Below are 288,358 nucleotides of genomic sequence, written 5' to 3' on the forward strand. Positions count from 1 at the left end.
AGTTGTATAGAGCCAAATAGTTGGTGTAAGGAAATGCTCCTATTGTTGGCAATGATTGTCATGGTATTATTTGGTTACTTCCTAAGGGTGGCATGGAAAAATAATTTGTGATGGTAGGTGTAGAGTTGACTAAGGATGATGTGATGGCTGAAAATTAGTCATGAATAGATTGCTAGTAAAAATATTTGTAGTTGGTCCTTGTGACTACAGAAAATTCCAAGGACCTAGAGGAAATTTGGTGGCGGTGTTTTGAATGGGAGAAAATGGGTCGATATTAATATTGGGTGGGATAAAAGGTGGATTGCTAGACCCTGATGGACGCATCCCTATGGTTTATTGAAGTATTGATTGGATGCTCTGCTAGAAGGGATTTGTTGTAGCGCTAGTGGATGCATATGAGGTGGAAGTGGTAACTTGAGGGAGGGAAGGCATAGTCCTACTAAGTGGGAAAGAAGTAGATTGTGAAATTAGAGTAGCGATGGTGGGGGTGTTTGCAGGTGGTGGTGTAGTGGTATCCTGGGATGTTGTGTGGACTAATGATTATGCTATAGTGGGTTGATTACTTTGTGGGATGAGAGCACCACATTGGGTTGACGATATATTTAGATCCATGAGTTTTGGTTGTACTATTTGATGTCCTTTTTATGGTATGAAAAAGGGGTCATTAGGATTAGATGGACCAAGGGGTGGTGGAAGACTACCAAATAAGGAGTATGTGGGATTGGATATACCCAACGGCGGTGATCGTCCAAAGCTAAAGGCACTAACATTGTCTCTTAGGAAGTTTGGCACTATGGTTTCTCTATTTCTATCTATGATAGCATTGCTAATGGTGGTGTGCCTTGGTTGATTCATAAATGCATCTATGTATAGTGAGGGACCCAAATCTTTTGGATTTTGTGGTAGTGAATCATGTGTAATCACAGATACCATTGGGTATGGCTATGTCCTAGCTAAGCTACTACTAAGAATAGGGCCCATGTCTTTCTACATCCTTTTGATCTTGCCAAAATGTGTGGTAGGTGGCATTAAATGATAATGCTCCTAAAGATGAGATGCAAGATGGTAGGACAATGGGTGCAAGTATATGGGGGGGGGATGTTTTGCTAAACTTTCTAAAGATATAACAACTATAATGTAAGGATTCACTAGGATGTATGATAGATGATGGGGGATCTTACTTCTAGGGTAAAATTTTTTAAAAGCCCTAAAGGATGAGTAATGTGATGTCAAAGTAAAAGAGATTTGTGCCCTATGTGTAAGCTCAAGATATGATGTTAATATCAACCCTAGGATAGACTTATAACCCTTCGGAAGACCATGATGGTCAAATGTGGAGCCTAACCTTTAGCTCAAGGTGATGAGGGACATAAGTGATAAAGATAGAATACCCTTGACATTACTTAGTTAGAAGGGATAATCATGATGGGATGATGGGTGTAGGATGTAGGATGGAAAACTCTCAACAAAGTGACACCAAATGCTCAAGGATGATATAGATGATGAAGGACTTCAATCTATGATTTTGATTTGGATGGGGATGGATTTTTAAAGCATGATCTAAGGATAATGAATCTACAAAATTTGTAAGGAGGATAAGAACCTATATGATAACCCTAAAGGACAAATCTACAATGTGATAAAATGTAAGGTGTGTTTGGAAGAAGAGGTACCTAATCAAAGTGGGTATAGATAGTATAGTTGATGAGGCTTTGATTGACTCCATGTCTTAAGGTTGTATTTTGAATCTTTTGGTCCCACTTGATTTTTAGGGAAACCTCAATACTCGAGTAGAGTCCCCTTATGTATACCCAAGATGTATCACTTATAGGTTCACAAATGTTTCACAACCATACAATACAAGACTCCACTATGTGATTCCTAATACCCACTCTCTTTAGAATAGATTAGATATATTCAAAGTCTAAGACACCTCTTTGAGTCCTAACAAGACACAAAATTAAGCCAAAGATCTTTCTCTTGGCCTTATATGTAGTTTTCTAATTTTTTCATATACAAGTCCCACAATATTTGATTAAGAAATCAACTTACACACCTAAAACTCCAAATAGGGCTATAAGGAGAAACTAAGGATTTGTGAAGGAAACCTTCTTGTAAATCCACCAAAGAAGGTCTTAAAAACCTTTAGACACTCCAATCCCTTAATCAAAAACCCCTACTAAGTTAGGACTCTTGACCAATCTCCCAACTCAAGTTATTTGTAAAACTCTCCTAGGCCTAATAGGGCTAATTAGGTCTATTTTCCAAAGAAAGTATAAGAAATTAAATACATCTTCCAACAAAAAATATTTGAATACTTCAAGGACATGCCAAAACATCTAATTCCAAGTTCCTATGGTTCTCTTCCACCCTTGGGCCAAGTTGTGCCTCAAAAACCCAAAATTGGACAAACACATTTAGATGGCTATCCAGAGGACTTAATCTTTTCTCCCAACATCTCTTGCCTCATGTCTTGAGACCCAAAAAATATTAATTTAAATCCTCTCCACCTTTTTTCCATTGAGTCTTATCTTTTTCCCATGGTGGAATATCTAGGAAAGAGAATTTTTCTCTCAAAACCCTAGTTAGGGCCTCCCTGCAACCAGCGAGCAATCAAAATTTGATCTATCTTAACCAATATGAATTGAATACCTTAAACCACTTTCAAAACCTTCATAATAAAATTCTTCAACTTTTCTAATCCTTAAAAGTTGCATGTGAATCTGTACAATTCCATACAAGTAGTTTCTCAGGCAGTTTTGATAGGAAAACAACATAATTTTATTGATTTCAAACAATGATTACAATATATTCTTCTCTTCTATGTTGAGAAAGGTTTCACAACCTTATTTATCCCATTCCTAAATATTTCCAACTAATAAAGGTGGTTATGAATGTTGGGATTCAAAAGTTTCATTTTTTGCACAAAAATTGCATTATGCAACATTGATAACTTTGACAACTTTTTGCAAAAGTTGTCAAATGTCTCTAAAATTTACTAAACTTTAATCCTAGACCATAACTAGGATTTTAAGAAATTGATCATTATTTAACCTTCTAGACTATCTTATCCTCATTCTAACTATAAATTTCCCATAAAATGACTAAGGTAGACAATCAAGTTTATAATACCCCTACTGTCTCCTTGCCTTACAACTTGAACATTATTTCTAGCATTGGATTCTAGATCCATCCTAACACTTTGTGTTTGATCCACCTAATGTTCTTGAAATGGTAGCTATTAGAAGTGCTCCTACACCAAATACCTTCTTTCTCAATTTGATCTAGTTTAGCAAGTCTTGGATTAGGTGTGTGTTTCTTGTGTTCTGCTTCTATCTCTCTATAGACTATTGGCTTTTAAAGTTTAACATTTTAAAACTTGGGTTTTGGTTGTTTTGACATGAGGTTTCCACTAGGTTTATCTCAACTTTGGGTTAAGTAAATGACTACTAAGCATACCTTTTACTTAGGTTGGACAACATGAATCTCTTGGATAGTAAATGGGTCTAAGTAGATAAGAAACGATTTTTATCAAAGGATGATATAATGTTGTTGCCCCACTTTTCAATCCCTAACTGATTAGCAAAAGTGAATGCTCATGTTATAGTGAGAGGAGTAAGTTCTTATTTGTGGTTGATTCTAGGTCTAATCCCTCTTAGGTGGAATGAGTCTCCATCAGATTTCTCCTTTTCCCCTTCTCCTCATTTCATATCTGGGTGGTTCTTCATTTTGTCAAAATGATCTTATGGGTAGGTTAGGGCCTAGTTCAATGGAGATTCATGTTACTCATGCAGTGATCAATTACAAGTTACATTCACTTTTGATCTATTACTTTTTCAATAGGAACAAATGCTAGCAAAAATTTAGAAATCAATTTCTCCTCAGCAGGTTTCTAACCCATGAAGTTGATTTTCTGCAAAAAGCACAAAATGATACACAGGGATCAAAGACATGAAAATAGTAAGATATCCTATGGTGAATCAATGCTCACTTTGTGATTATGACCTCACAAAATGTTAAGATGCCTCATGGATCTCAAAATCATCTACGATGGAAAACTCATAATGAACTTCTCTTTAGTGGGTTTTCAACCTATGAAGTTGGTTTTTTGAAAAGGCAGTTTAATGCGAAAAGAAATGATAAGTGGGCCCCTACAAAATTTTTGCACCTCACTTAGACATTTTCAAACCCAAAAATTAAAATGGTCTAAAGGTCAATTAAAAAGGAAGCGTTGGTGGAAAAATATAAATTGTCTTCTCCTCGGCAGGTTTTTAACGAATGAAGACAATCTCCTAAATTTTAAAGAAAATCAAGCTAGTAATCATATTGGACCTACAATTTGTGCATAAAACATCTCAAAATGATAATAGAAAGAATCTAACCATTATGGGAAAGAGTTAATGAGTAGAATTCAACCCAATGGATATTTTCCCACTAAGTACTCTATTAGTAACTTCCTAAAACTTAAAGGAAAACAAGAAAGTAAGTTATGAGGAGATAGAAAGTTACCATTGAGCCAAAGGAACAGTGAAAGGACTCTTAGATATTTGTTAAACCTCCACATTTACTATTTAAACTATTCTCTTCTTCAATTCATTCATGTGGCATGAATTTTGAAGATCAATGGATGAACTGAGGCTCCTACATATATAGAAACATGAACAATTGAACAAACTACCACTCTTTCTTTGAACCGCTATTTTGTTAATGTGCATAACTTTTTCAAAAAGCCAATATCTACTACATTAGTTATTCCTTTCACTCTCTTAGTTCAAATCTCATTATCAACACAATGGCAACCAAATTTGTGGGTTTTGACAGGTTGAATGAAATCAAATCCCAGTTGCAGAATTTTACAGATACCTCTCTTTATTTCTATGACATGAGGGATTTTCAAAAAAGAGTGAATTCTAAGCAGATTCATTCCATCACTAAGAAGCTCTAAGGATGTGGGTTTGTCGAGGCAACTAGTTTTCCAATTGTAGTTTAGGCCCTGGAGTTGATCTACGAATGTATACACCATTATAACCTAGAGACGAGGCAGATTGTACTATCAGATAACACAGTATTGATTTCAATTGACAGGTAAACTACAGTGAATTTCCTGCAAGTACCTAAAAGAGAGGAATTCTTAGACCTAACTTTTGGAGGGGTCATCTTCAAGTTCTCCATGAAGAAGATGATACAGAGGAAAGAAATCATCCAAACATGGTTCCAAAAACCATGGAGTGCCAAGAGTGAGGTTCCTAAGACCTTGTTTGGAACCAACCTCAAACCAGATATTATTGACATCTTGGTCCTTCTGCATAGATTGAAAGGTGAGGCATAAGCTTCGAATTTCATTAAGAAATATTTCTTTTTAGTGCAAGTCATCTGCTCTAACATCTAATATATTGATTGGGCTTATGAGGTAAGAAAAATTCTATCCAATGCTCTTTGTGCCACAAAGTTTTAGAATACATTCTATATGTCCTCTTTCCTCATCTATATGTTGGCCTCATTACAATTATGGCTAGGCCTCCCAAGAGTGGAAAATTTTCCTGATGATGTGAAATCTTATGAGTTTTATCCATGCTTATAGTTGGAAAATAGCTATGCAGAATATGTAAAAGTTAATGATGCATTCACAACGAGGATTTGCAGGAAGCTACAGGGATGTCCAAAAAGGAGATTCACTCCTAAAGCCATGGTAGCCATTAGCCAATTTGGGAGTTATTTCTTCTAATTCTATCCTTTTCTTATTTGCCTCTTTCAACTTTTGATGGTTTCCCCTTGAAGCTACCAAGATATCCTAGTGATATGATCATGTTGATCGAGATCATGTGACAAGCTACCCAAGTGAATGTGTTGAGTGGGAGTCTGAAGAAGAAAGGGTATGAGTTTCCCATGAAGGTGGCAGCTTTCAATTATGATACCTGTTCAGATGCCAAGAACATGTTGGAGGTGTTGGAATGAAGTACAAATTGGAGATGTACGAAGTCTTGAGGCCCATGTTTGATCTGAATAGGTACATAAGGGATGTGTTGCAAATTGGAAGTGTTATCAAGCACATTACTACCATTGAATAATATTGGGCCGATTACAAGAACAAGTTTGAGAGCCATGATAGTACCTTCACTAGACTGATAGTTGATCAGGTGAAAACGTACAAAGTCAATATTGATGTAGAAGGAGTAGAAGATGGTGGTAAAAACATGTATAGCAATACTTACCTGACTAAGCTAAGAAGCACTTTGATAAGTTCAAAACCTTATGAAGATTCTGAGGAAGACCTAGATATAATGATGGCTCGAATCTACAAAAGGACCAAGAAGTGGGTCGAATGGACCACAGCTAGAAGAAGTCGCAACAAAAGATAAACTGCTCAAGTTTCCCCAATAGTTGTAGTGACTTCCTCCTCCCAAGGTAGCACATTAGGTGCAACCTTGGCCATTACCCAAGGGCCAGCACAACCATTAGATGGAGGTGATCAACCTCCCAACAAAAGTATTCCCTTAGCTAAGACTTGTCAGGATGACTCCCTTCCAGTGAATGGAACTACATCAGAAGCTAAGAAGAAGAAGGTGGAGGAATCAAAAGATGGTGCAGTCATGGCAACCTAGTCCCATCTGTAAGGCATTTCTCCTACCAAGTAGTCCCCAGGTGCAAGTAGCAGATCTAGGAGATGGTGGAAGTAGTTAGAGTGAGTTGACTAAATCTGATGAAGCAACAAAGAAGACTTCTGATGTAGAGAAAGGCCCAGATTCTTCAAAGCTCATTTCACAGGCCCTAAAAATCCTTTTTCTTTGGCCATGAAGACACTCACTTCGACCAAGAGAAAGATGTTTAGTATATACACTCTTAGGACTGCCTCTAAGGTGATCGACACAGATTCATGGCTGAAGGATACCTCAGACAGAAAAAGAAAGAGGAGAAATGAAGGAGCTCCTAACCAAGAGACTTTATCTCTAGCTATCCGCTCTAACACTGAGTAATTTAAAAAGTAAAAGACCTTGTCCATTCTCAGACAAGATCCTAAAATAGGGCATCTAACAATGGAAATTGCAAAGCCCACTAAAGAAGGAAGAATTGAAGATATGTCTGCAGATGATTTTGCCCTAATTTATGTGGATCTCGAGGAGGTCAAACATGACACCAAGGTTGGTTTATGGAAGTCAAAAAATGAGGTGATAGAAGGACAACTTGAAAGTCTTAAATTATCAAAAGTTAGAATGAAGGTAGAAATCCATGAACTCAACAACTTCATCAGGCGGTTGGTTACCCCATTGGCGAATATCTCTAGAATGTCGATCATTAGTGACCCTACTGCTACCGATGTCTAAGCACTCATCTCTCAGCTCCAAGAAGATAAACACTTCGGGCAAACAGATAGAGAGTGAAGTGGGAAACTCAAGTTAGAAGGGCTCTCCATCATAAAGCAGATCGGCAATACGATATTGAGGCTTGAAACAAAGAAAGATAACATTTCAACAAATAGAGCCACCTTTGCCACAAAGAAAGCTAAGAGTGAAGATTGTGCTTCTTTACTAATGATGATTATCCATAAAAAGGCTAAGGAGGTTGTGGAAGAAAATATATTACCTAAAGGATATGAGCCTTTATTCAAATGGCTCTAGAGCATGCAATTCAAGTTTGAGATGATCATGGCAGCAGAGGAAGGACTTAAGGAAACAGGCTAAAGTGAGAAAAGATCAAGACAAAGATTATGAACTCCTAAGAGGTCTACATACAGACTCGAAGACTAGTGAGAAAGGGAAGGGAATCATTGGAGTAGTTATCATGCGAATGAACTTCTTCAACTTCATAGATAGTTTGATGGGGATATCTTCTGGTCACCAAAATAGAGTTTCTAAGCTCCAATAACTTGGTGGGTGTGTACACGTGGCCATGGAGGAAATACAAGATCAGTTAAATGTTGTCAAAGATTTAGCCAGAGAGCATTCTAAATGGCTCTTAAGATACACTAATGTGCATGTTCATAGGCATGAGGAATTGATTCCAATCATTTTCACTGCCAAGGCCTATAGGGCAAAATCAGATAAGGGAAAGAAGGCGAAGTGATTCATATTTCACCCTTTTTGTATTTTGCCGCAATGATTGCAATGGACAAATTAGCCATAATATATCATTTGAGATGGATAAATTGGACCCTTACCCTTACCCAATTTATAAGCCAAGGGGTAGTGAGATGGATGACGAGGATGCAAGGATGGATGAATGGTGAGGGAAGGCTAGGATTGAAGGAGAGGGAAGCACATGGATTGTGCTTTCTCAAATCCATAGCCTTATGACAAGTGTCACAACGGGATTGGATGAGAGAGAAGAGTCAAAATGGGTGGTCAGAGGGAGTTATGAGGAAGGAGTGTGGAAGAGGGATGTAAGGTGCCTTAAAGAGCCTTTAATGCCTTGTAAGAACCTTAAAGTCTCTTCGATAGGAATGTAAAGGGGATGGGATGGAAGTTTGACTTTGGTTTGGTTTAAGATTCCTTAATCCTTGGTTAAAGTTGTGCACATGTTTAGGGAAGGGATTAGGCTTAGCTTAGGGGGGAATCAGGATGCAAGTGGCATGTTAGAGGGATGGAAGTGGGTTAGCATTTATGAGGTGGGTTAATTAGTTGGCTAAGTGAGGTTAAGATGGGTGAATGGGTTGGATTTAGCTACTAATAGAGATTTAGGAATAGTTAGAGGTTGGGGATTGATTTATTAAGTCAAAGGAGGATGTGGAATTAAATTAAATAGGCATGGTGCAATTTAATTTAATTTAATAGGAGAATAGGGATTTAATTGATAATTAGACTTTGGGTTTGTCATTTAATTTTATCAATTGGACTATAGTTAATTAAATGGATTAATTAACTAGGGGATGATTATTAATTAATTAATTTTTTAAATATTTAATCAATAATATCCTAGAAGATGACTAAAAAGGATTGCATCAATGATGTGATCAGATTTACGTGTCTACATGGTGGTTTCTCCATCAACATCAATATTGGTAGCAGGAGGAGGGGATTTTAGCAACTCGCACTAGTTCAATGATTAACATTTTATATAATGTCTATCATAACATTTTAGATATCCCAAGCCTGTCTTAAAGCTCCCATTTTTCCACAAGTCATGTGAAAATGAGATATGTTGTGGTCAGAAATCAATTTGTTGTAGTTAAAAAATATACAAGTGAGAGAAATTAGTTTGAAAATTTAAACTTTAGGGGGATTAATGCTAACAGTAATGACCATCAATAACAATGAAGAATAGTCAATATAATTTAAAAGGAAAATAGAAATAAATAAGAATGTGCTTGGGGAGAAGGAATGGGCCCACATCACACCTAAGAAGTCAAATCTTAGTCTGTGATATTTAAGCCAAGTCTCATTTGTCTCTTGTGTAGGATGTAATGTCAAAATTGCATCCCCCTTTACCTCTCTTGAGAAGGCCATGATCTCTCTTTAGCAACATGACTTTTCTTAGAGGTTGGTCATGTTTCATATACGTGTCTTACTCATATTTTTTTGATGTTACATCTATATCACCAGATCTTCTATCACATTACATACAAGCATCTTGCCTTAGTGGGGGACAAACAACCATATTCCATTAATTGGGGCCAAATTACCAACTCACCTTAGTGGGGGTGAAACCACCTTCTTGCCTTTGTGGGATCAAACCACCATTTTACCCTAGCAAGGTCCAAACCAACATCTCATTTTAGTGGGGTCCAAACCATTGTCTCACACTAGTGGGGGACAAACCATCATCTCACCATAGTGAAGGCCAAACCACTATCTTGCCTTAGTGGGGACCAAAATATTATCCTTTGCAAAGACTAAACTATCATTGCCTTTGTGAGGTCCAATCCATCATTAATTTTATTTAACGTGGGCCAATCCACGCATCAAAATTTGCAAAGCCACCCTTTCATATGACTTAGCATAACAAAAATTTCCAAACATATCAACATACCTATCACAGATCTCTATCATAGGTATCATCATCAGCTAACACACCTTGAAATCTCTTACTTTAGCTTTACATATCTTCTAACATGTGATGTGCTTGCTAAAGTAAGAGAAAACTATTATGGCCTAAAATTTACACCTACATGGGTGGGCCACTTATGCATCTCTTTCCCTTTTATTCTAGGACACCAATCCACAATATCTACCCATTTATACTATAAGCTATTTCTAAACCTTATCAAAAATCCACATAAGAGAACCCTGGTAAGACACATACACACCATAAATATGTTTGTGTGGTGCACTCACATTTGTGAATATGCAAACAAGCAAAGATTTGTTTGAGCATTATATACATGCCACCTTATTATAGCTTGTAATGCCCAAATGATCGCTTTTTGCGTAGATTCCTTTTGTGTTTGATAAAAACCCTCCTTTGGCCATCATTTCTCTCTCAAGAACACTCTACAATCTTCTACAAGGTTTCAAGTCTCCCAATTCCCTCACACATTTTGAATGTTCAAGCCCATACTCTTTGGAAGCCATCATACACATTTTTCGATCTTAAATTTCTCATTTCATATCCATTTGCACTATATACACCCATTTGTTGCAAGATCTCTCTCTCTCTCTCTCTCTCTCTCTCTCTCTCTGAATTTGGGGAGTCTCTTTCTCTTTACCTTCTCATAGCTTAGTGTCTTTGAGCAAATCAAAGCATTGTATCTCATTTATCTTTACATTATAGAACTAACATTTAGAATCTCTATTATTTTCAATCTACTAATCCATCACCATTTATCATATCCATATCTTTTTTTTTTTTTTGTGGAGGTGGAAATTTCAAAATGGGGTTTTGACCGAGAAAAGCCTCTGAAATGGCCCCAACAATTTCCTTTCTTGCTTGTGTGTAGGTTCAAGCTCTTTTGTCTTTCTTGATTGATCATGAGGATCACATTATCAACTGTCAGTCTAGGTTTGTTCTTCTCATTTTCTTTCACTACTTTCATACTTCCATCATAATATCTTAATGAAGAAATAATATTTTATTTTATCATTTATGCATACCATTGTAGTAGCTGCATTTCATTTGTTTTTAGTCTCTTAGCATTTGGGGATTAGTCCCTTCACTTCTTGGTTTGAAACTATAGTTCTGGAACTCCATCTATACAAGATGACAATGTGTCATACATATGTCCCCTAGATATACAATTAACCTTTGGACTCATGCATTTTTTCATGACAAAGAGTAAACCAATTTCATGGTTTCATCTCTAAAACTCATCTTTCTAGCCCTTGTGAAGTTAGAACATGTGTATCTATCCAACATCTTAACTTCACATTCACATACTAAAATCCCACTCACATCCACTCAAAATTTTCAATAATTGATTATTTAACCCACGTATAGTTGGACTTAATTAGAATTAACTTACTCTCATTACCGATTAATTGACATCATTCATGTGCACAACTATATATCTCACCTAAACTCTAAATATCATGAACAAATGTATCCCTTTGAAACTATAACTAGTCTTTAGGGGGTGTATTATTTTTTCCTCCACGTGAATATTAATGGGCGATAACCCTTTGTTTTTTAGAGCAGAGGATGGTGGTTTTGTAGAAATTTCATTCAAATATTGTGAATGTGCTTCTAGAGTTATAAATTTATTAAGTTAGAGAATGCTTTTGCAAGTTCTAATAGAAATTTTGTTGAGTTTAGATTTTAAATTTATTGTCATGAGTGGGAATATTGTTGTTGTTGTGTATCAATTATCTTTTGCTACTCATTATGCTCATTTAGATCAACCACAAAAATTATGGAATTCTTTTTGCTTCCAAGAACTTATTATTGTTATTGTTAGAGTAATAAAGTATTTTCTTATTAATTAAATCGCATCAATTTAATTATTAAGTCACTTATTATCTCTAGTTTACTTAAGCTTAACTTTGGGTACATAATAATTAATTGTTTTATTAATTATTATCTTGTGATCTAGGTTTTACCTTTTAGGGTTTTGCTCTCCTTTATAAGGATTGATCTCTTTGTAATAATTGATTCAATTTTGATTATAGAAATTTCTCTTTTTGCTTATCAAGAATGTCTCATCTGCAGATCTGGGAATTCCAGCCTCCATAGCTTTTGCTTCTCTCTTTCTGTGATAGGTGTTTGCATGTAGGTGATTATTGGGAGATGTGGGGTTGATATGTCATCAACTTCAACATGGTATTAGAGTTCCAGATCTTCATGCCAATGTTCTATTTATGAGAGGTTTGGCTTGGATTTCATATATGTAATTTTCCTCTCAAAAGGTTTCATTTTTTAGAGGTTTTTTGTATTAGATCTAGGTGTCACTAATTTTTGGTGCACTTTGAGAAAAAATGGACCTCACTGTTGAGCTCATGGTGCCCAAAAACCCCTATTTTCATATAAGGCACATCCAATTTCGACACAATTGTAATATGAGGCAAAAGAATTTGCTCCCAAATTGGGCATGTTTCCCGAGAAGATGATTTATTTTTTTATTAAAAATAAATAAATCATGAAAAAGGGCTTTGTTGAAAAATTTGATTTTTTTTCAAAAAACGTGTTTTAAAAAAATGTTTACTTCAAAGAGTTTTTTTCTTTTTAAAACTTTTTTATTCTTCCCAAAAAGGACGTCTACATCAGCAAAGTACTGACACAGCAAGGATGTCAGAGTAGTACTAACACATTGTGGGCATGTCGTAGGTGCTGACATCATCATTTTTAAAGCTAAAATTTGATGGCCTTCAAATTGTCTCTTCTTTGATTTGTTTTGTACTAAAAATCTATGTGGTTTTTTGGCCATATCTTGGTCATATGAAAGTATTTTTTGACAAATCTTGTATCGTCAAAAATCTCTTTCCAAGCTCATCATGATGATGTAGGTTATTTGGACTTTTGATTTTGTTTAGTTTTCTATTTATGTAGTCAAACCTAGGGGTTCTATTTTGCACTCTAAGAGACATATGTTAAGCATTCAATCTCTGATTTGGGAATTCTTTATATCATTGGAAAGGTCTTTATGTACTCTTTCTAGTGATATTAGTTGTTTTTTTAGATTCTACTCTAGGTGCATTCTATTTAGTTTTTAGTTTTTTTTCACTTTGGTGGATATCTTGGTTATTTCATATCCAAAGATCAATTTTGTTGCTTCAGATGATTCATCATGGGTTCTACAATATCTTGTATCAGCCTTATGTTTTTTTAAATCTTTGTTGACATCCTTTTGTAGTATTTTTGCAAATGCACTGAGATAAAGTGCCACTCTATTGCATTTCAGGATCTTCCACATCTTTGTGTTTTTTGTACTTGCACTACATTATAAAATGCCTTGGGGGGTTTCATGTTGGCCATACATCATCTTCCTTTATCAAGTGAGTATTATTTCCACGATATTAGCCTCATGATGTGTCAATGCCACATGTCATTATAGGTATTTGTACTTATTTTACATTATCGATGTTCCTAGTTCTTCTTTCTATAGGAGATATTGCATTCAGTTTTAGTGTTCTTGTCTTACCTCTTAGCATTATAGGGAGGTTCTATTAGTTCTTATACTTCCTTGATTTAACGGAGTGAGCTATGTATTTAATTTTTGTTCCTATGTACTAGGCGGATGTAGTGGCTGGGTACCTATGCATTTTAGTGAGATGGATCATCTACCATATAGACACTCTTCTTTTCGATCCTACTTTGGTTTCAGCCTTGAATGTTTGATTGATCATCTCTTCAGGATTTGGTGTTTCATGCCATCTGTATCTTTGAGTTCATTTGTTTTCCTTTGTGTGACTCATAATTTGAGTAGTATCTTTTGAGAGCACTCATGCAGATTATAGTCTTCTCTACTTGGTTAGGTTCTATTTCAATGGAGGTTCTTTAGATTAATAATTACTTTTGACAAATCTTTACAACTTCTACATGCTTGAGTGGTGTTCTTCATGATCATCTTTTGTTCCTATCTTCTAGGACATTCCCTAGTTTGGAGGTTTCTTCAGCCCTTCACTAGTTCTTTTTAGCATTATTTCCATCTCTTTTTGAAGTAGGTTTTTTCCCATGTGGTTTTCTCTATTTCTCCTCTTTTTTGAGATTTGGTTGTGCTTGGGTACCTCATCAAGCCTTGTTTTTAGGACCCAAATTTACTTTTAATAGTAGTTTTTAGGTTTTTAGCTACTCCCTAAGTTTATCTTGTTTGGGGGGGGAGCGGGGGGGGGTGTTGGGGTGGGGGGGGTTGGGTGTTAGAGGAATAAAGTATTTTATTATTAATTAAATCATTTTGATTTAATTATTAAATCACTTAATATCTATAGTTTACTTAAGCTAAATTTTGGGCATATAATAATTAATTCTTTTATTAATTATTATCATGCAACTGAGGTTTTACCTTTTAGGATTTTGATCTCCTTTATAAGGATTGATCTCTTTGCAATAATTGATTCACTTTTGATTATAGAAATTTATCTTTTTTTTCATCAAGAATGTCTCATATGTGGATTTGAGAATTCCAACATCCATAGTTTTTTCTTCTCTCTTTCTATGACAGGTGTTTGCATGCAGTTGATTCTTGGGAGCTGTGGGATTGATCTTTCATCAACTTCAACAATTTCTTGTGTGGTTTATTTGTAGTTTCAAAGTTGTAGGTTTGTGTTGTAAATTCAGTACAAGTGTTGTTTCCATTGTGAGACCAACTTATTTATATTCATTTTGTTGTTCTATATTAGCTCCATGTATTGGGAGAATTTTAGTGTTACTTCTGAATAAAACAATGAATTTTATGTGGGCAATAGACACTGCACAGATACTTGTATTGTCATTGATGGAAATTAAACTCTAAATGCACATGCATTGTAGTTGGAGATAATGTTGAAATTTAGAATGAGAAGTTGTTTAAGTATGGAAAGGAAGAACAAAGTGTTCGATATTTGGTTTGGTGAACTTTTCCAAGTTCACATCTTTAGTACCAAATGTTAGGGAAGTATGTTAGATGCACATAGATTCTTATTCCCTATTTTGGAGGTACAATGATTCCTGGTGTAAAAAATAGATGGATATGCATAACAATTTTTGTGTTTAACAGTCGAAACTATTGACATGGTGGAAAAATCTTTTTACAGACTTGATAAAATATTCTTTTTTCTTAATCTTATGTTAAATTGGTGAAGCCAACATATATAGAGACACTTGTATGATTATTTTGGTCCAAATCGATATTTGATTTGATTTTGGCAGTTTTGGTCAACTAAATTCACCTTTTCCTATTATATTTTTCAATTAACATAGTGCAATCAAATTTTTGGTTTTGAACCAATAAGATTGAGGGGTTAGTATATGAAGACTATGTGGATGCATGAAAGAGGTGATGGAGTTGTTATGTAAAGGTGTGGATACATGAACTTGAGATCTAATTTTTGGATTGGTGAAGAACATGTATAGAAAGCTAGAGATAAATTATATCTAATTTGTGATTTGTGCTTATTTGGAACTGCAACTAGGAATTAGTAGATTCTAATTTAGCAATTCAATATGGATCATCATGGTGATATTATAAGGAAACATGTCTTCTATATAAGGTTGTATCCCCTATCTTAATTGAGAAATGAGCTTTAGGAAGTGAACCTAAATGCAAGTGCATTCCTTTTTATTGTAAAATGATATTTTTTGCAGAAGTATAATATTGTGGATGCCATCCCATCATGGTTTTTTTCCTAACAAGGGTTCCACAATAAAAAAAATCCATGTGTTATGGTTATTTTCTTTATATTCTTGCACTTAGCAAATCAATTTATATGTTAAGTGGTTTGTGAATCTGAGGAATAAAGTTAAAATTTGTAGGACAATGATTCACCCTCCTCCTATCCCCCTTCTTAGTGTTCCCTACTTCTAACTATTTCAATATGTTCATTATTTCAATTAGCTTAGGAGTTTGTCTCTCAACATTATATTTCTTGTTATGACTATAGTTCTTATTATTATGACAAAATAATATTTTTTTGTTAACAATTTAATTTTTGACATTTTCAGATTTCCCTAGCGGGGTGATTTTGCATCCCCCAGCCCTTTTTTGTGAATTGTAATCTTAGTATATTAAATATTAATAGAAAAGGATTATTCATCAAAATTGTTGAAATCAATTTGGAAGATTAATGAATAGAATTAGTGAGGATTTGTGAGTTTTGTTACTATGGTTTCTACATTCGATCATGTTGTAATGGCTATAATAATAGTCCTATTAGATGTAAAAACTAGAACTAAAAATGTTATATTAATTTTACAAAATTTTGGGTTTGTTTGTTTGGTTTTAGTGTTGACTAAATAGCTAGACATGTTGAGATTTTGCAAGTTAAACAAATTTAGGGAAATTTAGTTGATGTGACACATCCAAGAATTTATTACCATATAATTTTGGTCTAGTATATTAATTGGAGATTGAGGGATGTTGGCAGATGTGAGGAACATCGTGATGAGGGTAAAAGGTGGAAGATTGAGAGTTCAGGTGGGAAAAGCATTAGGGGGTGGTGTGAGATGTATTCTGAATTGATGACGAATTAAAGAGTGACAAATGAAGTCTTTTCTTGTTTGGCTACAAGCCAAGAAAATATTATTGTTTGTTCACATTTTAATGTTGCATTTAATCCTCACACCCTAGTATGATATTAAGTATCCAATAACACCTAAATATAATTTTTCAAAGTAGTAAATAACTCAATATGCAAGCAGAACAATTGGTAGAAAGTGGGTTTATCAATGCATTGATGCCTAGAATAACCAACATTGACAAAGTGAGTCTTGTCCATTCAAGGATGTGGCATATGTATAGATTCAAAAGATGGTACTGAATTCAAGTAACAAAAAAAAGTGACACCATTATGCCAACAACCTTTCAAAAAGACTAGATGTACAAATTTCTAGCTTCACAAAAAAACTTTAATATTAAAACCATTTCCATCCATAAAACTGTAATAATTGGAATGAAAATGCTACAAAGTTACTTCTTCTTTTTCTTATCAGTAAATGGTCGGAGCCATATATTATATTAGATTAAAAAAAAAATTTACAAGAATCTTTGTTCTGATGGATACTAGTAGGAAAGAATGGAGAAAGAAAACCTCCAGTCTAGCTCGAGAAATGCTACAAAATTACTTTGCACTTTACCTCAAGGGCATTAAAAATAAGACCAAATAAAAGCACGCAACTTAAACATAGCACATTAAGATTTGACCACTTAGTGTCTCACCTCGTGGGGTCCACCCAATCTCCACTTCCCCCATTTTCTTCTATAACCTTCAAACTTTTTCCTAACTGCTCCCAATTACCTTCATTGTTTTGCTATTAATTATTTCAATGTTTTAATTCCTGCTACTACCATCAACTCTTTATTAGAACCATTTAATAGTTGTTGTATCCCACATTTTACCAAAATTTGTGAATTAAAAAAAATAAAATTATAGAGTTTTGAATTTCTTTAGCAAAGGCAACGCTCAAATTTACTTGTAGACAAAAAAATGTAAGCAAATTTAAATCAGTTCATATACTCTTTATTATTTGGATCTGTATTCTAAATAAATTATATTAATTTCCTATTGCTCTTCATTTAAATATTTTAATTTATTCTTTGAAATGAATATTATGGAAAATGCAATGCTCTTGCAATCTCATTTTGTCAGGGGCCTCCCCTTCTTATTTCCTAAATTTCTTATGAGTAGTCATAAAATAGCTAGTTTCTTGGCCAAACTTAAAATAAAATAGGAGGCTTTTTTCAGAACTATCATTGGATTTACCAAAATGTGTGAGTTTTTAATTTTCTCGCTCACCCTCTACATATATATTGAAAGTGCTTTTTCAGAACTGTCATTAGATTAAATTGGTTAAATTATTCTAGACCTTAAGGATTTCTTATAAAATTATCTTATAGCCAACAATGTAAATTATCTTTCTACCAGCAAGCAGTTTGCCAAAACCTTTGTTTATATATTATCCTGGAATCATGTTTCTCTTGCTTATGTTGTAGCATATAGAGAAGGGGTACAATTGAATGAAGACAAAGAATTTTATCACATTTTTTAGGAAAATCAATCTTTAAATTACCTCACAAATCAAATCTAGAGTTTAGGAGCAAAGAAGAAAAATAATCAAATAATGCACTAATGTAGAAACAGAGGAAAACAAAGAGATGAAAGTATTGTCATATTCCATTGAAGCTAGACACGAAAGATTATGATGAAATAATCTTAGTAATCCATATGATGAAATCTTTTCATAGTATTGAATTTCAAAGCTAGAAAAGAAAGATTATGCCCTGCTGTAGTCAAACTATCAAAACAAATTCTGTTTCAAGTGTTCATAATCTTGTTAAAGGTATGGGATTAGAAGTCTCTATCACATTGAATCAATAGGCTCAGTGTCTTCAACACCTAGTCAAATTTATTTTTAGCTTATTATTCACATCGATAGGCTATTGCAATCATGTTTTCTTAGGTTTTTATTGTATTTTGAGAAGATCCTAAAATTCAACCTTTCACACTAGCTACTAACAAGCAAAACACCTTTCTTCATTGCATGAATAACATGAAGGCATGAATGTATCGTTGAGTGACTTAATATTTAGCTCTTATTATATGGTTGCAACCCTCTTATAGCCCCTATGGAGCCATTCCATTATGTATATTCATTCTTCACTTCAAGTTGTCTTGAAATCGATTTTATATCTTTCTATCCTACCTTAGCATTACTTCTTCATAGTCTTTCTTTATTGGCTACGTTTCCTTCTTGGGATTTTTCTTTCATTGTCTCTTGTCTAGGTAAATCATTTGTTGAGAAGATTGTTCTTTATAACATCTTTGGTCCTTGGATTGTATAATTTATGTCCTTTGTGTTCTATAGAATGACACATGTTTTTAATCATTGAAGTCTACACTTTTAAGTATCACTTGACTATATATTCTTTATGCTTTTAAGTCGTGACTCTCCACTAAACATGGTTTTTTATCTTAAGATTCATTTCACTATCACTTATGTGCATTTCTTAGTATCCTCCTTCATCAAACTTTTTCTATCTCATATTGTCATGTCAAGGTCTGTACCTGAGATTCTCCCTTGAAAAGACTTACTAAGTCATCATCTTCTTACTATATTTCTTATGGTAATTGTATATTATCATTTGCTACTTTGTTGACCTCACTATATGGGCTATGCTCTACCATTTTGACTGTTTCTTTTGCCAACCAGGTCTCTTATCTTTACTTTCTTATTGTCATTTCTATTTTTTGACTATCCAACCTCTTAAGACACTACCATGCTTGTCTATTTGAACCTAGTAATATCTTTCCTTACATATACATAAGTACATGTGATGTTTCTACTTTGAAAGAATGCAAAGTGAGTTCCAATTTCATTTTCCTTAGCAAAAAATTTAGCTAAGGCTTACATCAATTTAATTTTTTAACAATGAAGAGGTTTAAAAAATTCCTTATCATTTTCCTTGTTTTATGTGAAAGGATGTTCTTCCATTTCTATTTATGTGCCATGATTTATAATTCCAAGTGCCATCTAAATGATATTTCATGCACAGTATAAATATTAACTAAACAATGTACTAATACATTCATCCAAGGTTAGGTATGTACCATTGATAAGCATTCCTAATATGGTACAATATATAGAGGTGAACATGTGTTTAGTGAAAACTAAAGTTTATTACAATACTTAAAGATTCAATCGCATCCAAAGAAGCTTAATACCAACTAAAAGTGTCTTGGTTACATAATTATGTTGTTTTCTAATGCTTGAGACATTCCTTTTTCACATGATATCTTGGATGTTAAGTGCCACTTTGTGACTCTATTCCCTTTCACCTTGCTTTAGATGCCACAATGCTCAATAATTTCATCACATCTTTGTGTTTCTAATACTTACCCTTCTTTTCCTACAATTTTCACATTTCACAAGATTGTTGTCTTCTAGGGAAGAGAGAGTGATAGCTTCTAAAAAAAGTTTGGCAGAGTTAGTAGTTTCATACAAGAATACTTGGAATGCCATATGAGATATTGAAAAACCAACACATTATTTCAAATGCCTAATTAATTGTTACTTGAGCATCCATATGACATGAAATCAAGCAACTACAAGAAAAGGAATCAAACAAAGTAACCCAAACACCAAATGCTAATATAAAATTCTAATTAATTTTCAAATTCCAAATCTACTACATAACTCATACCAACAAAATTCACTAAGTCTGATTAACGATCTAATCTATCTAAGATTGATTTTCTAACCAAATACTATTGATGTTGTTGGTAATTGTGCCCAAATCTAAAAATATAAATATTGAGAATATGGTATAGCTAGAGTCCTTTAATGACAATTGACTGGTAATGTGTTATGAACCCCTATAGACTCTACAACAATATCTCGCTTGCCTCAAACACTTGAATTGATTCCTAGTTTGATCCCCAGATATAAAAAATATTGCCTACCATAATTAATGTTAAAATTCCAATGCAATCATTATCATGCTTTTCATGTTTATTAGTTTTAAATTTATATAGTATGCCAAATTTTCATTTGAATTTCTTATACTTATTCCTTCCATAACTTTTTTATAACTAATTTTTACACGCACTATATATGTATTGCAAGTTTTTTTATCATATCAATTTTTTTTTGAATTTCTACCAAGTGTGTTATACCATGTGTGGATATTTTCTAATCAAATTCTACCATTTTTGGTTGTCTACTAGATGTACATCAATTGGTCTCGCATCCTAGAGGAAGAAATTCAATGTTCATGTAGCCGAAAACATTCCTATATAAATATTTCATGGAAAAAGTATGTCCTTAAAGGGTTAGAATTATTTTTAGCCTGGATTGAAGCTTGTAGATTTAAAGATTTTTTTGAGGGAGAAAGTTCAAGGGACTTATATCCAACTTTCTTTCACAAAAGTCAATCAAGAAAACCCTCTCAAAGTTTTGATCCAAAAAACATGATTAATAGTTATTTGGACTACAACATGTAAGAGTAATGTTCTATCTAAGAGTTTTTATAATTGCAATTGTAAAGTGAAGGTGTATAAACACTTGTTAACTATGTGCATTACTAATATGAGGGCTCTTTTCATTTCCAAAGGTATTGGTGCACATTTGGACTAGAGGGCTATAAAGAAATAGATGTAACACCATTTGATCCTTCCTTTATTCCCAAATTAGGGAAAGATATTAGGCCTAGCTACAAACATACATAATGTGGTTGTACTTGACATTTTAGCACCCAAATCATGGTTTGTAGGCCAAACCATGTGTTGATATGGTACTACTAGGTTCAACATGTGAACATGGAAGACATACCTTGTCATGGTAAAATGAACAATAAGTTTTTGGGAACAAGGTCTTTATTTGCACCAATAATTAGTAAGCAATTGCATCAATGGGTTGAGGCATTACTATTGCTTGGAATGGCTGCATATGCAATGCACAAAACACAAGCAAATAGTGCATGAGAAGATGACTATATTTTAGGGTTAATCTTCTAGGGATGATTTCCTTACAATGAATGATATTGCAAATATTGATCACAAAATTAAATCATTAAGATACATGTATGATATTAGTGATGCTCTTTTAGTACAACAATGTGTTTTGGAAAACTCTGACAAGTGGTTTGCATATCAAGAGTATAGTGCTACTATTTATGGAGATTGAGAGATCTCGTTTAAGTTAGGGATTCAATTACCATAGCAACTTGATTGGATGCTTTAGTATGGTCATAACAATATATTGGCCATGGATTCTACATTTGGTACAAATGCAATGAAGTTATATTATGTATTCCCTTTTAGAATTGACTTAAGAAAGTTTACACTTAAACTACAATATCATATGATACATTATACCTTATGCCTTATGATAGTTTCAATTATATACAATGCTTGCATTCAACTCAAAGCATATGGGGATGCCTGTGGCATGGGTCATTGTGTCTAGATCTTGTGCACATGATATTATGTATTGGATGCACATTCTTCTCCAATGGGCTCACTTGAAGAATATTGATTGGAGAGTAAACACATTCATGGTGGATGATGTAGCTGATGAGATCAAATATATTAGGTACATTTCATTTATCATTTAACCCTTGTAATTTTTCTTAAATATTTCAATACATTTCATAAAATAAATTTAGATACCAAGAAAAAGTATTTATGATACAAAAAAGTGTTTCAGTATGATGTATATCTATGCACTTGGCATGTGAGATGTGCATGGCTAAAGAACTTGATTGTAAAGGTCAAAGGTAATTCAATTAGACAAGAGATGTTTGTAGACTTGGATTTATCATGCATCATTCAAAAAATGAAGATTCAATAAGGAATACAATTCACACATTTATTGAAGGCTATAAAGATATACACAACCCTCTTTCATTGAATATTTTAAGGGACAGTGGTCTAGTAGATTGAGTATGTGGGCTAGATGTTTCCATACATTAAAGCATCTAGGATAAGAGACGAATGGCTCTATAGAGTCTTACAATTCACACCTAAAGAGAAGATTTTCAAAAACAATTGAGCGTGCTAAAAATTGACGTGTTGATTGGTTGGTGCAACAACTAACAACACGTGTTTATGTCTAGTACTGGTGGGTGCAAGTTAGCAAGAAACATGGTTTATATAGGAATTTTGTTATTTAGAATATTGAAAACACATCTTGGGTGTGGGCCATGAAAATTTCAAATGACCATGTTACATTTAATGAGATTGACGATCACATAACATGGCTGAGAAGTGAAAGTAATCCTGATTTTTGATATGAGTTATATAGCTCGTCATCTGGTTTATTGATATAGTGCAATGTAGGAGAATCCCCAAAGAAGATGTCCTAGCCCTAGCTATATAACCACCCAACGAAAACACAACAACAAGAAGCAACAATGCAAGATCTAATACCAAATTACAATAATTTATTCTTAAAATATAACTTATTACATGCAATATGCCCAGCTGTAAGGCCTTCCAGGTTAGGGCCAAATATAAACAAAAATTGCAAAATTAGTTCTGCAAGATCCCTCAAGATCCAACCCAAACACTATCGCAACTAGCCCAGATCTATAACATAACAACAATTTGGAAGAAACCATGAAGGAAATCTCAACTTGTGCTCGCAAGCCCACTAAGCAATCTCCTTGTTTTCCAGTCATAGCCCTAGCTTTGATCCAACTTATCCAAGGCCCAAGTGTAAACTGGCTCACATTCAACGCTCTATCCACACACTCACAGCTCCATCATAATCTTGTTGTAAACTGCCTCACATTTGGCACTTTGTCCATAGACTCAGGAAAAACTCTCTCTTTAGCTGCTCCCCACACTCAACTAAATGACTAAGAGACTCTACAAGACCCTTGCTTATACCTAACTAAGCCACAAGTTGGCCTATCAATTACAAATTAAATAAACTTAACATTAAATACTTGAAGAGCCACAAGTTGACTTGCAACAACAATTAAATGTCTAGAAATCGATATTCGAGAAAAATCACGATATCTCCTAGCTCCGATTGAATTAGAACACGTGCTTTGAACCAAAGGTATAAATTTAGGCCCACTACAATCCCTTAAACACACAAAGGCTGATTCATCGAGGATAAGTGTGCATCCATCCGGAAAGTCAAGCACATAAAAGTGTTGTGCAAAATTGCTAGAAATTGATACTCTGGGAGAATTGCCATATCTCCCAACTTATAAGGAATTAGTACTTGTGCCTTGGACCATAGATAGTAATATAGGCCTCATTCTATCCTTGAAGTGCAAAACTTCTCATTTGTTGTGCAAAATTAGTTACCCTCTCTGCAACATGCACCTAGAAACCAGAAAACACAGTTCCAACAACAAGGTACAGACAACTCAAGCTTCAACTCAATTCATTCAATCTCTATGAAATAATGAGGAAAGGTTCTCCAATGTGTCTCCAACACATCCCTAATCATGAAAATCATAACCCCACCAAAATCCAAACTCAATTCTCCTGCATTAGACTCCCCAGGTAAATAGAAAAGTATGTCCCATACTTTGATGCCCAAAGAAAAATCTGTAACCAACTTCATCTTTACCAAAGGATTCCATTTCATCAAAGTCAATAGAAAAAAACTAAAGATAAACCATCTATGTTTCATCCACTAAAACATCAAAATCAAATACATGTCAACAACCCAATCAGTATGCTCACACCCAAGAACAAACTGAACATAAGGCTTCATTAACAAACCCTCATCCACATCAGCAACTATTGAATCCACAACAGTAGCAACAAACTCCATATCAATAGCAATATGTAGCTCCTTGACAACATATGCCAAATTTTGAACACCAACAACCTCATTGCTCACAACAAGATGCTCTACAACACACAACTCATCACCAACAACAACAAGATCATCTATGACTAAGTGCTCTACAATTTCTATCTCAGATCCAATCGACTAATCATAAAAACCAACGTCTATCCCAACATCAACAAGGTTAGGAATATCTTCAACAACAACTTCAATTTGCTCTACAAGTTCTGTATCAGACTTCACAAACTGGTCAACAAAACCAACCTCTTCCAACTTGACCTTGTCATGCCATCTTTTCTCACGAGCAAGTCTCTTAATCGACAAAACAACTGTCTTCTAGATCGGTAGACTCCAACTCCAAAAACATCCACAAAATGTCTTCCTCATCCTATCCTTATCTCAATCATCCAAACTAGTTTCAAATTGAGCAACCTCCTCCTTAGCTTGATCAGCCAGACTAGCTTCAAACTGAGCAGACATATAGAATATTCCTCTCCACTACATCATAGAGATTCACAATCATCTTAGGGTCCAATCCTCTCAGAGCCATCTCCCAAGATCTTTATAAAACCTTTGCAACAAGTCCTTCCCATGCTCCTTGTGACAACCTCAAATCATTTGCAAATCAGATCACAACCTACCACCCCATATGAATAATCAGGAAACACATCACAAGTCCAAGACCACAAACTCTCTATGATCATGCCTCAACAAGATCAAACTTCCATCTTTGCATCCATTGATCCATCTACAAGCCCTCTACAATTGCAAGTTAGAACCATGATCTACCGGCTTGCAACCAAGAGATTTAGGACTCTAGAAATAAAAAGGCACCACCAGATTAAGATAAACTTAGATCTACTTCTCCAACCCAAGTCCTAGTGCAAACTACCTCAACTTCGACGATCTGTCTACACACTCAAGAACAACCTTCACTTTGATACCATTTGATGCAGTGCAAGGCAAGAGAATCCCCAAAGGAGATGTCCTAGCCCCCAACTATATAACCACATAGTAGAAACACAACAACAAGAAGCAATAATGTAAGATATGATACCAAATTACAATAATTTATTCATAAAATATAATTGATTACATGCAATATGCCTAACTGTAAGGCCTTTTGGATTAGGGACAAATATAAATAGCAATTACAAAATCAATTTTGCAAGATCCCTCAAGATCCAACCCAAACACTATCCCAGCTAGCCCTAATCTGTAACATAATAGCAATATGGAAGAAACCACCAAGGAAATCTCAACTTGTGCTCGCAAGCCCACTAAGAAATCTCCTTGTTTTCCAGCCATAGCCCTAGCTCTGCTCCAACTTATCCAAGACCCAACTATAAACTACATCACATTTGGTGCTATGTCCACACACTTAGGAAAAACTCGCTCTTCAACTACTCCCCACACTCGAGAAAAACTCGCTCTGCAGCTACTCCCCACACTCAATTGAATGACTAAAAGACTCCACAAGACCCCTACTTATACCCAACTAATCCACAAGTTGGCCTAGCAATTACAAATTAAATAAAACTTAACATTAAATACTTGAAGAGCCACAAGTCAGCCTGCAACAACAATTAAATGTCTATAAATTGATATCCGAGCAAAATTGCGATATCTCCTAATTCTGATTGAATTAGAACTCATGCTTTGAACCGAAGGTAGAAATTTAGGTCCACTAAAACCCCTTAAATTTTCAAAGAGTGATTCATCAAGGATAAGTGCACATCCATCCCAAAAGTCAAGCATAGAAAATTGTTGTGCAAAACTGCCAGAAATTGATACTTCGGGAGAATTTCCATATCTCCTAACTTATAAGGAATTAGAACTTGCACCTTGGACCATAGATAGTACTCTCTTCTATCCCTAAAGTTCATAAATTCTCATTCATTACATAAAATTAGTTACACAATTTGCAACAGGTACCCAAAAACTAGAAAACACAATTCCCACCGTAAGGTACAAACAGATCAAGCTTCAACTCAATCCATCCAATCTCTATGCAATCATGAGGAAAGGTTCTCCAATGTGTATCCAACACATCCCTAACCATGAAAAGCATAATCCCACCAAAATCAAAACTCAAAGCTCATACATCATCTATCTACATGCTCTTGAAATTTTTCAATACAAGGGTACATGTGCAAGCATATGATGAAGGTTAACTTGTTGAAGGAGAAACAAAGTCAAAATATATCTAAAAAATTGGATGTAGACCTTGATAATATTATCAGTATAGTTGGTTCTATAGAATAAGGATGCCCCAACAATGTCTCTAACTATTTGGCACTCAACAAAAAATAACTTTTTATTTTGTTGATCTACCATTATTTGGAAATTGTGTCTTATTTTTTGAAAATGTCTTGCAATGTCAATGCAGGTAACTAATACACTTGATAAGATTATTTATAATGAAAATTACCAACTCTTGGAGGATTTTTCTATGCATATGCAACTGAGTTCATAACCACATCTTTGTTATATCAACTCTTATTAATTTCTAAAATATGTTTAATTTTTTTGTTGAACATTGAAAATAGAGATGAACACGTAGTGAAAGAAATGAGGCTACAAATAACATGAGAGTTGGACATGCTACAAGGAATTTCAACTCATACATCTGATTTGGCAACACTTACTTTTATTAATAAGCATTTAAAGGATTTGTCAAATAAGATCGAAAGTAGACATGTTCATTCCAACTTGGATTAGACCATCCAAGTGCAAATCCATTTCACCCTGTACAAGATGGATTTGGTCACATTGATCGTCAGAAAAGAGACTTGATTGAGTGCATGAATGTGAGGAGAAGGTCAAGTATCTCCAATAGAACACCTAATTTTCCACCAATGTTGAAAAATTGCAAGCTTCGAAATTGGTTTGATGATCTTGATAGGGAAAATGAATGATATAATGATCAAATGTAGTATAATGGACATAATTTTGACATGGTTAAACATGTTTGAAACTATCCAAGTTACTATTATAAGAACACAATATTTTATTGATAAAACAATAAAAGATCTATGTGACTACAAAAAACATTTTTGTAAAATACTACCACAATTTTGTATTTGATTGCATATCACTACTATTTAGTACATACTCCATTGTTTTATGTACTCTAAAATATTGAGATCTTTGTTCTTGTTAATTTGAATAAGGACTTCTTCATTGTCTCTCAATGTAGTAATCCCACTCCATAATAATGTTAATTACTTTCATAATATTTGTTTATTTGTCACTAAATTAGTCTTATGGACATGCCAATAAGGATCTATTAGTCTCTAGTTCATTGTCAACATTGACACCATGTTGTCATTAATTTTATATTTTTTATCAAATGCATTAGCTATTTGTAAGAAGACTATTGAGTCTTCTCCAACTATGATATTGTAATTTATTGGTGAACAATTCAATCAAATAGTTTGTTATATTTATTCTCTGTTTTAATTTGATACTAGAGATAATCTCACTCCTTTGCCTTTTCCATGTAAAGGGAATTTGAAAAGAAGAGAGCATTGTATTTGTTTTGTTAAAGAGACAATCTAGTGCTAATCTATTAGCAATTATAGTGGCACTAAATCTGTCGTTCAAAATGGTTGAAAATTGAATAGAAAGGATGCTTAATGGATTAGATTCAATGACATGTGTACACACATGATACCTAAATAGGTTTAGGATTTTCCTATTCATTCTTATGTGATGAGGTTGAAATAGATATTGCAACTTGTACTTCTACATAAGAGAAATGAAGGGATAAATTTAGGTTCCTGTTGACACAAAAGTTTGCACCCAAGCTTGTGGTATGACCCTCAAGCAACCTTGTGTAACATGGAAACAACCTCCAAGTGTGGGACTTGTGCTTTGAGGTTAATCTCTAGAGAAGGTTGGCTTCCTTACAACCAGGATGCACCTAAACTAACACTTTCAAGGAAAAGGGAGAAGGATTGCAGTAAAGTAAATTGTTGAAATGAAAGAGGGTGATGCACCATATTGAAATATGGTTACTATCTCTGCCTATAGATGCACTAAACATCAATGAAACACTAAATTACACAACTCTAAACTCCAATCTATCTTCGAAGAACTCGTATGAAGGTTTAAACTAATGAAGTGTTGCAAGGAAACAAATTCACAAGACCACATTCAACATCATATTAAACACAATATGAAAACTATGAAAATCCAACACAAGGCAAAAATCAACACAAGATAGCTAAATGAAAGAACAAGTAAAACAAGTATTTAATTAATGATAGACAAAATAAATACAATTGCAAACATACTACTGCTACAAAAATACTAGAGAAGAACCCAAAAATATGTACAAGGTTGCCTTTTAAAGAGACCAGACATAACTTAGTAACAACAATGAAGTTCAAACTCCCACCAATTGGAGTTAAGATTACAACATGCAAATTAAGAAACAAATTAGAAAAAAATTGATTCTATACAAAAATCTGCTCATGAAGTGACAAAAAATGGGTCAATAAATGCTCCTCAAATCAAGAAAATCATATTCATGGCAAAACGAAAGGACAAACATTTACGTTGCGTGTAGAACCCAAAAAATGCACTTCAACAATAAATATTGAGCTCTCGAGTTGTATCACAGTCAATAGGAAAAAATAATGCAAGCACGAAAACACACAACTATTTTGGCCTACACACCATCACGCTGAATATTTCCTTCTGTCCAAAGACTCGATCATGTGAAAAAGCACGAAAACACATAACGTAGTCAACTTTCGCACCATTGCACTAATATTTTTCATCTTCTCACAATCACTTGTGGTCATGCAAAAAAATGAAAGCATCTTGCAACACAACATCGCAACATGAAACCTCTTTCTGCACAAAAGACTTGCGATGTTGCAAAACCACAAAAAATACACCACATTTTTGGCTCACATGCGCATCAAATGAGAAAAACATGTCGAATGAGCAAAAAAGGCTTCCTATGACAAGTGAAACTCCTACAATACACAAAAATGCACAATATTTTCGACTTGCACAATATCGCACCGAAGAGTCCCTTCTCTTCAAACTGACCTACGATCCTACAAGGGCATGAAAATGCACTACATTTTCGACTTGTACATGTCAAATGAGCAAAAAATGACTCATACAACAAGAAAACTCATTCAACTAGCACCTATGACACCAAAAAATGCACAATGTTATGATCTTGTACAAGTTGCAAAGTCACACATGTTGCGATCTTGCGTTAATGAGTTTTCAACCTTTTCGCATGATCATGAGATGAAAGTCTTGCTTCGATGGTGCGAAAGTCAAAACTAAAGTGTATTTTCATGCTTGAGTGACATCATGGGTCTTTTATGCAGGAAGAGGTTTCATGTTGCGATCTTGCACTTATGTGTTTTTTTTACCTTTTCGCATGATCACAGGCGAGTTTGAAGGGAAGGGAAATCATGTCATAATGTTGCACCAATGCATTTTCATGCTTGTGCAACATCACAAGCCTATTGTGAAGGATATAAAATCATACTGTGATGTTGCACCAGTGCATTTTTGTGCTTGCGTGCCATGTTGAATAAGCAGAGTAGGCTTCCTCCAATGCCCAAACTCATTCAATGCCAACTCCTCAATGCATGAAAATGCACAATGTTTTCAACTTGGGAACATCGAATGAGCAAAAATGACTTCCTACAATAAGCCAAACTCATTCAACCAACTCCTACGATGCCCAAAAATGCATAATGTTTTCATGCACTTGATAATGATAGTAAGAGCTTTATAAATAACCATTAATCTAGAGCTTTTAGACGTTAATCGATATCCATAATTTTCGATTGATCGATTCACAATGGTACTCAAAATTGGTCTCAACATATAATATGTCTGTTTCAATAGATATGGCAATGCTTGTTTGCAATGCATGTTGAAGGTTTCAAAGCCTTCATTTAGGCCTTTGATTAAGAATTATACCAAACTTGATTGTACTCAGAATAGCGAGCGAATATAAGTTAAAGCTGACTATAGTGGAAATAGCGAATCAATGACACGTGCATGGGATGCATGAAGTTTTCATAGAATTTTGAACACAAGGGCTCTATTAAAGGAAGCATTTACTGCAATTTTGATGCTGAATGTTACTTGATTTAATGTAATTCAAAGATCACTAGCATGGGCCCAATGCTTCAATGGGCTCCATCAATCATGTAGAGAAATAATTGTAGGAAGCCCACTTTGCTTAGAACTCATTCTATAGCAAGACCGTAACTTTTAAACAACTCACACAATAATACATAAGTGTGGTTGGAAAGGAGAACATGATAACTGATGGAAAAGTGCACAAACTAAATGGGAGTGAAAGGGTAAGTAGAATGAGACCCACATCCACCTAAGAAGTCAAAGCTTAATGTGCGATGTTTAAAATAAAATAAATTCTAAGCGAAAATCTATAAGGGTCTGTTTGGCAACAGGAATACAAGTGGAATAGACATATGCAAATTCTTAAAATTTTGAATTCTTCGTTTGGATGCACCAAATCAAAATTGGAATATGAAGTAAAATAGGAATACGTATTCTAATTTTGGCCCAAAAATGAAGTTTTGCAATTCCACCCAAATAGGTGGAATTGGAATATGTATTCCTATTCCACTTTTATTTATTTTAGAAAACATAAATTTTTGGGTTCGTGAATTCCCTATCAAATTCTGGCTGAACTAAACAGAGAATAGGAATACGTAGCCCCATTTTCTATTCTCGAATAAGTATTCCAGAATAGCTATTCCTATTTCCCTATTCCTATTCTTGCAGCCAAACATGCCCTAAAGGCTAGGGCAATGGCACATTGTTGATGTCTTCGCCTGCGAATGGTACGTATCTCAATAAGCACGAACGTAAACAATTTATTAGTTTCTACCAAGGCAGGAATACTTATGCATTCATGTCAATCCAAATATGACATTAACACTAACCAATCAAATCTAAGAATTTAAAAGATTATATGAGATTTCAAATGTTTATATCTTTTTCTAATTTTTCAGTATTTTATAAATCATATTTTGCATCCATTCTATTGGTCCATACTATTTTTGGTGGGGGAGAAAATTAATTTTTTTCAACAAAAAATACAAATATTTTCTAACAACTTCATCTTGCATTAATGAATGTATTAATTATAACTTCTTCTTTTTCACATTTGTGACAAGTTGATAAGATTTTATTTTTTCAAATCATTTTATCTTCCACCTCACACAACATGTCTAATCAATATTAATTATCACAATCTATTAAATATTTTTAATTTCTTATTTTAAATATATTTATTATTAATTTTACATTGATGTTTATTTTTGACTATTTGATATAACTTGTTCCTAAAACTTCATGTAATGCATAAGCTCAAATTATGCTTCTATATATATATAACTAATAAATATGTCTTTTTAACATAATTTCAATATGTTATATCTTTGTATTTGAATTTCTAATTTGTTTAAAACTTAGCTTTTTTAATAAAAGTGGTTAAATTATTATTATTATTTTACTTTTATAAAAATAAATTAAACAATATTGTTTTTTAATGATATTTTATAATAGTGTTTGTAATATGTATAATTGATAAGTGTTACAATTTTTAAATTATAGTATTTTTTATTATTAATATACTTTATTTAAACAATTTATCATTTAGTTTAAATACATTTAAAACTTAAATATATATTTTAATATTAAATTAATAATTATATTTTATATCAAAAAACATACTAAAGAAATAACCACAAAATATAAATAATTCAATTCTAAAAGATATCTAAATTATTATTAGGTTTTTATAAACTATGTATTAAAATTAAATAGTAATATTTTATTTCTTATTTATTATATCATATGTATTCATCAACATCAAATTTATATGTATTACGTCTATTTATTATTTATAAATGTACATATTAAATTATATAGATATTATTTCATAATTAAAAATTACTTAATTTTATTAAAAATTTGGAAATACAAAACATTAAATAGTAAACCTTCTCTAATTGTGTAAAATTAAACAATTAGTTTTACTTATAAAATATTTTTATATTTCAATACATTTCATTTTTTCTTATAAAAATGTGAGTTTTAATATAAAAATTAAATTCTTAGTTTTATTAATTAAAATATAATATATTTTAATTCTTTATTATAACCATGATTTTATTTTGACTATTTGTTTTATTTAGAAAAATAATTATATTTAATTCTCTCTCTCACACACAACTTATATTGGTATCTTACTATTTTCTCTCTTCCTCTTCCTCCTTTATATTATCTATCTTTTTTTCCTCTGCATATATGTTTATGTTGTTACTGTTGTATACTATTATTTATCCCTATCTATATCTTTATCCTAGTTTTTGTCCAGTGCTAATAATTAAAAATAGTGTGAGTTCCATTTGATAATCAAGATGAAAATAATACATAGTTGGGGGAGTTATTCCAACTACTTATGGTTGTCTAGTAGCATGCACAGTATGCTTAAACATATAATATGATACTCCAAATGCTTCATCACTTCTTCAAGTTCTATAATTCAAATATTGGTATGGATATCTTTTCTCATTGGACATAATTTAAGTTGTCAACTTAGAAGGTGCAAATTTGTCTAAAGCATATGTATTGATCATAGTATGATATTAAGTACTTAGTGTCATATTGGGAACTTTGGCCTCTTATTCTTGGGCTTAAATGCTCAAAGATATAATAATATAGCACGAAAACTTAACAACAAAATATGAGCCATCCTATCAAATCACAAGTGCATTTTTAAGACGAGAATTTAACAACAAAATATGAGCAATTCTATTATATAGAAGTGCATTTCTAAGCAAAAATCAATGCATTCATAATGTTAATTTAGATTCTCACTCATCTACCTCTACAACCATACAACCATTATATGTAACGAGGAACTATGACGCATTGCGACTCTTGTATAAAATGTAGGCAACGTATAGCGGACCACATTTTTAAATTGCAGGGTGTTGTATGGATAAAATACAATTGGAGAAGAGAAGCTTAGAGAAGCAGAAGCAGAAGAACTCGCACTGTAGAGCCGAAAATGGCCATGGCAACGTCAATGTTAAAACCTACCTCGTTCTCTAAAGCTCTTCCTGACAACCTACTCTTAGCCGTTAATTACAATAACAGGAAGAAGAAAAGGAAAAAACCCCGATTGACGAGGTGTGAACTATCGGAGGACTGGAAGCTAAGCGACGGGCCAAAGAAAAAATTTATCCGGAAGCATCATGGTAGCAAAGGTCCCAAAAAACGGACACCCTCGGATAAAATGGAGGTGTTTTTAGCAGAAGAGCGGCGCAAGCAGAAATATCAGAAGCACGTAGTGGAGGCCATAGGAATTGTGCGCCAGTTGAGCTCAAAACCTGCGGGCTCTTACAATATTCGTCACGTCCTTTCTCGCTTCATTGGCCGGCTTTCTTTCAAAGAAATGTGCGTCGTTTTGAAGGAGCAAAAAGGGTGGAGGGAAGCCTCTGAGTTTTTTTCCTGGATGAAACTTCAGGTACATATGTAAGGGTTCCTTTTTTCCCTCAAACTTATGGAAAATTGCCCCATATTTTAAAGTATAAATTCACATCCTTATGTTTATTTACAAATCAAAATCAGCGATCATATTTCCAGCGTATAATGCCCTGTGTGCGTGACTGTAGCCGGGAAAATTTTCTAATTTGCTTTTAATGAAGGACAACTTAAAAAATTCAAGATACAATAAATAAATTAAAGAAAAAATCACTTCTGAGTGCTGATGTTTCAGAGGTCCTTCAAATCAATCAAAGGCCGGCGGCCCAAAAGAAAAGAAAAGTAACAAAGAAACTCATAAATTACGTGGAGAAGAGTGCAGTTGTGGGGCATTTGGAAAATCAACTATTTGTCAATTTGAATTATTCAACCATAGCCTCTCCTACATGGCACCCTGGATTTTGTATATAATTCAAAGTTAGATGGTTTTGTAGGTGATCAACTCGTGATGCAATAAATTAGTGTATGACACGTCCCACACCCCGTGGGAATTCAGGATAGGATTGTTTTTCCTTTACCTAACATATTGGTAATTAGGTAGTAAAATTTGTTAATTTTTGGTAGTTTCAGTCAGATAAACATATAAGAATATATACATATTATTTCTTGTCTACGGCAGATAACTATTGGATTCATTAAGTGACAGAATAAATAGTCTGATCAATCATATATTGATTTTTTTGTAAGTCTATAATATCTTATAAAGTGTGAGCATCACCTAGATCCAATGAGTGCTAAGTGTTCCATTTATTCTCATGAGAGATGGATTCATGTTGAATCACTACTCATGAAACATGGGTCAATGAGTTTGACTCAATATCACACAGTTAAATCCTGATAGCAATATCACAATTTGACTTGCTGTGGAAATTATCTCCTACTTATTTATTAAAATAGAAAAAGTCTATCTATCTAAAATCTTATTAGCTCCTGTGAAAAATAGCAATGAGAAAATTGAGTTTTTGAAGTTAAATTCCAAGAAATATTACCGCATGTTGGCATTGATAATACGGAATGACATTGATAATACAGAATGCTGGCATTGATGGTGCAATTAATGCATCCAATGTCATTTTAATTATTATTAATGTCATCACATTGAAACATGGTTACTTTTTCCGTGGCTTCCAGAAAGTTCTCCTGGTAATCTAGAATTCTTCTCTTCCTTCTGTAGCAGCGGTGCAATACACATCATAGGACTTGGAACCGGAAAGCAGAGGTAATGCACCGTCTGTTCTACACTTCGACATGTTATGATCCACGGACCTAGACTGAAGCTTCCCGCTCCAACGCTACGGCCTGTCCGGTTGTTCAGGTCATTCTCGCCGTACCATTCTATACATGGGTTGTCACCAGGTGGTCTGTTCTTTTCTGCAGCCTTTTCTGTTGCTCTTCTATTAACTATGGCTTGGAATTTATCTGCCAAATATTATAGTAAATCAAGCTGCATTTCTATAGTTAAGCATGTGAAGATTTCTTGTAAGCTTTAAGAAGCTCCATCTACAATTACTTTCCTATATAATACTACTTAGAAAAACTCCAATTTTCCATTTTTTTTTCTTTGGAAAAATCCAGCCTTTGTCATGTTAGGAGCCACTCTTATACACAGTTATGTCTTTGCAGAAACTGAGAGTACTCACATTTACTATTGCCCTTTTTATTTATATCTGTGTGTCTCCATTGTGTGGCAAATTTTACACTTTACTGTGAATATATAAATTCAGATTTTGTATCGTTAAAGTTTCAATATCATGGTCTATTCTTGTTTGCGAGATTGTCCTCTATTTCCACTATTTTTCTTTGTTATAATTGGGTACTGTCCTTGCATTATGATTTAGAGCCACTTGGTTGTAATGTTCTAATTTCCTTTGTGTCCCATCAATCTATTTTACTCACTCGTGGGAAATAATATAAAAGTTTCCTTGTTCTGGCTGATGTTTTCCCCTATTTTGAAGGCAAACAAAGAAAGATAAATAAACACAAGAAAATGATTTTATTGCCTTGCTGCCTTGCTTAATTCATTACATAAAGTCTCTATTTATAGTGGTTTGAGATATTTCTTGAACACCAAATACATTTATTACTTATATTAAAATATTTTATTATTGCATTGTATTTAATATGGGTGGCTAGGGAGGCTGGAAGTCAAGTGGCTGGAACGTTGGACTGTCTGGTATTGACACTGATGAACGATGATCTGTGGACGGTGGGGTAGTTGGGAGAAATTACTCTGCCAACACTCCCCCTTAATGTCTACCATTATCATATTTTGCATCAGTAATACCCATTTTTTCTTGTAGACATTCAAAGTTACTTTTTTATATGCCTTAGTGAAAATTTTCGCCAGTTGATCTTCAGATTTGCAGAACTCAAGGTAGATTTCTCCATTGTTGACCAATTCTCTGATGAAGTGGTACTTTGTATCGATATGTTTGCTCCTTTTATGAAATACATGATTCTTGGATAAAGCAATTGCTGATTTGTTATCACAAAGGATTGGTGTTGGGTCCTCTTGATTATATTGCAGATCTAAGAGAATTCGACGCATCCATACTACTTGACATGCTGTAGAAGTGGCAGCTACATATTCTGCTTCAGCTGATGAGATCGTCACTATAGGGTGCTTCTTTGATGCCCATGACATAGCTCCTGATTCAAGGTGAAAGATATATCCGGAATTGCTCTTCCTATCATCAATTCTACTTGTAAAATCACTGTCAGTGTAACCAATCAAACCAAAATTATTAGCTTTGGATTAAATTTTTTCATATCCTATTGTTCTTGCAACATATCTCAGTATCCTTTTTTCATCTTGCTAGTGAGAATTTTGTGGTGACTCCATGAACCTTGAGATCAAACTTACACCATACATGATATCTGGCCTTGTCGTTGTCATATACATTAAACTTCCAACAAGTCTTTTGAATATAATTGGATCAACATTTGAGCCCTTCTCTTCCTTGCTAAGTTTTGTTCCTGTTGCAATTGGAGTTGACATTGGATTGCAATTTATCATTTTAAATCTCTTCAAAACATCATTTATATACTTGGATTGACAAATGAAGACCTTTGTCATATTGAATAACTTCAATGCTTAAGAAGTATCTAATCAACCCCAAATCTGTCATTTCAAATTCTTTCATCATTTCTAACTTGAACATGTCTATTGATAGATTTCTAGTGAATATTAAGTCATCAACATACAAGCACACAATCAAAATCTGACCTTCCTTATTAGTCTTAACATACAATGTGGGCACACTATTACTTCTATTGAATTGATTACTTATCATGTATGAATCAATTCTCTTATACCAAGCTCTAGGTGCTTGTTCCAACTATAAAGAGCCTTGTTTAATTTATATACTTTGTCTTCATGCCCACAAACTTCATAACCAGGTGGTTGTTTATCATAAACTTCTTCATAAAGAAAACCATTCAAAAAGGCTGATTTTACATCCATTTGATAAACTTTCCAATTATTTTGTGTAGCTATTGCTAAAATAGTTCGAACTGTGTCAAGTCTAGCAATAGGAGAAAATGTTTCATTATAATCGACCCCATATTGCTGTGAAAAACCTTTAGCAACTAGCCTTGCCTTATGCTTAACAATTTCACCTTTTGCATCAAATTTAATTTTGTAGATCCATTTGACTCCTATACATTCTTCTCCTTTAGGTAAATCCATTAATTCCCATGTTTTATTTCTTTCAATAGAGTCAATTTCTTCATTCATTGCCTTGATCTATTTATCTGTTTAATTGCTTCTTCAAAATATAATGGATCACAAGGAAATAAAGCAAAATTTGAGCATATGTCTACATTCTCTTCTTCTTGATCGTATATCTCTTTTAAGCTTATTGTTTTCTTACCTTTGTACCTTGATTTTGAGAATGTAGAATATGATCCATCAATTACTTTTGAATCTGGAGGTGACGCTCCTAGCACAAAGTTTCTTGGTGGAGTACAATGTGGTGTTTGAGTACCTTCTTCCTTTGATTCATCTTCACTTTGAAATATTGGTGCTCCTCTTGTGACATTTTTGTTATCATTTCCATCCCATGAATCTTCTTCATCAAATTCAGCATCCGTGCTGATGATCAATTTCTTTGAAACAACATTATACAATCTATAAGCTTTTGATTCTTCATTGTAACCAATAAAGATACATTTTTCACTTCTATCATCTAATATCCTTCTTAATTCAGATGGCACCAATGAATAAGCAACACATCCAAAAACTTTAAAATGGGATACATTTTGTTTCTTACCATTCCATGCCTCCTGCGGAATTTTGTTCTTAACACTCTTTGTAGAACTCCTGTTCAAGATGTATACAGTACATGCTACTGCTTCTACCCAAAACTCATTGGATAGATTTTTGGCCTTCAACATACTCCTTGCCATTTCCACTATGGTTCTGTTCTTCCTCTCTGCTACACCATTTTGTTGTGGCAAACTGCTTCTTAATTCCATGACATCTGCAAAATTCTAGAAACTCATTAGATCTAAATTCACCACCTCTATTAGATCGTAATAACTTGATGTAGAGACCACTTTGTTTTTCAACTAAAGTTTTGAACTCCTTGAATTTTTCAAAAGCTTCACTCTTCTGTTTGAGTAGGTATATCCAAGTCTTCCTGCTAAAATTATCAATAAATGTTAAGAAATATATACTTCCTCCTAATGATGGAGTTTGTTGAGGTCCACATATATCAGTGTGAACTAATTCCATGGTGCTCTTGCTCTATATGAACCTCCTACTGAAAATCTTTCTCTATGTTGCTTTGCCAAAATACAACTTTCACATGAACTTGAGGGTTGCACTATTTGAGGTAACCCTTTCACTATATTTTTCTTCTGTAACAAGCTCAAATCATCAAAATGAAGATGACCATACCTCAAATGCCATAGCCATGACTGATCTAAGAATACTGTCTTGAAATTGACTTCTTCTGCTCCTTGAATGCAATGAATCTGAAGCGGGAACATTCGGTTTTGTGTCATATTCACCCTTACAATTAACCTGCCACTAGGATTTCTATCTAATATTGTACAAACATCATTATCAAAGGAAACTTTCTAACCTTTTTGCATCAATTGATCAACACTCATGAGATTGTATTTTAATCCAGGCACAAATTACACATTGGGAATATATTTTTTTCCTCCTTTTTTGGTCAAGACACTTATAACACCTTTTTCCATTACAGAGACTTTACTATCATTTCCCAACTTTATTTCAGATTTTATAGAATCATCCAAACTAGCAAACAAATCTTTATTTCCAGTCATATTATCACTACATCCACTATCTAGGAACCATATATCCATAGAACTTTCTTGAGCAAGTTATGAATAAACTTCCAAAATTGTTATTAGATACATCTGAGTAATTAGCACCATTATTTTCAATCTTCTTGTTTCTTTCTACATTCACTTGCAAAATGACCAAATCTCTTACAATAATGACATTGAATTCGAGATTTATCAAACTTTGATGATAGATGTTGGAATAAACTTCTCCCACGTCCTCTGTTGCAACTCTGGATGGATTGATTTTTCCTTTCTTCTTGATTTGGACTTACACGGGCATCTATGCTTCTACCTCTTCCTCTTCCTCTATAGTTTGATCTTCCTCTTCCTCGACCAAAAGATATTTGTGATCTAAAAGCATTCCCCAATGAAGAACTATGTTTCTTTCTCCATTCACTTGCAAAATGACCAAATTTTTTACAATAATGACATTGAATTTGAGATTTATCAAACCTTGATGATGGATGTTGGAGTGGACTTCTCCCACGTTCTTTGTTTCAACTCTGGATGGATTGATTTTTCCTTTCTTCTTGATTTGGACTTACACATCCATCTATGCTTCTACCTCTTCCTTTGTAGTTTGATCTTCCTCTTCCTTTGCCAAAAGATATTTGTGATCTAAAAGCATTCTCCAAAGAACTATTATTTCTATTCATTCTAGATTCATGAGATAGAAGTGACCCCATTAACTCATCAATAGAAAGTGTTGTTAAATCCTTAGATTCTTCAATGACAACAACAATGGCATCACATTTTGTAGGCAAACTATGAAGTATCTTTTCAACAACCTTTTGATCTGTCAAATCATCACCATATGATCTAATCTGATTAACCACATTCATTACTTGATTTAGAAATTGACCCTCTGAGTTTGAATCCTTCATACACAAATTTTCAAAATCACGCCTTAAAGTTTGCAATTTTTAGCAATCGTAACTTTTGATGTCTCTTGATATGCTGTTTCTAAAATATCCCATGCAATCTTAGATTTTTTAGCTATAGAAACCTTAGGAAAAATTGATTCATCTAAAGATTGTTGAATTAGAAACAGTGCTTTAACATCCTTTTTCCTATTATCGTATAATTTATCTTTTTCATCTTGTGATAAACTAGACTCATCTTGTGGTTTATTAAAACCCTTTTCAATAAGATCCCATATGCCTTGAGAATAAAATGATGTTTTCATTTTTATAGCCCAAAACTCATAATTTTTACTAGAAAATATTGGAATTTGTGGTTGAGCTATACTTCTTGATGCCATAATAATGCTCACAGTTACAATTGCAGTTTACACTTTTAAATTTTGCTTTACAAAGCAAAAATACCAAACAAGTCTAAGCTACAGATGTAAAGCTTAAACAAACAACAATAGAATACTTATTTTCCCCTTTTTAACAAATATCTTGCTCATTTGACTTAAGATTTTTAAATCAGCTCATACCTTCTCTCAAACATTAAACTGACATCTTTATCTTGTCTAAATCTTTGCAGCCACTAGTCTCCAGCTTTAAAAACTTATTTGAGCGGCAATCAATAAAATATTAGGCTCCATTTAACTGTTACAACAGTTTTAAATACCTACAAATTTTTTTCCTTTCTAGACTCAACTCTTTAGGCTCTAATACCAATTTGAAGGCAAACAAAGAAAGATAAATAAACACAAGAAACTGATTTTAGTGCCTTGCTGCCTTGCTTAATTCATTACATAAAGCCTCTATTTATAGAGGTCTCAGATATTTCTTGAACACCAAATACATTTATTACTTATATTAAAATATATTTTATTATTGCATTGTATTTAATATGGGTGGCTAGGGAGGTTGGAAGTTAAGCGGCTGGAATGGCGGACTGTCTGCTATTGACAAGTGATGAATGATAATGTGTGGGCTGTGCACGGTGGGTAGTTGGGAGAAATTACTCTGTGAACATATTCTCTATTTTTCTCAGCTTGTTTTCTTTAGTAACTGCTTGTTTTTTTTTTTCTGCAATTATCACTTGTGGATGTCTAGACAATTCTATTCTTTATCCCATGGATTGTTTTGTTTTTGAGAATTACAAAATTAATTTATGCTGGTGCTTGATTTTTCTTTCTAGTTCTTATTTGTAGAATCCCTTTTTGAGAATCATATATATAAAGCATGCATTGCAGATTTCATGGTACAATTTTGTTTCCAAATTGGTATGAATTAAAAAATTATATGACGACATTCTTACTATTTGTAGAATTGGTGTATCTGTTAGAGGAAAATAGTGATTGTTAAACTTTTATGGCTGTATTATGGCTGTATTATTCATGGCCCTCCTCTCTGGCTATCAATCAAGTGAGTCACTAGATAGCACGACTATTGATAATGTGCAATTATAAATTTTTTATAATTGGTAGTTTTCTATCGACTTTCAGGCACTAATAAACTTCACGAACTTGGTTCAAATGTGTTTTATTTTCTATATTAATCCATGGAGCCTCTAGATTATAGGATAAAATTACAATTTTTATTTTCATCACAACACCTAAGGAGAAATATTATAAAAATATGGCCATCGAACAATAAACTGAAACTCTTCTGATTTTGATCTAACTCTTCCCTTTTTAGAAACCTATAAATAAACAGCTTTATGCGTTATATGCTACTTGAACTTCGTTAACTCTATACTCGTCAATAACAGATTTTAAAAATGGTCTTTCACTTGAACACCTGAAGGGAGCCCATTGTGCCTTCAGATGATCCAAAGACCCTATTTGTGGTCATCAAAGAAATGAAAGAGATCTAGGGTTTGCATTCACTGTGTTCATTCCACAAAAGAAAGGCTCCTCTGTCACCACTCTAGACTTCATTTATAGTCTAGAATAGGATGGATATTCCATGGCATGAAAATTACAATCAACTATTTGTTAAGATTATAGCTATAGTCAGATTGATTTAATCTTAACATACAATGTTGATATAATATATTATATATAATATTATAATCATACAACATATATATAATATTTTAAATATATTATATTACATATATATTATATTATATTATATTATTTAATACATATATACTATATATAATACATATGTTATATTGTGATTTATATTGTTAATATATTAACTAAGAATGATTAATCATAGAGACATGTCTCTTCATGTCTCCTACTCATATTTACAAGAGATTGGGATTTGCATTTGAAACACACCAATAACAATGGCAGGGTTAGTACATTTGCAGAAAATGATCCATGTTACTCAACATGGTATCAGAGCCAGCTGCAAATGTAGGAAGATGACAAATATAAATATCGTTAATGAGAGATGAGTTTTGAATGAACAATGACCATGTATACAATAATAACACTATTCAAGATAATCATGTTTACCGCATGGAGTAAATAGATTAATGCACACAGACAATAGACAAGAATAGTAGTACTCCTTTTATTATTCGCATATGCCAAAGAGATTGCGTAATGCTTATGATGATGATCACAACTATGATCCAAAGTTGTACATATACCATCTTGAAGAACCTTCTAGAAGGGGTCCGTCGGCTATATAACAATTACCTTCTTGAAGGGGCCCATCGGTTACATAACAATTACTAACGACATCAACCTGTCGGCTACTCTATATTTACAGATGACATCATCCCCCCCAAAAGAAAAAGTTGTCTCCGGACAACAATTACAAAATATCCAAGACAGATTAACAAAACGGAATACATTAATTGACTAACTACAACAAGATAGATCTGTTTCTGTCACACCACTTTCACATTCATCCTATGCCTGCACCAAACTGGTCTCCAACCCACGTTGCATCTGTAGCCTCTGCTAACACAATACTGTCTCCTTAATTAAGCTGACCTTGATAGCCACCTGTGCTGCTCTCTCTGCTTTCAACTCCTGGGTACCTTGAGCCAAGTGTCGCTGCACTGTCTTCAATTGGATGATCAGCTCCTCCCGAGCTCTCTATGCATCCACCAAGATAGCTTCACGTTCAACACCTACTCCAAGTGCCTCAAAGCGTATCGCCCCTCTTGAAAGGCTTGCTCCATTGATCTTTCCACCTCTGGCATACTATGCCTGCAGCAGCTCCAAGTCTCATCAACTAGTCACACTTCCCACAACTGATAACTGAACCGATTGGGGGTCTAGGGGGCAATGCCCCCAGCGGGGTCGAGGGGCAGTGCCCCCACGGGGTCCTAGGGCGGCACCCCAAGCGCCAAGACCAAATTAGCACTCTCAAAGCCACACAAAACTGCATGGAACACACTATTATTGCGATTTTCTTCTGATCCCTAATTCTTTTTGACAACCGCTTATGTTTTACTACCTGTTTATGTCTTTCCCTTCCCTTGGGCATCATGCGTTATTCATTTTGAACATTTTTGATTTGTCGTTTTTTTTCTTTTGGCTTCTCTTCTGATTGCTTCTTTCTGCCTTCTCTTCTGTCTGCATCCTTTTGCTGATCTGTGATGGTATTATTTGCAGAGGCCACACAGATAATACTTGTGGGTACCTACTCCCTCCTCTTTGGTCGTATAGAAGATGTTTGCAAAATACCCAGCCAAAATCGACCTTTGCCTGCACAAGCTTGTACGGTGACACTGAGGATGTAGTACGGAAAAATACTTAGCAACTTCCCCTTCTACATCGTATTGAGTTATCCTTCCTATTAGAATTCCCTTGCGTACAGCTTCTTTTGTTTTGTCCTTCGTACAGACCCTACTCCAACTCTCTAATGCCGTACGGCTTTCATAGCTTACACATTTCGTTGCTCTGTACGGTCTTTATAATAGCTTGGAAGAAGGCAAAACTAATATCTCCAATGCAAAAAGAAGCCGTATGGAACCATTACTACGCAAGAGGGCTGTATGATGCTTTAAAAGGATTCGCTTGAAGAATTACCATACGGAGGGGCAACAGAAAGTCTATATGGTAGGGATCCCTGTCGACTTGCCTCCTGCTTATGTTTCCCACGCTATGTATAAGAGATCTGGTGTCCGTACGGTCTGGTCATTGGTGCCTGTATAATGTGGAATGTCGTTCGTATAGTGGGAGCAATATCCTCTTGCTTCATATTTTTTTTGTACGGTGTCCTCTATTAAACACTCCTCTCCCCTTATTTTTGCCATACAGTGAAGACACTATAAAACACTGTATGGTGGTCATCAGGCGGCTGACATACGGTGACTCTAATAACCATTTTTTTTCAATTTAAAAAAAAAAAATTCGCTGAATTTTACTGCTCAATATTTTTCAACGACGAAACAGTTCGCGCATGATATATTTCTAACTTGCAACCATTCATCGTTTCTGAAATTTCTTGTCTGTCTAGTGTCCATAGCTTTATTGCTCCGTTATAACCCACTTCTCGGATTTGGTATGGCCTGACCTATTTGACTTGAAACTTCATCGGTTTAATTTCGTTCCTTCCGTCATCCTTCAACACTAGCTGTCCTGGTTGGAACTTGTTCAATTTCAGGGGTTTATCATGCCACACTTTGCGCCTGTTCTGTGTCACCTCCGTGGCCTATTGTGCCTGCAATTGTCGCTCATCAAGTTTATTTAAGTTACATGATCTCTCGCTTAGGTTTTCCATATTGCCCAGTTTGTTCCCGAAACTTGGTACCATAAATTTTGTCGGCTGCCACTCCTTGCCATCAATAACTGTATTCTTGATTTTAGAATTTTTACTCCGTACTGCTAAAGATTTTATTAAACCCTTCCTCTTTGTTTCCTGTGCAGATTTTATGATGTGTTTTCCCTGCTACCAGCACCTTCCTACTATATCCATGGTTTGATGTAACATTTTCTTTCTGCACGGTCTGTTTATTGTGTATTGTACGGTAGAATCTCTCCTTTTTTTGGGTTCATACTGTATGTTCTTCCCTTCAGCTTTTGTTGTAACCGCGTTTCCTTCTTCCACTTCTCTATATTCCTTCGAACATTCATTTCCCTGTTCTTTCTCACCTTCGTCGACCCTTAACATATTACAGCTCAGAAAGAGCTCGTAATCCTCCATCTACCAGTGGAAAAGGCCGCTCACCAAATCCAAATCATCGTCTGTCGATCCACCTTCCAACCGTAGGACTCCTTCCTCATTGGGTTCCAATCCCTGCTTTCCTTCATCTTAATCTTCGGAATCAGTTGATACGGTTTCTTCGCCCACCATTTTTGTGTAAATCAATAGTGAATCGTCATCCCCTGCTTTACATTGATATTGTATTCTTCTTTCAGTCATGCCTTAACCCTTGCTTGTACAAGCCATCCCCGACCTAAAATGGTGTCATATCCTCTCCTCTTTAGCGGGATGACGACGAATTTGAGTAGGAACGACTGTGTTCCAATAGTCACTGGTTGTGCCATCAGGATTCCCAATGGTTTGATCTCATGCTGGTCTGCCGTGAGCAACTGGAATGTAGGTGGCCACAACATCGGCTATCCCAACTTCTTCCAAGTATCTTTTGGTAGGACGTTTACCTTTGAACCTTCGTCGACAATTGTGTTTGAAAGGACTGTTCCTAATATACCCATTTCTACAACCGTTGGATACCGTCCGGATGTGAGGGCTAACAGCATTGGGTCCACTGCACTTGCTCCGTTTTCCTTTTCCCTTCCATGTTCTTCTGATAGTTTAGCAGTCGGGGCTATGTTTGCAAGTGCTGTCCATAGTTGAGGCATTGTGAGGATTAGATCATTTAACTTGACTGGTATTTTAGTTTGTAATATTTGTCATATGATGTTTTGTTCTGCGCAGTTCTTTCTTGAGGTACTGGTAATGTCCTTCAATTGTGATTTCTTTACCTGCATTGCTTTCCCAATTTTCGCTTGCGCTTCTTCCAATCTGTTCTTTTCTTCCGTCGGGTCGTGATACAGTTTTGCTTGTTTTTGTGTGATTGCCAGAACCTCCTCTTCGTCTGTCTCGATGGTGATCAAATTGATTCCTGATTTCAAGCACTTGGCATCTTCATGATCTCCAGGACCGCACCATCTGCATAACAACATTGGTGTATTCTTTGATGTACAGTTTCGTGCAAAGTGGCCCCATAGATTGCATGCTCGGCATTGAACCATCGGTTGGTCGTTCGCATCATATTGAATTCGGCTGCGACTCCCATTGTTATTGTTGGTATTGTTGTTGTATTGTTGTTTTGCCCTCTTCTACTATTTCTGTACCCACCCGAAGTGGCACCGTCATTGCTGGTGTTTCTGCTCGCTCCTAACGCGGAAACCTCTTGTGTTAGGAGCACTTGTTGAGGCCCTCTTGTTTTCATATTGAAGGTGCATTCTTTTAAGGAATGTCCCATAATTTGGCAGATCTCACAGAATTGGTTTTCGAACATGATCCCTTTGTGTGACCTTCTGTCTTACATTCTGTGCACCATAGCTCGTTTCCTGTCGTCTCTTTCTGCACATTCTTAAATTTCTTCATTATTTGGAGCATATCCTTCTGGGGAGCTCGGACCTTCTTGCTACCCTTTTTGTCATCACTGCTATCTTCTTCCAAAGACGCGTCATTTGAGTCGGATGAGCTACTTCTCTTCTTTTTTGTTTTCTGCTCACTTTCTAAGTTCATTGCCCGATTGTATGCTTCGGTGTATGATGATGGCGACACAATCTTCATTTTCTTTCTTAACTTCGAGCGTAGTCCTTCAATAAACCATCTCTTTTGCAGCTCATCTGCTGGCTTACTTTCCATTTTATTTATTAATTCTTTTAGCTTTCTGGCATAGACATGGACGGTTTCATTTTTTCCTTGCTTTGTGGTGTAGATCTCTGCTACTATCTCATTGTCATCGCGCAGCAATTGAAATTCGGTGATAAGCTTCTTTTTAACTCCCGCCCAATTAGTTAATTTTTGGGGATCCGCATCGGCAAACCAATCGCAAACCAATCAATTGCTACACCTCTTAGGGTTGGTAGAAATTGTCGGACCCATTCATTTGTGTTAGTTGTGCCATTTGTCGTCCAAATTGTTTCGCATGTCTTATAGTGTTGGATTGGATCGGTCGTTCCATCACCATCAAACTTTGGCAATTTTTCCTTTGGTCTAGCCATTACTATTCGAGTTGGAACTACTTGTTGTGTACCCGCGCTATTCTGAACACCCTCGCTGTTATGCACACCCGCACTATTTCAGACAGTCATCTTATTTCCAACAGTCGCATTACTTGGTGAAAAAGGGTTTTCCTCAAGAGAAGTTGTTCCTTTCGGAAGTGTATCGCAGATTAAGAGTTCACTCCAAGCACTCCGAGCCATGCGAGTTAATTCCTTTCTGTCTGGATTCTCTCCCCTTGGCGTATACAGGTTCATAAATTTCTTCCTTGCTTCTTCCACCAAATCTAATCGCTGTCGAGTCTCTTCCAACAATTCCTCAGTGCTTCGGTGTCCATCAACAATCTGCTGAAACCTCCGTCTGCGCTCAGCCTATTGTGCCAAAATTAAATTCCCTTGTGCAGTGCGTATTTCATCTTTTTCCTTTAGCTTATTCTTATTTTTGTTCAGCTGATCCGGCATTAGTCTTCATTCTGTTGTTTGTGTTCTGGGTCCATTGGGCAACAACACCAAATGTTTATTGCATGTGGTAAATAGATTAATGCACACAGACAATAGACAAGAACAATACTCCTTTTATTATTCGCATATGCCAAAAAGATTACATAGTGCTTATGGTGATGATTACAACCATGATCTAAAGTCGTACATATACCATCCCGAAGAACCTTCCCGAAAGGGTTCATTGTCTACATAACAATTACCTTCCCGAGGGGACCTGTCGGCTACATAACAATTATTGACGACATCAACCTGTCGGTAACTCAATATTTACAGACAACAAATCACAATTGATATTTCATTGCCCATCATAAGAGAATATAAAGTACTATCCATCCAACTAGTTCATGCAAACAGATGTCATAGTATTTCGTATACAATGTAAAAGCCCTAGCTGGCTATATCCTTAGCAATCATCAATATCAATAGTCAAACATTTCGTCAAACATTTGGCAATCTTTACTGTTATTGTTGGAAATTTGATAATCTGATTTTCAAAATTATAGTAGAGAATGCAATTGGGCAATTACAATTTCAAATCAATTTAATACTTAAGTTTGTATGAATGTCAACATTAATTCATAATTCTGTCCTACGAATTGTGCAATTATATAATTATAAAAGACAAAGGATTTGCTCCAGCTTTAATTCATTACCAACAATGTTTCAAACAAATAATAGCAACAATAATATTTAAAATGGCAAAAACTTGGAAATATAGAGTGGCTTTGACTTTTAATTTGCAGTCCAATGTGAATTTAATATATCGCAAGACATATAAATTGAATGCAGTTCTTGAAAATTGTAACACGACCCCTCAGAAATGTCACACAAAACCTCCTTAGGTGAACATGGCCCTGTAATTGATAAACTGCTGCCTTATAGTAAAACGACAACCCTGTAACATTTAGATTGAACTCCTAGCCAGGATGTAGAAGCATAAAATTAATAATTCAGCCTTTAGATCACTCTCCAGAATCCAGTCTTTAACACTTATTCAAGCAACTTCTCAATAACAGTAGATACCATAGAGAAGCAATCACAATTTGCTTTATCTCAGCAGCAAATTGCAAGATAAACTCAGAATCTAACCCTTATACAATAAACTTAGAATCTAACCCTGAGAATTTATATATCGCAAGACATATAAATTGAATGCAGTTCTTGAAAATTGTAACACGACCCCTTAGAAATGTCACACAAAACCTCCTTAGGTGAACATGACCCTGTAATTGATAAACTGCTGCCCTATAGTAAAACGACAACCCTGTAACATTTAGATTGAACTCCTAGCCAAGACGTAGAAGCATAAAATTAATAATTCAGCCTTCAATTTGCTCTCCAGAATCCAATTTTTAACACTTATTCAATCAACTTCTCAATAACAGTAGATACAATAGAGAAGCAATCACAATTTGCTTTATCTCAGCAGCAAATTGCAAGATAAACTCAGAATCTAACCCTTATACTTCAGCAAGGGCATACAATTAAGAACCTAAGAAAAAGCCACAAAGAAAAAATCAAATATAAAATCAAGCATGCCTTCCTCGAAATGAGCTCCCATTTAAAAGCTTTTGTTGGTAAAAGTTTCCATAAAACTCCACTTCAGAAAATGTGGAAGTTTCTTAACAAAAGTCAACACTAGAAACTTTCCAGCTTGCTTTTTTAAAAAATATCTTTAAAAGTCATTATTATAATAATAGAAACATTATTATAATAATGCAACTCAATGAATAATAAATAAATAAGAGCTCATGCAATTGTTAGCTTGATCAATCGTAGGCGACGACCATCTGCTGAGCCACCCCTTGCATTGCTACGAATAACAACTACTAAAAATAGTAAATCCATAATTGAGACCCCCAAAATGCTCTGTTAGCTCACGAGGGTCGCTATGATGAGCTAACTCTATCAACCACATAGATTGGCAAAAAACGGGGACATTACAGTCCTCCCTCCTTAAGATTGCTTGTCCCCAAGCAATCCCGGTTCAAAATGAACACACAATCCACTTGGATCCCATAGGTAGAACTGTGTACCATCCCTGCTGTGTACAAGCAACTTCTGTAGCACGAACACCCAAATAACAGACATCAACATCAGAATCATCTGAAAATTGACTTGAGGTGCTGATGAAGGCAACAACCCATTGGAACTCAATGCAATTGAAATACCAACTCTGTCCACACTTGAGTTCCCATCAAACGGATAATCACACCCAACTGCACTGTGGAGATGGTAACAATCACAGGTACCTGAATCACTAACACCAACTCCAACCTCTGCCAAAATGTCCGGGGTGTGTAAACATTGCAAGCAGTTGTCAATCCCATCTGCAAAAGATGGTGCTAACCCATCCCATAATGGATGGTATGAAACTAGAGCCAACCCACATCGACGTGAAACCAAGTCCTCTGCTTGTGGGTCAAAAGAAAAATGATGAGCACTCCTCACAGCGTAATGTCGATAACAACTCCCAATCTCTGTGAAGGGCTCATCATCATCGAATTGGGAATCAGAAGATGGCTCCAATCTCTGATTTTGAAGTACTGGTCTGCTAGGATTATGGGCAATCCTTGTTTACTGCATAGATTAAATGATTAATGCACACAGGCCATGAACAAGAACAGCAACAACAGTACTTCGTTTATCATTCGCATATGCCAAGAGAGATTACGTTATGCTTCATAAGATGATTTACAATGATCCTAGATGGGGTATAAATACTTTCCGTCGAACCTTCCCAAAGGAGTCCGTCGGCTACAAAACAATTCTAATTTAGCCATCGGCTACCAAATACAAAATCTCCGACGGCATAACCCAGTCGGCTACAGAATGCAAACTCTACCGACAACATCATTTCCCCCAAAAAGAAAAGTCGTATTCGGATGACTAACAAAATAGGAGACAACTCGCATCCAACAAGACACAAAATACTAGAGCGAAGATGGTGCCCTTGAAGGGTGCTAGTCGCGACGCAACTCATACACCTGATCTTCTTGGATCCGCAAATCCTTTTGAATTTGTGAATTAACCTCGACGGCCTCCTTCAGAAGAAGCGCCGCATCCATAGCCTGCGTCTTGGCTAACTGCAATTCCTGTTTTGTTGCATCCTTATCCTGCACAGCCGCTTCCTTATCCCTCAACAAAGCTGCCCGCTCAGCTGCCCATGCTGCTTGTTGACTGGCCAAATCCGCCGCTAACTTCTCTCTAGCCTCCCGCTCAACCGCCAGAGATCTCTTAGTTGCAATCTTGTCTGCCTTTGCGCACTTGGGAGCATAATAAACCTCCTTATACAGTCCCACAATCTCATGCGCCAGCTTCTCCAGCGGAGTGTTGCGCGGCCCCAACTCAGGCTCACTAGCCCAATTTGCCAACACCTCCGGTGTCTCAACTGCTGGCCAACCTCTCTCCTCAAAACATGAATGGAACCGTTGCGGACAAATCCCCCTGATGTACGCTCGAACTAAATGCCACTCCTTCCGCCGAGTCATAGCCTGCAATGCCACATCGTGGCCCTTTTTTAGCGCAACCTTCATAGCCCTAAGGTAGTCCCTGCACTTGTCCTCATCCGACCCATAATCCTCCTTTGCAAAACCTCCATCGTCCACTTGGCATCACTATTCTCTTCCTCATCTGTGGGGACCATGCCCGCATCCGGTGCAACCTCCTCTGCTCTCGGCACAACCTCGGCTTGTGGCACCCCCACCTCTTGAGGCTTTGGTACTGTAGTTGATACTCCTAGGTGCTCGGGGGATTGGATGGATAGACCAACCTCGACAAGGATGAGTGAGAACTGCTGTCTCAAGAAAGCACTAGCTCTATCCATCACCTCCGATTGCTTTGACTGTGCGTGCTCCATGCTCTCCTCTTGTTGTGCTGACTGGGCTGACTGGACTGTCTATATTGGTTTGGCGGCTGCTAACAAGGAAGACGAAATGGTGACAATCGCATCACAGTCAATCACGTCGAAGTGAACCTGGGGCTCAAGCGCTGGCAACTCTACCCTCTGCGAGACTGGCTCCACTGGTGCAACTGGAAAAACATCTACCACGGCTGTGGAGAAAGTAACACCTGGAATGGTCGTCCGTGTAACAACAGTTATCGTCGGTGGGACACCCTCTGCCGCTGCCCGTGGGACATCTGCTACCGCCGGCGAGGTCATCATGACTGGTGCACGACGCTGACCAAAAGGAGGAATGTGTGACGTGGGAGCGGACAAGTGCGCCAAAGTTGACAATTGCGGCGGGGTTAAAAATGTGGGCTCACTATCTGCTGGTTCGCTGCCAACCTCTGCGAAAGTACTCTCTTCCTCATACTCCGCCTCGCTGCTCTCCGAAGTCTCCTCCCGTCCGCTATCAGTGTCCCTGTGAGTTGCCTGCAATCCCCAAAATACCTTCTTCTGTCCCACTGCTATCCCACCCGCGTCCAGATGTCTCCAATAAAATATCGGAGGCTCTCCCTGTGCCAACTTTCCTTGAGGTGGTGCCTCAAAATCATCCATGGGTATCTGATTAACCATTGCCTCCAGAATCAAGCCAATTGCATGATGTGGCATAAAGAATGTGCGGTGTTGGAGTGTCATGAACTCCTCCATCTTGTCAGCAAGAACTGTAGCCCAATCATACACGTTGCTGTTCATGATGCCATTCATGAATACTATTTGCGGCAATGCTATATTTGAAGCCCAAGTTGCCCTTGTCAGCTTGCTCTTGATAACGTCCATAATGCACCTCCAGTGGCCTTCCCGAATAAGATCCCGTCGAAGTCCTCTGTATTTAGACCCCTTTATTACCGATTCAGTCTCGTCGGGTGTAAGATCGCAGCCCACTAATCGAATCTAGTATTCCTTCCATTCTTGAGAGAGCTTGTGATTCTTGATTTCCACCTTCTTACCTCGAGGACTAGGAATGCCAAAAACCCTCGTGAAATCCCTAGGCTTAAAAGAAACCGTCATTCGATGTTGTTTGTACAAAAATGTGCTTGTTCCATTGTGCTGATTATATGCTTCTATCATAGTTCGGAAAATTGATTCAAATAACCTGATGGAAAAGACTGGAAGCTGGATGGCCCAATGCACCTGTGCCTGTATCAAAATCTGCTTAACTAGGTCTGTGTTCAGAGTTTCCTGCCACCATTTCCGGCATTGCCATTAAGACCCTCAAACTGGACGGTGAGATGAGTGAGTTCCTCCTTGACTTTTTGTTTCTTGCTGCTGGAAGTGGATGGCCTTGCAACTTGGATTCCAGAGGCCAAAACCCTTGCATTCTTCTCCATACTTGCTTTCAACTGACTCTTCCTCTGCTTCTGTTTGCCTGCCGATTCCATACAATAATGGCTTCTTCCTCCTTATATAATGTATGGGTCCTCCTTCTGTAGGAGAGAAAAAACTAGCCACGAGAGAGTTTCACTCCAAGGGAAAAAGGTTAGGGTGCGAGGAACAAAAGAGATCTGCCGGACTGAGGACCCTTAGTCGCGGAATAGCAAGGCACCGGATAATTAAAGTTCCTTCTCAACCTTACTCCAATGAGTACGTGAATAACACAGCACAGGCATTAACTTTATCCTGTCTCCAAACTCTCAATGTGTGAGGGCCAATGCAACCGCAGATGGATATCCTTACACCAGCACAGGATCTTTTACTTTTGAACCTAACAGCAATACGCATGCCTTGATAGTAGAAAACTTGCCCTTGAACACGAAGCTGCTGGAATCCGAATTTGGTGCCTTCTCTCACGGCTTAGGATTTGAAGAAAAACGCTGAAGTCTGTGAAGCCGCGGAAGGATATCGACGGACATCCTCTGGTGTTAAGAGAGTTATGTTGTCAACAACTTGTGCCAGACATCATTGATTCTGCCATGGAAGCAATTCCAACATGGAGTCTTTTATCCGTGAGAAATCAACAGCCGTGGGTAAAAAAGTTATCCGCGGAAGGTAAGCAATTGCCCGTGGAGAATATAGTGCAGCAGACTGTGGAAAACCTATAGTGCCCGTGGAAGGAACCTGCGGGAAGAAAAGAACTCGTAGAAAGAAAGTGCCGTGAAAGGTAAAGCGCCTGCGGAAGGAAAAGCTTTGAGTTTAGTCTGTGGGAGACTTATATGGGAACGACGGAAAACATAAAGATGAAAATCTGCGGGGAGAAAGACACTACGGGGAGAAGGACACCACGGGGAGAAAAAAGCCCGTGGAGGAGGAAAAGAAAGCCCGTGGAGAAACAACTCCTCGTGGACAAGGAAAGGAACACAAAGCTTAATTGCTACAGAGATTAAAACAAGCTGTCCACGGAAGGATTAAGGACATTTGCGAGGGCCACAAGGATCATCTGCGGGGAGAAATACTTCAAAGACTCTTCACCTGCCCAATTGACACTAATTTTTTAGAAACCATTTGAACCATCTATTCAACTTTAGCAATTCATGAGGCTAGTTTTTCAGGTACTCGAACAATTATTCATAGGCATTTGAACCATCTATCAAGCATTGGGAATTGTAAATATTAAACTCAACACAAAATATTGGATATTTATCCAGCAATAACACGTCATGGTAGGATCACTTGCATGCTTTTTTTTTTTTGTAACAACAATATAACTCAACTACGACTGAGAAAGATTACAACTTAGCTTTTGACCCTGGCTTTTCCATCCTGCGACGACAAGGGAATTTGGTCTTGGCGTTTGCTATTCTATGATGTCGGAGGCATGTTTCTGGCATGATATATCTTCAACTTTAAACCATTCACTGCTTGAGGTACCTCTTGCTCATCCAAGGTCCATATTTTTATTGCTCCATTGTCGTCGACCTCTCGGATTTGGTATGGTCCGACCCATCTAACCTTAAATTTTCCTAGTTTGATTTCATTTCGATCGTCGTACTTCAGTACCAACTGCCTCGGCTGAAACCTGTTGAGCTTGAGATGCTTATCATGCCATGCCTTACGTCTGTTCTGTGTCACCTTGTGGCCCACTGTGCCAACAATCGCTTCTCCTCAAGCGTATTCAAATTATGCAACCGCTCCCTTAAGCTTTCCATGTCACCTAGCTTATTTTCCATTGCTATTCGCAGGCTTGGTATCATGAACTTCGCTGATACCACTGCCTCCTGTCCGAACATTAATTGGAAAGGTGTGTGCCCTGTCGTCACTTTGTATGCTGTACGATATGCCCACAGAGCAGAAGGTAGCTTTTCCTCCCAACTTCCCCTTCGACTGCACAAGACTTGTAGATAATGGATACTAGAATCTTGGTTGTAGCTTCGGCCTATCCGTTTACTCTCGGATAGTACGGGCTCGATAATGAATGGGAGATCTTGAATTCGGTGTTGAGTAGTCTGATGACATGATTAACAAAATGTCCACCCCTATCACTTGTTAACTATAATGGAATTCCATACCTGGTGATGATTTGCTCATAAATAAACCTTGTTGTGCTGATGGCCGAGCTATCTGGTAATGCGCGTGCCTCCACCCACTTCGTCAGGTACTCCGTTGCAACAATAATGTATCGGCATCATCTAGTCCTGCTTAGCGTCAAGGTTCCAATGAAATCCCATCCCCACCGTTCAAAGAGTTCCTATGTGTGTGAGGGATTAAGCGGCATAAAGTCTCTCTTCAACGGCTTCTCGGCCCGTTGGCAAGTGTCACAACCGACGACCCATTCCCGAGCATTGTTGTACACCATCGGTCACCACAATCCTGCCAGTAGTATCTTGTCGTGGTGTTGGGTCCCATATGTCTGCTTGCTGGTCCCTCATGTGCTTCCTTCAGTACTTTCGGTATTTCTTCCTCCAACACACACCGTCTAAGAATATGATCCGGCCCCATCTTGTAGAGCAATCCGTTGATCAACTAGAAGGTACGACTCCTGATTATCAACTTGCGCCTTTCATTTGCTGGCATTTCACTGGGAAACTGTCTTGTCGACAGGTATTCTCCAATGCTCCTATACCATTCCCTTAGTACTGCAATCTGAAACAACTGTGCGTCAGGAAAGTCGTCGTGCACCCCGTCCACTAGTTCCCCTGTTTTGATTCTCGACAGGTGGTCGGCGCTAACATGCTTCTTCCTTGGCCGTACCATGATTTTGAAGGTAAACTCTTGCAACAGAGGCAACCATCTGCTGATTCTTCCTTGAATGACAGGTTTATTGACAAGGTACAACAAAGCTTGATGGTCCATATAGAACACAAATGGTGTCGCCAGCAAGTAGTGTCGAAACTTCAGTATTGCGTACACCATGCCCAATGCTTCCCGTTCAGTGGTGCTGTAGTTCTGTTCTGCTTTAGATAACAGTCGGCTGGCAAAGTATATTGGGTGATCCAAGCCGTGATTACCTGTTTGCGCCAAGGTTGCTCCAATCGCATAGTTGGATGCGTCGACATGAACATGGAATTCCTTATCCCAATCCAGATATGCCAAAATGGGTGCCATAGACAATCATACCTTCAGTGCTTCAAATGCCTCATCATGTTCCTTCTCCCATCTAAACAATTATCCCTTGCAACCTATCCAGCGGATATGACACCTTGACAAATTTTTTGATAAACCTTCTGTAATAGCCTATATGTCCGAGGAAAGACTTTACCTCTGTCACATTAGTGGATGGTTGCATTTCTAGGATGACTTTGACTTTGTCTGGGTCAGTGTTCAATCCTTCTTTACAAACGATGTGTTTGAGTAGTCTTCCCTGCTAAACCATGAATCTGCACTTCTTGGGGTTGAAAGCTAGCCACGCCCTTTGACATCTCTCTATACATTCACTAAGTGCTGCCAGATGCTTGTCATCCGCGCTGAATACAGACCAATTGTCGAGGAACACTTTGAAGTTGCCGACGGACATCTTGTCAAAGATGTGCAGTATGATCCGTTGGAAGGTGGCAGGCGCGTTGCACAAACCGAATGGCATCCGATTGTATGCATACACCCCATCTTCGACGACAAACGTTGTCTTCAACTTGTCTTCCTCCGCTATAGAGATCTGGTTGTATTTGGAGAACCCATCCATAAAGGAGTAAATTTCATGTCCGGCGACCTCCTCCAGGATGCTGTCTGTAAATGGAATCGGAAAGGGATCCTTGATCGTAACTGCATTAAGACATCTGAAATCGACACAAATTTGGATCTGGGTGGTGTCCTCCTTCAGTGTGATAACTATAGGGGACACCCATTCACTTGTCTGCACCTTGAAAATATTTCGGCTTCCAGCATCCGGTTGATTTCCTCCGTAACTCATGCTGCATAGTTCTTATTCATTTGGTAGGGTCGCTTCCGTATCGGCACTGCTCCTTCAACCAATGGGATGCGGTGCACACACCCTCCAGAGGTATTCCCTTCAGATCCTTGTATGTCCATGCAAACACATCCTTATATTCCAAGAATATCTTGAATGCTGTTGCTTTCAATACTGGATCCCAGTTATCTCCCACCAATATGTTTTTTGGTTCAACTTCGTCTCCCAAATTCATAGTTTGCAGTGTGGCTTCATTATACTTGATTATTTCCCCCTCATTGAATGTATGGGCAGGGTGACATCCAACAGGGCATCCCCCTCCTTTATCTCGGTGAATTCTTTTGGAAATTCATCTTCCCTTGGACCTTCCTCAATTGTCAGTGCATTGCAGCTCTGAAATAGTTCGTAGTCCTCTATTTGCCAGTGGTAGAGATCGTTGACCAAATCCAAATCGTCATCTGTTGATCCACCTTCCAATCGTAGGACTCCCTTTTGATTTGGTTCCATATGCTGCCTCCCTTCATCTTCCTCTTTGGAATAAGATGACAAAGCTTCTTCTCCCACCATCTGAGTGTGCAAATCAATGACGAACTTTCTCCCTTTGCTTTTCAGTGATTAAGTGTTTCTCTTCTAGTTGTGTTTAACTCTGTCCTGAATAAGCCATCCGCGGCCCAGAATTGCATTGTACCCTTTTCTTTTCAGCGGGATGACGACAAAGTCAAGCAGGAACGGTTGTGTGCCAATTGTTACCGGTTGCGCCATCAGAACGTTGAGAAGTAAATGTTTTCCGCATAGATTAATTAAGTAATGCACACTGATAATGAACACGAACAGCCACAACAGTACTCCTATATTCACATATGCCAGAGATTACATACAGAGCATAAGATAAGATAAGATGATTTACAATGATCCCAGATAGGGTATAAATACTTCCCGCCTAACCTTCATGAAGGAGTCCGTCGGCTACAAAACAATCCTAATCTACCCATTGGCTACCAAATACAAAATCTCCGACGACATAACCCAGTCGGCTACAGAATGCAAAATCTACCGACAACAATCCTCTCAGCAAACCCAACCTTGAAATCCCTATTGGGAAGCATTGTAGCCAAGGTCTCTACAATCCTCCCCACTAAACGTTGTATAACATGAGAGCCCCGAATGAGAGTACCTTTAGACACCCTGTATGAATCCTCTTGCAAATCCAAGCTCTCAAGCAAATACTCCATGAATGACTTAGTACAGTAGAAATTATATGTGGAAGCATCAACTTGCTCCCCTGTGACCCATGGTTGATCCCTCTAAAAATGTGGCACCGCCAACTGTCCAATGCTATCAGCTGTATGAGATGAAGAAATAGATTCGCTTCCAGCAAAAGGAAGCAAATCAACATGAGAGCCCAACTCCCCTGATACTCTCATCTCATCCGTACCTATTGCACCCATATCTTGGACGGATGTGTTGGCCACATCATCATGTCCATCATCCCCAACCATAGAAGCAAACTCACCACTAACCACAATATGCAACTAAATTGAATCACGGGCTGGTGTGATCCGAACATGCTCCAACTCCACGGTCACCTCATCCAATCGTGACTGTGACTCTTGAAGAGCCCACTGAGTACACTGAAGAGAGTTCATAGTCACCTCAAGCTCTTGGGTGAGCTCCAACACCTCTTCTTTCTCCAACAATGTCTCATGACAGGTATGACCCCACTCCAGAAGGTAATCCTGGTCAACAACTAGCTGCGAGTAATTATGCTTCAAGATCCTTACAGCCTCTCAAAGTGCATGAACCTCTGCTAGAGAAAGAGTACTATCACCGCGCTCATCACACATAGGAGCACCCCAAACAGATGTAGCTAGCATTTGATGGACAACATCATTATTCCCAAGAGCTGAAGAAATGTCACTATCATTCACTTTCACTTGACTGGTCACATGATGTCTCTGTAAGCCCCGACTCCTATGCAATCACTCTGTCTCACTAACTGCACTATGATAGGAAACTGTAATGACCCTTACTATAAAGGCCACTGAAACCCTCAAACTAGACTTAGGAATTTTGTCAAATAGTTGGCATGTAACCGAATAAGGCTGCAATATTACTAATTGTTGTACAACGAAACCTCAATATATGATGCCAATAATGTATGAACAACAATTCCAGATTATAACACTACCAATCTAAGAGATAGATGACAATATGAAACTCAAATATGAAGTCCAATGCAATTCTGATTTTATGACAGCAAATAGAACTGATTACAATGAGAGACAACTATGCACTTCTAATACATCAAGCTCTTGACAATGCAATGTTATGACATGAACAATAACCCAGTTCAGATTTGAAATGCAAAGGACGAAACTTTTACAACAGTTATTAATGACTGGAAATAACTATTTATGCAATGACAGTGCTGACTGTTCTAATCCATAACATGCAATATTTTGGCAATCAAAACTTCAGTTTGTGCACCTGAAATAGCTCCAATTTTGCCGGATATGAATGCTGAATTAATGCCACATGAAGACCTCACAATCTGCCCCAAACCGACTCACAAAATTGCTGCTGCTGCCCAACTGACAGGGCTGTACAGGTACGGCCTGGTACGGCTGCTAGATAAAAATATTGCAGCGTTTTTTTGTCACTCCAAAAGCAATAAATCTGGGCGCCTAGGGTTGCTGAATAACCCCCTAAAATATGAAATTCATCCGTCAAGCCAATTAGGAGTTATGAGCAAAAAAGTGGGTCCAAACCCTGGACTGGCAGTCTGAAAATAATGCACAACTGTGTCTTCAAACCCTGTTAATCAATCCACAAATGCTAGGGCACAACTGAAACCCTTATTCCAACCAAAGTAAACCCTTATAACTGAATCTCAATGAAGTCCAAATGAGATGGCTGAATTACCAACTCCTCAAATGCAACAATTCAGGTGATATTTCACACCCTCAAAGTCGCCAATCCAAGGGAGTGATTCGTTCCCAAAGATCAAATAATAATTTGCAGACTCAAGAGACTACAAATTTGCTCCACAATGGAAGAAGTAGAAGGAATCTCAAATCCAAGCATGTCCAAAATGAGAGGCCTAGCCCTCTATTTATTCACTTTTCTAAGAAGTTGCTAGAACTTCTAGAAACATCCTTTATAAAATCTCATTATAATGCACTTTTTATAATAAAGTAATTTTATAAAATAAAAAGTGCAACTCAACTTAAAATTATAACATGTAGGCCTCAATAACACATAATAATAAAATATAACCTCTTAACACTTCTTCAAGAGCAAGATATGACCATCTGATCCGCAGAATTGACTCTCTCTCCACACCATTTGCCTACGAGAGTCTGGAATAGGCAAATCCATGGTCAATGCCATGTCGAACTAAAGAGGGGACATTACAGTCCGCCCCTCCTGAAATTGCTTGGCCTCAAGCAATCTCAACGCCGGGTGCTGCAAAATAGCTTCCCCCTCCCAAGTTGCATCCTCAACAGGTAGATCTTTCCACTTAACCAAGTATTCTCTGATCACTCTTCTGCGAAGCTGCTTTTCTCTGCTCTCCAGGATGGATTCTGGCACTAAAATCAATTTTTCCTCGTCGTCTAAAGGAGGTAATACTGCGGAAGGCACCACATTCTGACCCAATGCCTTCTTGAGGCTGGACACATGAAACACATTGTGCACTCTGCTGTCTGCCGGAAGCTCCAACTCATAAGCCACCTCACCAATTCGCCTGATAACCCTGAATGGTCCGTAATAGCGTGGCTTGAGTTTCTCTGCACCACTCTTCTTAAGAGTAGATTGCCTGTATGGCTGCAACATGAGGTAAACCATATCATCCACCTCAAAACTACGCTCAGTCCTCTTCTGGTTTGCATACTGCTTCTGCTGGTTCTGAGCTCTCGCAATATTATCTTTGAGAGTAGCAACTATATCCTTACTCTCATGTAATAATTCTCCTGCACTGGGTACCCGGCTGTCGCCCAACAACAAGTCCAAGAAACTAGGTGCTTCATAACTGTAAAGTGCCATTAAGGGTGTCATCTGTATAGTGATGTGATATGTAGTATTGTAACAATACTCGCAGAGATATATCCATCTGACCCAAGCTCGCTGCTGAGCTGCCACATAATTCCTTAAATACCCTTCCACCCATTTGTTCACAATCTCCGTCTGACCATCGGTTTGTGGGTGATAGCTAGTGCTGGGTGTAAGCTCCGTGCCACATAACCGGAATACCTCCTGCCAAAAATGACTCATGAAACGGCTATCCTTGTCACTCACAATGTTCCGAGGCAATCCGTGCAATCTAAAAACCTCCCGAAAGAAAACCTCTGCCACCTGAGCTGCTGAGTGGGTAGTGGTGATAGGAAAGAAATGAGCATATTTTGTTAATCTATCTACCACCACATAAATACAATCCCGTCCTTGTACCTTGGGCAAACCTGTGATAAAGTCCATGGAGATGCACTCCCACTTCCTGTCAGGGATCGGAAGTGGCTGTAGGAACCCTGCCGGATAGGTGTGTTCTTGTTTGTTTTGCTGGCAAACAAGACACTCTCGAACGTACTGCAAAACATCAGCTTTCAGCGCCTTCCAAGTGAACCGCTCTCGAACTGACCTGTAAGTCTTGAAGTACCCGGGATGGCCTGCTGTCGGTGAGTCGTGAAATGCTCTCAAAATCAGTTGCTTAACCTTCGATCCTGGGATTAGGTAAATCCTGTTCTTGTAAATGATTAAATCATCTACAAGTGTGTATCTGGTATCAATCACTGTTCCCTCCACTATATCGGAGGCCCATGTATCCCTGGCATACTCTGCTATAATCAAGTGTCGCCTATCCTCTGATATCTGAACCATAAGAGTGAGGTGTGGCCTTCGAGAAAGAGCATCTGCAACAACATTTTGAGTTCCCTTGACATATGAGATGTCAAAATCATATGCCTGCAACTTACTTACCCACTTTTGCTAGCGATCATTCAAGTCCCGCTGTCCCAAGAAATGCCTCAAACTGTTATGATCAGTTTTAATACAAAACTTGCTACCCACAAGATATTGTCTGAATTTGGCCAAAGCATGCATGATGGCCAACATCTCCTTATCATATATATTGAATGAACACTCGGGGCCTCTGAGCTTCCTGCTCTCATAAGCTATGGGGTGCTTATTCTGCATCAGTACAACACCTACTCCCTCTCCAGATGCATCACATTGAAGCTCAAATGGCTTCGTGAAATCAGGTAATGCTAGAACTGGGCACGTAGTCATTATCTCCTTAAATCTCATAAAACAGTCCTGTGCCTTCTGAGTCCACACAAATTCCCCTTTTTTCAGTAGATCTGTCATGGGAGCTGCATGTCGTGAGTAGCCACTGACAAACCTGCGATAGAAACCACATAAACCAAGGAACCCCCTCAACTGTGTAAGGTTCTCTGGTGGAGGCCAATCAACAATAGCGCGAATCTTTTCAGGATCCATCCGCACTCCATCTGCACTAATAATGTGTCCCAAATATAATAGTTCAGTCATCCCTAAGTCACATTTGGACTCTTTTGCATACAAGGACTCCTTCTGTAAAATGCTCAACACTGCCTCCAAATGCTCTAGATGCTCCTGCCATGAACGGCTATAGATCAAAATGTCATCAAAAAACACCAGCACGAATTTCCTCAACTGATGGTGAAAAACTCTGTTCATAGTGGACTGGAAAGTGGCAGGTGCATTGGTCAGACCGAAAGGCATGACTACAAACTCAAAGTGCCCACAATGACATCTGAAAGCAGTTTTCTCAATATCCTGTTCACGGACTCTGATCTGGTGATATCCTGTTCTCAAATCAATTTTCGTGAAATAACAAGCCCCATGCAATTCATCTATCAACTCATCAATGCGAGGAATGGGATCCCTGTTCTTAATGGTTCTCTTATTTAATTCCCTGTAATCAACACACATCCGAAGAGTTCCATCCTTCTTTTTTACCAAAACAACAGAAGATGCAAAAGGTGACTTACTTGGTCGGATGTGCCCCATAGCTAGCAACTCCTCGATGGTCCTTTCGATCTCATCCTTGAGTCGCTTTGGGTGTCGATATGGTGTGATCATGGTAGGCTTAGCACCTTCCTCCAGCTCAATAACATGCTCAATGCCTCTGTCCGGTGGCCTGCCTAGTGGAATCTCACTGAATACCTTTTCGTACTTAATCCTCAATTTCTGAATATCAGGATGATATTCCGTCTTATGTTGCTCCTCCTGTGTAGATGTCAAAGTACAAACTGCTGCCCACTCTATATCATTATGCCTAGTTAATCTCTCCAGCCGCCTAAATGAGATAGTCCTGATGTCTCCATTACGGATAGCCTTAAGCACATGAGTCCTACCATTCACTTTGAATTGTATCTCCATATCCTCTAGTCTCAGGGTAACCACCTTCAATGAATGTAGCCACTGCATTCCAAGTACTATATCCATGTCACCCATGTTGACCACATGATAGTCCGCCTTAAACTCATAGTTGTTCAGGCGCAAAGGTAGGTCTCGTACCATCCTGTCACAACGAAGAGTGTATCCATCAGCTACCTTGACTCTTAGTCCCACGAACTCCTCAGTAATGAGTCCATGCTTCTCCACGAATCGTGCATCAATGAAATTATGTGTGGCACCTGTGTCCAATAATGTAATAACCTTCTGCCCAGCCAAAACTCCCCGAAGTCTGAAAGATCCCTCTCTCTGGATACTAGACAGTCGTGCTTCCTGTAAATGTAGCTCTGTTCCCTGCTGTTGCCTTGCACTGTCTCTCTCCTGCTCTCCCTCCGCTTCATCAGGATCTTCATCATGATATTCTGAACTATCTGAATCTGAGCCTTCGTAATAAGCCCACATTGCTCGATTGGCCTTCCCTTTTGGCCTCATAGGACAGTCATGGCCATACTCATACGGGCCTTTGCAATAGAAGCATAGCTTCTTCCTACGCAAGTCATTAAGTGTCTCCTTGCCAACCTCTTACTTTCCTCCTTAGGTAGCTGTGCCTCTCTATGAAAGGGTCTCCTGTCTCTATCTTTTCCTGAAGGGAAACTCTTTGCCTGGAATTTATTTTTAGAAGCTGAAGAGGAATCCATGTCACGAGCTTTCTTAATGGCTTCCTGCAAAGTGGGAGGGTTGAGAGCTTTAATCCACCCTCTCAATGGATCAACTAGCCCATCCATAAATAAAACCAATAGCCTCCGTTCAGATACATCTGTTACTAACACTGCAAGTTTCTGAAATTCTGAAATGTATGTTTCCAATGATCCCCATTGTTTAAGCTGAGCTAACTCCTTGAAATGGAGTTCTGGATCCTTTTTATCAAAACGTTCAATCAGTCTCTCCGTAAACTCCACATATGAGGTAATGTGTGCATGACCCATAGTGATCATACCATGATGCCACCACTCGTGTGCTAACCCATCCAGGTGAATTGCTGCATACTTAATAGCTTCTTCCTCAGACATAGGGTTCAATTGAAAGTATGTGTCAAGTTTTTGAACCCAAGCTCTTGCTGTAGACTTCCCCGAGCCATCATAATATGGTAATTGAAGTTTCCCTACTTTCTTTCGTAGCTCATAGCTCTGAGTCCTGTCATGTCCACGGGGCATATGCTTCATCCGCACATCCATATACTTTCTAAAGGTGATTGCAGCTGTAAAATCTGGACCTCCTGCTTCCCAATCTCTCCTCAGCTGATCCTGTATGTCAGTGATCTGGGGTTCTGGTACTGGCTGCTCTGGAGCTCTAGGAAGGAACGTGAGAATCATAGGTCTCGAACTCACTGTCCTAGCTTCCTGGGGTGCATGACCGAAATTGTTCCCAATTTGTTCGCCTCCATTATGTATCCCATCCTGATTATTCCCATTCTGATTGTTACCATTCTGATTATTTCCTCCACCTATGTTAGCGTTCAACCCCATTTGACGAGCCATCATCTGCATCATAAGCTCCATTCTCTGATTCTGTTCCTGTGCTCTTTGTTCGGCTAATCGCTGTCCCTGTGCCAAGGTGTTTAATAACTGTAAAAATCTTTCCTCTTGCTGATCTGGACCGGCATTCCCGCCTCTATCCATATTGTAGTCGTAGTCTTGATCAAAGAATACCTCCCCTGTGTCTGTATGACTGGATTCTATGTCCACCTGTACAGATGAGCTAGACTGTTCGCTCTGCAGGTCTGAAATCCTATCTTGTCTTGCTTTGGTATTGCGGAAATTATAAAGCCTCTGTCGCATGCTCAAACATAAATGTTTTGATTTTAGTGTTTTGACATTTCGTCAAACACTTTCCCTTCTATCCAGCTGTTCCAAATTCCCTATAAGACCTCCATAGGATGGCAGGACTTATAGCTCTGATACCACTGTAATGACCCTTACTATAAAGGCCACTGAAACCCTCAAACTGGACTTAGGAATTTTGTCAAATAGTTGGCATGTAACCGAATAAGGCTGCAATATTACTAATTGTTGTACAACGAAACCTCAATATATGATGCCAATAATGTATGAACAACAATTCTAGATTATAACACTACCAATCTAAGAGATAGATGACAATATGAAACTCAAATATGAAGTCCAATGCAATTCTGATTTTATGATAGCAAATAGAACTGATTACAATGAGAGACAACTATGCACTTCTAATACATCAAGCTCTTGACAATGCAATGTTATGACATGAACAATAACCCAGTTCAGATTTGAAATGCAAAGGACGAAACTTTTACAACAGTTATTAATGACTGGAAATAACTATTTATGCAATGACAGTGCTGACTGTTCTAATCCATAACATGCAATATTTTGGCAATCAAAACTTCAGTTTGTGCACCTGAAATAGCTCCAATTTTGCCGGATATGAATGCTGAATTAATGCCACACGAAGACCTCACAATCTGCCCCAAACCGACTCACAAAATTGCTGCTGCTGCCCAACTGACAGGGCTGTACAGGTACTGCCTGGTACGGCTGCTAGATAAAAATATTGCAGCGTTTTTTGTCACTCCAAAAGCAATAAATCTGGGCGCCTAGGGTTGCTGAATAACCCCCTAAAATATGAAATTCATCCGTCAAGCCAATTAGGAGTTATGAGCAAAAACGTGGGTCCAAACCCTGGACTGGCAGTCTGAAAATAATGCACAACTGTGTCTTCAAACCCTGTTAATCAATCCACAAATGCTAGGGCACAACTGAAACCCTTATTCCAACCAAAGTAAACCCTTATAACTGAATCTCAATGAAGTCCAAATGAGATGGCTGAATTACCAACTCCTCAAATACAACAATTCAGGTGATATTTCACACCCTCAAAGTCGCCAATCCAAGGGAGTGATTCGTTCCCAAAGATCAAATAATAATTTGCAAACCCAAGAGACTACAAATTTGCTCCACAATGGAAGAAGTAGAAGGAATCTCAAATCCAAGCATGTCCAAAATGAGAGGCCCAGCCCTCTATTTATTCACTTTTCTAAGAAGTTGCTAGAACTTCTAGAAACATCCTTTATAAAATTTCATTATAATGCACTTTTTATAATAAAGTAATTTTATAAAATAAAAAGTGCAACTCAACTTAAAATTATAACATGTAGGCCCCAATAACACATAATAATAAAATATAACCTCTTAACACTTCTTCAAGAGCAAGATATGACCATCTGATCCACAGAATTGACTCTCTCTCCACACCATTTGCCTACGAGAGTCTGGAATAGGCAAATCCATGGTCAATGCCATGTCGAACTAAAGAGGGGACATTACAGAAACTGAATCAGAACTGCCTACCACAAGATCACTCATACACAACTCATCCAAAGAAATGGAAGCCCCTGCAATATCAATCTCCTCACATGTCTTAGCTTCCACCTCAAATGTAAGATCATGTAAACATCGATCCTGGGACTCATCAAAACCCTCCTCAGAGTCATCACCCAATATTTGATGAGCGATATCATACCTCGTGCAACTCATAGTATCATCAGATGTGTCCATACCATCAACATCCACATCTCCCGACTTCGTTGTAACACCTATATTACCAATATCATAGTTGGGTGACTCCATACATGCCTCGGTCCCACCTAAGGAAGCAACAACCTCCTGCATTGGAGCAACACTACAATAGCTAACATATAAGTCGCCACAACAACTCTCTTCTCTGGTGAGTCTGAAAAGTCAGTGACAACTCCATCACCAACTACCTCTGAACTATCCATAGCGACTACTTTGGGAGCCTTAACCTGTTGAAGCTCAGTGCTGCTATCCAACACGGGCACATCCACATGTCCTTGTGAAACTAGTCCATCATCAATATTGCAGATAGGACTAGTAGGTGCTGTACTAAATGAAGGAACATCAACATCATGGACACCTGTCAAGGAAAACTCAAGCTTCCTTCCTTGTAACCTTGATGATGGCCTTCTAAAAGCGGAAACCATATACTTCATTACCCTCTCAACTGTCGTTGGATCTGACAAGCTTTCCGTCAACCTCTGTTGATGAAGCTTAAGTTTCTCATACTCTCTTGCAAGGCATTCATTTTTACGCGAACTTCCTCATTACTCCACAAACTTCTAGAACTGCCAGTCCTATGTTTGTCCATAGCAGAAGAAATTAAAGTGTTGGTCACCCTAGTAATCAGATCTGAAAATTTTCAAAGTAAGCACCGAACAAAATAAAAACTGAGCCCAATTCTTGGAGGTTGGCAAGAAACCGCTTTGATACCACTGTAAAAACCCCAGCTGGCCATATCCTTAACAATCATCAATTTTCCTTTGCTAATCAATAGTCTAACATTTCGTCAAACATTTGGCAATTTTTACTATTATTGTTGCAAATTTGATAATCTGATTTTTAAAATTACAGTAGAGAATGCAATTGGGCACTTTTACAATTTTAGATCAATTTAATACTTAAGAAGTTTGTATGAATGTCAACATTAATTCATAATTCTGCCCTACGAACTGTGTAATTATATAATTATAAAAGACAAAGGATTTGCTCCAGCTTTAATTTATTACCAACAATGTTTCAAACAAATAATAACAACAATAATATTTAAAATGGCAAGAACTTGGAAATATAGATTGGCTTTTACTTTTAATTTGCAGTTCAATGTGAATCTACAACAACTCCAATAATATATATCGTAGGCCATATAAATTGAACGCAGCTCTTGAAAATTGTAACACAACCCCTCAGAAATGTCACATAAAACCTCCTTAGGTGAACATGACCTTGCAATTGATAAACTGCTGCCCTATAGTGAATCGACAACCCTGTAATGTTCCGATTGAACTCCTAGCCAGGACGTCGAAGCATAAAATTAATAATTCAGCTTTCAATTCGCTCTCTAGAATCTAGTCTTTAACACTTGTTCAATCAACTTCTCAATAACAGTAAATACAGTAGAGAAGCAATCACAATTTTCTTTACCTCAACAACAAATTGCAAGATAAACTCAAAATCTAACTCTTATACTTCAGCAAGGGCATACAGTTAAGAACCCAAGAAAAAGCCACAAAGGCACAAAATCAAATATAAAATCAAGCGTGTCTTTCCCAATGAAATGAGCTCCCATTTATAAGCTTTCGATGGTAAAAGTTTCCATAGAACTCTACTTTAGAAAATGTGGAAGTTTCCTAACAGAACTCAACACTAGAAACTTTCCAACTTGCTTTTTTAGAAATATCTCTAAAAATCATTATTATAATAATATAAACATTATTATAATAATGCAACTTAATAAATAATAAATAAATAAGAGCTCATGCAATTATTAGGTTGATCAACCACAAGTGACGACCAATTGCCAAGCCAGCCTCCGCACTGCCAAGAATAGAAACTACTAAAAATAGTAAATCCATAACTGAGACCCCCAAAATGCCCAGTTAGTTCACGAGGGTCGCTATGATGAGCTAACTCTATCAACTGCACAGATTGGCCAAGAACGGGAACATTACATACAAGCAAATGCCTATGCAGTGATATGCAATAGAACGATTCACAAGAAAGCTTCAATTCTAAAGTGTAATCTTCACAATTCTCAACTTACAATATAGAATGACCAGTAAAGGGGATGAAATAAGAAAGTTGCAGCACTTGGTAGTGACTAACCAAGAGAACTGATTTGATACTTCACACCAGTTTCTAATAGCAACTTGTATACATGTGGATGCCCTATCTCAGACAATACAAGATGATAAACTAATGTTAGATAATATGTGGGCCTCTTCAGTCACTCGTCTTTCTACCATCAATGCCCAATCTCCAACTTCTACAGAAAGTGAGAGTAATGTTGGATTCTTAGTCTCACGTTGAGTTTAATATCATGTCAAACCATAGGCGACCCTCATTACCACTGTAGATGACATTCATGTCACATTCCACTTACTTGGCATCATAGGCCATTTCCATGATGTCAAGCGTCTTTATTGTGAGTTGAAATGCCTCAAATTAATCTGTTTCTACCTGCAAACTCTTCAAACATCCATGGAATGCATAGCCAAACTCAGAAATGTATTGTTTCCACAAGATTGAGGCTATGTCCAATTCAACTCTTAAGGGATTTTGTCCTTAAGAAAAATGCAGTCTCGGAAGGGATTCTCCAATGTTCTTTTCGTTCTCTTTTCTCTATGTGTGTTCTTTCTCAATCTGCTCAACCTAGGAAAGATCTTGCCAGCTGAAGAGAGAGTGTTACCATACGCAACATGCAACCCAAGGACCTTGATACATTAATCACCAACAATCATATAAATACAGTTTGACACACGCACAAGGAGGATGATAAAGAAGCCAATGCTTGAAGTGAAGGAAACAAGAGTCATTTAGAAGACTAGATTAATAGCAATTTATTCAAAAGATTTACAGTGCAGCAGTTCCATATCAAATTTCAGCTTGTCTCAAAAGCCTGAAATAAATCATGATCAACCGACTAGACAACAATGTTGAAATTTAAATATGGCATCAACTTTCAAAAGGCTAAGATTCGAGGATAATAGTAGAAGATCCAAATAAACAAGAATTCAGATGGGAAAATACCAACAATAAAATAAAGACCCTTCCACTTAGGTACATAGAGAGGAAACAATTACATCTGATCAGCATCAATAGGGACTATGATGTGGAGTGACATTGAAAGGGAACGACTATGTCAAGAAGAAAAGGTTGATAAGAATTATCTTTTCTGGTGCGAAGGATGTTGAGCAGCGAGGGAATGATTGGATGAGCTGCCACATAGATTGGATGTTGGACATTACCAAGAGGGAATGTGACCAATACCACATAGAGCTATCGTATACCTTTAAAGACTTACAGGGGAGTGCTAAGAAATTAAAGCACTAATAGAGTTTGAGGTAAGTATAGGCGATTCATTATTTTATTTTTCATACTATTATGAAATGTATTATTCCTTACACTATCAATATGTTAATAAATACACTAGAACATATAGAGATAGAAAATTAAATGAATGAATTTTTAATAATGGTATAATGTAAAATTGTTGTAAGGATAATAATCTTCAATAATGATATTTGATAATCTAATATTATTAATCATAAAGGATTTAGTGGGTACATATCAAGATAGTAATATAACTTATTCGTATTATTGTGAAATACCAATATTGTTATTGAATAGAATAAGATATGAAATTTATTCATAAACTAGGAGAAGTATTAGTAATGAATAAGGAAGTCATCTAAAGGGCATTTATCCTTGACTACATGAGATAAATATTCTTTTTTGAGTATAATTTCCAAGTATTGCATTCTTAATATAATAAATTGTTATTTTTACATTTGTATAAAAGTTGTGCCTTGATCTTTTCCTTGAAATTGTTATTACAGGAAGAGAAATATTGAAATTCAGAGGGACATTTGAGGCAACCTTAAAAGAGAGGGGGCATATAGAGGATATGATTCAGTCAACCATTGGTGATCTTGATCATATTAATTCAGAGGGAGTAAACCATGTTGCGATGGATTCACTAATGATATAAATTTGGAATACACAGATTACAAGATGTGTGTAATATAGGTTTAATCAAAAGATCAAACAAATATCTTTGCATGAACAAAGGAAATTTGAGTTATTGTGAGATGTTAATGAAGCTTTTAAGAATTCATTTGAACCATCTAATGAGTCGCTCTTTGATGAATGAAATTTGACGTATGAGTTGTAGATTCATACATGTGGCACAGTCATACTCAATCAAGATATTGGCGTATTGTGGACGAGTTTGAGAAAATGGAAGGACATGTTCACTTCTATTTTTAAGTTAAATGAATGTTTGGACCTTTAATGGACGAAAAGAGCAAGTTGGAACTTAGAAAGGAGTTGTCATATTTGATACAAAATTGTTCAACAATAAGAATGAGTGGAAATTTTACATTGTGGGGGAAATAATAGTCAATGTTTCATTTCCACTTGGACCTTATTTAGAGGGAAGATGTTCTATTCTCAAATATTCTCAAATAATCTAAAAAGACAATTTCTAAATCTTCATGTGCAGATAAGTATTCTTATCTTTTACATTTATCTACTATTTGTAGTCTCTCCCTTATTTGTAATTTTATACATACTATAAGGGTTATTTGCCTTGATCTTTTCCTTATGTTTGAGGCTATTCTTATAGGAAAAGAAGGTTGGTGCTTCACATATGCTACCAAATATTGTGCAAACTGAATCTAATGATAGTAGCTCCAAAGACCCTGCTGATCAAGATGGATAAAATGAGGCTTTTGAAGCAAACATCTTTGATGATTGAGATTATGAGATTCTTATATATAAAAGGGAGTATGACACTTCTTCTAAGGCAATTCAGGAGCTTAGAAGATTGATACTCAGAGAGAGTCTAGAAATACATCTGTGGGACTGCATGATTTTGGTGGGCCTACTCCTATGTATATCATGAGGAAGTGATGATTTATCACTAGAAAATTAGATATCAGATTCAGAGTGACTCTGACAAGAACCCTTGGGGAAGAGAGTCTCTAAGGGAGTAACTACTGGACCTGACTTCCTAGGATCATTGTTCAGAGGGAGAATATTTGAGATGTGATCCTTTGTGAATGATATCTTCTCTATGAGGATAAGTTCTAAGTGAAACTCCTTGTAATTCATTCTTCTCTGTGAGAGAAAATTAAGGTGAAAGCCTTTGTACCATCCTCTAATTGGGTTCATGATGGTTACTATTTCACATATGATATGTAATAAAAGGTGACGATCTTTCATTGATATATATAAACAGAAGGTAACCATTGTAACATGACGATCTTATAAATGGTAGACTTGTTATAATGATAGACTTCATTAATTTGTCCCAGAGTGTTGGAAGTCATGATAATGAACGTATCAACTAGAAGGTAACCATTGTAAGGTGATGACCTTATCAATAGTTGATCTATCTCCTAAGACCAAAATGTGTTGGAGCAAGTGTTATCGTGGTTCTTCGGGCTGGATTTTGCCAGACACCTTGATAACCAATTCACCATGGTTCTTCAAGCCGGATATTGTTGGACATCATGAAAACCAATTTGTTATGGTTCTTTAGGCCGGATCTTGCTGGACACCATAACTTAAATCTATCATAGACCACACTTAAGGTGGTGTTCAAATCTTGTATTATAATTGCTTTAATTCTCTCTTTGCTAAAGAGGAAGTATTGAGAAATTTAGCCTCATAGTGAATTGAAGCAAATTCCATATGTAATATATGTTAATATATATATATGTGTGTGTTGATGGATTTATGTTGATATCCTTAAATATAACATTTCAGGAATATCATACTGGAATATCATACTGAGATGATATCTCTTCGTATATTTAAGAGCATAATGTGTTCTAATTTGATCCTCCCTAACTAAGGAGTGCTAAGATTATAGCTACTGTCGGATTGGTTTAATCTTAAGATACAATGTTGATATAATGTATTCTATATATAATATTATCATTATACTACATATATATAATATTATAAATATATAATATTATATATATATTATATTATACATATATACTATATAATACATATGTTATATTGTGATTTATATTGTTACTATATTAAGTAATAATGAATAATCATAGAGACGTGTCTCCTAGTCTTATATTTATAAGAGATTAGGATCTGCATTTGGAACACACCAATAACAATGGCAGTGTTAGTACATTTGTAGAAAACAATCCATGTTACTCTACACTACTTGTCTAGTATAATCAAAACCTTGGGCCTCCTTAACAATATTTCTGTCAGTTGCATGATATAGTGACAGTGTCCAAGTTGTTTTCTTGTATAAACTTTAAATGAATTCATAATGCCCTCAAATTACTTCTTTTTACTGAATGACAATACCAAATCTTTGCATTTTGCCTCAATTTTTTTTTCAGCATTCCAGCAGAGGAAGAATCTAATCCAAGACTGTTTGGAGTGAAAATGAAGAATGAGTGCAACCAAATGAACAAAGATAAAAATGACAGCCAAACAATGATAGTTGAAGAGGAACCTAAAGCCATTTGTCTATAATGCGCCACTACTGAAGGAAGACACTTGCCAGTGCATCTCGGTAGGCATGCATACATAGGTGTTCTCTAATTATGCAAGAAAACAAACACCCAACCCATTTTGGAGACATATCAAGACCCCACAAACATTAGAAATCTTTAAAAAATAAAGTCCTTGGCCAGAAAACTTGATTCTAAAATTTGTAAATGGAAAAGGAATTAAACTGCTCCAAAAGTTTGCCAATTGCAAAATTAGTAAAGGTTAATAGTTAATCCATTAATTAGACTTCGGAGATTTGAAATTATCATACAAGATGGATAAGAATATAACAACACCTAAAATCCTTCAATATAGTCACGAATCAGCTACCTTGCTTAGATAAATTATAATGACTATTGCACGAATCAGCTACCTTGGTTAGAGAAATTATAATGGCAATGACTTCACTTTGTTTGAAATTTGATATAATATTATATGTATTACTAAATTTGTTATCATGTAGATTAACTAATATCCATTTTAATGAGACTAGTCTAGAATTATATTAATAAATTAGAATATAAGTAATTTAAGAAAGATTCTATTTTAGAAAATAGAGTTGAGATTAAGTTACAATTTCGATTAAAACTGATCTTATAGATTTTCCTATTTTATAACTGTTTAATTCAAAAATTTAATATATATTAAAAGTTATTTAAAAAAATGTAAATAATTTTAAATCTGTAAACACTTCAATAAATTATATTATGATTGTATTCTTAATTAAAAATTAATTTGAAACTTTTATTTTCTTCCATTCATCCTACATCTCTTCCTCTTTGCCATAATACTAAGATTGCGAGTATAGATTTTATTGTAAAATGATCATTTCAATGAATTATTTTGATTGGCCTCAACGTAAGGCAGTTTCTTCCAGATACATCTTTTCTTAGATAATCCAAATCTAGTTTTAGATTTTCAGATTTAAATTTTGTAAATTAGAATCGACTTTATGAAAATAAAAAATAATTATAAAACGACCCATTTTAACTCCCAGGTTTTATGTTTGCAGATGATATGATGTTCTGTTCAAATACGGGGTTATTGGAGTAGCAACATTTTTTCGTGATTTCACTATGTAAAAATCACTATGATTACAATCGTCTTGTTAATTTATGCTTGATTGATATTTTGAAGGCATATTCCCTTGGTTAATGTTTTTAAAGATTATCTGCATTAACAATCACTCACAAAGAACTCTTAAACATTGAAACTATTCTGAATCATTATGTAACATAGAAGATAAAATTAAGAGTTGATAAATTATGAACATATCAATCTAAAGATGGATAGAAACAAACCTCCCACAAGTCCCCACCACATGGATACTTTCTCTGTTGTTGATATATCTGCATAGAGAGTCCAAACGAGCCTTAGGATGTATCCTTGGTATGGTTTTCTTTGATTTATAAAATAAAAAATAATTTTAGATTTTATTTTAAAAATGAATTAAAATATTGATTATATAGATATTATTATATTTTTTATATTTCTTTTCAGAAATTTTATTTTATATTAATATCAATATTTTATTTATTTGTAACGATAATGAATTTTATACATTTTATTTATTCTTACTAATTTAAATATTATTTTATAATAATTATTTATACTAATAATTTATATTCAAATTCTAATAATCTTTAAAATTGATATTAATTGTATCTGAATCTTGCTCAAGCCAACACAATTTATTTCATCACTCGTTTCAAAGTGTATCAATATTAAGGCAGTGGTGCTTTCGCTATTGGTTTCTTTTTTGTAATGTCAACTTTTTGTTGAGGATTGTTTAAACAATTGATTAAATATTTCAAAGTTCAAATCATAAAAAATAATTACATTTATAGGTATCTCTAGCACGTTGAAATTTTAGAGGTACCTCAAACATATTATCCTATAATGGGAATGAGATGGTTATCACTCGAAAAAATTGATTTAGATTTAAGAGCTAGAGCCCTCAAGTGTGATAGAATTTTTTAGTTTAGTAAGATGAGAGTATTCTATATAGTTCCAATAAATTAAATGCAATTCTTATTTAACAATGTCATGTCTATGTGTTATTGTTTCACCATTTGTTTCCTAGGAGGGTCAATTTCTTCAAGTTTATTTTTCAAGGCTTGGAGATCCTAGGATTGTCTTGGTTGAGACTATTTGTGTTTGAACACTTGTTTACACTACACAAAACCATTGCATCAAAATCAAAACAATTCCTGAAACAGGTATCATAAACTAAAAGCTTGCCGTCACATCTATTATTCTATTTGAAGACCACAATTAATTAACCCACCACAACAAAAGGTAGGAACTTCGGTGCTTGAGCCCCTTGTTATATATGAGATATAATTTATATATCTAAGTATTATTATATTAGAGGAATTAACATAATGATTAATGAAAAAAAAAAAAAATAATAAAAAATATATATATAAAATTAAATTGTTATTATAATAATGAAGGGACATGTCTTGGTTTATTTTCCATATAAATTGAAGAGATCATTTGTATTTGGAAAATATATATCATAGAGGCAGTGCTATTACATTTGCAACGATCCCGAAAAATTGACATGGTATCAGAGCTAAATTACAAATGTAGAAAAGGAAATAAAAAATGACAGAGATTATAATTTTCTGAGCAGTTTTAAGAAAATATTTGATGAGAAACACGAACATGGAGGGAATATGTGAATAAATATATGCATGCAATTGTTTAGTGTTTTTAATATTTCATTCGGACTCTTGTAATGCCATGAATTCATGTTGCAAAGATAATTTTAATATTGCCGTGGAAGAATATTACAAACATATTCTAGACAGGAGAATATATCAGCAGAGTTAACCAATGATGGTGCTATTTCCACAACAATTATTGAGGTGATACATAACGGCTGTCTCTCTTCTCCAGGCTTATATCCCCGTGTCTATATACAACTGTGTAAAATCTGCATTTACATTGCAGATTAAGAGTATCAGTACAACTAGATCAAATATCTTATTTGCCACCTGTTAACAACAGGGATTTCTGTATCCTTCCACATCGCGAAAGGATTGGAAGCCATAATGACAAAATCATAAAGAATAATGAGACATTCCACATATGATGATATTAGCAAGTTCTATAAACTCAGAGATGTTGATGTTGTAGATATGGAAGAAGTTGAGCAGCGATTGGGCACGTAGTAATATATATTACAGGTGGTCATGACTAGATTTTCTGTAGCTAAGTGGTTATAAAGACAGAGTTATTACAAAACAAAGGTATTAGCAAACAAACAATAAAAAGAGCTTGCCACCAATAAGACTTGGGCGGTAATCCCACGTAAGGAGGTGACACAGATGCTACTGAAAGACACTTGAAAGAGGTGAGTACAGATCAGGTACGCGAGGGACCCACCTATTAAGGTACTTTAATGTAATTATTATATTATGACTATTGTTTATACCTTATATTATTGTGACAATGAACATAGATGTGAAGCTCCCTTTATATTCTAATATAGTGTGACATTAAATAAATATATGTGGGAGAATCAGATAACATAATTTATATTGGATATTGTGATATATATATATATATATATATAAAATTAATCATATAATTTATATTGGATATTGTGATATATATATATATATATATATATATATATATATATATATAAAATTAATCATATTTCTATGAGCTTGGAGGATGGAGCATTAATCTATGTAATGCTAAAGAGGATCAAGTATTGTTTGAAGGGCATTATCCATTGACTACAAGAGATAAGTATTTTCTGATTATTATAACTTGAGAACTACTTCTATTTACTTCTTGTAATTAATCTCTTATTTGTATTCCTATAGATACTATAAGAGCCTTTTGCCTTGATCCGTTCTTTTCTCTCCGAGAATGTTCTTGTAGGAAAATGATATCAGATTTTGAGGGAGCCTAACACTTCATCAGAGACAAAATTGGATGAGGAGCTCAGAAGATTGATATTCAGATGGAGTCTGAAAATCCATGCGTGTGACCACATAATTTTGATGGGCCTAACCCCTGTGTATATCATGAGAAAGTAATGACTTCCAAATAATTATCACTTTATTTTGTAGGATTTATCGTAAGGTGACAATCTTTTAATAACTTAGTCTATTTTGATAGACATCCTATGATGGTTGAAACAAATCATTGTAGATGACATCTTGCATAGTGGATTAAGTTCCTTAAACAGACCATGGCCTTCTATTGTGATGGACATCCTATGGCATATAAGTAGATTAGAATAGATGATTACTTGCATGGTGGATTAGGTTCCTTAAACAGACCATGGCCTTCTATTGTGATGGGCTTCTTATGTTGTCTAAGCAGATCACAGTAGATGATTGATTACTTGCACATTGGATTAAGTTCCTTAAACAGACCATGGCTGTTCCTATGGTAAGTATCATTGAGGATACATGCGAATGTACCTTATGAACATTTTTAGAGTACTTGGTGAATGTCATCTGACTTGACATTCAGGAGGCCATTACTCTTGATATAATGAGATGCTATCTAAATGGTGGATATCTTCTAATCAAAGATATTCTTAAAACTTGTCATTACTGATTTTTCATTGAGGTAATATCTTGTGCTTATCCTCCCTAACTAAGAGGGAGTGTTAATGTTTGGTAGCTTTAGTTGGATAAACATATAAGCCAATACTAATGTGTGTGTGTGTGTGTATATATATATATATATATAATTATTATCTATGAGATAAAATTTATATATATGTTCATTATATGTGAGATAAAAATAATATATTTAAGTATTATTATATTAGAGAAATTAATATAATGAGTAATAGAATATATATATATAAATATAAATTGTCATTATATTAGTGAAGGGACATGTCTCTTCTTGGTTTATTGTCCATATAAATGGAAGAGATCATTTGCATTTGGGAAACACATATCACAAAGGTAGTGCTATTACATTTGCAACGATCTCGGAGAACTAACAAAAAACTTGTCAACCAATTTCATGGAGGGTACATGGATGAGGGATTTAACTTTTCTAGTTTATGTTGCTTCTTCTATAAGGAGATATAAGTGTTATCCCTAGCTTCGGTGAAGCAGTGACAAGTACCACCATCAGTGTACTTTGAATTGAATTATTCAAATTTTATCATTGCCGAATTGCGATCATTCCTTGTCTCCTCTTCATCTGGTACCAAAGAATTCGAGGACAGTTTGATAAATATAATCAATGCAACAGAAACATTCTTACTGTCCTCTAGATTCCCTTTGTATGTTTCTTCATTTGGATTGGAGTGAATCTTTGGCATCCATATTCTTAGTACCATACTATAGAGTCTCCATTGGTGCTGCACTATGACATTTTGAGGCTAAATGCTCATAATAAAAACGATCCGGGCAATAGAAGAGACATTGTTTTTGTAATGTCCCATTTTTTTTGGGAGGAATTAATTATAAAGTTATCAATTGAAAAATATATATTACAAAGTAACTTTATAAATTAAATAAAAAAAGCTTCTAGAGGTTGCTGGAAGAAGCGGAGAAAAATTAAAAAGGGAGGCCGACCTATCAAGGAAAAAAAGAATAAATAGGCATTGAGGGCTCATTGTCTATCATCGAGACTTATTATTGATTTTTGCTTATGTGCGTTGTGGAGCCTAGGGTTTCTGCAAATAGTCACAATTGGCCATTGAGAACGAAAACTCTCAATTGGTACGCAATTTTGAGGGTGTGAGGGATCACTTGAATTATTGCAGCTGTGGGAAGGATATTCCAGTCCTTTCATTTGTGCTTAATTGCTGATTTGGAGTTGCACTTCACCATATCATCTTCAGCAGTTAGTCTCCAGTATTCGATCAATCTAGGTTCTTCTTTTCAATCTGTAGTTGCAACAAGTTCTCAATTGTATACAGCCAGTTAGGGTTTCTCTATAATGTGCTATGTCATAATGTTTTGGTGCTGAAATTTGCCATATCATTTGTAAAAAAATTTTGGTTTTCATTGAATGAATACATTGGCACTATTATTTCTTTTATTTCAGCAATATATTTTAGCAGTGTGTTAAATTTAGAGTTTGTTTAGTGGCCTATTGGTACGGGTCATTACAGTGGTATCAGAGCGGTTTCCTGCCAGCCTGATAGGGTTACCTAGCCACCATTTAATTTAGTTTACAAAGGAACCAACATAACTAAGAATATGGCTGAGAGACATTCTCAAAGTCCATCCAGAAGTGTGCAAAATGATGAGACTTTACAACAACAGGAGAGGCTTCTACAGTCAATAGAGGCAAGTACACAAGCAATGATGGTTATGATGCAACATTTGATTGGGGAAAATAGGAGGGATAATCATAATAATGACCAGGATGACAAGAGCATAGTAGGATCACAACATAGGACACGATCTGGAACAGCTGATAGACCCACACGTCCTACATTTAGAGAAGAAACTCCAGCACGCACACCTGATGCTATGGTAACAGATATTGTAGATGAACTCCGACAAGCGAGGAATGAGTGGGATTCATTACCAGAATATGTACAGGATGGATGGACGTTTGACAGGTACTTGAACTATAGAGCTACCAGGCAGAAGCAAGTAGATAAACACAGTGGGTTGCAACAGGTCACCAACAAGTTGGTATTACCCACATTTGATGGCAGTGGAAAAATGACTGCTCGTGCTTGGATTCATAAGGTGGATACTTTCCTATCTCTGAAGACTATGACAGAAATTGAAGCACTCAAGTATGCCACTTTACACTTAGATGGGGCAGCACATGATTGGTGGACACATGGCATGATCACATTGCAACGCAATCAGGTAACCACTTATCAAGAGTTTGTGGATAGATTGATAGAAAGGTTTGATAAAAAAAATCTTGAAGTTTATTTCCGGGAGTTAGCCCAGTTGAGACAGTCAGGAGGCTTAGAACAATTTATCAATGACTTCCAGAAGCTTGCAGTGATGGTGCCTGACATTTCAGAAAGGAGGCTAGTCATTTTATTCACAGAGGGATTAACTGAACCACTTAAGGGGTGGGTAAAGGCCTTTGATCCTCCTACATTACAGGAAGCCATGAAGAAAGCCCGCAGTATGGAACTTGCAGCTCCAACAAACCGGTTTAGTTCAAAGGGTTCTTCATCATTTAGAGATAACAAAGGGGAATTCAGCAAGGGTAAAGAGAAGGTTAGTGACTCAAAAGACAAGCTAGCTACACCTTGGGATAAGGAAACACTTAATGACTTGCATAGGAAGAAGCTATGCTTCTTTTGCAAAGGTTCCTATGAGTTTGGTCATGATTGTCCTATGAAGCCTAAGGGGAAGGCTAACCAGGTGGTGTGGGCTTATTATGAAGGTTCAGATTCAGACATCTCAGAGCACCATGATGAGGATCCTGATGAGGTAGAGGGTGAACAAGAGGTAGATAGTGTTGAGAATAAAGAGGCTCCAGAGATACATTTACAGGAGGCATGTCTGTCTAGTATTCAAAGAGAGGGATCTTTCAGATTTCGAGGAGTCTTGGCAGGACAAAAGATTATAACTCTGTTGGATACAGGTGCCACGCATAATTTCATTGATGCACGATTTGTGGAGAGGCGTGGACTCATTACTGAGGAGTTCGAGGGACTACGAGTTAAGGTAGTTGATGGATATACTCTTCGTTGTGATAGGATGGTGCGAGATCTACCTTTGCGCCTAAACAACTATGAGTTTAAGGCGGACTATCATGTGGTCAACATGGGTGACATGGACATAGTACTTGGGATGCAATGGCTACATTCTTTGAAGGAGGTTACCCTGAGATTAGAGGATATGGAGATACGATTCTTGGTGGATGGCAGGACTCATGTGTTCAAGGCTATTCGTAATGGTGATGTCAGGACTATCTCATTTAGGCAGTTGGAGAGATTAGCCAGGCATAATAATATAGAATGGGCAGCAATATGTGCCTTGATGCCTACCCAGGGGGAGCAACATAAGATTGAATATCATCCAGATATTCAAAAATTGAGAATCAAGTATGGGAAGGTATTCAGTGAGATTCCACCAGGCAGGCCACCAGACAGAGGTATTGAGCACATTATCGAGTTGGAGGAAGGTGCTAAGCCTGTCATGATCACACCATACCGGCACCCAAAACGACTCAAAGATGAGATCGAGAGGACCATCAACGAGTTGCTAGCAATGGGACACATCAGACCAAGTAAGTCACCTTTTGCATCCTCTGTTGTTTTGGTTAAAAAGAAGAATGGAACTCTACGAATGTGTATTGATTATAGGGTGTTGAATAAGAGAACTATAAAGAACAAGTATCCCATCCCACGCATCGATGAGCTGATAGACGAATTGCATGGGGCTTGTTCTTTCACAAAAATTGATTTGAGTTCAGGCTATCACCAGATCAGAGTTCGAGAGCAGGATATTGAAAAAACTGCTTTTAGATGTCATTACGGTCATTTTGAGTTTGTAGTCATGCCTTTTGGTTTGACTAATGCACCTGCCACTTTTCAGTCCACTATGAACAAGGTCTTCCACTATCAGTTGAGGAAATTTGTGCTAGTGTTCTTTGATGATATTTTGATCTATAGCAGGACATGTCAGGAACATTTAAAGCACTTGGAGACAGTATTAAGCATTTTACAGAGCGAGTCCTTGTATGCCAAGGAGTCCAAATGTGATTTGGGGATGACAGAATTGTTGTATCTTGGACACATCATTAGTGCGGAAGGAGTGCGAATGGATCCTGAAAAGATCCGTGCTATTGTTGATTGGCCACCACCAGAGAACCTTACACAGTTAAGAAGGTTCCTTGGTCTATGTGGATTCTATCGCAGGTTTGTTAGTGGCTACTCACGACATGCAGCGCCCATGACAGATTTGCTGAAGAAAGGGGCATTTGTGTGGACTCGGGAGGCACAGGAGTTTTTTATGCAGTTCAAGGAAATAATGACTACATGCCCAATATTAGCATTGCCTGATTTCACGAAGCCATTTGAGCTTCAATGTGATGCTTCTGGAGAGGGAGTTGGTGCTGTACTCATGCAGGACAAGCATCCTATAGCTTATGAGAGTAGGAAACTCAGAGGGGCTGAGAGATCATTCAACATATATGATAAGGAGACGCTGGCCATCATGCATGTCTTGGCCATCATGCATGCCTTGGCCAAATTCAGACAGTATCTTGTGGGCAGCAAATTTTGTATTGAAACTGATCATAATAGTTTGAAGCACTTTTTGGGACAGTGGGACCTGAATGATCGTTAGCAGAAGTGGGTGAGTAAGTTACAGGCATATGATTTTGATATCACATATGTTAAGGGGACACAAAATATTGTTGCAGATGCTTTATCCCGTAGGCCACACCTCACTTCTATGATTCAGATATTAGAGGATTGGTGACACTTGATTGTAGCAGAATATGCCAAAGACACGTGGGCCTCTTCTATAGTGGAGGGGACAACAATCGACACCAGATACACTCTCATAGATGATTTGATCATTTACAAGAACAGGATTTACTTAGTCCCAGGATTGAAAGTGAAGCAGTTGATTTTGAGAGCATTCCATAATTCACCTACAGCAGGCCATCCTGGGTATTTCAAGACTTACAGGTTAGTACGGGAACGATTCACTTGGAAGGGACTTAAGGTTGATGTTTTGCAGTATGTGCGTGAGTGTCATGTTTGCCAGCAGAACAAACAAGAGCACACTTATCCAACAGGGCTCCTATAGCCACTTCCTATTCCTGACAGGAAGTGGGAGTGCATCTCTATGGATTTTATTACGGGCTTGCCTAGGGCCCAAGGGCGTGATTGTATCTATGTGGTGGTGGATAGGCTGACAAAATATGCTCACTTCTTCCCTATCGCTACTACATACTCAGCAACTCAGGTGGCAGAGGTCTTCTTCAAGGAGATTTTTAGATTACACGGGTTACCTCGGAGCATTGTGAGTGACAGGGACAGCCGCTTCATGAGTCACTTTTGGCAGGAGATATTTTGGTTGTCTGGCACTGAGCTTACACCTAGTACCAGTTATCACCCATAGACTGATGGTCAAACAGAGATTGTAAACAAATGGGTGGAAGGGTATTTGAGGAATTATGTGGCAGATCAACATCAAGCTTGGGTCAGATGGATATATCTCTGTGAGTATTGTTACAATACTACATATCATATGACTATACAAATGACACCCTTCATGGCACTTTACGGTTATGAGGCACCTAGTTTCTTAGATTTTTTGTTGGGAGACAGTCGAGTACCCCGTGTAGGTGAACTATTACAGGAAAGTAAGGATATAGTTGCTACTCTCAAAAACAACATTGCTAGAGCTCAGAACCGGCAAAAACAGTATGCAGACAAGAAGAGGACTGAGCATAGTTTTGAGATAAATGATATGGTTTACCTCATGTTGCAGCCATATAAGCAGTCCACTCTCAAGAAGAGTGGTACAGAGAAACTCAAGCCACGCTATTATGGACCATTCAAGATCATCAAACGAGTTGGTGAGGTGGCTTATGAGTTGGAGCTTCCCACAGATAGTCGAGTGCACAATGTGTTTCATGTATCACGCCTCAAAAAGGCGTTGGGTTAGAATGTGATGCCTTCTGTAGTATTACCTCCCTTGGATGATGAAGGGAAATTGATCTTAGTGCTAGAATTCATTTTGGATAGTAGAGAGAAGCAGCTTCGCAGGAGAGTAATCAAAGAGTATCTAGTTAAGTGGAAAGATTTACCTATTGAAGATGCTACTTGGGAGGGAGAAGTGATTTTGCAGCATCCAGCATTAAGATTGCTTGAGGCCAAGCAATTTTAGGAGGGGCGGACCTGTAATGTCCCATTTTTTTTGGGAGGAATTAATTATAAAGTTATCAATTAAAAAATATATATTACAAAGTAACTTTATAAATTAAATAAAAACAGCTTCTAGAGGTTGCTGGAAGAAGCGGAGAAAAATTAAAAAGGGAGGCCGACCTATCAAGGAAAAAAAGAATAAATAGGCATTGAGGCCTCATTGTCTATCATTGAGACTTATTATTGATTTTTGCTTATGTGCGTTGTGGAGCCTAGGGTTTTTGCAAATAGTCACAATTGGCCATTGAGAACGAAAACTCTCAATTGGTACGCAATTTTGAGGGTGTGAGAGATCACCTGAATTATTGCAGTTGTGGGAAGGATATTCCAGTCCTTTCATTTGTGCTTAATTGCTGATTTGGAGTTTTAGTTGGAGTTGCACTTTCACCATATCATCTTCAGCAGTCAGTCTCCAATATTTGATCAATCTAGGGTCTTCTTTTCAATCTGTAGTTGCAACAAGTTCTCAATTGTATACAGCCAGTTAGGGTTTCTCTGTAATGTGCTATGTCATAATGTTTTGGTGCTGAAATTTGCCATATCATTTGTAAAAAATTTTTGGTTTTCATTGAATGAATACATTGGCACTATTATTTCTTTTATTTCAGCAATATATTTTAGCAGTGTGTTAAATTTAGAGTTTGTTTAGTGGCCTATTGGTACGGGTCATTACAGTTTTTTTGTCCATTTTTAATTTTTTGGGGCATCTTGATCAATTTTAACTTACTATTTGGTTAAGTTACTGGGGCTTAAATCTTGGGTTAATTAGGTTTTAGCACCGACGGAGTTACTCTCTTTAGCCCAACTCTGTCATTTAATATAATCAAACATAGAATAACCATTTTATTTAGTCAAAATTCACCTAAAACTTGCATCTGTGTTAATAAAATGGGAATCCTTTATGATCTACAAGACAATAAAGCTCATGTAAAGTTTTAGGCATAAGATTTTCACATTGACAAGTTTGAGCTTAAAATTTAGTTCTACAACAATTTTATTGTTCGAGGAAAATATTTTGTAAATTTTTACACTAATCCTAGAGATGATCTTATCTCATAGTCTGCCCCTAACTTACTATTTGGTTAAGTTACTGGGGCTTAAATCTTGGTTTAATTAGGTTTTAGCACCAACGGAGTTACTCTCTTTAGCCCAACTCTGTCATTTAATATTATCAAACATAAAATAACCATTTTATTTAGTCAAAATTCACCTAGAACTTGCATCTGTGTTAATAAAATGGGAATCCTTTATGATCTATGAGACAATAAAGCTCATGTAAAGTTTTAGGCATAAGATTTTCATATTGACAAGTTTGAGCTGAAAATTTAGTTCTACAACAATTTTATTGTTCGAGGAAAATATTTTGTAAATTTTTACACTAATCCTAGAGATTATCTTATCTCATAGTCTGCTCCTAAATATGCTTTTAACTTCCTTTCTCGCCTTTTTTCAAGCTTAGAGGCATAGATTTTGTCAATCTTCATTATGGTTGTCAATAGGTATTGATTGAAACTTGTTATGTATGAATCTGACCTGACTTCATTATTACTCAAGTAATTGGTAAATTATTGATTGTATTAACAAATTATCGAAGAGATCATCATAAAGAATTTACAATAGGTACAAAATAGAAAGTTTCTACTAAGAAACAGAAGAAGATCATAGAAATGATCTTATCTACCTAATATACATAGTATACTAAAATGACTAATAAATTAATGTAATAGTATTCTAATACTCTCCCTTAATGTCCCATCTGTCCACAACACCAAGTTGCTCCCTGAATATAACAAACTTATCTAGACCAAGAGGCTTGGTGGGAATGTCTGCTATCTGATCCGTTGTTGGAACATACAACATCCGCTGTTGGAGCATACAGCAACCATATTTTCCCGTCCTCAACCAACTACCAAATGTAATGACAATGAGTGTCCGTATGTTTGGTCTGAAGCAAGGTGCCTAGAAAAGTAAGTCAAGGCTCACATTAACGCATCATCTATCTATTTGAAACTATTTCTATTCATTTCATATTTTAGTTTCTAAGCATTCAAGGACAAATCCTTGGTGTTAAAGATTGGAGGATGAAAACTCTTATAGTTTTGCATAATTGAATTATGGGTGAAATTGCTCACTCATTGAGGTAATTCTACTCAAGGATCGCATTTGATCTTATTGATTGCAATTGCTCAATTTATATTCGCAAACAAATTTTTGAAGATCTTGGAAGTTTCAAACATTGGTGAAGATCTTTGAAGATCTTGAGATTTATAATTGGAGTGTAGATTTCATTTCGGCTAGTGTAAAATCTTAATTATTGTCTTGTGTAAGTGATAAATCTTTGCTGTCTACAAGCCACCGCATCACCCTAATAGAAGATTACAGCACTTAAAATATTTAAGTGCATGCATTTAAGGGAGATAGGAGCCTTGATGAAATCACCATAAATAGAGGTTACAGCATTTAAGATGCCGCCACACCAAGAAGAGAAGATTGCAACATTCAAGTAATGTTAACATTCACCACTGCCTCTGACTCCAGCCATTAGCATGTTTATAGCTCTAGGTTATTTTTGAGTTCACAATACTATAATTTAGTATTTGTTAAAGATTAGGTACCATTTTTCTTCATATAATTGTTAGTGCGGATATTGCCTGTATACCTTTAAAGGATGTGTTGAATACATGCGTAAAATGGAAACATGCTTATCTGAGCATAAAAAAAGAGTATGTAAATACTTGCCTGTTTTCCTTTAAACATATATATATTTCAAGTGAACTTCAGAAAAATTCCTAGTCACTAGGAGACACATTCCCCCCCTGGCAAGATGCGTCTTGGAGATGGAGATGTCTCCGATACCTTGCATGACTCCGGAGCCTTCAAAATTGAGCCGAGACTTTGACATGAAGTCTTGCAGTCTCCTGCCATGAAATTTGATGTCTCCCAGGCATCTCCAGAAGAAAAAGTGCATTAAAAACAAAACATTTCATTTTTTAGTCTTTGACCATCGTTTTAGGTCCTAACTAGAGACACGGGCACTTGGAAGGTAGGTTAAATATATATTTTTTCCATACCCTGCATTTGCATTTGGCTGCGATCAGACTGTGTTTAGGTTTTAGTTTTACTGTTTTTATTTGCCGCATTGTTTTATTTGTTTTTAGTGATCTTGGAGACGTAGAAGGTCCTTCAGCAAAATGGGACCAAATTGCACTTGATGGAGATGCTGCTACCATGGAGGAAGAAGCGGTTGAACCATATGGACTTAATGAGTTACCCTCAGTTGTACTACCATCAGAGGAACCTGAGGTGGAGAGTGATAATTATCTGGACAGCATCATAGCTGAAGACTTGATGGATGATCAAAACATTGTGGAATAGATGATACTAGATAGATTTCTGATTTTTGGTTAGAGTTCTGAGTTTTTTGTTTGCATACCAGAAATTCTGCATCAAACAATATATTTTTGAATTTCAAATTTTAATATGTAAAGATAATCATAATCTGATATGATCTGCTAATGCGATACTTAGAAATCAAATATGCAGTGTTAGTTTTAATCTATTTGGCTCTATATGAAACAATATTACATCAGTAAATGACATTACCTGTAGACAGTAGACTATATGATGTCTCATGTTTTGATTCAATGATTTTAAATTTTTTAATATTCATATCTTTCCATTATTCTTGTCTTCTGATTTCAAAGCTCTATGTTATAATATTTCTTGGAAATTATTCAATTGTATTTTTGAAAAATTGCCGTCTCCTATTTTTGAAAAATTGCCATACCAGTACTGAAGCTCTCCAAGTCTCCCCGTCTGTAGGTGACTATGCAAAACATTAGTTTGCAAGTAAACTACACAAATATAACACATAAAATGAAATGACACAAAAAGTAAGCAGCGTTACAGAGTACTCAATGGAAGAAGATAGTCGGCTTTCAATTGCTTTGTCAATGGTGGAGAATAAAGGAAATATATAAATGTTTGAAACAATAGAAGAAACTCCTCTTAAATTGATTTAAAGTATTTATGTTAAACTACTAATAAAATATAGGAATGGATTAACTTTTATCAGCAAATGGATGCAGTTTTTGACTTTGAAGTTACTTTTTATTTGGTCTTGTGCAGATTTGTTATACGCCAAGTGTCATTGCATACACAATTGTTTTACGCATTTACGACAATGCGGGAAAGCTTAATCTTGCAGAGGAAGCTTTTATTGAGATGATTGAGTCAGGTTGCGAACCAGATGAAGTAGCTGTTGGGACAATGATATGTGCTTATGCTAGATGGAACCATCATGATGATATGTTGTCATTTTATCATGCAGCAAGAGAACGAGGACTTGTTCCATCTCTCACAGTTCATAATTTCATGATTTCTTCTTTGCATAAAGCATCCATGTATGATGCTGCTATCCAGTTGTGGGAAGAAATGTCTATTGCAGGAGTGAAGCCTGATCATTTCACATATACTCTGTTAGTTGATTTATACAGCAAAAAGGGTAAAACAGAGGAAGCTTTAACAATGCTTGAAGACATGAAATTGTTGGGTTTTGTTCCAAATGAAACAACATATAGTAGTATCATCAATATGCTTGTGGGGCAAGGTAAACGAGAAGATGCATTATTAATTTTTGATGATATGACATCACAAGCTATTGTGCCAAGTAGGTATACATATGCTTCAATTCTTAATGTTTGTTCCAAAAGTGGTGATCTGCAGCGTGCTCTTTTAATTTTGTCTGAGATGGAGAGAAATAGAGTAGATGCAGATGAAGTTATATGTAGCATTCTTATCACTTTGTATGGCAAGTTGGGATTGTATGAAGATGCTGAAATAACTTTTAAAGAAATGAGGAAAACTGGGCTTCTCACTCATGAAAAAACATATGTTGCAATGTCACAGGTATATTTGAAAGCAAGAGATTATGATCAAGCACTGAAGGTTCTGGAGGACATGAAGGATAAGAATGTTAAGCTTTCCAAATTTGCATGGAGAGCTTTGCTTCGCTGTCATGTTATGCAACAGAATGTGGAGTCTGCTGAAAAGACATTTCAGGCTATGTTAACATCTGGATACTTGGACAATGTTGCATATAGTAATATGTTGAATTTATATACAGATGCAGGCTTTATACAGAAGGCGAAAACATTAATTATCCAGTTGAGGAAAGAGTCTGTGGAGATTGATAGGGGGCTTTATGGGGCGATGATGAATGTTTACAGAAAATCAGGTATGATTAGGGAGGCCGAGTTACTAATTGAGGAGATTAAAAGAAAAGGAATGATTGTAGATGAGACTCTCAAGACAATACTAATACAAGCCTATGGAGACAATGGAAGACTTTCTGATGCTGAAAATTTGTTTAGAGGTATAAAAAACCCAGATTCTGTTGTTCTCGGTTTGATGCTTTACTTTTATAGGAGTTCTGATCGTGGAGATGATGCAAAAGTCCTACATAAAAAGCTCCTTGAACAGTCCAATGGTATTTCTACAACCAGCCAACTCATTGTCCAATTTGTAAAGGAAGGTGTGTTGGTCTTGAAAAATAAACTTTGTTTTTGTATGCTAAATTTTGGGCACTTTGCAAATTGATGTCAGTAAAGTACGAATTGCTTGATGATAACTGAAAGAATTTTAAAAAGTAAATTCTGATAATGTTGTTTTGCAGGTGACATAAGTAGAGCAAAATCTCTTTATGATGAAATGGTTGACCTTGGTTTCAAGCCTGATGACATGGCACTTTCTTGTCTGATCAACTTTTATGGAAGGAAAAAGCAACTGGGAGAAGCATTAAATGTATTTCATACAACCTCATCTTTGGGGCCACCTTCTGGAAGATTTGTCTATAATTCCATCATAGATGCCTGTGCTAAATGTGGTAAACTACAAGATGCACTTCATCTTTTTGAGGTGATGGAGAAACAAGGACATAGTCGTGATTGCGTAGTTATTAGCTCAATGGTGAATGCTTTTACCAAAGAGGGTATGTGGTAGAATTTAACGTTATGAAAAATCTGATTCAACTCTTCTTCCATAGCATCACTTCAATGTTTGTCTTTGCTAGCTTCTGCAAAGTCCTCAGGCTCTCTTTTAGATAGGAAAAAATTGCATCTTCTGATGTACTTGCTAATATTCTTCTAGTTTGTGTGCCAATATCTTTATCCCCAAGAATTAGATTTTCTGAATAATTTTTTTGGAAAATATGTCCTTGTATATGTTCAGCCCATTGCTTCCCTTCTAACTTCTTCTCGCTTGTAGCTTAGTATTCAATTTCTTCTTCCTTGCAGCTGAAGTCTTCTAGGGGATCATTTGCTTATATTTTCTACTTTTGATGCCTTGTTCTATGCACTTTTACATTGGCACTTTCTACAATCTTTTGCAGTCTTTTATTGTAACATTTATATGCCTTGCTGCTTTAAGAATAACCAAGAATGAGTGTTTATTTGTATCAAGGCAATACAAATTTTAATGATTTTCTGTAACTTTTGTTTGACAGGTAAATTTAAGGAAGCCGGGGAACTTATTCAGAAGACTTGTGAGGATGACATTGTGCTGGACACCATTGCTTATAACACCTTTATTAAATCGAAGCTAGATGCAGGTATGTGGGAACTTCAATTCCATACTTGATACTAAATATGTTCAGATCTAGTGCCTTTTTAATATTGCTCAGCTTAAACTGGTATTGATTTGTAAAATTAGATTGGAAAATTATTTTTTCTAATGACATTTTGGCCAATTGAGTTGAATTTAACTGCAGGAAAAATTGAAGATGCTATCAATATATATACTGATATGCAGGCTGCTGGTGTTGTTCCCTCACTTCAGACATACGACACAATGCTTAGGTACAGAGATCTGAACCAATTTGTTGGACATCAGTTTTCTTTTGTTGGTGAAGCAACAGAATATCTATATAAATTTTTTATTTTATTTTGGATGACTGGGTTAATAACAAGCACTATTAACAGAAAAAATTCAAATTAGCTATCGTCCTTAAGGTCTTAACTGAAGGCCAAATTTTATGGATAACATTTTGTACTGGACCATTCTTGCATAATTCATTTTTCTTTTGCTATTTAATTGACATAAGTTTTTTTGAATAATTTATATTTGATTATCCTAAATATTCTTTTGTAGATAATACTGACTTATTGCATTTTGGCTTCACATTTGCAGTGTCTTTGGAAAGGCTGGTGAATTAGAGAATGCCATTCAGATATTCAATTGTCTCTTGACATCTGGAATTACAGTTGATGAAAAGGCATATAGCAACATGATAAGCTGTTATGGGAAAGCTGGTATGCAACACGTCTCTTAGCTTTTTGCTTTTTATTGAATGTGGTAATCATGGAGATCGATTGAGTGGTACAAACTGTTTTATATTGTGGATAGAATCTTAAGATGATTACCAAAAAATAGGATAACACATGTTTCTGGAGGCTATGTTTCCATGGTAACGAATTTATCACTCACACACATGTATCATTATAGGAATTCTTACCTTGTTTCTACATTAAAGAGTATAGATTTCCACAATCCAAAGATAATGCTTGACAATTTTCTTGGTAGATAAACTATTACACAATCTACCCGGAAAATTGTCAAGCGTTGTTTCTACATTTATAAAGATTTGTTTGGATTTCTAGTGTCTTGGAAATTTTGGAGAAGTATACAATGTGGTTTGGTTATCCAATTTATACAGATATCTGGCATTTTGATTGATGAAAGATAATTTTCTAATGATCATGTAAGGGAGAGCAAACAAATGTTCCAATTGTTAATGTTTGGTAGCTTCAGTTGGATAAACTCACGAGACCTAACTGAAGTTATATATATATCTATGTTTGTGTGTAGTTAAATAATAAACTATTATATTAATTAAGTATTAATGAATAGAAATGTCCCACGAAGGGACATGTCTTTCCATATCTCATCCACAATATAAAGAAAGATCGCTGCACTTAAAACACAAATACCAAGAAGGCAGTTCTATTACATTTGCAGCGATCCGAGAAAATCAACATGTTATCAGAGCCAACTGTAAATGTAAAATGGAATATGTGACATGTCACTCACAACCAAAAACCATAATCTCTGATGTAGTACTATATATCTGACAATGACATCGAACCAATAAGAGAAGAGTTTGTGTAATATAAGGGCACACAAAATTAATGAATAAAGGAAATCTTTTGCAGTCCATGGACACAAAACATTGGAATAGCAGAGGCAGGAGTAGATATGTTCATGATGGCAGGGATAGTACTGTTGGCATTTCCTATTGTTTAATTGAAGTTTTTTCAGTTGTGCTTGCACTCTAAGAAATACCAGGCAGTCGTCAATTTCTCCCAAGTGTGCGACATTATAGTTGGGACACTTGTAAGGATTCACAATTTTATGGTTGGCAGTGTTATCAGAGTAATGCCTAGTCCTGAGAAAATTGATGCCACAATCCAGTGTATCGCAGTCATCAAAGATTGATTGCCTCAAAACAAAACTATGGAGATGAATATGGGTTGTCGATGATAGAATTGTTATTCCTCAAAATTGACTGTGCTACAGAGACAGTCGAGTTCCTCATGCAAAGAAGGATCATTGCAGTTGAAGTAGTCATTTTTGAGGAACTCTTGCATCACCAGCTGACCGGGAAAAGCCTTAAAGAATGCCAAAAGGAGAAGTTTTGACCTCCCAATCAATGGAGTCATATTTTTTCATTGCCAAGGGTGCATGCCACAAAAGTACATAGATGGTATTTTAAACAAGTAGACAGGTGATTTCGTATTTACTACAATATTCCACAACAATAATACAATGATGTTAAACCTGTGGCTATGCAATAAACTTCACACAAGGAAGATTTTATGATAGTAAACAAACTATACGTAAGGGAGAGTATTGATGTTTGGTAGCTTCTGTCGGATATACCTATATATAATTATGTATGAGATGTCATATATTTAAGTTTATTGTTATATGAGAGAAATATATATATAAAACAATGATTAAATGGTTATTATATTATATTAATCATCTAATAGTCCTATAGACATGTCCCATGTCCCATGTCTCTTCATGGTTTATTCTTAATTTAAATAAGAGGTTGCTGCCATTTGGAAAACACATACCAAAAATGATGGCAGTGCTATTACATTTGCAATAGATCCAAAAATTCAATATGGTATCAGATCCTAATTCTGCAAATACAACGATAGCCATATGGTAAATGTAAGTGCAATCAGTATAGGGGAAGAATCATATGATTATCTATCAAATAATATGAATGTTGATCCTTCCATGTGTAAATGATGGTGCGATGGATAACAAAACTGTTTATTCCCATCAAACTAGAATTTCTGTATTTTGCTCTAACTTCAACTGGATTTAGCTGTGACTTTTAAGATATCATTGTAACAGGAAAAGTCTAGGAATGTTTTGTTTCAATTTATTAAATCGAAAATAGTTTTGTATAACCATTCCTATGCTAAATACGTTTGGATTTTTTTTTCAAAGAAGCCTCATTCAAATCATTTGTAAATGAAAAGATACGCCAACGAAAATAGTAGGAACACCCCTAGATTGGGAAGTACCGAGTAGGGTGAGCAAAGCCTTCTCTATCTCTTGAACTCTATTGTGGTGGTCTAGCTCATACATAGTAGGACCGATGCTTAGCTCCAGTAGCAACCTCTTGGCCACATGGCACATACAGCAGGAGCTTACGCTGAACACATCAACCACACTCTTGGAGGCCAAGCGTTCAACTCTTTGTAGTGCCCAACACCCACGCTACTCAAACAACTCGTAAGCGTGGCCGTTATAGCACTCCATTTCTTTCCATAGCGCAAGTATAGATTAAAACTGCAATGGCGAAAGAGGGGGGGAATGAATAGGCTGGCAGACGAGAGATAAGAAAATAACATAGGATGATAAACGAGAGATTGTGTAGAGGAAGATAAAGAGAGAGTGGGATAGAACATTGAAATAATTAATAGGCACGATTATAATTTGTGAAACCCGTATAAGGGAAGTAAGTCCATCACCAATATGCATGGTGTGGAACACATTCCCTTGCCTCATTGGCTTGTGAAACTCTAGTAAGGCAATGATAATAGGAAGGATGGAGGGTGACATCAGCCAAGGGCCTCATTATCGTGAATGTGCACACCGTCTGACCAATGCATCCATGGAGTATAACCAATGCATACATGGAGTATAAGGAAGATTGAAAAGTCAAGGCTTTCTTAAGAAAAGGGTTTAAACTAAATAACCATGTACTTTGAAATTACAACATGGAACATGGAACCCCAATAATTGTAAAGGCATCGGGTAAAATGTGTCTCCATCAAGTCATCTATTAAGGGCAGACAAGACATAGATCAGAGCACACATTATCAACAGGCAAGGTAAGTAGAAATAAGGTAAGCATGAATATTGATCTATTAACATATTTTATTATTATGAATAGTGAATATTCAAATACCTACGACCCACTATCATATTGGAGAGTTATGTAGAACATTAATTAATTATCATGTTGATGTGCAAAGTGGGTATAAGGTATTTCTCATTTCTAATATTTATTTCATAAATATATGTTTGCATTTAAAATATATATGTTTATATATTTTTATATATACAAATGTATATATATTTTATATTATGAAGTTCTTATTATTCTTATTATTGAAAATATAAAGTAAAGAGTTATTTTATAGTTATGTTGTTAGTAATAGGCATGACTCAAATTACTAACATTCTAAGTAATATTAATTATTAAGTGATTTATCTAAGAGCTATGTGCCTTGATCTTTTCCTTCGAGAATGTTCTTGCAGGAAAAAGAGGGAGATTGAGATTTAGAGGGAGTCTGGCATTTCATTAGAGGCAACCTTGAAAGAGAGGGATTAGATAGAGGAGATGATTCAGTCAACCTTTGGTGATCTTGATCATATTGATTCAAAGGGAGTAAACCATGATGAGATGGATTCTCCAGTGATCAATAAATTTTCACAGTCAAGAGGACCTTGATTCATGCATCGTGACTATGTGATTTTAATGGGCCTACCTCCTGTTTACATCATGAGGAAGTGACGACTTCCACATGATCATCACTTGTATTTGGAGAAGTTATTGTAAGGTGACGATCTTACAATAGCTTGTATTACGGGATCAAACAAGTTGAGCATATGGTGAATGTCTTGCATCTCAACATTTTGGGAGGTCATTATTCAAAGAGTATTTGGTGAATATCTTTGATATTATGGGAGGCCAATGCTTTTGATATCAGATGTGATATCAAACCTTATTTTGAGTATTTGGTGATTATCGTTGATGTTCTGGGAGGCTAATACTCTTGATATCAGATGTGATATCAATATTTATTTTGAGTACTTGGTGAATATCATTGATATTTTGGGAGAGCAATACTCTTGATATCAGATGTGATATCAAAACCTTTTAAGTACATGGTGAATATCATTTGTTGATATTTTGGAAGACCAATACTCATTATATCAAATGCGATATCAAATGGTGGAAATCTTCTGAGCTATCAAATGAGATATCCTTAATCTTGTCGACCTGATATTACTTTGAGGTAATATGCGTGTTTATCCTTCCTAACTAAGAGGGAGCATTGATGTTTGGTAGCTTCTTTCAAATATACCTATATATAATTATATATGAGATGTTATTGATATATTTAAGTTTATTGTTATATGAGAAATATATATATATATATATATATATATATATATATATTTCTCATATAAGGCGTTGCGATGTGAATGAAGTTAATAATATTAGCGGAGAACAACAACCCAATGTAGAGATCCTACATTGTCAAAATGAATGGCACCCAAGGATATTAGAAGTGATGTAAAATCAGAAGTATCACTAGATATTGGGCCCAAGAATCATTGCAACAAATACGTGAAGGTTTAGCGACATGAACTTATGAAGACATTTGCAAGTATTAGCTATCAAGAGAAATGGCTCAAGGTATTATGGAAAATCAAATTTAGTTGTACAGTTACCACGTATCCTATGTGTTTTCCATATGTTAAGACATGTGGTCTCATCTACTATTCAATATTGTTCTCATTTACATGGAGATTCAATATATATTACTTTTACTTTGGAGTGATGAGTTTTTCATTGTTGGAAGAATGTGAGAGAAGACCATCGGAAAAGGAATGTAATATTTGATCAAAATGGAAATTTGAGGAGAATTTTGGTGTCATCTCAATCGCTGAGGACTATTTCTTTTCATGAAACCATAGCATTAGGGTTTGTGGCCTATGAAATGTAAATGTCGCAAGAGCTTTGATATACATTAAAGGCGATAACAAAGGGATACAACTATTAGGGGGTAAAAGCCTCAGGCATCGATCCAACAAAGATAGGTATAAAGGTATTCTTTATTACTAATGATTAATTTATTTTATATTCTTTCTTATGTTTAATAAATATTATACGAGAATTAAGAATATGTGGCAATAAATTATACACATGTATAATTGCATTTCAACATTCGTTTAGAATGATATTGAATAATTTGATATTATGTTTGTGAGATCCATTATGGGAGTATGAAAGGTAAAAGATTAAGTACTATGTTACTTTACTTATTTTTCTATACAAGCTATTTGCCTTGATCTTTTCTGATGATGCTCTTGCAGGAAAATGAGGATTGATACCAAATTCAGAGGGAGTCTGATGCTCCATCAAAAGCATCACTGGATGAGGAGCTCAAATGATTGATATTCAGAGGGAGTTCGAAAGTCCATATGTGTGACCGTATGATTTTAATGGGCCTACCCCCTGTGTACATCACGAGGAAGTGACGACTTCCAAATGATTATCACTTGTTTTTGCAAAAGTTATTGAAAGGTGACGATCTTACGATAACTTAATTTTCTATTATGATGGATATATTACGATGTTTATGCATAACATGATAGATTATACTTTGCATGGTGGATGTTTATATGGTACGCATTATGAGAATGCGTGTGGACATACTTTGTAAACACTTTTTAGTACATGGTGAATGTTATGCAAATTGATGTTTTGGAGGGCCATTACACTGTGTACTTGGTGAATGTCATGCGACTTGATGTTCTGGAGACCATTACTCATAGTACTTGGTGAATATCTTGCATCTTGACATTCTGGAGGCCATTATTCAAAGAGTATTTGGTGAATATCACGTGTTGATATTCTGGAGCCCACCACTCATGATATCATATGTGATATCAAACCTTATTGAGTACACGGTGAATATCATATGTTGATATTCTACAGGCCATTACTCAAGAGTATTTGGTGAATATCATATGTTGATATTTTACAAGCCAATACTGATTTCAAAATGGTGAATATCATTTGTTGATATTCTGCAGACTGTTACTCATAGTATTTGGTGAATAGTAGATGTTAATATTCTGGAGGCCGATACTCATGATATCAAAATGATGGATATCTTTTGATCAAAGATATCCTTAAAATTTATCATTCATAATATTACCAATGATGTAATTTTATCATGTGTAAGAGGGAGTGTTAATGTTTGGTAGCTTCATTTGGATAAACTCATGAGACTAAACTGAATTTATATATATATATCTGCGTGTGTAGTTAAATAATAAACTATTATATTAATTAAGTATTAATGAATAGACATGTCCCATGAAGGGACATGTCTATCCGTATCTCATCCACAATATAAAGAAAGATTGCTGCACTTGAAACACAAAAACCAAGAAGGCAGTGCTATTACATTTGCAGCGATCCGAGAAAATCAACACCAGTGACCAAAATAAGTTTAACAAAATGCAAAGTTGTGGTGAATTACAGTAGCAAATTATGTTTGCTAGAAGAATCTCCAACAACTAAAAAGTTAAAAGTAAAGAATTGTAAACGAAAAGTCAAAAGAAATAGAGCCAAGTAAGAGAATAGGCCAAGCCAAATTCAATAAATGCTAGACAAGAGAGCACACACACAAACCATAGGAAGCAACAATCTTTCAAAAGGAAAGTCCCTTATAAAAACAACTTCCAGCACAGCAAAGAGAAGGGACCTGATAGAGAGCAGGTCTCTAGTATCCATGAAAATTGGAAGTAAGAAGAGAAACATATTTATTTATTAACATGATAGGGCTAATGCATAGTTTAATGATCTCCTTAGGAGCACCGTGTGGGCCAAGAAGGCTTGGCTGAACAATCTTTGGATGAAACAGAGTGTTGGAAATTGTTGTCATTGATGATAAAGCACGAGTCTAAATTATAAAGGTTAGGTTGTGCCTAAGTTATGGCACTCTTATTGTGATATCACAGACGAGGCAATAATTAATTACCAAAAATGATGGTTTATTTTTCACATGGGCTGAACTGTACCTACCACTGCTTTGGAGGAGTTTAAAAATTGCAAAATAATTTCTTTTATTGATATGGCCAAACACCCCTCCTCATGGCACCCAAGTTTTGGTAATTTAAAATTGGAAAATATATATAATTTAGTGGGGCCTACCTCTCCTTGTATTGGCGCCCATTTTGAAGATTTTAAAAGTTAAAATAAAAATTTAAAAGCTTGTTATATTTGGGCCGACGCTAAGGCTATCCACACACCCAATTTATGGTTGAAGAGATGTTTCTAAATGGAGAGTTGGATCACTTTAAAGAGGCTTGTGTTGTTTCATGAAATTGTAATGCTTGGCGTAAGTATTTGAAGAGATTGAAAGGAGTTTTTGAAGGAAAGCAATTAATTGAATATCATTTGTGTGAAGAGCAGATAAAATGCATGTAAGTGCAGATCTTTTGAAGATTTATGAGCAGAATATAAGAGATACATGAACAGATTTATAAAAGCACTATGGCAGAATATATGGAGAAATTGTGGGAGATTCTTAAGGAAGATTTTGGAGAAGCAGTGCGCAGGTCGTGAAGGTGAATTAGGGCAGATTCAAGAAGACACAATTAAATCTTTATAAGGAGATTGGGAGGGTGGTGCCTGTCATTAGAAGAGATTGGTGTCTCTTACTGAGTTTACACTCAATTGCAGGGGATTGGTGTCTCGCGTGGGTTTGTGCTTGTGAAAAAGCTTTGTTAATGAACTAGGTGTTGGAAATATTGTCATTGCTGTCAATGGTACTCACTGGAGATTGTTGGCAAAGATAGTCATTGATGTTGAAGAAATTGACTATGCACATTGGACAATAAGATAGAAATGTTGCACAGGGCTCTCACAGAATATGCTACATTATGTCTTCTTGCAATGAATGAAAACACTGTAGTACCTTTGGTAATTGAAATGTGATCACAGTATTGGTAATCAGAAATGAAAAGAGTTGACTAGATTCAGAGATGAAAATAGCTTTTCCTGAAGTCAAAGTCACAGTTACAGCTTTAACCATTATCATTGTAAAACAAAATGCTAGTTATCAATGAAGACATTTATAACTGATCATGATTATTCAAATATGACTGCAGCAAGAATTTTGAAGACACTCATACAGAGATAATTGCAGGCTGATAAGAGGATGAAATGCAAGTGTTTGCAGCAAACAAATAAGTCAACAAAGAAAGTTCACAAATGATAATTAACAATGGTTATATTAAGGCAGTGCATATTGATTAAAGAAGCAATAACTAATAAAGGAATGCGTATTTCTAAGAGTCAAACAAATGACAAACAAAGGCAGTGATATTGTTAACAAGAGCATTGACTATATCTTGTAAAGGTAGCACTCCTATTAGTAAGTAAAGTTGAAATATAACAATAAACATAAGAGTGGTGATTAAACAGCAAACAAAATGAGAATTGTTTATATTAATTATAAACAAACAGCAAAGGATGTGACCTGATTTGTTAAGAAGTATGTTTTGTTTTCAAAGCAAATAAACAAACCAAAATTTGTGATTTTTCTTGAGCAACACGTGTAATAAAAGGTTATGTTGTTCCAAAGTGAAAGAAGATGTCTCTAAATGCAATTGCTTCTCTAAGAAGATATAAAGAAATCTTTAATTGAGAACCAGAAGAGGGGTGTTGAAGTGTGAAAAAAGAAACATATGAAGATCATTCACTCTGGAAGACTAATGCAGATAAACCGAATATAAATAAATCATAAAGCATCTATGCAATCAAAGAATATGAAATAGATTCATACGCAGATTTATAAAAGGGTTTTATGCAATCTCTAGTATTAATATGAAAGCGAATTAAAAGAAGATTCATAAGTGTATCTGATGCATCTTTTAGAGAAAGGTATGAGGAGAACTTGAGCAAATATATAAGTCAAATTTGGAGCAAAGATTAAGGCAGAAGTTTAGCAAAGATAAAGTAAAGGTTTATAGCAGGAATTCTAACAGTTTGAAGAAGAGTTATAGCTCTTGTGCAGACAATTTGAATGAGGGGTTAGTGTCTCTAGTGGGAAAGTGCTCACAAATTGAATGAGTGGTTGGTGCCCCTAGTAGCTTGAGCATAAGAGATTATCATATAAGCAAGTAATTTGCCCTGTTTTTCTCCCAAAAGGTTTTCCATGTAAACATTTTCTCCTGCAGTTGGATCTTTCAAATTGAACTTGGATTTCCAGAGGAATTTCAAGATTTGATAATTTTCTTTACTTGCAGACTTTGATTTTTCTTATGCCAAATTTGTCCTTCGAAATCCCTTTCGATAACCTGACCTTGAACCATCTTCTTGTTTGAAGTTTTGAACCTGATCTACTTTGATGGAAAGCTGTCCATTCGTGAATTCTTGCTTGAAGTCCTTGAGGTTGACCTTGTAGCACCCCTTTTTGTTGGTGTGATGATTGAGGGTTTACATACCATCCATGTTTCTTCTAAATTGCTCCCATGAGTGAATCTTGATCCAGCCCCTCCTTTATAGCCACCTTGCAAAAGCAAAAGAGAAATTGCATTAAGTCTTAGTAATGGACACACAACTTTTATGTTCTCATCCTCAAATTATAAGATCATATAGTTGGAGTTAACTTGAAAATTACTACTCTTAGCTCAATATTAAACCACTTTGACATGCATTTATTTGAAAATATTGAATTTGGGAAGGGCAGTTTAGTTTCGAGATTGCATTGCGCCTCTATAACTTAGTGGAGATTGGAGGTGTTTTGGACACAAACTGTCCATGGCATGGTTGGATTCCAACCAGCCTTAGGAGATGGATCCAAGGCAACTTCATTTTAAACTTTCGTTCCTTCTTCAATTAAACAAACTCCTTCCTTCATCCTTTGATACTTGCAATGACTTTATCTTCAATTTTCAAGTCTTGGTCATGGATTTAAAGTGATCTGAATTCATTTGCGGGGGGGGGGGGGGGGGGAGGGGGTGGGTTGTGGGGGTAGTAAATACTAATTTTCACACCTTGAAACTTGACAGTGGGCAGGTTCCCCCTCATGTCAAGATTTGAGACTTTTTGCTTGCCTCTCCATGTTATCTGATTTGCATTCAAAGGGCAAAACTCACTTCCGTTTCCATCATTCCTTGATATATCAATATGTTTTCACACCAAAGACTTATCACTTCATATGCTAAGGCGGAGATTGAATTGTCAACATTAGCAATCTTGACAATGAGCAGATTCCGCCATATGTTAGGATTAATCTCAGTTTTCTCATGACTTTCAAACTGCCCCTTTTACTCTTTCACAAGTTTTATTTCACGCATTTGATTTCATATTCGATTGTCGTTATTTTTGGTTTTGATTTCACATTTGCAGCTAATTGAAGGTCATCTTAGTTCGATCTCAACCCACTTGAGCTTAGTAAAAAATGATCTTTAACCCCTATCTTCATTGTCTTTGCCCCAAATCACCATTTTTCATCATATTAAGTTATCAATGTAATAAACCCAACCAGTTATAACTTCAACAGACACCAAATTCTTTTATAATTCAGTTGTTTGACATTTCGTCAAATACTTTGCAAGCCAGCTCTGATACCACTGTAAAAACCCTCAACAGGCTATATCCTTAACAAACATCAATTTTCTTTTGCTAATCAACAGTTTGATATTTTGTCAAACATTTGGTAGGCAAATTATTATCATTCAATAAATAATGCTTTAAATTCACAGCCAACTGCTCACAATTTTAATAGATTAAGTCTTTATCAATTTGGAGAAATGAACACCACTAAACAATTTAGAAGTAATTCTATAATTGATGGCAATGCTATTAATATCCAATTTAAAAATTGACTTCTAGAAATTTACAAGAATGCAATAATGAACCTGGAAATTGACTTCTAACAGATGAAATATAGATTGCAGCTCTCAAGAAATAATCCAATTTACTCACAGGTTCAGAAATACATGCTCCTTGCTTATAATTGTAGGTACTCTAAAACCAGATTGCTGCCCTTCAATAATTGATTGCAGCCTTCCACAAGGTCTGAAATCGCTGCCAAATACAGGGATGACAGCCACAATAGATTCCTCTTTAACCATGCCAAATAGTAGACAATAATGGTGTTTCCAATCACAAATTCTCCAGCCACAATGAAATTCCCAGGTACAATACATAATAGTCGAGAAATACTATAATTTAATTAAGCCAATTTTCAGAATTAATTCACAATACCTCAGCTGTGAATTACTGGGAACTTCTTAATTACAAACCCTTATACTTCAACAAGGGCAAAGAAATCGACAAACTCAGAAACTCTTCGCAGGCAACAAAAGAAAATAATCAATCAGATGCTTTACTCATCAAATGGACTCATATTTATATTCTCCAAATGGCACAAAGTTTCCCGAATGAACTTCACTTAAGAAGCTTCCCACACACAACATTATAACATAATAAAGTGCCATTATAATCTAATTTATTAATTGCTTTTGGCTCCGAAAATGACCTTCTCCACCATAACTTCAAATTCTGACATGTAAGGCCACTATTTATTGTTCCCATGATTTAAAACTTTTCGTCCTGGTTCCAACGAGCTATGATACTGAGGTGACCAACCAACAATAGTAACAAAAATAGCAACCTTAGCGTATTTAGATGAACAATAATAATAATTCACCCATCTTGCAAAATGTAATGTCCCCTCTTTAGTTCAACATGGCATTGATCATGGATTTGCCTATTCCAGACTCTCGTAGGCAAATGGTGTGGAGAGAGAGTCAATTCTGCGGATCAGATGGTCATATCTTGCTCTTGAAGAAGTGTTAAGAGGTTATATTTTATTATTATGTGTTATTGGGGCCTACATGTTATAATTTTAAGTTGAGTTGCACTTTTTATTTTATAAAATTACTTTATTATAAAAAGTGCATTATAATGAGATTTTATAAAGGATGTTTCTAGAAGTTCTAGCAACTTCTTAGAAAAGTGAATAAATAGAGGGTTGGGCCTCTCATTTGGACATGCTTGGATTTGAGATTTCTTCTACTTCTTCCATTGTGGAGCAAATTTGTAGTCTCTTGGGTCTGCAATTATTATTTGATCTTTGGGAACGAATCACTCCCTTGGATTGGCGACTTTGAGGGTGTGAAATATCACCTGAATTGTTGCATTTGAGGAGTTGGTAATTCAGCCATCTCATTTGGACTTCATTGAGATTCAGTTATAAGGGTTTACTTTGGTTGGAATAAGGGTTTCAGTTGTGCCCTAGCATTTGTGGATTGATTAACAGGGTTTGAAGACACAGTTGTGCATTATTTTCAGACTGCTAGTCCAGGGTTTGGACCCACGTTTTTGCTCATAACTCCTAATTGGCTTGACGGATGAATTTCATATTTTAGGGGGTTATTCAGCAACCCTAGGCGCCCAGATTTATTGCTTTTGGAGTGACAAAAAAATGCTGCAATATTTTTTTATCTAGCAGCCGTACCAGGCCGTACCTGTACGACCCTGTCAGTTGGGCAGCAGCAGCAATTTTGTGAGTTGGTTTGGGGCAGATTGTGAGGTCTTCGTGTGGCATTAATTCAGCATTCATATCCAGCAAAATTGGAGCTATTTCAGGTGCACAAACTGAAGTTTTGATTGCCAAAATATTGCATGTTATGGATTAGAACAGTCAGCACTGTCATTGCATAAATAGTTATTTCCAGTCATTAATAACTGTTGTAAAAGTTTCGTCATTTGCATTCCAAATCTGAACTGGGTTATTGTTCATGTCATAACATTGCATTGTCAAGAGCTTGATGTATTAGAAGTGCATAGTTGTGACAGTCTCTCATTGTAATCAGTTCTATTTGCTATCGTAAAATCAGAATTGCATTGGACTTCATATTTGAGTTTCATATTGTCATCTATCTCTTAGATTGGTAGTGTTATAATCTGGAATTGTTGTTCATACATTATTGGCACCATATATTGAGGTTTCGTTGTACAACAATTAGTAATATTGCAGCCTTATTCGGTTACATGCCAACTGTTTGACAAAATTCCTAAGTCCAGTTTGAGGGTTTCAGTGGCCTTTATAGTAAGGGTCATTACACAAAAACAACCAAAGAAGCATCAAAATCGAAATCGGACAATACCAAAGTTATCCTGATGATGAAAGACGATGAATGAAACTGACGAGGTGACTTATTATAAATAGACGCTCCCTCCAAGATTCTTGGAGCCCAGACTGGAAGCTCGAAATAAAAATTGAGAGTGTCCTCCAACTCCTCTGATTCAACCAAGCTCATCGAAACCAACAAATTGACTTACTATAAATAGTAAGTCCCTCAAACGGAGCCAAAACACACCATAGGCTAATGGAAAGCCTATAACCAATCAACTAAGACCCTCAAATCCTACTGTCAGCTCACGAGGGTCGTGATGGTGAACTGACTTGGCCAACTGCAGGAACTTGCTAAAAGTGGGGACATTACAATCAACCACTTTAGAGTTAAGAATGTTCGTTGAAAAGGCATTATAATTGGGTGGGTTTGTAGGACTGCTAGAATTTTTGAAGAGGAAGGGGATAGAAATTTGGGATTCTCAAGATTGAGAATCCAGAAATTATGAATACTCCCCCAAAGCTTTGTTAGTTCATCTTAAAATTCAATCTTTTTGTCCCTTGTTTTGTTGTTCCTTCTTTTGTCGTCATTTTTCATCATTCCTACCAGCTTGAAGTTGAAATTTTTGCCTTGAATCCAACCTAGACTTGGGTGGAGATTTTGAATTGTTAAGATTTTGTAGGGGGTGGAATTCTGAGATTCTCCAGATTAAGAATCTTGAGATATCAACTTTTCCCCTTTTTGGCATGTTTCATCTTGTCGATTCATATTTCAAGACTTAGTTTCCATGCTTTTCAATCTGCTTTGTAGCCTTAGTTGATACATCCTACTATAATTACTGGGATCTAAGGTAGTGCCTTGACTAAGGGCAATTTTTCAATCCATATACATCTTCAATTTTCATCATTTAACTCCAATAGTTTAGTTGATTTCATTTCTCATCTTTAATTTTCTTCATTTCCCACCACCTTGGCATTGAAACCTCACCTCGGATTGCCTCAAGGCTTGGGTGGAGATTTGGGACTGTCGAGATTTTGACAAAGAGAAGGGGACAAAATTTTAGGATTCTTGAGATTGAGAATCTTGACAAGTGGCGGATTCCACTCCTTGTCGAGATTATCCTTTCATTTCTTAGGCCTTCTCATTGATTTGCACTTGAAACTCACCTTCAGTTACTTGTAAATCACTTGGATTTAGGTGGAATTTTAGGATTGTCGAAATTGGTAATCTTGAGATTGGTTGGATTCCAACCTACTCTCAGGATTTTTATTTTGCAAGTTAACTCCCAATTCTTCACTTCAATTTTTTCAACTTAGAGGGTGAAATGATTTATATAAATATAACATATAAGTTGCATTATTTTTCTTTCTTATACTATAAGTTGTATTTTTTATAAATATTGTCAAGATGTTTGAGATTGGTTTCAGGTTTATGGGAGTTATAACAAAGATTTAAGATTTTGGGAGATTTTAAAATATTCCAAACTTGGCCAAATTTTAGGAATTGACACGCCTCCATTAGTGTTATCTCCTACAACTTTTTTGACTTTCCAAAACAAGTTTGATATTAGAGCAAGGGTTTTTCAAGGATTCTAACTCAGTTCATCATAGATCCCTTGGCTTCAACTGGACAATCCTTGACTAGCTTGGCCCAACTCTCACTCATATCCCAATTGACTTGCCTCCCAAGTGAGCCAAATTTGCTCAAACTCATCTCTTAGATTTGGAGTCTTGAAAAAATGCTATTGGTTAAGACCACTTAAGACCCCTACTATTATTGCCAAAGAAAAAAGGCGGGGTTCCCATTTGCAATGGGGGAATGGTGTGGAAACTTGACAATAGGGCCAAAGCATCCTTGTAACAACATCTCAAGCTTGATAGAGATAATATTAAGTATGCTAGAAAGGGCTTCTAATGGAAATGAATATAAAGGATGAGAGTGTCAACTATTCACTCATAATTGGTTGCAAGTTGCCACATTGAGAAGACATATTTTTCTATAAATGTGCCTTTACAAATATGAGCAAAATGTTTATTTTCAGACCAATATGTTGTAGTTTTCTAAATTTTGAAAGTTGCCCGCTTGAGGACTACCCTAGATATTTTTAGCAAAATACTAATGTTAAAACTTGCACACAACCATATATCAAATATTCATATGAATGAATGCCTTTGGAGTCACTAAAATGAAGACATTATCCAAATGCAAAAGCATTGGTTCACTTGTATACAAGGAAAATTGAAATTTCGGAGAGTTAAGTTGGTAAAACCATAGTTGGAAAACTCAGACTCGGCAACAACTCACCTAGCCCCCAAAAGTTTATTCAGGAAAAAATCAGCTAGTTTTTAAAAAGAACTTAGGAAAAACTTGAGAACTCAAAGAATTGCTTAAATTTAATTAAAATACATTTTTTTCTCAAAATTCAACGAGGGCATGTAATGAGTTTAATTAAAGAGAAAACAAAAAAACCAAGTAGAGTTTAGATATATATAAATGCATAGTGGGTACGAAATCACATTCTCATGCGGAATGTTGATAGCGGGAAGCAAAATAGTAAATAGTTTTTGTCAAAGTTTCAAACTAGAAGTAAATACATCAATACAATCACATCTTCCTCTTCCCAGCTCTACTATCAGAAAAGAGAGGCGGCCTAGGCCTCGAAGAGGTGCCTCGCACTGGGAATGGGCGTGAGCCATGTGATTATGAAGTCTGTGGCTGTGACTCCTCGTTCAACATGCCTACTGATTGGCTCTGTGTCCTGGAAGTGGATGTATCTCCTATCGGTGGCACTGGTAATGCCTTCTCTTCTTAGTCTAAATCCTCGACGTCCTTGTGCTTAGTGTCATCCATTGCAAAATGAAACTTTGTTCCAAGCCCCCCCCTCAATGGCCTACCTCTCCAAATCAGTGATCTCATCACTTGAAAACAATGGACTTGGCTTCTGTGTCGTCCAATCAGAATAAGGATCTATCTCTTCCAGATCAAGTGGACTGGGTAGTGCTAAACTTTGTGCCCTTTTTATGCACAACTTAATATTATAGTGCACATAAACAAGGTCATTGAGCCATTTTTTAGTCAAACTGTTTCTTTTCTTTGTGTAGATGGACTCAAATAAGCTCCAATTGCACTCACAATGTGATGCACTACAAGGTTGCACAAGACTCTGAGAGCAAAATTCTTTGAATTGGGGGTATTGCCACCCAAAGTTGCCCACCAATAATTTGCAAAACAAAATATAATGAGTTATAAATCAATGAAGAAAGATAATCAGAAAATAGAACTTATAAATTTGCAAATTTTTTAATGTTCAACTTTAAACTTTGACGGTTTACTTGGGGCTTGAGTGGCTCTTGCTTTTTTTGCTAGCACAGAAGAGAAAAAATTATCCCTTGATTCCACAAACTTGTTTGGTCACAACAAGGTCTCTATCCGCTTCATTGGATATCATCCTCTCAATGCATCTAGAGAGATCCTCCATGACCTCTCTGTTAGGATCTGAATAGGAATCACCATCCCTAAAACAAATAGAAAATGAAATCAAGTCTTAGTACGCAACCTTAAAAAATAAAGTAAAATGAAGTCTTAGTAAAATCTCAAGGAGATTCATAGTACCTGAATTTGGGGTTGAGGAAGTAGTATGCTGCATGAATGGGTTGGTGGAACATATTGTTCCACCTCCTATTAGTTATTTCCCAAATGGGCTTAAATTTGAGTCTGTCTACATGGTAGTAATTTCTAACAGCCTCTTTGGCCTTATCCACGCCCTCATAAAGACTTCCCATTGGGGAGTGTTGCCCATCACATATGCGCATAACTCTAACCAAGGGCATAGGCATCTACATTTAAAATTTGGAAAATACAAATTAGTTATAAATTAATAATGAAACTTGAATCAACTAGAAAATTGATGTTTTGATTCTTGAAATTACCTTCACAATCTCAATAGCCTTATCAAAAAACCTATCATCAAAGACTATCCGTGCCACAACCTCTCGTTTAGGCTTCTTTGAGTAAAGTGAAGCAATCCAATCAGCACACACAAACATTTTTTTTCAGAGGCAATATTGTGTTGATAATACTTTGCACCGTCAAGAACACCATTGCAAACCTTGTGATAGCGGGCCTCACCAAATCTTTGTCTTTAGTAATCCTTCTCTTCAAACTGAGAACCCATGGGTGATTATAGATATGTTTGGTGACTCCCTTGCATCTTCCACAACTGGACTCACCTAATCAAGTTTTCCCATGTCCTCCAAAAGAAGGTCAAGGACATGTGCTGCACAAGGTGACCAAAAAACTGTGGGGTGCCTCTCTTGGAGGATTCTACCTAAAATATTAGTAAAAAATCAATAATTAGTTGCAAACTTTCCATATTTACATCAAATCAAAATTGAACATAAAAAATTAGATTTACCACATTCTCTACTCCCACCTCCATGACAATATTCTCCAACATTCAAGCCAATGTGTGTGCATTTTTCACTTTATTGGAGGCATTAACAAAATCCCAAAACACCGCATCATCTTTGCAAGTAACCAAGAAATTAACAATGGTTCTACCTATTCCATTTGCGCACCCATCACATAGAATGGTGCAGCCAAATTTATTCCACTCTTTATTTTGGTCTTGCACCAATATGCTTGCCCTATCAACTGCATTGTCAAGCAACCTACAATATTAAAGTGAAATCAAGTGTTAGCAATAAATAGGAAATAACAATTGAAATTTATATATAAAAATGAACTCAAGTGGATTTCAATTATTTACATTTAATAAATAGTAAAATACTAATCTTCCACTCAAATCCTTGCGAGAAGGGGGCTTGTACCCTTTGCTCAATATTGTAACTGAGTTCACCATATTCAACCAATAGGGACTATCAACCACATACATTGAGAGATTGTTGAAAAACCAAAAATCAGCACATGCAATATCAGTTTGCTCATGCACCTCCTTGTTCCATCTAGTGCCCTCTAATGATGGTTGTGATCCGACTGTGCTCTTGGACACAAGATAACTCCCTATCCCCAATGCACTAGGCAATGTAGAAAAATAGGTAATCTAGAAGAGGGAGTGGAATTGACAAAAGAGACACTTCGTTTGCCGATCCGTGGGCCACGAAGAGATCCCACTATGTTCTCGAGTGCTTCTTCATCTTGCATATCAATAGGAGCTCTTTGAGATTCAGCTATGGCTGCCCTCATAGCTAATTTTCCCCTCCCTATTCAATTTTTTCTCTTCAAAAACTGCAATTAGGGCATTATTGAATCTTTTTTGTTCTTCAGCTACCTTGCGATAAGGAGTTGAATCATGTTTCTTTGTGCATGCAAGGCGGTATTTGAAGTGGTTTATGCCTCTAGAAATAAATTTTTCAAATGGAATGCATATAACCTTTCCAACATCATCTGGAGCTTCACAGGCATACCGCCATGCCTTATCTCTTGCATTTTTAGGTTGAGTGCCTATATATCCAGATGGGCATGGTGTTTGTGGCCACTCTTCCTGTGAACTTGTTATGCTTTTTTAATGCTTAACTGCTGCCCTACACATATAAATTAATAGAAAAATAAGTAAACAAAATTAGAACTTAGAAATAGAAACTAGGTAAATAAGTTTGATTGTTTTTAGACGTCACTCAAAGTTAAACATTACTAAACAAATTGCTACGGTTTGTTTTTTAAAATCTTACATATTCTTCAATTTTTTTTGTCAAATATAGAGTTGAAATGCTTTCAAATGATTTGAATTCATTTACATGCAACATGAAAACATTAGAACATTTTTGAAAAGTAAAAAACAATCTCAACAAACCTACTTGGGAAAAAGATTTGTCTTCTAAAACCAGTTGGAATCCTCTTCAAATCCACTCAAATCTGCCTTGAATCACTTGTAATTACCTAAGAATGCCTTGGAACCCTTCTTCTCTCCCCTCCTCAAGCCTCTAAATGCACAAATAAAAATTGGTGTTGCAAAAATCAATATTTTTTGCCTGAAACGCATGGACGAGTTACAAGCTAAAAATCGGCAAGTAATCTGTGATTTTTGGGGAGCAGCCGAGTTTTGTAATTTGCGATTAGTTTCGCCAAAAAACTTGCTAGGCTATAAAGCTTCGCAATTTCCTGCTAATAGCAAATTAATTTGCGAGTGTTGCAACTATGGGTAAAACCATAGAACGAAAAATCTGCAAACAAATCGCTATTAATCTCAATTAATTGGCAATCGTGGGGGATCCTGAGTTATTCCAAAAGAAAACATATTTAACCGGTCAACAAAAGCTCAATAGTTTCTTTGGTAGTAATTGTGGGTTTTATCAGATCTAAATGCTATTTTAATTGGCCAAAGATCATGAAGAAAAGCCCCACTGAAACCAACCTTGAAATGCATAGAAAAAAGCACGAAAAATGTAAATTAAAGTTCTATAGTAGCCGTTGAGGAGGAGAGTCATACTCGACCAGTCAGTTCTTTAACGCTTCGCTTTAGTTTACACTTTTAGGGAAATTTTTTGTCTAGGAGTTTATGGGTTTTTCTAATGATAAATTTCTGATTTTGAATTTTTTCGTTGTTAGTTTTAATATATTTTCACAGATTTTTTTTAATCTTTGTTTTAGCTTGGGCCATGAAAGGTGCCTCCTAAGAAAAAAAAGTTGGAGTTGCTTGCTATTTTTTTAGGAATACTTCAAAGCTAGTTGTCCCATGAATTTTCCACTTAAAACTTAAAACTCCTAAATTTAAGGATATTGGTGGTCTCATGAGTGAATAATTGTCTTCCATAGTTTGTGCATTAAAAAATATAAAACAAATCATTTTCCCTCAAAAATATTTTTTAAGGAAAAATCTAAAATTGAAATATTTGACAAGTGGCAAAAAACATTCTGAAGCTAGTGGGCAATCCAACCCCAACCCTTTTTCAACTGCTTAAATATGCAACGCAAAAAAGTAGGAGCTCCTATTTGAAGGAGAAAATTTCAAATTATCTTGTAGCCAAACAATATTTTGTTCATGGGACCACCCACTTCCTAAAAAGATAGAGCTTAAGGCCCCCTCATGGGACATGTTGATGTGAGTTTTGTTCCACTACAACACCCAAAATGAAATACTTAGTGTTTCAAGATGAAACATTGAATCTCGAAGTCTCTCTTGAATAAGGATGCTCATATGGTAAACAATTTATACGAATGGTGTGATCAAATGAGATGACCTCAAGGTTCCTTCTTAATCACAGATTTTTCTCTGTTTGAATGATGTGATATGCTGGTTATCACAAAGAGACTTGCGTTGTTCAATCAATGGATATCAACTTGGCTTTAACTTCCTCCAATTACTTCCAACTTCCAACTAAATAGACTACAAAGTGTTAAAGTGTTTAGAAAGCTATTATATTCCTAGAATGCAAGAAATTGTGGATGTATTTGTGACTCAATGAATCTTAGTTTAGCCATTGACATCAACCAAGCTAGTGCAATCTCCTAAGGTAAATTTTTTTGGATTACGGTAAAAACAGGTTTTGAGGTGATCCGAAACCTTGTACAAAAAACAAAAACAAGATATAACTATAAAGTCCCACCATATTTTACAAGTACCTAGAACCTACAAAGTCAACATGGAATCCAAAAAGCAAGGTTTTACAAGGACCTGGAACCTACAAAAAAAACTTGAAGAAAACAAAACCAAGTTTTAGAAGGACTTGGAACCTAGTTACAGTTCAGCAGACTAAGAAAAGGTGGAAACAAAAAATAACCAGCAATCTTCTAATAAAATGTTAGCTGTTTAAACTACCACCATTCCGTTAACTCCATTGATCAATGCATATCAATGTTGCTTGCAATAATTAAAGTTAAGTTCATATAAATGTTATTCAACCACGCAAGGCAAACTTATAATCAACAAGTAGCAAATGATTTTGTCTAAGCGAGTTCACCAAACAAACACCCAATATTACTTCCATTCAACTAAACACTATTTCTAACCAACATGAAATTAAATTTGCTTGAAGTGAGGGGTTGAAGAAACCATGCAATATTTCAAAACAACATAAATAATCCACCGTGAAGACCAACAATGAATCAACAATTTTAGCAAGTGTCCTTCTCTACTTTAGAACTAATCTTATGTCTAATGAATCTAATTTCTAAACCCTTTACAGAGGAGTTTACAATGGAGGGCCAAGATCAATTCAAGAACAAGGGCCAAGATTTACTCGTTACAAACTTTAATTAGGGTTGTAACAATAACATCCAATTACATGAAGGCACCACACTATGAGCCAATAAGAAAATTACAATGCCTTTTGAGAGTCGATGGGAAAATTGATAAGATAGAGGTACTAGATGCCTTCCGTACCTTCACTTGGCATAACATGATTGAATGTATTTGAATAAGTGTAATTGGAATTTTCTGACTAGTAGAAGACAAGGGGGCTCCACCTCAGCTTCCTTGTCTTGTAGACTTGATCAATTCTTTGGTGATGAGAAAATATCTCTCGATAGTCAACATTATCAAGCCTTCGATTGTGATGGCATATTCCCAAATTGCTTCATCTTCTCAAATTTTCTTCATCCTTACTCTTGGAAATTTTCTTTTTCATGGTTTCGTTTGTACTTGCAAATTTGATGTCTCTTTTGATGTTTTGACCTTGATCTTCTTGAGGTAAAGTCTTCATGCACTTGGATCCTTCAAAATAAACTTGGATTTCTTGGGGAAATTCAATTTGATGATAATTTTCTCTGATTTTTTTTTCATGTTGTTCTTTGCTTTCTTGAACTCCATGTTGATCTTGCCTTGAATTTGCACTTTTGACAATCTGATTTTGAACTTCCTCATTTGAAGGCCTTGAGCTACTTCATTGCTCTCTAGGCTTTTCCCTTTTTGAAGTTTACCTCGCAAAAACAAAAAGAGAAAACACATCAAGCTCATGAAATAATGAAATGAAAGAAATCTGAAAGCTTTCATGAAATAAATTTACATCATCAAAACAAGGAGGCAAAATACAATTTGATCATGGATTTTCTCAAAGTTCAAGACCAATTTCTTTCGACAAAGTGGCCTCACTCTTATGACTGGAAATGAAATTTCTTCTAAATTTTGGAATTTAAAGGAGTTTGAAGCCTATTGTATGCCCAAATTTCATTTCTTATTGTACCTTTGTTTTATTTTGAGAAGAAATCTGCCTTGAAAAGCCTGAAAAATTGATGCCTCCTTTGACTCACCAACTTGCTAATCAAAGGTGAGATTGCTGCCATTGAGGGAAGAGTTTGCTCCCTATTTGCAGAGGTAAATTTGCTTGTCTTGGTGTGAAAGTGGATCATCCTTTCCCTTCTTATATAGGCAATTTGGAACTTGAAGGGGCATGTCGTTGTATTGGGCCAACTTTGTTTCTTTTGACCAATAAAATCATTTAATTACCAGCAATTATAGTTACCTCAAGACCAACCTGTATGCAATTTCAATTTAATTTTATTCTTTTTCAAACACACAATTCACCCATTATAAATTTAATCGCTTCAGCCTTTTGCCAACTTTGGTGGATCGCTTCCTCATTGTCTAGATTGATTTCAACTTTATTAGAATCGATCCTTTTGAGTTTTGGAATATTTAGGACTAACATCTCTTGTTTGGGTGAGTTCAAGGTTGAGTTGCTCATGACGAAGATTTGGCTTCAAGAGGACAATTATTTGGCAGAAATCTTAGGATGCTAGTATTTCTTCCTCGCTATGAAACATCTTGCGTTCCCTTTGATTAGGTGTTTGGTCATTTTTTGGAGTAAAAAAAAGTCTATTTGCAGTCCACAATCTCATGCAATTTTACCACTTTGTTACCTATTTCTAGTGTCTTGAAACAGGCCGGGGATTTGAGGATGTGAGGATTTAAAATCCTCATTACTGGAAAATTCAGCTTTTTTGTATAGGCTTTGTTTCATCAATAAACTCATGAGACTTTGCAAATTTCACCATTGTTGGATCTATGAAGGAGCTTTTGACTTGTTTTGCATCCCATATTCAATATTGAATACGTGGGAGGAATCCTAGAGTGCTAGGAATTTCAAGCTCATGTTAGCTTGATTTCTCTTCATTTCATTTCAAAAAACTTAGCCCCCTCACGAATTTGTCATTCCAACCTCATTTTCTCAATTTCTTGATCAACTTGAGTTGATGATGCTCATTGAAAACTTCATAATGGTTGAGTGGAAAGTTTGAATCTGAACCCTACTTTAGATGCCCACTTTGTCATCTTTCACTCATCATTAGTCTTGATCCAATTTGAATTGATTGGAAATCGACTATGTTACATGGAAATGCATTTTTCGTCACTAGTGGACTTGTTTCCGTCCCAAAAACATTTTAGGGAGAGTAGGATGAAATTGGGATGTCCCCTCCTTGTCATCAATTTTGAAAAACAACAACAAATGATAGGAAATGTCCCCTAGCATTTGGGGATGTCGATCATGTTAGAAAGTAAAGTCCACCATATAACTAAGAGGGGCGGTGGCGGGTGAATTGGTTATATTCTTTAAACACCTTTTATCGACTTTAACAAATTTGAAACATGTAATCAAAAGATATAGCAACCACAAGATAACAACCATGCAATGTGACACAAGATATGTTAACTAGGGAAACCCTTGATTAGAGGGAAAACCTTGGTGGAATGATGCCCACAAGATGATGTACAAATATAAATGTTCCTTGTGAAATGCAATTAGTACATATGAGTCCATGTTAGGAGACTTTGAATCTCTATTAGAAGATTCCAACCCTGTTAGGAGCCGTACCAACCTTGTTAGGAGTTGAAAGGAAGAAATTGAACCCATTGTCCAAATTGCTTTAGAACTGTTCTCACTAAACAATTCAGGATAACCTATCCAAGAGAAACGAACTAACTGGTACAACAACTTCTTTGCCAATAGAGTTCCTTTGAAGTCCACACTTAATCTCAACATCAAACACTTCTCTAACCTTCACAGATTTGCATCCAAAGCTCACAGAACATAACATATGATACATTGTCACACTTACAACCAAGGAAACATCTTTCATTTATACCAAGTCCTAATAACTAATTTAGTCGGCCTTGAGGCTTTCTCAATGTACAATGAAAAATACAGGACCCTCACGTTATCCTTCACAAGTCTTCACAGAATGAAAACCAAACTTTGCCATCTCGAACATGGCATCACGGACATGTCTCTGACCAAAATGCAAGCCTGTTGAACAAGCTTCAACCTTGCCAAAAAGATACAACACGAACAACGACATGCAGTTTCCCTACAACTAGTCTTCAACAAAATTTCTGTAAGTCATTGCAAACTTTGTAATTCTTTCTACAATATAGACATAGCATCTATAAGCATCCACAAAGATATTACTAACCCCTTTGAATATAGTAGGTATACTGCTACTCTACCGGAATTGTCCAGAAAGCTGATATGTTGACATCAATGACAAACCAAGTCATGAATGCAACACATAAACACTCAATCATCTCCCAAACCACATTGCAATCTCCATGACAATAGATCCATCCTGACCAAAGCATCCTTGATTCGTCCTCGAAACAAAAAACCGTCCCCAAAATATTCAAATGGTTTTTCACATTAAAAGTTAAATAAAACCACTTCTTTTAATTATTTTTTGCCAAATTGACAAAATGGGGAACCTTAAAGTTCGAATTCGTGCCCGCGATACTAAAATTTGTGATTAAACATTCAACAATAAATTTGTAATTAAATGTTTAAATATAATATATAAAATCATTAATATTAAAATATATTATTATTTTGATGTTGGACTCTCAAGACTTTTGGACATGTTTGAGACATTTTGATTTTGATATTTATATTGATAGACCATGCTTTTGATGTTTGAGGCTATTGTTATAATGTTATTACAATGATTTATGCTTCTGTTATTATCATTTGTGTTGTTATACTACTATTGTGACTCTTGAATTAGTGATTTATTTGAATAATGTCTTGTTAATAATCAATTATTGACATATCTCTCTTTTTCCTTCTCTCTGTCCATACCATCTTAATATATTTTATTTAAAAAAAAATTCACACATATATATATTGAAAATTTGTATACTATCATCCCTTATTTTTTATTCCTTAGGAAACACCTTGGAAACGCGTCCCCCTGCCCGAAACGCCGTGGAACATAGGAAATCGATCAACATAGGTTTTTTTGACATTTTGACTTCCATCTAAGGTCCCCTTTCCTTTGGGTGGAGATTTTGATTTTGTAGGAATGGACTTGGGCGAAAATCTTGGGATCCTAGGATTTTTTACCGTCCCTTTTTAAGTCCAACTTTCATATAGCTTGGCCCTCAAACATCATCTTGTGTCAATTTGGAGTTGATAGCTTTAATTGACACACAACTTAAAGCTAGGTGAAATTTTTGAAAAGCTAGGAATTTGCAGGGGCAGAAATCATGGAATCCAAGGAGTTTGGACCCTATTTTGCATGTTGAAATTCTCAACTTGTCACTTCAATTTTTTAGCTTGGAGCGGGAGAAGATTTATATACGTGTCTTATACTTTAAGTTATGTTTTATATAAATACTGTCAAGATGTTTGAGATAGGTTTCAACTTCATAGGAGTTATAATAAAATCTTAGATTTTGGGAGTTTCTTAAAAATAATCAGATTTAGCCAAATTTCAGCTTTCAGAGCACCTCCAACTGTGTTATCTCCCACAACTTTTTCTCGACTTCCTATGATAAAATTAAAATTGGAACAAGGATTTTCAAAAGGTTCTAACTCAACTCATCATAAATCCCTTGATTTCAAATCCATATCCTTCCTTACCTTAGCCCAACTCTCACGCACACCCTAACTGAATTGACTACCCAACAAGCCAAAGTTGCCCAAACTCATCTCTTCGACTTGGAGACTTGAAAATTACTACCAAATAAAATCACCTAAGACCCCTGCTACTGCTAAAGCAAAAAGGCCTCCCCATTTGCAATGGAGCAATGGTGTGAAAACCTCACAATAGGATCCTTGCCCTAGTATATAAGTTCTTTGCAATGTATTAATATATTTTAGCAGTTTCTTTATATTATTATTTACTAATAAATGATTCCATTGTAATGTTCATTCTAATATATTTTAACATTATATAAAAAACTATATTTAATATATTATTTATTTACTAATTTAGGAAAAGTTGTAATTTGCCGATAACTTGTTTATTAATTTATTTACTACTTCACATATTATTAATTATTTACTAATTTCTAATGTTTTAATTTGTAATAATCTATTTTAACTTATTTATTTATTTAGAATAAATTTTTAATATTGTAATTTAAAAAAACTAATTCTGTAATTTATTCAATAATGTTGAAAATTGTTGTCGGTAAAATTGTAAAACATTCAACCGACGGGCCCTTTCGGGAAGGTTCTTGTTATGTAGCCGATAGGCCCTTTCGGTAATTATTATGTAGTCGACGGACCCCTTCGGGAAGGTTCTTCGAGAAGTATATATACACCATCCGAGATCATTGTAATGGGGATTGTAAGCATTATGTAATCTCTTTGGCATATGCGAATAATAAAAGGAGTACTGCTGCTTTTGTTTATTGCCTGTATGCATTAATTCATTTACCCCATACGGTAAACATTTGGTGTTGTTGCTTGATGGACCTGGAACGAAGGCAAAGGAATGAAGACTAATGCTGAAACAACTGAACAAAAATAAGAATAAGCTGAAGGAAAAAGATGAAATACATACATCACAAGGGAATTTAATTTTGGCACAACAGGCCGAGCGTAGACGAAGGTTTCAGTAGATTGCTGACGGACACCAAAGCACTGAAGAATTGTTGGAAGAGACTCGACAGCGGTTGGATTTGGTGGAAGAAGCAAGGGAGGAATTTCTTAATCTGCATACGTTGAGGGAGGAACAGAGTAGAGTGAACTCTTCGTCTGAGATACACTTCCAGAACGAACAACTTTGCTTGACGAAAATCCTTAACCAAATAGAACGATTGTCGGAAATGAAATGACTATTCAAAACAACACGGGTGTTCAGAACAATGCGGGTGTGTAGAACAACGCGGGTACACAAGTACCTCCAACTTGAATAGTAATGGTTGGACCAAAAGAAAAATTGCCAAAGTTTGATGGTGATGGAACAACTGATCCAATCAAACACTATAAGACATGTGAAACAATTTGGATGGCGAATGACGTAACTGATACAAACGAATGGGTTTGACAATTTTCGGCAACCCTGAGGGGTATAACAATTGATTGGTTTGCCAATACGGATCCCCAAAAATTAACCAATTGGGTAGAAGTTAAAAAGGAATTTATCATCGAATTTCAATTGTTGCGCGATGACAATGAGATCGTAGCAGAGATATATAACACAAAGCAAGGAAAAAATGAAACAACTCGAGTATATGCTAGAAAATTAAAAGACTTAATAAACAAGATGAAAATTAAGCCGACAGATGGGCTGCAAAAGAGATGGTTCATTGAAGGACTACACTTGAAGTTATGGAAGAAAATGAAGATTGTGCCGCCATCGTCATACACTGAAGCATACAATCGGGCGATGAACTTAGAAAGTGAGCAGAAAACAAAAAAAAGAGAGTAGCTCATCCAATTCAAATGACAATGCGTCTTTGAAAGAAGAGAGTAGCGATGACGAAAAGGGCAGCAAGAAGGTACAAGCTCTCCAGAAGGATATGATCCGAATGATGAAGGAATTTAAGAACATGCAGAAAGAGACGAAGGGAAACGAGCTATGATGCACAAAATGTAAGACAAAAGGTCACACAAAGGGATCCTGTCCAAAGAACTAGTTTTGCGAGATCTGCTAGATCATGGGACATTCCACAAAAGAATGCCCCTTCAACATGAAAACAAGAGGACCTCAACAAGTGCTCCTGACCCAGGAGGCTTCCGCGTCAGGAGGGAGCGGAAACACCAGTAATGAGGTTGCCACGTTGGGAGGGTACAGCAACAACAATGCCAACAATAATAATGGGAGCCGCAACCAAATTTAGTATGATGCGAACGCTCGCCCGATGGTACAATGCCAAGCATGCAATTTGGCAAATGCACCAAATTTGTTATGCAGATGGTGCAGTCTTGGAGATCATGAAGATGCCAAGTGCCCAAAATCAGGAGTGAATTTGATCACCATTGGGACGAACGAAGAGGTGGTTGTGGCAATCACATGGAAGCAAGCGAAATTGTACCCCGACCCGATAGAGGAAAGAAGAGATTAAAGGAAACATAGGCGAAATTTGAGAAGGCGACACAGGTAGAGAAAACACACTTGAAGGACACTACTGGTACCTCAACAAGAAACTGCGCGGAACAGAACATCGTACGACAGATATTACAATTGAAGTACCAATCAAAATAAATAATCTGCTGCTTACAATGCCTCAACTCTGATCGACACTCACAAACATCGCTCCAGCTGCTAAATTATCAAGAGAACAAGGGAGAGGGACAATAGAGCACATGCAGAAGACTCGATGTTGCTAGCCCTCACATCTGGACGGCATTTGACAGTCTTCGAGATGGAAATTCTGGGAATTGCTCTGACAGACACAATTGTGGATGGAGGGTCTGGAGTGAATGTGTTACCGAAGGATACCTGGAAGAGGTTGGGATGGCCGACATTGTGGCCACCTACATTCCAGTTGCCAACAACGGACCAACACGGCATTATACCTCTTAGCATCTTGATGGCACAACCGGTGACGATTGGAACACAGCCATTCCTGCTCGTCTTCGTCATCATCCCGCTGAAAAGGAGAGGATACAACGCCATTCTGGGCCGTGGATGGCTTGTGCAAGAAGAATACACTATCACTAGAAAGCAAAGGGCGAAAATTCATTATTGATCTACATGCAAATGGTGGGCGAGGAAGCACTCTCATTTGATTCCGAAGACAAGGATGACGGAAAGCAGCGAATGGAACCAGATCCAGAAAGAGTCCTATAGTTGGAAGGCAGATCAACAGACGATGATTTGGATTCGGTGAACGAATTATTTCACTAGCAGATGGAGGATTACAAGCTATTCCGAATTTGCAACATACTCATGATAGAGGAAGGGCACAACGGAGATGGATTTCCAAAAGAGTTAACGGAAATAAAAGAAGGGGACGCACTGCTGGATGAAACACCCGCACATGTATTCGGTGAAGGGAAGCCGATCAAATATAACGAAGCCACACTGCAAACAATGAATTTGGGAGATGAGGCCGAACCAAAAAACATATTGGTGGGGGATCACTAGAATTCAGTACTCAAGGCAGCCGCATTTAAAATATTTTTGGAATACAAAGATGTATTCGCTTGGACATATAAGGATTTCAAGGGAGTTCCGCTGGAGTTGTGTGTTCATCGCATTTCGTTGGTCGAAGGTGCAGTGCCTATATGCAAGCGACCTTACAAGATGAATAAGAATTACGCAGCATAGGTTACAGAAGAAATCAACTGAATGCTGGAGGCCGGTATTATTTTAAGGTTCAAACCAATGAATGGGTGTCGCCCATAGTCATATCGCTGAAGAAGGATACCACCCAAATCAAGATATGTGTCGATTTCAGATGCCTCAATGCGGTAACAATCAAGGACCCCTTCTCGATACTATTCACAGATAGCATATTGGAGGAGGTAGCAGGACATGAGATTTATTCCTTTATGGACGGGTTTTTGGGATATAATCAAATTTGCATAGCAGAAGAGGACAAGCTGGAAACGACATTTGTGGTAGAAGACGGGGTTTATGCATACAACTGGATGCCATTCGGCCTATGCAATGCACCGGTTGCGTTCTAGCGGATCCTACTGCACATATTCGACAAAATGTTTGTCGGAAACTTCAAGGCATTTTCGGATGACTGATCTATATTTAGCACTGAGGACAAACATCTGGCGGTGTTGGGCGAATGCATGGAAAGATGTCGAAGGGCGCAACTAGCGTTAAACCCAAGGAAATGCAAAGTCATGGTTCCTCAGGGAAGATTGCTCAGATATATAGTTTGTAAGGAAGGATTGAAAATAGATCCAGACAAAGTCAGAGTCATAATGGAAATGCAACCATCCACAAATGTAACGAAGGTAAAGTCATTCCTCAGACACATAGGCTATTATAGAAGATTCGTCAAAAACTTTGCCAAAGTATCATACCCACTAGATAGGTTAACATGTAAAGGGGAACCATTCAAATGGGACAAAGAATAGGATGAGTCATTTGAAGGGTTGAAGGTACGGTTGGCCATAGCACCCATATTGGCGTACCCAAATTGGAAAAAGGAATTTCATGTTCATATGGACGCATCCAACTATGCAATCGGAGCAACTTTGGCGCAAACAGGTAGCCATGGGTTAGATCACCTGATATATTTTGCTAGTCGACTCTTGTCAAAAGCAGAACAAAATTACAGTACAACAGAACGGAAAGCCTTAGGAATGGTCTATGTCATATAGAAGTTTCGTCATTACTTGCTGGTGACACTGTATTTTATGTTGACCATCAGGCTCTGTTGTATCTGGTCAACAAACCTATCATCCAAGCAAGAATCAGTTGTTGGTTACTTTTGTTGCAAGAGTTCACCTTCAAGATCATTGTATGGGTTGGGAAGAAACATGTCAGTGCAGACCATCTGTCGCATCTCAAAATAGAATCGGCGGATGGAGTGAACAACAATTTTTCCTGATGCACAGTTATTTCAAATTGCAGTACTACCAAAATGGTACACGAGCATTGGAGAGTATCTTTGGATGAGACAGTTCCGAGTGAAATGCCCCCAAATGAGAGAAGAAAATTGGTGTTGAGAAGCCATAAATTTCAATTGATCAATAGATTACTGTACAAGATGGGACCTGATCACATCCTACGATGGTGTGTGTTAGAGGAGGAAATACCGAGCGTGTTGAAGGAAGCACATGAGGGTCCAGGAGGAGGACATATGGGACCTAATACCACAACACAGAAAATATTATTGGCAGGACTGTGGTGGTCAATAGTGTACAATGACGTGCGCAAATGGGTCGTCAAGTGTGACACTTGCCAAAGGGCCAGGAAATTGCTAAAGAGAGACTTCATGCCGCTTAACCCCTCTCACACGCAGGAACTCTTTGAAAGATGGGGGTTGGACTTTATTGGACCTTTGAAGGTGAGCAAAACTAGAAGGTGCCGATACATTGTCGTAGCGCCGAATTATCTGACCAAGTGGGTGGAGGCACGCGCACTACCAGATAACTTGGTAGTAAGCACAACAAGATTTATTTATGAGCAAATAATTACCAGGTACGAGATTCCATTGCAGTTAACAAGTGATAGGGAGGACACTTCGTCAACCATGCTATCCGACTGCTCACTACTGAATTTAAGATCTATCATTCATTGTCGAGCCCATACTATCCGAGAGCCAATGGACAAGCGGAAGCTAAAAACAAGATCTTGGTAGCAATCATCTAGAAGTCATGTGCGGTTGAAGGTGAAGACTAGGAGGAAAAATTGCCCTCTGCCCTTGGGCCATACTGCACGTCGTACAAGGTGACAACGGGGCACACACCCTTTCAGTTGATGTTTGGACAGGAGGCAGTGGTACCAGTGGAATTCATGATACCGAGCCTGAGGATTGCGCTGGAAAATAAGTTAGGTGACATGAAAAGCTTGAGGGAGAGGTTGCATAATCTGAACAAGCTCAAGGAGAAGCAGCTATTGGCACAATGGGCCACGAAGATGACATAGAACAGGCGCAAGGCATGGCATGATAAATACCTCAAACTGAATAAGTTCCAACCAGGGCAGCTGGTGTTGAAGTATGACGGACAAAATGAAATTAAACCGAGAAAGTATAAAGTCAGATGGGTCAAGCCATTCCAAATTCGGGAAGTAGGCGACAATGGGGCAATAAAGTTGTGGACATTAGACGGACAAGGAATACTGGAGGCAGTCAACGATTCAAAGCTAAAGATGTACCATGCCAAAACGATCTCCTCATCATCAGAGAAGGACAAAACTCAAAGGGAGAAATAGAGAAAAAAAAAAAAAAGAAAGTCACCGTACGGTAACTTAAATTGACCTGGAGGGCACCGTACAGTGGTTTCAATAGCTGTATGGCCTTTTTAAAAGATCCTCATGCCTGTATGGATTTGGAGGTTAAAATTTGTAATAGGCACCATATGGGTTTGGAGGTTAAATTTTCTAATTGGCACTGTACGGATTTGGAGGTTGATTTTTTGTTTGACACTGCATGGATTTTGCCTTGAAGAATTTTCAATTATCTGTACAGTATTTTCTCAGGTGGACATTGTACAGATTCAATTTCACTGTACGCTTTTTGTTTCCTAGTCCTTCATGACCATATGGAGGTAGGATAAATACACACAAGGCAACAGTGATAGCGACCCGTACGGCTTTTGAAAGAGGGAGATAGCTTTGGTTTGAGGAGAAATTTCTCTCAACCGTTTCCTAAGAGGCATAGTCTCAATGGTGAGAATTATTGACCAACATGGCTACTGGATTTCCATAGTGCGAATGCTAGTTATAATCAATTGCATAGGTTTTCTTGCCAGCAAGATGCTCATCATGAGTGGAGATCACGTAGAGGTAGAGCGCATTCCATCGGTGGTGGAGGCCCTGCTAACTGAAGCATGCTTGGGCATGCTTGTTTGTATTTTTTAATTTGAAATGGGGAAATCAAAGGAAGTGATTGATTAGTGCAATTTTTTTGTGAAGAGCAACCAAGTTGGGTTGTTGTCTCTGGGCTTCATCCTCTTGGTCGACAAAGTGGAAATCAATGGTTTAGTGTGCCCTGGTTTATCACATCTGTGGTGCTAATTGTTAGGCGTAATAGTTCCTCTTAACCGTACGGCCGTATAGGGATATAAGAAGCCGAACCAGCCGTACCCTTGGTATCCAGAAATATTCACAAATTCACAAGACATTGAAGGAAAGGGCCATAAGGATCCGTACGAATTCCAGGGAAGGAAAAGAATTTGTGTCGAGAACTGACTTAAGAATAAATGGAGTCTACGGGCAAGAGAAAGTGGAAAAGGCAATTGGAAGAATCTACAGCTGAGAAGGGCATAAAAATGTCGACCGCAAGTAACCAGAATGAAGGCACCAATAGCAACAGCAAGCAGAAACATAAGGCTTAAGCACCTGCAACCATTGAGATCACACCACAAAATATAGCATTTGAAGGATTGAGCGGAATGGACTATAGAAAGTGGTGGCAGGAAACTCTTGATGATCATCTAGTAAAAGCCAGCATCAGAAAGGCACAAGTGGAATGGGCAATTCGAATGCTTGTTTCTTGCATTCTTACGAAGGTTTCCTGTGCGTCATGATTGAGACTTATGGCAGGGCTCTCGGAAGAGCACATTTCAGTACTTGGGAAAAGACCTGGTAGTTTCATTTAAAGCAGCAGATTTCACATAGGTGTTTGGCATACTAGGGCCATAGGGCAAGAACGTTCAACCTAAGAAGATTTCCAAGGAGGTAAAAATGTTTTTGATCAGACTGGTATGTGGAGACATGACTGAAGCAAAACAGGAAGCGCTAGCTGAAACATCAAAAGGTAGGGGATTGAAGAAAACAGACATCTAGGAGGGACCGTGGTGATGCTTGATGGATTTAGTCAAGAGCAGACTTACGGGATCAAGTAGGGCATTCGATATCTCCTTTTCGCAGGTACCCATAATGAATGGGAAGGTGTATGATTGGGCATCTATATTGGCTGAATGTATGCATGAATTTATGACACTCCAACATAAAACATATTTTATATGCCACATTATGCCATAGGTCTCTTCCTTGATGCTACAGCGCAAATGATTCCAGAAGACAAGTTGGGGGCGAGACCTAGACCATTAGCTCGCGGGGAACCTCCTATCATGCAGTGGAGACACTTGGACTCAGCCACTGGGCAAAAGGGCTCTACAGGACAGAAGCGACCCCAGCTTGATACAGGAGGTGATACGGACAGTAGATAGTAGGAGACATCTTCGAAGGAGAACAGCTTAGGAGAGGAGGAAGGGGAAGACAATGATGAAGAGGTTGAGGTTGTCACAGCCACTCCCCTATTATTTCCGTGTCCTACACTATCCGCCACTTTTTGCCTAGTCCTAGTAGGTCTGCACATGGCGCATATACCATGGTTTGGACAGACACGGCAGCTAATAGTGATGACTGTAGCACCCAAGTAGGCGGTTATAGTAGCAACACCCTGGCAACACGGGGTAAGGCCTCCCCCAATCCGACTAACAGTTGAGTTTGCCGTGGATTTGCATGGGTGGCAGCACTTGTTAGCTGAGAGAGTATGCCAACTCCTGCTGAAGCACTTCCAGTAGCAGAAATTGTGGCACCTATTGAAGCACAACCAGCAACTAAAACTGTGGCTCCTTCAGTAGAGAGTGTACCAGAGGGGGAAGAGGAGACTGGCATGGAGGTACTCGACTTACCAGTGCCAGAGATAGTAGAGAGCTAGAGTATGCCTGGTGTGCACTTGGATGTAGTAGGGTCGGATGTAGTAGTTACAGTGGATGCAACACTCTTCGTATCACCTGAGTGTGATAGGGAGAGTAGAACTCAGAGGTTGAGTACTTATTTGAGTATGCGGTTCCATCGTACTCCAATCCCTCGGATGGCCTATATGCAAACATCGACGCGGGACGACATTTTGGAGGAAGACACTCAGTAGGCACAGTTAGCGGAGCCAGTTCAGGATGTGGGACTGTCACATAGTGTTGTTGAGCGTATAGCGGAAGCAGTAGAGACGGCTATGGGTGTGCAGTAGGAACATCCAGTAGCACGGGAGCTAGGGATGAGAGAGGCATTTCTTGCTAATGTAACAGCTCTAGCGATGTGGGCTCGCCAGGTGGCGGACACTCAGGCGTTGGACTCAGTAGTGAAGGAGCTGGAGGGAGTCATAACTTTTATGAGATTAGGATGCCCAACTGCCCTTATGGTGTGTTTTGAGGAGCGGGGATGGCCGGATGTGGAGACTACAGAGGTGCGATAGGATTGGGCCGCGAGGAGAGATTTTGGGATGGAGAACCGATTAGAGGCTTTGATTCATGAGGTAGTGAAGTTATACAGGGAGGTGTATTATACTCTTCGGAGGAGCCAGGCAGATCAGGTAGCAGCTGAGAGGGCTTGGGAGGAGTCAGTTGCTAGGTTGGCCTTAGAGAGAGCGGCTTGGCAATCCAAGAGGGCAGCCCTATTAGACAGACAAAGTCAGCTACAGAAGTTGGCAGCAGAAAAGGAACAGTTGGCAGCTGAAAAGGAACAAGTGGCAGCAGGAAAAGAGAAAGAATTGGGAGAAATTGCGGAGATGATGCAGTCAGCTTTAGAGCTCCAGATGAAGGCAGAAGCAGAACTGAAGGTTAGGAAAGAGCAAGTCTACAAGCTACGGGTGGAGCTGAATGAGTTGATAGCACGGACGACCACTATGCTAGGGACGCATCCCTCTGTTTAGTATTTATGCATTGATGTAACTTTGGTTATTTTGAGTTTTGTTGTATTGTCATTCGGAGATGACTTTTCTTTTTGGGGGGGATGATGTCGGTAAAATTGTAAAACATTCAGTCGATGGGTCCCTTCGAGAAGGTTCTTGTTGTGTAGCCGACAAGCCCTTCGGTAATTATTATGTAGTTGTTGGACCCCTTCGGGAAGGTTCTTCGAGAAGTATATATACACCATCTGAGATCATTGTAATGGGGATTGTAAGCATTATGTAATCTCTTTGGCATATGCGAATAATAAAAGGAGTACTGCTGTTCTTGTCTATTGTCTGTATGCATTAATTCATTTACCCCATACGGCAAACAAAAATGATAGCTTTGGTCAGATAAGTATGGATGATAATTATCAATAGAATGATATAAATATATGCATGTATACATATCAATATCCATTGTGCATATTGATATATATACATACATATTTAAATGCTTAAAATAATATCATTATATTGATTATTATTTGGGAATCAAATTGTCATCCATAAATAGATCGAATTATCATTTATTTTGTTCCAAGTATATCTAGATTTTCTATCTGCATTATGATCGTTATTGATCAAATATATCATTGCAAAGTATCGATGTCAAATTGATAGAGATAACATTGACTAAGAATCAGATAAGGATCTGATTAGCATTGTTCTAAATGCCGATAATCATTGGGCATTGTTATCTATTTTGAATCAGAGCTTACATTGCCACCGATATTGAAAGAGGATCATCATTAGTGGAGAGACATTTCTATTCACTAAACTACCTCTACAAACTTATATTAATAACCAAATGCATATCAAATGTTAAGATGTACCAAATCAATTAGTGCAGTAAAAGCATTCAATTCATAAATATTCGGAGAGATTCATTAATCTGTCATAACTGAAATATTATCAGATAAAGAGTATTTTTATTGTGAAAATATTGTTGCATTCCCATTCTGATAATAACCTGCATAAGAAATATTAATCAGTAAACATATTATTCAAGAGACGGAGAAAGATTAAAAGGATATACTTATTCCAATCTACCATAAGTCTAATCAACTTTAAGCCTTTAACATGGTATTAGTGTGTTGCTAAGGAAGATTCAATTAGATTTGAGGGTTCAGATTATTCAAAATATAAATTCTCTCCACTCTACCTTCAATAGGGAAAATGGTGACTGGGTTGCCCAAGCTAAATCAATCCCATGAAGGAGCATGCAAAGGTTGTGCTCTAGGAAAGAATACAATGGGTACTTTTCAAAATAGTATTAGTGAAATGAAAAATTTACTAAAATTAGTTCATTCTGACTTATGTGGACCCATGTCTATACCCTCCACGGGAGGATTCTAATACTATATAACCTTTGTAGATGATTTCTCTAGGAAGACCTGGATATACTTTCTTAAATGTTTTAAGACTGAAGAAACCTTTAAAAGATTCAAGGAATTCAAACCTCTTACAAAAAATGTTTCCAGAAAGAAAATCAAACACTAAGAACAGATAATGGGAGGGAATACACTTCAGAATTTTTTAAAGAATTTTGTGTGAATGCTAAGATGAAGAGGGAGTTTATTGTACCTTATAATCCACAACAAAATGGAGTTGCTGACAGAAAGAATAGGACCATTGTAGAAGCTTCTAGAGCCATGTTGTATGATCAAAATATAGAAACTTCATTTTGGGCTGAAGCCTCTAGCATAGCTGTCTACATTCAAAATAGATGTCCACATTCACTCCTAGACAAAAAAACTCTTGAAGAAGCATTCACCGGTGTCAAACCTGACATAAGTCATCTAAGGATCTTTAGGTGTCCTGTCTACATTCGTGTGCCTAAAGAAAAGAGGTCTAAGTTAGAACCCTCAGGTAAGAGAGGAATTTTCGTGGGCTACAATGAAACATCTAAAGCCCATAGTATATAAATGCCTGGACAACAATTGATTAACCTTAGTAGAGATGTCATCTTTGAGGAATACATTGCTTTCAAGAGATCCAAGAGCTCACATGAGATAGAAATTCAAGATCCTCCTAAAGATATGGAGAAGTATATCATGCTCTTGAGGTTTAGAGGGGTCTTTCAAAGAGACTACAAATGAAAATCAGGCTGTTCCAGTAGATGAACTTAACAATGACAACAAGAGATCACTTTGGACTAGAAAGATTATTCAAGAAACTGAAAATTATGTAGCACCCAAAGGAGTTTTCAGAGAAAGTAAGAGACCCCATAGATTCTCTATTTATGTTGCCTTGATGAGTGAGATCATAAAATCAGAACCTACATGTGTTGAAGAAGCTCTTAAACATCAAATATGGAAAGATGCTATGACAGAAGAGTATCAATCCCTTATAAAGAATGACGTGTGGGACATAGTACCAAGACCAAAAGAGAAATTTGTTATTTCTTCAAAGTGGCTCTTCAATAACAAACATGCTGCAAATGACAGTATTGAGAAACACAAAGCCTGGTTTGTTGCCAAAGGTTTCTCATAGAAAGAAGGTATTGATCATGAAGAAACTTTTGCACTTGTTGCTCATTACACCTCAGCTAGAGTAGTGATAGTTATTGTAGCATCTAAAGGATGAAAGATTTATCAAATGGATGTGAAGACTAAATCCCTGAATGGGATGATTGAAGAAGAAATCTATTTAAAGCAACTTGAAGGTTTTGTCATACATAATGTTGAATCACATGTATGCAAATTAAAGAAGGCTTAATATGAACTTAAATAGTCCCCCAAAGCTTGGTATGAGGGGGTTAATCATTATCTTGTGGGACTAGGGTTTTCCAAGAATGATGCAGATCCAAACCTCTACTTTAAAGTAATTAATCGTGATATGTTAATACTTATTTTATATGTTGATGATCTGCTAATCACAGGAGAAGATCACCTAATCTCGCAGTGTAAGAGGAATCCTGCCTCAAAATTTGACATAAAGGATTTGAGCATTTTACATTACTTTCTTGGTTTAGAAGTCTTGCAAAATTAGATGACATCACTCTTAATCAAGGAAAGTATACTATTGATATCTAAAGAGGTTTGGAATGTTGGACTATAGACCCATGTCTACACCCATGGAAGCTAATTTGCACAAATTAAAGGAAGCAACAACAAAATCAGAATTTGTAGATCACACTTTATAGACAGATTATTGTATCATTGATGCATTTGGTAAACACATGATCGAATATATGTAGTGAATGCTCTAAGCTAGTTTATGTTTCACGTGCCATCATAGGTTCGAACTCAGCCAAGAGGAGGAGAAATAAGAAGCATAAAAGGCGGTTCTCTCTAGTAGAAACTGATGTTGTTGACCAAATTTAGAATCCCAAACTCGCATCCGTCTTGGTTTTAGGGACTGAATCTATTCGAGGACCGTTGGGAAGAGTTTCAATAGCAAGATCTCCCCATTCGCTTGTGACATACAATCCAAGTGCTAGATGTGAGCTTGCCCTTGAAAGATCACTTTCCAAGACATTCGGATGACACATTGGAACGACAATCGCTGTCGAACCATTCCCAATGTTGTGCCTATCGAGTTGCAAAGAGGCGACCTTAGGGAGCTCCCACGTAGCAATTGGGATGTGCTTTCATGCCCACGGCTGATTGTGAACCCATGACGTTGCAACAATCAGGGCAACCATTCACTGTTGCACCATAGGTACCAGCCTCACGTAATCCCCTCCACCTTACGCGGCTAGACACAGACATCCCTCCTTCAAAGGATGGCCTAACAACAACTCTCTACTTGGAATAGGGCACACCACAATTGTATGCCACGCATCTCCCCCTCCTAACCAGATCCCCATTCCGAAAATTGTGCCAAAGAAGTTGTTGCAAAGAGACGACTTTGGGGAGCCCCTACATACCAATTGGGATGCTTCAATTTGTGTGAACTAAAGGAGATGTTCTTGCAAAACATATTCTTAGATACCTTCGAGGTATTGGATATGATCTTCAATACAAATATATAGACCTAGATCTACATGTATACTCTAATTCAGATTGGGCCGGAAGTGTAACTGATTAGAAAAGCACATCAAGATGTTGCTTTAGTTTAGGATCAGCTATGATCTCATGGATCAATAGGAAACAATCATTGGCTTCTCAAAGCTCTAGATAAGCCGAATATATTGTAGCCTCTATGAGAACAAGAGAAGTTGTATGACTTAGGAATTTGCTTGTAGGATTATTTGGTGAGCCCTTGAATCCTAACATTATCCACTATGATAATCATAGTTGCATCAAGCTTTTAGTGAATCCAGTGTTACATGATAGATCAAAGCACATTGAGATTTCTTATTACCATGTTAGAGACATGGTAGAAAGGAATGTGATTCGGTTGGAGTATATTAGTACGAGTGATCAAACAACAAACATTCTTATGAAGCCTCTCTCCAAGGTAAAAGTTGAACACTTTTGGTGGTTGAAAATGTAAGTCAAACTTGAGATTGAGTCTCATATTATTATTTATTTATACTAATATGTAATAGATGTTTAATGTGTAAACTCTTTTTTCATGTGTGTGACTCCATGGTTTTATGGGCACTGTGGACATTATTGAAAGGTGACGATCTTTCAAATAGTGAACGTATTTGATATTGTAAGGTGGCGACTTTACAACAATTTGGTTCACTATCATGATGGATATCATGTGACCTTAATATCCGTGGACATGTCATGATAGTTAATATCTCTTAAACATTTTGATAGATATCATGAGACTTGATATCATTTGAAGATCATAATGATCTTTTAAGAGATAATCATGGTGGGCATTGTGTCCATGGATATACCATGATTTATCATCCATATGGTAGACATCACGAGAATTCACGTCAGTGCACCTACCATGGATTTTCAAGTTATGAAGAATGTCATGTGATACATATGTATCATACCTCTTGATATCACGAGTAAGATGATAGCTCATCTCACGATAAATGGATTTGTTGTGATATTTACTTGGATAGATTTTTTATCTTCCCTAGCTGAGAGTGAGTGTTGAAAATGATAGCTTCGGTCAAATAATTATGTGTGATAATAATAAATAGAATGATATAAATATATGCATGTATATATGTCAATATACATTGTGCATATTGATATATATACATACATATTTAAATGTTTAAAATAATATCATTATATTGATTATTATTTGTGAATCAAATTATCATCCATAAATAGATTGAATTATCATTTATTTTGTTCCAAGTGTGTAATGACCCTACTTATAAAGGCCACTGAAACCCTCAAACTGAACTTAGGAATTTTGTCAAACACTTGGCATGTAATGAATAATAACAGTAATAATATTCAGAATATGGCAATTTCAGATTTGATACTTTCAGATTATAATCGCAGAATTACAATATATATATAAAGCCTTTGAACGATATTTCAATTACAATGCAATAAATTCTGAAATTGTTTTATTACCAATTCTGGACTAATTATTACAATGACTGTATGACAGCAAATTTACCCAAAAATTGACATATATTTCAGAATGCAAGAACCTGGTTTGAAGAACTATGGAAGAACACCACGTTCTGATGCAAATCGTTGATGAAGACCTCCAATTGCACCCCCAAACTGTCCTTAATTTGCAGCTGCTGCCCAAACTAGCAGGGCCGTACCAGGCCGTACCTGTACGGCTGCTAGATAAAAATAATACCAGGGTTTTGGGACCCCCAAATGCAAGGAAAATGGGCGCCTAGGGTTAGGTAGTAACCCTGTAAAACCATAAAAAATAACTCCAAGGGGTTGAGGAGATATGAGCAATTATGTGGTTCCGAACCCTGCTTTGCCAATTCTGAAAAATGCACCTATTCTGTCTTCAAACTCTTGTCAAATGCTTCTCCAATGATAGGGCAAATCTGAAATCCTTATTCCAACCAAAACAAACCCTAACAACGAAGTCTCAATAAGCTACAATGAGATGGCTGAATACCAACTCCAATTATGCAACAATTCAGGTGATATTTCACACCCTCAAAGTCGCCAATCCAAGGGAGTGATTCGTTCCCAAAGATCGAATAACAATTTGCAGATCCAAAGTCTACAAATGTCTTCACAATGAAGAAGTAGAAGAGTTCTCAAATCCAAGCATGTCCAAATGAGAGGCCCAGCCCTCTATTTATTCACTTTTCTAAGAAGTTGCTAGAACTTCTAGAAGCATCCTTTATAAATTCTCATTATAATGCACTTTTTATAATAAAGTAATTTTATAAAATAAAAAGTGCAACTCAACTTAAAATTATAACATGTGGGCCCCAATATCACATAATGATAAAATATAACCTCTTAACACTTCTTCAAGAGCAAGATATGACCATCTGATCTGCAGAATTGACTCTCTTTCCACACCATTTGCCTACGAGAGTCTGGAATAGGCAAATCCATGATCAATGCCAGGTCGAACTAAAGAGGGGACATTACAAAGTGTAATCTAGATTTTCTGTTCGCATTATGATCGTTACTGACCAAATATTATCATGGCAAAAGTATTGATGCCAAATTGATGGAGATAGCATTGACTAAGAATCAAATAAGGATCTGATTAGCACTATTCTAAATGCCGATAATCTTGGGCATTGTTATCTGTTTTGAATTGGTGCTTACATTGCCGCCAATATTGAAAGAGGATCATCATTAGCAGAGAGACATGTCTCGCCATGTGGAGAGACATGACTATCCACTAAATTACCTCTGCAAACTTATATAAATAACCAAACGCAGATTGAATGTGAAGATGTACCGAAATCCATTTGTGCAGTAAAAGCATTCAATTCATGTAAACTCAGAGAGATATTCATTAATCTGTCATAACTGAAATATTATCAGATTAAGAGTATTTGTATTGTGAAAACATTGCTGCATTCCCATTCTGATTATAACCTGCATAAGAAATATTAATCAGTAAACATATTATTCAAGAGACAAAGAAAGATTAAAAGGATATACATATTCTAATCTGCAATAAGCCTAATCAACTTTAACAAATAATTTCAGATATATTATTATTAAAGTTTTAAATAAATTACAATTCAATTAAACTAATTGTAATATATCTTAAATTATTAAATAAATTAGAATTTAATGTAATTATATTCAAATAGATTATTATGGAAGATTAAGCTTTGAAATATCTTTCTTGAAACTAGACTTTCAAATATACATAATTATATTTCATTTTCCAATTGTAAATTATTAATTGTTTGCTTCATTATTTCAAAGTTAACATTTTGAGATGTCTCCATCTAGTTGTATTATTATTTTTACTACCGCAGTATGTTATGTGCAATTTAATTAGTATAAATATGAACAATGAAAATCTATACACTACAATTAATGAGTTGAACTATATATTTTATTTGCTGTCAATATATCTATGCTATGGAAATGCCCTTAATTTTTTTATTAAAAAATATTATTTGACTATTTTTCTTCAAATTTTTGCTTGCCTTTATAAATCCAAAAATTTCCTTATTGTTTGCCAATTTTTTCAAAAAATCCTACACTCATGGTTTCCTGATTTATTCCCCAAACGGTTAAATGCTGCTATGTTAAAGCTATTTGAGTAATTTAGATGAGGCAACTCAAGAACTTGTGCTTGCTTGTCAACATTGAACTCCCATGAAGGTGTCAATTGAATATATCTTAGTTCCAGTTTCCAGATATTTGCTTTGATGGTCATTTTAGGAAATTTTTCCTTCTAACCTGTTGTTGGACTGATGTGTGTGCTTTCTTCCTTGAAGTAATATGAGATGCATTTCAAGAAAGGAAGAGTTACAGGTCTAGCTAAAATGTAGTTAATTGTAAAAATGCAAGAACAAGTGTTGATTTGTGGAACAGCTATTTCCTACTCTGCATATGGCTTGCATTTAAGAACTTTGTTTTATGAATTTGATGTTTGTTGCTTCCATTTTTTATCAGGCTGCCTGTACAACAGTATCTCTCATTGGAATACTGAGTTTCTTCATCTTTTGCAGGGCATTTTCAAGATGCTGCCAAGCTATTTAGCAGGATGCAACAAGAGGGTATAAGACCTGGAAAGGTGAGTAGATAGAAACTTCTGTTCTTGTTGACCTTACATGTTTGTAACTTGTATAGATTATTTTATTAAATGATAGTTACACATGAGCCCAATTAAACTAAAATATTTTTCTGAAAGCATGCAATTCCGGATGGGAAATGGTTGCAGTTGTAGTCTAGCTGTCATTGTTGAAGAAGAAAGATCAAAACAGTCACAAGAGGTTTCTCGGAAAGAAACTGATACATGTTTGATGGAAGCTGTAGAGCCTAGAACTTCATGGGTTATATGCTGATGGGCTATGAGGTAGAAGCTGATTTGTTGACAGCTTATGTAGAAGATCCGTTGTCCAAACCCAGAAACCCAAGTGTTCCTAGATTTGGGACATTTGATTAGAAGGATAGAGAATTGTTTAGTCAATTACATGAACCGGTTATTGAGATGAAGATTAGGAAGGAAGTGGAGCAGTTTGCCTTGAAGAAAGGTTTTACACAAGATAATATTGAGAAGGCCAGAGCTCAGGATGAGGCACAACAAGCTGGCACATCTGTTGTTGGAGGTAATGAAGATGATGTTGAAGTTATATCTTCAATGACTACTAGTGCTCCAATTGGCAGGCAAACTAGAAGCACACCAGTCAAGGAGAAAACTACTCCTTGAGAGAAGTTTCCAGTAAGAAGAAAGGAAATTTTTTTCAAGGATGATTGGTGCAGGAGCACCATTGATGTTCCTTATTATCTCCTTCAAATTCTGGTGTGATAGTTGGTCTTAGGATGTTATTACATGTTCGAAATGTATTGTAGTCAATTCATGTTGGTTTTAAATCATTTGTTTATGTTTTTGTCACAATAAGGCTATGTTAGCCACTTGGTCAAACTGGGTCAATGCCAGTCAAAGGTCAGTTCTTCATAAAATTTGGCCATGTAATGAATATTATGTCTTTGTATGTCATTGAGACCCCTTGGTCATGGTTGGATGGGTCTTTACATGGTTGGGTTGGAAAATTGCAAAGTGCAACTTTTGCAATTTCTTGTCAACTTGTGAAGGTGAACAGTCACCTTTGGTTTTCCTTGTCGAGATGCCTTTGTGGAAGGTGTAAGGACATCTGCCAAGCTTAAATGTATAGAGAGAAGACAATTTGGACAGTTAATGAAAGATTGAGACTGTGATTTTGGTGGGAAACCCTACTGTACCTATAAGTCCTCTGTTTACTTTGCGTAGTTATTCATACTCACCTATGTGTTGATGGGAATGTAAGAGGATGTTTTGCATTGCATTTAATATAATTTAACAACTCTTTTTTTGTAGTTTAGTAGGCTCTTTGTACCCTGATCGGAGTTAGTTATCACTGTGATAGTAGGACTGCTATTTAGGGTTTGGTCTCTATGGGCTATCTCTCACCTTAAAACTACTGTAGTTATGGAGTTTCATGGAGGAAAGGTAGATAGTCCTATGTATTATATGTTTCTGCATTCAAAACCTTTTCTCCCACCTTAGTCATAATGAGCTCTATCATGTAAGATAGGCATTAGAGTATGTGAGTAGGAAGGGTTTCATAGTAGAATGTTGCAGAAGAATGGGAATGGCATTGATTCATTGTGACAACTTCTTAGGAACATAAATGGAGTGTTCACACTAAAGGCATCAAGACTTGTCAAGTGGGTATGCTCCTAAGACCCCTGAAACAACATACAACTTGATTTTTAGGCCTAAAACCTAGGGTTTTGTGGATTAGCTATCTAGAAGTGGGTTGGAGACCTAATTCTTTGAAATCTATTAGAAATCTGAAATTGATGTTTGAATATCAATTTTGTTCCTGGGGTGATTTTGAAGAATTTGTAGTTATTGTCCAAAAACTCAATTAGGAGGCCTAATTGTTTTAGGTCTGTTTTATGATGCAGAGGTGGCAAGGGAATATGGTGGATCCAAGGTCCCAAATACAAACTCAATCAAATGCACAATTGAATCTAGTGACCAAAAGTGCCTTCAATAAGTGAAATGGTAAATTATCCACCAACAAGTCTTATGATGTGATCCAATAGCCCTAAAATATGCAATCCAAGGTACTTGAACAGGTTTCAGAGTTTCTTCAATGGTTTAGACACCAAAACTTCAATATTCCTCAAACTAGGCTGAATAGCATGCCTTGTAACAGCAGCAACAGTAATAAGGACTTTTCTTCAACTTTTTCCAAAACACCAGTTAAAAAATCCTTTATGGAGTTCTTTAACATACCAAAAGGATAGGGTAGGTTGCTTTGGACGGTATATGACTTTTTTCAGTATTTCTCAGATTTTTAAGGCCTAATCCTCATGCATTTACAAAGGAAGTGCTAACCATTCAAACTCCTAGGCTTCAAATCTTTGCATAGTGTCATAAATAGGTTCAAATCAAAGAAATATGAAGTCAATTTGACTCCAAGTGGTTTCTAGGTACCAAAGCCCCAAATTGTGCCCTCAAAACCCTTAAATCTAGGGCTTCCTCAATGTCACGCTTCTCAAATTTTCCTGCAACAAGTAAAGGTTGGAACACTTTGTATACAGCATGTCTATACACATTCCATCATAAAATAGTGCCCTTGTTTGGCCAAAACTCTCTAACCTTCAGCCTACCCTCCAAATTCACTTAGTTTCTTAGTCTTCTTATGGTGATCACCATATAAATTAATCAAACTTGCATTTCCAAGGTTAGTAAGATACTATACATGTTAAATTGATGTCAATAAGATGCCATTCTATGAGAATCAGAGTGCTACAATCATAGAATGACATTCATAGTGTGAAATCTACACAAAAATGTCTTAAAATCCGATTTTCCAAAGACTGAACAGCACAAAAATGATGAACAGCAACTGTAGTAGGGTTTTAGAACATGAAAGAATTCAAAGAGGTGAAATATGAATGATCAAAACATTATGCAAGGCAATCCAATCAGCAAGAGCTTTGAATCATACCAAAAACCCTTTAAACTTTGCAAGAAATCAGATTTTTATTCAATTTGCTGTAGCAGTCCGTACCATGGGTTCTCTTGCCGTACAATGGACTTGTGAAACATTTAATACTCTCCTATCAACTACCCCAACTGATCCAAATTAGTTAGATGGTTTAATTTGGCTTAAAAACAATAAAGAAACTAATTCCCTCCTAAATGTCCATGACCATTATAATTTGAAAATTCAAATTTATAACTTTGTAACTTATGAATTTTTTTGGAATTGCTAAGTGCTGAAACTTTACCAACTCATTCAAATGGACTTATTAACCTATTAAAAAGACTAGTTTATCCTATTTGAAACTTAATTCTATCCTAGACTCCAATTTTAGTCCTAAGGTTTGTTAGGCCTTTTTATTGCAAAGTTATTACATTGATTAATCTTATAGGTCATTATAGGCTCCAAAATACTCCAATTGATGTCATTGGATGTCTTCATGTTCACTGATGCCTTTTTGATCTCCAAAGGTTTATTGAACTCCTTATGTGCTCTAGGTGCCTCTGCACCATTTTAGGCCTGTTTTGCATTTTCTCATTGTGGGTCTTTGTCTTGTTATTTTAAACCCAATATTTGGTTGTTTCAGAGTGAAATGAGATGTTTGAAGCCTCTAGAATGTTCTTGGGAAGTTGGTGGTGAGAGCCCCTAGGAATGCATGTGTGAATGCCTTGGAAGGTGGAGGGTCATTTGGGAGTTTGGTGTAGCTTTGGGATTGGTTGTAGCTAGACGTGAGTTGGTTGTGAGAGATCGGCTATTTGGAGCCTATAAAAGGGCTACCTACTTGTCTGAACCCTGGAGTATATTGGAACATTCTCTTGTCTTTGGAGCTTTCCATCATTGGTTGTGACCTTACCTTGCCACAATGGAAATCTACTTGCATCGTATTGGTCTTAGAGCCATACCAACTTGTTTGTGTTCAGTACAAATTAGGGACAGTTCAATGTGCTGCCTAAGGGAATCAAACACCTTAAATTGGTTATTGAACAAATGTTGAAAAAAAATGACCAAAAATGGGAAGAGGTTGAAGAAAATGATGGAAAAATTGAAGGCTAAGGGGAATAACTTAGACATTGAAAACGATGAAGTCGGGAAGAACAAGAGGGAGTCGAGGGTCAGAACCAAGAACCCGAACCTTCAAGAAGCAAGGAAGTTGAAGAAGTTAAGAAAGAGCAACGAGGTCTTCCTTGAAGCTGTTAGGGAATCCAGGAAAGAGGACTTAAAATTGGAGGTGCCTGCTTTCAATGGGAAAATGGATGGAGAGGAGCTAATTGATTGGATAGCTACCTTCGACACATATTCTGATCTCAATGATGTTGAGGAGGAGAAAAAGGTGAAATATGCTAGAACAAAGCTCAAAGGTTTTGCACTGATATTGTGGAACTACACACAAACTGATAGGGAAAGGAACAATAAGAAACCTATCACTAAATGGAACAAGATGATAGCCTTGATGAAGAGCAAGTTCATGCCAGTTGACTTGAAGTTTAAATGATAAAAAAATTCACAATATCAGACAAAAAGATATGGATGTTGCCACCTACAGTAAGGAGTTCCATAAACTTAGCATGAGGGAAAATCACAATGGCGATTAAAAAGAGCTAGTTGCGAGATAGATTAATGAGTTAAAAGATCCAATCCAAGATGAGATAAGTTTACTTATGCCAAAAACAGTTGATAAGTGTTTTTCAACTCACCATCAGGGCCGAGGAGAAGCTTAAGAAGAAAGGTGGCCAAAATAATAGGGGCAGAGGTGGTAGGAATAACAGAGATAGAGGTAGTTTTGATAGAGGTCAAAGTAGTAGAAATGAAGCAACCGATGATCAAGAAAATAGGGGGGAAAGCAGTCACAGAGGTGGACAAGGTTTTAGGGTCAGAGGAGACCAGATAATAGAGGAAGAAGCTAATGTGGAGGACCAGGTAGAGGTAGTGGAGTCTTCGTAGGGAGATGCTTCACATGTGATCAAGTTGGGCATAAAAGTGGACAATGTCCTAATAAAGCCTCAAGTTCATCTGTAGGAAGAGAGAGGAGGAATCTATCAATTATTGGAGATGATAGCAATAACTGTGTCAATGCACCTATTGAAAGTGCAGTCCCAGTATTGGATGGTAAGAATTTGATGTTAAAAAGAACTTTACTCAATATGCAGCTCCAGTATTGGATTGGAAGTCAACTGAGATGGTGGACAAACTAAAACTCAAGAGACTTCCACATGTAGCACCTCACAAAATCTCTTGGTTGAACAAAAATCAGAATTTCACTGTTGAAGAACAAGCATGGATGGATTTTGAAATTGGAGAATACAAGGACAAAATTTTATGTGAAATCATCTCAATGGATGCATGCCATCTGATCATTGGGAGACCATGGCAGTTTGATATAAGAGCTCAACATGATGGTGAGCAGAACACCTAACTCATCGCTAAGAATGACAAGAAATACAAGATGGACCCTTTACCTGAACCATTTGACAGGGATAAAGGTGAGTCATCAGTGATGATGGTTGGAGGCAAGAAGTTTATCGGCATGATGAAAGAAGAAGACTTTCAGGGGCATGCAATTGTTGTGAAGCCCAAAGAGGATAAGGAGCTGTAGCCTTTACCAAAAGAGGTAGACACACTGTTCAAACAGTACACAAGTATTGTAGCAGGAGAAAAACTAAATACCTTACCACCTATGAGGAGTATCAGTCATTAAATTGACTTGATACCAGGTGCCACACTACCTAACAATGATGCCTACAAGCTCACACCTCAACAAAATGCAAAGATCAGCAGGCAAGTGCAAGAACTTTAGGACAAGGGACTGATTAGAAAAAGTTTGAGCCCATGTGCAGTGCCCTCAGTCCTAGTTATTGTCTATCTTGATGACATATTAGTGTTTATCAGGTCAAGAGAAGAGCATTTGGAGCATCTTAAGTTGGTGATGCAGAAGCTTGAAGAGGAGCAATTAAAGATTAAACTAGAAAAATGTGATCCATCAAAGGTGGATGCCATATTGAAATGGCCAACTCCAAGAACAGTGGGAGAAGTAAGGAGCTTCTATGGACTTGAAACCTTCTATAGGAAGTTTGTCGGAGGTTTCAGTGGGATTTGTACTCCTATACTCAACACCATCAAGGGTGGAGTCAAGTGCAAATTTGAGTGGACTAAGAATGTGGAGGATAGTTTTCAACTCCTAAAGCAAAAGGTAGCAGAGTTGCCAACATTAGCACTGCCCAATTCCATTAAGGTGTTTATAGTGGAATGTGATGCTAGTAAACATGCTATTTGAGCAATTTTAAGTCAAGAAGGATACTTCATTGCATTCTTTTCTGAGAAGTTAAATGAAGCTAAGTAGAGGTACAACACTTATGACCTTAAACTTTATGCTATGGTCCAAGCTTTGAGAAAATGGAGGCACTACTTGGTGCCAAACAAATTTGTGGTGTTCACCAATAATCATGCTCTAAGCTTTCTAAATAGGCAAGAAAAATTGAATTACAGACATGTCAAGTGGATGGAGCAGCTGCAGTCATTCACCTTCACCATAAAACATAAAAATGGAGCAGCTTACAAGGTAGTTGATGCATTGAGCAGAACGGTTATAGGTATGCAAGAAATCCAATTGCAAATTGTGAGATCTGATTGATCAGTTGAAGGATCTATATCATGAAGATGAAGACTTCAAAGAACCTTATGAAGTTTGCTATTATATTGATAACCATTTCTATAGTCAATTTTCTGATTTTGGATTGCGGGGGGGTTATTCTTTAAAGGAAGTAGGCTTTGTGTTCCCAAATTATCTACGTGGGGGAAAACATAATTGTGCACTTGGTGGACATCTTGGAACAGACAGAGACATTTGAACAAATAGCAAGGTTCTACTACTGGCCCAAGTTGCAATTTGATGTCAGGATATATGTTGAGAGGAGTTTCATCTAATCCAGGTTTGTACCTATCCCTTCCCATCCCAAACAAACCATGGGATAACATAAGCATGGATTTTGTATAAGGTTTACATAAGACAGCTAGGGGTGTGGATAGCATATTTGTTATAGTGCACAGATTTAGCAAAATGGCCACTTTGTACCATGCAAGAGTAGTCATGATGCTTCTCAAATAGAAGGCCTATTCTTCAAAGAAGTAGTTGATGCAAGTAAGGTTGCACAAGGACTAGGTAAAGTCCAAACTCGTCTAGGTGCATCCCAAAGCCAAACTACTTCCCAATATGGGTCAGGCCACAAGGAAATAGGTAGTAGATTCTTTTTCCAATCTACCTAATCACTTTCAACCCCTTGTTCCTACTTCCACATCCACAACTCCAACTAACTCCAATTTGACTCCTTACCTTCCCTTCACAAGCAACCCCCTAGGATCTTTTTACAACTACCACCACAAGGTATTGAAGAAGCTTTATAGAGGTATTAGACATCTTTTCCAACATGTTTCCAACTATTTCAATAGTCTATATTCCAATATGTACAACCAAAATTTGCACATAGACCTAAAACCAACCTAGTAGAATTAGGCCTCCAATCTCAGTGTGTAACAACCAAAAATTTCTAATCCTTAATTACTCTTTATTTTAATGAATAAAGTAATCTAGCTTCCTATTCACTTGACAAAGGATTCATGATTATAACTGATTAACAACATTCTTATGATAGGCTTTAACTTCCAATTTAAGTTAACCAAATAAATTACACAAGTACATGTTATCTAACTGAAAAATTTAACTACCATTTCATGTAATCAAGAATTGACTGCATAGTATATGTAGCTGAAACTAAAATAAGATACAAAAGAAAATAACAAATGGAGTTATCAGCAGGATTCAACTCACACCATGCTAAGTGAAATAGAATTGAGATGTCTTGTACAAGTCTTGGCATTGGAGGAGAGGAGAAGCATTTCTAGAAGCTTAACCTCCCAACCATGGACCTAGTGTATCCCCACTCATTTTCAACTTAGAATGGCCCTACCTTACATTGGATAAGGCACGTATACACCATCTCGTCCTGCCATCTGAGCATCCTGTTGTTAGAGTGTCAGCTCCTAATAGACTATCCATCCGACTATGAATTTTTCCAACCTCTAGTGATCATGGAGGCATCATTCACCACTAAACTTACTTTGGCCAGGGATTTTAAGGACACCATGTGCTTGATCACCTACCGCTCGACTTGACAGACCAAACAACACCCTTTTCCCACTATAAGCTGACTAGATTACCATTTTCAGTTTGTAATTCATCTTAAATTGTGATATATTTCTCTCTTTTTTTGCAAGGCATTCATGTTGTCCATTTTATATGGACTACACCATTCGTCTTCGCCATTCTTGTCTATCCTTGATGAATTTTGGTGTACTTTCCAGCTTTCATTATGTTTGATAAATGATGTAAGGTGTTGAATTTCATGGAGGATTGCTGCAAATGTACTAAGCACTGCCATTGTATTTGGTATGTGTTTTCCAAATAGCAGCAACCTCTTCTTTAAATTGAGAACAATCCATGAAGAGACCCATGAATGGGACATGTCTATTCATTTTTAGTTAGATAATTAATGTAATAAAAATTTAGTCATTGTTATATATATATATATATATATATATATATATATATATATATATATATATATATATATAAAATATTAATTTCTCTCAAATAACAATAAACTTATATAAATAAATTATGTCATATATAATTTATATATAGATTTATCCGATAGAAGCTACCAAACATCAACACTCCCTCTTAGCTAGGGAGGATAAACACACATATTACCTCAAAGTAATATCAAGTCAGCAAGATTAAGGATATCTTTGGTCAAAAGATACCTATTATTTTGATATCACATTTGATATCATGAGTATTAACCTTCAGAATATATGATATTCACTGAATACTCTGAGTAATGGTCACCATAGTATCAACACTTGATACTCACCATGTACTCAATAAGGTAATGGTCTGCATAATATCAACATATGATATTCACCATTTTTTAGATCACATTTGAGTATTGATCTACAACATAATTTGTAGACTTGGAATTGGAGAGTACTCGGCAAGCCCAAAATTTTCAACTCGGAAAGAGCTCAGCATATTCTTAACAAAAACTCGGCAACTCAGAATACAATTATAAAATGTATTAAATTAGAAATTGAAATTTCAATAGAGAAAATGTATAGTTTTATATCACTAAAATGATGTGAAAAATGCATCTAATCCAATGTTCTCCTTGCATCAACATGTCTACCCATGTGTTTTACCATCTATAAATACGCGAAGTTAAACTCGAGAGTACTCGCCCAACAAAAAAACTTGAGAGTACTCGGAGAGTTTGCAAACTATGGTCTACAGAATATAAACATATGATATTCACCAAATACTCTTTGAGTAATGGTCTCCAGAATATCAAGATGCAAGATATACAACAAGTACTATGAGTAATGGTCTCCAGAACATCAAGTTGCACAACATTCACCATGTACTCAAAAATTGTTTATAAGGTATGTGCACATGCATTCTCATAATGCTTACCATATAAACATCCACCATCCAAGGTATAATATATCATGATCTGCATAGACATTGTAAGATCGTCACCTTTCAGTAACTTATGCAAATACAAGTGATAAAATTTGGAAGTCGTCACTTCCTCATGATGTACACAGGGGGTAGGGCCAATAAAATCACACAGTCACAAGGTATATTCATGAATCACAGTCCTCTCGATTGCTACAATTTATTGATCACTGGAAAATCCATCTCAACATGGTTTACTCTCTCTGAATCAATAAGATCGAGATTTCTGAAGGTTGACTAAATCACATCTTCTATTTGCTTCCTCTCTTTCAAGGTTGCCTCTAATGAAATGTTAGGTTGCCTCTGAATCTCAATCTTCCTCTTCCTGCACTAACATTCTTTGAAGAAAAAGATTAAGGCACATAACTCGTATAGAAATATGGATAAGAGATAATACCCAAGGATAATATTTCTGCATAATAATATAAGATCACCCCAATACAATATAGATAAATGTATATGCTTGGAACATATAAGCATATCTACCATTTTCTATACATATACTATGATCAATATTTCAATATATTATTTCCTTTTTTAATACCACATTTTCTTTGTTTATATGCTTACAATATAAACATCCACCATCCAAGGTATAATCTATCATGATCTACATAGACATTGTAAGATATCCATCATAAGAGAAAATTAAATTATTGTAAGATTGTCACCTTTCAATAACTTATGCAAATACAAGTGACAAAATTTGGAAATCGTCACTTCCTAATGATGTACACGGGGGTAGGGCCAATAAAATCACATAGTCAAAAGGTATATTCATGAATCACAGTCCTCTTGACTACTACAATTTATTGATCACTGTAAAATCCATCTCATCATGGTTTACTCCCTCTGAATCAATAAGACCGAGATTTCTGAAGGTTGACTAAATCACATTCTCTATCTACTCCCTCTCTTTCAAGGTTGTCTCTAATGAAATGTTAGGCTCCCTCTGAATCTCAATCTTCCTCTTCCTACACTAACATTCTCTAAGGAAAAAGATCAAGGCACATAACTTGTATAGAAATATGGATAAGAGATAATACTCAAGGATAATATTTCTGCATAATAATATAAGATCATCTCAATGTGATATAGATAAATGTATATGCTTGGAACATATAATAATATAAGATCATCTCAATATGATATAGATAAATGTATATGCTTGGAACATATAAGCATATCTACCATTTTCTATATATATATACTATGATCTATATTTTCAATAAATTATTTCCTTTTTTAATACCACATATAAAAATCTAAAGAAACCAATTTCATTTATATTCATAACAAATTGTTTAGAAAATATATATTCATGTATATACCTTCCTTATACATTTAAACCATATAATATTATAGTGATGGACAAGAAATATTTAAATACATAGTATACTTTCCACAAATCTGACCTTTATTCATGGGCCTTGGTGCTTGATGTTGTCTCACCCTAATTTTCCAATGTGTCATGTTGAAATGTCCCCTTTTCTGATTTGATATGGTATTTCACACCTCTAATTAGATTTTCAAAATCAAACAACTGTTATCACAAAGATCCACCAAATTTCTCAAGAAACCCCAAATCGGGTATGCCGAAAATAGTGCCAAAAAGCTTCACAGCTTCACCTGTTATTAATAAATCTGAAAGTGAAAATTTTTACAGAAAGTTCAGCAGCATAACAGCCTACAAAATGACGTTTCCAGATCTATATAGCCTTTACACAACAGCTCACAAATGTAGGACAAAAACTATGCTCATCGGGCTCCCGAAATTAACACAAAATGCCCGGAAACACCACAAAAACACTAATAAACTATCTCAGAAGTTTAATCACGTCCCAATACATATATTCAGCTCTATTTTAACAGCTTAAAGTCTGAAATACAGCAGCAACCAAAACTGATATGAAATGCTCAACTGAAAACACCAAACTCATGCAAAAAACACACCCAAAAACCCACAAATCTACACTGTTCAGCACAAAGGCAAACTCTGTATGAGCATGCACATGGAATGGCTTCAAACTCCCGTCCTTAGCCTTCCTGGAAACCTGCAAACTCCCGTTCTTGGGTCTCCCTGGAAACCTGCAAACTCCCGTTCTTGGGTCTCCTTCTCCACAGGTTTGGCAGCCTCTGAAGAATAACAAAGAATGAGCGAAAATCAAGTCTGGAATCGCCCCCAAAATGCCTCCAAACCTCTTTAAAAAGGGCATAACTGTAACTCACGTCCAAGAGAGGTTAATGAAACATATTTTAATAATAATTATCATTTATTAGTCCAACGGTTTCCAAAGATTAACTCCCTTTTTCCGAAACTTCACTTTCTTGGGCCTGCCTGTCTTAGCAAAGATTATTATTTTTTAATTATTTGAAAAGGGGACATGACAAGTCCTCCCCTCCCAAACATTGCTTGTCCTCAAGCAATGGCTGAACAATAAACCAATCAATCCTCCTGGATCCCAAATGTAGTCATGAACTATACTACTACCAATTAACACAGACTCCTGCAAGATCCTCTGCAATATGACCAAGAGGAATCCATAATCAAACTGGCAATTATAGCTTAACCAAACTCCAAAATCACCATTACCACAGTCAAAAACCCATGAGACACAAACTCTTAGAATATCAAAACCCAAGTAAAGTGGACTACCAACATAGTAAATACCATCAATGCATTCCACTGGCCTATATGGAATGTACAATCCAACTCTGCAACAATGGTGAATGCTCTCAAATGCAACTATACCAAGTATGGAGAATCCACACACTGTACAACTCCTGCAGTCAACACAACTCTGTAGATCATTGGCCACTATCTCATAACCATAACTCCCATGCACCCCTGATGGTGAAAAACCATCACAAGATAAACAAGAAGAAATGGAACCCAAACCAAATTTTCCTGCCATCAACTCCTCAGCATAAGGATCAATTGTTAACTGATGTACATACCCTGCAATATAATGTTGATTAAAAAAACCAACCTCAGTCAACAGCTCACCATGAACAAGTGATACAACCCACTGTGACTGATCACTAGCTAAGTCAGGAGATGTCATAGCCAAAGGAGTAGAATCAATAACAACACTTGCTGAAGCATCACTCCAAAACTCCTGCTCTAAGTCATGTATTATCAAGCTATCAACTACAGAACCTGTCGCCATGTCATGCCCATCACAACTCTCATCTCGAGGCATCAAACTATTCCATAACTGATGATAAGCACTAGGAACCAAAGTACATCTCTGTATCATAATCTCATCAACATGGTCATCAAAGGTAAATTGATGAGCGTACCTCACAGTGTAATGCCGATAGAATGCGCCAATCTCAGTCAGTGGCTCAGACTGTAATCCAGATGAAACTAACTGCAATTGATCATCAACCATGTTGGAACTGACTACTACCTCCAAAGATATCACCAAGGGAGTAGTATTACTAGCAGGAACCATGCCAACTATCGACTCACCAACATCACACATGACCTTTGATACATCTCTAGTCTCTGTGCCTTCAGTACTAGAGGCCACCACCCTGTCAGGCATACAATAATCTGCTACAATACCCAACTCAACTAAACCTGACTCTAGTGGGAATGAACCTGATATGCCAATGTTAGTATCAAGGATGGATGCATCCCCATCTCCACTGTCTCTGACAATCTCAGCCATGGACATCCTCGAATCACCAAACACCATAGCTTGTGACTGTATAGAATCAGATAAAGACTGTAGTCGCTCTAACTCCATGGTCACCTTAGCCAAATGAAACTGTGACTCCTTGAAAGCCAACTGTGTACTCTCAAGAATCTCAGAAGTCACCTCAAGCTGCTCAGTAAGCTCACTCACCTCATCTTCCTTGGCCAACAATGCATCATATGCTGTACTACCCCACTCCATAAGATAATCTCTGTCAGCTACCAACTGCATATAATTCTGTCTCAAAATCTGAATAGCCTCCCATAAAGAGTGGATCTTTGTCAAGGAAAGATAACTTCCTTCCTGCTCATCACTAGTAGGAGAACCCCATCCATAAACTGCTAATAACTGATGAGCAGCATCAAAATGTTGGCAAGTGATAGCAATGTCTCGGTCACTAACTCTCAACTGATTAGACACATGATGGCATTGGCTTGACTGTCTCCTACAAACCTCCTTTGATGCACTGTCTAAAGGAGTATCCTCAAAGTTACTAGTCTCTAGAGTATTACCATCCATGTCCTGTGAATCAACTCTAAAGCTCATATCAACATACAGAGTATCAAAAACTGTAGCACTGCTGTCCAACTCCTCTGTACCCAAAGAAACTAAGTCTTCAAAATTGCCCACTACATCCTCCTGGATGTCATCAATGCCAATATGATCCTGGGACTCATCTGTACACACTGCCAAATATGAAAGATCATCAACACATTCCAGCAAGTATGGTCGACTGGATATATGAACAAAGCCCAACACCGGTGTATAAAAACTAATACCAACATCAGACAAGATACTGGCACAAGAAAAGACAACACCGTGTAATCTGCTAATCAAATCCATGATAGCACCCAAACAAACACTGCTACCAAAAAGTGTTAAAGATCTCCAGTCAACTGAATCCCAAACAGCAATATAACAATCTCGAGTCCATATCCGTAAACTAGAATCAACTGGTAACTCAAGAAAACTCCTCATCTGAGTAATATGACCAATACCAACTAACTCCACATACCTGTCATGATGAGGTAATGAAGTCACAATACTATCTTCACTCACCTTCAGCTGGCGGGATAAATCATGTGAAGTACTACCTGCCTCAACCTCATGTGATGAAGCATCTAACTGCGCCTGGTACTCTTTCTCAGCAAAGTCATGAATGCTCAATGTCTGCTCATCTCTACCAGGTATCTCACCATCCTACACAACAACATCCTCATAATCATCATCTGAACCCACTACACTGTAGTCACTGCCTGTTGTAACTATACCATCCTGAATACCTGTGGCATCACCCTTTGACAACCTGTAAACAATTGTCTCAATTTGAGTATCAAGTTGACTGTTACTATCAATCTGTGTAATATCCTTTCCCACCACCTCCTGTGGCAAAGTAGAATCTGAGACCTCTACTTGGCTATCAGCTAGTTTCTCAAACTCCTCATGCAAGTTCTTGGGAATTGTATCATCTGTCCTGTGAGAAAATCTGCCAAATAGAAATCCAGTCAACTTATCCACCTTAGCTGGGTCAGATAACATGTCATTCATTATACGGTGGTGCTCAACCAACTGTTTAGACATGTCATGGCTTATTTTCATAAGTTTATCTCGAATGTCTAAATAACCATCCTTTCTACTATTTTGACTCTGGCTATCAATTGTCCAAGATCGTTCCCTCTGAGACTCTGTACTATACCTGTCCATTCTGGATAAAGTAGAGTGTAACCCCAATAGGATATAACTTCTTCAAACACCAAGAACTAACATGCAAATGATTAAAAGTAGCATGCAACCATAGATTTGGACATGCAACTGATTAGAAGCAACATGCAACCACCAAATTATGACATGCAAGATCTGGGTAGTTGTCGAAACTGACATGCAAAATCTGGGTAGATGTCAAAACTGACATGCAAAATCTGGGTAGTTGTCAAAACTGATATGCAAACTTCTACAACCACCAAATTCACCAAGAACTAACATGCAAATGATTAGAAGTAGCATGAAACCATAGATTTGGACATGCAACTGATTAGAAGCAACATGCAACCACCAAATTATGACATGCAAGATCTGGGTAGTTGTCAAAACTGACATGCAAGATTTGGGTACTTGTCAAAACTGAAATGCAAACTTCTACAACCACCAAATTCACCAAGAACTAACATGAAAATGATTAGAAGTAGCATGCAACTATAAATTTTGACATGCAGCTGATTAGAAGCAACATGCAATCATAAATTATGACATGCAAGATTTGGGTAGTTCTCAAAACTGAAATGCAAGATCTAGGTAGTTGTCAAAACTGACCTGCAAACTTCTACAAACCCTCAGGCTGGCAAGATCATGGCTCTGATACCACTGAAATGTCCCCTTTTCTGATTTGATATGGTATTTCACACCTCTAATTAGATTTTCAAAATCAAACAACTGCTATCACAAAGATCCACCAAATTTCTCAAGAAACCCCAAATCGGGTATGCCGAAAATAGTGCCAAAAAGCTTCACAGCTTCACTTGTTATTAATAAATCTGAAAGTGGAAATTTTTACAGAAAGTTCAGCAGCATAACAGCCTACAAAATGACGTTTCCAGATCTATATAGCCTTTACACAATAGCTCACAAATGTAGGACAAAAACTATGCTCATCGGGCTCTCGAAATTAACACAAAATGCCCGGAAACACCACAAAAACATTAATAAACTATCTCAGAAGTTTAATCACGTCCCAATACATATATTCAGCTCTATTTTAACAGCTTAAAGTCTGAAATACAGCAGCAACCAAAACTGATATGAAATGCTCAACTGAAAACACCAAACTCATGCAAAAAACACACCCAAAAACCCACAAATCTACACTGTTCAGCACAAAGGCAAACTCTGTATGAGCATGCACATGGAATGGCTTCAAACTCCCGTCCTTAGCCTTCCTGGAAACCTGCAAACTCCCGTTCTTGGGTCTCCCTGGAAACCTGCAAACTCCCGTTCTTGGGTCTCCTTCTCCACAGGTCTGGCAGCCTCTGAAGAATAACAAAGAATGAGCGAAAATCAAGTCTGGAATCGCCCCCAAAATGCCTCCAAACCTCTTTAAAAAGGGCATAACTGTAACTTACGTCCAAGAGAGGTTAATGAAACATATTTTAATAATAATTATCATTTATTAGTCCAACGGTTTCCAAAGATTAACTCCCTTTTTCCGAAACTTCACTTTCTTGGGCCTGCCTGTCTTAGCAAAGATTATTATTTTTTAATTATTTGAAAAGGGGACATGACACATGCTCCATTCTACGATTTCATCTTTCAGTCAAACTAATTTTGTGCTATGTGCTTGTCATGCTCCCTTTATTAACCCTTTTACCAATCTATGGGTTCTCGAGGCTGAAAAAGGGGAAAGCCTTTATTATTTCCCTTAATGTGCTACATGGACACCACGTAAAATGCTTGTGAACAAACCCTTTGGTTTCATTGGCGAATGATGTGCTATTTCCTTTGTTTCAACTTTCAACTGTCATGTATTGGCTCGATCCAATAATTTTCCGCTTCATATTCCCCATTCTAACTTGGGTCATTGGTTGCATAAGCCTCTCCGCTCTCCTTTCTTTTACTAAATCACCAATTTATATATCAAATGTTTAGTTTGTATTGAAATAGGATGTTGTTTGAAATATCTTTAATATATTTCTTTTCTATGGATCCTAACTTGGCACAAACTAGGAGGATATTTAAAAAGTTCATATCTTGGCTTTTGACCTATAAATAACCCTTACAATAGTTTTAATTCCAATACTTCCACCTTTGGCCTTCTTTCTAATTTCCTGACTCACTGACCTCCCTCCTCTCAATACCTTACATCACCTCACATATAAAGTCGATTATTTCATGGGTGTCATCCTCACGTATGAAAGTAGAGATCAATGTATTTTCCAAAACTTCATCTATGTTCCTGCTATTTGCCTAGATATACAATCCTTGTTGGTAGATTGCCAACTATATCACCATGCTACCTATTTATTTTGTTGACTATGGCTTACTCGCGCTGAGTAATGAAGCGACTCGGGAAACACAATGATTGCATTATCGCTAGCTTTTTATTGCTGACATGGCATGTCTTGCTGAGCATCAGACTCGTTCAAACTTTAAATCACTTCATGTATTCTTTTTTCTTTCCTCTCTTTCCCTATTGTTGGTGTAATTCTAGTCTTCGCTATTCTCCATTAGAAGTGGAATTTTTTTCCAATGCCTTCTTCAAACTCTATCATTTTCCCTCCTTATCTTTCCTCCCAATTGTAGATGTCTTATGATCGAGAGGTCTGATATTTTTGCCTGAAAATAGTGTTTCATCCTTCTATTGGATATGTCATTAGAGAAGTGTGTGTATTAATTTGCCCTCTAGCAATACCTTGTGCTTTGAGCAGGTTGCAATAGAGAAATGTGAGTAGAAGAATCTATCCCGTCTTCTAGCGAATGAAAAAACAAAACTGCTGAGCTTGCCTTGAATGCTCTAGCTTTAAAACTTTAGTTGTATTGATAATGGAAGCAAAATTAGACTTAGTAGACACTTCTTGCACTAGGCCTGCCACAAATTTAATGGTATTTTCTCGCCTTGTCAAGAGACATGGCCATAGCTGGAGAATGGATACTCTATCTTCCTTGTCTTATTCGATGTTATATGCACATAATCAGTGCCAACTTCCATTTCTATATTTGTAAGTTGGCTCTGATACCATGTTTATTTTGATGGAGAATCGCTGCAAATGTACTAAGCATTGCCATTGTATTTGGTATGTGTTTACCAAATGGCAGCGACCTCTTATTTAAATTGAGAACAATCCATGAAGAGACATATATATTAGTTAGATAACTAATATAATAAAAATTTAATCATATATATATATATATATATATAATATTAATTTCTCTCACATAACAATAAACTTATATATATTGGCCCCCTATTGGTGAAAAAAGTTTCTGCAACCGCCTACTAGTTTAGTGGCTAGCTAGTGACTAGCCACCTAGTCAAAGTAGTAGGTTGTCTTTTGGTAATAAAGAATCTACGGCTTGTGAAACCGATATAACGAGAAAGAGGTGGATAGTAAAAGCACCCAACTCATAATTGAGAATAAACTATATCTCATATATAATTTATATATAGGTTATCCGACAGATGCTACCAAACATCAACATAAGGTAACATCTTTTGCATTCAAAAACATATTAAAAAAAAGGATTGAAGATAAGAGCTATGGGTTCAATTCAGCTAAACCCTTTCAGCCATAACTAGGCTTCCCAATCTCAGAAACATATGAGGTCGACACCTTTGTATTGGAAAGCTCACGGCATATACCCAGTATTCATCTCATTATGTTGCATAAGCATTTAGAAGCAAAGAAAATATAGTAAAATAGAGATCCACTATAAGACCTGTGGGCACCTTGTATGACTGTTATAACAGACCAATTCCAATGGAACTGACTTGCATTTACTTGACAAGGTCTACCTAGACCAACGTGGAAAATCATTGCACTATGCTCTAAAACGATTAAGTAAGACATAGCAAAGATGAATTCTAAGAGAAAATGACCTTGCAAGAAGCTCGATGCAATTATATATCACATGTCCTTCTATTCTTTAAGCTATATGAGCTCCAAAAATACTCGATGGGAGACTCTAACCAACAAATTCAAGTGAGCAAATAACTATATGTATTATAATAATATGGTAGCTTTAGATTGGCAAATAATGGAATAATGCACTGAATAGTAGAGACTATGCGATGAACTTCTCTACCTGAGATTATCAATGATCAAAATTCAAATAATGGTAGCCCCGATCTATGTTTTCGCACTGAGTAAAAGGATGTGGAGAGAAGCATGGGTAAAATACTTGCAGGGCCAATGTCACTAAAGCAAGGACTGTGTACGCGTGAACCTCACCTCCTCTGCTTATGCACGGAATTACAGATATGAGCTTGGCTATCAAAAGGACAAAGAGAGATACATTGCATGCGAAATAACAAGGTGGCAAGGCATGCGTTGCTTGTTACAATTCTTGGCAAAGAAAACATGTAAAATAAAGAAGGTTGAATTGTTAAATGGCACATAAGTGGCCGCTAGACTTTTGGTGAAAAAGAAAAGAAAAAGGATTATAGCCTTTAGATTATTATATTAATAATACTCATATCATTTACATATGTTCATACGTGTTATTTATACATACATATTCGTCATATTTCAAAAATACATAGATATACATATACATTGTATTTTTTTACATATATGTACATGTACATTATATTGGAATATACGCAGACATATATGTAACACGTCCAAATGTACATAAGTACTATGGGTATTATTGATATAATAAGTCATGTCTAGCATCACAAGAAAATGATGAGTATCTAGATCCAAATTAAAGGTAACAATGTTTATTTCGCTTAATCTTCACATGAATATATTCATATGTATCTTTTTAGATTAGACAACCTAGTCAACTCATGGTGGACACTTGGTATTATCTAGTCTATCTCAGTCTGCTTTTCCCTGACCAAGGTGGTTTTAACGAAGTACCTGATAACTCAGTGGCAGGTGGGTACTTGTGCCCTATTCCCTCTTTGCCAATGCTTCTCCCCCACTTCGTCGCACTCTTGCAAAAAGAAAATAACATGGTGAAAGCATATTTTTGAATTATTCAAATACAATTTAGTTGCCATAACTAACAATCATATTAACTAACCATTTCCAATTCATATAATAACATAACGGTTAACCAATGTTTTGTATTTCACATGAAACATAACAAATAACCAATATTTCCACATCAAATGAAATCAAAATGAATAACCAATTTAACCAATCATTTCCAATTTTGCTTGCAGTCTCAATGGCTATATAGAATATTTAAAATATAAAAGTAGGGGATGTAACACCCCCCGTGTGTTTCATCGTCCCCAATGAACAAATACAACTAAGTATACAAGAAAATATCCACAACAATTATGTACGAACTATCATTAAGTCTCAAAGTTCTTAGTTTAGATCATAATGTAGTAGCATCATTCTACAGTTCACGTTCTTGGAAAAAGATGGGGAAGTTTCTGGAAGATTTTATCATTATCTTCCCAAGTAGCGTTCTCCTCGGCATATTGGTCCCACTAGACCTTGCATTGGGTGACATCCCAATTCATAAGCGTAGCTTATGCACCTCTCGTATTCTAAGTGGTTTTATTTCCACCACTCCTGGTTCTTGCACCTGCAAGAGATTCCAATAAATTACATGCTCAACATTGGCTATATACATTTTAAGTTAAGATACATGAAACACATTATGGATCTAGGTAAGGGTTGGAGGTAGAGCAATTTTGTAGGCTATAGGATTTTCGACTTCCAATACGTCAAAGGGTCCCACATATCTTGGGGCCAGCTTGATGTGTTTACCAAATTTGATAACACTCTTATGGGGTTTTACTTTTAAGAGAACCGTTTCTCCCACCTTGAATTCTCCGATAATTCTTTTAGCATCTGCATAACTCATTTGACGGTCATTCGCCTCCTTCAACTGTTGATAGATTTGAACTACCTGTTCTTCTATTTCTAAGAGCATCTTGGGACCAACAATTATCTGATCCTCAATCCTATTCCAACTTTCATGGGGTCTACATTATCGTCCATACAGAGCCTCAAAGGGTGTCATCTTAATAGCAGACTGATATGAGTTATTATAGGCGGATTCTACCAAGGGTTACATATCCTAGCTATATTGCTGATCCATGGAGTATACTCCTAGAAGATCTTCTAGTACTTGGTTCACCCTTTCTATTTGCCCATTAGTTTTTGGATGGTATGCTGAACTGATATTCAATTTTGTTCCCAAAGTGGAGAACAAGGTTTGCCAATTCTAGCATCCCTATTTAATATAATCTTTTTTGAAACCCCATGAAGTCTGAAAATTTGTCTTATGAATTTATGGGAAATTTCGGGTGCTCCATTAGTTAAATATCCTAGAATGAAATGAGCTACCTTTGTTAGTCGATCCACTACTACGAGAATAGTGTTACACCTGTTTGTAATTATAGGTAACCCTTGTATAAAATTCCCGCTAATTATTTGCCATTTCCATTTTGGAACTTCATTTGGGTGTAGCCACCCAGCTGGATACCTATTCAGCTTTGACCCTCTGACATTCAAGACAACCTACAACAAACTCAGTTGTTTCCTGCTTCATACCCTTCCAAAAGTAGAATGGTTTCATATCGGCTAGCATTTTAGTCACTCCATGGTGTCCTAAGTAAGGAGCTGCACAGATCTCTGTCAAAATCATTTTCCAGATTTCAGCATCCTGAGGTATATACTTTCTCCCCTTACACCTTAAGAGTTCATCTGCTTCTAGCTGGTAATCTTTGTATCTGATATCATGAGGATCTCTTCGGATGGCTTGATACACTTGAGTATAAAAATCATCCCTCGGTAAAAATTGAAGTACTTGCTCCTTAAGTTTGGTATTTATTGTTATTATGGCCAAGATGTGTCTTCGCCTACTCAAGGCATTAGCTACTCAATTTTCCTTTCCTTTGATATAGCTGATTTTAAAATCATAGTTTGCTATGAATTATAACCATTTTCTTTGATGAGCATTAAGATTAGGTTGAGTGAATGTATATTTCAATCTGTAATGGTTTGACCTTAGTTCAAATGGTTTCCCAATTAGGTAATGTCTCCACATTTGAAGAGCATGAATGATGGCCGTCAATTCTAAATCATGGGGTACATAACTTTGTTCATATTTCTTTAACTTCTTGAACTCATAGGCAATAACTTGATCTTCTTGCACCAGGATGCCCCCAATCCTTCTTCTGACGTGTCCTAATAACCACAAAGTGACCCTCAAGATTTGTTACTCTAAGTATTGGTCCAATAGTTAACTTTTCCTTCGAATACTCGAATGCTAATTGACATTTTTCTAACCAGACAAACCGTTTCCCTTTTCGCTGCAAGGTACTAATGGGGTGAGCTATCCAAGAAGTTTCTACCAAATTTCCTATAGGACCCAGCTAAACCCATAAATCTTCTAACTTCTGACACATTTCTAGGTGTTGACCTTTCCTCGATTGCTTTAATCTTGGAACCATCTACTATAATTCCTTTTGCTGAGATAATATGCCTTAAATACTGAATCTCTTTTTGATAGGAGCATTTAGACAATTTCCCATACAACCTGTACTCGTGCAACCGCTGCACAACTATTGCAAGATGTTTTTGATGCTCTTCCTCATTCCGAGAATAGATAAGGATATTATCTAAGAATACCAATACAAACTTATCTAGACAATCCTCGAATACACTATTCATAAAATTCATAAATGGTGTAGGGGCATTGGTTAATCCGAAGGGCAAAACCTAAATTCATAATGCCCGTAACGGGTTCTAAAGGCGATTCATAAATGTCTTCTTTGATTTTGAGCTAATGATAACTCAATCTAAGATCAATCTTAGAAAATATTGATGCTCCTCTCATTTGATTAGATAAATCATCAATTCGGTAAAGTGGATATTTGTTTTTGGTGGCTTTGTTGAGCATCCTATAATCTATGAAAAGCCTCATGGTTCGATCCTTTTTCTTCACAAACAATATTGGGGCTCCCCAAGGAGAGACGCTAGGAAGGATGAGTTTCTTGTCTAATAGTTCCTACAACTGCACTTGCAACTCCATCAGTTCTGTGGTAGTCATCTTGTACGGTGCTCTGGATATGGGTTTTCCTCGCGGTACCAAATCTATGGTAAAATTGAACACCCTAGAAGGAGGTAACCCAGGTAGCTCTTTTGGAAACACATCTTGATAATTCCTAAGATAGGGATACCTTTCTGCAAAAGAGTCATTCTTTTCTTCCCTAAATTCCCCATCCTCTAGGATATAATCATCTTGGTAAATATTTTCCTGACCCTCATTTAGGTCTTCTATTTTTACTTCATAAATCTCACATTGTTTTCTTATACATCTTTTAAGTTGCATGGTTGATGTTTGACGGGTTCTTATTTCATGTGGTATTCCTTGAATGTTCACAGGATTCCCATTGTCATCTAAGCATTCTATTGTCTTTGCAAGACAATCCACTTTTTCCTTTTGTTCGCTAAGTCAGTTGATTCTTATGATAATATCACAGGACCCTAGAGGTGCTACATACATGTTAACCTTAGTCGAGAAGGTTGGAAAGTCTACCTGAGCCTCAAACAGACATTGATCTACCCAAGCCTTTGACTAGTTTGCGTACTCAACAGTCTAGGGGTTTGCCATATATCTAGTTCTTTTTGGAAATCTACTTAACAACTTTGGGGATATAAAATACTCAATGGCTCCACTATAAAACAATCTACTTACTCGAGGTTTCTATAAGGCCCAGTTGTTGCTCTTCTTGACAATTATCCAATGTTGCATGAATTCTCTATTAAAAGACGGTTTGCTAAGGATGCCTTTTCTAATTAGATGTGCCCTTACTAGGACACTGATTAATATAGTGGTCTCTGCCACAAACGAAACAGCCCCTTGCTGGTCACTTCTTTTCATTCCCTTTGCTACCATTATTGCCAATGGAACTGCCCTTGAAATCCTTACTATTGTTCCCTTTGAATTTGGGTTTGTTGGCATTAAAGTTCTTGAAGCTCTTTTTGTGAGTTCCTTGGTCCGAACTAGAGGAACTCCAGTTTTCCTTCCTCTTATTATCTCAGATGGATTCATCCTCATTTAATTTTTTTCTTGTCTAATGGATTTTTCAAGAGCCTCCTCCATGGTTTGGGGAGCTAGCACATCTATGGCTCCCCCAATTCTATTATTCAACCCCACGATGAACTTTCTAACTTTGAAATTCTCATCTTGCTGGCAGGCGGGGACATACTTCAGAAGTCGGATGAATCTTTCCCAATATCCATTCATTGTCAGATCCCCTTGCTTCAGCTTTTGGAAATCTAACACCTTCTAGTCTTTTGGTTCAAGACCTTTTCTTACACCCGCTCTTATACCATGTTATGTTTTTGAACCGGAATATATAACTTGACATAACTGAAATGTAAAACACAAGTAACAAATACAAACATTTATCTTAGGAAGACCCTCATGCTTGAGGGAAAAACCCAACCACACCAAGAAAAATATCCTTTATGGAGTTCTTCAAACAACTACAATAAAATTCTTGCTTATGATTGAATAAAATCTCAATCAGCCCATGAACATTATTTTGAGCATAGCTGGAAAACTCTTTACTTGGAAACAACTCGCCAAGCCCCAAAAAGTTTATCTGGGCAAAAATCGGCTAGTTTTTCAAAAAAAAATTGGGAACCTAAAAAACCACTTAAATTTAATTAACAATACATTTTTTTTGCAAAATTCAATGAGAAGATGCATGTAATGAGTTAATTAAAGAGAACACAAAAGAAACGAGTAGAGTTTAGATGTATATAAATGCATTTGGGTAAAAAATCTCATTCTCGTGGAGAATGTTGATGGTAGGAAGCAAAATAATAAATAGTTTGTGTCAAACTAGAAACATCATTACAATCACATCTTCCTCTTCCTAGCTCTACTAGCATACTTTAATTCTCTATTTTATATAATATACATAGGCTTTTTGCCTTTTTTTAACGAAAGAAAGAGTTTAAAAGAAAGAAAAAATTAAAACAAGTTTTTTAGAAAAACTGGCCTATTTTTTGCAAACTCTTGACGATTTTTTCATCAGCTGAGTCGTAATTAAATCTGGGAAAAACTCGTCAGTCAGAAAAACTCAGTGATCAGTAGAAACTCGCCGATTATGCCAACTATGATTTTGAGTTTTCTTCAAATAATTCTCATCCTCTAAGAGTAATCTCTGTAATACAAAATATGTCTCTACAATAATAAACAAAATGTGAATATAATCTCAAGCCCCTCACAAGAGATAGGCAACCAGGAAGCTCCCAAAAGAGCATGCGCGCGCACACCCAACTTTTTATATGCACACAAGCACTCAACTCTTGATCGGCACACAACTAGGTAGCTAACTTGGCATAAGAAACCAAAAATATGACAATCCCTATAATCACTGGATTTCATACAAACCAGAATGTTTAATCACAACACTAAGATTTTTCTTTACCATGATATCAAAGATAAGCAGTTCATGACACACTAAGTCAATACATCTCCCAACAATTATCACGACACTAATAATTGCCAATACATGCAAGAGAATACAAGAAAAGACAACTATAACAATCGCCTATGCCAATATGTCTCTACATAGTAATACAATAATAATGCTTCTCACAACAGGAACAAAAAAAATTGATACAACCTTTGGCATTTTTTCCCTCACAAAATCAAACATATAATATGCACGACACAAGTAATGGAATACCAACCACTAGTCATTATGAAAGGCATGTGGTATTGAGAGTATGAACACATCATTTTGAAGACCATTGATGAGAGAAAGAGAACCAACAATACAAAATAAAGTGCCAACAACTCAGAGTCATTACACGATACAATGCGTTGACAAGAATGCAAGATACCATAGATGGAAATCTCTCACTTGACAAATAGTTGCTAAGTGCAAAAAGAACTTGGGAAAAATTCAACCAATTTTTTTAAAAACTAGGGAATCTAAAACACATCTTAAATTTAATAAAAAGTACTTTTTTTTTTTTGCAAAATGCAGTGAGAAGATGCATTCAATAAGTTGATTAATAAGATAAGATAAATTTATTAATGTCCAACAAGAGACCAACAAGGGACTAAGGAATTGGAAAGAGTACAACAAGGCAAACGCCAATTGAGGGAATACCAAATGGTGTCCAAGGAAAGAAAAAGAACAAGCAAGCAAAAGAACAAGACAAGGAAGAGCAAAAACTAAAAGTTAAATACTCATCATTAACAAGTAGTCTAAACTTGAAGGATACGGTTCAAGGCAAGGGCATGCCCTGGGCCGTCACCTCTGAGAGTTGCTAAAGATAGGCTGATGTTGCCAAATGTGACCACCATGGGCACAAATCTGATGTGACCCAAGGGAGGGCCGAGAGACTGCTTCGTCCCTTGGGCAAGCGTGAAGGAGGTCACAAATTGGTTGTAAGTTTGCCTCTAAGCGCACAAGAGTTGTAGAGTGCGATCATGAAGCCGCAAGGCCTCATGGAGGTAAAGTGCAAGATACCGTTGGTCAATATATTTAGAAGATGAAGAGAGAGGCATGCACTCCCTGAACAAGCAGTAGAACCTCCTGATCTCGTGGTAGACGGGGCATCGGAAAACAAAGCGGGTCTCAATTTTCACCTCTCCTTGGGATGTTTTAGAGTGGACTCATGCCAATGAGAGCCACTCTAAAAGATCCCAAGGAGATGCAATGGTCGTGAGTCCAATGAGTAAGGTACAAGGGCATACAATGATACCATCCTGGATATCCATGAGAACACAAAAGGAACAAGCAAAGTTTAGATATATATAAATGCAAAGTGGGTACAAAATCACATTCTCATGCAGAATGTTGATGGTAGGAAGCAAAATAGTTTCTATAAAACTAAGAGTAAATGCATCATTACAGTTAGTTTCTATAAAACTAGAAGTAAATACATCATAGTAAATAGTTTCTAGAAGAAAGTACATTATAGCAAAATAGTCTAAGAGTGAGTTTGAGCAATGTTGGTCTGTTGGAAAGTAATGCTTTTCTTGGATGTGAGCAAGTGGTTGAGCTAAGTCTGTCGGGACTTAGGATTATGAAATTGAAACCAAGTCATTTGTGAGAAAATAAGTTAGAATCATTAGAAAATCCTTGGTCTAGCTTCAGTTTGACCTCAAATAGCCAAGACAGGCTGTGGGAAATAATATTGTTGAAGACATGCTAATCTTGAAATTTGGCTAACCCTGTAATTTTTTGAGAACCCCAAAATCTAGAATCTGCATTTAACTCCTTTGAGGTTGAAACCTATCTCAAACATGCTGATAGTATTTATATAAATATAACTTAAAAGTACAAGAATACTTAAATGTTATATTTGTATAATTCTCCTAGCCTTGAGCTGAAACAATGACTAGATTCTCCTGCAAATAAGAAATGCGCCTCAAAAATGACATTTTTTTTGCTTTTAGACAGCAAAAGAAACATTGGTGAGAGTTTTTTTCAAAAACTTACGAGTTTTTACTAAAAACTTGCCAAAAATCCGACGAGTTTTTCTAAAAACTCACCCTCCTTAACCTGCAAGTTTTCTTTGGAAAACTCGGCAAATTTTAGCTACTCGGCTATTAGTCTATGATTTTTCCATCTATGCAAGATACACATGATGCCAAGATGGGACCACCACACTGCCATGTCATAAGAAACCATAATAATGGATATAGTGCAATGTCACCCTTTTCTTAGTGGACTAAGTAAAAAACTTCTCCAGCTAGAACCCAAACAATTTTTTAGAACCACACAACAAGACCATCATGGCTAGTTGATCTGTCTTACAGCTACATAACATTAATAATTGTAAAAGGGGTAAGTTAAATATGCATATTATTTTATTTTGAAAAAATGTTTTAAATTTGAAGGTGAACACTTTGGATATAAAGAAATTCAAATTGAGGGCCCAAAAAGGATTATAAAAGGACAAATCAATCAAATACATCATCCATTTTTCTCACTGCAATCAAATCCATTTCCAAAGTTTGAGGGCTTGTCTCCATTTTCCCATCTAATGAAGAGAATCCTTGGCGTGTGAAAATATGTACGAAAAAAATGTAATAGCCCCAGCTGGTTATATCTTTGACAAGCATCAAATTTCTTTACTAATTAGTTGTTTGACATTTTGTCAAGCACTTGTCCTGCAAAGTCTTTACCTGTTGTTCTTTGTTTTAGTTTGTATTGTTTTGAATTTGTATGCTGCAAATGGTGTTTTGAATATTTCTAATGATGCAAAACTGATTGGCAATGTAACAGAGATGATATGCTATCAAGTTTTCAACTTTGTCATGCACGAGTGATTGAAATGAGATTTTACATTGAGTAGACATATTGTCAAACACTTCCCATGCATTCTAGGAAAATCAAATGACCATCTACAGCCAAGGGCATTTTGACAAACATTTGGCACGCAAATGTTCACTATATGAATTTTTTACTAGTTACAATGCCAATACCCATGCTCAAGATCGCTGCAGTTAATAGATCACCAAATAGAATAGAATTTACAATGAATGGAAAGAACCTGTTGTCTCCTAACAATGTCTGATTTGTAGTAAATTGTGCAGCATCTTTATGCCCTGGTACTCCTTCAAAAACCCTCGCAGCAGCAGCAGCAACCTAAATTGCAGACTTAGGCACCTGACTTTTTTGCAGATGGTAATGGCACCTTTCAGCAGTAGTTTCAATTCCCAAGCTGCAAAGCAATTTCCTTGCCACCAAACGCTGGATGTAGATATCTCTGCGGAGAATTTGAATCTCTTTGGTAGCAATTAAATTCACCACAAATTCTCAGCTCAATGACTTCTTCCCAGCTACAGTCAACACAGTAATGGAAGATGCTAACAAACTCACAAAAAAAAATTCACTCCTCAGCCACAGCGTGAAATAGTAGAGATGTCACAATCTCAAACCCAATCCATTATACATCAGCAATGGATGGAATTCAGAACTCATAAACCCTCACAAGAGATAATCAAAAGCAAAATAGACAATTGGATGATCTATTTGCTTCATGAAGCCACCTTTTATAAACGCACTTGGCTTCTCCAACACACCATTAATTAGAAGCTTCCATTAAATTCTTTTATTAAATAACTTTTCTAACACATGGCTTCATGAAGACACTTTTCACTTAAGAGGCTTTAACTTTGAAATGTAACAACTCCTTGCACTTTTATATTTAATACTTGACTTAGGCTTATAATTAATTAATAAATGTCCCTTTTCAATGATGACTCAATCCTAAACTTAAGTGAGATTATTAAGTTAAATTATAACTTTATAATAAGCCATTAAATGATTTAATAATAATTTGGCCACGAAAATAATAATAACTCCTAAAATACTTATCCTTTAAATATGCCGTTTGAAACAAGAGCCACTCCTTTTATTTCCTCATGTACCAAATGCACTTTCCTAAAATAGAAAGGGCCCCTCTCAATCAACACTTAACTTGCCAAAAATTGAAGGTGCATGAAACTAAGCCCAAACGAAGTCCAATCTGAGTCAAATGAAGACCAAACTGGAACATATTGGACAGTGAAGAAGACAAGACCCTCCAATAGCCTAGCCTTTGCCTTAGAAGACCCTCTATCCACAATAATTAGTCTGCGAGGATCACAATAATAGGCTAATCCCTCAAACTCTTGATGGTGGCAAAAATGGGGACATTACAAAAAACCCTCCTGGTTTTCATTCATTTCAGGTGATTCCATCCAAAGATCACTTTAGTGCTAAATATTGCAAATTTCATTTGAAACTTGGGATGGAGAGCCTTATGGAGGACTCCATCCGCATTGGAGTTTGCTGACAATTTTCAAATCTGATTACAAGAAAAGCTTGCCAATATTCAAGTACTTAAGTGGAGGTCACATTTTAGATATGATTGCAAGGGTAAAATATTAGATTGTCAAATTCACAAGCAAAATCAACAAAATCAGATGTTTTTCCACCATACATTTGTGATGTTCATCTTTCTGTTGTTACTACATCGTTGATGTCATGTTGTACAATTTTAACCTAGCCATTTGTTATCTGCTAGCCCAACCGCCATGGTTGTCGTCGATAGAAACTGTGTCAGCTGACTTGATTATTGTCGGTGTTTTTGCACTCTGTAGTCGATGTCGTCGGTAAAGATTTTGTAGCCGACGGGGAAATAGTTTGTAGCAGACATAATGTTGGTGGCCGACGGGCTCCTTCAGGAAGGTTCAGCAGATAGTATTTATACCTCGTCTGGGATCATTGTAAATCATCATTCATCTTATCTTATAAAGCATAATGTAATGTTCTAGCATATGCGAATAATCTAAGGAGTTCTGTTGTTCATGTTCATTATCTATGTGCATTTCTTAATTAAGCTATGCAGTAAACATTTGGCGCTGTTGCCTTATGAACCTGGAAGGTGGGAGGAATGAAGATTAATGCCAAATCAGCTTAACGAGTATCGAAATAAGGCCAAGGGAAAAGATGGAATCCGTACTACGCAAGAAAATTTAATTCTGGCACAGCAAGCCGAACGAGATTCCAAAAGATTGCAGACGGAAACCGGAGCACGGAAGAATTATTGGAGAAAACTCGATAGCGGGTGGAATTGGTGGAAGAAGCACGGGAGGAGTTTTTGAATTTGTGTTCGCCTAGGGAAGAGAATCCGGACGAAAGAGCATTGACTCGCACGGCTCAAAGTGCCGACGGAGCAAGAGCGTGGAGTGAACTCTTCGTCCGAGATATACTTCCGCAGGGGACAACTTCAGAAAACCCTTCTTCACCAAGGACCGCCGGTGTGGGAGTGCGGACCGTTGGTGTGGGAGTGAACAGCGCCAGTATTGCAGGACCGAGCAACGCCTGTTTACAGAAACCAATTGTGATAGCGGGACCAAAAGAAAAACTACCAAAGTTCGATGGCAATGGTATGGCCGATTCCATTCGACACTGCAAAACATGTGAAACGATCTGGAGGGCAAATGGGATCACTGATGAAGACGACTGGATGAGACAATTTTCGGCCACCCTACGGGGAGTGGCAATTGACTGGTTTACTAGTACAGATCCACAGAAGCTAGACAGTTGGAATAACATTAAAAAGGAGTTTCTCATAGAATTTCAGTTGTTGCGCGATGATAATGAAATTGTTGACAAGATCTTCAATACTAAACAGGGGAAGAATGAAAGTGTTCGCGTCTACGCCAGGAGATTAAAAGACTGGATAAACAAAATGGAAAATAAGCCGGCGGACGGACTTCAAAAAAGATGGTTTGTGGAAGGTCTACGCCCAAAGTTGCGGAAGAAAATGAAAATCGTGCCGTCGTCGTCATACACAGAAGCTTATAACAAAGCATTGAACTTTGAAAGCGAGCAGAAGACGAAGAAGAAGAAGACTAGCTCCTTTGATTCTGATGACGATGAGCCTTCCGGAGAAGATAGCAACGACGATGAAGGCAGTAGCAAGAAGGTCTGCGCCCTACAGAAGGACATGATCTGCATGATGAAGGAGTTTAAAAATATGCAGAAGGAGAAAGAGCAGTGAGCTGTGGTGCACAGAGTAAAACCAACGGTCATACTAAAGGATCCTGTCCAAAGAACCAATTCTGTGACATTTTTCAGATCATGGGCCATTTGACAAAGGAATGCCCCTTTAACATGAAAACTAGAGGATCTCCGCAGGTGCTTCTTACATAGGCAGCTTCCACGTCAGGAGGGAACGGAAATGCAAACATTGATGGTGCCACTCCGGGTGGGTACAGGAATAATAGCAGAGGGCAAAATAACAACAATGCGAACAATAACAATAATAATGGCAACTGAAGTCGAATCCAGTATGATGCAAACGGACAGCTGATCGTGCAATGCCGAACATGTAATTTGTGGGGTCATTTTGCGCGAGATTGTACAATGGCAAACACACCGAAATTATTATGCAGATGGTGCGGACTCGACAACCATGAAGATGCTAAGTGCCCAAAGTCTGGAGTAAATTTGATCACTATCGGCACGGATGAAGAGGAGGTTCTGGCAATTACACGGAGGCAAGTGAAGGTGTACCCAGACCCGGCGGAAGAAAAGAGAAAACTAGGGGAAGCGCGGGCGGAAATTGAGAAGGCATCGTCCGCGGAGACATCTCAGTTAAAAGACATCACTGGTACCTTGGCAAGGAACTACGCGGAACAAAACATCGTACGACAGATCTTACAAACGAAGGTACCGGTCAAGATAAGTGACCTTCTCACAATGCCCCAGTTACGAACAACCATTCTGAATCATACACCGTTTTTGAAAGCAACGGAGGACACAGGAAGGGACGGTAGGTAAGTGACGAGAACAGACCCAATGCTACTAGCACTCACATCTGGATGGCCTCCGGCGGTTGTCGAGATGGGGATCCTCGGACATGTTCTCACAGACACAATAATCGACGGAGGGTCTAGCGTAAACGTCTTACCGGAGGAGACCTGGAAGAAGTTGGGAAAGCTGACGTTGTGGCCACCTACATTCTAGTTGCTCATGGCAGACCAACACAGGATCAAACCGTTGGGAACCTTGAGGGCACAACTGGTAACTATTGGAAGGCAACCATTTTTATTGGATTTTGTGGTCATTCCATTGAAAAGAAAAGGATATGATGCTATTCTGGGACGTAATTGGTTGGTGCAAGCAAAAGTAAAACATGATTGGAAACGTAATACCCTTTCAATGGAGCACGGAGGCAAAAGATTCATAATTAACCTGCACACACAAATGGTAGGTGAGGAGGTAGCATCGTCAGATTCAAAAGATGAAGGCGAAAGTGACGACGAAGAAAAGAGGAGAATAGAACCGGATGAAGGAGGAGTATTGACACTAGGAGGATCGAACAACGACGACCTAGACTCGGTGAATGGCCTTCTCCATTGGCAGATAGAAGACTACGAATTGTTTCCGAGTTGTAATATGTTAAGGGTTGATGAAGGTGAGAAAACAGAGAAGTGGAAGAAGGAAAGGCGGTTATGACTGAAGTTGAGGAGAACATACAGTCCAAACCTAGAAAAAAGAAAGATCCCACTGTCCGGTACATGGTGAACGGACCGTACAGAAAGAAAAGAATGCATCGCACCATAAAATTAGTTAAAGGGTACCGACAGCAAGGAAGTAATCTAGATGTGTGACGATTGCAGGCACAGTGGGCGACGAAGGTGACACGGAACAAACATAAGGCGTGGCATGAAAAACATCTCAAATTCAACAGGTTTCTGCCAGGGCAGTTGGTACTCAAGTACGACGGTCGGAATGAAATCAAAGGGGAAAAGTTTAAGGCCAGATGGGTTGGGCCATATCAGATCTAGGAGGTCGACAACAATGGAGCGATAAAGTTGGAGACGTTGGATGTGCAAGAGGTACCTCACGCAGTGAACGGATCAAAATTGAAAATATGCGGTGCCAGGAAGACTCCATCGCTGTTGCAGAATGGCCAACTGACTCCCTCATCGTTGCAGAATGGCGACGCCTGGAGGCAAAATTGAGGTGCTATTTTTTTTTTTAATTAAAAAAAAAAAAAAAAAAACTCCGCAGGCACCTGTCCCCTGGAGGTTGCTCCACGGGCATCTGTTCGCGAGCAACTGACCGCGGGCACTTGTCTGCGGAAGGTTGCTCCGCGGGCATCTGTCCACGGACACCTGTCAGCAGGAGTTGCTCCGCGGGCAACGGTCCGTGGTAGTTGCTCTGCAGGCAACTGTCCATGGGCACTTGTTTGCGGGAGTTGCTCTGTAGGCAACTGTCCGCGGGAACTTGTCTGCGGAAGTATGCTCCGTGGGCGCAACACTGTGCACCAAGTTGCTGTCCCCAGTGATTTTTTGACCTCATTTTTCCATTTCGAAGAAACATACGCTGAAGGAAACTGTCATAGGATTGCTATAAGCTTCAACAGACTCTGCAAGTCTTTGGATTTCCAGCTTATACGTGGCCTCAGCGTCTGCATATTCCTTCAATGTCTTGTAGTAGAAGGCATAAGCTTCATCTCCTTCCGCACGGTTTGGAGGTCAGACAGTCTAATCCGAGTGGAGCTTTTTGTCGTGTCGGAAACGCATATTTGAGTTGGAGCAGGGGAGATGAAAAGGCCTGGGCGTGCGTGTTTGAGTTGGAGATTCAAATTGCCGGAGTGAGAAAGGTGTGTGGAGGACTGAAAAATTTCAGTTGGAGGCATCAGAGGATTGGAATATAGGAGGAGGAAAGAGGTGTCTGTGTAAGCCTGGAAGCCGCATGAGAAGAGGAAGGAGCTATAATTTATTTTAAAAATAAATTTAAAAAATGGCAGATTCAAATTGTTCAGAATGAGTAGCAGATGATGTCAAAGGGAAGGGGAAGCATCAGTGGTTGTTAGAAAGAGTATGAGATTAGAAGAAAATGATAGAAATAGTGTGTTCCATGCAGTTTTGTGTGGGTTTTGGAGTGCTAATTTGGTCTTGGCGGCTCGACCTCGTCGGACCCCCAGTCGTTGTGGATATTAGTCATGGGAAGTCTGACCAGATGATGAAGACTTGGAGCTACTGCAGGCATGGAGTGTTTGTGTAACAAAGGCACTTGGAGTAAGTGTTGGCCGTGAGACTGTCATGGTGGTTGCGTAGAGAGCTCGGGAGGAGCTAATCATCCAGTTGGAGGCAGTATAGCGACACCTGGCTCAGGGTACCTACGAGTTGGAAACAGAGAAAGCAGCATAGGTGGCTATCAAGGTTAGCTTCATTAAGGAGGCAGTATTGTGTTAGCAGAGGCTATAGGCACAGGACAAAGGTGAAAGTGATGTGTCAGAAGTAGATTTATCTTGTTGTAATCAGTCCGTTAATATATTTCATCTCAGATATTTTGTAATTGTCGTCTGGAGACTGTCAGCCGACTGGATGGTTCCGACGGTGTTTCTATAGCCGACGGATTGACTGTCAACGGTGTTTTGTATTTTGTAGCTGACGGGTAAATAGTTTGTAGCGGATGTAATGTTGTGGCCGACAGACTCCTTCGGGAAGGTTTGGCGGTAGTATTTATATCCCGTCTGGGATCATTATAAACCATCTATCATCTACTATTGCGAATCTTATCAAGCATAATGTATGTTTTGGCATATGCGAATATAATTCTGCCATTCTATTCCATTGTCTGTATGCGTTGATTTCTTTACTTGTACGGTAAACATTTGGCACCGTTGCCTTATGAATCTGGAAGGTGGGAGGTGTTGGTGTTTGAAAATGTTACCCATTTTCAATTACCCTGATGAAAATATGACACATCTAGGGGTAGCTAACTCCCATTATCAACACATCCATTCAGACACCAGGCCAACTATAAGGCATGACCCTTCTTCTACTTCAGGCTCTGCAAAACCTAGGTGGGTAAACCTATAGATTCTTTATATGGTACCAGTTGTCAAAACATACACTGAATCTATTATGAAGCAGATAAAACCCTTATTTCTCCTAATAACTTATGAAATAACATATATCTGCAGTAGCTAAATGCAGATCTAGGATATTCATAAGCTGAGTGAGGGCATTCTGTTTATAGCTCTTCAACATTAAAGGGAAATTCATTTGATTAAAGATTTTGATTCAACAAAACCTCAAAAATGCAACAGTAGAACCAGTGATCCTATAACTGATCAGTGCCTAATCCATTGGGCAATTCCATGAATTCAAAACATACATCTGTGACATCAGGACGTATCTCATATACCTAGACATTAGATCTATCCAACCACCTTGTGATTCAGACATCAGTGTTCATTCAGGTCTCATTCTCACAAAATATCCTTCTCAAACAACCAGTAACCTTGTTTAAACATATCGAGCATTTACTTGGCCCTTTGGTCCAACAGCAAAATACATCAAACATACAACCTGAAAGGGATGCAAATGGGTCTCAAATCTTTGTTCCAAAACCACGTAAGACTTACAGATTACTGAGACAGGAGACAAGAACCAGAACAAAACTAGTGAAATTGTTGCTCATATGTATTCATTTCCTTGAAACTATACATTCAGATGCATAAAATTAAAACATGAAACAACCTAATATCTCAGAACTATCTATATTATCTCTACAATGCTGTTCACATGAGAGTTCTGCTGAAGAAAATGGTGTCACAGTCATGGAAACATGTCAAAATACTGGAACCAATGGTCTCACAGTGCAAAAACTGGAATCCCTAATGGTATCACAGCAATGAACTTTTTATTCCCAGATACTGGAACCAAAAACTGGAACCAAAATTGACAGAAAGAAAGAATGATATAGAAGAGAAAGAATTTCCGGATCTGATCTTTACTTGACAAGTGTCGACTTGAAATTCAATCTTTTGGCAACTGAAAACTTCGTCCTTCCTTCTCCATCTTGATCTGATTTGATTTCATCATTGCCTTGTAACTGATTTGCAAAATATCCCCAACTGAATGATGAAATCCCTGATTTGCTAAATATCTGATTTGCATCAAAATGCTGATAGAACTTCATCTGACTGACTCAGAAATGCCCCCAATTGAATTCTCCTTGTCTTTTACGCATATTCAAGCTATTAATCTTGCCAAAAATCACAACTAAACTTCCTGGTCTGAATATGGTTGCAATTTAGGTACCTGATAGAAAACCTCGTGTAGCTCAAACTGACTGATACCTGTGCAAAAATTGACTCCAAAATTGGAAAGTTCGTCTTCTCCCGATTCCGGCGATATATAACATTGCCTATCTGACCTCTTGGAAACCTCCTGAAAGTCATTTTGAAAATGACTCCTCTGCTAGAAAAATCAGGTCTGCCATTTGATTTTTTAAATTTATTTCAAAAATTTAAAAATCTAATGTCCAAACTTTATAATATGCATCCTTTTGAAATAAAACTCAATCACATGCATTTTTTTAAGAAAATATATTAAAAAATTATTTTTTCAAACATCATATATTTTCCCTCTCTTTCCAATCCGAGGTCAACCTTCAGTTGACCAGCTTTCTACCACGTGGCGGCTTCTGATTGGCCAACCACTGTTCTCAAATGCCACGTCAACACCACAAGGACCCAATGCCACGTGTCGCCAAGGCGCTTCCCCGCATTACTTAAATCCCTACAACTCCATATTGCGGGGATGCGCGGACCGTCGGATCTCGCCACGTGGCGAAATCCTGTGCCTCCGTCTGAACTGTTCGTTTTGGCCATCGCATCACCCGCGGGACTCGTCGTGCCACGTGGCGCCCAGGCGCATCCCCACATTTTTTAACCTTCGCGCAACTCTTTTTGCGGGGAAGTGCCATTCGTTGATCCTCAACACGTGGCAGCATTCGCTTCAACGATGCCACATCAGCGTGCTGGCATCTTTAATTAAAAATTTGCTTTATTCAACCCCGCTGACGTCACACCTCCAAGCGGCATCCACCAACGTACGGACCCACACGAGAACTTAGCTTTTACAGAAGCCACACGTCTTTGTTTGAGACACTACTTAATAGTGTGTAATGGTATTTAAAGACTTGAAAAAGACCTCCCACGGTGAATGTGGGACAATGGCCTTCAATGGATTTACCTTGCACTCACGTGAGTTGCCTGAAATGATTGCGACTTGGTTCTTGCGGCTTGTTTTTTATTAACCTTCAAAAGCATCTACCTTGCCTTTATTCGAATTGCTTCAATGTTTAGTGTCGGGACTGAGGGAAATCGTGCAATGTGGGAAGATGATTGAGAAAAAACAACAAGTGAAGCAACAAACATAATAACCAAGATTTGGCGAGGAGTGCATGAAAACAACAGAGGAGGACCCACGGAAAACACTCTGGAAGACCTGAGGATTGGCTTCCAACTCTGCCCGACTCAACATCCACATTTCTCCTTTCATCACTGCATCTCACTGAGTAATTTTATTTGCTGCGCAGGCTGCTGAATCGGCTTCTTTAAATTCCTTAATCTCTAGAATGTGTAAACAAATCTTATTCTCAAGGTCCCTGCTATTGAACGTGGAGCTCTTGTTTTAAAAAGTGGACTTTTTCTCTTTATTGCTGCGGTTCCATGAGGCTTCATGCCGCAGGCTATCGTTGTGCTAGTGCCTTAAAAAATGGAGGGAAATCATACCATTTTCTGCTTTAAAAGACTCCTGCAACCCATGAATGGTGGCTGCAGTTCCTTCAAACGTTGGATGCCAATTCTCTCAGTCTGCCAGTTGTGAATGCTTATTTGGCATCCCTGCTAATTTTGCCAGGCGTGGATCTCCTTCTATAAGCCGTGGGCTTCTCTGTTAAATGCTCCTTCCAATTTGCATGATCTCCTTTTTAAAAACGTGGCTCCTCTTTTTAAGCAGTGGATTGTCTCTTTGTTAAAACGCTGACTTCAATGGCGGCTCCTTTACCTACATTTGGGCGTTCTTTTTAATTTGGCAGATTCCTTTTACATTGCACGAGATGTATTTTAAAGAAGGCCTCTCTATCCCTTTCAACTGCTTCCCGCTTTGAAAACATGCATGCCTTTGTGTGGTTTGATGTGTTTGGCAGATTTCTTTATATCCTGCAGCATGAGTTGGAGCTTGCCTATTATCATGGACAGCTTCATCTTTTAAAATGTGTGGACTTGGTTGACTTCTTCATTTCCTTTGCTGTGCGTTTTCCCAAGTCTCAAGTCTGCTTTGGCGTGGGGTTGTTCCATCCTTCATGTGGGTGAAATAAAACAAGAGGACGCCATTGCCCCTTAGAGAAATCCGATCATTTTATGGTGTCTCCCTGCCGCTTTCTTTTCATTTGCAGATGAGCTTCCCTTTTAATGGCTTTTCCTTTTTGTATTTACGTTTTATCAAACTGGCTTCATTATATTTTCTCTTGGATTTCCTTTTATCAAACCCATTTGATTTTTTTAATTTTTTTTTTATCAATATCATGTTTGTCTCTCAAACTATGTATATTTCCATCCTGACATATATAGGAGTAATTTTTTCAATCCAATCATTGTAATGGAGATCCTTGAATTGGTAATTTCATTCTAAGATGTGCCTTCATGGATCCAACTGGTCCAGTTATCACAAATCTGATGAATTTAGCTAGGCCCCAAAGTGGGTCTGGCTAAAAAATTTTCGTTTCCAAACCACTAATATGGCAAACTGGTCCATTGATTATCTCGAGCTGACTGGAATCCATTTTGACCACTGATTTACCATTAAAAACTTATTTCAATTATTTCCGCACCATTGTGAAAACTTTTTCAGGAGGCCTATTGCCCGACTTTAAAAAATTGACATAAGCACCTGATCAAGCTCTGAAACTCAGGATCTCTATTCTCTCTAACATGTTCAACAGGCCTGCCAGATCTCGTTGCATGACGACATCAAGGTCACAAGATATTGACCTTCGAAGTTGCCAACTTAAATTCACCTACAGATAAACATGTTAGAAAATTGGAAAGTGTGTTTGGAAATGGCCTAGAAAACTGGGCATATGGGCACTTGGGGATCTGGAATCTAGGGCATGAGTACATTGTCATGAGGAGAATATGATTATACGATTTGGGCTCAAGATGGATCACGGGGAAAATTTGGCGAGCATCTGAAGTTGGCTACTTGGATTTTGCAAATTGGGAACAATGAAAGAAAGCGATTTGTGCAAATGGAATTGGCTTGGAAAAGTGTGCAGACGAATTTGTCAAGACATAAAAATTGACACACTTGGAGTATTTTCAGTATAGAACATAGGGAAACCAACCATTCGATCTCACCTATCACGGATCAGGAGATATGACATCATGAATAGGGGTTCCAATCAATCTGCAAATACTGACACCAGTAAAACTTTAGAAATTCCGTTTGGAATCGCGTTTGAAAACTGATCAAACGGATTCGTCAAGAGCTAAAATTTGAAACATGACAGGTCTCTGACGTCTACAATGCAACCCAAAACGAATTTTAACATTTGGATCAATTGGTCAAAAGTTACAACACGTCAAACATGGCTTTCCAGAATTTTGAATATTTTGCAAATGTGTGAAAACAGTAACTGACCAACTTTGAGGGATTCAAAACCTATTCAAACGGACTCGAAATGACTTGAAATCTGAAACATAGGTTCTCAGGTATGGATATTAGATACTCCCAAAGCAGTGAATCACAAAACCTTTTTGGGTGCGAGATATTCAATGGCAAACACAGCCTCCTGTCGTTGTTTGACACTTAGGTGAAAACGCAAGATTGACAATTTCTGAAAGCAAAACTTCGCCAAATGACTCAGAATGATGATTTGACCATATGGAATAGGTAGATAGGCTGAATGGAAGGTGTTAGAAACATTAAACACCTCTTAGGCCTCATACTGACAGCCAGGTACATAGGCATATAAAAGCGTTTATAGAGCTCAAATTCACTATGGTGCTCAAAATCAGGGCTACGATTTTGAGCGCCAACAGGAGGAATGAAGATTAATGCCAAATCAGCTTAACAAAGATCGGAATAAGGTCAAAGAAAAAGATGGAACCTGTACTGCGCAAGAGAATTTAATTCTGGCACAGCAAGCCGAACGCCGACGGAGATTTCAAAAGATTGCCGACAGAAACTGGAGCGCAGAAGAATTGTTGGAGGAGTCTTGGCAGCGGGTGGAATTGGTGGAAGAAGCATGGGAGGAGTTCTTGAATTTGTGTTCGCCGAGGGAGGGAAACTCAGACGGAAGAGCATCAACTCGCACGGCTCGCAGTGCCGAGGGAGCACGAGCGCGGAGTGACCTTTTCGTCCAGGATAGTCTTCTGCGGGAAACAACTTCAGAAGATCCGTCATTTTCACTAAGGTTCGCAGCTGTCGACACCTCTGGTGTGGGAGTGTAGACCGTCGGTGTGGGAGTGCCGACCGCCGGTGTGGGAGTGCCTACCGCCGGTGTAGGAGTGCAAACTTCCAGTGTTATGGTGGGACCCAAAGAAAAGCTGCCGAAGTTTGAAGGCGATGGTACCGCCGACCCCATCCGACATTGTAAGACATGTGAGACGATCTGGCAGGCAAATGGGATCACAGATGCCAACGAATGGGTCAAGCAATTTCCAGCAACCCTACGGGGTGTGGCGAGTGATTGGTTATCGGATACGGATCCACAAAAGTTGAATACCCGGGATAACATTAAAAAGGAGTTCCTGGCGGAATTTAAACTCTTGTGAGATGATAATGAAATCGTAGCAGAGATTTTTAATACCAAACAGGGGAAGCACGAAATTGTCCGCGTCTATGCCAGCAGATTAAAAGACTTAATAAACAAAATGGAAAGCAAGCCGGGGGACGGATTGCAGAAAAGATGGTTTGTGGAGGGCCTACGCTCGAAGTTGCGGAGGAAAATGAAAATTGTGCCACCGTCGTCACATGTGGACGCGTATAACAGAGCACTGGACCTTAAAAGCGAGCAGAAGACAAAGAAGAAGAAAACTAGCTCCTCTGATTCGGATGACGACAAGTCTGTTGGAGATGATAGCAGCGACGATGAAGGTAGCAACAAGAAGGTTCGTGCCCTACAGAAGGATATGGAGGCAGCGCTTCTTCTCAAGGAGGCCATCGAGGTTAATTCTCAGATTCAGACAGATCTCCACATCAGGACGGAGCAGGTGTATGAGTTATGTCGCCAGCAGCACACTTCTGGGACGCCCCCTTCTCTATAGTATTTCTTTTGTTGTCTGTAAGTTGTCTCCTAGTTTTGTTAGTCGTCAGGAGACGACTTTTTTTTGGGGGGGATGGTGTCAGCCGACTGGATGGTTCCGGCAGTGTTTCTGTAGCCGACGGATTGACTGTCGGCGATGTTTTGTATTTTGTAGCCGACGGGTAAATAGTTTGTAGTGGATGTAATGTTGTGGTCGACGGAATCCTTCGAGAAGGTTCAGCGGTAGTATTTATATCCCGTCTGGGATCATTGTAAACCATCTATCATCTACTATTGCGAATCTTATCAAGCATAATGTATGTTCTGGCATATGCGAATATAATTCTGCCATTCTGTTCCATTGTCTGTATGCGTTGATTTCTTTACTTGTACGGTAAACAGAGATGACTTTTTCTCTTGGGGGGATGATGTCGTCGGTAGAAACTGTGTCAACCGACTTGATTATTGTTGGTGTTTTTGTATTCTGTAGCCGACGTCGTTGGTAAAGATTTTGTAGCCGACGGATGAACAGTTTGTAGTGGACATAATGTTTCTGGCCGACAGACTCCTTCGGGAAGGTTTGGCAGATAGTATTTAATTTATACCCCGTCTAGGATCATTGTAAATCATCATTCATCTTATCTTATGAAGCATAATGTAATGTTCTAGCATATGCGAATAATCTAAGGAGTTCTGCTGTTCGTGTTCATTATCTTTGTGCATTTCTTAATTAACCTATGCGGTAAACAATGGTTTGATCCATATTGCTATCTGTACAATCTGATAATAGTTTGATCAACTGCAATTTTCCAAATGTGTAGTCCATACAGAAATACGAAAGCCTGTTAATTTACATTTGTTATAAATATTGACAATTCCTTTCTTGTTCAGTATCTCAAATTATCGCAATTTTTCCTGCTGGTATAATATTGAAAAATCAGATCTAAGGGTTTCACCATTTACACATGGATTGGAAATAATAAAAATATTGAATGTTTAATTACAAAATAGGGGAGCATGATACATAATGCAGAATTTCTTGAGCCAAAATAATGGTGTCCAGAATTTGCACACATGTGACAGATCCTCATTGGGCTGCGAAATGACTTTGAGCAGTAAGGCCCCAATCATGTTTGCTATGGTTTGGTCTGTTAATATAATATGTTGATATGAGCTGCAATGCCTGTCATATGCTGGTTTCCACAGTTTTTGGTATTGCTTGTTGCATGGTTAACTTATAGCCCTCTTATTTTTCTTTTAGATATAGAGCTCAATTTTAATTCCTTATGTTGTTGTTAGTGGCTGTACTTTTGAGCTCCTTTGATGTACTTTCACCATTTACAGACATTGATATAATTTATTTTTCTTTATTTCAGAATCTTTTTTTTCTCCATTTGTTTCTGTAACTGCATTAAATTTGTCTATCTTAAGTGTTTTATAAATTTTCTGGAATCGCCAAATGAGGAATCTAGTGGGCCCTAAGGCCTTTTATTTGCCAAGAAAGAAGAAAAAAATTATATTAATATCCATAGGTGATCAATGTACATCAATGGGGCTATAGGTACATAAGAGTTGCAATAGAAAAGTCATAGTATGAAAAATAACCCTTTGATCTGTAAGCTACATCCTGCCAATGGGAAAACTTTTATTACCTATCTGATTCAGTCATTGCACAATTAGATGCTGAATATCTTCATGCATTGACTGGCTTTGGTATCAGTGACGATTGAAGCTTGATTGCACCTCCTTGTTGAATTTTGATTTAAATAGAATATTGTAAATTTAATGTGTCAGCTAGCTGAAGGATTGCCCCTGATCTTCCATATTGTTGCAATCAGACTTTTGTAGCCACTGCGTATATGGCTTTATTTTATTTCAATTGATTCAGTTTTTGTAAAGGAGCCAATTAATTAGGTTTTGAGGGCACGATTCTGTTCCACCTGCATTTTTTTTTAGGGTTGATTGTATATTTAACTTCAGTTTTGATATATATCTCTAGTTTGCCAAAAAATACAAAAGTTACACCTGATCTACTATACATTGCTTAATGTTTTATCCAGTACAAGCACCATTTAATTGCTATATTTTTTAGCTTCTGCATGATGCAATATCTGTCACTTTTGAGCAATGTTCCGTGAGGAGTTAATATTCCATTCATAGATTGAGTTTATTATTGATATGATAATTACAAATGTTAATATAGTGGGTGGGACCCAGTAATGTTTGGAAAGGCATGGTGTGTTTAATTTAAGGCTAAGTCACAAGGTTTGATTTCAAGTTTGAATTCAGCGATCATAGAATTCAGTTCAGCAAGGGTTAAAAATCTCCAAAATTCAAATGTCATGGATGAAGTTTGATGAATGCTGCGACTTAGCTTTAAGGTAAAAACTAAGCAAATCTTAGGCCAAGTAAAAATGTACAAACTAAATTTGTTTTCAAAGCATGTGCATTTGAATTTTTTAAGGGCATAAGATTCACTGTATGCATGAGTAAATTGGTTTGTGACTCTTTGTAGAGCTTCTAATAGTTCAGTTCATAAGCTCTAAATCTACATATTGTTTTAATTTCAGGTAGCATACAACACTTTGATGGATGCATATGCTAGATCAGGATTGTATACCAAAGCAGAGGAGATATTTCATGAAATGCAGGATAAAGGTCACTCTCCAGATTCCTATACTTACCTCGCACTTATTTGTGCTTACACAAATGGTCAAAGAATCTTAGAAGCAGAAGACCTTCTTGAGAGAATGAAAAGAAAGGGTTTCCCCCCAGGACACGTCCACTTTAATCAGTTGATTTTTGCATTTGGAAATGCTGGCTTGGTTGACGATGCTGCCAGATTGTACAAGGAGATGGAAAAGGCAGGGATTGGGGGTGAATTGGCTTGTCATCGTACAATGTTGAAGATATACCTTGACAATGGTTACAAAAGCGAAGGGATTGCTTTGTTTGAAAATATACAGAACAATATAGAAGCAGATGCCAATATACTTGGTATAGCTGTTGATCTATATGAATCTGCAGGAAAGATTGGACAAGCAAGAGATATTCTCCAGTTGATGATATCACTCAAATTGAAGGATGGATCTAATAGAAACTAGTGACAAAATGTCAAAACACAAGCATTTGCATGATCCTGCAATCTAAAATTATCATACTTAAATAGGCGAAGTAGTAAACATAATTCTTTCAAATAAATGGTAATATTCAATTTTACAAAGGCTTTACCGTCAATGAATATATATGCTATAATAGGGTAAACTGGGAAGGGATGCATAGAACTTCATGCTGTTTATTTTCAACTTACAAATAAGATAAGATAAATTTATTAATGTCCAACAAAGGGTCAAGGAACTGTCAAAAACAGCAAGATCCAAATGATGTCCAAGAAGAAACAACAAAAACTCAAGAAGAGAGAGAGCACATGAGGAAAGAGAGAACTCCCCAAACCAAAAACCACTAAGGGTTCCAAACAACCATGAAGAACTGACGAACTGAAGGGTAACCAATAGGGCCAGTCTGAACACTGGGCCGCCTCAGGGTGATCCTGGAAGAGGAAGGCAGCATCTGATGGGACACAGTCCTGAATATTCAAAAGTTGAAGCGGGACTTTCACTTAAAAGAGTTTAGATCCAGGGCATTTTCCTGAATGACTTCTGCTCTATATTGGATGGTTACTAGTAAATAAGTGTAAATTTAAGCAACAGATCTGTGACCTGATGGATATTGTGCAAAATGCCTGTCTTTGATCTATCGGTGCCTCAGGTGGGAGCATCATTTTAATAGTCACTGATATGAAGGCCATCAAATGTAAATTATTATAACTTGACATTTCTACCAGTTGATATGCACACCAGGTCATAGAAGGGAAAGGAAAGGAAAGGTCCTTTTATAGTCCACAATACTACCAATATGTTTTTGGGTCTACATATGCTGACAATAAAATGGGACTACCCCATACTCCTTGTGGGAGGCACCTAATAATGCTTCAAATGAGGTCTACATATCTTACACCCCAGTGAGATTTGAACTTGTGACCTCTCTTACAAGAGTACAAGTTCTCCGCCACTCAGCCAACTAAGAGGTCTTAGTGTTATTTATGGTTTGAGGGAAAAATATTGGAAAAGCAACCTGTCTTTTAAATAACATAGATATCTAGTCATGCGCTTCCTAGTTGTTGATAAGTCATTCAGGGATAACATATCAAGAGAAACAAGTTAAAGAGCTTTAAAAATTATTCACTGGTTCAGTTAGTTATTCTAATATAATATCAGTCAACTGGGTCAAATTGTGCAAGGAATCAATTTATATTTAACTATCAAGACCATTTGTTCTTAAAGATCACTCCCTTGTCACAGCTTTAAGTACACAGATTTAGATAATTCGACTTGCTTCTTCATTTGTTGTACAAAAATGTAGATTTTATGGTCACAATCTAAATGTCTCTGTTCATTAGCATGCCTGAGGGTACACAGCTTTCTTGTCTACCATGACAGTTGACAGAAGGTGATTGTGTTCAGGTACATTATGGTGGTGTAAATGACTTGAATTCAGTGATTCTAACTCAAATATAAATGTTATATTTCTAATGTACTCTATTATGCTGAGAGGTGGAGCTATACAATGGCACCACCATTCTTATTCGTGCCATAAAAACAAAAAAGATAAGACTGCAGTTTTTTTTTGTTTATCCAATCATTTTTTCAATTTTATATTTGATATCTCTCAATGTCTTCTACATGAATTTAACTTGTAAAATATATGTATGCGAGTCAATAAAACAGATAAATAGCTGATAGAGTTAGCCTGGCTTATGGAATTTTGAAATTCCTCATGATTAAAATTTGTGACATTATGATTAGTGCAGCTGCCAAACTCTATTAATTTGGCAAATACTTTCCTTGGTGGTCTGGGTATCAAGTATTATTTAGTTGTGACTTTTATTCTTTCATCATGATTATTGGTTAATTTTCATGGAGATTGCTTTTAATTTTCTAGTTTGGAATTAGGAACCTTATTCTTAATTAGTAGTGGCCAACAACTATATGTATTGTTTACCAGATTGTAAGTTCCAAACAGTTGTTCATATTAGAATTTTAGTATTTTCACAATTGTAAATATCATAAAGTTTAACTTACACCCTCGCAAATGCATTTTTCTGTTACTCTAATGTCAACCTCATTGTAAGATACTAAAAATAACTGCTACTACAGGTATCAATTACTCATGCATAGAACTGCTTTCGAGATGTACGCATATATAAATGGGGTTCTTTTTCTGATTATTATTGTCATGTTTCTTATGCTACTCTGGGATGCAGACTATTGATATTTCTGTGAGTGGCCTTTTATACATTGGTTTCAACAGGGTAATATTTCCAGATATATACAAGGTTCAGGAGAGGTGATATTGTAATATTTGGAAGTAAAAGAAGTACCATCTTTTACAGAGCTTTGTATTTTGTTCCTTTAAAATAACTCATGAAATCTCATCATCGTGCAAGGGCTTCCTCTACTGAATTTTGAAATCATCATTTTTTCCATTCTTGTTAGTGCTACTAAATTCTTACATGATAATTATTGTTACCACCTCTAAGTCTATATCAAGTCTCTCATATCCATATGAAAATGATATTAATATTGCAAAACATAACTTTTATTTTGATACTAGGTCTAGAATATCCTCGTTAATAGTGATGTCTTGAAGAGTGTAAGGGCTCTAGTTTTTGTTTGAGTCCATTTTTAATTAATTTGTTTCATGTTAAAAGGCAGGGCTTATTTTTTAGGGACGCGGCTATCCTCGCTACAAATTGTACAGTTGACCAATTTTCAAAAAATCGAAAAAATCATAGATTTTTTTCAAAAATCTCAACATTTGATCTTCATGATCTGCATAGTTTGTAGTCAAAAACAACAAAAAAATTGGAAAAAATCACTGTGTTTTCATGAATCTGGAAAAAAAAGGTTTGACTTTGTTTTGTCTTTAGTGCATTTTGTCTAGAGATTAGCTTGTCCCATTTTTTAGGTCATCATAATGTGGGACACCAATCTAAGAAGCAAACTAGTCAGTCATGAAGCAAGTGCCTAGCATCCATATTAACCATAAATTTGAGCACTCATCTATGTTATAAGTTCAATTTTTTAAATTAGAGTAGTTTTAATCATATAGTTCTAGAGTCTAGACATTAGCATAATATGAAGAATTCCTTGTTTGCCACTCACTATTATGGTATCAAATGAATGATCAAAGATGTGCTTGTGCTTTCAATTATGCACTGAATGGAGTGGATGCATCTAAATTTGCAATATAGCCAACTTCTTGTTAGGCGTATATGGATAGATAGCATGAGCAAGTGTGGTTCATGAATTGATGAAGTGTTGAAATCTATTTATAGGTGATGGTAAAGGTGTTAAAGCTTGTCGTAGAGGCATAAAGGAGGCGTGACAAAAGTGGAGGCGTCGGAACAAACTTCATACTCGTACACTACATGGAGAATTAGCATGAAAGTCAACACTATAGATAGAATTTTCAAGATGATAATATTTGGTATTGGCAATTAGGATTAATTGTAGTGCATGGAAGTGTTGAGAGGTTTTCACACCATCTCCTCGTTGCAAATGGGGAGCTGCAACTATAGGAGTGGAGTCTTTGTTAGCAACTATCTTTGGGTCTATATGTCTTGGTAACAATTGGTAAGTTCTAGGTCAAAACAAAGGATGTGCGAGATAAAAGTTCGATCAATTTCTTTACTTATGGGTTTAGTCTTGACAATCACATTAAGGCAAAATATGCTAAGTTTGGGGTGTGCAAGTAAATTAAGGTGTTTGAACAAAGTCTTAAGAAGGCATTTTAGAGTTGGTGGAAAATCAAAGAAGTTGAAGAAAATTCCTCTGAGGGTGGTGATTGTGCCACCCCTAGAGGATACATTTTATCCCCTCTATGCCAAATGTTATGATGATGTGATAATCCATTCCTCATGAGATGTTAAATTTCGCCTTGGGTCTAAGGGGGTCTCAAAAACCCAATCTCCTTTGCCTAATGAGCAAGATAATCACGTGAAAGGAAGAGTTTAAGGAAATTGACTGTGTAGTGGTGCATTGTGGAGTTGTTGGAGGATCACATTGCACGAGGATTATATTCTCTGGATGCTCCATATTCCATCAAGCATAGAACTAAGTATCATATTTCGTGTTTTTGATTTGTAGGAAAAGGTTAAGGCTGAAACTAGTAGATCAAATCCCAAGGAGATCATCATTTCCACCCCTAGATTGAATACTCTACCATGTTAAAAAATTTCCCAATTGAAGATCTAATCCTTAAGCCTATCTAATATTTGCCTTGTAATGGGATAAATGAAAACATGGAGTTAAGCAAAAAAGGATCGAATTGAATTTTTGTTTAAGTGAGCTTATTAAGGAGATGAATTAAGTTTCAATTGATAAGATGATTCCTCATGAGACGGCGGAATTTGTGCTCTCATGAGGATGATATGATATGATATGATAGATTTTAATGACATCCACAAGGTTAAAGTAGCCTATGGGACCCATACGATCACTCCCCAAGGTAAGAGTGGAACTAATCTAGCTGCAAAGTTTTGGTTAACTTGTCTCTTCTTCGCTGAAGTTTGATAATCAGAGCCGATGTTCTCTCCACCTCCTCGAATAAGTAGTTCAAGTCCTTGTTCTGTAATATCTCTGTATAACTAGATCTAATGTCACTATATGCCAAACAATCTTTGATAAAGTGTTGCTCCGTCTCTACTGCTCCCATATTACAGAATAAACATGTTCTATCTAGCCACTTCCTTTGGAACTTGCCATCGACTAGTTTCACATCGTAGCTAGTGTGAACTAGTTTTGAGTTGTGCTATCAACATTTTTTCTCTCCAATTAATACGTGCTCTTATATAGGCTTTTTCCTCATGACTAGAAGTGGGGTTAAATTCTTTGAAGTAATAAGATTTTTTTTGACCCATGTGCCTTATCCATAGAATATTGCAAAAAAATTTTATGAAAATTTTATTTATTTCATTAATATTATCCGGGCAAGTATGGATGTTGATATCCCATTTTTACATCCATTTGTCATTTTGCTTCATCCATGTGCTTTTCTGCCTAACAAGTTTTTCATCTACGACTAGCTTGGGCTAGCGATGTGTTTCTAGACCTTGGGTTTTCTTTAGATAGCTTAGCATCTGGACCAATGCAACAGCTTCTAGCGAAAAGGAACCCACCTCAACCAACAAGATCTCATATGATACCATGTTCTTGACTTTAGGATTGCATGTGATGAAATCCTCCCACTATGTAGATCTCTCCCCAACACGTGAGAAAATCCTTGCATGATGCAAATCTATGTTGCAAAATAAAGAGTTTGATGGCTACATTGATGAGGTATGAGACACCTAAATAGTTTTGATGGGGATGAGCGCTCAATTAACATTAAGAATTCCTCAAGGCAAGGTCGAATCCACACTCCCATGAGGATCCTCTCCTATTCCAAATCTTTGCCTCCCTTATATGGATTAGCTCAACCATATAGAGCAATAACTAGGAAATTTTTTTCAAAATTTTCCTTAAATTAATCTAGGTTGGTCTATGGAGACGTGGAAACATTAAATAAAATCAATTTTGTTGGTCGACTAAGGCCAAAGTCGGCCTCCACGTTGAGATCCTTCACCTCTATAAAAATGGATAATTCATATCATTTTGACATCTAAGGCTAGTGACTTTCCTCTCAACACTTTTGGCAACTAACCATTCTCCAATCATCAATGAATCAACTTTTAGGCCATTGAATTCATTCCTAGGAAGGGGAGATTTTTCTTGCATTATGAATGAAGGGGTTTAGGAAATCAAAATCTAGGCATGTGCTTATAAACTTGCCTCTTCTTTCATTTTTGTCAATTGCCTTAAAGGGTTGTACACTCTCTAATATCATCCAAGAGGCTAAAGATATTCTTAATTCTGTGAATAAATACAATATTACTCATATATAGGGAGTCGAATATTATTGTTGATTGTTTAGCCAATGTGGTTGTGAGGTCCAACCAATATGCGAGGTGGCAGAGTGGCACGACTATCCCATATGAGGTGGTGCCATGTAACAATTATTATGTTGAGAGGCATATTCAATGGGAGAAATCCCAATAGGAGATTATGCTAAAAGAATATTTCATATAAAGAAAAAAATTTTGATGGGAGTTACAAACGGTTTTTAAAAAAAAAGTAAATCAATTTAAAATAGCAAATGTCATTTGGCATTCACAAAAATCAAATTAAAATATGTGATGTGATTTTAAAATCATAATTAGTAATAGATGACATATTTAAAATACTAAAACTAAAAGTCAAATAAAAATAGAAAATGTCAACTTATGTGAGTTGCAAACAAGATTTACTTTTAAAAATCAATTTAAAATAGTAAATGCAATTTGACATTCACACAATTTTTAAAAACCAAATTAAAATATATAATGTCATTTGGCAATCATAATTACTAACAAACAAACATAAATAAAATAAAATAAATTGACAAATGACATATTTAAAATATTAAATTGAAAAGTCAAATTAAAATAGAAAATGTCAAATGACATTCACTAAAATTTTAAAATAAGAATTTAAAATAAATTGTCAAATTATATTTTCAAAGATAGAATAGTTTAAACTCAATATTAAATATGAAAAATGGCATATTTCTTTTTCGAATTTGATTTTTCAATTTTATTTAGAATCTACATTTTTCAGATTTTCTTTTTCTAGAAATTAGAGAAGAATACAAATAGTCACAATAGATAGGTTTAATAATATATAGTTTCAAGATTTAATTATTCTAAGAGATCATGATTATAGTTATATTTATAATAATAAAATAAGAAAATAAGAAAATAGATACCTATTATTTTTCTAAATTATAATTAAGATTTTTCTACATTTTTTATATATTTCTATTAGAAATATCATTATAATTAGTTTGGCCTTCTCTGGCCTTCTCAAACATAATAAACTTGGTCACATTCGAAGATTATTCCCTGGAAGAAAGAAAAATCAAGCAAACATATCATTCTATATTTTCAAACAATTTTGTATTTCTGTTGGGATTAAGAGGGAGACTATGATGTCGTATAATCCTCAACAAAATGGCAAAGCAACAAAAGTCATGATTCATGATCAAAATCCGTCTCTATCTTTCTGGGATGAAGCAACAAATATTGTTGTCTACATTCAAAACAAGTCCTCATGCAACACTAGAAAATATAACTCCCGAAGAAGCTTTCTTAGGAATCAAACTAGATCTTAGTCATCTAAGAATTTTTGGTTGTCCTATCTACATTCACATCCCTAAAGAGAAAAGGTCTAAACTAGAACCTTCCGGGAAGAAAGGCATATATGTTGGCTACAGTGAAACAACTAAGGGATTCATAGTATATATTTCAAAGCAAAAGTCTATTGAAATCAGCAGGGATGTTCAATTTGATGAAGAGGTCGCTTTCAAAACATCTTTAAACAAAGAAGACATGGAAGTTGAAAATCAGAGGGAGCTTATCATAGAAGATTAGTACAATACTAAGAATCAGTAGGAGAACACTATAGAAGATCATTCATCTGAAAATCTAAGGGAGAATCTTCCTAAAGACAGAGACGCACTTCCTTCCAACACTAAAAATGATGAAGTTTTAAATCACAAGAAAAGACCACCATGGGCAAGAAAAATGATTCAAGAGAACAATGTGGAACCAAATGAAGTTTCTAGAGAAAATAAGAAAACTAGAAATCAAAAATGCTATGTTGCCTTAGTAACAAAACTCACTAAAATAGAACCAACTAATGTTGAGAAGGCCTTAAAAAGTCAAGCATGGAAATATGCAATGGTAGAGGAATATCAATCCATTCTAAAGAATGATGTCTGGGATATTGTTCCTAGACCTAAAGACAAATATGTGGTATCTTCTAAATGGTTGTTTAAGATCAAGTATGCTCCAGATGGAAGTATTGAAAAACATAAAGCAAGATTTGTTGTAAGATTTTTTTCTCAAAAGGTTGGAATTGATTATGAAGAAACATTTGCCCTATCACACAATACACTTAAGTACGGATGATAATTGCCATTGTTCTATCCATATGTTGGAAAATACATCAAATAGATGTAAAGATAGCCTTCTTGAATGACATTATTGAAGAAGAAGTTTACATAGAACAACCTGAAGGATTCACGACACATGCCAGCAACTATATGTATGTAAACTAAAGAAAATACTCTACGAGTTGAAACAAGCTCCCAAGGCTTGGTATGAGTAAATAGACAATGATCTTCTCAAATTGGGATATTCAAAAAATGAAGCTAATCTGAATATATATTTCAAAATATCTAATGATGACATGTTGATACTTGTACTTTATGTTGATGATTTATTGATAACAGGTGCAAATCATCTTATAGACAAATACAAATAGGATCTTATAGCAAAATCTGAAATGAAGGGTCTAGGTCTTCTACATTATTTTTTGGGCCCAGAAATACAACAAAAGGAAAATTATATCTTCCTAAATCAAGAAAAGTACACTACAGATATATTGACCAGATTTGGAATGATGGACTATAAACCCTTGTCTACTCTAATGGAAACTAATCTTCGTAAACTTAAAATTGAAGCAACAGATTCAGAACCAGTAGATCCTACTCACTATCGGCAAATTGTTGGATCTCTTATGTACTTGGTGAAAACTCAACCAGATATCTTCTTTGCAACAAATGTGTTAAGTCACTTCATGTGTGGACCCAAGAAGATTCATCTTATGGTAGGAAAGCATATTCTAAGGTATCTTCGAGGAGCAATTGGACTAGGGCTAAAGTATTAAAAATCTAAACTACAACTTCAAGGGTATATTGATTCAGACTGTGCAAGTAATTCTATTAATCACAAGAGTACTACTAGATTTTGCTTTAGCATTGGGTCAACTATGATATATTGGTTTAGGAGAAAACAGTCAGCAGTTGCTCGGAGCTCTATGGAAGCAAAATATATGGCAGTTTCCATAGGAGCACAGGAAGCAGTATGGTTAAGGAAAATTATATATGGGCTATTTGGAGAGCCATTGGAATCCCCTACAATTCATTGTGACGACCAAAGTTGTATTAAATTATCAGTTAACCCAGTATTTCATAACAGGTCTAAACATATAGAAATTCCTTACCATTATATAAGGGATATGGTGGAAATAAATGCTATCAAGCTAAGGTACATCAGTACTGAAGAACAAAAGGTTGATATCTTCACCAAACCTCTTGCTAAGTTAAAATTTGAGTATTTCAGGAATAAACTTGTTTTATCTAAACTATAGTCTAATATTATGTAAACTTGTATTGAATATATAATAAAATCGATATTGCAATATTGTGGATGTGTTGTGGCAAGAAAGATGACAATCCTTCTTGTGATTAAGGTCATTATTATAAGATGACGATCTTATCAATTGGTTGACTTGTTGTCATGTGTCTATAAATTGGTTGAAACACATGATGACAAATGTATCTAGATTTCTACATTTAGGTTGAAATTCTGAATTATGTTGAATATCTTGATAATATGTTATCACCAAGATTACTAATCACGGTTGTGTCATAAACAGTGAAAATGAATGAAATTCATTTCCGCAAATTGATACAAGTGCCTCGAATGTATTCAATCCTCTTTTCACTAAGAGGGAGTGTTAAGAATATAACTTCATTCAGATTGAAACATTTGTATTTACTATGGCTATGAATGAACACACACACACACACATATTTATACATATACATATACATATACATATACATATACATATACATATACATATACATATACATACACATACATATATATATATATATATATATATATATATGTATGTATGTATGTATGTATGTATATGCATACATATATGCATATACATACACACATATGTATATATACACATACATACATACATACATATATATGTGTACACACACACACACACACACATATATACATATGTGTATATGTACATATATATGTATAGATATATATACATATATACATACATGTGTGTGTGTGTGTGTGTGAATATGTATGTTTGTGTGTGTGTAATTATGTATGTATTATTATTATTTACATCTATATATGTATTCATATTATTATAAGTCAAACCATATTAAATATTAATATATTCTAACATGGATCGGAAAGGAAAATAAGTGTTTTATTAGCATATGTATTGGTTATGGTCCATGGAAAGTCACAATCTCATGAGAGGTTGTGACTCCCGTGGCAGTTGCCATAACAAAGTCACACCCTCTCATGATATCATGACTCTCCTAGAAGATACATATGATGATATTGAGTGACTGTTCCAATCAATGAATTAATAACTGTGGCACTACTATATTTGGGCTCAAATTGCGACGGCCACCCGTCGCCCAAGCGACAATAGCACGAATTGGCTCCTGTCGGACTTTTGCTATTGCAAATTGTGATGGCAAACTCATCTGTCACAATTTGGAAGAAAGCAAGGGCAAGAGTTCATCTTTTATTTTACGCAGTCCTCCATAGGGCCTATTGCAAATATGCAATCTAATTTTAAGAAAAATAAGAGTCTTAAATTATATGATTGAATAAAACAAACAAGAGTACTAGTTGTAGCTGTATAATTCTAGTATCATTGATTATGTTAAACAAAATGTTCAATAAAACAAGTATGAAGTAACATAAATGGATCGTCTACTCAATCCTATTATGACTTAATGTGAATGCATCTAATCATTACTTGGACGATATTATGCACGAGATCTTTACCCAATCACCAAGAGATAATATAATCTATAAGTACAAATTTTTGCATACTTAGTTTGGTATGAATAGTTTTGATTGAATGCAAGGATAATTGCTTGTGTGAATTCAAGACATGAATGATTAATTTAATTTAGCACAAGTACTATGCAAGCGTGTATGTATGCATGTAAAGAAGTTCATATAGTGAACTAATATACATACATACATGCACATATGCATACAATCATCATAATCAGTTATCCTTGAATCTAACCAAAGCTATTATATATGAACAAGAGATACATGTTTAGAAGGGAAGAAAAAAACATTTACATAGGTACCTCTTCTCCCCTTGAAGAAAATCGCAGAGCAAGGGCACGAAGATCACAAGGGAATGAAACGACAACAAAATCCTAGATCTCCACTGATCTCCACCAACGTTCAAAGCTCTCTGCCCTCGTTTGGAGCTCTCCACCCTCTTTTTCATGTAGCTCTCCATAATTAATCAAAACAAATGAGGAATGATTAATGTCATGTTTTCTTTTCTTTTTTGTTTATTTTACACAATCCTCCATATGGCCTATTACAAATATATAGTCTAATTTTAAGAAAAATAATAGTCTTAAATGTATATGATTAAATAAAATAAACAAGAGTACTAGTTGTAGCTGTATAATTCTAGTATTACTAATTATGTTAAACAAAATGTTCAATAAAACAAGTATGAAGTAACATAAATGGATCATCTGCTTAATTCTATTATGACTTAATGTGAGTGCATCTGATCATTACCTGGATGATATTATGCATGAGATGTTTACTCAATCACCAAGAGATAATATAATTTGTAAGTACAAATTTCTACATACTCAGTTTGGTATGAATAGTTTCGATTGAATGTAAGGATAATTGCTTGTGTGAATTCAAGACACAAATGATTAATTTAATTTAGCACAAGTACTATGCAAGTATGTATATATGCATGTAAAGTAGTTCACATAGTGAATTGATATACATACATACATGCACAAATGCATACAATCATCATAATCATTTATCCCTAAATCTAACCAAAGCTATTATATATGAACAAGAGATACATGTTTAGAAGGAAAAAAAAAAAAAAAAATTACATGGGTACCTCTTCTCCCCTTGAAGAAAATTGCAAAGCAAGGGCATAGAGATCACAAAGGCACAACATGACAACAAAATGCAATGATCAAAAGGGAACAATAATAAAATCCTAGATCTCCCTGATCTCCACCCTCGTTCGAAGCTCTCCACCTTCTTTTGTGCATAGCTCTCCACAATTAATCAAAACAAATGGGGAATGATTAATGTCATCTTTTCTTTTCTTTTTTGTTTATAATCCACAATCTACAAGATCTCTCTATATATATACATGCACGCGCGCGCGCGCCCACACACACACACACATACATATATATGTATATATGTATATACATACACACACATAAATATAGACATACATACATATATATACATGCATACATACATGAAAACAATAATACACTTTCTAAGAGTTTACAATTGTTCAACAAAATTAATGTTTTACAAGAAAATGCACTTGAAGAACTATTAGCTCAGAAGCAAGAATAGTTCAGAAGCAAGAACATGGTGTTGAAATAGTATTGAAAGTGCTTGACATGAGAGGTCCACAAGTGAGGGTGTTGACCAATCTTGAAAACTCAAATGCTGAAATGAAAGTTATCAATGATCAAACACCTTTACCAGAGTTACAACACAATGTGAAGTTGCTTTTAGATATGGTAGAGGCATATATTTAGAAGTTTGATAATCAAAATTTAAGGTACAAGAGCAAAGGAGAAGAAGCGGCTTTAGAAAGAGAAGGAGAAGGAGTGACTTTAGAAAGAGACTGCATGGTAGAAACAATAGATAAACAACATAGAGGATGCTATGGGAGCCACTAGATAGAATCTAGGAAAGTGTTATGGTAGGTACTATGACATTGGAATCACTTGCAAGTGTTTTGAGAATTTATAGTCCAAATATCCAGAGGACTACAAGTTGTGTGATTTGTCATGTATTGCATTTGCATTTTCTTATAAGAGTGTTTCAAGTATTGGCACAGTCTCCATGCGATGATCCCAAGTATCAAATGCTTATAAGAGTGTTTCAAGGTTGGGAACCACTTCAACATCCTTTGCATGGTTTAGAGGTAATGTCATTATGGTAGAGGCTTCTACAAGGGAATGAGCCTCATGATTATGACATTTACATAGAAGCAAAACTTGCTTCTTCAACTCCTTATACTCAACTCTTCACTGAAGTTATTCTTCTAGTAGTTTGATTAGCTACTACAAATTCCTAGGAACCAAGGGACCCTAAACCTATGTTGCATTTTCTGGAGACACGGGATAAGTTACTATTGGCTTCAATACTTCATAACATTCTAGATCATATAGTGATGCCCAAATTAATAGCAGCAATAGATATTTGGGATCTTCACAGGGAGAGTGTGCCAATACATGCATGGTTACATCATTGGCTTCCACTGTTGGGCCAATTTATGGAGCCTCTATATCCAACCATTCCTTATTAATTGGGGAATGCACTTCATGCCTGGCATGCAAGTGATGCATCTTCATATGCATTTTTATCACCTTGGAAAATTGTATTTAATCCTGCTAGTTGGGAATAGCTAATTATTTATTTTATTGCACCTAATCTAATGACAGTTCTACAAGAATTTGTAATCAACCCAACTAATCAAAAACTAGACCCATTTAATTGGGTTATGGCTAGTTTCTTTCTAAAAATATCTACTATGATATGTTTTTGTAAAATTTCTTGCGAACTATGCCTATTTTTCCTCGCCTACATTATTTTGTGCAAGATCTTGAGCTAAGTCACTTAGCATGGGTTGAGTGAGTTTTATTGTTTTATTATTTGGATTCTAGAATATGTATGCAGCTTGATCAATTTTATGTTGTGCTAAGATGTAATAAGAACCTTAAAAAATATCTCTAAAGTACACATGTTTAGAAGAAAATATAAAGAGATACCTATTTAGAAGGAAAAGAAACAAACATTTACACAGCCTCTGAAGAAAATTGAAGAGCACATGCACGACATGGCAATGAAATCATAGAGTAAGGGAACAGAGATTGCAAGGGCACAACATGGCAACAAAATTGTAGAGAAAAGGCATTACAACAAAATCATAGAGAAAGGGCATGACAACAAAATGTAGAGATCAAAAGGGCACAATAATGAAATTGTAGAGCACGGGCACAACCACAAAATGCAAAGGTAGCAACAAAAAAATCGTAGAGAAAGGGAATGACAATGAAATATAGAGATCACAACAACAAAATACACCAATCATAAGGACATGACAATGTTCAAAGCTCTTCACCCTCATTCAGGGCTCTCTGCCCTCTTTCGTTTGTAGCTCTCGACATAGTCAAAAAAAATGGAGAATGATTTGTCATTTAAAAAAAAAAAAATTTCTCATGAGAGCGTTACAATTACAACACCAATTTCTGTATTATGATGGCATCGGGGACAATTACAAAAAAAACATGAAAATCACCACAATTACGTCGTCGTCACAAATTGCCATTAGAATTTGACCCCAAATGTTGTAGTGTCACATTCTAAATACCTACAGTCATCAAATTATTATAGACATTCTCTGCATACTAGAATTCTAAGATTAGAAATTTTCGTCTTGCTTAATCTTGCATTCAAGGAAAGGATATTATTCATAAGTTACTAATACTACTGAACTTAGTTTTTCTCTAAAACAAATCCAAGTTTCTTTAGAAAGGGATGATCAAAATTTTGAAAATATTAATTTATAATCTATTATATATAAAAATAAATAAAAAATTAAATATATTTATGCTATATTTTTTGAATTAATGATTCAAATCACAAACTCACCCTTAATTGAGACTTAAACTCTAACAATAAATATTCATGTTTCAAATCACAATATTACACTAAATAAATTCAAACTTATGCATCAAAATTGAGACTTAGCTCTAATACTAAATTAAGTTGGAACCTAAATTTAATTATAACCCCACCTCTAATCTTAAATAAATATTAATAAATATTTATCTATTATATTATATATTACAATTCATGTTTAATTAACTTTGAGAAAGAGAAAGAGAAAGAGAAAGGGAAGGTATACAATAGTGAGATGAGGGAGAACTACATAGGAGGATAGATAGAGGGAGGGGCTCATATCATGTTTCTAACCACACACACACACACACAAGGAAGGGTAATTACTTGGTTTGTCTCCAATAAAGCATCTCAATAGATTACCCAAGCTTCTGTTCACATCCTCTATTTTTCTATGATTTTGTAGATGAAACATAGAACTAAATCTCAATGTGGTACCTAGCTTCATTCATAAAGTCTTCCAAAATTAATTAACAAATTTACTATCTCTATCAGACATAATATTCCTCAATATTCTATGTAATCTAATAACTTCTTTAAAGAAAAGCTTAGTAATATGCACTGCATCAGATGTCTTCTTACACAATATGAAATGTGTCATCTTAAAAAATTTATCAACAACAACAAATACAAAATCATGGCCTCTTACAGTCCTCGATAAGCCAAGAACAAAATCCATACTGATGTCAATCCAAGGTTTCTTAAGAACTAGAATAGGTGTATACAATCTAGTATTCTGACTTAATCCTTTTGCAACTTGAAAAACTCAACAATTCTTTACAAAATTTTGAACATCCTTATAAAATTGCAGCCAATAATACTTCTCCTTAAACAAACTCAATGTTTTATCAATACCAAAGTGTCCACCCAATGTTTCTCCTTAATCAAATTAATTCTCATAGATCCTCTCAGCATACACAACTTAGCTCCTTTGAACAACATACCTTCTTGAATCAAATAATCTTCATACTTACTCGGTTGATCAACTACAGGTGATTTGCACTCTCTCAACCCCTCAAAAATATCATGGTCAATCTCATGGAAATCCTTCATTGTGTCAAAGCCAAGAACTTCAACCTTCATCTTGGTCAACAGAGATATTCTTATGCCCATGTATTTGCAACTCAGTAGATACTCCACTCTTATGTTTAATCACAAATGTGAAATTCTACAAATACTCAACCCACTTCATATGTCTCTGATTCAACTTATGTTGACTTCCCAACTATTGTAAGGCCTTATGATCAATGTGCAACACAAACTTCTTAGGAATCAGATAATGTCTACACTTCTTTAAAGCTTGAAGAATATCATAGAACTCTACATCATACACAAAATACTTCCTTTAGCATCATTCAATTTCTCACTAAAGAAAGTAACAAGTTTTTCCTCTTAACTCAACATAGTGCCAATTGCACTACCACTTGCATCACATTCAATTTGAAATACTTTATTGAAATCAAGTAAAGCCAATACATGTAATTTCGCAACTCTTTGCTTCAAATTCTCAAAACTCTTATTAGCTCCCTATGTCCACTTGAAATCCTTTTTATCTCCTCTCATTGTCTCAATCATAGCATTACAACCAAAAATGAAATTCTTTATAAACTTCCTATAAAAATTCACTAAACTATGAAATGATCGTACTTCACTCACATTCTTATGTCTAGGCCACTCAAGAATTTCTTTAACCTTCAAACCATTAGCTGAAATTACAATGCCCAGATACACAATCTCTTCTTTCATGAATGAACACTTTTTCAAGTTAATCAATAAATTATCCTCTTTCAATCTATGCAACACTTGCCTAATATGCTAAAGTTGTTCTTCCTCAGTGTTACTGAATATCATAATGTCATCCAAGTAGACAATAAAAAACTTACTCAAGAATTTCTTCAGAACTTCATTCATCAACCTCATAAAAGTACTCTATGCATTAGTCAAATCAAAAGGCATAACCAACCACTCAAATAAACCTTCCTTTGTTTAAAAAGTAGTCTTCGACTCATCACCTTCTTTGATTCTAATAAGATAATAACAACTCTTCAAATCAATCTTTGTAAAATATCTTGCTTCACTCAAACAATCCATTATGTCATCCATCCTAGGCATAGGAAATCTATGCTTCTTAAGTGCCAATACGATAGGTACAATACAGGGACTCAAAATCTCTCTGATCAAACCTTTTCACAATAAGTTATGCTCTTTCTTGTTAAGTTCTTCATTCTTAGCAGGTGTCAATTTGTAAGGTGTTGTATTTGGAAAACTAGCTCCAAGAATTAGGTTTGTACAATGACTTATACTTCTCACAAGAGATAAACCATAATGTACATTCTCATAAATAATTTCCTAATAATATGTAAGCCACTACTCAAATTCTATTGGAACTCGGTTAGTACTAGAAACACTTAGTTTACTAGGAATCACAACAACAAAAAACTTTTTCTTCCTTTATCTCTTTCACAAATTGATCTCCATTAACCAAACAAAATTGTACAGTAGTACAATTAACCTCATCTGGATTCTCAATCAAAGGCAACAATACTTCCCTCCTTGCATTCACCCGAATAGTATATTGATTTAATCTACCATCATTTATAGCTTTCCTATCATACTTCCAAGGTATACCCAATACAATATCACTAACATAATACCACAGAAGACTTCATCAAAGTAGTTCCCAATCTTGAATTATACAATACGTTTCTCACTTACTAGTAACTTATACTCATCCCTAATCCATGAAACATGATAGCGTTTAGGATGTCATATCCTTTTCAACTGCAACTTTGTAACTAGCTCTTTTGATGCCAAATTTGTTGAACTACCACTAACAATAATCATCTTGCAATATTTTTTTTTCCATCATGTATCTAGTCTTGAAAAGACTTCTTCTCAAGATAGGTTCCTCATTGGGTTTCTCATTACACAAATTTCTCCTTACCATCAATTTTTTTCTAGCCTTGGGTCCATTCAGTGGACTGACAGATCCTCCATTAACTACATCATTTTTGCCAATACTGCTATTCATCTTCTTTCCAAATTTGATCTATGTTCTTCTTCACCACATTTGAAACAAGTGCCACACAAACTTCCTCTTACATAGCTACCTCAGTAAGACCTACCTCTTCCTCAGTAAGAGCTACCACCTTCCCACTTAGTTTTACTTTTCTCATCATTCTTCCATTTATATTGGCCCTTATCTTGCACAAAAATGTCAAACCTAGTGTTTTCTCCGTAAGATCTACCTCTACCTTTTTGAAATCTACCACCTCTATCTCTTGGTCTTTGTTCATTCTTCTTTGTCAAGATCTTCTCATCTTTCAAGGCATATTGATATGATTCCTCTACACTATCCAATTTCACGAAACTAATCTCATATTGAATTCTAGTTCTCAAACCATTCATATACCTTGCAATTTTTTTAATCTCATCATCAACATGTCTAGATCTAATGTCCAATCTGTAGAACTCCTCAATGTACTCCTTTACACTCATATCCTTTTATCTCAAATGTTGCATCTACCTCAACAAATTCACTTGATAATCAATAGCGAGGAGCCTCTTTTTTAGTTTGTTCACCATCTTCAGTTTAGGTTCTAATCTTGTCCTTTCCTCTTATTTGTCTATCAGTTTGAAAATGCTCCCATCAGAGTGAGGCATGTCCTTTCAACTTAGCAACTACTATATTTACCTTCCTATTATTAGGAGTGTTTTCAAATTCAAATAATTTATCCATCTCATAGATCCAATCTAAAAAGCATTGGTGTCCAATCTTCCATCATAACATGTAACTTCAACAATAGGCTTTGAATGTGCCCTAGACAAAACTCTCAATAATATTTCCTCATTAGATTCCACCTCAAGTTCCATAAAAGGGTTTGGTGCTTCTTCATCATCACTAACATCATCAAGATGTACTCCTCTCATTTGGGTTGTCTCCACAACATCTAATCTAGTTGCAATCTATCTCAACATATCTATAATAGCATTATCAACATTTCCTATACCTCGAACCATTTTGACAAGAAGCTCCTACAATATCATAACCCTCAACAAGTTATAGGTTAGACTTAGATCTGCCACCCTACAACCCAAATCAACTAGGGTTTTCCACAGTCCAATTCCCATGAATAAACTTTCACTTTGATACCATCTAACTCAAGGAAGGGTGGAAGTTATAGTTGAATGGATCGTCTAACAAGAAACTAGCCTTTCAAAGTTAACACATAAAAAGAAATTCACAAGAGGCAATGTTAGAAAGGAGAGGAACAAATTTCTATCATTGATTCATCAAATTTTCATTTCACATGCTCGAATGTGAGGCCTTCTAGATTATGACCAAATATAAAGATTCAAAAATACATCAAAATGTATCCAACATGCAAGATCTATGACCTAGATTCTAACTCCAAGCTTACTACTCTTCCCCCTCTCCTATATCTAAATGAAGATTCTCCATTTATACTTGCAAAAATGGATTATAGAAGATTCTAGATCATCATATGGAGAAGGATGATCAAATTACAATCTATGTGCATCTCAATGATCAATCCAAATAATGACTAACGTAAATTAAATACATGAGTCAAGTCTCAAGTAAGAACCAATAGAAAACTTGATGAAAGATTACACCAAACAAAAAGAGCAAATGACACTGAGTCACTCGATGAACACAAAACAAAAACACTCGATGAACAAAGAGCCTAATTCATTGGTAAATTAAGATAGAAACACATCCATTGAGCCAATCAACAATGAAGTTACTAAGCAAGATAATGAAACAACCTAGGATGCTCCTCCATGAGAGAGAGAGAGAGAGAGAGAGAGAGAGAGAGAGAGAGAGAGAGAGAACATGGTGAAATGAGAGAGAGGAGAGAATGAGAGAGGGTCATTAGGGGTCATAATATGAGAGAGAGGGGGGGGTTGAAATAAGAGAGGGGACAGAATGAGAGAGGGTGATTAGGGGTCATAATGATAGAGAGGGGGGAATATCTAGAGAGAGACAAGGGATCTTATTATGTTTTTTAAGGGAGAGAGAGAGGGGAGGCATTATGGTGAGATAAGGGAGGGAAGAGAGTGAGAGTGAGAGAGAGGTGATTGAGGAACACACACACATATAAATAGAGAGAGGGGGGGGTAGGGGAGGGGGGAGAGATTGAGAGAGAGTGGGGAAGGGGTCAAAGAGATATGAAGATAGATATTAGGAAACATATCTAGAGAGAGTGAGAGAGGTTAATTAGAGGGCATAACTAGAGAGAGAGAGAGAGAGAGAGAGAGAGAGGCTAATTAGGGGGCATATCAAAGAGATATGAAGATAGATATTAAGAAACATATCTGGAGAGAGTGAGAGAGGTTAATTAGGGGGCATAACTAGAGAGAGAGGTGTAGGGGAGGGAGGGAGAGATTGAGAGAGAGTGGGGAAGGGGTCAAAGAGATATGAAGAGAGATATTAGGAAACATATCTAGAGAGAGTGAGAGAGGTTCATTAGAGTGCATAACTAGAGAGAGAGAGGGTAATTAGGGAGCATATATATATATATATATATATATATATATATATATAGAGAGAGAGAGAGAGAGAGAGAGGTAATAGATAGTGGAGGGAGGGAGAGGGAGAGAGAGAGAGAGATTAGGGGGCATATATATATAAAGAGAGGGGAGGGCTCATATTATGTTTTTTATAGAGAGAGACAGAGAGAGATCCTATTATCTTTTTAATAGAAGAACTTAGAGATAGGGGTAGAGAGAGGGTGATTAGGGGGTATATATATAGAGAGAGAGAGAGAGAGGTAATGGATAGTGGAGAGAGGGAGAGATAGAAAGAGAGATGGGGAAGGGATAAAAGAGAGAGGGAGAGATATTAGGGGGTATGTATATGTGTGTGTGTGTACATATATGTATATATACATATATACATATACATATGCATACATATACATATATACACACACAAATGTATATGTATATGTATATGTATATGTATATGTATATATGTTGGAAATATAAAAGGATTAACTAAGAGGGGAGGGGTGAATCAATCACCACAAAAATAAATCCCAAGTCCCTTAGATTATATACAAATCAAAATATAACTTTTTACAAAATTGAATTACCATTGAAACTCGGTTAACACAGAGGCACTGGGTTAATACTAATAATTTACTGTCACTCGACAAGTATTAAAATATCAATTGTAACTCAGTAAATATTGAACATACAAATCTTAAGATATTACATATTTTTAACCTTAATTAACTTAGTTGCATACACATAAAAGAAATAGCATGAACACAAGTGACACCAAGATTTAACGTGGAAACCCAATTTTGGAAAAACCACTAATTACAACTAGTTACTATTTTTCACTCTTCTGAAGTGAGCCCTGTTAGGAGCCAACCTTGTTAAAGGTTAGAAAAAATACTATTAGGTGTGACCCTGTTAAAGGATTTAATCACCTTGTTAGGAGTGGCCTTGTTAGATGTCTTTAGACACTTCAATCTAGAAATGCCACCTTGTTAGAGGATTTGGCAAATAGTTGTTAAGCTAACTCTGTTAAGATATTTGATACACTGCTACAATTATTAGAGAGTAACAATGATATGACTTGATTGTTGATGCAGTTGTATTTCTTGTTTTGGATCTTTGTTATGGCTTGAATACATGATCCTCCTTGATTAGATAAAAAATTGCAACTTAGTCAACATAGGATACTGTGTTATCCTTCCAATTCACTTCCTTGGTTTATCTTTTCAATCTCATGCTTCTCATTTTCAATCCCACAACTTGACCTTATATCTTTTATCTTGCCAAGTTGGCTTGAATACACTTACAAATATTCAATATTCATCCCTTAAGTTAGCTAGATTTAACAAATAAATTTATTAAACTAAATATGTTGAATTAAGAAAATCCTTCATTAGTCAACCCGACTCATTAGACACTAACTCTGAAATAATTTTCCTATGTTAACCAAGTAGACTCGGTTAATAATACAACTTCATAAACTTTCTTTAGTAACTAAGTGAGCTCGGTTAAGACTAGTTGCATGCCAACTTTCCTTTGTTAACTGAGTAAGCTCGATTAACACTGAACTTCTGTGAACTTCTCTTTTGGTGCCCGAGTGAACTCACTAGACACTGTCTTCTGAACTTGGTTTACTCTAGAATTCTCGACAGATATTGGAAACTATCTTCATCTCCCAAGTGATCTTAGTAGACACTGAATGATAAAGATATGACATTTTGTGTAACATCAAAGACAATATACAATTGATCAATTATTTTCAACAATCTCCCTCTTTGGCATTGATGGAAACATAATATGTCATAATATAATGAATTTTTTAGAGAAAAATAAAAGGAAGGATAATATCCTTAGTTTCATTCTAATTCTCATCCATAAGAACTCCCTCTATCAGTGTGAACTCCCTTTGACATCAATCTCTCCCTTTGGAATGATTTTTTGATTACTTTGATTACAGTGATTGCAATATAAAACTCTCCCTCTTTGATATCAACTCAAGTTCATTCTCCCTCTTTGACATCTCTGACATATATAAAAATATTTCTAATATATGACAGTAAAATCTTCCTCTGTTAGACATAAAATATCTCTAATGTATGACAGAACTCTCCCTCTTTGACATCATATGCCAAAGATAACATTCAGTGAACTTCCATGTACCTGATGTACTGATTCATATGCAACCTATCCTTTACAATACTACATCAACTTGACTGATCTTCAACATTCTTTGTTGATGCATCACCAAAATTTGTTCAGTGTGCTTCAGATAGGATAATCACCCCTAGCTTACCTCTTAGATACAAAAATGCATCCTTAGGTAATGGCTTTGTGAATATGTCTATAATCTATTCTTTTGTATTCACATATTTTAATCTTACTTCCTTATCTTGCACCAATTCTCTTAAGAAATGATACTTAATTGCAATGTGCTTGGTTTTGGTATGCATCATAGGATTCTTGGAAATGTTAATTGCACTAGTTTTATCACACAAAAAAACAATTGGATCCTTAATCTCTTCCTTCATACCTATCAACAATTGTTTGAACCGAATGATACTTAAATAATTAACTGTTGTAGCAACATATTATGCTTCTATTGTTGACTAAGAGATACGTTTTCTCTTCTTGCTTATCCAAGATACTAGCCTCTTTCCAAGAAATAATTCTCCACCACTTGTGCTCTTCCTATCATCAATGCTTCCTACCCAATCAGCATTATTGATTGCTTTCAATTCAATGTTACCCCCTTTCTTATACCACAAACCATAATCTTTAGTACCCTTTAGATACCTCATGATTCTTTTGATTGCCATCATGTGATTTTCTTTTGGATTAGTAGAGAATCTTGCCACCATTCCAACTGCTAATGCTATATTAGGTCTTCTATGCACCACATACTAAAGTTTTCCAATTATTGATTTATATGTAGTCTAATCTACTTCTTTTGAATCACCATCTTTGGAAAGCTTATGTCTAGTTGACATAGGTGTTCCAACTGGTTTAGAATCCTCCATTCCAAACTTCTTCAGTATCTTCTTGATGTATTTTGATTGAGTAACATGGATATCCTTCTTCTATTGAATTTGTAGGCCAACCAAGAATTTGATTTCTCCAAATATTGACATCTCAAATTCCTTACTCATTTCCTCATAGAAAGATTTACACAGATCATCATTTTTAGTAAACAATGTATTATCCACAAAGATTTCTACCAACACAATCTTCTTAGCTAGTCCTTCTCTGATGTATAGGTTGTTGTTATCATTAGTTCTTTGAAAACTAATCTTTATGAGATACTTGTACAATCTCACATACCATTCTTTAGGGGTTTCTTTGAGACCATACAAAGCTTTATGTAGTCTTCAAACCATGTCCCTTTTGCTAGGATCAACGAAACCTTCAAGTTGTTGTATATAGACTTCCTCTTCTAAGTTCCATTTAAGAATGTTGATGTCACATCCATTTGATACACTTTGAATCCTTTGTGTGTTGCATATGCAAGGAGCATTTTGACACCTTCGAGTCTAGCAATAGGAGCAAAAGTTTCTCCATAGTCAATACCTTCCTTTTGAGTGTAACCCTTGTAAACTAGCCTTGCCTTATTTCATGAAACTTCTCCATTCTCATTCAAATTATTTTTGAATATCCATTTTGTGCCAATTACATTCTTATCTTTTTATCTAGGAACATGAGTCCAAGTCTTATTCCTTTCAATCTGATCAATTTCTTCATTCATAGCTTCAATCCAACTTTCATTCTCTAATGCATATTTTATAGATCTAGGTTTAAATTCAGTAAGAAAATATGTACCTTTTAACTTGTTCCTTATCATTGTACCAACGTATTAATCTCCAATTATTTTCTTGGGTGCATGATGCCTTCTAACATATCCAGCAAGTTTGGGTTCCTTCTTTCTAAAATTTTATTGGGTTCACCACAATCTTTTGTTTCATGCTTAGGTCCCTTTGTCTATGACTCAAGTCCATCAAACTATGACTCGGTTTCCACTTGCTGAAACTCAGGTCCCTCTAATGACTCAGGTCCTTCTGATGACTTAGGTTGCACCTTCTACAACTTGAGTTGAATTGGAGATTTTGGGGACTCGGGTGGTGAAAGTCAATGATTCCCATTTGCTTGAATATCAGGAATAGTATCAAGCTCATAGTAAACAAATTTTCTATAGTCTTTAGGTTCCTTACCACATTTTTTCACTCTTTTATGCAAACTCATCAATCTTCACGTGTGCACTTTCTATAACTTTATGAGTAGTTAGATTCAGACATTTATAAGATTTGCTCTTATTAGAATATCCCATAAATATTCTTTCATCACTTTTGACATCAAATTTTCCTTTTTTAGACTCCATAATATAAAATTTACTACCAAATACTTTGAAGTAATACACATTAGGTTTATAGCCATACCATAATTCAAAAGGTGTTTGATTTGAATCCTTCATCAATTGAACTTCGTTTAAGGTATGAATTGTAGTGTTGATTACTTCCTTCCAGTATTTGATAGCAATATTCTTTTTTATGATAAGGGTCCTTGGACAATCCATGATTGATCTATTCCTTCTTTTAGCAATGCCATTTTTCTAAAATGTGCTAGGTGCAGACACTTGCCTTTTGATTCTTTTCTCATTGTAGAATTCATTGAATTTATTAGAAATAAATTCTCCTCCTCTGTCTGATCTTAAACATTTTAGTTTCTTTCCTATTTCTTTTTCTACTCTAGCCAGATACCATTTGAACTTTTGAAAATCTTCTAATTTTTCCTTCAAATACATAATAGTCATCATTCTAGAATAATCATCAACAAATAAAATAACGTACTTATCTCCTATATACCTTTTTATGCCAATAGGTCCATAAAGGTCTATATGGACCAGCTCCAACACTTCTTTAGAATAATAGTTTTTTCTTTTAAAACTTGTCTTGCCCATCTTGCCAATCTTCTTTTCTTTTATGCCTTCTCTATTTGGAAACCTTGCAACAATGTGACCAACCTCTTCACAAGAAAATCGGATCAAAGGAATTTTTCCTATGTACTTCCCTTTTCCCTTGGGGAATCTTCTTGCAAGTAATGCTTCAATGACTTCAAGATCTTCATCAAAACCATCTTTTTCCTCACTATCAGATTGCCTTTTAGATTTTTTAGCTTTCTTCTTGAGTGATATCTTAGCTTGAAATACAAATTGAAGGTTGCTAGTGTTAGGAACATAATTTTCATAGTTATCTAGCTCAAATGTTATCAGACTTCCCGCTACTGCATCCAATGTTATATCATTCTTGGGATTGCATCTAATCTCTTGAATTGCTAATAGTCTAATTGTATATATAGGAAGAAGTGTTCTGAGAATTTTTCTTACCACTGTCTTATCTTCAATCTTTCCTCTTGAGGCTTTGATTACACACACACACTAGATTTTATTATTTCATTGTATTTTGCAATATTCTCATCTTCTCTCATCCTTATTTGATCAAATTGTCCTCTGAGACTTTTTGCCGTGGCTCTTTTTACATTATCATCTCATCCATAGATGTCCTTTACCTTGATCCACATCTCATGAGTAGTACCACAATATTTTACTTCATCAAATTCAACATAACCGAGAGTTGAAGCAATATCAATCATCATGATATTATGATTCTTCTTCTATATGATTTGTTCAATAGTCATAGTTCTAGTAGGTGCCACATACTTGGTGGCTAGGTAATTTAGGCTTGAGTCTCTAATGGTTTCCAAATACAATCTCATGAGTTCCTACCATGCCTTGAAGTTATCTTTGTTTAGCTTAGGGATCTCCCTTCTATAAGACAACTTATCTTTATCTTAGGTCCTTCAAACCTTCTCTACAAATACTACGAGCTCTGATACCAATTGTTTAAATATAAGAAGAGTAACTAAGAGGGGAGGGGTGAATCATTTACCACAAAAATAAAATCTCAAATCCCTTAAATGTCAATACAAATCAAAATATAACTTTTGTTAAAACTCAGTTAACATAGAGGCACTTGGTTAACACTAATAATTTATTGTCACTTAGCAAGTACTGAAATATCAATTGTAACTCAATAAATATTAAACATGCAGATCTTAAGATATTAATTGTGTTTAACCTTAATTAACTTATTTGTATACACATTAAATAAATTTCACGAACACAAGTGACACCAAGATTTAATGTGGAAACCCAGTTTGGGAAAAATCACTAATTTCAACTAGTTACTATTTTTCACTCTTCAGAAGTGAGCCCTGTTAGGAGTCAACCCTATTAAAGGCTACAAAGCACACTATTAGGTGTGACCCTATTAAAGGATTTAATCACCATGTTAGAAGTGGCCTTGTTAGAGGTCTTTAGACACTTCAATCTAGAAATGCCACCTTGTTAGAGGATTTGGGAAATAACCATTAAGCTAAGTCTATTAAGAGATTTGATACATTGCTACACTTATTAGAGAGTAACAATAATATGACCTGATTGTTGATGCAACTATATTGCTTATTTTAGATCTCTATTCTATCTTGAATACTTGATCCTTCTTGATTACATAAAACTTTGTAACTCAGGATACTCTGCTATCCTTCCAATTCACTTCCTTGGTTTATCTTTTTAATCCCATACTTCTCATTTTCAATCCCACCACTTGACCTTATATCTTTTCCCTTGTCAATTCAGCTTGAATATACTTACATATATTCAATATTCATCCCTTAAGTCAGCTAGACTTAACAAATAAATTCATTAAACTAAATATATTGAATTAAGAAAATCCTTCTTTAGTCAACCCAGCTTGGTAGACACTAACTCAAATGATCTTCCTGTGTTAACCAAGTGAACTCGGTTAACATTGCAACTTCATAAACTTTTTTTGGTAACCGAGTGATCTTGGCTAATATTGGTTCCATGCCAACTTTCCTTTGTTAATCAAATGAGCTTGGTTAACACTAAGCTTCTATGAACTTTTCTTTTAGTGCCTGAGTGATCTCAGTTGAAACTTACTTTTGAACTTGGTTTACTCTGGAATGCTTGATAGATACTGACTGGTAAAGATATGACATTTTGTGTAACATCAAAGACAATCTACAATTGATCAATTAATGCAAGGTGTTCCCTTTAATACCATAAACTCATAACAAAAACAAAGAAACAAAAGCAATTGCGAGAACAACATATGAACTTCTTATTTGCGCCACAAATGCAAAATTATAGAATTTAAAAGTACAATATGCGGGCACCTTTAGTACAATAATCTACCAGACAAGTTGTGAACTATCACCTAAAGTTGTCCTAGATAATGTTTGGGCTTTTCTTAAATAGGTAGTTTTATGCCACTTGAGAAGGTTTTAGATGCTCAAACTTTATATCTAGGGCCGAAAAACCCTAACAAAACATATAGAGTTGGCCAAATACATCTTTGACAATTATTTTAGAAGTTTCAGGTAGCCCAACTTCAGAAGGCCATAACTCACGAACTGTCGCTCTGATTGGCTATTATAACCACTTTTCCAAAATGTCAGCTCTTGATCTACAAGCTTAAAATTGTGCTAGCACCCCTCCGTCAAGTTTTCAAACCTCATCCAGGCACTCTAAGGCCTCCAACAGTGAGCCTAAAGATTTCTTTCTTCAAATTATTCCACTAAAAATTTGCAATAACTTCTTTGATACTTAAGCTAGTTCAATGAGATTTTTATGGTAGGCTTATATCTCTAAAATGAACCTTCCTATAGAAAATGAGAACGTTTCAAACTCATATGGAAAACTTACTAAAAATAACAAGTTCCCATAAATAGTAACCACCCTATCTACTAGTCCTTATTAAAATAGGAAATATTGAAAATAAAATATTTTTGGGTGATGCAAGATTGCCCTTATACCCAAGATGCTCTTGCATCAAACATTCAAAGAAATTTGAGAAGTGACCTTGTCATGTCTCAAGTGTTCAAAAAAAATCAACATAGTTAACCTCCTCCTTTGCTAGCCATGATGAATCCTCGACTGGTCTCCCTTTCCATTTGACCAAATATTCCTCATAAGTTCTATTTCTAGTACTTTTGCCAACATGACTATCTAGTATCTCCTCAATCTCCTTTGTAGCCAAACTAGCTGTTGAAATGCTCCGCTGGGCTTCTGCAACTTCATCTCCATCACCTCGTTCATAATACTCTATCAAATTTGAATTATTAAATACTGGAAAAATATTCAATTTAGCAGGAAACTCCACTTCATACGCATTGCCAGAATCATGCCTCATCACTATCTTGCATGGTTCAAACTTCTTCGCCTTCAGCTTATTATATGTACCCACTAGAAAACGCTCCTTTCTCAAATGAACCATGACTCCATCTCCAACCTAAAATTCTATATATCTCCTTTTCACATTTTCCTTAGCCTTATATTGTGTATTCATATTTATGATGTGCTTCCTCACCTCCTCATGGATGTTCTTCAAATGTTCAGCAAAATTTTCTACTTTGGCACTACTTATCTCTCCTTTATCCAACTTCCTCAATTCAAAAACATTTCTGGGACTATTCCCATATACAATCTAGAATGGTGATTTACTAGTACTCCTATTGGCCAAATTATTATATGCAAATTCGCTTGTGGTAAAATCATATCTTATCCTTTTGGTTTATCTCCAACCAAGCATCTCAGTAAGTTTCCCAAACTATGATTCACAACTTATGTTTGTCCATCAGTCTGTGGATGATGTGATGAACTGAACTTCATCTTCAACTTCTTCCACAATGTATGCCAAAAATACCCAACAAATTGGGTATCTCAATCTAAAACTATACTTTTTGGCAAATCATGTAATCTCACCACTTCTCTAAAAAACAAAAACAACTCTGCTACATGAACAACATCACTAGTCTTCTTGCAAGGAATAAAATGTGTCATCTTTAAAAACATGTCAACCACCACAAAAATAGAATCATACCCACATTGTGTCCTCAATAATCCAAGAACAAAATCCATGCTTACATCCTCCCATGGCTTCTTTGGTACAGGTAATAGCTAATATGACCTCGTATTTTACTTAACTCCTTTCGCCATCTGACATACTCAAAAACTTTGTATGAACTTCGTCACATCTTGCTATAACTATGGCTAGTAATAATTTTCAGCAACCAAGGCTATAGTTTTATCTTTGCCAAAATGTCCAAGCAATCCTCCACTATGCTTCTCCTTAATGAGATTCTCTCTCATTGAACTTTTGGGAATGCACAATTGGCTTCCTTTGAACAACATATTATCCAAGATCATAAAATCCACCCACTTCATCCTATCAAGTGTAACAGGTTCTATACAAGCCTTCCACACTTCACCAAAATCAAGATCATCTGCATACAAGGTACTGAGTCCCTTGAACCCAATAACCTCTATCTACATTTTTGTTAGCAAAAGTTGTCTTCTACTAAGAGCATCTACAACTTTGTTAGACTTTCCACTCTTATGTTTCAAAACAAATGTATAACTCTAAAAAAACTCCACCCATTTTAAATGCCTTTGGTTCAATTTTCCTTGACTATTCAAATATTGCAAAGCTCAATGATTAGTATACAAAACAAACTCCTTGGGAAGAAGATAGTGTCTCCACTTCTTCAATGCTTGAACTATAGCATAAAATTCTTGATCATAAACATAATATTTTCTTTTTGTATCACTCAACTTCTCACTAAAATAAGCAACAGGTCTATCTTCTTGGCTCAAAACAGCTCCTATTGTAGTACCACTAGCATCACAGTCTACTTGAAACACCTTGTTAAAATTAGGAAGTGCTAAAACATGTTTCTCAATAACTTTCTATTTCAATAGATATAGTCATGCAAGATTGCAGATATCCACAAAACACCAATGAGAGGCAAATAGTTCTTGCACTTTACATCAATGGCTAAAGGAGATAAGGAAGAATGCCATAGAGTTCAGAGGCAAAGGGAATTTACACTGAAGTTGCAGAGTAATATTAGAGAAGTCAGAGAAGATTTGACCTTTACAAAATCTACAAAAATTGCCTTTATAGTTTAGGCATAACTGAGATATCCTCTAACTGAAGTTACTCCACAACCACCTCCATTAAGCCCTGCAGAGAATAATCATGGAGATCTGAAGAAAATCTGATCTGAACACAGATCCAAATGCAATGATATTTGATCCTTGTTGAAACAGGGCCCTGAGAAGACAGAAACAATGCCATTAAATTTTCCAACCAAGTAGATAGATCAACAGGGGTGGTGGAGTGTTCTCCTAGGTTTAGCATTCATTCGAGGGTGGTTGGAATTGATCACAAGGATCAGATTGTGCAAAAAACCTTGACTTTCTTTGTTTTTGGCTCATCAGTCAGCAACAATTAGTAGTCAACAGAATACTGCAACCAAAACAAGCCACGAGGGCCAATGATTTTATTTTGTTTTGCCACCATGAAAATTCTCTGCATGGTTGACCATATCTTCTTTACTAACTATGCCACCTTCTCAAAACCCTAACCGCAATGTCTCATAACCATCGGCCTTTCCGTTAATACCCTAGCCATAATGTATCTCCTTAAGCCCACAAAGACACATGTGTCTCAGGCACTTCCCCGCATTGCTTAACTTCCTCATAACTTTATAATGTGGGAAAGCCCTGATCATTGATCTCTGTGAGATCAACGATTGTGAAAGATCCCCATACTACTGTGCTTGCTCTTCAAAATTCTAGGCCCACGAAACACAGCATCTGACCTAGCATCCAACTGGCACCACCCTACAGCCTATGAAACAACCCTGGCCCCATGAGGACATGTAGCAACAAGGCACTTGCCTGCATTCCTTAATCTCCTTGCAACTTCATAATGCAGGAAAGCATCAACCCTTGATCCCATTTGAATCTACGGCGATCAGAATCTTATACGACTGCATGCCTAGTCAATTGGATGGACCAATGAAATGCCCTCTTTGTACTTTGACTCACCTGACAATGACCACAGAAGATGAGCTATCATTACCTTCTGAGAAAAGTGGGCCCATGATGTCACGCCATGCCATGTGTCGCAAGGGGGCATGCCCGCATTGTTTAACATCCTCGCAACTTCATCTTGCGAGCATGCGCTAGCCACTGATCCTGGGAGATCTGACAATGCATATAACCTATACTTTCTGAACCTACGTGAATATCCATCGTGATGTCATATGGACATGTGTCACCAGGGCGCTTGCCTGCATTGTCAGAAGGTCTGACAGAAGACAAAATGTGGGAAAGCGGACACCAATCAAACTACTAGCTCACCAACCACCTTGTCTACCCTTTGTGGCCCACAAGAGAAAATGGTCCCACCTGCCATGCGTCGCGATGGCGCTTACCTACATTATGTAAAAGTAGTGCATCTTGAGAATGCGAGAAAGCACCCACTGTAGATCTAGGTAAGATCTGACGACGCAAAAAGTTGCAGGCCGATGGAAATAAACTTGGAAATGCCATAAGTTTTAAATGTTTTATTTTATTTTTGTATTTTAGGGCATTTTAAATACTATTAAAAATGGAAGGTGACCGTTGGGTGGGCCGAGGTATTCAAATTCAAATTTTGGTAGAGCAAAATAGGTAACATTTCTGACAACTCTGAGGGGACGCAAGCCAGCTATGTGTGTGATCAGTGACCTTATGCACCCATTGGGCTATAGAGTCATAAAAACTATAGATCAGTGCATGGAAAAACCCTAACCCCACCTCTGTGGCAGCAAAACATTTGGAAAACCCTGTCTCTGCAACCTTCAAAACTTTGAAAAATTGGCTGCCTCACAGAGAGATAGCCTATGCTTGTGCACTTCTTGGAAAGCTAGAAAAAAAAAGGAAGGAAAACTACTCTAATATGTATAGGAAACTTCAATCCTTATCAGAGACATGGCTTGAGATGGATCCCATGGACTGGGATAGGAAAAATTTCACCACCAGGCTTGCTTAATTGAAAAGCATTGGCCTACTTGCAACCGACAATCAGATAGGGACCACTCCACAGTGCATCAAATTTTGAGTGCCTCCCTAGTTTTTCCCTGTCTACATCCCATTTTAAAACTAAGTCTCCCTCTCTGAAGGTTTTAACCCTAGCCCTTTTGTCAAAACTCTTTTTAACCTGCTCCTGATGTGTTTCTAGGGTCTATATGACCTGACTTCTTTTCTCTTCCAGCTCGATCAGCTCTGCCATTCTTACTACCATGGCATCATTTTTAATTAGCTCTAGTTGATGAGCTAGTTCTAGGGATGGGAATTCTAATGAAATTGAAAGCCTTGCCTCTCTTCCATATACCAACATAAATGGTGAATTCCCTATTGATCTCTTGGGTGTTATTTTTTTAGCCCACAGTGTAGTCCTCAAATTTTGATGCCAACACCATTGGTTATCCTCTATAGTTCTTTTCATAATCCTAATCAGGTTTTTGTTAGAGGACTCAGTCAAACCATTACCCTGAGGATAGTAGTTTGAGGATGTGCTCAAGTAGATATTATGGTCAACTGCCCATGCACAAATCTGAGCTCCTACAAAAGATTTTGCATTATCTAAAATAATAGTTGAAGGGGCACCAAACCTAGTTACAATTCCATCAAGGAACTCAACAACTAAAGATTTTGTGGCGTTCTTCAATGCAACTACCTCTATCTATCTAGTGAAGTAATCTGTAGCAGCTAAAATCCATTTGTGACCAGAACTAGAAGGAGGATTGATAGGGCCTATGAAATCCAATCCCCATTGAGCAAAAGGTTGTTCCACCTGAATGGGATGAAGAGGAAGAGCTGCAAGCCTTTTCTTGCAAGAGAAGAAGGCACATTTCCTCACATACCTATGAAAATCATGGAACAGGGATGGCTAGTGGTAACCAGCCCTCATGACCTTCATTGTAGTTGTCCTTACTGAGAAGTGACCACCATCAAGACCATCATGAAGCTCTTTGATCATTCTTTCAGCTTGGTCTATGTTAATGCATCGTAATAGGGCTCCATTAAAATCTTTCTTGAAAAGGATACCATCAACTATGACATAAGGGATAGACTATAATCTATACTATCTCCTTTTAGTTCTATCTAACCCTTGAGGATATCCATTGCCTAATAAGAAATTCTTCATATCATCCATCCAATTCCTTGGGTCATCATTTCTTGCTTCTTGTTGCTCTGTTAGTATCATAGCAACTTCCTCATCTGATTCTTGAGATGATATCATCTCTTTACACAATCCCTTCCCTCTTACCAGCTTGGTGATCTGGATGTCAACATCATATTCCATTACTTTAGTAATCCAACCAGCTCTCTTCTCACTAATATCTTTAGTCAAAAGGGAATCCTTCACACTTGCATGGGGTACTAACAGATGGATTTTATTATGAGATAGGAGGTGTCTAAATTTCTTTAAAGCTCTGACGACTGCAAGGGTTTTCTTTTCTACATAGTTGTATTTGTCTTCATACTCTTTAAGCCCTTCAGTAAAGAAGGCTATGGGTTGTTCTTCATCTTTATCATTTGTTTGAGTCAAGATAGCAAAAATACTTGACTCAACACCTAGGGTATAAAGGATGAAATCCTTTTCAAAATTTGGATTAATGAGAGTGGGGGCCAAGGCTATGGCTACCTTGATCTCTTCAAAACTTTCCTTCCCTTCCTTGGTCCATGAAAAAACCATACTTTTCTTGAGCATAGCTATAAGGGGTTTTACCATGGTAGCAAGATTAGGGATAAATCTTCTCACAAAATTTATCCTACCAAGGAAACTTTGTAACCCTTTCTTATGTTTAGGAAGAGGGAGAGCAAGTATTGCTTTTGTTCTTTCTGGATCAATGGTTAAACCATCTTTAGATACAATGTGTCCTAATAATTTTTCTTGATTGGTAGAAAAGACACACTTGCTTGGGTTAAGGGATATCCCAAACTCTCTACACCTTGAAAACACCTATCTTAAATGATCAAAATGATCTTCCACATTCTTTGAATACACTGTGATATCATCAAGGTAAACTAAAACAAACTTTCCAATCACATTTTTGAAGGCCATCTCCATTGCCTTCTGAAATGTAGCACCTACATTGCTTAGCCCAAATGACATCTTACAATAAACATAGGTACCCCATTTGGTGGTAAATGTAATCTTATACCTATCAGACTCTTTGACCTACACTTGATTGTAGCCAAAAAATCCATCAAGAAATGAAAACCTCTTTGAACCACTGACCTTGGACAAAATCTGCTCCATGGAAGGGAGAGGATGGTGATCTTTAAGGGAAGCTTGATTAAGGTCCCTAAAGTCCACACACAATCTAATTTCTCCATTTTTCTTCCTAATAGGGACAAGGTTTGCTACCCATGATGAGTGCTTGATGGGGAAAATTATATTGGCCTCAATCAATTTGGATAGCTCTTTTCTCATTAAGTGTTCAATTTTGGGATTCACTGGCCTCTATTTTTGTCTTACTGGTTTGACATTATCAATTAAATCTATGGTATGCTGAAATAACCTTGGGTCAAAACCCTTCAAATCATCATATGTCTAAGCAAATACATCATTAAATTCCTGACATAGATGAATAAAACTTTCTTGCTCAATCTCAGAACATACCTTTCTCATGTTTAATGATTTTCCATTAACAACTGTGACTGGGGTGTGATCATCTTCATCAGCAGCTAGGTTCATGATGTTGCCTCTTGCTTGGTCATCATGATTGAAAACACTCTCTAAGGTAACGAGACCCTTAGGCAATTTGTTGGAACTGAGATTAATGATTTGATCACCATATTGATCCTACATTCTCGACTAGTTTCTCTCTGAAAATTCTACTTCATTCTACAAGAAGCTTACAATTTGTTCATCAGATTCAAACACTTTCCAATGAATGTTTTTGTCAAGGATGGCAGGCCTTACTACCATTTTGATTTTTTTCTTCCTCTTCTCCTCAAGATTCCCTGGTACATCATGAGATGCACCTATTGTTGCAAGTCTATCAGCATATCTATTTTCTTTTCTAAAGATGCTTTGAATATTAAATGCATAGAAACCCTCAAGAAAATCCCATACCCTATGCTTATAAGACTTGAGCAAACTATTCTTGGTGATATTCTAATTTTTCACTTGATTAACCACCAACTCACTATCTCCATATACACTTAAGGCTTGAATTCCTCTTTTTTGAGCAAGTAGGAGACCCTGAATCAAGGATTCATACTTAGCCACATTATTAGTGCAACTGAACTGGAGCCTAAAGGAGAAGTAGTACCTTAGTTGTGCAGGAGAAATCAATATCACACTAGCCCCTGATCCATTCTTATTCCTTGATCCATCAAAGTACATACTCCATATCTCACTCACATCTTCTTTAGTCTCCACAAGATTGGGAACTAGAGCATCCTTCTCTAATATACAATATGTACTGAGGCCTATCTCAAGGGTTTCTGACATAGGATCAAATTGATATGCATTAGCCCATTCATCTAAGAGAAAATCAGGTATCTCTTATAGGGAAGTAGTAGGCTCATTCACTATGTCATTCTCATCCATTTCTAGGATAGTGCAATTCATGTTGATGAGATTAGGGGTGTAGGGTTCAGTATGATGGAGGACTAGAGGCTCTACTCTGATCAAATCTTTGGCCCCATATCTTTTCCTAAAAAACATATATGACCAATTAGAAGATATGTAACCACCTATTTGGGCAATGAAATCTCTTGACAGACAGATGGCAAAATGTGGCTTGACTTCAGCAACGGATATATCTTGAGTTACAGTACAACCAGGGCATGCATGTAGGGCCATTTCCACATTCCTAAGGATCCCTATAGTCTTGATAGTACTACCATCCAACTGTAACGCATCCCTAACAACAGGCTCACATTTCATTCACAAAGCATCTGCAACACACCTAGGCATCACTGAACTACTAGCCCCTGAATCAATCATGCAATTTTGGACTAGTTTATCCCCTATAATTAAAGAAACATAAAATGGAGAGGGTCTAACCTTTTTATTTTTTTCTCCCTCCCTTGATGGCTATACTAGGCTTGTGGCACTTTCCATGCTGGGTGGATGATCCTTTGGTTCAATACTTTCCAATTCTTGTTGCAGCAACCTCTTTTGCATGGGTATAGTAGCAACAATATCCCACATGGAAATATTCACATTTGTCTTCTTCATTTTTTCTACCACACTAAATGGTGTAGTAGGTGCTTTGGTAGAAACCTTGGGGGCTGCATTTGTAGGAGGTTGAGATGGAACAAACTGAGGATCACTTACATCTCTTTTGCCATTATTTCGCCTTTGCTGCTGAGGGGTATTTGACTTATCATTTGTTGATTGATCATGAGGTATTACATTTGAAGTTGAGGATTGATTAGGAAGAGGAGGGGTAGCATCTTCAATAGCTCTTCTCTTACTCCTAGTGTTGTGAGCAATGGAATTCTGGTTTACATTACAATGTTCCTCCATTTGATGATTCGTAAAGGAGCAATCACCCTGTCCTTGCATATATGAGGCCTCTTTAAATTGGTCCTCCTTTTATTATTTTCTTGTTGTAGGCTCTTGGATGGTCAAAGCCAAATAAGATTCAACCTTCTGACACATGCAATGAGCATAGGAGTAGTTATAGGAGGGACAAAAATCCTAATCTTGGGCCATGTTGTTTTAAGGGAATATCACCCTACTTTGGTTTACATTTGAGGTTGAAGCATGACTATTCTACCTATTCTAATCAAAAGAATTGTTCCCATAATTATGATTTGGAGGCCTATCACTGTTTAGAGTTTGATGCTTCAATTGATGAGCCTTACTACCTTGAGCTTGCTATCTTTCTAAAGTCACCACCTTATTGCTCATTTTTTGCATCATAGAGAAACTATCCTCTAGCTTCTTCTCTTGACCCTGCAATCTCTTATCTATGTTCAACATCATAGATTGCATCATCTCCTTGATCTCATCTATTCCATTTGAAGATGTGGAAGCTTGAGGGACTAGAGCAAGGGATTGTGATGTGGAAGTTGTGGGAAGAGGAGCCATTGTCGGTTGGTGGTTTGGAACATCGGGAAAGAAAGGCATGGGAGGCCTTGGAGCTAGCTTACCTCCTTGTATCAGGATGTTCTATGACCTTATTGCTATATCATAAGCATTAGGCAAGGTATCTCTTCCCATAGTTTGGAATGTAGTGGCAATGTCACTATTAAAAGCTTTGAGGTAATGCAAGAAGGCATTACCAGAGGTAGGTTTTACTAAAGTAGGTATTCTATCCCATGTCTTTTGAAATCTATAGTCGAAATTAGTCATACATTCATGGGGGGCTCTTTTTATAGTAGTTAACTATTCTAAAAGTGACAAATGGTCACTTTTGTCCTCAAAGTGTTTGCACAGTCCTACTCCTAATCCATCCCAATCTGTTATAGAACCATGAGGCAAACCTCTATACCACTGTAGTGCTTTTTCTTTCAAGGATGAGGCTAGAAGCCTAACTGCAACATCATCCTCTGTAATACCATGGATATTGCAAACATTTGCAACTTCTTGAATGTGTTATGAGGGAGAGATAGAAGTTTCACCAATAAATTTAGGTATACTTTTGAGTGCAGCTATTGGTATGTCATGTCTTTGAACCAATAAAAGAGGACTTCCACCATTAAAGGTGGCAAAAGTATGGGCTCTAGGCTGTTCCATATAGACCAGTGATCTATTGATATGTGTTGTGTTAGAATTCTTTAAAATAACTGAGAGGGGGGGGGGGGGGGGGGGTGAATCAATTATTCAAGGTCCAAATGCCCTAATAATACTTTTTCACAAATTATAGTGAATCCATAAATTTTTCATCCATCCAAGCTTAAATCAATCATCTTAGCAAATTTTAGTAAATCAATATGCAGGGATAAAACATGCAAGATCAACACATGACACAATGATTTACGTGGAAACCCAATTTGAGAAAAACCACCAATAACATGCTACTTGATTTTCACTCTTCTAAAGTGATGCCCTGTTAAAGGCTTACAACACACTGTTAAATGTGACCTTGTTAGAGGATTTCACCATACTGTTAGAAATGGGCCTGATCAAAGGACTTTAGAACATTCACTTGGAATGTCACCCTGTTAAAGGATTTACAACATGGCTATTAAGCCAACCTAAGTCCATAGCATTTAAACTAACTGTTACAATTGCTAGAAAGTAACAATAATAGCTTTTTGATCCGATACAACTTACAACATATCTTGTAAATTTTAGATCACACTTCAGCTCAATCCTTTGCTTGGCTTTAATCACTTCAGCTCTGACAGCTTGTCATCTCAAGCTTCATCTCCTTGAGTCTTCTTACTCATCATACCAATGCAATCATATCTGTGGTCATCTGTTGAAACAGAGTAACTGTGCCCTTTTTTTTTTTACTCCTTAGCACCTCCTTCAGCACTTTATGCTTTCATGCTTGACCTCTCTTCTCTCTTAGCTTCGTGACCTTGTTATTCCTTAAATAGAAATCTGGATTGCCTTTGCTACTCAATTCTCCCTCTCCAACTTTAGGGTTTCATATGGATTAGGTAGGATACAATGTATCTACCCCATATCTTGCTCTTTTCTAGAAACTTTGTCTAGAGTCCAGTTGTATTCTCCAAAAAAATGTTCTACATGGTGTTTTGTGCCACTAGCTCATCACTCTTATCTTCTATTTAATTCATAGAATTCAAGATAATGACCTTGTCGGCTCAGATCTGACGAATCTTCAATTTTTAAAATAATGCAGCAACTCGGCACTATTAGTTTACTAATGCTCGGCATCTCTTTGTTACTTGGCACTTGTATTTTCTTGGCACTTGTTTTTGCTCGGCACTTGTATCTGCTCAGCACTTGTTTTTGCTCGGCACTAATTTTTGCTCAGCACTTGTATTTGCTCGGCACTTGAAGTTCACTTGGCACTTATTTCTACTCAGCTTCAACTAGGAATTTGTTTGGCACTTACTAGCTTGCTCGGCTCTCTCTCTCTAATGAACTTCGTTAGGCTTTACAAATGACTTAGCTAAGACCTTGCATCTTTGATATGTTTCTGTGTACCCATTTTCTGTGTCTTAAAGTATGTCATCAATACACTTTTTCATCAATGGCTTAGCTGATCCTTGTACTTCATTACAACATCATAACTTCAACCTTTCTCTAGATGTTCTGGTTACATCTTATTGATTGCCTCCTCCTTGTTAATCAACCATTTGATAGTGTCTGGATCACTAAAGCAATTTCCATTCCTGCAAGTAGCAAGTTTGACATCAATGACAAAACAATGATTGAGAACATTCTTTACCAGTTCCATTACTTCCATTACTTTTTATATATGATCATTTCCAACAATCTCCCTCATGATCTTTTTCAATCATTTCCAACATGCTGATGGTAATCTGGGCTGAGATCTAATAGTAGGAGGAGTAGAGATAGATCTTACAAGTTTATTTGTTACTATTGCACTCCTAACTAGTGATAAAGATGCTCTAGTCTTCCTTCTTCTAGGATTTGAAAATGAAAGCTCCTGGTATTGAAATTTACTTCTAGAAGAAGTCCTTGTTTTGGCTTTGGGCATGAATTACTGCAACTTTGGTCTAGAACCAGATGTATTTGAAGCTCAAAGTTGCCAAGTACTTGAAAAAAGAGCCTCTTGAAGGCTTGAACACCGAAGTTGGTACTATCTCTTTAGTATTAATCTTGAAATCTTCCTTTTGACACCAGTAGACTTGAAATTTTCTGAATCGTGTCCCACCGGGCATGCCAAAAATTGTTGTCAGAAAAGTTTGCACCCACATCCAAAATTTTTACCTAAGGACAACCTTGTGAAACATGGAAACAAGCTCCAAGTTGTGGGACTTGCACTGTGAGGTTGAGTCTTCAAAGAAGGCTAGCTTCCTTTACTATCAGGGTGCACCTAACTACTCTTGGAGAGGAAAAGGGAGAAGGAATGCATGAAAGCAAATCTACCTACTCTATCCTAAGGAGGTGATGCACAAAAATAAAGTGTTCAAACCAATCTTTGCCCATATATGCATTATTGAAGCATCATAACACCAAAAGATATACACATTCAGACTTGTTTTAATCTAACAATTACATGCAGATCAGAAAACCCAAATGAATGACACAAGGAAAGAGAAGATTCACTTATATACCATTCACAGGCCAAAAGAGATACAATCATGCAAGATTGTAGATATCCACAAAACACCAATGAGAGTCATATAGTTCTTGCACTTTACATCAATGGCTGAAGGAGATAAGGCAGAATGCCACACAGTTCAAAGGCAAAGGGAATTTACACTGAAGTTGTAGAGCAATATCAAAAAATTCAGAGAAAAGTCAACCTTTAAAAAAACTACAAAAATTGCCTCTATAGTTCAAGCATAACTAAGATATCCTCTAGCTGAAGTTACTCCACAACCACTGCCATTAAGCCCTACAAAGAATAATCATGGAGATCTGAAGAAAATTTGATCTGAACACAGATCCAGATGCAATGATATCTGATCCTTGTTGTAATAGGGCCCTGAGAAGACAAAAACAGTGCCATTAAATTGTCTGACCAAGTTGATAGATCAACAAGGGTGGTGGAGTGTTCTCCTGGGTTTAGCATTCATTTGAGGGTGGTTGGAATTGATCACAAGGATCAGATTATGCAAAAAACCTCAATTTCCTTCATTTTTGGCTCATCAGTTAGCAACAATCAGTAGTCAATAGAATACTGCAACCAGAATGAGCCATGTGGGCCAATGATTTTATTTTGTTTTGCCACCCCGCAAATTCTCCACACAATTGACCATATCTTCTTTACTAATTGCACCACCTCCTCAAAACCCTGATCGTAATGTCTCATAACCGTCAGCCTTTCTGTTAATACCCTAGCCGTAATATATCTCCTCAAGCCCACAAAGACACATGTCCCTCAAGTGCTTCCCCATATTACTTAACTTCCTCATAACTTCATAATGTGGCAAAGCCCTGATCATTGATCTCTATGAGATCAATGATCATGAAAGATCCCCATACTATTGCACTTGCTCTTCAAAATTTTGGGCCCATGAAACACTCGACATCTAACCTAGCATCCAACTAGCATCACCTTATAGCCTATGAAACAACCCTGGCCCCACGAGGACATGCAAAAACAAGGTGCTTACCTGGATTCCTTAATCTCCTTGCAACTTCATAATGCAGGCAAGTGCCAACCCTTGATCCCATTTGAATCTATGGCGATCAGAATCCTATACGACTACATGCCCAGTCAACTAGACGAACCAATGAAATGCCCTCTTTGTACTCTAATTCACCTAACAATGGCCACGAAAGATGAGTTATCATTACCTTTTGAGAAAAGTGGGCCCATGATGTCATGCCATACCACATGTCGCAAGGGGGCATGCCTGCATTGTTTAACATCCTTGCAACTTCATCTTGTGGGCATGTGCCAGCCACTGATCCTGGGAGATCTGACGGTGTATATAACCTATACTTTCTGACCCCGCATGAATATTCACTGTGATGTCATATGGACATGTGTCACTAGGGTGCTTGCCCACATTGTTAGAAGGTCTGACAGAAGACAAAATGCAGGAAAGCGGGTGCCAATCAAACTGCCAGCTCACCAGCCACCTTGTCTACCCTCTATGGCCCACAAGAGAAAATAGACCCACCTACCATGCATTGCAATGGAACTTACTCGCATTATGTAAAAGTAGTACATCTTGAGAATGCAGAAAAGCACCCATCGTAGATCTAGGTAAGATCTGACGGCGCGGAAATTTGCAGGCCGACGGAAATAAACTTGGAAATGCCATAATTTTTAAATGTTTTATTTTTTTTGTATTTCAAGGCATTTTAAATACTATTAAAAATGGAAGGTGATCATTAGGTGGGCCGAGGTATTCGAATTCAAATTTTGGCAGGGCAAAATAGGTAACAATTACCTAGTTGATAATTAGTTATTATTAAGTTTTAGTAAACTATAAAAATGTGTAAAATAACTTGCAACACAAATAACATTCACACATTTGACACGATGATTTTAAGATGGAAACCATATAAAGGGAAAATCCACCAAGGACTAACAATCCAAAAAAATTCACTCTTATGAAGTGAGCTCTACTAGGAGCCAATTTTACTAAAGGTTTCATACACATTGTTAGTGTGACTTTGTTAGAGGATTTCACCAAAAGATCATCTAAACCTTACCACTCCTTGTGCCTGACTAAAGAGTGACTTGATTTAAAAGACTTACAAACACCACTAATTGATGTTATCTATTGAATACCTTACATAACACCTATGTCTTCATCATACTTTCTTCAAATCATCTTCATCAATCAAATCCTTGTCATCAATCTAATGATATTGTACTCTATTTGTTGGTGTAAATAAGTATTTACTTATTACACTTACTTAAGTTTACTTAGGTTTATACATTATTTTATTATTTTTATTTGTGAAACACTTAGGAGTTTGCGCACCTTTTTGAGTTGTCATGTAGACAACATAGGAGTACGCAACTCTATTTTAGCACATGGTGTCTACAATACTGGTTTGTGTGTCACACCCTTGTAGGCTTATCCTCTCATCACCGTACTTACTTCCCTGCTTAATGGAGGATAACTCATATTTGGTGGACATGTGTTTGGTTGTATGACACATCATGGTGCTGATTACGAGACATTCTAGATGTATCTCAGAGGCCTTTATATATAGGCACTCCTAGTGTACTTTTACATGGCATATTGAATATATTGTCATTTTGATCATACTCTCTCTCTTTTTGGTCTACTGTGTGCTTGTGTTTGAGTTCTTAGTTCCTAGGTGAATTTTTCCCTTAGGCAAATTTTTACATGGTATCAGAGCAACTTGGAGATTTTCTCATCACATAGCCATTTGAGACCTCATTTGCTTCATCACCTCAACCCGAATTCAAAGTATTACAGAAATTAGAAGTGTCCAGCGTCAGATCTGACCTAGCCATTGTGTTCGAAATGCTGAACCAATAAAAATTGACTATAAACTCGGCTATCTTGGCCCAAAATCAACCGTGAGGAAAAAAAAATTTTGCAAATCGGAACCCGGAGGCCCCGATTTGCAGTATGGGTATGGTCATTTTTCACATATTCAATTGAATTTTTGGATCTTTTTTTTCTCTTCTTTTTTTTCGTCACTATTTTCGGAACCCGCAGAGAAAAAAAAATTTTGCAGACCCGGGCAGTGACACCCCGGATCTACCTTATTTAGTGGAGGATATTTAATTTTATTGTCACAAGAGAAATTATTTTTTATTTGCAATAGGCACTGAACAAATTTGGCCTTTGCAAATTTCATCGTCGTACCATCTAAACCAACGGCTTTCATCACAGTTTTTTGCGGCCAATTATTTCGACCGATCGGCATCCTAAACCTTACATCCTGTTAGTGTAGTTTTTTATTTTTTTCTATTTTGCTAGATTTTTCCTACACTTTTAATAATCTCGCTTAGGTTAATAAAGCATGTCTTATTAGGTGAATGGTTGTGAGGTGTCACTTTCCTACATGTGAGCATCCATTAGCTATCTTGGGAAGATACTTTGCTATCTTTAGTCCGATAGATGGTTGCTCCTCATTGGTTGGTGTTGCCACCTCCTCTCTCTTCCTTGCCTATATAAGCATGCTACCTGGCTTGTATTTACATCTCTTGTTTTTGCTTCCTCTTAATGCTATTTTGCTTCCAGCATTTGCATTACTCTCTTGGAGACTAACTCTATGATGCTATTTTGATTTTGTATCATTTGCATTCATAGTTTAGATATTTACTTTTTGCACTAGTTTTCTGGGTTATTAATCTTTTCAGATTCTAACATGGTATCAGAGCTTTTCTATGTGCAAGAGTAGATTTTAGTTTCCTTATTTGAGAGATTCGGGGGGGGAAAATAAACTTTATTGTAGTTTTTTGAAAAGTGAAGTATGCTCTTCTCTTGCATCTTTGGATGATCCTGAGAATCAGAAAAGTTTTGGCAAAAACAGTTTTTCTCTGGGGTTTCAATCTCAAATCTGACAACCAACTTGCATATTTGGAGTTTTCAATCAGTTTTGCAGGTTCCAGCATGCCATTGATGGACTTAAGAAGCTGATCCAGCATTTGCATGTCATATTTTGGTTGCTGGGGTCGTTTTTTAATTTTTGGAGCCGTTTTTTACTGTTAAAGGCGTCTGATTTACACTACAGCAACATCTTCTGTACATCAGCAAGAAAAACGCTTTCTGGGTTTTGTTCGCAGCCCCGAAAAACCATCTGGGTATCTTTTAGATTTTGCATGCAAGCTGTATATTTTTCAAAATCGAGCATGCAAAGCTACAGCCATACCCCTCTCCGTTGGCAGTCGCAGATTTGAATGCAGTTTTCAAATGTCTCATTCTTGCTCATACGGACTCCGATTTTGATGATTCTTGTTATGAACTTGGCTATTTTTTTGTGCTCTATCCACTAGTGGAGTTGTTTTTTGATTTTCATGCATGAATTCTTCAAAAATTGCAGATTCTCAGCCGTGACTGTGCACAGTTCTTGTTTTGGAAACTTCGGAGGATCATAACTTTCTCATACGACCTCATATCGAGGCGATTCTTTTTTTGAAAGTGCATGATTTTTCGAGTAGATCGCAGTGGTGCTATTCGTTTCCTTGATTATTGTGCCCAAGTTTCACTTTCAACATATGCTCTTCATGAGGGTTTGTAATGCATTGAAATCAAGACCTACTTGTGGTTTTTTGGCCATAACTTTTGCATATGGAGGTATTTTTTCGATCCGAAAGAAGCGTCGAAAAGCTGGTTCTGAGACAGAGATACTGGTATAGGTTTTTTTTTGAGTTTTGATACAGTTTGGTTGCCTATTATGGCAATCAAAGTCAGATGTTCTATTTTGCACTCCGAAAGGCGTATCTTGAGCTTCCGATCTCCGTTTTTGGACTTCTTTATATCGCTGGAAAGCTCTTTCTGTGCTCTTTCCAGTGATGTTGGTTGTTGTTCCAGATTTTGTTCCAGACACATCCTATTCAGTCTTTTGCATTTTAGCATTCTGGTGGATATTCTGTTTGTTTCAGGTCCGGAGATCGATTTTGTTGCTTCAGTTGCTTCGTTTTAGGCTTTACCTTCTGTTGTTTCAGCCTTATGTTTTTTCTGATCATTGTTGATATTCACTGTAAGCATCTTTATGCAACGCACTAAGATAAAGTGCCATTCTTGCGTTTTGGGATCCTTTTCATCATTGTGATTCATTGTACTCGCACTATTATATAAAGTTCCATGGGGGGGATAGTTGTTTACCGCTTATAGGCTCTCTTTCTCTAATTCCTCATGCAGTGTCAACGACACATGCCTTTATTTGTGTTTGTACCTCACTCTCGATGAGTTTGGCTCCTGTGTTGTAGGAGATTTTTGGCCCATCTTTTCAGCTGCCTGTCACCTCACCTACCTTAAGGGGAGGTTATATTTTTGTTCTATGCTTCTTTGGTTGATGGTTCCTGCCTTCTATTTCCACCGAGGTTCCTTTGGTTGATGGTTCGTGCCTTCTATTTCCATGGAGGTTCCTTTGGTTGATGGTTCGTGCCTTCTATTTCCATGGGGGTTCTATAGATCAACATTTTGACAGAGCTTTGCGGTTCTTCATGCTTCAGTGATGCTGCTTCTTCATGATCGCTCCTTGTTCCTATTTTAGGGGACAATTTCCCTAGCGGGAGACTTCTTCAGTTCTTCACTAGGTTCTTACCTCTTTTTGGGGGAGGGTTTTTCCCTTGTGGTTTTCTCTCTTTCCCCGCTTTCAGAGGTTACATCTTCTTGCATTGTACTTGGGTACCTAACATGGCCTCGTTGCCGGGACCCATTTCTACATCCACCTAAGCTTCGCTTATGGGGGGGTGTTAGTGTAGTTTTTTATTTTTTCCTATTTTGCTAGGTTTTTCCTACACTTTTAATAATCTCGCTTAGGTTAATAAAGCATGTCTTATTAGGTGAATGGTTGTGAGGTGTCACCTTCCTACATGTGAGCATCCATTAGCTATCTTGGGAAGATACTTTGCTATCTTTAGTCCGATAGATGGTTGCTCCTCATTGGTTGGTGTTGCCACCTCCTCTCTCTTCCTTGCCTATATAAGCATGCTACCTGGCTTGTATTTACATCTCTTGTTTTTGCTTCCTCTTAATGCTATTTTGCTTCCAGCATTTGCATTACTCTCTTGGAGACTAACTCTATGATGCTATTTTGATTTTGTATCATTTGCATTCATAGTTTAGATATTTACTCTTTGCACTAGTTTTCTGGGTTATTAATCTTTTCAGATTCTAACACATCCGTCGGTCATCACCTCTTTGTTTATACACCTGCGGTAGCTTCAATTTAAACAGCGCATTTCATGCACCCACTATCAATGTGGGATTAAATCCTGGTGACCAGTCATCGATGGTAGTTTCCTCATATCCAGGCAGCTTGATCACATTTTTTGGCATCCACAGAGAACTCCGACAATCGCGTGAACAAGATCCTCTGGCATGAAGACAATTTCAGGCAAGCACAAAATTCGGCGACAAAAGCATTTCTCGATACTGTTTTGTGACATTCTGGTAACAATTAACATATTTCGATTGTGACTCAAAAATTGGCAAACGTAGACTTCTTTTTTGGCCCATAGTCAACTTGCACTTTTTGACGCGTGTGATAGGGTTTCGCTCAAAGAATCCGGTGAGGGTTTCAACGATACTCTGGACATTGCGCATTCAAAATTTGGTGCCCGCTGCTAAAGGTTCCCGACCCCCAGTATTCATAGGTGGTTTCGATGAGGGTGGTTCAAATTCTTCTGACTACATACAAAACTTCTCGCCTGTGTAGTGAATCCGACATGAATTCAACTTTTTCGGCTGCTAAAATCCTGCCCAACTGTTCGCTACGTGGACAGTCAACTCTACCAACACTGCTCCATACAGACCAGTTCTTGTTTGCCATGTGTACACTTGTTCTATCAACACCTTGAAACTACCACGTGCCACGTGGAATCCAGTCTTTTCTGCCACGACCTCATTCTTATGTTCTGTACAGTACGAAAGGTGCAGCCAGCTACCACATCACCCTAAGGGTGCGATATTTTGCTGATGTCAACAAAACACTGTCTTAAATTTGACAGGTATTTCATCATCATTTTTAGGCATTTTATAACTACGTTGATGGCTATTTGACCGTCAAATTTAGACTCACATTTTTCCTTCCAGACCCCTCTCCAAATTGCTTTTTAGTTTGGCAGCCTAACTTTGTGAGCCCATAGCTTGGATATCTGGACTCTGATTCAAGTGCTTTTTTTTTTTGAAATTGGGTAGAAATTCTTGAATTTTCTAATGGTAGTGTTGTTTTCTGGTTTTAGTACACAGATTTTGCAGAATTTGAATTTTTTGCTGACTACAATTGCATAATCCTACATTTTGCAACTTCAAAAGCTTCGTATGGGCACATTTGATCACTTTTTCAGGTTCCATTTTTTTTGAAAGTGCATTTTTTTTGTCTACTTTCCAAATCTAAAGTTAGATTCTAGGGTTGTGTGGACTAATTTCTCATTTTCAGAATTAGGCTTTTTTTGGCATTGTATAGCTTTGATTCTTTTTTCAAAATTGTTGTAAAACTAAGCTACAGTGCTTAAGTGATAGATTTCAGCCTCATAAGGCAGTTGTAAAAGCAAAATTAGAAAGTCCACTTTGTTCATTTTGACAAGTGGCTCATTGTAAATGCACTACTTATAAAGTGCCAACAGCATCTCTTTTGGGGGGATCTTTTGATTGAGTGAAAAGGGGGGGTGTGTACTATGTTTTTGTCTCTCTATTGTGATCTTTTCATTTCTTCATCATGGGTTTTAAATGTCCTCCTCTAACTTCATGCAACTATTCTACATGGAAAGATATTGCATGGAGTAGATTAATGGAAAAAGGATATAGTCTTTATGTTGATGGTACAATTACCAAACCTACTGATGCTAAAGAACTCATTGATTGGCAAAATCAAGACCGACAAGATTTAGGTGTTATCAGGAGTTGTGTACATGGGGATCTTCTCTTTCACATTAAAAATTGTTTAGAATCTAAAGAAGCTTGGGACAAACTTGAATAGTTGTATCGTAAAGTGGATGAAGAAAAGGGATTTCAGATTGAGGATGATCTACTTGTCTTGCATCCTAAGAATTATGACACAATTCAGGATTATATCATCAAATTCAATTAGTATAGGGCACTTTTGAAAGATTGTGAAAATCCCATGAAGGATGACAGGTCGATTCATCAGATCCTGAAGAGGCTACCTTCTGAGTACGCCAACTTTGTTTTGAGTTTTAATACTCACAAGTTGACCATGGGATCTGCTTACCAGAAGCCTTCTTTTGATGGATTTGCAGACATGTTGATTGTTGAACAATCTCACTTGGTGGATTTTGGAATTCTCAAGTCATCTAAGACCAAAGCCTTAGTGGCTAGTGATAATCACAAATCAAGTCAAGGGGGAAAAAGCAACAACAACAAGAAGCAGTGGAAGTAGAAAACACAATCTGAGACACAACATGACTCCTCTCAACAAGGTGGTTCTTCTTCAAACAAGAAAGGAAGTAATGAAAAGGACAAACTCTTTTGTGCATATTGCAAAAAGCCAAATCATGACAAGCATCATTGCAAAACAAAAAGAATCGATGAGTTAGAAAATCTACTCAAGAAGAACAAGATTCAAGTGCCAGGTAATTCCAAGGATTCTACTCCTACCTCTTCAAAGGGTAAAGGTCAAGCACTTATGGCAAACACAAGTTCCTTGGAATGGATACTTCACTCAGGTGCCTCTTACCATACGAGTTCTTCAAGGGAAGACTTTTCTTCATTGAAACAGTCAAAGGTACCTCACATCTTCATGGGAGATGAGACTAAGATGGAAGTTGAAGGGAAAGGACATGTGGAAATGGAAAATGGGGAATTCAAATATGTTCTCTATGTTCCAAATCTAAGCTCCAATCTCCTATCAGTTTACCAAATCACTCACCTTAGAGATGGTCATAAGGTTGAGTTCCTTCCAGATTTAGTGATGGTGTGAAGTCTTAAAGATGATTCATTGGTAGCAGTGGGGAAAGTCAATGATGACAAGAGGCTTTATTCCTTCTCCCACTTTGTGCCTAGGAGTCCTTCTCAAGCCTTGTTAACTCACTTTACCTCAAACATCAACTTATGGCATGAGTGGTTTGGTCACCTTGCCTTCCGCTCTCTTCAGCAACTTTTCTCTAAACATATGGTCAAAGATCTACCTAATATCAGCTTTTCTAAGGGAGAGTGTTCATCTTGTTCAGTGGATATGAATCTCAAGGAGAAGTATGATAAAGGGAAGCCTTCTCAAGCTCTAGTTGTTCTTCAGCTAGTTCACATGGTGTTAGCAGGACCCTTTACAGTGACTTCAGTCAACCAAGGCCGCTACATACTCGCATTTATTGATGACTTTTTGAGATTCACTTGGGTCCTCTTCCTTCATTATAAGAATGAAGTAGTTCATAAGCTTCAAGACTTTAAGAATCATGTTGAACACAAGTCAAGGAAAGCCATCAAAGTCTTAAGGGTGGACAATGAGAACAGATACGTAGACAGAAGACTTAAGAACTTTTGCAGAATTGAGGGGATTGATCTTCAGAACTCACCAGCATTTAGTCCACACAAGATAGATGTTGCAGCAATGAGGATTAGGACTCTCAAGACCATGGCAAGTGTCATGATAAAGGCCAAGTCTCTTGATCCTACACTTGAAGTTGAAGCCATTAGCAGTGCTACTCACATACTTAACAGGTCTCCTCATCCAGCCTTAGATGGCAAGACTCCTTTTGAGGCATGGTGCAGCAAAAAACCAATTGTGAGTCACCTTAGAGTCTTCAGTTGTCTAGCATGGGCTAACCTTTCTTCCAGGAGTTGCAAGGCACCAACACCTAGGCCTTGTACCTTCATCAGTTACGAAGACAATGTGAAGGCTTACAAACTTATGGATCCAAAGACTCATGAGATCTTTGTGGAGAAGGATGTTCACTTTGAGGAAAGTGCTCCTAGCTTGTCCTCTACTCCTCTCTGCACTTCATACAAAGTGGAAACTGATAGTGACACTAGCGATAGTGCTTCAACAAGTTCAGACACGTGGGGTTCTATTGACAATTATAGTGAGAGGTCACATTAGTCCAGTCCACATGCTTATATTGCCATAGTGAAAGGTCCAACACATCATGGTACATCTCATCTTCCACCTCCAGCTTTAGTTGACTTGGGAGATAGACTTGAGGACTTACATCTTCTCATTGATGATGATTCTTCTACAGTTGTTGCGAGGGCTCACTCTGACCCTCATGTTCATTCTCTACATGATCAATCTTCATAGGTTGGCATGATTGTGGATTCTTATTAACAGCAATTAGTGGAGGGCTCTTTGTCAGTAGAGGAGACAAATGGTTCAGTGGAACAGGTTCAACGGACATCCTTGCCAAATCTACATTCATTCTTTTCAGCACAGTTGGAAGGGGTGAACATCAACATCAGTACAAGGATACTTGAGCAAGTTTCAGGGCCACCATACATCTTTAGGAGTGTACCTGTGCCATTGTTTCTTCCTAAGGGGAGAAACACCATTCTGCATTCTTGGACTAGCTTCTTCATCAGAGTAGCTTTCACTTGTTGGCATTCTTCTTTTTGGGGGGGAGCCTATTATGTCTCTCTTCCTTCTCTCATTCTCTTATGTATATACTGGATATATGTCGTAATGGAGGGGTCTTGATTACTCCATCCATCAATGCATCCTTACTTATCTCTCTTTTTGGGGGAGGGTTTTTCCCAAGAGGTTTTCCCTCTTTCCCCGCTTTATGGGAGATTTGCATCTTCATTATGTACATGGGTACCTAACATGGACTAATAGCCAAGACCCATTATACATCTTCATCCTAGTTCATAAGCTTAAGGACATTCCCCTAAATTGCACTTAAGGGGGGGTGTTGGTGTAAATAAGTATTTACTTATTACACTTACTTAAGTTTACTTAGGTTTATGCATTATTTTATTATTTTTATTTGTGAGACACTTAGGAGTTTGCGCACCTTTTTGAGTTGTCATGTAGACAACACAGGAGTACACAACTCTATTTTAGCACATAGTGTCTACAACACTGGTTTGCATGTCACACCCTTGTAGGCTTATCCTCTCATCACCGCACTTACTTCCGTGCTTAATAGAGGATAACCCATATCTGGTGGACATGTGCTTGGTTGTATGACACATCATGGTGCTAATTACGAGACATTCTAGATGTATCTTAAAGGCCTTTATATATAGGCACTCCTAGTGTACTTTTACATGGCATATTGAATACATTTTCATTTTGATCATACTCTCTCTCTTTTTGGTCTACTGTGTGCTTGTGTTTGAGTTCTTAGTTCTTGGGTGAATTTTTCCCTTAGGAAAATTCTTACACTATTGAGTTAGCATAATGTCTAGCCAACTAAGACTCTGAAATCAATGACAATATAACAACTGATATGGCTCTCTTACATACATACATAGCATCATCAGCTAGCAATCTCGCAGCTATCAATTACATTGTCAATTGGGGCTAACATATGTACGTATGTATGTATATATTTAACATATATATATATATATATATATATATATATATATATATATATATATATATATATATATATATATAGAGAGAGAGAGAGAGAGAGAGAGAGAGAGAGAGAGAGAGAGAGAGAGAGAGAGAGGTTCAAAGAGAGAGAGGGTGATTAGTGGGCATATCTAGAGAGAGTAGAAAGGGATATGTGTATTGGAAATCTAATAGGAAAAGTGTGATACTGAGATAGGGGTGAATTGGGATCTACAAAAAATCTTTCACTTCAAACATGCAACATATTTGATATCACCACATAAACTCTCAATTAAACATTAATCTCATATCAATTCAACCTATCACATCAACATAATATCAAATATACCTTCTAACTACATGAATGTAAAGAATGTAAACTCACAAACACATGATGCATTAACATACAAATTTGGTAATGCATAAACCCTCAAGGTGAAGGTAAACTATGGTGGGGATGACACCCACAAAATCTTCACTATTGCAGCAATAAAGTTGTACTTGTTAAGGCTACAATTATTTGATCACTTTTGGTGATCTACCCTATGAGGGGTTCACCATATTAAAAGCTAAAATAACTACTAGGTTCTACCTTTGTTAAAGGATTTTATATCACAATTAAGTGAGTACTCTATAAGGAGAGTTGCATAAGCATGTTAAAGCTACTATGTTAAGAGATTCAAATCCTCAAACACCTGTTAGGATGGTCAGTACCTAATCCTTTATTTGACACTTCAATGCTTGATAATATATCTCCTCTATGCAATATAATATCAGCTTACCATGATAGATCTTCTTTGTCTCTACTCAAAACTCTTCACTACACTACTCAATCTTAACTCTCTGATTCACCTCCAAAATTTCACATATACTCACACATGTCCATACATTTGAACTAGGTCATAGACCCTCCTTAAATAGATGTTTGGGTGATTCTTCTAGATCCAAAATAATGATCTAGAATCAATCCTTTTACTATTTAGTCCTTGTATTTTTTTGATTGGTGGATTGTCTCACCGAGGGATTAATGGTCTTCCTTTGAATGTATAATCACCTCCTTGATTACCTCCATAATCATCAAAACATGCTTCTAGCTTGATAAAATGGTAAACTTAGGATTTTGTGTCATTCCAAATAGATTTTGTGGCCTTAACTATGCATGAACTAAATAACTCAGTCTCTATATCACATGGCATCAACTACTATCCCTAAAAAACTTGGAAATCATTGGAGTACTTGGTGACCATTAGCTCACTTGGCAATAACTACTATTCGACCCATGAGTTAGAATATTTACGAGTCTTCAATAGTTAGCTTAGCCTATATAGGATGACTTAGTCGCAGTGATGACCAAATAATCCTACCTTGTGAATGACTAAGTGTTTGACACTAATAGACAACATGACTTAGGGATTAACAATCTCCCCCTTTGACATTAGTAGCAAACACTTTGTCATGATAAAAAATTGTTCATTACAAAAATAAAACTCAAGTACTCCCCCTTAGAATATAATCCATACCTTTGCTTGATATACATCGTACATGTTCTAACTCTGCACTCGGTATATACATGTAAAACTTCAAAAACTTTAAAATTTGTAAAATCCCAATCTATTCTACTTTGTTACCTTCATATCCCCTTGTTTTCTTCTAATTTTCCCCTTGTTTTTGTTACTTATGCCTTTTGAGGTGGGGATGTCAAACCAAACTTATCCAAAAATGATTTGTGAATTTAAAAAATACAACTCAAAGTTTTATCCCAATTAGTCCTTATGGATTCAATAGCCTGAATCTCTAGCTTCAATTTTACTACAAGATCCACCAGCCTATCGAAAAATGACAAATTTGGATCAACATGGAATAACTCCTTTGCATTCTTCAAATACAACTACATAACCTCAAGGTGAGGTTTCATCATGGCTTGTATAGAGATCAATTTTTCCCTTATTTGGTTATACTCAGTAGTTAGTTATGTAAGCCTTTCCTATTAAAAATTTACCTTAGATAAGTGTGCACCACTAGAACTAACATCTATCGTTAGTGAATTTGCATTCTACTACAAGTCATCTTCTAGCTAATCCATGCTCTCTCTAAAATATTTTGTGTAAGTTGAGCTATCACACAATTTTCTAAACATTATATTTACATTATTTTAAACTTGTTCTAAATTGGTTACAAGTTTAGACAACTCAACTTGTCTTACAACAATTTTTGTTGCTACCTTTTTTGTTACTTTCTTTTCAAACTTATTTTTTAACCATTGCATCGATTTCTTGTTTGCATCAACATCGGGGTCATTTATTTTCTCTACAATTTTAATCAACTACTCAACAATGGGAGCATTCTTATCCCAATTATAAATAACAAAAGAATCAAGAAATATATCTTTTATGTCATATAACACCTATTTTTTGTTCTTGTTTCTATTTGTGCTCTCTTCTTAGCTCAGCTTGTTTTTCCTTCTTTGTAAATAGTTCACTCAAAATTCTCATTTTCTCTTCAGTCAAAGTTGACTTTTTCCCAATCTAGTATTACTATATCATATTCAAGGGTAACTGGCTTAGTTTGACATGAAATAGGGGATTGGACTTTATTCCTCTTAGTCCTTTTACTTGGAATGTTGGATCTCAGCATGGATACTTGCAAGATTTATGTTTGGAGCTTCAAACTTAGTCTCTAAATAATTGTTTATATGCCCTCAGGACCTTTTGGCTCTTCTTATGTTCTTCATTCTTTGGTTGTGAGTTCAATAATTGAGCTCAGTTTCATTGTCTACTTTTATCCCTCCTTAAGAGGTCCTGAGACATTTGGCCTCTCACTACCAATAGTAGATTTGTCTACTTGTGCATTTTGGCTCTCTTTCTTTTTGGCAACATTTTTTGATCTCTTCCTTCATTTTTTGGTGCACTCTATTGCTTGGCAATAGCAACATATTTTTCTTCTTCTGACATTTGGACATTAGTATCAATAGTAACTGTAGATGTATCAATTAGACTAAATATTACATGTTAAGATTGTTGTTGATCACCAATCTTAAAATATTTCGTAATATATACAATAATTGGATTGGTTTCCATCAATGCATCTTTGATTGATTTTGGAGCTTTCTCCTTCTTTTCTTGCTTGATAGACACAATCCTTAGTGACTCTTTCTTAGTAGTAGTAACATCTGACACTATATTATTTGGATTTTCATCTCCAATGGTGACTACTTATGTCTTCTTCTCACTATCATGTGTCATCTTATGAATTGTCTCAACTAATTTCTCGGCATCATCATAGATGTCTTCCTTATTATTTAACTCAACTTCTCTTGCATCCGTCTCTTCCTTTTCTTCCTTGTCCTCATATGCAAGTATAAGAACAAAGAATTTATTCCATACTATTTTAGTATCCTATACAACATCTTTAATTTTATTTTTTTAAATTTATATGCCCTTCTCTTTGGCATAAACTTCTTAGCATTGTCCGTCATGGCTATTTACATATGATGTTTTCCTAAATCAGGCATAACCTAAGCTAATGTAGCCTCTCTCATCTATTTTTTAGTAGTTAGAGCCTATTTCTACTTTGCATCAATCTTATTATACAACTCTTTTAGTAATCATTGGCCTATCTCAATTGGTGTATACCTAAAATTCATCATCATGTCAATAACAACTTGTTCTACTTTCTCTTTATCTACGTTTTCTAAGGAACCATATTTAATGTACTTGATTTATACATGAAAATATGACCTCAGATCTTTCACCTACACTTCAACATGGTCATTATATGCAGATTCATCCTAGAATAAACATGGAGTCATTTATCCAAGAAGTCTGACAATGTGACATGTTGCCTTCTAACTAGAAGGATTTTGCCTATTATACTCTCAGATTGAGATGCAAGCAATGAGATCTTTCTAGAATGAATTTTTATACAAAGTATGATTATGCAATTAGTCTAAATTAAGTGCAAGCATTAGTCTAAGAAATAAGAAATACTAAGCTAAATGTATGCATCTTTAATCAAAATAAGAGTTTAAAAAATGATAGCAATGTGAAAGCTAGAAAAAAAATGAGTACTTAGTTCGACAACAATTCAATACCCTTCAAAATCTAATCTTTGTAATGAGAGATTGGGGGTCCCTTAAATAGAATCGTAGAATTGATCAACGGTCAAAGATCAATTTGGATTGACGGTTAAGATTAAAGAGAAGATTCAGTTGAAATGGAAACTTCCTTGTGTAGGTGAAGTTAATTGTTTCAAATTTGAGTGTGATGAGTAGTTAACTGAGCTTTTCATGAGTGTGAGAAAAAGCTAACTAAATTAATTCCAATTTGAGGGATAGTTCACTCAGAGTTTCCATTTTGGAACTAAAGAGAAGATTTTGAAGATTTTATTTAATTTAATAAAGTGAGATATGACCTCATAAATGCCTTTTTCATTTAAATGAATAACCTCGTGCAATTAATTAAAGTGAGCATAATTATTAAATTAAATATTTTAATTCCTTAGTGCATTAGCCTTAGGATATGATTTAATTTAATTAAAGTATAAACACTTCAAATTATATTAAATCTTAATCAATAGGTTTAGTGTGATTAATTCGAGTCAATAATTTAGGAATTAAATAAGTAGCCTGATTAATACATAATAGGGTTTTCTGTGTTTAACAATTAAGTCAAGTACAAAAAATTAGAATAAGAATTGCCTATTAAAATAGGACTTAGGAGTTTATCAAAATAGACCAGAATTGGTTAACATGGCAATGAGCCAATTTTGGGATATTACATTTTTCCCCTCTTTGAATGAATGTGCGAGTAGCACGTTCAATTCAAAGAAAATCAAAAAGCATGATGCAGAGGTCAAGAAAAAAGATTGATTTTTGTAATTTGATGATGTAGAGACCAACTAATAAGCTTTTAAATATTATCTCCAGAATGGAGCTTAACCTTAGGGAATCCAAATGGAACACCTAGATACCTAGAGTTGATAAGATTGGTTCTAAAATTGATGACACAGAGACCAATTGATAAGCTTTTAAAGATCGTCTCCAGAGTAGAGCTTAACCTTAGGGAATCTAGATAGAACACCTAGATACCTGAGTTGAATAAGCTTTTAAAGATTATCTCCAGAATGGAGCGTAACCCTAAGGGATCTAGATAGAACACCTAGATACCTAGAGTTGAATAAGCTTTTAAAGATTATCTCCAGAATGGAGCTTAATCTTAAGGAATCTAGATAGAACACCTAGATACCTAAGTTGAATAAGCTTTTAAAGATTATCTTCAGAAAAGAGCTTAATCTTAAGGGATCCAAATAGAACACCTAGATATCTAAACATAAAAGATAGCAGGATCCAACCATGGGTTGTAGAATCATCCCCAAAACAAGGCTTGATCCTCAGGAGTTGGGGTTTAGCTTGTCCCAAAACTTGTCCATTGAATTATGATAAAGACTACTATAAGATGTGATCAGCTAATGACAAGATGAGATAGTGAAAAATGATGTTAGGTAGAGGGAAACAAGGTGCCCCTAGTGATGAGTTCCCCCAAGTGATCACAACATAGGATTTAGATTGAGTTGAAATTTAGATTTAATGATGTAATCATCCTGCCCCCTCGAGAGCAAAATTGAAAGATGACACCCCAAAAATATGATATAGAGTTGTATAGAATGAGATACAGAAGAAATTGAAGAGTCAAAAAAATATAGAAGAGATCAGAAAGATCATAAGAAAATTCGGAGTGAATTCAGAATGATTTCAAAGTCTAGAAGACCAAGGTTGACCAAAAGTTGACCAAATTTGACCATAGTTAATTTTTTTAAGAATTTTGAAGGAAATGGGATTTGAAAAGATTCCAAGATTCAGAAAGTATCAAAAAAAATTGACTGCACAAGCATTTGATTGCATCAGTCCCAAAATTTTAAAATGCATTTTTGAGCCACTTAAGTGTGTTAGATTTCAAATTCAATCCCAAAAATGGATTCAAAATGGTCAAATTAGCCAACGGGTGATTTTTACGCAAATTGGAGCACTTTGAAAAATTAGGTCAAAATCTATATAAGGGCTCAAAGTGTCATTTTCAAATCATTTGTGCTTTTTGTCTTTAGTGAAGAAGAGACCTCTGAGAGGAAGATGGCAGTTCCAGTGCATACACACCGTTTTGAGCCCTCTTGACGACACAGTCGGCCAACGGACTATAGACCTCCAATGAGTAATCGACAAACTTTTTTTGCATTTGATTTTTCACACATTTTGAGATTTTTTTGTACATTTTTAGCATGTTTTCAAGCTAGGGCTGTTGGTTCTCACACAGGGGTTTCTTTCCTCACATGAGCTCAATCTATCTTCGCGTAAAGATCCACCATCCTAGTGTTTCTTTGTGCACACCAATGGAAGATCTCACCTGAGAGATACCCACCTCTCGTGTGAGATGCACGAGATTTTGGGTGCATCCCGCCCATAGTCTTGGATTCCTCATGCGAGGACTTGCTTTCTCATGCAAAGATGCAAGATCTCACGTGAGAAAATGAATTTCCACATGAAATTCTGGTGTGTGGAACAAAATTGAAAATTGTATTTTTGATGTTTCATTGGAAATTTGCTTTTGTGTTGTCATCATTTTGTCTTGTCAAGTGGGTACTAACAGTTTGCGTGTTGTTTTTTCTCATGTGTGTAGGTTATTTTTTATGACATCGCATTCAGGTCCCATTATCTTCCTTACGAAGCTTTGTTGCGGAGTCTTGATGATGCAGATATGGCACACATCGACAGATTGGGTTTAACATATCTATGTCAAATCCCAACAATGCTGGTGAATCACAACTTTTTGACAGCATTGGTGGAGCATTTCCATTCGAAAATGAATACCTTTCATCTTCCACAAGGGGAGATGACTATTAAAATGGAGGACATCTACCGAATACTGCAGATACCCTTCCATGGGCTGAGGGTAGTTTATGACACAGTTCCTTGAGCAGGCATAGAGGCATTGAGGACCATCTTTCAATAAGAGTTAGCGATAGGGCAAGCCATCACATGGGATGAGCTCATTCACACATATGGCACTACTCACAGGTTGGCCTCTATTTTGGCCATTTTCATCAGTTGCTTCTTGGTACCTGACAGAGGGCAGCATAGATTAGAGTGCGGGTGGGGTGTGATGTTGTAGAGGATGCTTGACTCCCCAAAGAGATTTGGATGGGACATTGCATGCTCATGCATATTTATCATGAGATGCATGAGATAGTGTATCATGAGTGAAGGAGCATGGCCACTACCATCTATGTTGTACAAATCTAGGCATGGGAGCACCTGCCAGTTACCAGACCCATTTTTTAGGATGCTCAAGTCTATGGAGCCATTCATATGCAAATATAGGAGTAGCTTACCCAGGCAGGTATGGGTAAGATGGAGCACTAGAGGACACGTCTTGATGATCTAGTCTCTATTGTATGGCAGCCCTAAAGAGAGACTGAGGACTAGGATGACGCTCCTCAGGAACTTAGCTAGATGTTTTCCTTAGAGCCACTGTTAGGCCAAGCCACCCACATCATAAAGAGATTCCTCATTTCTCAGGTATGGAAATAGTATGAGTAGCCCCAAGAAATTTTACAGAAGTATTTCTCATATGCTTGGGTAGCGAGAGATCTAGATCGGGGGTGGTCAACCAGATTAGACCCTAGGAGATTGATGATAGATGTGCGCAGCTTAGTTGCATCACAGTGGGACTATCTCCTAGAGATATCAAATGTTGGGATGATGCCTACCTACTAGGAATATTTTATTAGCCACCCCTTCCCACGATTCATAGGTCTATTGGGGATGGCAGCATAGAGACCTCAGCAAGCACCTATATAGGGTCCAATTCAATAGCCAGTACAACAACCAACACAGTAGCCACAGGGATCAACTGAACAAGTTAGACACCAAGTCTGGAAGGTATAGATCCCCCTGATAAATGGGGTCAAATCTAGGTGCTGGGGGCAGTGGGGTAGAGTAGGGTCGGTGACAAAGATCGCATACAAAGAAACAGGCATTGATAGAGCAGTAGGTAGAGATGCTAGATGAGGAGATGTAGGATCAACCTATCAACAGACCTGAGGATGCTCTAAGGAGAGTGAGAGAGTGGATACATCAGGCTTCCTAATGATTAGGAGAGCTCCAGATATAAGTGGCCATGTGGGACACATAGATAGTGGAGCAAGATCGCGAGATCCAATGACTACAAGAGTAGGTGCAGGTAGCTAAGTGGAGAGCAAATATATTGTAGGATGAGGTCTCGACTATTGGTAGTTCGAGCAACATATTATTTTGTTGTGTACTCCACAGTGGTGCCTGATGAGGCTCAGTAGGTGCTGCAATTTTCCCAGTATACTCAAGAGTCTGGGAGTGCACGACCACCAGCTAGGCCAGATATGTCGCCACCACCTCCTCCTCCTCCTCCAGGAGGTGAGGGTGCTGGACAGAGTTAGTCATGACATATTTTTCCTCCGAGTTTTAATTCTATCTATGTATCCATTGGTGTGCTAGCACCATTTTGTATCATTTTTTATCGACATCACTCGAGTAGTGCTCATTTTTTGTACTAACACATTCGTTGATACTGATATATATATATATGAGGTTTTGAGCCGAGTATCACGTGTACATGTCATTATCATTGTCTACATTTTAATTTGATGTACATGAGATGTTTGATGCTATGATTAAAAGATGCAAAACATGATGTGATGTATGGATGCATCTTTTATTTGATTGTACATGTAGATGAGATGAATTTATGGATTTATGAATGAAATGCACAGGTAAATGAACTGATATCTCATGTAGTGTTTCATGTTTTTACTTGACAGTGACAGGTATTCCATCAAGGAGTACAAGAGGACAAACCAAAGAACCAAATGCTTGTGCAACCGTGAAGAATCATGATACTTTGAAGAGACTAGCAATCCCCCATTCACAAAAGATAGAAGTAGATTTGCAATCAAACCATGTACTTATGCAATGCAACCCTATGTTTGATACAACCTAAAACTAGATGCAACCCTAGGTCTGGTTACCAAGTTTCAAAAATTATCATCACTAAGCATATAAAAAAACCCTAGATGTCATACAACTCTCACTGACATTACAATCATGAGAATATGAATAGGACATCTATTCTAGTTTTGTTAAGATGAAATGTAAGCATTTGAGACACACAAGAAGCCAGAATGACCAGAACATTTGTCCCTATTAGTGTAGCAAGTTAACATAAGAATCAAAGCATAAATGCTAGGATGACCAAAATGTTGCTTGTGTGCAAACACACACAAGAGATATGTCTTATGCTAAGTATTTCGTAAGTATTCTATCCACAACAACCCTTACATTCATAACTTGAGATAGAAGTGTGCAAGATATACTCGCAGTAACCCATACATTCACTTAGCAGGATGAGTATTAGTATTTACTATAGCATGAAGAGTTCACTCCAACAAGCAAGGAGAAGAACCAATGTTATTTGATGTATCCATATAAGAGGAGTCAAGGTACACCTGGCCATCTAATACAAGATGGAGGCTCTTATAGTGGACACCCCTCTGATATGAATATTTCAAATTATTGGAATTAAACCACAAATAGAAAGCAATGAAAAGATCATGTCCCTAGTCATTACTTATCTAGTCAAAATGACATTATCGAGTTGCTTGGGGAGACATGATGAAGTGAAAGAAAAACAAACAAAGAAAAATGCTCAGCATATCCAAACAAATATATCGGTTTGAGTTTAATTTTTTTGTTATAGGATTGATGTCAAGTATCAATGTCTACAACATGGATGAAAGAAATCCCTTTAGTAAGGTGATGACAATAGACAGACGCAGTCGGGACGACTGGTGACTGGGGTCAAAGAGGAATCTTCAAGATGAAGAACCTATGGAGAACTAAGAGATAGTAGATAGACATAGCCAGAACGACTAGTGACTAACACAAGATAAATCTCGATGAAAAGTGACACAAGCGACAGTAGGTAGATGTAGTTGAAACAACTAGTGGCTATCGCGAAAGAGATTCTATGAGAAGAATCTCAACAAAGAGTGATACTAGCAATAGTAGGAAGACATAGTTGCAACTAGTGATTGTTGTGAAAAAGATCCTAGGACACTAAAGGGTGGTGCCCCTAAGTTATGATAAGACTCAATCCATGGATACATGAGCAAAAAAGTAGGAAATTAAAGTAGGAAATCAATTGTACAGGAAGCTAGAAGATGCACTACAAGATGAAGCATTGGGGACAAGAGGTGCCTATTTGCTAGGTTTTCACCTTCTTGGCAGAACTTTTTTTTTTGCTACCATGATGTCTATTTTAAGGTTTTCATCAATGGCACTTTTCTTGTTTTTAAATTTTTTTGTATTTTTCATTTTTCATTTTTTTTGTATTTTTTTGAATTTTTGAATTTGTTTAGTATTACCAAGGTGCCTATTGCTAGGTTTTCACCAAGGTAATGAATTTTTTTCAAGACTTTTTGCAATTTTTAGATTTTTTCCAAGACATTTAGATATGTACAAAAGAGCTTTTGAAATCAAATCAGCTATAGAACCACTTCAAGTGGAGAGTATTGATAGGCTCCTTGAGCACTTCTCCCTCAGCTATAGAAAGCTAGTAAGCACCAGATCCATATACTACAATGATTATGTAAGAACAAAGCCATTTTGGTTCAAACTTCCCTTTTTGGACCCGTTGTTGTTGATTCTTAGGATTCTCTCTCAAGATGAGATCACCCAGTTGGAAGTCATGTGGCTTAACTTTCTTATTTTAGCTTTTGGACATTTGTTATTGATAAGCTCTAGATGATCACACGCCACTTGTCGATGTTCATCTAATAGTACTAGCTCTTGAAGCCAAGCTATTTTGTAATCTTCATGAGTAATGAGGCCTTTCATAGAGATTCTCAAAGTGATAATCTTAACCTCTATTGGAAGCACAGCATCTACTCCATAAACCAAAGCAAAGGGTGTTGTACCCATTGGAGTCCTGATACATGTCCTGTATGCCCACAAAGATGGATTTATCTAGAGGTGCTAGTCCCTCCCAAATTTGTTGACTATATAATGGAGGATCTTGAGGATTTCCTTGTTGCATGCCTCTGCCTAGCCATTACCCTGGGGGTAGTAGATTGAAGACCAATGTTGCGTGATTTTGAATTTCTTGCATAGCTCCTTGAGGTCTTTATTTTTAAAATGTCCTCCATTATCAGTAATGATGGAGGATGGTACACCATACCTATAAATGATGTAGTTTGTGATAAAAAGAGCTACAGTTTTTCCATTTTCTATGGTGAGAGGTACTGCCCACTTTGTGAAGTAGTTTATAGCCATAATAATGAACTTATGTCCATTAGAAGAAGATGGCTGAATTTGACCCACAAGATCAAAGGACCATTGTTGAAATGGCCATAGTGTGGTAGATGGAATCAATTCCCTAGCTGGAGCATGAATCAAATTCCCATGGAGCTAGCATTACTTGCAGGACTTGACATACTTGATTGCTTCTTGCTCCATTTTTGGCTAATAGTAACTAGCTCTAATGAGTTTGCGAGCTAGTGTCAAGCCATTTGAGTGAGATCCACAAATGCCCTTGTGAATGTCAATTAATGCACATTTGGACTCTTTGAGTTCTAGACACCTAAGGAGTGTTCTATTGAGACCTCTCCTAAACAAGTCGTCAGCAATAATGACATACCATGAAGCATTAATGACATACCATGAAGCATTACAAATATGGTAACATTTTTCATTCTAGGTTAGACCATCTAGAATAGTTTGGTTACAAAGATAGGAATAGATGTGGTGGTAGTGAGATGAGTCTTGTCCTATAATAGAATAGATCATCTTAGAATTAGGAGTATCATAGGCAGGGTAGAGCAACACTTCCACTAGGAACTCATGTCGAAGATCATTTTTGAGCATTTGTAGCAAGGAGGCCAGAGTATCCATAGCATCAATCACTTTGTTATTTGCTCAAGGAATTTGCTAGAAGATGATGTGAGAAAAATATTTCTTCATGTCATCAACCATGCATTTGTAAGGGATCAATTTCTCATCCTTTGTCTAATACACATCATTAACCTAGTTGATTATGAGCTGAAAATTCCCAAAGATATCTAACTGACCCACTCTCCATTAAGTTGCAATCTTCATGCCATTAATCAGAGCCTCATATTCAACAATGCTATTTGTACAAGGAAATAGAATCTTGTATGCTTTGGGCAATGAATATCTCTGTGGCGTTATGAATAGTAACCCAACATCGGATCCCTATTGTGTGAAGGACTCATTGAAGAACATCACCCATGTTTGGTGTGTGAGTGTCAAAATTGCTTCATCAGGGAAATTGATGTTCATTGGGAGAAGACTCTACATAGGTCCATCTGCTAGTTGATCCACAATCACTTGTCCCTTGATAGCATTTCATTTGACATACTAAATGTCAAACTCGCTAAGTATCATGACCCACTTAGCCAATCTTCCTATCATAGCCACTTTGTTGAGCAAGTATTTTAGTGGATTAAATTTTAGCCACTAGCCACATAGTGTGAGCAAGCATGTAATGTCTCAACTTTTGGGAAGCAAAGACAACCGTAAAGCAAGCTTCCTCAATGATGTTGTAATTCATCTCATAAGAGATCAATGTACGACTCAAATAGTAAATAGCTATTTCCTTGTTATTGTCATCCTCTTGAGCTAATAAGATTCCCAAGGATGTGTTAGTTGATGAGATTTACAAAATCAAAGGCTTCCCATAGATAGGAGGCATCAAGATTGGTGGATTAGCAAGGTATTGTTTGATGTGTGTCAAGCTTTGCTCGTAATCCTGACTCTAGTTGAATTTCACACCCTTATGTACAGTCTTTGTAAAGTGTTGTGATCTATCTACCAACTATAAGATGAACCTGCAAATAGATTGGAGTCTTCCTTGTAGACCTCTCATCTGGCTGATGTTACGAGGTGGAGGTATATCCATAATTGCTTGAACTTTCTCTAGATCCACCTTGATTCCTTTCATAGACGTGATGTATCCCAGTAATTTCCCTGATGTAACGCCAAATGCACATTTCTTATGATTGAGCCTGAGACTGAACTTTTCCATGCGATCTAGGATAGGTCCCAAATCTTGCAAATGAGTATTGCATTTTGTGTTGTTGACCAAGGTATCATCCATGTAGTCCTCCATGGTCTTATGCATCATATCGTAGAAAATTGTAGTGACTACTCTCTGATAGGTAGCACCAGCATTTTTCAAGCCAAATGGCATTACATTTCAATAGAAGGTTCCCCATGCACATGTAAAAGCAGTCTTTTCCTGATCTTTTGGCACAATTTTGATCTAATTATAACCAAAAAACCCATCCATGAGTGAGTACATCTCATATCCTGATGTCATGTCCACTATCATATCAATATTGGCAAGTGGAAAATCATCCTTAGGACATGCTAAGTTAAGATCACAGAAGTCAATAAAAACTCTAATATATTTGTCATGTTTGGAGATTGGAACAATGTTGGATATCCATTCAGCATAATTGATAGCATGGATGAAACTAGCTTTAAGAAGTTTCTCCAGTTCAGCTTTGATGAGCAATGCAACATGGGGATGCATTTTCTAAATTTTTTGTTTAACTGATTTAATGCCTGGTGTGATGGATAAATGATGCACAATGAGATCAGGATCTAGCCCTAGCATATTAGAATATGTCCAAGAAAAAATTATCTTCTTCTCTCAGAAGTAGGCAATGAACTCCTTTTTTTCTTCAAGAGATAGTGATTGTGCCAAACGTATCATATGAGGATATTCTTCTATACCCAAGTTGATTGGTTGTGTCAGCTCTATCAACATTGATGATCTCTCCTAAAAGTTACTTGGAAGTGCATCAAATATCTCATCTATAGGCACCTCAGAGAGGTTTTCACCCTTGGATGCATCTTTTATTTTTACTTTTTTGGGTTCCAACACTTCCACAATGTGGTTTTCACCATTGGACCTTCTATGCTTTTTCTTTTTAATTGTATGACTAAGATATTTGATGTTAGCTTTAGTCATGTTGATGCTTTATTTTCTGGTGGAAGACGTTATTGGTTTAACAGCATTCAAGTAGCAAGCAAGAGCATAGTCATTCTAGAATGTGGGGACTTCACTAGATGTATTAGGATTCCAGTCTATAAGCTCAAGATATGTGAGTGAAAGAGTAGTGGCAAGTTTGATTGCATTCATGGTATAGGTCATTAAATGCTTGGACTAGCAATTTGAGACGTAGATGGCTTTGTCCACAAGTGTGTTCAAATGCCTTTGAGTACTAGCATCAACAACTAAAGACTCAAGAACAATAGTTGGATCATACCCATCTAACCCAACCCTAGATGTTTCACCCACTTTGAGTTGGTTTTCATAGACACAAACTGAGTCAATGTCTTTATCTGTAGTCACTTCTAAAAGGGAGTGAAATTTATATTCCTTAGAATTAGTGTTGCATGGCGACAAGCTGTAGAATTCCCCAATAGTAATAGGGACATACTCACCTTCATCATCTAAATTTTTGCACAGGTACTCAATGCATAATGCTTGACTAGACTCTCCCTATTCTGAATGAGTACAGTGTGGCTCAGTATTGTCCTCAGAAGAATCACTAGTACCACCCATAGTGCTAACACGTGGCACAAAGTCATCTAGCTCAACAAAGAATTAGTAAGATTGTGAGGAATAGGATAAGGATAAGGATCCTCATAGCCCGAATTATCTTCTTGAGTATCTGACTCAACTTGTTACTCATTTTCAGATGAACTCTTAGGTTCTGGTATGAATTTGTTAGTCCCTAAATGGAAGCGAACCTTCTTAAAGCCTAGACCAAATGTATCTTTATTTCTTTGAGCTATTGCTTTGATAGGGTCAACTAGACCATTGTTATTGCATCTAATAGGACCAGTTCCCTTATAGCCAAAGTGCTTCATGAGTCTAAGGCGAGGGCCATATTTCTTAGGAGTGATCTCATGAGCTTGTTCTCTTAGGTCAACTAGAGTCTCTTTTCTGTAAAGCCATACAACAATGGCTCTATTTTTGCTTTCATTCTCTAAGGGGACTATGGCCTTGAAAAAAGTACCATTATACTTGGTTTGAGGCATCAACACAAATGGTTTATTTTCCTTAGATGGTCTCCCATAATGCCGAGGAGACTCAAGAAGAGATGTTAATGACAACACTGGTTTGATATGGTATTCACCCATGCTAGTTTCTTTCAGCTTGAATTATTGCTGAATTTGTTTTAGCTTGTTATCATGATAATCAATAGATTCTCTATTAGCGAGGACAAAGTTCTCAGTAGCTTTGAGCATATTGCAAGTGTAGCTAGCATTGGCAAGAATAGTGACTTCGGAGCCATGAAATGGGAATTTGATGCATTGAGGGTATGTGGATGGAACAGCATGCATCTCATGTATCCATGGCCTTCCTAGTAGAATGTTATAAACCAAGGGGATGTCAAGGACCTGACAAGTGACATCCCTTTTGACGAGACCGATGTAGAGGGGTAATACCACAAGACTAGAGACTTTTTCTAGACTTCATCATATGCTTTGATAGTGATCTTGTAGTGAGGATCAATAGAGTCCTAAAAATAATTTAATTACCTAAGCAAAGTATTAGAGACAATGTTCAGCCCATCATCATTATCGATGAGTACCTGACGGACATGTGTCTGATGTATCATGACCTCAATGTGTAGATATTGATTGTGTGGGTGACTCAACAAAATATCATCCTCCTCAGAGAAGGACATAAAGTAAGGTGAGGTCAGGTGACCTACCATAGATTGAAATCACTCAAGGTCAAGATCTTGAGGAACATTTGCCTTAGTGAGGGCTTTGTCCAGAATCTGCCTATGAGCAGGCAAGATTTTAAGTAGCTCAAAGATTGTGATTTGAGCATTAGTTCATTTTAATTGATCAAGAATACTGTAATTGGTTGTTGCTGAATTTTTTGTGAGTTTTGCACCTCTGCTAGATGGACCAACAAGGGTTTTATCTTTATTTTGTTCAAGATCCAGAGTAGAAGGCATGGGGCCTTTGAGCACCAACTTGGTGCGAGAGTGTGTAATAGTATTGGCACAGTATTGTGAAGATGTTTTGTTAGTTACATTGGAAGTAGGGCCCCTCAAGAAAAATGGCATCTTGGATTTATTATTATCTTGCTTGCCCTTGATGGTAATAACATCACAATCCTCAAAATCCATAGGTTCAACCATGTTGATCACGTTCTTATCATTAGAGTATGCATAGTTGACCTTATTGTTAGGTTTTGGTTTTGAGCTCTCTCCTTTTTCATATGTTGGTAAGGGCTCTTTGAAAGCCTTGTGATCTGAGTTCTTGTTATGTCTGTCTACCACAATGTCACCATCATCAACCATGTCCTATACTTTTTGATGTAGGTTTATGCAGTTGCAAGTTTTATGCCCCTTATTTTGGTGGTACTCACAGAATGCAATTTCATTCCACCATGGTGGGCGTGGTTACAGATCATAAGGGTGAGAGTTGTCCAATGGTGAAATGAGCTTGTTTTGTAACAAGGTCTTGTAAACCACATCCAAAGGTTCACCCAAATGTGTATACTCTCGTTAAGGGCATGTAACTCATGAGTTTCTTGGTCTATTCCTAGATGTCTTATTGTCAAGATGAGGTTTTTCAACATTATTGGCCGCCTTGAGACCATCTATGAGATTAAAGGTTGCCTTAGCATGTTTAGGAGTGACATTGTCAACAACCCCATCATGTACAATTTCTCAATTCTTGTTGACATACTTGGGTTTGTCCTTGTTAGAGGTGGATCCTTGTTTTGTGTCCTTCTGAAGGGTAAGTTCACCCTTCTTGACCATGAATTCCTCTATGCAGATAGCTTGTGTGACCATGTCTTTGAAGGTGCATGGACCTTGAAGTTGGACTCTATACCAAAAGTCAGGCAAAAGATTATCAGTGAAGGTATCAAGCTTTTTCATTTCAGGAATCTTGCATGAATGTTTAGTGTAAAGTTTTCTCCACCTCTAAAGGAATGTGAGAAAAGGTTCCCCAGCATTCTACTTAAGGTTACATAAATCTCAAATAAAGGTTTTGAATGTTATGAGAATACTATTGGACAAACAAGTTGGTAATTTCATCAAAAATCTTGATACTAGGAGGCAAGTGTGAAAACCACTCCATAGCCTAACCACCTAGACTTCTTGGGAATAAATGCATGAGATATGTTTCATTATGCATAAATTCCATAGACAAGGCTCCAAATTCCTACAAGTGATCTTGTGGATCAGTGCTTCTAAAGTATTTATCATACTTAGGTAGCTCTACTTCTCTTGGAAAAGGAGGCATGTCTATTCTCTTGTCAAATGAAAATGGACAAAAAGCATATAAGGTGTATGTTTTTGTGGGTTTGTCTTTATCACGCATCATTTGAGCTAATTGGTCTTGCATGATTTTTAGTTTTTTTTGGAGTTTGGAAGTCTCAGTTTCCTCTTTAGGAACGATGATGGTTTCCACATTGAAATGATGGGGTAACTTAGCTCCCTCTTGGGCAAGTTTGAGAAAATATTTTTCTTTCTCTTCGTTGAGTAGAATTTCCATGACCTTTTAAAAGTTTTTGTCTTTACAACACTTTGCTATGTGTTTAGGAAGTATTTCCACCTCTTCCTATTCCTCATCAGTGTCATGGTCTTTTTCTTTGTCATTCTTAGGTTGGCCTTAGTGTCTACTGTGACTACCATGTTAAGGTTCATAATCAACCATTTTAGGAACATGTTCAGTTTCTGTATGTTGTGATTAGAAAGGTCCTTTGAAAAGGAATTCAAATTTTTTATTTGGAGATGGGGGACCTTTGCTAGTCTCAAGATCCTCTTGATACAAGGAATTCTTGGTTTGTTGTAAGTTTATGGAGAATGTTTGTTGCACTCAAGGTGATCTAACGAGTGAGGGAAATTGTGAAGATTCCTCACTGGATAAACTGTACATAAACCGTGCATAAAATGGAAGACAACCTCTATCGTGATTATGACCCCTAGCATGACCTCACCTAAGTCTAAGGGGATTAAACACCATTTCCACTTCTTGTTGCAATAGTCATAGACAAGGAAAAGAAGCAAAAACCAAGACAAGGATCACACTAAAATATAGTCTCAAAAAGAAATGGAAGAGTGGTGTATAGTAAGGTAAGAGTAGTCTGAGGAAGGATTATGACTATTGTGACACAATGTATAACAAACACTAAAGGATGAGAATAAGACAACTGAGAGATGAGACTAGTTAAAGTATAGGCCATGAGTCATTAGCCAAGAAAAATGTCACTATTTGGGACTATTTATAGATAGAGAAGGGGTAACCCGATGTAGGAAAAAAATTAGACGCAGAGTGCAAATAGCTCAAACAAATCAATTGGGAAATTTTGATTCAAGATCTCTCATGAAGATCCTCTGGGAGGTGTGCAAGAAAGTACATAGGTGCAAGAAAAATCTTAGAAAAACAATCTAAACTCACATGAAGATGTGCTACAGGCTGCACAAAGATGTGCTAGGATTTGGCAGATCAAACAGGAAGTTGTCAGCAAGATTTTGTACGGGGATGTGCAAGTACTTGTGTAAGGACTTAGACAAAACCACATGAAGAAGTCATAGGAAAAATAGTACTCATGTGAAAGGTTGCAAACTACATGCAAAAATTGAGGCCAGACTGACAACTAAATTAGATTTTGAAGAAATTTTGAAAACTTCAGATGGTTCCAGACAGATTGTTGGTGAGTTTGACAGATAACAGACAAATTGCAGGGTTGATTTTCAGATTGTGAAATAGTGTTAGGTTTTAAACAAGACAAAGTGTTTTCAACAAGACACGGGAAGTAAGCAGTAGTCAAATACAATCCAACTAAGGACAAAGCAACTAAGAGGGATAGGGGAGTCTTGACCTTCAGTTTTTTTAGATAGGTTTGGACATGTTTAAGACTTGATAACAAACACAATTTATTCCTAGAAACCATAAAAGGTAGAGAAGGCAAAACCTTTATCCCACAACTTATGTGCATGCATGCACCTCACACAACCATGTCACCCCCTAGAGGGTGCCCATGTTTTTGGTATATTCAAAGGGCTTAATAACATATATGCTGAATTAACACCCTTGTGGCAAGGGTCAAGCATGTATACCACCTTCCAACACCCAGTAACATGCCTATGGTGAGTTCTACAGGAGAGATTGTTCCCCCTCCTTGCACAAAGATTGTGTCTCCTTTTGGAGGTGAACCAGGTGGCCTCTAAGTAAAGGTTTTTACTTAGTTTCTATTTGTATTAATCCCTGATGGCTTTGCAAGTGGAGTTAAGACCAACAGCCCACACCAGCATCTGAAAGTGCACAAACTTTCTTAGCAAGATTGGGGCCAGCACCAGCTAGTGCAACAGATAGAACTTCCCCTTGATATGCGATATCAAGAATCAAGAGGAAGAAAATAATATGGCTTTGGATTCTTTCACTCTACAAAGATTCTTTACTATAGTGAGTTGAAATCTCTAACAAAAGGAGTGTGTTCACTTGGGTCATTCCTGGAGGTTGGATCACTTCGGTAGGCCCTCTAAAGGATTGACTCGGACTAGTGGTTTGAACATAAGAGTCAAAGTTTTTGATTTCCCTGAAGGGGAAAGAGCATAATCCTCTACCTTACTTTCTCACCCAAACACGCAAAACACGTTAATCACCAACTTACCTTAATCAATCTAGACTCATCCTTTCTAAAGATTTTGATCCCCTAAATGAAATCATCGTCTCATCATAGAAAAGGATTAGCACTAGAGAACCACTAACTTGCTTGCCTCCCTCAGATGTCATCTTTTAGAGGCTTCTATGTTTCTGATTCACCCTTCATCACCTCCAAGTGGTGAAGAGCATAGTCCCCTATTCCTCTATCTTGCACCCTACAAAGTTCACAAGCCCTAATTAGACTATGTTTAGAAAGCAAGAAGAAGACACATTGTTTTAGTGGGTTTTAAAATTGGTCTTCAATAGTCGTATCTTTGAGAGTGTCCTGCAAGCACATAGTCAGTGCATGTTTGGGAAAGTTTGTATAAAGGAGTCTTTTTCAAATGTCTTATAGACAACTATTAGGCTGCAAAAAACCAGAAAAATTGAAATAAAGATGCTTCAGAGAAAACACGTCAGTGAAAAATGATAAATAGCATATTGAAAAATTGCATCTTAACTGTATTGTTTCAAGATGTTGCATGAAATCTTGTGTAGGTCCGCACAAACTCTTACACTTATGCATGCAATAAAATGAGGTGCCACATGAGAATCCGCACAATAGGGAACTTTTTTGTGCGAGGAAGTGGTTAGAAATAGGCGAAACCCTCAAATCTTCTCATGAAAATAAGATTTTTCACACAAAAATTTAGAAGACTACAAAAAAGTATGGTAGAATGATGAAAATGTCAGAAAACAAGATAAATGAGGCCAGAAAAATTATTTTTCTTGGCCCCATGGTGGGCGTTAGAAATGTATATGTGAAAATGTGACCTCAGATCTTTCACCTACACTTCAACATGGTCATTATATGTGGATTCATCCTAGAATAAACATGGGGTCGTTTATCCAAGAAGTCTAACAATGCAACCTGTTGTCTTCTAACTAGAAGGATTTTGTCTATTATGCTCTCAAATTGAGATGCAGGCAACTAGACCTTTTTAGAATGAAGGATTTTTTATGCAAAGTATGATTATGCAATTATTCTAAATGAAGTGCAAGCATTAGTCTAAGAAATAAGAAATACTAAACTAAATGTATGCATCTTTAATCTAAATGAGAGTTTAAAAAATGATAGCAATGTGAAAGCTAGAAAACAAATGAGTACTTAATTTGATAGAAATTCAATACCCTTCAAAATCTAACCTCTGTAATGAGAGATTGGGGGTCCCTTAAATAGAATCCCAGAATTGATCAATGGTCAAGATCAATTTGGATGGACAGTTAAGATTAAAGAGAAGATTCAGTTGAAAGGGAAACTTCCTTGTGCAGGTGAAGTTAATTGTTTCAAATCTAAGTGTGATGAGTAGTTAATTGAGCTTTTCATGAGTGTGAGAGCAAGTTAACTAAATTAATTCCAATTTGAGGGATAGTTCACTCAAAGTTTCCATTTTGGAACTGAAGAGAAGATTTTGAAGATTTTATTTAATTTAATAAAGTGAGATATGACCTCATAAATGCCTTTTTCATTTAATTGAATAACCCCATTCAATTAATTAAAGTGAGCATAATTATTAAATTAAATATTTTAATTCCTTAGTACATTAACCTTAGGATATGATTTAATTTAATTAAAGTATAAACACTTCAAATTAAATTAAATCTTAATCAATAGGTTTAGTGTGACTAATTCAAGTCAATACTTTAGGAATTAAATAAGTAGCTTGATTAATGCAGATTAGGGTTTTCTGTGTTTGACAATTAAGTCAAGTAGCAAAAATTAGAATAAGAATTTCCTATTAAAATAGGACTTAGGAGTTGATCGAAATAGACCAGAAATGGTTAACATGGTAATGAGCCAATTTTGGGATATTACACTTAAATCCTGCTAATCCCATTGAACTTCTCAAGTTTTCACATACCTTATCAATATCCTAAGGATATTTCCTTGGCATAATTTGAAATTGACTCAATTCATCAAACTTGATCCATTAAGCCTCATCTTCCTCATCATCATTAGTTTTAACAACTAATGTTCTTCTCGATTTCTTTTGTTGTTGGCCTTGCTCGGCCCTTGCAACATCAGATGTCCTCTTCCTAGGAATTTTGCCTTTGATTGGCCTTGTGATCTTTATAATTCCTTTACTTACTAGCTTGGAGCTACAAGACTTGTTTCCTTCAATATTTACCTTGTAATCCTCTATGGTGTGGTTGTGGGCTTGACTACCACTTTCTTCAAACTTTTCTTCACTTTTGGATCAACCACAACAATCTCCTTGCCTTTGGTTTCCTTGGGCTTAGAAACAACTAATTATTTTCCTTTACCTTCTTCTTCATCATCACCTTCATCACTTTTGTGTTCTTCACCTTTTCCTTCAATTGTCTATAGTAGTGCTTCTCCAAGTTTACCTTCTAAATCTTGGATTATCTTCCTCCTTATTATGTCCATCTTGAGGACCTTTGTCTGCATCATCATTTTGATTTTAGCTATCTCATATGTGTTAAAGGGTTTATAATTCTTATCAATCTCTTCATCTAACAATGTTGTGATGGTAGTTGTCACTCCATCAATATTTACCTCATAGTGTAGAGGTCTTAGCCATGCTGCTCTAGGAATTATAGCCTGAACATATATGTAATCTACATCAACAAGAAACTATATATGATCATAGTGTTTGTCAATGACCGACTTAGGTATTCTAAATATGTTCTTCATTTTTTGTTTGAAATCCTCAAAATAGCCATCTATTATGGTCTCAAATTTTCACCTATCTGATTGATAAACTCATTTATTTTCTCGGTGACTGGTCTCTTTTTGTCCCAAAGTACATCTCCAACAGTAGAAAACAAATTTTTTATGGAGAAAAATATGCATACTATAAGAGAACTGAACTTACATGATGTATTCTTCACCTTCCTTATTGCTCCTAGGTTCTTTGCTAGTTGGGTTAGCTGCAACTCAACCAAATCATAACTATAATCCTTCTTAACAATTTTATTCCCCATATCAATAGCTATGCATGGTACATTGTTCAAGTTACTCAACTGATAAAACTTGTGTACAATAACTTGAACTATAAACTCAATCACAGGGTCTTCTATATTATTGATCCACATACCTTTGTCGTTCCATTTTGTCTTTGTGATTTTTTCAATTACATCTCTATCTTGACATCACATTGTATTCTTTCTGTCTAAAATAGGGCATCTAGTCACATGATGGATGATTGACTTTGTGATTTTGTCTAGTTCATTCTCCAACTACAATTCCATGTCATGTATTTGGCTCGACATGATCTTTATCCACTCAACTTTGAATACCTTTGGAAATTCTACGGCAATATTTAACCCATTCTTGGCCATGGCCTTGTTCTTGGCTCTCAATATGTCATTGTTACACAACTTATCATAAGCATTTCTCGGCTCAAAATCATCAATCTCTCCAATCATGCACATATAACATGACCTAACATCATGTACCATAATCACTCTTGGTGGAATTATAGGCAATGCTCCTATCAAATCTCTTATCAACGCAATACCTAGGTATGCCTTAAACTTTGATGGAGGATATGCATCAATATGAATGATTTTTGCATTGATATCCCTCAATGTCTCTTTATTCTCACTAATAAATGTAGATGATGCCATTTTCATAATCTAGGGTTCCAAAATAAAATAACTTCACAACTTAGCTCAAACAGAACCTTAAAGAACTTACTCATTAAGTCAACGGCACACACTTGAATCTCTTTGCAACTTTGTACAAATCACTCTACAAATTGCCTAAATTTCTCACTCTGTAAACTTGAAAACCTGGTGAGTTAAAATGAGCTTCAAAATCCACTATATAGGTTCAAATGGTCAAATTGAGTCTCCATTGAATTCTCAGTATGATTATTAGTTAAACATTGAGTGTACAATAGTTGTCACAATGTACTCAATGAAACTTGATGCACACACATCTTTCTACTTCGCTCGGTCAATATCAAGACTCCATTCATACTATCATTTAAAGCTGACACTCAGTCTCTACCAAATTTTCAACTCGGTACCACAATTCACTTCTAGTCAAACATTAACTTATGTCCTTATTCATTTTCTTTCATGTTGGTTTGGACTTACATGTATAGGGTATTAGAAATTAATGTATAATATAGCAATCTAAAATATAGTTGCATACATACCTTATTATTTAGTTTGAGTTTGGGGGAATCACCTAATTTATCATATTCAATGATCACAACTTATCCATTTGCACTATTTCCTCCTTCTAACTTCTTTCTCCATGTTTGATTCATTTCATTCCTCACTTCTTTAGCATTTACCTTTGTCTTTCCATTGTTTTCCTCAACACTTGGTATTGGTGCTTGGTTCATATAGTCCTTGCTTAGATGGTTGACCTTCTAACAATTGAAACATATTGGTCCAAAATTTCTCTAGTTTCCATATCTTACTTTGAGATGTATCCTAGCACAATTTGTTGCAATGTGTCCATACTTTCCACAATATTTGATAATTTACCCAAGTATTATAATCCCAATTTATGATATTACCTTGCTAAGGTGCTTTGCCTTGACCTTTAAGTTTCTAATTTTTATTAGCTTTAGATCTATAATCTTGTGCCTTATGACCATGTTTCTGATGTTTATAACAATAACCTTGAAATATATAAGTAGTTGGTACCTTATTGATCTTTGATCTACACTAGTGTTCTTGATGTCCTTGTTTGTTGCAAGTGAAGCAATAACCATTAAATTTAGGTTTAGGGTTTGACTTACCAATCTTACACCTACAAATATTTTTAATATGGCCTAGTTTTCCATAGTGATAGCACATAGCCCTCTTGTTCCTTGGATTTTTATTTGCATTCCTTGATTCTCCTTGCTCAACACTTGATAGTGTAGACACCTAAAATCTTTTAGAAAATAAAGTATTTTTATTTTCTGAAAAAGTCCCTCATGACATCATCATTTATTAATTAATTATTTATTTATTTTATTTATTTATTTTTATGCCATTAAATCCCCTTGTCTTAATTAAAAATATTTAATTAAGAAATCCCTCCCAAAAATGTTTAAATCTTATTTAAACATTATTTTTCTTATTTATTAATTATTTAATTAATAAATTAACCAAAAATCCCAAAATAAATATTTAATTTATTTTTTGCCCAAAACTTGGCCAATTTCCTTAAGATCACTAACCTCTTCCAAAATTTCCTGATCCTTCTTTGATTTCGATTAAAGGCTAATCCCATCATTTCCTTACCCTAATCCCAACTCAAAATATTTAACTAAGGTTAAATATCAATCCTCATGTTTATTAAATTTTTTTTAATAAATATCTCCTCAAACCAAACCTATGAGATGAATAAACTTTATTTATCCGAACCCTAAGCATATCCCTAAACCCCCATTTTAGCCTAATCCACCCTATCCACCCATACTAACCAAGCTTAGCCACTAACTCACCCACTCTCATTAAATGCCATCCACTTGCATGTCTCTAACATCCCTAATCTAATCCTAAACCCAAGCCTAATCCCTCCCTAACCTTGTCACATTCCCTAAGCAAGCTTAAGACTTTCCTAAACCAAGCAAAGTCAACAATCTCAACTCCCTCCAAAATATCCCAACCACTAAGCCTTCAATGCTCTTACAAGGCCATAAAGACTCTTACAAGCCCACTCATTTCTCTTACAAGCCATTTATGAGGGTCTTTAAGGCCTTGAGCCTCCTTTGTTGACTCATCCTTGCCCTTTCCTCCATCCTTTCACCCTGTGACATGTGTCACTCTCTGATTGGCTGTAAGGAAGCACAATCCATGTGCTCTCCTCTCATGCAATTGGAGCCCTCCATAAGCTTTTCCCCATCCTTACATCTTAGCCCTCAAACCCTCAAGCCCTTAGCCTATAAATTAAATCCCCTCCCAAGCCATTTCATCACAATTCTTGAGCTAAAGTTATAATGCTAGTTTGAGAAGCCAAAGCCTTTAACCATACCCTTATATTGCCAAATTGAGAGCTCACAAAGCTACCAATTTGCTATTTTCCATCTCCATTGAAGCATAGTTTGAGTATCTTGAGCATACATACCAATCCTTTATTTAGACTCATCTACAAAGCAAAGAGTTAATTCCTACTGAGAGAGTCCATTCATTTGGCTCACATTCCTAATTAGGGGTTCCTCTTTAGTCTCTCTTATATGTTATATTAATTTTTGTTATTTAATGCTTTGTTCTCTTAATAGATTAGTGTTTCTTGTTAACATATTAGTATATACATTTTGGCACACCCGGTGGGACTCCACTATGGGTCATTTAATCATCCATTTCTATCTATATGTTATTTTTTCTAATAATCTAATATTTCTTGTTGTTTGAGTGAGTTGTAGGGTGTTTCACTTATTTTTGCAGGTTGAAGAACGCACTTGGGAAGAAAACATACCCTCTAAAACTCGAAAATAATCAAAAAAATAAAAAAATTTAGAAAAATCTATGCATTTCAGTTCTGTTCGCATAGTGTTGTCTCCGCAGATTGGCGTCTGTGCCTGGTGAACTGTCGTCTGCTCTTAGTAAACTGTCATCTTCGCAACCTCAATTGTCATCTCCACAGATTGGCATCTGCACCTGCAAACTATCATCTTCTCCAGATACTCTGTCATCTCCGCCGCCGCCTCTAATATTCTGTCGTCTACGCCACTGCAAAACTGAACTGTCATCTTCGCAGTTCAGTGTCTCCGCCTGGTTTCCTATTTTTTGTGCTGTCGAACTAAACTATCATCTCCACCTCTTTCTCTGTCGTCTTCACAGTTCAGTGTCTCCACAGATTGGCGTCTCTACAGTTCAGCATCTCCGCAGTTTGGCGTCTCCGCCTGTTATTGTTGCATTTTTGTTTTAGCATCTTTGTTCCTGCACTTTTTATTTTTATTTTTATTTTTAAAAGAGTATAAATCAAATCTTAACTTTTGGTGGTTTCATAGAGTAGAGGTTTTTCTAAGCATTTTTACGCTTAGGAAAAAGAACAAAAAAAGTTGATTTTATTTTTCTCATAGTTAAGCTTCAAATTTTTGAGATTTTTTGGGTTACTAATCAAATTGGCTTTTTGTAGCTATTGCAAGTTGGAGCACATATGAAACCACTAATCATGTTTTTTGCAGGTTCTCCTTACATGGTTCAATGCACTTGAAAAATGAACTTGAATGTTTAAACACTTGTCTTTGAATGCATGTTGCTAAAATGAACTTGAATGTTTAAACATTTTTCATTGAATGAATGTCGCTCAAACACAATCTTGAATGCCATGGATTAAAATCAAATTTTTCTTGGAAGGCATGATTAAAACAACAAATCCAATCTTGAATGCCATAGATCAAATAATCATCTTTTGGGGCATAAAAAGAATCTACATTCTAGAAACTTCCTAAATTATAAAAATCAAATAAAGACGCTCTAAGTGAGTTTGTAGTTGGACTCACCCTCTTTAATCACCCATCAATTTAACCATTGGTTGCAATCTCAGCGCCATCTATGGGGATGGGTCCACCTAAGAGGGTGTTAAGTGCTCCACAAAGATCAAACTTCACTTGTGTTTTTATTAGTTTTTCTAACTTATAAAATTTCTTGAATGCACATTAGGCTTGCTAACACTTCATTTGGGCATTAAAATTTGAACAAATCTTGATGTGGAGGGCCTTCGGGTGTGCATTTGAAATCGAGTTTTACACATCTTTCTTTTTGGGCTTAAAACAAAATTACACCAACTCTTGAATACCTTAAAGAAAATTAATCAATACTTGACGTGGAGGGCCTCCGAGCGCACGGATTTACTTTCTTGTTGACCCTAACTCTTCTTCTTGTTCACATTCTTCAATCAATTTTGCTTTGTTGGCACATTTCAAAGTTGGAATTAAACATTGTCTCTTAAACATGAGTGCTTGCAAGGTCTAAATCAGCACACATAAGAGTTAGTTGGTAAAAGAACAAACATGTTTTTTAGCCCAAGGTCACCCAAGTCTTCTCTCCCCTTGTCATCTTTCGAGGCCATCTTGGGTGCATAAGATTAGGATCCAAAACCTTGTTTCTCTTTTTAAGAGGCCTACTTGAGGATTTCATCACCCCTTGAACGACCTCAACTCCAGCGTTCCGACGGAGTAAAAAGATCAGGAGGTGAATCTAAAGACACCTCTCTTGGAATCAAAATTTTGTCACTCGAGCTAAGCCTTAAGGAACTTTATACCCTTGAGAAGTGAAAGAGGAGAAGTGGGTTACCGCTCCTCTCGACTGTGTGACATCTTTTTGGTTTCATCTACAAATTTGGGCCTCACGTACCTTGGGTATATCGAGGACTCTCTAGCTAAACTAACTATTAGCCTTGCAGATAACCATCTAGGATGTTAATGTGTTTGAAGCGACTGATCAAAACATTTGTAAAACATACACACTCCTTGGCACAAGTATCACATTCTAAGAATCGAAAACTTCTATTTGGTTGTTCCTATCTATTGCTTGATTTTTTATTTGTTGAATGAATGTTTGCCAAACTTGGTCGATCCTAGCTTAGGGCACACTTAGCGTAGTCACTGCCTGTTCCAAAAGTTGAACAAGTTGAAAAAAAACAATCGAGATCTCTCAAAGCCAAGAAGATTCAGGAATTTATGTCAGAGCAACCCAAACCCAAATAGAAGTTTCACAAAGTCAAACTCAAGCCATCTCAGGCATACCAAGGACTTTCAGCCAAGAGAAAGGAAATAACACCAAGCCCTCGAATTGCCACTCCACAAAGCAGAGGACAAAGCTGTCGACAAAGCCCTTCAAGATGCTTGGTTAGATCGCACTATCCAACTTAACCAACATCCAGGAGTTAACCCTGCTTATGCCTTACCAACTAGGTATGATTTCTATGATTAGACCCCCTTGTTTCTCCACATCTTCTTACATAAGCTTCACTTTAGAGTCATCTTTGTAGGAAAGCCAGCCATCTTTAGTCATCCCCTTAAGTATTTTAGGTCATCCATCTCATTTAGAACCAAACCATCTAGCTAGCAATCCAAAAAATCTTCACATCCAAGCCTTCAAAATTGTTCTCACCTTGCCAAAAGTTTGCCATTCCTAACATCTTCCAAATCCACCAATCTCACCAAGGTTATCCCTTTGACAGAGCTTTGTCTAGGGTAATCTAGCTTTGTCACTTGTTATCCCTCATCACCTTGAGCTAAAGGTTGGGATCCACAAGTGGTCAATCGTGTGTTCTTCTTAAAGGATCATTAGTCTATCCTTAAGTTGACACAATCACCACCAAGCTTGCACATAGGAAAGCAGACCTTACATGCTTTGGCAACATATCTTTGAAGTTAGAATCCCCAACCCAATCCTCCTTAGGTTTTGTCATACAGCTTTGCCTCAACCTAGGAAATCATTTGCATAGAAAAGCCTTCCCCTTTTTCATCCATCAGCATTGTTGCATCTCATCCCTAGGAACATTCTGCATTTTCATGCCACCCATCACTTGCTTAGCCAAGAAGAAGAAGGAAACAATGGAGCCCTATCATTTGGATCAAACAGCATCGCTCCCCTTGAGTACCCAACCATCCTTCAGCCCAAAGAAAGCTATACCATCACCTACTGACATTGAAGCTTTCATGAACCAACCAGGAAATGCAGTATTGGTGAACACCATTATAGACAAGAACAAAGAAACAATCATGGCTAACTTTCGAAGGGACAATATCGGAGTCTTCAACTTTGGAAGACCTCCTCCCGTATTAGAACCATCTCACCCATTGTTTGGGCAACTACCACTCCCGATAGGCTCTTATGATTCAAATTATCCTCAATATGAGCCAAAAGAAGAGCCTCAAACCAGTCCTTATGATCCAACAGACCCAAACATACCAGCCTCCACTCAAGTTGAAATCTCCCTTCTGCAAGCCAATCCAGCCACCACCACTCCACCATTGGTCCATACCACTCCATCCCAAACCCCCTTCGCTCAAAACACCTCACCATTAACTCCCTTCACTATTGTTGTTGTTGTTCCCCAACCCAGCCTTCCAAATCCACCCATCTCCCAAATTAGTGCTAGCATCTTTGGCCAACCTCAACAATATACAACCAGGATGCCACCCATGGGGTCAAGTAATCAACCTTTCATCACCCTTGGCTTATTCACCACAGCCCAAAACACAATTCCATCATTTCCACTAGGTCCTTAGAGCTCAGTGCCATCAACCACAAATCCACAAGCTACCACCCTCACTCCACAAAGCTATCAAACCCCACAAGCTACTACCAATGTTCTGCCAAGCTCTCAAGTGACCCAAGCTCCTACCACCACTCTACCAAGCTTTCAAATCCAGCCACCAAGCTATCAAACCCCATCAGTTCCATTTCCAAGCTTTCAATTCCCACCACCTCCACCACCAACTAATCCATTACCTCCTATTACTAACTATTTTTCTATGCCACTTCTAGGAGGAAATCCACCACCACTAACCACCAATTACTTGACCTCTTTTTCCATACAGACACCTTCCCAGATGGGGGCAAAGCCCACATATATTGGTCAAACTCCTCAAATCCAAAGTCAAGTTCCATAAGCTCCTCGATCCTTTCCCCAAGCTTCACACCCATCTTATACCTTACCTCCACAAAGCAATCCATTTATCCCACAACTAGCTTATGTTCCTCAATCCCAACCTCAAATCCAATATCAACAGCAAGCCTCACAACACATGCAGCAATATGTGCCCCCTCCACCTCAACAACCCATCATCCACCATTCAGTAGCCCAAGCCATGTACAATCCCTACCAACCCATACCTCAAAGCCATCCATATTTCATTACCCCATCTAGCACATACCTACCTCAAGGCACTCCTACATTGGGGGCACCCCAGCCATCACCCACTAATGCAGAATGAGAAGCCATGAAGACAGCTTTGAAGAACATCCAAGAAGGAAATGATCCAAAAACCTTCAAATTTGAGAATGTGTGTCCTTACCCATTTGACAGAGCCATTACTATGACTCCATTACCCAAGCATTTTGAGACACCCAAGTTTGACAAATTCAGAGGAAAAGGAGACCCTATCAGACATATCAAAGAATTTTACATGCACTACCAAGAAGTGGCATATGATGACATCTTCCTCTTGCATCTCTTTCCCAAAAGCTTGGCCAGACCAGCTCTTGAATGGTTTTATAGAATCCCCTATGGCACAATTAAAAAATTTGTTTATTATCTGAGGCATTTGTAGCCCAATATGCCCATCTTGTTGAAACAGAGCTATCAGTAGTTGATCTTGTCCACACTAAGCAAAAAGATGGAGAAAGCCTTCCCGAATATCTGCAAAGATGGAAAACCCTTACCACCCGCATATCTTGCACCTTACTAGAGTGCCATTTGGTGAAAATGTTTATTGATAATGCCCATCCCAGCTTGGCTCACCACATGACCATGAATTGTTTGCAGACCTACAAAGATATCAAAGAGAAAGGAATGATCCTTGAGCAAGGACTCATTAAAGATGGTCTGGTAAGGATTTACAAAGAGGCCAACCAAAATCAAACACATTCCAATGACAAGTCTAGGTATTGGAACAAAAACAAGCATGTTACAATAGATGGCGTCACTGACACCAGACATGTGAATATTGTTGGTCCTTCTCAAAACCAATCCAACCCACCATATCAACCAAAAAATCAACAAGCTATCAACTACCAACAGCAGAATAACCAAATCTATCAAAACCACAATCCAAGACCCAACTTCCAAGGGTCTAGCAATCAAGCTAATGCCATCATTGTAGTTGCAGGACAAAAGCCCAGATTCCAACCTGCACCTAGAAATTATGCACCCCTTGGTGAGCCATTGGATGTCATTTTTGAGAAATTAGTCAAGGAAAACCTCATCAAATTTCCTCCTACCCAGCAAATTGACCAAGGCCAATCCAAAGCTGCATGGTACAAAGATAATGAGTACTGCAAATTTCATAGGGTAAAAGGTCACACTACCCTCAGATGCATGAAACTAAAAGATTATGTGTAGGACCTCATTGATCGGAAAGAAATCACCGTTGGTACCCAAACCTCTCCCAATGCAGGCTTACAGATCTATCAAAATGCTTTTCCTCCTCACAACAACCAAAATCTTGGAAAAGCACCTATCAAAGCCAACAACAACAACACCAACAACTACCAGCCAAACCAACAGCATGGGAAGAATAATGACCACACTTCATCCTATATAGACTATGGTAGCCTCATAGGTTGTATATCCGAGAAAGAGCCTTCTGTCAATGTTATCAATATCCAAGGACCAAACAATGAGTTTTTAGTCACCACTCAAAGAGCGCAATTTAACATCGCAGGCCCACCCGTTTCACCAGCACCATCAGCTCCATCAAAAAGCCAGTACAATATCTTGGAACACCTTGGGAACATGCCAGCCCAAATCTCCATTTTAGATCTTCTCTACACTAGTCTTGTGTACAAAAACATCCTTGATCGTGCTCCCATAGAATCCTGTGTACCTTCAGATATCAATGCTATTGATTTTCATAATCTTGTTGGACACCTATCCTCCTCATGTGCCCTATCATTCAAACCCATCAACATACCCGTGGTCGAGCCAGATCACACCCTTCTACTTCGCATAGCCATCATGGTATCTAATTTTTTCACAAAAAGAGTAATGATAGATAATGGATCAGCCTTGAATATTTGTACCCTAAAATTCATAAAACAAGCTGGGTATACTGAGGTAGATATCATCAGTGAGGTTATCACCATCAAAGCTTATGACAACTTGGAAAGAACCACAGAAGGAACTATTTTGCTGCTAATCAAGGTTGGTCCAGTCATCCAAGAGACACTCTACCATGTTATTGATCTAAACCTACCATTTAACATCCTCCTCAGTCGCCCATGGATTCATGCCATGAAAGCCGTTCCATCCACCTACCATCAGTGCATCAAATTTTTGCATCAAGGCACTGAGGTAACCATCCATGCTGATCCAAAACCCTTTTCTTATTGCAATGCAGTTGAAGCTTCATATAAAAACCATTGCACTAGAATTGATATCGGCACAGCCATCGCTAGCTCATCCCACACTTGTAATGACCCAGAAACCATCCTCGCCTCCACCCTGTCTATCATGAAGATCAATAACAAAGGCTGTGGAGAGTATAGTCTGTCAGATGCATTTGTTGTCGGGGCACTCCCACTTGATCCACACACCCATGGATGATCGACATATCACAAAGCTAAGGAGACTCCACCTCCTCGATACAAATAGTTTGGCCCAACAACCTTTGTATCCTCGAAAATCCCTCTTCATGAGGAGCTCACTCCAGATATCAACAATTGGTTACATAAGGATGCATCTCCAAGAAATCAAGCACGCCTTGATCACTTCAGCCAAAAGTATCCCCAAGAACATAAGCTCATCACTGACAAATGGAACTATCAAGGTGGTGGTCTAGGACCAGAAGAAAGAGGCATGTAGTGCCCCATCGACGCACACAAGTGGGAATCAAAGTCAAGTCTTGGCTTTGGCATACCCACAACTGGGGGCACCAATGAGAATGGTCACACTTTTTTGAACATTCACCGCAACCTTGTCAAAATCGAAGACATTCTTGAGGAAGTTGAAAAGAGAGCCTACGACAATATCCTAGACCAAATCTTCCTCAGAGACTCTATTCTCCAAGAACTATCCATCCACCTCATTGATCTACCACTCGCCCATCCACAACTCATAAATTGGGACCAACCAAGCATCATACACATTGATGAGTCACATCAAAAGAAGTGCTTCTAATATTCATGGGAGCTAAAACACCTCACAAGAAAACAAAGTCAGATTCTACCTATATCAATAAGCTAGATCCCAAGGGGTATTTTGGAGAAAATCCCCAACCTAGTTCTGATACACCCAAAACTGGAACTAAGGTGAATTTGAGACTAGCTAAGGCAGCGAAGAGAACCCCTTAGCAAGAAAATCTAGAGTCACAAGCAAAACATGAGGATTTAGCATTGCCTCCTCAAGATAATCGACCAGAGGTGTCTTCTATTCTAATTGAGGATACTAGAGAAGTCAACATCGGTTCTTCAAAGATCCCTAGACTTGTTCACATTGATGCATCCCTATCACAAGACCAAGATGACCTTCTCTTTGAGGTCTTAAGAGAGAACATTGGCTGATTTGCATGGTCATATCAGGACATGCCAGGGCTTGATCCAAAGCTTGTAGTTCATCATCTTGTAGTCAATCCAAAGATCAAGCCCGTTAGACAAAAGCTTAGAAAAATGCACCCGAAGGTGGCATTACTGGTCAAAGTTGAATTAGAAAGAATGTTAGCTGCTAAAGTTATCCGACCTATCGACTACTTAAAGTGGATCTCCAACATGGTTGATCTGATTAGGATGTAGGACTATTACAGAGGAATGCTTAACATTATTTCATAAAGTAAAATTTCAAAGCGTTAATTAGCAAATTAACACAACTTAAATGCTGAAATGAACAAAGCACAAAAAGGTAATGACTGAAAGAAAGAGAGTAGAGAGACATAAGGCAAAACACGATTGATAACGGAGTTCATCCGCGGGTCGGACTACATCTTCGAGTCCTGCTCCAATAGAGGGACCAATCCAATTTGCTCCAAAATCAATTACAAGTGTTCAAGATCTTCCCTTCAAGCACAATTACAGCATTACTCTCCAATGTGCAGGAATAATCATCAAGTCTCCAAAATCATAATCTCCTTCTCATCACCTGGATGCCTTTCCAAAGCCTACTAACCCCATTTTATACATCAAATTTAGCCAAAAATGGGCTAAAACAATTAACTAACAAAATCCCCCATTTTGGTTACATATTTCGAATTTACCCCTTTTACCATTATTTGGATATGATTTGACACCAAAATTAATGGTTTGTTTTCAACAAATACCCCTAATTAAATAAGCTTGGGTGGATTTGTTATGAATAGATAACAACTCTTCCCTTAATATTACATAGGTAAACCTCCCACAAAGTCCATAGATGCACTTTCCCATGGACGGGATGGTACAGGTATGTCTAGGAAGGATCATGATTATTTGTATGTAGTAGTTGATCGATTCAGCAAAATGTGTATTTTAATGCCTTGTAAAAAGCAAGTTACTGCTGAACTGGCTGCTCATTTGTACTTTCAAAATGTATGGGTTCATTTTGGGTTACCCACTTCTATTTTATCAGATCGAGATTCTCGATTCGTAGTGGAATTTTGGTCATCTTTGTGGGGACTCATGGACACTAAGCTGAAGAAGAGTATAGCCTTCCATCCACAAACCGATGGACAGACAGAGGTAGTGAACAGGAAAATTGTGCATCTACTTAGAGGCTACTGCAGCAAACATCCTAAGTTGTGGGATGAAAGTCTTCATTATGTGCAACATGCTTACAACCATGCGGCACACTCTTCTACAAAGAGGTCTCCTTTTGAGACTTGCTTCGGTTACTTGCCTAAGACACCAATGGATTTTACTTTTGGGAAGAACGATGTTGTAGATGGACGCCATAATCAGATCAATGGTCCCCATCACTAAACCTTTCGGTGACATCAGAATCTGCACTGATTTTAGAGATCTTAACAAAGCTTGTCCAAAAGATGATTTTTCCTTACCCAACATAGATATGATTATAGATCTTATAGCTGGACATGAAATTTTGTCCCTCATGGATGGATTTTTTGGGTACAATCAAATCAAGATTGCAGAAGAGGATCAGCATAAGACAGCATTCACTACTCCTTGGGGAACCTTTTGTTACAACATGATGCCTTTTGTCCTAAAGAATGCTGGGGCTACCTATCAAAGAGCTATGACAACCATTTTTCATGATGTCATCCATAGCATTTTGGAGGATTATGTAGATGATATCTTGGTCAAATCTCATACCTTCATGGATCATCTTTCTGACCTGGAGAAAGTCTTTGATAGGTTAGCCAAATATCATCTCATGTTGAATCCCAAGAAGTGTGTCTTTGGGGTCACATCTGGCAAGCTTCTAGGCTTTATAGTTTCTAAATGAGGTATAGAGATCGACCCTAAGAAGGTCAAGGCTATCTTAGACATGCCTCCTCCCCAAACACTGCGACAGCTTTGCACTCTTCAAGGAAAGCTTCAATCCATTTGGCACTTCATCTCCCAGCTTGCAGATAAGTGTACGCCATTTACACATTTACTGAAGAAGGATGAAAACTTCAAGTGGGATCCTTTATGTCAACGCAGCTTCGATCAGCTCAAGCAATATCTCATCGATCCCCCTATCTTGGTTCCACTAGTTCTTGGTTGTCCCTTGATCTTGTACATATCAGGAATGCCTACTACTCTAGGGGCACTTCTAGCACAGCTCGATGACTACGGCATAGAAAGATCCATCTACTACATCAGTTGAATCCTAGTTGGTTATGAACTCAATTATACTCCTATGGAAAACGCTTGTTTGGCAGTTGTTTTCTCAACTCAAAAGCTTTGCCACTACATTCTAAGTCATACCATCCAACTAGTCTCCAAGATCGACCCTCTCAATTATATGCTCTCTAAAACAACACTTACAGGCCGTTTGGCCAAATGGGTTATGCTCCTTAGCGAATTTGACATCCAGTATGTGGAGAGAAAGGCAATCAAAGGGCAAGATATAGCAAATCACCTAGCTGATGCACCTCTAATAGATGCATATCCTTTGATCACAGAATTTCCAAATGAGCATATCTGTCTAATTGAAGAACAGCCCCCATGGAAACTTTATTTTGATGGCTCATACACATCTCATGGATCAGGGGTAGGAATATTGTTGGTCACACCTCAAGGAGATTACATTCCAAAAGCCTTCAAGCTACAATTCTCTAGCACCAACAATATAGCTGAATATGAGGCTCTCATAGCAGGATTAAAGATAGCTATAGAATGGAACATTACTGAGTTACAAATCTTTGGTGATTCTCAGTTCATCATCAAGAAAGTCCTCAATGAATATCAAACCAAAGATGAAAAGCTATTACCCTACAAAGAGCTAGTTGATCAGCTAACCCAGCATTTTACAAAGCTTCAATTTACACAAGTGCCTCTAATGTAGAACAAAGCAGTAGATGCTATGGCTACTATCGGCTCGCTCTTGGAAATTCCCCAAGTAGCTACACAGTATGAGTTTTTAGTCGAACAGCTCCTCACACCCGCCTATGCGAATGAGGATTCAAACCGTGTTTGTATCTTGGTTGGTCCCCAATCCCCTTGGTACCATGAGATTCACGCTTACCTTAACGATGGTATCATATCCCCTTACCTCACACGTACCCAATGCCAAAACCTCATCCAAAAATCATCCCGCTATGTTATCATAGCCAATACCCTATATCGTCGGGGTTATCATGATACTCTCTCTCGATGTTTAGATGAAAATGAGGCCACGATGGTGTTAAAATAAGTACACTTCGAACATTGTGGTGCCCACACGAGTGGTATTGTCCTAGCACGAAAAATCCTTAGAGCAGGCTACTATTGGCCTACCATTGAAGAAGACTCTTGTGACTTTGTCAAAAAGTGTCTCCCATGTTAGCAACATGCAAATCTTGTGCACACTCCAACACAAGATCTACAGCCGATTGCACTACCTTGGCCTTTCACTTGTTGGGGCCTTGATCTAGTTGGAACTATCACACCTCTCTCATCTGATGGACATAAATGGATAATAACAGCTACAGACTATTTCACTAAGTGGGTGGAAGTAGTCCCCCTAGTCTCAGCTACAAGAGTTCAGGTCTCCAAGTTCATCTTGTACCACATTGTTTGTCGCTTTGGCATCCCATCCACCATCTTCACCGACCACGGAGGTAACTTTGAAAATCTCAACATGGAAGAATTATACACTTCCCTCTACATCCATCACCGCTTTTCTAGCCCATATTTCCCACAAGGTAACGGCCAGGCAGAGGCAACTAACAGAACCCTCCTCAAAATCCTAAAGAAAGTTGTCAATGATTTCGGCCGCAATTGGCACCTACAAATAAATCCAGCCCTATGGGCCTATAGAACCTCCTTCTATACATCCATAGGAACAACTCCATACTCCTTGTAGACACCTAAATTTGTCCAAAACCCGTTCCTAGCCAATTAAATAAATATTCATTATTTATTTAATTCCCGTACCTCAATTAAATAAATTTTACATTTATTTAATTATGTTTGCCTTACCTTGATTTAAATAAACTAAGGTTTATTTAAATCTTAACCTATTCCCCTTGCATCTAACCCCTTCCCCTTTAATTAAGTATGTCATTTACTTAATTAATTCCCTCCTAATCCCACTAGGAATTAAATATTGCATTTAATCCTATTTGAGCACATGGCTCCTACATTTAACCCTCACCTAACCTCACTAGCCTACCTAACCCATCTTGCTAAACCTACCCACTTCCCTAATCATGCTTTCTTTTCCTAATCATCCTAGCTAATCTCCTCTTAATCCTAAGTGTGTTCTCACACATGTGTGAGGAATCCTCACACATGTGTGAGAGATGTTCACACTTTCCTCATCCCTCATATCTTGCATGCCTCTTGCACACTTGTCCTCTTGCATGAGAATCAAGTTGTCTGACACATGTGTGAGAAGCCATGCTTCTCACACTTCATTGATCATGTCACTTTCAAAGGTGTCTCACACATATGTGAGAAAAAAAGATCTTACACACCTCTTACACCTGTCATTGATCATGTCACCATCAAAGGTTGCTCACACATGTGTGAGCATATTGCCCCCTTTGAATGGTCAAAACCCTTATCCACATGGAGTCTACTTGGCCTCCACCTCATGGACACCTCATTGATCCTGAGAGATCTTAGCCCTCCATCTTTCATTCGATCTTAGCCATCCATTTTCCTATAAAAGGAGAGCCCTCTCCTCATTTTTAAAAAAAAGCACCATCTACCTTATTGTTATGCTGTTGGACTTGTGAGCAACCACATCCCATCAACAATGTGAAATCATCTACACTTGATAGTTTTATGAGGTTTGCATAGTGCTATTTTGTTGTTCATTTACATGTCTTCTTTCATATTTTGAAATTTTGCATGATAATGTAGGAATGTGCATTAGTTGCTTAGTGTTATTTCCTTAGTTACATTTTTATGCAACACACTCCTTAGTCTATGGTGCCGAAGCGGTACTACCTATAGAGGTTGAACTTCCCTCCTTGCGCATATCTTTGCAAGGGCAAATATCAGATGAAGAATACAGAGTAGCTCGGCTCACCCAGCTAGATCTCTTAGATGAGAAGCGACAACAAGCCTATGATCATTTCACAGTCTATCAGACTCATCTCAAGAGGAATTTCAACAAGAAAGTGCTCCCATGACACTTTCAGCCAGGCGACATGGTCCTCAAAGAAAACATGAAAGTCCAAGCAGAGCGAGAAAAGAAAGGCAAGTTTGAACCTACATGGCTTGGTCCTTATGTTGTCACTGCATCCTTTGGCTCTAGAGCCTATCAACTATCTACACCAGAAGGAGAACTCTTAAATGATCCTACTAACATCATTCATCTCAAGAATTTCTATGCTTGAAGATCCTTGGTATACCCAACTTTTGAAAAATACAAAAAAAAAAAAAAATAGTAAAGAGAAATAAGTGTCCAATGGTGAAAACTTGGCAATTCAAGTGCCTTGGATAGGTACCTTGGTGAAAACCTGGTAATTCAAGTGCCTTGTGTACTAAGACTAATCCATTATCTATCACTATCCTATCCCTCATCCATTCACCCACCATCCCATAAAGCACCTGCTTGTTCCCTTGGTGCTCCAACCAAATATCCAAAATCTAATGAAGCTTGTAAATACCTCCTGTATAGCTTGTAAATCTTGTACCAAAGCTTGTATTATACCTTTTAAATCTTGTACCATACCTTGTATATTCGAATCTTGTCCAAAGCTTGTACCATATTCCAACTTGTAAATAAGCTTGTATCCTAGTTTGTATCCTATCACATGCACACAAAGAACCCCATTTTCCTTAAGCTTTTCGCAAACCATCTACCTATCCGCCTATCACCTATTACAGACATTCTACCCTTCACAAACATTTCCATCTCACAAAAACCAAAACATGAACAACCTTGTACATTTGTACCATATCTTGGTCCATCAGCTTGTACATCCTCTTTAGCTTAGTACCATTGTACCTATCCAGCTTTCGTGTTAGTTCATCCTTGATCAACATCTTGCACACATCGCACAACCCTTGGTTAGCTATTCTAATGCATCCTTTAGCTAGATCTCCTATCACCAAAGTGTTATCCTTCTCAGTTCAGCTTGCCAAACGCATCATTCATCCAAATCCATCAGCTTAGGTGCTCTCCGATAGATCCTTGTAGGATAGCTTTCTTCATGTTTGATCTTGGTCCATTAGTACCTCATCCTACCCATCTCGTTGGCAAATGGTTCTCTTTGGGATTTTTGCTTTCTTTTGATTTGAAATCTTCCCTTTTGCGTCTTGAAATATCTTTTCCAAGCAATCTTTTGTTCCCTCCTCAAGGTTGCCACGATCTTCCATATCATGGTATACTGCGAATGGGGCAATCTAAGCATAAGGTCTTGATCAAGTCTTTTGTTTGTTTTTCTTTTCTGCTTGTGGGTTACCCAGTGTCAGTTCCACTCTGATTCTTTCGAGATTCATGTAAGATGTTGGAGCAATCCTTGCATGTTTGTTTTGAGTCAGTTCGTCAGTCCTCTGGACACTTGGTGAAAAGGCCTTGATGTTCTTGGTAACCTTGGCAATTAACCAACAGTCCTATAGCAAATCTAGTGCTCAACTACATGGTGGTACTTCTCTTTGAAGTATCCCCCTGCTTAAAAAAGCTTCAACGATTTCCCTTCATCTCCATTATCCCCCATTCATATCCAGCATCTGTCTCTCCTACCCCAGCTTATGCATCAGTATCTCTTTGAATCAATCTTCACTTTTAGCTTTATGGATCCACAATCCTAGTCTTAGGGATCCACCAATCCAATCAATCCACCAAGCCTCATCTTTCAAGATCCACAATCCTAGTCCTAGGGATCTTCGAAACCCATCTTTCACCAATTTGACTCTTTGAAATCCTGTTGCATCAGCTTTATCATCCCATCATCCATCTCCCTATCCTAGATTCCTTTTTATAGCGCTCCGCTCCTTCATCCTCCACCTTCCCTAAAGTCTTAAGCTTGCTTCCTCTTGTGCCTCTGACCTCCCTTTATCATTCTCCTGTAGTGACAGTTTGAGCTAATTCAGTCCCTTCTTGTTGCCAATCTGAGTCTCCTTGCTCATCTCGAATTCTTGTATTTTTCAAGAAGCCGTGGAGCCTCGCTTTCTCTTCCCACCGCCTTCTTGAGGGGGCATCTCGCAGTCCATTCTCTCCTCTTCTGCTCTAGCCTTGGGCATCTTATTTTCTTATCTTTGATGCCATGCCACTTGCGGCATCACATCAAAGAGGGGCAAAATGTAGACACCTAAAATCCTTTAGAAAATAAAGTATTTTTATTTTTTGAAAAAGTCCCTGATGACATCATCATTTATTAATTAATTATTCATTTATTTTATTTATTTATTTTTATGCCATTAAATCCCCTTGTCTTAATTAAAAATATTTAATTAAGGAATCCCTCCCAAAAATGTTTAAATCTTATTTAAATATTATTTTCCTTATTTATTGATTATTTAATTAATAAATTGACCAAAAATCCCAAAATAAATATTTAATTTATTTTTTGCCCAAAACTGGCCAATTTCCTTAAGATCACTAACCTCTTCCAAAATCTCCTGATCATTCTTTAATTTCGATTAAAGGCTTATCCCAGCATTTCCTTACCCTAATCCCAACTCAAAATATTTAACTAAGGTTAAATATCAATCCTCATGTTTATTAAATTTTTTTTAATAAATATCTCCTCAAATCAAACCTATGAGATAAATAAACTTTATTTATCCTAACCCTAAGCCTATCCCTAAACCCCCATTTTAGCCTAATCCACCCCATCCACCCATACTAACCAAGATTAGCCACTAACTCACCCACCCTCATTAACTGCCATCCACTTGCATGTCTCTAACATCCCTAATCTAATCCTAAACCCAAGCCTAATCCCCTCCCTAACCTTGTCACATTCCCTAAGCAAGCTTAAGACTTTCCTAAACCAAGCAAAGTCAACAATCTCAACTCCCTCCAAAATATCCCAACCACTAAGCCTTCAATGGTCTTACAAGGCCATAAAGACTCTTACAAGCCCATCCATTGCTCTTACAAGCCATTTATGAGGGTCTTTAAGGCCTTGAGCCTCCTTTGTTGACTCATCTTTGCCCTTTCCTCCATCCTCTCACCCTGTGACATGTGTCACTCTCTGATTGGCTGTAAGGAAGCACAATCCATGTGCTCTCCTCTCATGCAATCTAAGCCCTCCATAAGCTTTTCTCCATCCTTACATCTTAGCCCTCAAACCCTCAAGCCCTTAGCCTATAAATTGAATCCCCTCCCAAGCCATTTCATCACAATCTTTGAGTTAAAGTTATAATGCTAGTTTGAGAAGCCAAAGCCCTTAACCATACCCTTATAATGCCAAATTGAGAGCTCACAAAGCTACCAATTTGCCATTTTCCATCTCCATTGAAGCATAGTTTGAGTATCTTGAGCATACATACCAATCCTTCATTTAGACTCATCTACAAAGCAAAGAGCTAATTCCTATTGGGAGAGTCCATTCATTTGGCTCACATTTCTAATTAGGGGTTCCTCTTTAGTCTCTCTTATATGTTATATTAATCTTTGTTAGTTAATGCTTTGTTCTCTTAATAGATTAGTGTTTCTTGCTAACATATTAGTATATATAGATAGAAACTAGTGTAGCCCAATCCAAAGTTGTCAAGGGGTCTCCTTGGTACATTCATCTATTCATTAAGGAATCTCATAGCCTCTTTAGGTTTTTTCAAACTCTCAAAAAATTAATTTTTATCTTTCAACTCATTCACCAATCTATCATTATTAGATTTCAGATTTGCAATCTCCAACTCTTTTCTTGCAATCTCATGTTTTGCACTTAGTAATTGATTGAGTTTATCAAACTAATTATGGGTCAGATTTTGCAGTTCTTTCATCCTTTCATGAAGTCTTGTAACCAGTTGTCTCTTGTCTTCTTCAGCCTTTGCTTTATCTTCCTCATCCTTTTTCTTATGTTTGGTCACTTTACATAGCCTTAATGCTTGTATTTTATGTTCTCTTTTCAATTCTCTAACATCCTCATTCATATTAGTATTCCTCTCCATTAGATCTGCTATTGTTGCATCAAATTCTCTGGAACTTCCTTCATCAAATAGTTCTTCGACAATCTGTTCTTTATATTGGGTGTCATTTTGTTGTATTGTCACCTCCTTCCTTCTTTTCAAGGGTTTCCTTAGAAATGTCTCTTTTATGACCTTGACTTGTTCATAAATAAGCTGACCATCAATCTTCTAGCTCTCAGTTATCTTTCCTAGTTTTTAGGCTTCCATCTTCAAGATCTTTAACTCCCGAGTAGTTAGACTTTGGCCAAGAGTACACTACTTTGATACCAATTGTTGGAAACCTAATAGGGAAAGTGTGATACTGAGAGAGGTGGTTCAATCAGGATCTATAAAATTTATTTCAATTCAAACATGTAACATATTTTATATCACCACATAAACTCTCAATTAAACATTCATCTCATATCAATGTAGCAATTCACATCAACATAATATCAAACCTACCTTCTAATTGCATGAATGTAAACTTGTGAACACATAACGTATTAATGCAATTACTTGGTAATGCAGAAACCCTCTAAGGTGAAGGTAAAATTGTGGTGGGGATGACACCCACAAAATCTTCACTACTATAGAAATAAAGTTGCATTTGTTAAGGCTACAATGATATGATCACTTATGGTGATCTACCCTATGAGGGGTCTTCCCTATTAAAAGCTAAAAGAACAACTAGGTTCTACCTTGGTTAAAGAATTTTACATCACAATTAAGTGATTACTTTGTTAGGATATTTACATAAGCCTGTTAAAGCTACTCTATTAAGAGATTTAAACTACCTGATCCTTCACTTAGCAGTTAATGTTTGATAATAGATCTCCTCTATGCAATATAATATCACCTTGTTGTGATAGATCTTCTTTGTCTCTACTCAAAACTCTTCACTGCACTACTTAGTCTTAACTCTCTGATTCACCTCCAAAACTTTGTATATACTCACACACATCCATAAATTCTCTCTCATTCTAACTAGGTCATAAAACCTCCTTAAATAGATGTTTTGGTGAATCTTATAGATCCAAATCAATGATTTAGAATCAATCCTTTTTTCGCTTAGTCCTTACATTTTTCTAATTGGTGGATTGCCTCACCTAAGGATTAATGATCTTCCATTGAATGCATAATCACCTCCTTGATTAGCTCCTCAATCTTTAAAACATGCTTCTAGCTAGATAGAAATTGTTAACATGGGATTTTGTGTCATTCCAAACAAATATGTTAAACTATGTTACTCAACACTTATATCACCCTAACTCTTGGCATAAATTATTTCATCATATTATCCCTTGGCCTTAACTATGCTAGGCATGAACTGAATAACTTAGCCTCTACATCACTTGGTGTTAACTACTATACTTGAAAAACTTGGAAATCATTGGAGTAATCAACAACCATTAGCTTGCTCAACAATAACTACTACTTAACCCATGACTTAGAATATTTACAATTCTTTGATTTTTAGCTCAGCCTATATAGGATGACTTGATCACAATAATGACTGAATAATCCTTCCTTATGAATGACTAAGTGTTTGACACTAATAGACAACACGACTTAGGGATTAATGGTGTGTGTGTGTGTGTGTGTGCGCGCGCGCGCGCGTGCGTGTGCGTGTGCGTGTGCGTGTGCGTGTGCGTGTGCGTGTGCGTGTGCGTGTGCGTGTGTGTGTGTGTGAGAGAGAGAGAGAGAGAATTCTAAAACTGACCATAATCCTAACTATAACCTAAGTCTTATCTCTAACTCTAACCCTACTAATAACCTAAACCTTAAACTCTAATTGTAACCTTTATCCTAACCTTTCTTATAACCTTAACAATATGTGTGTATACCTTAATATAATACCAAATAAATTATTATCTAATTAATAACCCCAATCCTAACACCTAATCATATTTATAACCCTAACCATAATAAACATTAAGTATAATTGCTAACATAATAATACTAATTTCCCATTTAATACTAATCTGACCCAACCCCTAACCCTAACCCCCACCCTACTCCAAACTTTTTTCTAATTGTAACCATTCGCATAATGCTACTCCTAACTATAAACTATTCACACTAATTGTAACCATAACTCTACCATTAACCCTATGTGAAATGCTAAGGTTAACTATTATTCTAACCTTAATTCTCTCTCTAATGTTAAAACTAGCTTTAAGACTAATCTTAATTACACAATTAACCTTAACTATTACCCTAATAGTTACCTTAACCATAAACATAACCATAACTTTAACCTTAATCACACAATAGTATCACTAATCATAATACTAACACTATATGTTACACTATCCCTTACCCTTGTATAATCATAGACTAAAGTTTGTATAATATCATAACATTCCCTCTAATCTTAACACTAACCTTAACTGTAACTCTACCTCTAACATTAACCATAGCAATGACCCTTACCACCATATATTTAAATATTAGAAATCATGAACAATCATGCCTCATATTTTCTCATGACATACCACTCTTGGATGAATAAGAGTTGGCAAAAAAATGAGATATATCTTCTCCTTGATGGGTTTCGTACCCATGAAGGTGATTTCTCGTCACAACCACTTGAAGATGTGTACATTTTGGAAACATGCAAAGGCAAAGGTTTCTAAGTGAAATAATCATTTGAATCTAAGTTAAGATTTCTAAACATTGTTTGGATTTTTTGATACTTAAATATTTAAGCCTTGGTAGAAAAACTAAAGTTTTCTTCTCCTCGGTGGGTTTTCAACCTATGAAGACAGTTTTCCACAAGATGGCTTGAGGTGAAAAACAAGATGCTTAATGACTCTCAAATAGATCTTCACATCTTAAAAAAGAGTTCCAGGCTTCCAGAAGTATTTTATTGAATATTTGAATTGGAAAGAAGCAACCACAGAAAATGGAAAATGTCCTCTCCTTGGTGGGTTTTCAACCTATGAAGATAGTTTTTCGATTTCTCAAGAAAATCAAGTTAACGATTAAATCCAACCCCTGTATTGGATGCAGAGTATGTCAAGATGATATTAGAATGGATCAAATCATTAAAGATAAACAAACATAGCAAAGATCTCATCTGGCAGATTTTCCTCAACAGGGTAGCCTAATGGTAACTTTCCGAGACTTAAAGGAAAATGGGAAAGTAAGTAATGGAGATATAGAAATTTACCATTGAGTTTAATGGAATAGTGAAAAGATCTCTAGGTGTTCATTAAACTCTCACATTTACTATCGAACAAGTATCTCCTTAAATTCATTCGTGTGGCACGAATTCTAAAGATCAATAGATAAATTGAGGCTCTCATATATAGATAGATAAACAATTGAATACATTGCCGCTTTTTCTTTGATGTTTCTTTCTATTCATACATATAACTTTTGAAAAACCTATGACTATTACTTTCTTTGCATCATTCACTTTCTCAATTCAAAATCTCATTCACGAACTCATGGAAACCAAGTTCACAGGTTTTGATGGATTAACTGGAATCAAGTCTGCATTACATTACTTCACAAATACTTGTCTTTGCTTCTTTGACATGGCTCACTTCTAGAAGAGGTTGAGAGCTGAACAAATTCATCCCATCACTAAGAAGCTCCAAGGATATAGTTTAGTTGAGGCAGCTAGTTTCCTGGCTATGGCCCAAGCCCTTGAGTTGATTTATGAATGCATTCATCACTATAATCCAAAGACCAGAAAAATTGTGCTACCTAATGATGCAGTGCTAATATCAATAGATAGGCAAATAGTGGTGAACTACCTTTGGGTGCCAAAGTAGGAGTTCTTTGATTTAGACATTGGTGGAGCCATCTTAGAGTTTTTAGCTAAAAAGATGATCTAGAGGAAATAAATCATGAGGACATGGCTCCAAAAATTGTGGAGTGATAAGAGTAAAGTTCTCAAAACCTTGTTTTAGACAAATCTAAAGCCAAAAATTATTGATATTTTGGTCCTCTTGCATAGGTTGTAAGGTGAGGTAGAGGCTTTAAATTTTGTTGAGCAGTATTTCTTTTTAGTTCAATTAATTTGCTCTGATACCCAATACATTGAGCGGGCTTGAGAGGTAAGCAAAATTTCTATCGAATGCTCTCTAGGCAGCTTAGTTCTATAATATGTTCTATATGTCGTCCTTCTTGATTTACATGTTGGACTCATTGCAATTATGGCTTGGCTTCCCAAGATTAGAAACTTTCCTTGATGATGTTAAATCTTGTGAACTCTATCCATGCCTACAGTTATAGAATAATTATTCATATTATGTTAAGCTGAATGATGCATTTACTATGAGGATTTGCAGGGAGCTATAGGGATGCCCAAAAGGGAGATTCAGCCCAGAAGCCATGGCTACCATTAGTCAATTTGGATGTTTCTTCATTTAGTTCACATCATTTTCGTATTTGCATCTTGCAGCATTTGACAGATTCCCCTTGAAGCTACCAAGGTATCCAAGTGACATGATCGTGTTGATCAAGATCATAAGGCAAGCCCTACAAGTGAATATATTGAGCGAGATCCTAAAGAAGAAAGGATACAAATTTTCCATGAAAGTTGAAGCCTTCAACTGTGACACTAGGTCTCATGCTAAAAATATGATGAAGGTGTTTGAGAAGAAATATAAGTTGGACATCTATGAAGTCTTGAGGCCCATGTTCAACCTGAATGGGTATGCTAAAGATGTTATGTAGATAGGAAGCACGATAAAGCACATCACTACCATTGAAGACTATTGGGCTAACTACAAAGATGAGTTTGAGAGTCATGATCAAGCCTTTTCCAGAGTGATAGTCGATTAGGTGAAAATGTATAAGGTTAACATTGATGTTGAAGGAGTTGAAGATGATAGTTAGAACATGTATAGCAATACTTACTTGACTAAGATAAGGAGTACTCCAATAAGTTTGGAACTTTACAAAGAAGTTGTAGAAGACCTAGATATGATGATAGCTAGAATCTACAAGACAACTGGAAAATGGGTCAAATGGATCACAACTCAGTGAAGTAGGAGAAAAGTAACAACTTCCCAATCATCTCCAAGTGTAGTTGCAGCCTCCTCTTCCCAAAGTGGTGCCCCAGGCACAGTCTTTCCTATCACTCAAGTACCTACTCAACCGACCAGTGGAGGTGACCAACCTCCTAACAAGCATATCCCCCTTGATAAAACTTGTTAGGATGGTACAATACCAATAATTAGAACTAAAATAAAGGCTAAGAAGAAGAAGGTGGAGGAACTGGAATACAACACAGTCATGGTAGCTCTCTCACCCCATAGCAGTCGGATCCCATCTGTGAATGTTGCACTACTCCTACCAAGTAGTCCCCAAGTACAAGTGGTGGACCTTAGAGATGGTGGAAGTAGCGAAAGTGAGTATATTGAGCCTAATGAATCTATAAAGAAGACTATAGAAATAAAGAAGGTCCTGAAGCTTCAAAATTCATTTCCCAGGTCCCAAAGAACCCTTTCTCTTTAGCTACAAAGACATTGACCTCGATCAAAAGAAATATGTTTAGTGTAGACACACCTGGGACTGCATCCAAGGTGATTAGCACAAAATCATGGTTGGAAGACACCTTGGACAAAAAGAGAAAGAGGAAAGAAGAGGGAGTCCCTGATAAAGAAACTTTATCTCTAGCTATCCATTATGGATTAGCATTGAGTAAAGTTAAGAAGCAAAAGACCCTGTCAATTCTTGGACAAGATCTTGATATAAAGCATCTGACTATGGAGATTGCTAATCTCACTAAAGAGGGGAGGATTAAAGACATATCTATAGAGGATTTCACCTTACATTCTATGGATCTTGGAGAAGTTAGACATGACACTAAGGTGGGCCTATGGAAGTCAACAAATTATTTGATAGAAGGACAACTCTAAAGCTTTAAGCTAGCTAAAGTTAGAATGAAGGCAAAGATTCATGAACTTAATTTCTTCATTAGGTAATTAGTCACCCCACTGGCAAGCATCTTAGGAATGTCAACCACCAGTGATCCTACATCCACTGGCATTTAGGCTATCACCTCCTAGTTCCAAAAAGATAAGAACTTCAGACAAATTGGTAGAGAGTGGAGTGAAAAACTCAAGTCTGAGGAAATTGCAATCATAGAGAAAATTGGCAATTCAGTACTAAGTCTTGAAACAAAGAAAGATAACATCTCAACTAATTGAGCTACCCTAATAGAAGAGAAAGCCAAGAGTGAGGATTGCATTTCCCTATTAAAAATGATCATCCACATGAAGGCTATAGAAGTTGTGGAGGCAAAGATTATGCATAAGGGAGATGAGCACTTATTTGAATGGCTATAAAGCATGCAATTCAAATTTGAAATGATCCTAGTAGAAGAAGGGTTAAAGGAAACATAGGTCAAAGTTAAGAAAGAGTAGGATAGAGACTATGAGTTACTAAGAGGTTTGCATATAGATTCCCAAGCTAATGGACAAGGGAAAGGGATAGTTGGAGTTGTTGTCATGCAAAATAATTTCTCTAATTATTTAGATAGTTTAACAAAGAAGTCTTCTAATCACCAGAACAATGTGTCAGAGATTCAAAAACTTGGCAGATGTATACACATGGCTATGGAGGAAATACACGAGTAGATGAGTGCTATCAACGATCTAGCTGGAGAACATTCCAAGTGGCTCTTAAGATACACTAGCGTTCACGTTCATAGACATGAGGAGTTGATCCCAATCATTGTTGTTGCTAAAGCCTATAGGGTGAAGTCAAAAAAAGGAAAGAAGACAAAGTGATTCTTATCCCGCCTTTTCATATTTTGATATAATGATTGTAATTAACAATTGGCTCCTTGCCATTTGTCAATTTTGAAAAGATGAATCAATTTGAGTCTCATTTTATAATGATCATCTTAGAATCCTATATGTATAATTGAAAGATTAATAGAAAGTTGGCTCATTTTTGGCATGAGATACTTCATATTGCAGAGACAAGTTGAATGTATTTTGTGTCAATTATTTATCATACCATTATTTTGTGATAGCTTAGGAAATCTCTTTCCATTGAATTGAGTTGAGGAATGAATAGAGCTTTGTTTCCCTATTCACGCAGTAAGTTTGTAGATTATAATAGTATTATTGAAAGTTTAAAGAGATTTTGTTTTGTGTTCTTTTTCAAGTTAATCACTTCCCTTTTAGAGTTAGAACCTTTCAACTAAGTAGTTAATTCATAAATAGAGTACATCAACATATCATCATTTTATGTGAGTTCATAGATGTGTGAGTTCACAAACTTTATTAGTTTTAAAACTCAAATCTTTGATTAAGTTAGTTCCTATCTAGGCCTAACTTGGTTTACCTCTCCTATTTTCTAGTTAAGAACAAACCCTATTTAGATTTAGGAACAAACAAGATTCATTGCAAATCACAAAATTTGAGGGAGCTATACCTAAGAATTAAGAGGGAAGTCAATCACTTAGTTATGATTTCCCAACTATTGTTCAAGAATGTTGGCCATTCAAGAGTTAAATTGAAAGGTACAATCTATTTTTATTTTTTTTTAAAGAGGGGTAAACGCTTTGACCTGGAGCTATGAACCAGTGAGGCCACAAATGGGGGACCTCATCCCCATGAGATTTGAACCTTGATGGTAAGGATAACAATGCAACAACTTAACCATCACAATATGCCACTGTTGGCAAAGGTACAATCTGTTTACCAACATAGTATGAATACAATTAAACACAAAGATGTCCAAGATCCTAAAATATAATAGAGTGGCACTTTATCTCAATACGTTTGCAAAAATACTACAAAAGGATGTCAACAAAGATCAAAAGAGACATAAGGTTGATACAATAGATAGTATAACCCATGAAAAATTATCTAAAACAATAAAATCAATCCCTAGACTTGAAACAACCAAGATATCCATCAAAATATAGAAAAGCAAAAAACTGAATGGGATGTGCCTAGAGCAGAATCTGGAAAATAGAACGTCTCAAAATATGTCTCTTAGAGTGTAAAATATAACTTCTAACTTTGACAGCCAAAAAAAGCCACAAAAAAGAATAAAAAATCCAAATAAATTACACAATCATGATGGGCTCAGAATCAGCTTTCCAACACTTCTTTCAGGTCAAAAAATGGAGTCTGGATGAGCAAGTTATGGCCAAACAACCACATGTAGGTAAAAAAAGCACTAGAAAAGTGAAAAAAAAAAATTTAAAATTACTACCTCAGGATCCATGCCAAAATGTCTCAAAAAGTGTGTCCACCAATACTAGAAATTATCTGGAAAAATGTGATAGTTTTGTACTAAAATTGTCTCGATTTGCATGCCCCAAAATCTAAATTTTCATACAATAAATCTCATTTTTTGTACCAAAAATCACAAAATTGCCACATTAGGAAATGTGCCAAAAATCTCAATTTGTGTGCAAAATTTAGAAAAATTTTGCCTTGGGAAACATGCCAAAAAATAGAGAATCATCACCTCGAGAAATGTGCCCAATCTAGGGGCAATATTTTTAAATCTCAAATTCTAACTGTGTCCAAATTGGATACATTTTATATGAAAAATAGGGGTTTTTGGGTGCTTTGAGCTCAACGGTGATGTCCCTTTGGGCTCAAAGTGTACCAAAAAATGGTGACCTCCATATTCAATACAAAAAAACCTCTGAAAAAATGAAATCCTCTGAACAAAAAGCACATATCTAAAAGACAAGACAAACTTCTCATAAAAAGAATAAGGGCATGAAGATCTGGAGCTTTGATACCATGTTGAAGTTGATGAAAGATCAATGCCACAACTCCCAAGAATCACCTGCATGCAAAAACCTGTCACAGAAGAGAGAAGGAAAAGCTATGGAGGCTGGAATTCCCAGATCTAGAGATAAGACATTCTTGATGAGCAAAAAGATAATTTTTTATTATCAAAAGTGAATGAAATAAATTACAAAGAGAGATCATCTTTATAAAGGAGATCAAAACCCTAACAGGTAAAACCTAGGTTGCATGATAATAAGTAATAAAATAATTAATTATTATATTTCTAAAGTTTAGCTAGAGTGAACTAGAGATAATAAGTGACTTAATAATTAAATCAAAATGATTTAATTAATAAGGCAATATCTTATTACTCTAATAGAGGAAATACAAGCAAAAGTGCCTAGTGTGCTATTTTTTAGTGGAAAAGAGTTTGTTAAAGACCTCAAGGAGGAGGAATGTCAAAGTTTCGTAGCAGTGCTAAAGTCTAAAGCAAAGGAGAATGCAGCCAAGGAACCCTTACTAATGGAAGTCCAGACTTTACTTAAAAAGTACAAGGACATGGTGAGCAATGATACTCCAGCTACTCTACCTCCTAGGAGAGTTATATGTCATCAAATTAACTTTTTTCTAGGTGCGTCCTTGCCTAATAAAGCAACATACAAGTTGACTCCATATCAAAAATTAGAAGTGGCAAGACAAGTCCAAGAATTGATGGATCAAGGCTTGATACAAAAGAGCATAAGCCCATGTGTAGTTCCTGTTGTGTTGGCATCTAAAAAAGGAGGAAAATGTAGATTATGTATAGATTCAAGAGCCATCAATAAAATTACAATTAGGTATAGGTTTCCCATACCTAGGATTGAAGACCTTATGGATTGTCTTAGAGGGGCTAAATACTTCACTAAGCTAGACTTCAAGAGTGGGAATCACCAAATAAGGATGAAAGAGGGAGATGAATGGAAAACAACATTTAAGACTACTAATGGTCTTTATGAATGGCTTGTAATGTCATTTGGTCTTTCCAATGCTCCTAGTACATTCATGAGGCTGATGAATGAAGTGCTCAAGGATTTGACAAGAAGATTTATAGTGGTGTATCTAGATGATATACTTATCTTCAACAAGACTAGAGAAGAGTTTATCAAGCATGTTGAGGTAGTTTTGAAGAGGCTTCATGAGGAGAAGCTAGCCATAAATCTTGAGAAGTGTGACTTCTTCAAGAAAGAATTTGTGTGCCTAGGCTTTGTGGTGTCTCAAGGCACACTAAAGATGGACAAGTAGAAGGTTTCTGCTATACTATATTGGCCAACACCTACCACATCTACTGAGATAAGAAGTTTCCATGGTTTGTCTCAATTCTATAATTTCATTAGGAATTTTAGTGGTATTTGTGTGCCATTGTTGGATACTATAAAGGGTGGAGTCAAGTCTAAGTTTAAGTGGACCTTAGAAGCTGAAAAGTCATTTGAAATGTTGAAGAAACAAGTAGCTACTCAACACATCCTGTAATTGCCTGGTTTTGAGAAATTGTTCACCTTAGAATGTGATGCAAGTGGCTTAGCAGTAGGTGGATTTTTGAGTCAGGAAGGTAGACCAGTGGTTTTTTATAGTGAGAAGCTTAATGAGGCCAAAAATAAGTATTCATCCTATGACCTAGAGCTATATGCCTTAGTTTACTATCTTAGGAAGTGGAGACATTATTTGTTGCCCAAATAATTTGTTGTGTTTATAGATAATCAATCTCTTATCAAAATCAACACTCAAGAGAAGCTAAGCAACAGACACTTGAAGTGGATGGAGTACTTATATGCCTTCACCTTCACAATCAAGTACAAGAAGGGGCAACTGAATAAAGTGGCAGATGCACTAAGTAGGAGGATCATGACAGTCCAAAAGGTTCATCTCCAAAGCATTGGAATAGAGTGTTTTTAGAATATTTACAAAGAATATGAGGACTTTGTTGAAGCCTACAAGGTATGCATGCATTTTGAGAATCATTTTCATAGAAAAGTTTTAGAATATACCTTGCAAAATTGCTTGCTATTCAAGGGTAATCAGTTGTGTGTACCAAGGGGTTCCATGAGAGAGAACCTAATATAGGAGAAGCATAATGGTAGCCTAAGTCGTCATTTTGGTATCAACAAAACCATAGAACTAGTCCAAAAGTTCTATCATTGGCCAAAACTAGCAAGGGATGTAACCAAGTATGTGGAGCAATGCATGGTGTGCATGAAAGAAAAAGGAGGAATCAACAATTTAGGTTTATATCAACCTCTAATAATTTCAAATAGGTCATGGGATTATGTAAGTATGGACTTTGTTGTAGGTTTACCAAGAACCAAGCAAGGATATGATAGTATTTATGTTGTTGTTGATAGATTTAGCAAAGTGGGGAATTTTATTCCATGTAGGATAACTAATGATGCAAGTCACATTGTCCATCTATTTTTCAAGGAGGTTGTATAGATTCATGGACTCCCATTAAGAATTGTATCAGATAGGGATGTTAAATTTATGACATTTTTGGAAAACCTTGTGGAAAAAGCTTGGTACAAACATGTCTTTTGGTTCAGCTTACCATCCCCAAACTAATGGTCAAACTAAAGTGGTTAATAGGACTTTAGAGAACCTTTTAAGGTGACTAACTAAGGAGTATGGTCAAATTTGGGATGTTATCAGTTCACAAGAAGAGTATGCCTATAATGATAGCAAGAATAGGACCATTGGAAAGAGTCCTTTTGAGATAGTTTATGGAATGCATCCAAGGGGTGTATGTGAATTAAGGAATCTTGGTGATATGGATCAGAGAAGTGGTCAAGCTAAAGACTTTTGTCAAACTATGAAGGAGGTTTAAGAGCAATTCAAAAAGACCATCCAAGATAACACTCAAAAACTCAAGGCCAAAGTGGATGAAAAGAGGACAAAAGTTCACTTTGTTGTTGGTGACTATGTAATGGTCCATTTGAATAAAGCAAGGCTTCAAAAAGGTGTTCCTACCAAGTTATAGATGAAGAGGGTAGGCCCTTGCAAAATCTTGGAAAAGTATGGAGCAAATGCCTATAAGGTAAATTTACCTTGAGATTTAGGCATATCCCCTATTTTCAATGTGAAAGACTTGATGGCATACAAAGGTACCTTACCTTAGATTAGTCTAGATGTTCATGCTAACCTTGAACCTACTACATCACCTAATATTAGCAAGTTGGAAGTAGAGAAAGTGGTGGACTCAAGGCTGAAGAAGTCTACAAGGCACAAGGTGTATATGGAACATCTCATTCAATGGAACAGAAATCCAACTTTAGGTGCTACTTTTGTTTTTGAGATAGAGTTCAAGAAGGTTGGAATACCCCTAGACATGTTGCCATCAGGTGTGACTTAGTTTTTTTGATGGGGGGAGTATGGTTCAGGAGCACCTAGGTAGGCTAAAGGGTAGACCTAGGGCTTCTTTGTTAATTTTGTCTTGTAGTGATTCTATCCACATCACTAGAGTAATAATAGGATCAACTTGGTCTAAGGTGAGGTTAAATAGGTTTGAAGAGTCCCACAATGCACTATTGCTCCTAATTGCTCAAAAAGTGCTCATTTGGCTCAATAGGGCATTTTTGGGTTTTGAGGACCAAATAGAGAAAAAAATTGTTTTAGGGCTCTTTTCTTGCAAAGTTGTCATTGACAACTTTTGAAACTTTTATGCAAGAAGAGAAAATTATTCATGGGAGTTCTTCAATCACCTTAGTTAGTTGGAATCGTACATTCCAAGTCTATTTAAGACCAAATTAAACTTGGTCCAAGGGTTGGAAGTATTAGAAAGGATAATGTACAGATTGAAATAAACAATTCCATATTTATAGCAATTTCTTTGTTTTAAGTGTTTCAATGCTTTGTATAGATTAGATTTAGGTTTTTCTGTGTTGGAAGTGTTATTGGAGGTTGTCCTTAATTTCTATTTTTAGTTTTTTTCTTGTTTCAGAGAGTTTTGTGTGTTCAAATAAATTATTTTATAAGTTAGCAGTTTGTTGTTCTGAATTGGGCAGTTAACACAAAATGGGGTCTTAGGGCCATTTCCCACCATTTGAAATGTACAGAATTTTGGGAGTGTGAATATGAAATAGGGAGAATTCCTTTTGAGATTGTGTATGGTATGCACCCAAGAGGAGTGTGTGAACTAAGAGATCTAGGAGCTATGGAGTATAGAAGTGGCCATGCAGAAGATTTCTCTCAGACTATGAAAGAGATACAAGAGCAGGTGAAGAAGACCATAACAGGGGCTACTCACAAATTGAAGACCAAGATAGACATGTCAAGAAAGGACATACAATTTTAAGTTGGAGACTATATCATGGTCCACCTAAAAAACATCTAGACTACAAAAAGGAGTGCCAACAAAGTTGTAGATGAAGAGAGTGGGTCCATGCAAGGTGTTAACAAAATATGGACAAAATGCCTACAAGGTAGATCTCCCTATAGATTTGAAAATTTCACTAGTGTTCAATGTGGATGATTTGGTCAAATACAAGGGACCATTGTTAGAGGTAGGTCAAAACAACAAAGAGACACTAGAAGATATAATTGTAACCTTATCTCCCAAGGTGAAGCAACAAGCTAAGACGATCTTGGAATCTAGAGTAAAGAAGTCTACAAGGCACAAGACCTATAAGGAGAAACTAAGACAATGGAAATGACAACTAGAAATTGAAGCTACATA

At 36.8% G+C, this 288,358-nt stretch overlaps 1 protein-coding gene across 3 annotated transcripts; it reads left to right on the forward strand.

The window, feature by feature from the left end:
* Window positions 1–33,303: 33,303 nt before the first annotated feature.
* EMB976 (Tetratricopeptide repeat (TPR)-like superfamily protein) lies at window positions 33,304–180,151 on the forward strand. 3 transcript variants are annotated; one of them, XM_089803487.1, is made up of 8 exons: window positions 33,304–33,856; window positions 88,528–89,932; window positions 90,074–90,388; window positions 90,902–91,006; window positions 91,166–91,253; window positions 91,585–91,706; window positions 135,357–135,421; window positions 179,499–180,151. In XM_089803487.1, the coding sequence occupies exons 1-8, from the start codon at window positions 33,398–33,400 to the stop codon at window positions 180,030–180,032; spliced, it is 3,093 nt and encodes a 1,030-aa protein (XP_089659613.1). In that variant the 5' UTR covers window positions 33,304–33,397; the 3' UTR covers window positions 180,033–180,151. The 3 variants fall into 3 exon arrangements, with proteins under 3 accessions (XP_089659613.1, XP_089659616.1, XP_089659615.1); XM_089803490.1 differs by having other exon boundaries at window positions 33,522–33,864; XM_089803489.1 differs by lacking the exon at window positions 33,304–33,856 and adding an exon at window positions 35,200–35,229.
* The last annotated feature ends 108,207 nt before the right edge of the window (window positions 180,152–288,358 follow it).

Source organism: Cupressus sempervirens, chromosome 10, assembly GCF_028749045.1.
Source record: "Cupressus sempervirens isolate cs-2001-9-10 chromosome 10, ASM2874904v1, whole genome shotgun sequence".
In the NCBI taxonomy this organism is placed as follows: Eukaryota; Viridiplantae; Streptophyta; class Pinopsida; order Cupressales; family Cupressaceae; genus Cupressus; species Cupressus sempervirens.

What these genes read in the sequence shown, in the direction of transcription:
- EMB976 (XM_089803487.1), top strand. Translation starts at nt 33,398, where the DNA reads ATGGCCATGGCAACGTCAATGTTAAAACCTACCTCGTTCTCTAAAGCT. An exon ending in ACATACGACACAATGCTTAG is followed by an intron (nt 91,254 to 91,584) that starts GTACAGAGATCT and finishes TCACATTTGCAG; the next exon opens with TGTCTTTGGAAAGGCTGGTG. An exon ending in AGGGTATAAGACCTGGAAAG is followed by an intron (nt 135,422 to 179,498) that starts GTGAGTAGATAG and finishes TTTTAATTTCAG; the next exon opens with GTAGCATACAACACTTTGAT.